This window comes from Nipponia nippon, unplaced genomic scaffold (genome assembly GCF_047370975.1).
Source record: "Nipponia nippon isolate SJK-2023a ecotype South Korea unplaced genomic scaffold, ASM4737097v1 scaffold_17, whole genome shotgun sequence".
Classification (NCBI taxonomy): Eukaryota; Metazoa; Chordata; class Aves; order Pelecaniformes; family Threskiornithidae; genus Nipponia; species Nipponia nippon.
Genome location: NW_028262333.1, coordinates 10355993 through 10642407, shown reverse-complemented (window position 1 = coordinate 10642407; position 286415 = coordinate 10355993). Strand labels below are relative to the sequence as shown.

The following is a 286415-nucleotide window of genomic DNA, read 5'->3' as shown; positions in this document are numbered from 1 at the left end:
CCTGGCTCGGGGCACCGAGCGTTTTCAGAGCTGCCCCTTGCGCTTGAAAGGAATCCACCTAAATATTTACATGTATTTTGCTCCTATAGTAACAAGAATATTGCAATGGTATGTCTCACGTAAATGCGCCGACACAGTCTAGCGTTACGCCGTTGATTTAAATAGCACGCCCAGGCAGACGCAGGGCTCCTGGTTCGCAGGGAAGGACGGGCGGCTTGCGGGAAACATCGCACCAGCATCTGACGCTTGGGAAAAAAGCACGGGGAAGGAGGGAAAAAAAAAAAAAGGAGGGGGGTTGCAAAGCCGCGGGCTGCCCGGCTGGAGGGCAGCCCCTCTCCCGCGGCTGCCGGGCCGGGCCGCGGCCGGGGTGGGGCCGAGCAGCGGGGCCCGGCGGCCGCGGCTGCGGGGAGCGGCGCGGGGCGGCCGGAGGGAGCCGCGGTCCCCCCGCTCCGCTCCGCCGGCGGAGCTGGAAAGCCAGCGAAATGGGAGGGGTTAGAAAAATTAAAATTGATCCCATTTGTTCCTGTGACTGCTCTTTTCAGGAAAGCCGGGCTTTTGCCTAAGGAGATAAGCAAATTCCTGTATTCCCTCCCAAGCCTGCCCTGATTTAAGTTAGTTTGGAGTTTTACCCGGCATCATTAATTGCACTTTTCGTTCTGGATTTGAAGAAGAGAACTGTTACCCTCAATATTTCAAGGTTTACTCAGGTAAATCTTGTATCTCTGCTAAGGGGAATTTTGCCTGGATACGGTGGTAAAATCTGAGCTTTTGTTAAATTGTGGCACGAAGCAGAGTGAGAAGTGGGGAGAAGTATTTGAGGAAAATGCCTCATTTCTCTGTGAAGAGTGTGAGGATTAAGCTGGATGTTGGTTATAAAGTTGGGCAAACTCCACAAAAACATTCCTCCTTCATCTCTGTTTCAAGTTTACAAGAAGTTAATTTGTGAACTTACCTTTCCTGTACCTCAGTGCCCTTACTGTCTGACACAGTCATGGAAACAAGGAATTGTATGCAAACACTATGGAAAAAAAAGGCAAAGAAAATAGTTTCTGAAATCATATTTGCACAAAGAAACCAAACCAGCTTGAATTTCCAACAGTAAATGCTGAGAATAAGTCTGTCAGGGGGAGACTGGCATAAAAAAAAAAGTCATAATAAGTTGATTCAAGAAAATCATATTTTATGCTCACCAAGGACAAAGCTTATGAAATAACTGATATTGAATCACTCACTGAGCTCTGATCCCACAGTCCTGATACGAGCTCTGTCCTGCAGTAACAGTACAGAATATAGTCCGTCATTCTCAGAAGTACTAAAACCCCTTACTTTTATATAGGTGGTTATAGATCTTGTTTCTACATAAAACGTCATGCTTTTATAAAAGTAAATTCCAAAGCAAATGTAACTCTTCAGAGCCATCATTACCCAGGGTTTTATTGCCAGGCTTGTTAACTCTCCCGATAAACATCAGGTCCAGCCACTCGGCTCAGTCTCGGCTCTTCTTCAGAGGCTGGTAAGATTTATTTTCCAAATAATACTAAGAACATGCTGCTCACTAAGTTGCTCTCTCAATGAAACTCTAGAAAAATGTCCTCTGGTTTGGTGGTCTTATCTGGCATTTTACAGGTGTAAGGGAGAGTACCGAGAGCCCCACGGTTGCTTAACAAGGGAGTTTTTTGGCTTTGCCAGAAGATAATTGCTCCAGTAGCAAGCTGCTGTTAATCCCGGGCTGTGTGCTCGGTGCTGACCTGCAGCCCTGCTGTTTACATCAGTGGGATTTTTAGGGCCAAATTCTGCAGTTAATTGCAGCAGTATAAATCTGGATTCCTAAATCTCCCTCCCCAGGCATGGAGCTCCTTTGGATTTGATGGCGAAATTCGGGGCTGATCCTGCGGCCGCTGAAATCGGTGGGCCTTGTCTCGCAGCAAAACACAGGAAAGACCTGGGCTGGGCCCTTTCCCAAATTTCCTACGGCAATAAATGCGAGTAATTAGGGGCTCCGCTTGCTCGGAGGAGCAAGGGCTGCCTTATCTCTGCCCGCCGCAAGCCTTGGGACCATCGAGCCTGGGTGGTATGGGGAGGTGTCACTGTTAGAGAGGCTGTAGAGGGGATTAATACCGCTGAGAGCTACATTATGTCCTGTCAGAAATCTTTGCAAAAAGAGCAGGAACTGGAACTGCAAGCTTTCAGCTTTAAGCTCTGAACTTGGGGCTACACAGCAAGATTAAAGCATTTGTCTTTTAATGTTTTCCCATCAAGAAGTGAGAAATCTCCATGCATTTAAAGGCATTCCCTGTTTCTCAATAACCAATTGAGTCAAGAGACCGATTTGATGTCAGTGCTCGCTGCGTTCCCCGGCTACGCTCCCTAAAGTGCTACAAGAGACTGGCAGCTGCCGAGAGAGAGGCTAAAAACCCTCAGCAAAAAGGTGTACGGACCGGCGTTACAGCCCAGGGGTTCACAGCCTGAGGTCCACACTCCCTCCCCAGCCTTGAGACCAAGTCTTGCTGCAGATATTGCACGCTAGGACTTCTGAACTATATAAAGGCACTACAGAAAAGTCTAAACATCAAGGTTTCTGCCTGAGGAAAGCACGGATTAAATCACTCGGTCGCTGTGAAGTGCAACAAGAAACCGGTAGACAGCAAAGTGATGAAATAATTCATTAGAAAGAGAGGGGTTTTATTAGCCCTGTGGAATTTCCTAGTTTGTTGGTAAATCTGTTTTAGTGGCCTCAGCTTTGCTGTTGCCCACTGCGAACAGCATGGACATGGGAATGCTTTGGTTGCACATGATTTATTCAACAAAAATGCAAATTCTGTACTGAATCCTGTATTCACAATCATGAATTTGACCTGCACATGGAAAGCAGCACAGAGAATACGGGTTAGCTGTTTTCCTCAGCAAGTTTTCCATCTCAGTCAAACACATTTACCCTTACCTGTGCATGATGAAGTAAGACAACACGGAGGGAGAGTTTCAGCCCTTACACCTTGAAGCACAGCGTCCGTCTCCCCAGGATCGCATTTGGATGAACACCAACACAGAGCAGAACCATGTCACTGATGTGCTTTGGATCAGCTCTACGTTTATCTAACATTCAGAAAATGCGGCGTTCAGAAAAAAATAGCCATGATTTTAGAGGGCTTGGATCAGGTCCTTTTTTTCTACAGGCAGTTGCTATCCTGTATAATATATAATTATTCAGTACTAAATCTGCCATTATAGAATTATAGAAAGGGCAATTACCAGCCACGCTGAAAGTACCTGGTAACGCTGGCAGGCTGATACTTAATTTTTGTCAGGAAACAGATGAAAGCAGCTTTGGTCAGAGCGAAGCATACAGGTTAAAGCCAGAATATTGTAATGTAATTTTAAATTCAAGAAACTATTGTGGGAACAAAGGACAAAAGTGAAGGCAATGATTTCCCCTTTTTAATGCTTGTGAAAACAGCCTCATGCTCTTTTATTTCCAATGTATGAGTTCAGAATATATGCATGCTTTTATTTTGTACTTAAAATTTAAGGCACCTCCAGGAGGCTGGTTTATAAGACGGAAGAGGGAAATAATGAATCCAAAAATATAAAACAAAATTTTCTTTTACAAAAACAGGAGAAAGGTTTTTTTTCTAAAGGCAAGTTAAATTTGTTAGTGGACATTGCATTTTAAACACGTGGGTTGAGAAGTTAAAACTGATGGAGACTGCAGGTAATAAAACCGTGTATCCAAGATCAAAATACTGGTATATTATTTGAGCCAGTCCTTCCTAACTCACTCCGACAAGCAGACAGGATGACTTCAATGCAATTACTTGCATAGGTAAAATACAGAGATAGGGTTGATTATTAAGGCACACATAATTTTCCACAAGTACCTGATATTATCTGAGAAATTGTAACATATTTAGTGGATTTTAACTTCAAGCTCGTGCGCACACACCTATGCATATCTGACTGCGCATTACGTTTAATCGTTGTGTGAAAACGGCTCAGAAATGCTAGAAAACTGATTGCCTTAAATTATTTCGTCACATCTGTACCAGAAAGTGCTTGCTCTTGCTCCCATTGGGGTTTGTGCCCCATTGACTTCAATGGCAACATGAAAAGCCAAAAATACACAAATATTTGTCTTAGGCTACAGACTACAAAAGTCACCAGGAAAGGTTGCCTGTGCTAGGCTGTCATTATTGTATGCAGGAGGTGCTGTTTGTTCTGTAGGAAAAGATACGGCTGTAATTAAAGCCAACAAGCATATGTTCTAACTTTAACCAATATTTTTCATGACCAAAAATATGTAAAAATATAAATAAACGAAAATTTAGTTGAAAGGTTTAATTAAACAAGTGATTAAAGATGCCCACGCTGCCAAGCCCTTTTGTGTTACTACTATTTATTTCTCTCCAGGAGAAACCTTTATTTTCCAAAGGTTTATCTTATGGAAAATCACTGCCTTAAGTTAATTTTCCTTTCATCAGATGTAACTTAAACCACTGAATATACTGTTGTAAAATGATGTCCTGTGTCATTTCAGAAATAAATAGCCGCTTCCTTGTTTTGGGTTTTGTTTTTTTTTTTTGAAGTACCATTTTCAATAGAGGAGGGAGATTTATTTAAAGAGAAATTTTCCTCCTCAGAGAAAACTGTTTGAAAAGCCACACACACACATTGAGTCTTTGTCTATCGCAGCATCTTGGAGTTGCTAAAGGAGTTTAATAATCTGAAAGGAAGAGGGTGTAAAACCTAAAGAAGCTTTAAATGTGCACCCTCACCACGTTTTTGCATGGCTGGCTTGCTCCCAAATGAGAAAGTTGGGGCAGTTTTTCGCTCTCTTTTATTTTTTTTGTTTTAAATTCTAGAAGTAGTGACTTTTTCAGTGTGATTTTTGCAACAAGGGGCACCTCGTGACTCTGAGAAACTCTGCAGCAGTTTGAGCTCCTGCTTCTTTGCAGGATCAGGATTTTTAATGAGCTCTCAGCGGCCTGATCCCGTTAACACTCTCTCAAGTAAGTACCTGACTTTGGTGATATTGCTTACATGACCAAAATCACTAGTCAAATTAAAAATTAACTCCAGCCTTTTGGAATGATCTTGAGTATGAAGCTAAACTTTGCACAAGTTGCCTTAAAAAAAGCAAGAATAAGAGAGAATTAGGGATCGCTGGAAGAGTGCGGCCCTTGTAAAAGTGAATAGGGGCAAAACCAGCACATCTGAGCACAAATTGTATCAAGAACTTATAAAAATTTAACAGGGAGTGGTGTCCTTTCTGGAAGTATTTAAGCTGTTCCATAGCAGTGTAATAGTTTATATCCCTGCGAAGCAAATTTAAATCAACTGCAGAATTTTATAGAAAACTGACTTCAACTCTCTTAAAATCTATAGGGATGCTTCCCTGGGCATTTGAAAGGACCTTCCATAGGGAAGATTTTCATTGGAGACAGGGTTTATTTTTTGGATCTGACAAACCCTTGGTTACCCGTGAATTCCTTTCTTGAGTAATCCTATTATGTTGCTTTGTGAAGGGTCAGTCCTGCATGTATAGCCATGAATCGTGCCCAGGGTCAGCAACTTGCACGCATAATGCTCCTTATACATACTTGCGATTTATAAGATTGGACCTTTTATTGAAGCTTACTTTCCAAACAGCCCCAGAAGGGTCGTACATAAAACTGAAGAAACCCATTTAAGGAACCAACTTGCTTCCTTTGGAAACAAATGAGAGCTGGAGCATGTGGAGTCGGGAAACTATATCTGGCCATCAAAACTGAACGCACAAAAGACATGTCAGTGTGGCATTTCCTACCTCGTGAAGCCACTTTCCCCTCGATGCAGCTCTACAAATACAATAGTGCATTGATTGAATCTTAAACTCACCAGACTTCAATAAATTCTGAAAGCGTATGAAATTAAAATTGAAGCAAGGGACACGCAGAGTGTTAGTCCTTCTCAAAATAATAATTTAATAACTCTCCAAAAAGTATAGTGGTTTAGGAAAGGCAACCCAGATGGGAACATATAAAATAAAGCTATAAAGTTTCCTTCAAATGTATTTTAATCATTGTTAAATATTTACCTTTAATAAGCACTAGTTTTTATTGCAAGAGAGATGTAATTACACTTATCATTCATGGAAAAATGGAGTTTTAATAGCCTGTACATTGATTTGCTAAGATGAAATAGTGTCCTAAAAATATGTCACTCGCCCTCCCCTGGGAATACGTTCCATATGTGAATGCAAAACAGATGAGGATTTTTTTATCAGTGCACAAACTGTATCAACTTTATTTCTCATTGCCTCTGTTATATCTAACATCAGTCTTTACCTCTGATGTTTTGCTAATTAGAAGCACCTTATCAGGCTTTTACAGCCCTTACTAATAAGGTTATTTATTTAGTAAACACTAACAGGAGGAGTAACAACACCTTGATATTGACTCTGGGGAAGCTGTTGGTTGTGATTATGGCCTCACACAATTTTAGTAATAATTCGTGGCCACGTTTGATGCGTCAGAGACAAACAACGCTGCTCAAAGCAACTGCACATCTCCACAGAGCTGCACCTCTGCTTTGCCAAGCCATCAGAGGAGGAAAGGAAAAGTCAATTAGGTGCAATGAATCTGCAAAGATTATGCCTCATTTTTATATTATCGTTATTTATCTGCCTATATTTTTTTTCTTCTTTCTTTTCTCTTTTTTTCCCCTGGTTTGCCTGCTCTCAGCACATGCGGTCCCGGCTATCGGGAAGTTTTACGTCAGCTCCCCTTAGCCGACACAAGCAGCTCCCGGAGCCGCCTGTCCCCCTTGGTTGGGCAGCACAGCCGCAGCTGCAGCTCCGCAGCAGGGACTAGACTGGCTTTCCCAGAACAATCCGTCACCCGTAATTCTTCATCGGTTTTTCTTTCTTGAAAGTTATGGAAGTAAAAAAGACCTAATAGAAGGTCTAATAGAAGAAATAGCTGGATTTTAGAAATTCATGGTAGTGACACTGTGGGCATCAGTGCAGGGAACTGCTTGACGTGGCACCTTCTGAAATAGTGGTTGTTGCAGCACCTGGAAGCCTTCTGTCTTGAAAAGTTGTTCAGTGTTTGTACTCTGTAGGCAGCCACGAAAGTCTCTATTAACATTATTTATTAGAACTGACAAATCAATTTTTTATTTATTTTTTTCCCATAAATCACGGCTTTTCAGGTGAACTGCAGAAATGAGGAGGAATAAGCTAAACCATTTGGTGGATATTTTGTTTTGTTATTACACTTGTGAGCTCCACATTTTCCCAGCAAAAAGATACTGCTATAGAAATACACTGGCAAGAAAGGCAGAGGGAGCGTATAAATGTGGAGAAAAAATAAAAGGTTTTAAAAATTAACCATATAAAATGGTCACTTGGACTTCCCACAGCAGTACAAAGCCCACTTGGGTCAGTAAATAGATGATGCATGGAGTGGACTTAGGTTAGCTGTGAGTTTATTCCCACCCTCTTGCACAGGTGTCCATGATTTTAGTAGTCCTAAGCCAAGTTTTGCAGGTGGGAACAACCTTCTTGAGAATTAAACTAACTAATACAAACTTACCCAAAAAGGATCTATATTTCTGGTGCAAATGTGTGTCTTCCATCCCTACGTGGACCCAGGCTCTTGTGCAAGCTAAAATCTTCATCCTTTGCTCTAACCCTGCAACAATCCAGTTTAGGCGCAGAAATTCAGTGCACTTGAACATATTAATTACACTGCAATCACAAATACCCACAGCTTCCTGCTAACAGGGGTGTTTGCCTTAAGCTCGTACCTGAAAAGAAACTATTTGCCATTGCACGATTTCATGCACACGGGGGATCCTCCGGGATCCTGGCCGTATCCAGCATTTCTGGATAGCTACGGAATATCTGTGCCCTTTACTACAGCTTGCCCGTAGCCTGTGCCATAAGGTAATGATACACCTGAGCGTAACGCTAGGTAGGTGAATACTGGAGTTCAGCATGCAATGTTACTTCTGCTTATTGTAAGGTATCATCATTTGGAAATATTAAACAAAATGGACTTGTGCTCACTCTTAAACGAAGGTTAATTGTCCCTATAGCCATCGTTCACATGTGCTAGCTATTACAGCCTTGTTTTGTCCATATTGCAATAGTGGCTGTTGCAGTGAATTGAGGAACTGCTGCCAGGAAATGTCCTCCTCTAAATGACATAATTAGGGTATTGGGGAGCCCAGTGGAAGCAGATTAGGGGCATCACCGCTCCTCTTGATGCAAGCAACAATTCAAAGCACATAAGCAAACACTTAGACTATGTGGATGATTTGATATTGATTAAACTCTGATATCTGAGACTGGGTGGAAGGCAGGTATAGCATGCTGGAAGGAAAACAAAGCACTGACTTCACATTTTGCATTACATAAAAAAATCAAATGTTTTCATTGACCTCACTGACCAGAAATCACAGAATCAAACCATTATTTAAATTAAAGCTATTGGCTCAACTAATTAAAATTACTGAACTGTCTGATAAAATTAAATAATGGAAAACTACACTTTCTGTTTTATTAAGGTGTCCTTGGTTTCTCTTGAAATTGTCCAGCAGGTTTGGGTGTAGCCATAGATAAGGTGAATCATGGATCTGCCTGGCATGACGTGCCCACCCTTCCAGCTGCACTTCCAGGAGGGAGAGACTTTTCTCTCCTTTCCCTGTCCGGTCCTCAGCCCTGCGAGTGGTTTCGTGGATGGAAGAGCGTGGCAGGTCACCAAGGAGAGGGTTTAGCAAAAGCAACACACCCTCCTCTTCCCCATGAGCATGGATGCACACTGATTTTGCCAAACTATTTTTTCATACCTTTATTATAAAGGAAGAAAAATGCATCATGTAGTGATGGGTAGACTTCTAGGTGGTGTAATTCACTGCTCTGTTGAAACCAAGAGATCTGCAGATGTCAGGCACTTCATTAACTCTGCTCTCATATTTAGACTCATTGACTCCAGCAGGAACTGCTCGTATGACCGTGAGGTTACTTGTTTAAGGGTTTACAGGACCAGAACCTACCACACGAGTGGAGCTTTTAAACTGACCATCTTGGCTGCTACGAATGATTCATTAAGTGCTGTTCCTCCTCCTCCTCAGGACTACACAGTTTATTATTCAGGCACCTTACTTAATTCCTTGTGCATTTTCTCCTTTGGTCTTTTTACTAAACGCCTGTGAGGAACTTGTGACAATATGGGAAATTAATACGGAATGATTCTCCATCCTTTCTATCTGCTTCCAGTGTGTAGAAGCTCTGGCTTGTGCTTAGCACCATTGGATGCTGTGCTGGTACAGAAGCCTTTTAAAATATGACTTGTTCTTGTTTTTAATGAGCACACAGTGAAAAATCAATCTAAATAAAAGTGGATCACAGACATGGTAAGAAAGTCTTTGGCAGAATGTAAGACACGGGATATTTTTTTGCAATAGGTTCATAGTAAATCATAATAAGTAAATATTTTTATATCAGAGCTCAGTGCCTGTTCTCCCTGCCCTCAAAGCAGCACTGCTGGAGAGTGGCTGTTGCAGGATGCAGAGCAGTGGGTGGCAGGGTCTGACCAGGCACGATCCTGCTGGCAGGACTTGCCAGGACACCATGCAGTCCAGGTTGTCACCACTGTGCAACAACTCCATTTTCATCACAGCCATCAGGGTGGGAGGTGAGATGAGACAAAGGGCTGAGAAGCGCAGCAGCCTTGCTGCTCATTTGCCCTGCTCTTCTGGTTATATTTTGGGCAGCTGAGTTCAGAGAGCAGCTGGGGTCCTCAGGAAATCCTGTGCAGCACTGACACCACAGCGCTCAGCTCTGGTGAGCTTAGAAGATGCAGCCTGCAGCTGTAGCACTACACAGATATCGCATTCATCTCTGCACATCCCCATTTCTCTCCTTTGCTCCCAAGTCCTGTGCTCTTCTGGACCATCCCCAGCCCCATCCCATGCCTTTCACCAGCCTTCCTAGAAGCCACAGCCAGTCACCACCTTTGCCAGGAAAAACCCAGAGCACTCAGCACTGGCACTTAGCCACTGAAGTTGGGGTGCCCTTTGCCGCCCCAGGCTGCTGTTTGGCCCATCCCCAGCACTGACCATCCCACAGCACAGCAGGACACAAGTTGCTGGTGCCACTAGTCCAGGAGGAGGTTAAACACCCCCTCCACTGGGTAGGGTGGGCCTGGAAGCAGCCAAGGCTGTGCTGGCATGCCATGGAGCTTGGTGTCCAAAGGCTCTGGTTTTGCTCTTGAAGCCACTCATGGCCCCAGTTGCAGCACTTGTTTTGTGCACACTTTACCAATTACATTTCTTCCCAGTGGCTGCAGAGGAAGAGCAGTGTGTGAATCCCAGGAGAGCAGCAGAACTGACAGCTCTCCCAGCTTTCAAATTCCTTCTTCTCTTTTCCATGCTCCCTCCCAAGGCTGAGAGCAGAGTGCTGCATTTCCACATTCTGCCCCAAAGCAGTGTTTGATACAAAGGCAGAAACGGAGCAGCCTTTTGGGAGAGCAGACAAGCTCTTTTCCTTCCTGCAAGCTCCACCACCAGCTCCAGCTGCTCTGGCCTGCAAGGCATGAAGAGAAATACCTTAGCCTGGGAGATGTGTTAAAATCTTGGCCAAAGTTCCCCAGTCACCAGCATCATTTTTTCTTACCTACAAACTGCTGCTCTGCTTTAAACTGACTGTCCTGGATAAGCAATAACCACCTCCCATTCATCCAGGCAGTGGGGAAGAGCATCTTCGACAACTGTGCAGCGCAGGTGCAGCAGCATCTTTGACCCAGGCAAGCAGAGCTACAGCAAGTGGACAAGGAGGTTAATTCCCCCATGAATCGTTGCTTTTCTTTGTATCTTTATCACATTCCTGGATGCAAGCCACATTCCTGCAGCTTCTTCACCCTTGATTTTACAAGGGGAGGGAAATGGAAAAGCAGCTGTAATATCTTTGGCAGATACTGGTTTACAGTAGCTCAGTAATTATAGTATCTCAGTTGCGAGATGGCTGAACCCCTTCACTTTTGCTCTGGCAACAGCCAAATGAAGTTCTCGCAGGGTTCAGCTGATGTTTCCTCCTGCACAATATCCCTCGGGCAGATGCGGGACCGCAGGAGCGCACACCGGGCAGCCACCACGGGGCTTCACAGAAATCCTTTGGCCAGCGCAGGGGAGCAAATGGCAGGTTACACACCACGAGAGAGCCAGTGCCTATATCACTCCAGTTCGTATCGTATGCTACCAAGTGCTGACAAGGTCCAAGTTGAAAAATCACAGCTGCCTTCAGCAAAGGACATTTCAGCGACCTGCTGTACTCCAACTCTGCTCACCGGCTTTTTCAGATTCCTGTTGGGCTGCAGCAATGAGCTGCGTGCCATGATCTGTATGTGCTAAAATCACTTCAAGTGATTTCAGTGAAGCAGGATATAATCAGCAGTGCTAAAAGCAGAGCAATAAGGCACAAATAATACCCAGTGCATCCTTCAAAATACCCTAATTCCTTCCCTTTCTCCACAGCTCCCACGGTACAACCCTTCCTTCCAGTACACTTCTGGCTCTCTCCATCTAGTCTATCTCCAGACTCAAAGCACTGGTACGTTTGGCTGCTTTCCATCTATACCATATGTCATCTATCTTAATTGAATACAGCAGCGTATCAATGGCTTATCTGACAGAGCTATTTAACACTGAAAGCCCTGGAACAGATTTGCTATACGCGCTCTGTGAATATCTCCATTCCCAGCTCCTTGCTCAGGCTTGGGAAGTTGGGAGGATGGTGCATCAGGGATGAAGATGTGCAGGGAAAATAAAATAACAGAGAATTCTTTTGAGGGGAAAAAACTATATAAGCAACCTTAAGGGATTAATCATCAAGCACGATAATATTTACCACTACAATCAATGCAACCCCAGTCATAGAAAAAGCTGACATTCAAACCTATGAGAGTTTCTGAGAAGAGCTTCTACAAGACACAAACTACTTTGTTTCAGTTTGGTAATAGTTAGACTCAGACGAAAGCCTTAACAGATGCTATTTTGTGCTTCACTCCAGATGATTCCCAATTCACTTTGCATTTCTGTGTGATTTCTTCGCCCCTATACGAAGTTCGATCATTTTGAAGGATGCTCTGCAAGCAGAGTCCTGCAGGTGATGGCACTGGGAGCTTAACCAGCGCCTGTTTGCTCAGGTAGCAAAAGCTGGTGTTGGTTTGAGCACTTCAGTACACAGATCCAAGTAGGACTTAACATAAGATAAATGGTCAGAGTTAATTCAGCCTCCTTGTAATGGTGATCGTTGCATTTGATCACTGAACTGTTGAGTCAAGCTTTCGCTAAAGCAGGGAGTTGAGGTGCCAATGCTGGCAGACCTGCTTACAGAAAGGGCAGCGCTGCGTCTGCTCTACTCCGCATCTGCAATTTTTACTGAGGCTTTTTTTTTTATTTTTAATTTCTCTGATATTTATTGTTCTTATGAGACGTGTTCAAAGCAGTGAATCAAAATATCCTTTTCTGGGGAAGTAAATCTCCCAGAGCTTAATTCATCATTTTGAAGTAATACAAAGCTTAAATTTGTCTTTGCTGGAGCTGCATACTAAGTATTCAAGCATAAATAAAGAAAATATAAATAAAGCGGGCCTGAATCTATTTCAGTGTGTTATTAAAATTCCATTGTTTGTTCTGCGGGAAGAGACCTCCCAAAATGACAGTGGTAATCTGGGCAAAAAGCAGATTGTTGCCAAAGGGTTCAGCTCTTAAAGGGGGGAAGCATTTTAAAAACTGCCAAGGAAAATATTTTCATTCATGAGTTCACCCAGCCTAAACATGCATCTAATCCTCCCAAACTGACAGTTCAAAAAGGCAACCACAGTTGAGACAGGCAAAGTGTTCAGTTCAAAGGCAAAAAAAAAGGACCTAGGGATTATTAGCATTATCACTTTATCACGAAATGACCATCAGCTCTGGAAGCGCATAGCTCCACCTCCCCTTCCCAAACCCAGCGACTTAGTCCCCATCGCGTTGCTAAAAGGGCAGCAAAGCCTTTCTCGGCGATTCACCGCAGAAAGGAGAAGAGCCTTTGGAGGGGTTAGGACTTGCTCCCATTTGAAAATTGAAAGATTGACACAAATGGAAGCAACTTGCCCTGACTTTGCAGAACAGGAGTAAAACAGGAATCTCCAATGGTGCCCTTGGTCAAGGACCCCCTTTTTCCTGAAATACTCATTGCACAGACTGAAAAAGAAAAAAATTCTGCACTTACTAGATATATAAATCTTAGCATATTTAGCAAAAGAAACCATCGCTCACTCTGTTTTACAGATATTAGATTAGAGAATAATAAGTGTCTTGCCCACGGCTGCAAGAGACAGCAGTAGCAGAGCCGGGAAGCAAATAACCAGACCTCTAAAAAAAAAGCTGCAGCAAGTTTAAATGGAGTCCCTGGGAAACATGAGCCTTCCCAAGAAATTGAGAAGGCATGTCTCTTTTGTTTGGTTGGTTTTGTTTTGGAGGGTTGATTTTGGTTTTGTCTTTCTTCCCCCAACACTCAGCCTTGCCACCGGCCCTCCCACCAGCCAGCCCATTTCTCTTTCGTTTTGCTGATATCAAACCTGTGATCCCAGTCAGCCAAAAGTGACAAAACTGTAGAGGTCTCACAGATGCGGAGTTCCCACAAATTCTGCAAGAATAGGCATAAGAGACTTTACACCATGAGGGAAGACTGAGGTGCGAGTCCAGTTATAAGACACCAAAATATCTGCATGAAAAATTAATGAATATCCCAACTGGTGGGAAAAAAAAAGAACATTTAGAGTTAGGTACAGAACAATCCAACCAAGAGAGGCAAAAACTGCCTTCAAAAGTCTCATCATCCCCTGAACTATTTGGTGTTGAAGTCCACAACAGCTCGCCCTTGCAGCAGAGACACGAGGGATGGGAGACCCAAGGGAAGGGAGCAGCAATTTTTGATCGAGGGCTACCCTTGTCCTTCCTCCATCCCCTACCAACAGCCGCTTCTCATGGCACAGGGGACGAAGGCAGCCGGGGACAGGCAGCAGGGCTGAACTGCTCCAGCTGGGTCTCCTGGTTGAGGCCCCACCATGGCTCTCAGGGGCTTTGGCCTCGGACCTCGCACGCTCGGCAGCCAGCAGAGGGGGCGGAAGAGCCGGACCAATAACGGTTATCAGCAAAATCTCTCCATTTCTGACTTGTAAAATAGATCATAGCAGCGGAAATATCTGTCCAGCTGAGAGAGGAGAAACTCGTTCAAAATCGCTCTCATGAACGTGCTTTTCAGGTCCCACACCGGGACATGCGCAGCGGAGAAACGCTGCTGTAGAGCAAACAGCCTGCGCAAGAGCATCTGCAGCAGTGTGTGCATGACCAGCTGTAGGCTGGTTTTTTGGCATTTATCCTCAGATGAAGCTTGCCTAGAAAATCCTTCCCAAGTTTAAACCACAACAATGCATGCTTTAAATATTGGCAAATATTTTAAATGGCTGGCAAACCCATAAAGCCGTCAGCCAAGCAGCGGCTGCAGCTCTGTTCTGCCATCGGCCGCTGGACTGCAATCATCCCCCTTAGGGCTCAACTCTGTCATCTGTTTGTAGAAATAAAACAGTGAAAAGCTAGTGAGCATTTTCAGCGGACTCGCTGACCCTTTGCAGAGCAGCCAAGCTGCGGACTCTCCATCGCTCCCTGCCTTCCCCATCACAGCCCATAGCTCAGCCGCAGGTTTTCCCTTGGCCCTGGCGTGGGATCTCTGTGGGGACACTGGTTGCACCGGGAGCCACCTGCAGCATGAGTCACAAGGGCAAACGAGGTGACCATTGGGCAGCACACTGTTCTGTACCCTAACTTGGCCAAGCATTGCACATCAGCCCTTTGGAAAGACAGCAGTATCGCACCTGAAACCCAAGTCCTGGGAAAAAGCTCTTTCCTCCAGGAGAGGCTGATGATACTTCAAGTTTGTCTGAATGCCAGTGTCTCTCCTCTGTGTCCTGCGAACACATGCACTGAGAGCCAAGAGCTCTGCTCACGCATGGCTGAGCACAACGCCCATAGGAGTCAGGAGGAAGATTCCCATTGACAGTGACAACCAAACAGGTCCCAACGTAAAAGCACATTCATGAACATGATGCCATCTTGCCCCAGTAAGTTGTCATCTTCAGTGCTGAATCTCAACCCATTTCTCCATTTCATGTCTTGAAAAAAAAAGTCCAGACCAAGCAGCATATATCTAGAAACAAGAACACTGTTCCCAGCTGCATTTGCCTTCATCCTTCTTTAAGTGCTGTATTACCAGGTGAGTTTAACATAGGCAGCTACCTTCCTCCCCTGTGAGCCTTGGTGTTCTTTTGTCTGTTTTATTTGCATATATTGGTAATGATTTATTCTAGACAAAATTAAATGTTGATGGAAAGATATCTCCAAAAAGATGCAATTGCAGCACCATGCGTGAGAGCCCCCGTTGACATGAGCAGCTGGTTGCAAGGTAACTGAGCAACCTGGTACACAGCTGCTCACCCCTTCCACTGGAAAGGACCTCTGGAGCTTTAAAAGAGCCAGGTGAATAATTGCATGATGTGTTGAATGTGTATTTTGTTTGAAAACATACCTGAAATATCCTGCCAAACATGCCAAATGCTATCAGGCAGCTCCAGCCTGTAATGAGTGCGTGCAGGTAAGACCTCTGCCGAGGCTTCCTTTGGGAAGCACCGGCTCCCAGGAAGAGGACTACCAACCACTGTCTCACCAAAATCACTCCCTGAGGTATCTAGTACTGGCCAGTGTTTATGGGATCCTTAATTGTCATCGTAGGCTCTCAGCACACACACACACATTCAGTTTGTGGCTGGAGCAAGCTGAAGAGCGTCACCCGTTTCACCCAGGAAAACAATCCTCCTACAGCAAAATGACATTCACAGTGCTACTGCTAAGCAGGCATGCACAAAATACACACATTACTCCCCAGCTCAAGACCTTAAGCCTCTTATTACGCAACTGCTGGGGTTTTTTCCCCTATTTGAAAGTTAATTCAGATGATAACAGGATTAGCCACTGCAGAGCTCCTTAACCGTAGGCTTGCAACCTCACGATGGGCGACGGCTGGGCTGTTGCTTGGCAGGATTCCTGTTCTCACCAGTCACATTTGATACAGATGAATATTATTTTGACTGCCTTTATGCTTTAACCGTATATTATGATAGTATCGGATTATCTGTTGCCTAAGACACGTTGTAACAAGGGAATATTTAGACTAGCAACCCACATAACAACACCGAGTGGTAAACTGTAAGGCACGCTTATAGCGAAGAGCTAACACAGGATAAACAGATGGGAATACGGCATCCTCTGCTAGAGCTTGGGGCTTGATTCGAGTCACTTCAGTATAGATCTTCTAAATTGAGCTCAGTATTAACTTTTCTGTATTAATTTTATCTTCCTTCATGTAACCTCATGGTTCTTAGCATTTTGCAAATCAAATATTACTAGCCAATATTTTCAAATAATATGGACAACCAGATTTCCTACGTTTTTGGAGAAAATGATACAGCAATTGAGAAATTTTGCTTCCTTCATGCTCTTTGACTGAATGTTTCTAAAGCGTTGGAACAGAAGATCAGAGCTGTCTATTCACAGCCTTGAAGAGGCTCATTGATGAAGATTAAGTGAGCAGCATACCTATAAATTGGAACCCCACAGGCCTGGCTTGGATTCCCAAGATTTCCTATTAATTTCCTATTAATTTGGGTCAATTGCTTGATTTCTCTGAGCCTCAGTTTCCCATTGTAACTTTTTTCAGTTTAGACTACTAACTGTAGAGCAGAAACAACCTCTCCTGATATATTTTAGCAATGCACACACAGTAGGGCTTCACTTGGGCCCCTCACTTTTGCTGTAATACAACTCATAATAATTGCAATATGATGCAATTAAATAATCTGTAAATATATGTTCTGTCAAACCTGATTTTATTGCCTATTAAATTTCACAAGACGTTAGAGCAGCCCCATGCTGTGCGCTTATCTCTCCTTCCCACACATCACGGCTCTTGTCAGCAAGCATGATAACACAGACGTCCTTTGTACGGGGTGTCAGGCGCATTCGGGGCTCAGCCATAGTGCAACAGACCTTTGGGGGATCACAGCTCTGAGCACGAGTGCAAAGTCCTTCTCGGATCCTTGGCAAACCTGGCCCTCACACCTACACACAGGAATCCAATTCATTGCAAAGAAACTGCTGTAAGTTTTCCCGTCCCTTTCCACATCTGCATGTCTCCACTTTCCTGACCCTTCAAGATGTTTTGGCAAGAAAAGAGATGACCAGAAAGAGCTCAGACACAAGAAATATTGAGATGGGCACTGCTATGACCACAGGCTCTCTCCAGTGCCACCATCACCCTAAAAAAAGGGTTGTGCCTCCCAAAGTAAAAAAGAGCATTTGGCATCTGATTGTTCTTAGTGTGTCTCTGTAACTCTCATGGAGTATCCAGTCATCTGAAGGACTCGTTACTTGCCCAGCCTCTCCAGTAGTCATTAGTATTTAGTGTTGAGATGGGAATTGAGTACTGGCAATAGAGCAGAAGATGATTATGAGAGCTGCTGCTGAAAGCACACCCCCGTTCATGACTCCGACTGGCCGTCAATTCTGCCTCACCACAAAACCGTGCTGAAATCTAGGAAACTCTCAAAGCAACAGGTTTCATGGAGTTCGGAACATTTTTCTCCGTGTGACTGGTGAGGTCATTTATCATCTGCACGTGAAAACCTGCTGCAGGGACTCACGGGTTGTTCAGACCCACCTTTAGAGAGATGCCCTGGAGCTGCCTGCTGCAAGCAGTCCCTCCTCAAAATCTGCTTGACGGCTGGGGAAGTCCAGCAGCGTTTTACCTGTTTCTTCAGCCAGTGTGTGGCTCAGCCATCCTGTTGTATTCGTTACTGCTGTGATTAAAGACAATTACAACTGAAGATGATGTTTCCATAAATCATCAGGTCACACTGGGGCTGCCGCAGTGGGCATCAGCAGCAAAGCAAAGCACTGGTATCCTTGGGTGCATAGGCAGTGGTGCTCAGCTGGGAATGAATCAGGATCAGGCATCCCACCCTGCCACCCCCACACGGCACATTGATGATGGGAACACTTGGGATCACTAATGCTATCTGATGTCTCCCAGGATTTAGGGATGAAAATGGGATGGCAATTTTTTGACGTGTTTGCAAAAACCTCCTAGCTCAAAAGCACCTACTTGGGTTCTTATCACAACATGCATGATGGTGCCAGGATCTGAAGGCCATTTTCCAAGAAGTGGAGAAGGCAATACATTGTAATTTTTATAGTGGTGATTTATTTCAATACATGGACAGAAACTGCTCCCATAACTCAAAAGAAATTGCAAAGAGGGAAAAACGAGGCATGTTTTTTTATGCACACAAAATGGAAAGAAATAAAAAATGCTCTGTTTTCTGAGGCATGTTCCAAAAGAGTGGGTTGATTATTTTCAAGTTTTTATGGGGTTTGGGTTTTGGATTCTGTTCACAAAAAGTATACAAATGCTTCTAGGAATTACATTTTTTCCCCCATCAAAAAAAAAAAAATTCTAAATTAAAAATTTAGATGAGTTGCAGATGCAAGAAAGTAACTGTATGGGAGATGACAGCAGATCAAAGCCAGAATGGCTCCTTTCCCTGCTCCAGCCTGGACATCTCCTCTTGCTCCACACCAACTAGAGGCCTCAGACTGAAGTGGACATATCCTCTCACAAAACTGTCATCATCCTCACTTGTACTAGCCAGAAAACATGGATATCACTGCTAAGGCTTGTCAGGACACCAAGGCTGGACTGCAGGGCTGGACCTAATCCACACAGGTTCCCCCAAAACTCTTTTGAGGGTGCTTGCAGAAGATGATCGTTCTTTCCCCTGCATGGAGCTACAAATAAGTCTGGTTAGCTGTTCTCTGCTTTTTAAAGGATCATATACAGTAATGAATACAATGCTTAGCAACCCACAAGACCTCCTGCTAAGCAGGAGTCTATAGGCTGGGCTATTAAAATAAATGAGAAATCACCATTGGTCTCAGCATGATCAGGATTTGCCCAGATGTGAATGACATGAAGAAAAATGGAGATAAAAATACGGTCATGTATATTAAAGTGAGGTTGCTTAAACACTGATTTTCCTGGTGATGCCTATTCAGTCCTCTACCTTCTAACATACTGTTTTTCTTTTCTCACAAGATGAGTACAGATCGAGGCAATTTACATCAAACTCCTTCCCCAAACCTGACACTGGTAATTATTCCAAATTACAAGATTTGACAGGAGCCTGAAGAAGTGGCACTTAACTCCACTATAGCATTATGTCTTTTTTTCTTTCTTAATCCCCTTCCTAAAAGCAGAAAAATGATATGGCACTCTAGGTTGAAATGGGTGACTGAACATATAACGCTAAAAATAAAAACATAGCTGTCAATATCTTTTTACTCTGCTTGCAAACAGGACTGCAATTATGCATACTTCCACTTCTCTAATGGTCCCTTCAGTCCTCTGCACTCAGGTCCCTGGCTTCTCTGCTCAACCCCTGCCCATGGACCATATGGAGGATGGAGATGCTGAGACCTGCAGGCAGCCCAAGCTGCCTGGGAGATTTGAAGATGGAGCTGAGTCATTCGTCCTTATTCCTATAGCACCAGGTCTCCAGCTCAGGAACACTTCATGCCACTTGTTCTTTATTACAGTCATTGAATGCAACTGGAAGGTGGTGCAATGGCAAGTGAACCTAATTCCTTACCATAATGCTGCAGGCATGTGCCATTCTGGCCAGCTCAGCCACTTGCTCCCTAAATATCCCTTAACATTTTATATATATATTCCTTAAGAATTCCTCCAGCCCATCTGCTGTTTAGCTAAGCTGGTACCTTACAGAGCTTCATAAAAGATATCGTACCTGGGCAGTGTCCAGATATCGGCTCTCAGTCTCTGGTCCAAATGAGAACAGAAAAATGTTCAAAACACCCCTGCGCAGCCCTGGGGAGGAGAGGTCAGGAGAGGCTCCAGGTGGGGCACTGCCAGCTGGACCTGCAGGCACAGCTTCTGGCATCCCCCCCTTTCCTTACGGGACTTTCTACAGACAGTGATCCGGGCAGCTTTGGGGACAGGCAGCTCTCCCCAAGTGGATGCCCTTCAGCTTCAACCCAGCTCCCAGAATGCAAACTTGGGAGCTGATGGGACCCCCCCAGCTGGCAGCAAGGCCTCATCCACCCCACGGTGGGGTGTCCTGGGAAGGGCTGGGATTGCTCAGCCATTTCCAGGGCCTTCAAGGCAATGGCTCATTCCAGCACACCCCCACCCCGGCTTTTCTGCTGGAGCACCACAATACTGGGGTACTATTACAGCAGCAAATTGGCCCATTAAGCCTTAGGAATAATGACTGCTGTTGGTAATTACCCCTAATCCACTAATGAGCTATTGTTTGCTGGGAGCATTAAGTGTAAGCTTAATGACGTGAAAAAAAGCAAAATAGACTTGCCCCAAAACTGCTAAACCAACTTAATTGAACAGATGCTTGCTTAGCACCTGCATTGTCATGCTGATTCATAGAGAATTGTTTTAATTGCAAGATGATCCTCAGTGGATCGTGTTTCCTTCACCTTAGGGTAGGTTCAGAAGTCAGAAAGTAGGAATTGATTAATTTGGTGGCATTAGTATTAAGGTTTAGCGCATGCGGTGTGGCTTTTCATCTAAGCTGACCAACACACAGATGATATGGACCAATAGCAGTGAAAAAACTCTGTAGCAATAATAGGAGAGCATTAAAATCCCCTAATAGGAACGGCAAAATTGAAACCAAGTGTTGTACAATTTAATTTCTGTCCTGTATGAATTATATACTTATTAAGTAAAAGAAATGTTAAATGAAATGTATAAATTATTATAACAGCACTTGTGTAAAACAAAGTTTCGCTTTGTAAACTTCTGAATGCCAAGATTGATGGTTTTCATGACTTTCCCAAGATCTTGCAAATTTGGCCGGGGTTGCTATTTTTGCAAAATTTAGTCAGTGAATTTATTACTTACACAGCAAAATCAGTGCAGTTCATTACCAACATAAGAACTGCAAACATGTTATGAATTAGGTGAAAACAGCTTTTCCTAGAAAGATGAGGCATTTACGCTCTTTAAACATGACCTTTTCTTGTGGAAAACCACAACAAATTCAAGGTCAAACTTCAATATTCCTTGTTCTGCCCCAAACTGCTAAAAATTACTCTATCAACACAGGAAAGAGGATACTTTGCTCCCCCTCCTCTAGTTTATATACATAAAGACTGAACACAATTTTACTTCAAATACTGTGCTATTGAAGATATTGTTCTTGAATAAAACTTCCTTATTTTTATCTGTAGTAATTCCTTAACTTCTGGCTTTGAAAAGCCAACAGCAGTGAAAGATGGTGAAATGTAAAGAGGAAGAAAAAACTGGATAAGAAAACAGGATTTATACCTCTAAGGAGCGCCAAAGAAAATCCAGGCAGACAGTGCCAAGGTGTCCCTCGAAGTCATCTTTGCACCCTCTCTGTCACCAGCTCCTTTGGACCCGAGCCCTGCATAGGTTGCATCAGCCTTTGCATCACCATTCCCATGCTGGCACATCTCCCGTGGTGGAGCTTGCGTACACTAGCGCCTTGTGTACATATGAGAGAGGTTCTACTTTTTTATTATTATTCTTACTGGTTGAAATACATTGTTTTGTTCTTAGCATTAAAAAATAAGCAAATCTTATGTGCAAGATAACTCAAAGGACTGCTGTGGTTGAGCTTATAATACATCTTGGGGACACTGCGCACCCATTTCCCCAACCCCAAGACAGCTTCTTAATAAGCATCGCTCATGAAACAGGTTTTATGTACATGCATTCCTTTTCACCATGGGTGTGGAAACACAGAATGACTGTTACAATCTTTTTGAGCATCCTAGAGAGAATACTTAAATTACATGCCGAAACAATATTAATTCATATTCTTCAGAGCCAGCATGGCAGGCATGTGGTTTGAGTACTTGTCCCAGAAATGTCCCAGTTTTTTTTCACCTCTCCACTCAGCTTTGGCTGTTAAACACCTGCAATTTCCAGCTTTCTCTCTGCCAGTGTTTCTCCTTTTCCTCATGCCTGGAGGAGTGGGAACGTTTCCTCTGGGAAAGTCAGCAGGGGAAAACTGCTGAGAGCGGAGGGAGCAGCAGTGCTCCTGCTCATCCTGCTGCCTCCGCTAGAAACAGCATCCCATCGATTTCAGTGCAAACTCTCCTGGGATGATGTCTTCAGGAGTATTTTTCTTTGAATAAAAGGCCAGGTCCTCAGTGAGTGCTCGAGGCATCACACCAGCAAAGTCAGCTGATAACCAGGACAGAGATCACAGTACCGAGTCTGGGAGCTGAAGGGTAATAACTCTTCTGGGATCTTCAGGCAGAATAGGCAACACCTGTGGAAATCACCATGCTGTTTCTGCCATAGCTGTACCCCACACCTCTGCCAGGTTCCCAGAGGTCTAAAAACAGACTCAGACCTTGAAAATGTGCTTTCTGGTCTGAAATGTTCAGCCCTTGGTCCCAGCCAAAGAGTCTCCCCAATGCCGGTACTCAACATCCTCCTCTGCGGTTGTGCTTGGTGTGAAAACCAAGTCTGCCCCATAAATCCATAGCTCATTCGTCTGCATTTATTCAAAGAAATTCTACAAAATACCCATTGTCACCAGTGTTAAAATCTGAGGAGTTAAAATCTGAATTCAAATCCCTTGCTATTCTGTCATATTTATGATTCCTCAGTGAACGGCCAATCAGAATGACATAATAACATTATAATTTTTTTTTCCATTATTTCCTATCCAGGTCCATTTCACCAAATCAGACCAGGAGGAAGAGTTTTGGGGGGTGCTGTTGTCATCTTTCAAGCACAAGTTAACAAAAAAAAAGGAAGTTGCTCCTGGCAGAAGTGCAGATAGAAATAAGATGTTCTCAGCTGAGTACCCAGCTCATGACTTTCAATATACGTTGGCATTTTCTTATAGAGGACGTCAAAGCTCACTACTTATAGTCATATGAAACAGGAAAAATCCTACTGTTTGCCTTTTGGGAATCACTTGCTGCCAACTCTCTCCGACACCACCACACAGCCAGGGACTGATCTGTCAGCTTTGTATTGTATCTCCTTTTCCAGATTCATTCAGGGAGCCTGGAGTCGATTCCTACACCAAGAATAATCACCGTTAAACCAAACGGTCCCTTAGGAGCATGTGAAATACGGGGCTTTGGAGTAGCAGGGGGTGAAAGAGAAACAATATTTCTGAAGTTGTGCTCCTGTCATCTCTCTTATCCCCAGAACCAGGCACAGAAAGGGCTTTGCATGAAGGAGAGAGGGAGAGCTGCCCTCCACAAACATCACTTCTGTGAGCCTTTCAGACCTCAGCTCTCACCTCTCCCCCACCCCGCAGCGGGCATCCCAGCACGGCTCCCGTGCGTAAACCTGACGTCAGACTTCAGAGTGCTCAGAATTTAACTGAAAAACCAATTTACACATCTCTCTTCCTTAAATTCCTTCCAAATCCCCAGTTAAGTGCTAAATATTGCGGGGTTGAACATTTCGCCCAAATGTTATTTATATGTCAAACATTTTGATGCAAAATGTATCCTATGATTGTAGAACCTCCTCTTCTCATTAAAACATTCCATGCTGCAATAAATCTGTCTCATAGGGGCTAATTTATGTCTAAGCAAATGATTTCCCATTTTTTTATAATATAAATGTTTAGATTGCAACATTCTCCCCTCTCTGGAGGTTCTGTATCTACATTCTTGGGAACAGCAATCTCACTAACACATTTCCATGTATACTACTTTCACTGTATCTTGCTCGCCAGGCCAGCAGCCTCTCCAGTCTTTGGTGAACACTTTCTGGATCATATGTATATCCCACGCCAGGCAGACATCACTACCACAGAAACAAAGGTTACATTTACAGCGTTTGCAAAGCGAAGGAGCACTTTTTGCTCAGCTGCCTAGAAAGGGAGAAGGAAAGTGAAAAGGAAGGGGTGGCCCAGGCTTTTAGAGGAAGAAGCAACATTGTCTGCATCGATCTCATGCAGTCTCTTGATGTTGAAGGCTATGACCTCTGGTTATAGCAGAGCACAGTAGAATGATTTTAGATGTATTATATATAATATGGCAACATGGCTTGGACCCCAAGGCAGAGCTAACATTGCGGAGGGCTAACATTTGTGGGCTGATGTGACACCTCTTAATAAGACTGTTCATGTACCTAAAGGCAGCTTTTCTCCTGCATATTCACTGCCACACTCACCCTTGCTTCTGTTCCCTGTCTCCCAAGCGGTAAGTCTCTTCTGGACCCCATTATATGCAGTTACTGCTACATTGGCCCTTCGTTCCCTACAACAACGAGACAGCAGTTGGGGTCTTCCATTAATCTGGCCAGCCATTCCAGCGCACAACTCTTTTGGTACTAACAAAGAGGTTATTTTCTCAGACAACAGATCACAACCTCATTTTCCCTTTCTGAGGAGATTTCCCAACTAATAATACTTAACTATGAACAGAAAATTGTGTGGGATTATCAAGGATTTTTAATTCATTAATTTGGATACATTTTATGTGCAGAATCACCATGTGTTCAAGCCAAGACTGAGCTAGAACCACACAAATATTACACACCGCCTTGTTAATGCCAGCAAAGCCCTTTTTATTGCATAATTCTGCAGCCTGTCTGTAGTTTTTATTTCATTAATTTTCATCCTGATAATTGGAAGCAGCTTCTCTCCTTGCTTTTTTAAGGTTTAATGAGCTACATAACTTCATGCCTCCCACTGAGGGGCTGTAGGTCACTTTGCACTCTGGAGAACTGCAACACCTTTCCCTACTTCTCTTTTACTATCCAGCAAGAGAAGACAATGCTTATTGTCTTCCAGCAGAGGTGCGTGTGCATTCATGTATGCATCAGACACATATGTATGATGATCTCTGCAGAGAAACTATATGCACCACACAAATTTTTGAGATGGGAAATATTCCTCTTAGTGGTGGCAGCCATGAGATGGCGAGACACGATCCTGCAACAACACTGGAAGACCTGGATTCCTCTGCTTCAAATACCCCTCAGCTATGTGCTGGCAGTGGCATCTCAGGTCCCTCAAAAAGGGTGACAAAGTGATGCTAATACCTGGCTTGTTCATTGGATAGTGATTTTTGCAAAGCAGTAATTTTAGCATCAACTAGAGAAATATTAGAGAAAGAAGTCAATGGAGACAGAAGTGAAAGTAATGTCTGACTTCATTAATATGCTTTTCCACTGGGATTGCTTTGAAGGAGAGATTGAAGAGTTAAATACGAACATGAGTAATAAAAGATAAGAAGAGGTAAGAGGAAAGTAACTTCTCCTGCAGCACGTGACTTGGGGTTTCCAGGGAACATGAGGTGCTGTCTGTCCCTGTGCACCTCACCTGGACAAGCCTCCTCAAACTCCCTTTCAAACTCAGTTTGATGAATCCTTCCTGTTCTCCAGGTGCTACAGTCTTCAGGCAGCCTGGTGATATTGGGAACTTTCAAGTCAAGTCCAGAATCATAAAGGAAAGAGAATTAAGAGCTTGCGGTCGTGCCCCTTTGGCTGGATGCTAACTCAATAATGACTTACTCTGAACACATTGGATGAGTTATTACAGTCACTCTTGGAAGAATCTAATGGAAGAAGAAAATTGTGTTACATTTTTAAATCCTTAGAAACAGATACAGTTCCCTACACTATTTCAATTTCCAGTGCCAAGAAGTAAGAAACTGCATTTTTCAACCATCTTTGATGCAACTTCTATTTGCCACGATTCACCCACCTTCTCTAACTATTGCAAGGCCTCTATCATCAATAAAAGAAAAATAAGTTGAAGACTGGCTGGTCTGGAAAATTCTGGGAATAGAAACATCATTTGGTAGGTGACAGTTTGGGGAAACTTTCAGATTTATTTCATTCATGGAATCACCATTTTTGTACTGTCTTGATGAATCAGTCTGTACTACAAGAGGACTGAGGTCATGGGGAATCACATTCTTTTTACATTTGTAGGTGTGTATCGATATTGGAAAGTAAATTATTCTGGCCTAAGATACAGACTTACCTAGGTATATGGAAAACCACAATATTGCATCTCTTGCAGCTTCTACAGATAAGGACCAACCAACCAGGATTTTACATGGGCAACCTTGCAGGGTAGGTGGCTCAAAATACCTCAGATGGTTTGCCAGTTAAGGTAGGACACTTCTTTTCCTCAGTCCTTTGAGATTCAAAAGAGAAAGATGGCTTCATCCAATGGGAAATTCAGCAGGAAGCGGACTGAAATGTCCTTCAGAGCCATAAAATCAGGGGAACAGATGCTCATAAGCATGTTGTGTTCCTTGAGATATCCACGACAGCCGACAAGTTACCTCATCTCGTGTTCCTTTACTTTTCCTGATTTCTACCTTACAATTTAGGAGCAGCTCTGAGGTCCTCGAGCAGCATCACAGAGAGGAGTCCAGTTCAAAAATGCTTATGTTAAATTTTGAGTGTTTTTAGGAGAGAAAACATTATACACTTTTTTTTTCACATTGCTGACTGTTGCTCTTTGAGTTTGTTTTGTTTAGTTTTTAAGGGATTTTTAATCACACATTTTCAACCAGGTTAAATATCCCAGGCTTCCAAGGCTCCAGAGAAATGCTGCCCTAACACAAAAACAGACTCTGTCCCCCTGTACCAGTTTGACTGACACAAACCAGAGCTATGAAAATGCTACGTGCATGTGTAAGGTCCAGCAATTGCACCATCTGAAATGCAATTATCTTGAAAACCTTTTACCAAGATGTTTTTTTCTAACAATCCCAAAACTCACGAGATAAATGGAGATACTAACAAAATAAATTGCACAAGCCCTCATATTCAGGTATGTAAAAAGGCATCCTAAGTTTTCCTGGTTTGCTCAGCTCATCTTTAATGTGTTTACAATGCAAATTAAAAAGCAATCATAGCTTTGCTAGCTTTTAAGGGTGAATTACTCTGTACAACGGGAAGACTATTCACACCAGGAGTCTCACTCGCAAAAAGCACGTTTAGGAAGCAAAGTGGTAAGTGACCTAGAAAAGCACACAACAAACAAGAGTCTTGTCCATACAGGAGCTTTGCATTGTACTATGGCCCATACCTGTATATCGATCACATTGAATAGGAAGCTATTTACTTATTTCGGTACATAATTCCACTTAAGATGAGTCAACAGCCAGCGTAAATAGGAGCTTTATTGCCATTTGTCACCTGAAAGAACTGCCTCAAAAGCTGTCAGTTGAATTTGGAAGGCAAATGGTGCCCTGCACATGAAAATGAAAGCCCCTGTGTTTTCTGCCTACTCGGCTCATATATAGTTGTCATCTTTTTACATCAAGCTTAAAATCGATCTGCCCTCAGGGCGCTTTCTGCTCCGCATTGTGGGGGGTCCCGTTGCACAAGCCTGTTGGTGCAGCAAGCACCGCAGCCTGACGTGCCGTGCTGGCTGGTGCGGAGACGCTCGCCTCCAACGTAGTTGGCTTGGGAATGCTTTCAAAGTATGTCTTCCCCCTCCTCCTCCCCCTCCTCCTCCGCACACCCCCCTCCCATGGGCTGTTTCTGGAGAAGGGATGGGGATGATCCTGGCTGTGGTTGGTGCTGCAAACACCTTAGCAACAAGTTAATGGGCTGCTCCCTGCAAAAGGGCTCATCCAGGTAGCAAAGCATCCCAGGCTCTACGCTGGAGTCCTGAGCACATCCCAAAAAGCCATGGAGGCTGTACGGAGAGGTCCTGTCAAAAATATACCAAAAGAGCCCATTAGGTGATGTGCTGCATCCTTGGTGGGTCACACAGATGTTGAGTTTGGAGGTTCTCAGCTGGTGATGAGAAGCTGCCACCCTGTTGCCGCCACCTGGTCCCAGGGAGCCGCATGAAGCAGCAAGATGTGTATAAGGAAGTGCTGCCACAGGTTTATCCCCCTTCATTTGCTTTAAAATTCTAGTTCTTCGGTGAAAATGATCATCAGAAGAGGACACCCAGTTAAGCTTCTGTGATTTTCGTGGGAAGATAAATGCAATAGAGCAACAAAATTACTTAAATAATTCCCTGGAATTGGAGGAGCTGCATATTTGCAACTGCATCACGGAAGCAACAGTAGCTACATTTGAGGAATCTCCACACCCTTGTTTAATTTAGTTTTTATATTTCTTAAAAAAAAAAAAATCCCAACCCACAAGCTCGTTGCTTTTGGATTAATAACAAATACTTGTCAGCAAACAGTACATTAACTGGTTCTTGGCAGTTCATCAAAACACATCACGGAATCGAGCTGCTCATGTTTACAAGAAAGGGAAGGGCAGGACATGCTGTATAACGGGTAGCAACTCATTCTCTAGCCTGTACAAATGGGCTAAAAGGCTCAGAGAAACTATTGCATGAATAACAAAGAGGAAATATTTTTTCGGTTAGTCAAAACGGTTTATGGACTGTGATTAATGAAACATCCACCCACTTATTTGCATTAACAATAGCAGCATCCATCAAGCAGTGTGCAGGTTTCTAATTCAGGCTACTGGAGCAGGCGTTGCAAGCACACGGCACCGCTCAAAAGCCATCTCCTCCCCCCGGAACGAAGGAGTGTTGCAAGGGAGGGACCCGGCCCATGTTTGCAAATGAGAAAATAGGCTAAAACCACTGTCACAGACAAATGCACAGGCTGTTACTAGAGACAGTTGGTCCATAGGACTTCCTACCAGTTTTATCATTTGCCTGCAGGTATGACTGCAGCTGTGCCAGAGGCAGGTCTGTGCAAGCAGGATCTGCCCTGCGGCCATCGTCCCACCCGTCCCCAATCTGGGTGCCGAAACTGCATCACCGGTGCAGGGGCACCTCGGAAGTAAGGAACCGCAGCATCCACAACACCCAGGAGCTCCCAGGGCTAGGCAGAGACCAGGTGTGTTTTGTTGGATGACACTATTCAGTTCCAGTGCTTAAATTCTCATACATCTGCTTAGGACATAGACCTGTGTGACTCGTCTGTGTTGGTTATACAGCTTTTAAAGTTAACGGCTGCTTAGTGGTTTGGGTATATGAGAGCAAGCCAGGACCCCAGCCCTGACACTGGCTCCCTCTCTGGCCTTGGGCAAGCTCTGCAATCCCTCCTTGTCCATTTTCCATCTTAATAGCATTTGTTTACCCATCTCATAAGTACAGAGAGAGTTCGTTTATATTGTAGAGCCCTTTGAAGTTGTATATCTCTGTGAAAATGTCAAGTGTCACTATTATTTTATACTTGGTTGGTATTTCAGATTGAATGAGAGCCTTAGTACATGTAAATTGAATGCATATTAGGAGATTTCAATTTAAAACATCAGCCAGTTATTGTAGCCTGAAACATCTTGCTCAACTTAAGATAACTATATACTTAAAGCAGAAAAGACTGCCAAAAGCCAAAGATGAAAGAGGTTAGAATAACATCATACAATGCAAAGGTGAGGAGGCAAACGCAGTTAACCCTGAAGATCAGGCATGTAGTGGGATGGGAAAGCTTCCTCGCAGTGAGTCAAATGTTTTATTAGCTTTATCCAGTAATAACATCCCAGCGCATGGGGCTGTGCCATTCATCTGTGCACACAAGAACCACGGAGCAGGGCAGGAGGAGAGGTGCTGGGGGTGTTGCCCTGAGGCAGGGAGGGCAATTCCGCAGGAAACCTGCATTCCTGGAAAGGCAGGTTGGGCTGGGGCATGCCTGTGCCGTTGCTGTCCCCGCTTCGTTGGACCCCAAACGTTTGTTAAACATCTTTTCTTTGGTAAGTGCTCGGGGATTTTTGCTTTTAAAATGTTTGGTCATTACCGTGCATGCGTGGTGGTGATGGGAAATGGAAATACTGCAGGAAAACTGGATATGGCCATAATTCTACTGCCAAAGCAAGGAGAAGCCGCGGAGTGGCTTGCAGCATTTAAACTTACTTTTGAAATCTAAATAGGTTGTGGACAATGCTCCTCCCAACAGGTCTCTCAACATTATTGTTATTTGTCCTTTCCTGAGGCAGTATCCCAAAGAGCCTTGCTGTTTTTTTAATTTATGTTATAATTAAGAGTGAGGTCTATGTGTTGTCCAGGAAGCTACAGTGCCATTTGGAGGGCAGAAGAGCTGCATCTGCTGTTGCATCTAATCTAGGGCAAACCTTCTCTCAGTAGGTTTGATGGCTACAATAAAGATAACCAAAAAGATAAGAAGAAAAAAAAACTATGGCAATGACGCTAGAGAAAATGCTCTTTTTTTAAAAAGTGAACAAAGAAGGGCTCAGAGGGGAGGGTAGAGAACACATTTGTTGAGAATGGTCAAGAGTTGACAACTGAATGTGAGCACCTTGCTGAGAAGTTTGGGCACTGGGGACAAGTGTTTGCCAGATGTCTCTGGGCACATCATACCTGCAGTTTCCTAGTTATTTCTTTTTTTCTATTATCCATTTTCCTAATTGGTCAGCTGCCATGCATCCAGTGACTTGAAAATTAATAAATCTTCATATAAACAATTTGTAGCATACCACATGGAATGGAGTTCAGGGAACCATGCAATCTCCATCTCTCTATTCAAATAGCTGATGGCCAGATACTCCTTGGCAGGATCTTCTCATCACAAAAGCAAGTTTGCCTTTGCCCTGTTTCATTCGACAGCAGCTCTAGAAACTCCCCCCTCTCCTCCGGAGAGAGACACAGATATTGAAATGGCAACAGCGAAGGATTCAGCAGTGACGTGGAATTTGGAGTGATGTTCGCATACTGTGTTATAATTTTATCCGATAATTTGGTTCCCTTTAAGCACCAAAGGGAAAAATTCCTCCTGAAAAAAATTCCTCCCCAGCTCATTATCCAGTCAAGAAGTAACCCACAGTGCCCTTGCGGAGGCAAGGCTTACAGTGAGCAGCACCTGAAGGAAAACCTCTGAGGAAATGGGAGGCAGAGAGAGGAGCAGGACCAGCTTAGAGGGGTGCAAGATCTGGACGGTGATGAAACCCAGCGGGCTCAGCAGCCACCACCTCTGCCCATGCAGGACCAGCACCACCTCTCCTTTTGCTGTTGTCACCTGGAAGACTCAATAAATTATCTGGTGCTATTATTTCCCCATAAAGTGCATGAAAACCAATGGCCAGCCTGACCCTAGGTAACAGTCCCTAATTCCCTCCCTCCCTGTTGTTGCATTGAAGCATGCAGTTTATTTCTGCTGCTCCCCAAAACTGCCTGTCCTGTACCCCTCCTGCACATGGAGGCTTCGAAACACAGGACCTGGGTGGCGTGAAGGGCTGACCAGCCTTTTGGGTACAGAACAGCTTCTCTGCAAGGCAGCGCGGTTGTGTTTTGAAGCAACAGAGCCATTGCAGAAGCAAGTCAACGCACGAGCATCTTTGCGGAAAGCACTCCCCCGCCTTTGGCTCGCCTTCGCAGCCACATGTTCTCCCGCCTCTCACTCTGCGTGGGAGACTACACCCATTGCCACACATACAGTCTGCTTGGCAGCTGCGGGATGTCAAATCCCATCCTCTGGAATGGATTTTCAAGCAGTAGCTTTTATTCCATTGCCTCCCCGCTCCGACTTGTGTCTTAAAGAGTTTTCTCCTTTGGCCTCCTTTCTGTTTGCAAGCATGGCTGAGCCACCACGCTGCAGGCAGGCTTTGGATGCACAGCAACTGTTTTGATCTAAAATTCAAACACAGGATACTTTGCTGGGAGGCATTCTTGCTGGGAAGAGCAAAGGGAAATAACTGAACCTTCTTTATTTTGAACCATATGATCTGGCATGAAAATTTAGTCCCTGTTGTTCGATGCACCTCTCCAAACTGGGTTGGCAGCAAAGCAATTGCGTTTCTTGAAGGAATCGGGGCTTGACCTTTGGCTCCAGCCCAAAGTGATGCCAAGTTTGGTTGGCACTTTTCAAGAGAAAAATAGGAGCAGAGGAAAATTCTGAAACCTAAGTCCCCTTATCTCTGGGAAATTATGTTGGCGGGTGGTTTGGATGGGCTGTTGTGCAGGAAGAATGACAGTCTTCGCTTTTTCCAGCCTTGGCAGGGAACTACATCCTGGATTTGAAAAACCTTCCTAGCAAAGTTTTTTTTTTTAAATGAACATGTTCATGCAAAAACAATTGCAATTTGATGAAACAGAATTTTCCAACCAACCCCCCTCAAACCCTGTTTTATTGGATAGTTTCCACCTGTGCTTTGTATTTGGGATTAAGCAGCGTTTCTCCTCTCTGCCTCTGTCTTTGTAATCCAGGGAGTCTGTCAACAACTGAAGACAAATTTGCAGAGCAATTCCCAGCTGACCCGCAAGCAGTTTTCCTTTCAAATTCCACCACCTCCTTGCAACGTTCCTCTGCCTAGCAAAGAAAGCCAGGACATTCTGGACCAGCAGTTCGGCAGGTAGGCAGCTGCAAAGGAACAATTCCCAGTTTTCTTTAATGGAAAATTTGGTCTTGACTCTCCTGAAATGAGATAGAAGGGAGCACACTTACAGCCACTTAGGAACATTGGCATTTAGGGGAAAGAGGATAAATGGGTGTCATCAGCAAAGCAATAATCACTATAAACAGATGTGCGGGGTTTTTTCAAACAGTTGCAAAAATTAATAGTTATAAATCATGTCTTTTATTAGGTTTTTATTCTATTGGGGCATTTAGCACTTGACTCTGCTAACAAGATGGTGACAAATGTTTCCAAATTATCTACCAAGCAAGACTTTTCTAAAATATACAGAAAAGGGGGGGAGGAGGCAAAAAGAGAAAGTTTTTATTCTCATTCTGATCATCCGAAAAAAACAATTTTCTTGTTGGACCAGAATTAGGAATTTTAATCCTTCGAAGCCAGTAATGTTCAACAGGAAGCTAGATGCAAATTAAAATGTCTGATTAAAGTGGAAAACATATCGCCTTCTATTTGCAGAAGGGCCATAACAGGTCTATAATGAGGTACATTTTTGCTGAGAACAGAAAGAGGGAGAAATAAAAGCTTTACAGAGTTTTTAAACAATAATTAATAATCTGTTGCAAAGCCATGCAAGGAGATATTCTTTAGCCAGACCACTTACAATAATACTCACTAAAACTCTCCTACCGATGCAATTTGGTGTAGCCTCTCTGAAGTGCTAATAAAAGTTCTGACCCCGGCACTTTTTCTGATGATAAATTATTACTTTTATTGTCTTGAAATCAATTTCTGCATATACTTTTCACCCAGACATTCCAGCTTTTTCTTTAAGTTATGTGACAGTTTGCATTGCCTCTGAAGACAGGAAAGAGACGGGATGCCCACGCTCCATGCATATATAATATAAACAGAACAGTCACTTTTGCTTGTTTTCATAAAAATATGAATTGACCCTTTTGCTGCTTATTCAGTGTTATATATTTAAGGAAGTATTCTCAATTACAGAATTTGGCTGTCAGCCCTTTTCTGTATAAAAGACAAATATGTTTTTATCACTGTTGAAGTGTTAAGTTGTTAAGTTCCTTAATATTTCCTCTGAAAAGTAGTCTTGCTCGATGAGATTTCATCTGAAACGTCACGGTATTTGCAACTCATACGGTAAGTACTTTCCAAAAGCGGTCCTGCAGTGGGACTACCAAAGCTAAAAGGGGTCTGGCTCAATGGCGTGGGCAGAGGAGCAGTATTCACTGCTTCTCCTGAGCTGTAGGTCTGGATCTGACCTCAGTTCCTTTAACAATAAATCACTTCACTCTGCCTCCTTTTTGTAGTCTGTAAAACCCAGATTATATTTGCTTGCACCACCCTCGCAACACAAGTGATGGAAAGAAGAAATAAAGTGAAGAAGGGATATAAACACCTTAAATATTTTGAGAGAAACTGTGGTTAACGAAGAGGAGGACACCATAAAATTTTGGTGGAGGAGCCAGACCAAAGCCATATATAACCTTATGATTTGGGGTGCAATTTTCATTTAAATCAGGACACAATCCACAGCAGCGTGTGTTTGCACAGGGGCTCCAGCAGCCTGGGAAATGTGGCTGTTGATCTAATGAATCACCCACCGGGAGGGTTTTCAGCTCACAGACACACAAATGCAGATTCTGCTGTCTTTCTCCTGAAAAATCTCATCATCAGATGGTGCAGAAAAAAATTCCCAGTTCATGAGTAGAGGGAATTACCATATAGAAATGCATGATGGCAGTCACCTGGCCGTGCACATGACTTGGCCAAGGCTCACCAGGGAAGGACCAGGAACACCCATTTGAGTGAGCAGATCCAAAATATCCCGCTCTCCATGACCTCATGAAATTAGGTACATTCCAGGATTAATTTTGCCCAGCACCTGGAAATTCAAGTAAACCAAAAGCTTTGAGATCCATAGAGCTAATTATAAGTTCTCCCAAAAGTGCCTTAGTGTGAAATCCCATCTGAAAGCTGGGAATTGTCCTCTCAAATCCAAGTGTCCCAGGCTATGATGCAATGGGGGGAAGGTATGAGGCTCCTGATAGTGGTTACAAAATGGCAAATAATTTCCAAGCTGATAATTGCTTTTGCTTTTTGCATTCCCTGTGACCATCGTCTCCACCAACTTTTCCTCCACTTCCCTGGAGTTGTGCCCCTCACAGGCCCTTCGTTTTGCCTCTTATACAGTTTTATTCAGCCCTGTAATAAAATGGCATCTTTTATTTCACATAGCTGGGATATTTTGTGGGAGGGGAAGATTTGGGACAAGCAGTTCGTTATCATTTTAGCAGAACATGGCAATAACAACAAAGCAGGACAGCTGATACAAATCATCCATTTTATAAGTTCTAATACAGATAATGCAAGGAAAAGAAACACGTAACAGAAACCAGATATCTCAGTGGGGCTGCTACACGCCATCCGCGGCTGGGCGATTTCAGCTCCTTCAAACATTTCACATATTCCTCGTTAGGTTTTTAGGGAGAGTCTGGGCAGAAGCAGGGCTTCATATGCGGCGTTTGAAGGGCAGTTGGTTTCAAACTGTTGAGTTTTTGCTAGCAGGCCAGTTCGGGGGAAAGAAATAGGCATCTTCTGGTTAAGAGCTGGGGAGAATTGGGGTTTTGTGGGGAATTCAGTCCCAGGGCAGCAGAACAGGCAATTGAGGCAGTGAAAATCAGCCGCTGCTCCTGAGCTGTGTTGTGCAATGGCCTCATGCGATTGCCATGTTGCCACGAGCCGACAAGCCGACCTCAAACTGGAATGCAAACCCGCGACTAAACTTGGTTGGGGTTTCAACAGCCGTGCTAACTACCTCTGAATATCCACCTGTGTTATGGGCTATCAGCAACTGCTGCTTTCATTTGGGATGAGAATAAATAGGGGAGACTTACAGCTGCCTCTTCATTAGCATGTGCCCCTGGATTGTCCCAGGAAAGGGTGAAGCCACTTTGCCCAGCTTTGCTGCGGGGTTGGAGGCATCGGGGAGCTCCCCGGGAGCCGATGGGTCCCCTGTACAGGCAGGTGGGGCATCTGCAGCCGGCTGAGGGCCACAAGCGTGTCGTGTCACCACAAAGCTCCAGGCACACAAAGAGTTCCCACACACAGAGGAAAAATGTCCTTACACACCCTCAGTTAAACGGAGCTGTTTAAAACACCACTGTGAAACATTTGTTTTCTTTTAAACTTGTTTTTCTTCCTTCCAAAGGTCACCTTAAGTGGGTCCCAGGATCATTTCTCCAGGTTGTTTTTGAGCCAGTATTGACTGATTGCCAAATCTCAGCCCTGCTGATTGCCGTTTTATAACGCACTGATAAAGCTGGCTTAAGTCGCTTGCGCTCCCCCACCCCAAAAATGTCCCCTGTCATTCCTGACCCCCTCCCATCCCAGCTCACTGCCCGTGTCCTCTCCATCCCCATCTCCCTGGGCAGTGATGTCCCTGGCCGGGCACACCAGGCTGAGAAGGTCCAAGGATGAAGGTGGCTCTTGTCCCCAGCGCGGGTGCTGTCACCTCCGCAGCCATGCAGCAGACACCAGCACCAGCCTGGAGGTGGCTGGGCCCCCGCTGCTTCCCCGCAGGGCAGCTTCTGCCTCGGAGCTAAGTCCTCTGGCAGCTGTCGGCAAAAACATTTTACTAAACACAAATTTTGGGGTGGGGAAATAAATTAATGAGGGTGAGAAAAGCCTACAGTCTTTGTTTCTGCATTTTTTAGGTGAAATGTGTTCATGTTTCATTTTTTTATTATTTTTGATGAGCAGGATTTTTTTAAAAACTGTTGCAGACAGTTTTAAAAAGTCTGAGATGAACTAAAATATTTTGTTTGATCTCAGTCAGGGCAAGTTATTCAGAGTCAGTGAAAATTGAATCTTTGACAGGGAAGAAGGTTGTTTCCCTAGAAAATTAAAAGCTTTCTGTTTCTGGACAGTCTAAGTTATATGGGGTTTGCCACTGAAGAAAATAAAAGCAATTCGTTTCTTTTCTAAGTAAAACATACGATTGTCTTCATTCTGAAGTCAAAATATTTTTAATTTGTGCTTGTTTTTCCTTCTTTTTAGAAAAACAAAGCCAGGGCTTTGGGTGGCTGAATTGAATGTCCCGGGGAAGAAGTGTTTCTGCCCCGAAAGATTACGCAGGATATTATGAAGACGTCGTCTTTCAAGTGAGATATAAAATCATGGTGCAAGCTAATTGTAGGCAGAGGGATTTTGTGGTAGTCTTTTTGCAGCAATCGGGGTATCAGTTAGAGGGTCGTAGCCAAATTTCAGCTTCATTCTGCACGCAGAGATTTCAGGCTATGTACACAGAGAAATTCTTCATTTTCTATAGTGCTGCTTCACACTGCCCCGTGTTATCGCTGGCGTTAGCTACCAACAGCTGCTGGCCGTGATTTTTGTCCATGTTATATATTTTTGAGTAGTCATTTTGTTGAGTTTATGAAAAGATTTGAGGCAAAATTCTAGCCCAAGTCAAATCACTGCTAAAATTTCCATGGACTTCACTCAAGGCAGGATTTCTCCAGGAGGATTAAAGCAGAGGGATGTAAAACTGTCAATAGTGGGAGAAAACTCTGAAGGATTGATTTCCTCACTGGCTATCAACCTCTTGCGCTGTTCTGAAATGTGCTCCGAGAACACTGCAGTTGTCTCACTATTTATTCATGATTTGAAGCTATTTCGCAGCTCAGTTTGGGCACTTCTTGCAGGGATTTGAGAGCAAAAGCCATTTTGGTTCATTTCATTAAGTACCTCAATTCAGGGATTTACTTCTAATCCTTGAACGAAAATATCTCTTGGAACCGAGTTTCTCATGCAATTTTTGTGTTCATAAATTAAAAAAAAAAAAACAACTATGCTTTCCAGGCACATCCACTATTATTTACTTAAATTTTTCTCTTTCCACGGACTTTTCACCAGTGTTTCCATCCCTCGCAGCCTGCCTGTGACTGGCCACAGGAGGGATACAAACTGCACGTTTGTTAAAAAATCAGAAAGCAGTTGCTCAAACTTAAATAAAAGTATGAATTTGTCCGCACCTCAGGGAAGGGAAAAGTTATTTGCTTGTTCAGGTGATTGTAGGAATTGAGTTTTATTGAACAGCTTTTACTTACAATTAAAAATCAGTATTATATGTAAGTATCAGCAATGGGTAAGAAATAGATATAGGATTAATCTGAGGTGGGTTTAGGCTTACCCCAGGGTATATGATATTGCAGAACTGCATTTCTCAACACATGAAATTTAAATGTGATGCTCGGCCGGATTCCCCACTGAAAATGAACTTTCCCAGGTGCTCCTTCGTCTTCTATGAAATAAAAAGGGGAAAATGTCCCCTTTGTCCACCAGGTGGCATGAAGGGAATCCCCGCTGGAAACCGGCTGAAATATTAATGCCTCTGGTAATACCTTCACCGCAGGAGATGGTGAGGGCTGGAGGGTCCCACCAGCGCCCACGCCGCTCCCCAGGTGGAAACTGCCTGTCCTGGGAGAGGTGGCATTGGCCATATGGGTTTGGGACATTCATGCCTGTCCCCTCCGGGCGTGCGGTTGAACATTGTGCACATGGGATTGCTGAAAGGGTTTGCTTTGGACCAGCCGGTGATGGAGGCTTTGGAGGTCTCCACCGCTCTTCGGGGCACCACCAGGGAGTTGGGGGCAAGGAGGGGATGCTCATGCCAGGGCACCCATGGAAGAGGGGGTGCAGAGATGGGGGCAGTGGCGGGGAGCAGAGATGGGGAGCGGTGATGGCTGATTCACTGCTTGGCCACACAGAGATGGAGCGATGTGCGAAATAAGGAGGGAGTTGATACAGACAGTATTGGTGCCAAAAGGAGAGGGAATTGTGAAATCTTCCTGGGGCCACATGGCACTCTGCTGTGGTTCAGCTTGGCTGGAGGGGGCAGCTAATAGAGGGGAGAAGGTTTCTGGGAAGAGCAGGAGGCTGCTGCCAGTAGCAAAATACGGATGAACCATCAAAGGCAGAGAGGGAGGGGAGGAGTGGGTGGACTTCCCTGGTAAGCCGGGTGAGGACAGGGGTGAAAGCATGCATGTCCTGAGCTTGGCCACAGGGGCTGCACGGCAGGCAACCAGCTGCAGCCAGCTGCTGGGCTGCCCAGCCCGGGCTTGGCTCAGCTCAGCTCAGCTCAGCTCAGCTCAGCTAGGCTAGGCTAGGCTAGGCTCCGCAGCCCCTCGCCTTGGGCTGAGCGTGGAAGGTTTTAGCAGGGAGACCAGAAGGTTTCTGTGTCTTTGGTCATCTCAGGTAGAGGTGGCTGAGTATAAAACCACAGTGCAGAGGCAGCAGGAGTGCAGCAGTGAGATGCAAAAGAGGAAAAAGCACAGCAGTTTTAGATTGGTCTCAGCCTTCTGCTGTGCCATGGACATGAAGTGTGGCACTAGGGACATCCATGAGAAGCACAGCCAGGCTGAATCTGGTGGCCTTAAACCCCTAAAGGCATAGATTTCTGTACAGACCAAGGGGAATTAAATATTTGTATAAAAAGGGAACATTTTCTACTCTCTACCAGAAAGGTAACCAGTCCCTTCAGAGCCCAGAAAAGAGCCTGGGGGTAGGAACCCCTCAGTGCTGGGTGCTGACAGCAGCCTGAACGGACCCCTCTGCCTCCCTGCTGCATCTTTTCTACCTGCCTGCTCCTCCCTTCAGCCTCAGAGCAGTTTCTGGGTGCTGGGACCGGGACTGCCCACAGTCACCCCTTCCCACCCCACCCGCCAGAGCCCGGCGCTGCACCAGGTGGCCAGGTCTTCATCTGCAACTGATGCTCCAGCAAGTGCCCAGGCAGGTGTCTGTGGGCAAGAGGAGCTCAAGGACGGCATTTCAGGAGCCTGCAGGGTCCCCTCAAGAAATCCCAGGATAGGGAGGAGGTGCCCGGGGCAAGGGGAGAGCTTAGGGAAGGGCAGGAGTGGAGAGGCAGCGCAAGGGCAACGTGCAGCCCTGGGACGGGCAGCAGGAGCATGGGAGCGAAAGTGCATTTCAGGATAAAAATAAGCCTGATGTGCACAGAAGAAACTGGCCTGTCACATCGTTCGGGGAAACATCCGTCCTGCATTTACAGTCCCCCTTAGGTGCCACTGAGCTTTGGGTCAGTGCCCCTCCGTGCTGCACATGGGATGCAGAAAAGAAACGTTGGGGAGGCAGATGGAGTAAAGCAGTAGGAACCCAGTGATTTCAAAGCCATTTCTGCCACTGTATTAAATTACATTTATATCTTGGTTCTTTATTAAATATAAGCAGTTTTCTTCTTGTATACATTTGTACATCTTCAGTGCAATATGCTTTGTATCAGGAACTGATATATCAGTATGGTCTCTGAAAGGTTAGCTCTCGGATAATATAAATAGCATCCTGATATTAAATCTGCTTTCAAAAATAGTTATATTACAACAAATTTGAAAGACTTGAAGGTTTTTAATCACCTCTACTTAGTTATTCAGGGATAGGCCAAAAAAACAATCATTTCACTGAAAGAACTGAAACAGGCACAACAGAAAATTCTTAAGCACAATAATTGCTTTCTCTACAAATATTTACGCTAAGGCTAAGAAAATACTTTGGAATTTTACAAATATCTTTCTCCCTTAATTTTTCCAGCACTTTAAATATTGATCCAAACAAAACTTATTGAGGCTGTTGCTTTTCTTTTTTTTTTTTCCCTTTTCTTTTTTCTCCATTTCAAGGAATCCTAAATGACAGGGCTGGGGGGAGATTGCTGCCGGGGATTAGGCGAGTACAGCTCATAGTGCTTTGCTGGACCCCAGCCACCGGCAGCAGCTCCCTCTATTGCTTTTGCCAGTATTGCAATTTTATAAAAGCCGGAGCGGGCTGTGGAAGGGCAGTGGAAGCTGCTTCTCTGTGTTTTTTGTTTGTTTGCTCCCATTAAAAAGTACTGAAAAATAACATCCAAGGGAATACAGGTGTGCTGGAGCGATGCAAAGGGCTGTGGAGGGGAGGCTGCGCTAGGGCGAGGGCAGGAGCGACAGAGAGAGGCAGATGCTCGCGAGAGGTGCCGGGACTGCAAGAGGAACGGGGCAAAAGCCTGCACAAGCCACAAAATTAGGAGTGGGAAAGCGGCGGGCTCTGACAAGGATGGTTTTGTGGCTGAAGCAAAAGGCTAGGGCAGACTTCTTAAATAACCTCCTCCAAGTTGCCTTAGGCCCTGCAAAGATTTAATATATTATTGAACTTAACTCACTTAATAGCCATGTTGGACTCAATGGAGCTATTCATGTGAGTAAAGCGTCAGTCTTAGCAGATCTGCTTCCTAATCTCCAAAGCAGGGAGAGCGCTACCTCTGGAGAGGGCTGCCGGCAGTAATTAATGCAGGGGAAAGGCTGAGCCCCGGCATCGCTAACTCACCTCTATCAGCGCCTATTAACCAAGTGCAGTGCCACTGATATCACAGTGATCCTGACCCGAATTAGCCGTGAGCTGTAACCCAGAATGTTATTATTTTAGCCATTAAATTATCTATGTTTGCTGTTTGAAATAAGAAAATGTACCTTAAATATACAGTATACTTAAGCAACAGAAATGTAAAAAGCCATAGTTGCGCACTAATAAATTCTGTCACTGTCATTGTTCAACTGTCTAAATTTAAAAGAAGCAAAAGCAGATGGAAAAGGTTGTAAAGAAGGCAAGAAGCTCATTCAGAAGTAAATTCAAAGAGCCACTTATTCTTTTTTGAAGAAAGTATAACCCCTAATAAAATATAAGTGAGGCAGATAAAAATGATCTGCAAACAGAGATCCCAGGTTCCCATTTATGGTAATTGGTTATATTTAAAGTCAGTTAATAAAAAGCTTTGGTTTTAATTAAATTAAGTACGAGTCCATCTCTATTTCCCAAGAAGATGAAATCCTTGAAAAATACCAAACATAGCTGCACACAAATTGCCTTTTCCCAAAGAGAGCTTCAGCATCGCAAAATATGTCCTGGATGAGAGCAGTCGTATCCAGACTGGGCACAGCTAATTGGTACTCTGGAGAGTTTTTACTCTTGGCATTTGAGAAATAATGAGAATCAAAACCATTAGTAGGCAGGGAAAAAGGGTGATAGAAATGCTAGCCTGCTCTTTTTTGTCATCTTCATATTATGTTATTTCTGGGAAAGAATTCCCAGTAATTTCCTTCCGAAGTCCAGTAACTCTCTTTTAAATCACACACACTTGACAAATACAGCTCTTCATTGAACAAAGTTTGTAAAAATTACTCAGGCAGATAACTAGTGTATGGAGATGATAAAAGAAGGAATTGGAGCTACTCTGTTCTTGATAGATCCCATCCTATTTACTAGAATAGGCTCACGGAGACATTATCCTAAATGGCGGGACAAGAAATGTGATTTTTTTTTTTTTTTTTTTTTTTTTTGGTGGCAAGCATTTTACACTTTTTTGCATCTTCATAAAAAGAAAAAATCAAACGCATGTGTGAATTTCTTCAGCCTTGGAGATGGGTGGCTGCTTAGTGTCACGCTGGAAAGCAATCTGGAAGTCAGAATTGTACTACTGTGGTTATCATCAAAACTAATCAAAAGTCAGTATCCGAAAGTGTGAAACCCTTTCAGCAGGCAAATCAAAAAATGTACCATTTCTCAGAACCGAAGCAGACCAAACAAGAAATTACTAACACATGTCTGGAAGCGGCTCCAGCTCCACGCATCTCGGCGAGAAAACCGCGATGTTCCTGAAACATGGGACACCGTCGTTCCTGCCCTGCATACATAGTCATCCCTCAGACTTAAACAGTGTTTCCTCCGAGACCACTAAGTGGGTCACGCTAATCCTAACAGAAACAAAACAACATCAAGCAAAGGTCTTGGAGAGAAACATCGGGGAGAGCGCTGCGGCAAGGAAAGCAGGCTGGCTTCGCAGCATCCCTGCTGACCAAAGCAGAGGGCTCCAGCCGCCATCCCCTTTTTTCTCTATTTAGAGATTGCTTCAAATTTTCAGAAGGATTTTGGGGTTTGACATTCTTCTGGGAATATGTCTCTTAGCGAACATAGAAAAAAAAATTTTCTCCTGGACCTAGAAAAATGTAAGGCTGAAAGTAGGTAGAAAAATATTGTCTGGTTGTGATTTTTCTGAGGGAGGAATATGCTGCATTATGTTACTTGGATAGTTTTCATTGATACGAAGCTTTACATCCTATTCTGCAAACAGGCAACAGAGCCATGTGTACACAAACCAAGAGATGAAAAATTTCCAGGGCACATCCTCAAATTCCTTTAGAAATTCATTAATTCTCAGCGATGCTGCTAACCTTGTATTTCCCACCATCACCACAAAAGAGAACAAACTTATGTATGTTTTCTGCCTAGATAAAAAATAACCTCAGCAAGACAACCAAGAGAAATATTTCAAATTACCGCAGCTTCACTGCACACCATGCGGTCATGAATGTAAACCAGCAAGATTCAACTCTTTACCAGTCTCATGCAGAAGAACTTAATGAGTTTTTCAAAGCGAGTGACCCAGACCTGCGGTGCAGGATGTGCTGAGGGAGGGGAATCCTCGCTACCAAACCCATCTTGCCCTCTGTAAGTGGGTTGCGCTTTTATTTCTGTATCTAGAGGCAAACTCAGCAGTAGATTCTGGACGTTTTGCACTACAGTGGTGAAATCCGTTGATGACTATCAAACGCAGGGTAATGCCCTGAGCAAGAGATGGCCGGAGGAGAGGGCAGGAGTCCCAGGAGGAATGGCTGATGCCGCCCTTCCAGCGTGCCTGGGCACATTGCTCTGAGCCATATGCCTAACCTCATGGGAATCAATGTTTTACTTTATGGGTGGGGAGAGATGAATGGACACGAGCAATTACAGCAATGAGCAGCGCGATCACCTCCATGAAAAAGTGTCATTGGCTTCAGCAGCAGCCTAGGGCTGAGTGAGTTAACTTAGTTTTATTTCAGGCAGGAGAGTCCATCCTACTCAACGCCAAGTGATTACCATTTGCAAACCATACAAGAGATGCAGAGAGCAAATGAATAGATCTGCAGAAAGTGATGGAGCCAGGGGAAACTGCGTAATTGGCAGTTTGGTACCACGTAGCTCCCTGCCAGCAGGCAGAGCCTGATGTCCCCGAGGAAACCAGACTCTGGTGCAATGAAATGTTACAAAGGAAAACACCAACACAAACCATCAGTCACCTGCCTACACTCCTTCCTCAGGCCAAGCAAACAGCAGCTGTGGGCACTGCACTCCAGGCAGGCGCTGAAGTTTAAAGTAATTTCCCTGGTCACCTTCCTGGGATGAAGAGCGGCCAGCCTGGCACCCGCTTTGAAATCCGAATCGGAGAACTGGCAACGCTGAGCTGCGAGGGAGTGGACGTGGTCTGGGGTGCCAGGCACCACCCACGGACCCCAGCGCGGTGGGGCGGGCACAGTGTCACATGAAACAGCCACATCTGCTTGCATTTCATCACCGAAATGGTAAAGTTTGACTTTAGCTTGACCTTGCAATTCACAAGCTCCAGGGAAAAAAAAAAAAAGTTAAAAAAAAAAGTAACAGAAAGCAGCTAAAAAGCAAGCAGGAACTAAAACAGGCTGTAACCTCATGGTACAGGATGAATTAAAACCAAATGAGCTACTCTTCAATATAAGCAGCGTCTGGCGTGATTTTGCTGAGGATGCTGCAATATTTGAACTATTTCTCTCCATAATACAAAATCCCTGACTCAATCTGTTTATACCTGAACATTTCAGGACTCGTACCTGGAAGCCCTTTGAGAAAAAGTGTTAAAAATCCCCTCTGTTGGCAAGATGTGGCTTTTCAAAAGCGCAATTGAGACATACTTGTTTTTCAAACTTCCCCCAGGAAACAGTTGTCTAATGCTAATTAACAGTTATTCCCCAGAACCTGTGACTCAGATCCTCGCTGGAACATACTGGGTTTGTTCCAGGGGATCTGGCCCACTGGCTAGCTCACATGACTTGGGCAAGCAGCTCCTAGGACAATATTTGATCAACATTTAATTGCTGCTGCCGCTGGTGGTCCCCGGGAAACTGTGCTGCAGCCCCCCCATCCTTTGCTGGGGTTGCTCCGACTTGTCCTGCTGCCCCCCATTTTCGGAACATGCTGCAACCAAATGCTCTGCAGGCACGTGGCTGCACCAAGGGATTTGGATTTACCAAATACACCATGACCATTAACGCATTCGCCTCCACGCCACCCTGATGGGTATTCAAATCTGTTTTCCAGCGCATCGCTATTTAGACAGGAGATCATTAAGTGTCATCGTGTGTGTCAGTGGCAGGGTAAAAGAGGAAAAGCTTTTGGCTCCGCTCTAGTCCCAGCGATATATGCATTCCTCACTATGTCCGAGCAACAGTTTGGCCCCAGAAAATGCATTGCAGATTCAAAACGTGTACAAAAATGAGGCAATGTTTTCACTTCTGTCAGAAAATGCTCGTCAGCTGGTGAGCATGTACTGGGTTTGTGTATTTACAAAACCAGAATGGAAAAGTGGTGTCGGACGGTCCCTCTCCCCTGCTCTCTGCAGTATCCCAAGGGAACAGGCAGCTATTTTTCTCCATCTCCACTTTGTTAAACTTTGGTGGTAACATTTCATTCCTGGCTCAGATAGTGTCTGCTACAGAAAGTCTGTTAATGACCTCAAACTATCCAGTCCTTTTCTAAAGGCAGAGTCAGTGCTACAAATATGCTTTTAGGATCTTCTCCTCCTCCTCTCTGGATATACACTGCAATCACACAGTGCTGTCTCTGACTGCTTTCCTTCATACACCATGTGCCAGCAAAATGTCCGCTAAGGCCACTGGCAGCCTGGCCCATGGCAGAGACACCAGCCGACCAGACCTCCCTCCTTCCACGGGGCCAATGTTTAATATATGGGTGAGCTCCTGGCCCTGAAAAGGGGCACGAGAAAACTCGCCAGGATTTCAGCAGGACCAGGATGCCACCTACTGCTCTTTATCTTCATTTGGGTGCTCCCACATTAAAAGACAGGATTAGGAATCACTTTTTTGCACCTTTGAGAAGGGGAGCCCGAGGCTGGGTATAAGGACAAGTTGCTGGGTTGTTAAGCAGGAACGGGGCAGAAGTTCAGACCAAGGGGAAATACCAGACCGTTGCTGTGCATTTTTCACAGAGTGACGCCAATGCTCCTTTTCTTCTCTACCCAAATATTTGTACGACCCTTTAAAGACATTTTCTTAGGGTAATCTGACTTTTATTGGAGATGCAGAAGCCTCTGGTCACCTCTTATCACAGGTCACTGGTTAGAGGCACACAGTAGGCACGATGCTCCGGCACAGCAACCAGATCAGCCCAAGCTGTGACCTTGGTCCAGACATGGTTAATTCTTTCCCCTCTTGCCCTGACTTGCACCGCCTGAAATTTTGCTCTGTCCTGCTGAGTCACTTTTATTCAGCTGATGATCTATGTCATCCTTTATGCAAACAAGCATAAATTGACTAATTAATCCCTAGGGTATCCCCACTGATTTCAGTGGAGCAGCAGCCAAAGTGAAACAGGACTAACATCTTTAATCTACTCTTTGTTCTTGCAGCACAGCCTTTGCCTTGTCCACGAGTCAAAGTAGACCTCTAATTATACGGATTTGGCTCTTAATCTTTTCTGGTCTCGGGAGATTCCAGTTGCTGAAAATTATGGATTTCACTTGGAAACTGATGAGGGTCTGTACAACATCACCAAAACGCCTTGCTGGAAAGCCAGTGACGTTTTGGACCTGTGCACCAAAACCAGTGCTGGGGACTGAGTGGCTCAGGATTAACCGCCGTGCCGCTGGGAAACCTGAATTCCTGCAGCTTGGCTCTCATTTATAGCCCTCAGCCACAGCAAAGCTTGGTTGTGCAAAGCGCCACATTTGGACCTTTCTGCATCATTTCAAAATTGACTTATTGCCCAAACCACTCTTCCAGGGCAAGACAGCGAGTGCTTTCTGCAACATAGAAGCAGACAGGTGAAAATGGGTAGTGTCACCATGTATTTAAGTGGCTTCATGTGAAAATACATGCCTTTTAAATCACAGTCAGAGCCTTCTCTTCTCCATCACAAGCTTTGCTGCTTTTTCCTTCCCCTATCCCATAACTTTCTTCACAGCTATGTGCGGCTGAAGGGTTTGTGGCAGTTATTGTCAGAGACTAAACAATAGATCAGAGCGATGGCCGGGAATCTGAAGGTTTCCTTTTTTTCAGAGTGAAAAAGAGGGGTTGCAGCTGACAGCTGTCCATAAAAATTGTAACGTACAAATCGTATAATATAAACTAAAGAGAGACCAAAAGTACCACCGAAAAAAAAGAAAAATGAGCTTGTTAGAACAGTCTGCATTAGAGCTCTTTCCCTTGACAGTTTTCTGTACCCTAATACGCTCAACAAATTGGCAACCTGTCCTTATATATTTGCATCAGGATTCCCTTAAGGGAAATGTCTATATTATTCTGTTTTGGATAAAGGAAGCAGTTTGATATGACAGGTAGGTCAAGTGTTTCTTTAATAAAGCATATGGGTAGGAAGAAAGAAATAGGCTATTGTCAATGACTTGACAAATAGGTAGATATGCCCCCCTTGAGTATAGCCAGGGAAAGCTACTAGATAAATCACCCTTGTTATTTTGATTTAACCACTTCGTTGCTGAATACATTTTTTCCCAGAGAGCAGAGTCCTCAATAAAGCTCATACCAAAGATTTCTTTATAGATGCTGTGGTGTGGCGTTAACTCAGTTTGGATTTTAGTTATGCAGAACAGGTCTGGACCAAAGTTGCAAAATAATTTCTGTATATCGTGTGAACGTATGTAAATGCTTAAATGCGGTACAGGTGGATGTTCACATTGTCACTTCAGCAGAGGTTGTCATCTCAGTTCAGGTAACATCTGCCCCGGCAACCCCCATGATGCTGCCCATCCCCTTCCACTCAAAGAGACCATGAACACAAACAAGGAGCCTCCTTGTCCCAGTGTGGACAAGGGGCTGAAGTCACCCCTGTCCCCAGACTTTGCACCCTTTCCACCCACACAAACAGGCTGCAAAATCCAATACTGCTGATTTGACAGCTGCCATCCAAATCCAACCAGCAAGGGTTATTTGGGACACTTCTCAGTGAAAACCTGCCCTGAAATAAGAAATTACCCCAATTCTCCTTAAAGATGCTGGGATTTAGCTAAGAAAGGCACTTCTGAAGGCTGGGGGGAAATTTTTCCCAAGGTGAACCTGGAGATCTTTCAGCAGCGAAGCTATCGCTAGTGATGTTATGCATGGAAATAGGCAAAAAGCCTCCAAACCTGTTCGGCTGGTGAAGCCACTGGTTACTGGCAGTGCAGGGGTTTGGGTGCAGAAAGGATGCTACAATAGCCAGGTCCAGCATGGTCACAGTGCTCTTGGGGACATCCACCCCACAGGGATGGGGACACCCATCCCCAGGAGGGGACAGATCCGCTCTTGGGACACCCCGTGGTGCCTGCAGCCCCAGAGCCGTTACAGCTGGTCACAGGCAAACATCTGAGCTGTGCTCAAAGCCTGGATTAGGTAAATACGTAATTAGGGACCTTTTACAGCAGAGCGCACTCTCCCAATTAATTCTAAAGGCCCCCTTGGAGCTGTTAGGGTCTGTTGTGTAAACACATGGGAATGAATATTTTTTAAGTTCTTCTTTACTCCAAGGACGAAGGTTTCTAACGCTATAGCTTCATACAGAACCCCTGCCCCTGGCTGCAGCTTGGCAGGTAGATTCACATACCAGAAGAAAATTTTTTTGCTGAAATTTGGATAAAAATTCAGATCAAGTTATTTAAACTACTAAAAGAAAATTTCAAGAAGATCATATCTGTGGAGATACCTGATTTGCTCATCCCTAAGAAAATACCTCAGCTTTTTAAAATATTGCATTTCTTGGCCACTCGGGCAGTGTTTCTGGACCCACAGCTGCCCCCTCGGTGCTCAGCCCCTGCCAGGCTGGGGGGTCATTCCCCTGCCCTTCGTCAGGGCATCACTGAGGAAGGGAAGAGTTCCCTTTCCTTCTCAGCTTTTTCCTACAACCACAGCCTCAACAAACAGGACAGGACATTTCCTCACAATTCAAAAGCAAACTGGGGAATCACAACAGCATGTTGACCCGTCCGCGCTGATCCGTCCATCCAATGCAGCCATCCAGGGTCCCCACCCACCCTGGGTCCCTCTCACTAGCGATTCAAGAAGGATGCACATCGAAATCTGAACAAGCAATACCATAATCAGTCTTCCCACTCTCAGTTATTCCCAACGTGGTGATTTAAGATGTATGCTCTGATCATGTCAGATTTCTAAACTGAGCTTACACAAAACCCTTTTGTGCTAATTCTGAGTTATCCTCCAACATTATTATCTTTTTTTCCAGTACTATCTTTTTCCCAGCAGCATCAGCATGTATATTATTAATTAGATGTTGATAATATACAATAGTTATATATTAATAATATAATATATTAATAATCTAGTATGTTATTATATAAAACCATATATTATAGCATATATAAGTGATATATTAAATAATTATATATTGGCTGTATTATTTATATTATTATATTAATAATGATAAAAGATAAAAACTTAACTTGAATTTCTATGATTAGCTAAATACATATTTAGGGACTAAAAAAGTATCGCCTTCTTTGTTATTACTTTATTTTTGCCTTTCTAATACATTCAATGTGATTTTCCAGCTGCAGACTTTTCTGCATGGAAAAAGCTGCTATTGCCCTAAATCAGTGTAAACTGCTGCTTTCCTTATCTGCCCAAAAGCACATTTTCTCCTATTTATAACTAGGCATTCCTATACTGCTGACCCAAACAAGGAGAGGGCCGGAGCTTTATATTATCTTTTTTATTTTTCATATATGTAGAAAGGCAAATTTATGCCTCTGCTTTGGGGAAGTCACTCCTTTTCACCATAGATGGTAGCACACAGAGGTTGGCAGACCATGTTGTGTTTTCCATATTAAGCCATATACAAGGGTAGCAAACAGGGAGCTGTTGACTATGCCCATTACAAAAATCAGAGGTGGATGAAAAGCTGTGGCAGGGCTAGACGCTTACGTCTTGCCTTTCCTCTTTCCACAGCAGCCCAGAAGGAAGACCTGACTGTTGTTGAAGCCAACATAAACATAGTGACATTGTGCAGAAAAGAAGCAACACTGCACATGTTTTTATCAATTATTACATTAGCTGTTGTTAGATTTAAAGAAAAACTCATGTAAAGGACAGCCACACAAAGGTGCATCATGCTTTTCAAGGAGGCTTTGCATTTTGGAGGCCATGGTCTCATTATACAGCAAGGCTTCTAAATGCCTTCTTGGAGGCTTTGTGTCATTATTAATGTCGTTAACATTGTCCCTTCTTCTATCATGACCGCCCGTTATGACTAGGAGCCGTGGAAAATACATGGGCTTTTGCACACTCTCCTGAGAGAGGAGAAACCAATGGTGAAGCACATGGGTCTCCTCTGAGCATGACACGGACACCTGGTGGGAGGACAACCCCAGACACAACCACCCAAGACGTCAGCCTGCCCCAAGAGCTGAGAGGCTACCAAGGTCTCCCATCCCTCATGTACCTCCTTCTTTTCCACGCACGGAGCTGCAATGCGCCAGCTCACCCCACCGGCTCACGGTGCCCAGCCCAGGCTGGGGCTGGGGCTGGGGCCCAGGGCTCTCCTGCAGGATGCTGCGCCTGCAGCTGGATCCGGGGCTTCCCTCTCCACCTCTACGCCACTTCATCCAGTGCTGCTTTCCCATTTTGCTTTTAAACAATGCACGTGCTATTCTTCAGAGAAACAAAAGGCGGCGAAAGGAGCGGAGCCTTGTTTTAGTAATCTTTCTGCAGAGCAAGAACTGAGAATTTGGCCTTCTCGGTAATGGTCCCTGGAGGCTGAAGACTATGGGCTGGAGTATGGGAAAAGTCTGGGTCTTTTAATTGATGGAAATGTTAAAATAAAAGGAAAATTTCCTACATTCTTTGCCAAGGAAACAAACGGTGTTTCAGTTAAATGTTTCTTTTTAAACTTGCAGGTGTTTCTGGGGATACTTAACATATTGCATTTGTGTTGCTGTTTTGTTTTGCTTCCCAAAACCACGGAGTTTTATTTCACATCACCTGGAGTGGTCTGGGTTCTGGTCACTTAGTTTTCCTCATTCACAAGCACAAAGTTAGTGTGTTTGAGTTGCCCAGTCTATAGGTAAAAAAAATGAGAAAGGAATTTATTTTGGAATAACATATTTTCTTTATTTTTTCCTTTAATGAAAACACTCCCGCTTCATTTGTATTTTGTAAAATTCTTTCTTTTGACCACTTTTCTTTTCCTTTCCCAATGTAAGTTTCAGCCTAAACCAAGTTGACATATTCCTTTTAATGTGTTTTTAAAATATGCTTAATGGTGCTGAAAGCTAAGGAAGCTCAAATATAATTCCAAAAGCCCGAGCCCACCAGAAGCCTAATGCAAACATTATTATAAAAATTCTGCAATGGTTAGAGGTTTCAGGGAAACCTGGGTGTTCGTTAGCAAAATCAGAAATGTTATCTGCGTGAGGAAAATGTGTTCTGTCATTTGGCATCTTGATGGCCCTTCAATTTTTCTTTTTTCTGCACCCAGAAAATCTGTTTCCAATGTTTCTGCCACAAAGAATATGGAACAGCAGGAGCAGGAGCAGAAGTTGATGCAGGAGGGGGATTTAACGATTGTTATTCAGCTCACATCTCTGGCAGGCACACTCCCTCTCCCCAGATTTCTCCCGAGAAATCGGCTGAATAAAGAGTGGCTCCAACACGAAGGGTGGGATAGAGGAAGAATATTTCCCTGATCCACATGGGGCAGGCATGCGAATTGTCCAGCAAATCTTAATCAATAGTCCTTACATTTCCCCAGCAGTTAACCTTTGCCAAATGGAGGAGGACAGTAAGTATTTTTGGAGGCTGGGGAAGGGTGGAGAGTACGGGGGCTCCCGGGGCAGCCAGAGCCGAGCGCTTGTGCCCTTCATGCCAGACCCCCTCGCCTCCCTGCACTGCTGAGGACTGGCACTTTTAGGGAGTTTTTCACTTGGCCATATCGTCCCCCACCCAAAGGACATGTCCCCTGACATGTGCTGCAAACACCCTCCTGCCCTGACCCAGGAGGACCAGTGCTTCCCTGGGCTGAGCATCCAGGAGAGCACTGAGAAGCCTGTTCTGAAACAACAGCAGATTGCTTCAGTCCTTGGTGAAAGAACATCTGTGAAGAGCTGTGTCCGCGGTGGTTTTCAGGAGAAGAGCTCCCTTACTCACCCTGGCACCAGCCCCTGCTACGCAGAGACAAAAATCCAGCTGGGACTCTTTGGTGGTGTCTGGTATTCTGCTCCAGGCGAGCACACATCTCAAGTGTTGCCTTGAAATGTTTGCCGTTTGCTGGGAAGCTACTGTTGTAACTTCCAAAAGAGGCAAAAGTAGAGGTTTCTCTGGACATTTTTCTCTTCCCACCTCAGCAGGGCAGGAGAGTGCTTCATTTCATCTCCAACCAAAAACCTTCTGGTCACGAATGGACCTTGGGTTTTCACGTAGTGCCATTCCTTTAAGGGAAGGAGAGCCAAAACCAAAATAACCTTCCTGGAGATATGCCGTCAGCACAGAAATAACACAGAACTTCTCTCCCCTCCAGCCACAAAGGAAGGATTTCATTCAGCGTCAGCGGTCTCCCTCCTGCATGCCTTGTGGCAAGAAGCACGTGGAAAACCTGACGGTAGTGCCTCTGCCTTTCTTCCATCAGGGGAAGCACCGCATTTACATTTCACTGCAGACACAGTACACAGTAATGTCTCATTTTTGGCTGTGTCGCCTCGGTGCTCCTCAAGATGAACCTGAGCAGAAGGCTGTCTGTCTGTCGGCTGTCCTGCCCCAATGGGTTTTCCCAAGGAGGAATGCGTTAAACCACTTGTGCTGTCCCTCTGTGTATGACAGCTGTAAAACGCCCTCACGGTGCCATCAATCATTGCTATGGATCCCCTATTTCCAAAAGAAATATGGCTTGAGTTGCAATGGGAGCAGCTCCTTTCACAGCAGACCTGATTACAGGATAAGGACCTCCTTTTTCAGGAGTATTATTTGGAGCAGCCTGCGGGTGCAAAGCAGAAACAGCCAATCCTGCACCCCATCCAAACCCTCCCTCGGCCTCCCTGGCTGCTTCCCGCACCAGCTCTGCGTTGCTGCTTTCCCATCGAGCTGCATCCAGTCTGGCACAAAAATCCCAAATTCTGTTGTTTGGAATTTCACATCCAGCTGTTTCAGGCCAGTTTTCTTATTTCGCTTGTTTTTTAAAAAATCAGAACTAACAATTACATAAACCCATTTTTTTTCTTTTTTTTTTTTGCCTGCACTTCAGATAGGAAATGATCTTTGATAGAAAAGATATTCTTTGTCTTGAAAACCGTGCTTAGCTGTGTGAATTCATTCACAAGAGTATTCGCTGCTACTGAATTAGCAGCAAAATAAGAAAGGAAAGAAAACCTGAACTCAGTGAACCATGATCAAGTAATCCGAGGCAATCAGCATGTTTCTCTCTAGGCAGTTCAGAACACCAAATGCTAAGACACAAGAATCCCACTAAATATACCTCGTCTCTTTATCTCTGTAAATGTCTAATGGTATTTTCAATTCTCACCATTTTATCATGAGCTGTCCGTATTTACTGGTGATTTAGAGCTCGGATCAATTTTTAACCTAACAATTTAAGCTTTCATTTTTTTAGTTAATGCATTTCCAGCCTTCCTGAAAGGCACACGAGTGCAAAATGTTCAACCTTCAGAGATCGAATAAAAGAACCTGATATGAAACATTTCTCAGCTCTAATTTTAAGCCAAGCTCATGATTTCTGAAAGCTTGGATTAAGCAATACAGCTACATGAAAACAAATAGACTTGAAATGGCATAGAGTGGAGTAAGCAGTGTATTTGACACACAAGGCCTTGATTTTATTTCTATTCATTCTTTTTGTTCCATTGCTGTTTGTCTAACAGTCTCTTTTAAAAGCACTCTTCCAGGTTTCACAGCTTAGCACCTGGCTAGCATCATCCAACCGCTCTTCATCTTTCCACGTCTGACTCTGACTTCACGTTGGGTGGATACGGGAGGACTAAGCGGATGGCAGGTCCCGTGCTGAAGCTCATCTACAGCCACTGCCCTCAGGCGTGGAGGGGATGATCCAACAGCTCACTGGGACGGAGGTGCCCCTTGGGGGTCCCCTGTGAAAGCCTTTCCCAGTGCTGCAGGAGTCCGCACGCTGCAGCCCAAATAATTAACGCATATATTTGCTTTACTCCTTTATTATAACACATTAAGAAAGGGAGTGGGGGAATTCGGCCAGCAGCCAATGCAACCATTGCCTGTGGGCGCTGTTGGGGCAAGCCCCGGCCATGCCATGAAGGAGCCTGTTGCAGACAGCAGCATGCAGCCCTGTTCGGTCACACCGCACGGATGGGGCTGATGCTGCCAACTGTCGTACACAAACCCCATGGGAACCCTCTACTCAGCCGTGCTCCGGGCTGGGCAAAGACCCCAGGGAGAGCTTGGATGATGCCCGGCCACCTCCAGAGCCTCGGCAGCAGCACCAGTGAGCACAGGCAATGCTCCCACTAGCTCTTGACGTGCCAGTGTCCTTGGCTGCAGGAAGGGTGGATGATCAGAAGTAGTCCTCGTTCAGGGAAAGAGGCAAAACACCATAAATCATATTTAGTCTGCTGAAACCTCCAAGTGATAAAACAGTTGAAAAGACTACTTTATTTATAAAACACATATGGAGACCTTAATCAAGCCAGGAATGAGGTCATTTCTGCCAATTAAGTCTCACTCATTCTGCAGTTGAAAGCAATCAAAACAAAGGCAGAACTATCAATGGCATGTCTATGTGCTGCGGCCCCAGAAAATACCCGTTGTGCTGGGGCTACAGTAAATCACCTCTCACTGCGTGCTGGGAAGGCTGGTGCCCTCCGCTCCCCTGGACCTGGGGAGGAAAGGAGGCCTTAGCTTTTTTACCTAATTAATGGGTAGTATTTTGAACATATGCTATCTAAGTCTTACTTTAAAGCAAAAGGTGGTATTGTAACTAAATGGCAAAGGGATAGTGTAAACTCCAAGGTTCCCTTTGGAACCAGTTTATGTCTGTCCCCACTCCAGTCCCCCTGGCACTTGCTGGAGCTATCGGAGGGGTTTTTTTGCCCAGTGCTGTTTATCCAGGTCAAGGAAGTTGCACTCATTGCCTCTTGTTGAAATATCCCCATTATATGTTATTTGTCCTAGTGGTGACCAAATGGTGAGAACTGCTCTAACACAAAATAGTAAGAGAAGTACTGTGGCTATAAGCATAATGTACTTTATTTAATATTAGACACAGAATACCTGCCAGTCGACATTTAAAAAGGGCATGAATTAATTGGCTTAATGTAATGAGTGATAAACTGACAGTAACAGTACTTTGAACTCCTACGCAAATTCGCACATAAGTCTGAGACTTTGGCCACATATTAATGATCCTCCCAACACCTTTATAATTATTAATATGATGGTTTTAATTAGGAGGAAAGTGAGGCACAGAGAGATTTCTTCCATGTGGATGTAGCAAGCCCATTTATACTGAGCAGCTTGTATGCTGTTCTAATTCAAATCATTCCTCTGCCATTGCAGAAGCGAACGGTGGAGCCAAGAAATCTGCAAAAGGACTTAGATGCCCAAGCACGAAATTATGATCTTCTGAACCTCCCTGACCTTGCAGCAAGCATCTATAAACATCTGTGTTTTCTACGTTAAAGTCCTCCAGATGTCTAAAATTCCCAGAAGTTCCCTGCTCCTCTCTGTGCAGTGCAGCTCAGGGCTTATCTCACACGTAAACTGTGTCGGCATATGCAGAGGAGGCTTCTCCACCCATCACCCCTGCATCGCCCAGCCTGGCAGGCACCCTCACGTGGGAGAGGAGCACCCTGAGCTCCAACCCCAAACCCAGCTGAAGTTTAGGAGCTGTACACAGAGACCCCCTCCGCCAAATGCCTGAGGACCCCATCCTTCTTGTGCACCATGTGGGTGCACCATCACCAGGCGTGATATCTGATCACCAGAGGCTGGTGGCACCAGGGAAGGCTGGACACAGGGGCAGCTCTTGCAGGACCCAGGGTGGGTGCAGGGGAGCACCCACACAGCACACAGCCTGGGCGCTCTCCTCTAGCAGCACAAGCAACCAGTGCAGGTACAAGGAGCCCTCATTGGTGCTGTACCCTGTGAAATACTGCGGTGGCAGGGACGCAAGTGGCTCCACCCCAGCCCTGGTCTGTCCTTCACCTCTGGAGGCTGTGGACATGTCCCAGGAGGTTGATGTTTTTAACTCTTGGGGAAACACTGAGGCCAGGTGATGAAAGCTGTTCCTGCAAAGTGGAACTGTAACTCAAGGACGATGCACGATTCCCACTCCTGGCATGCAAGTGAACAGCTGCCAAGGAGAGCGCGTCCTTCCTTCTTCACTCGCCCAGGCTTTCCTCCTGCCTGGCCTCAGCATGCCCTTATCAGGCTCAGGATGCCACCTCATGCCAGGTGTTTCCTTGCTGCAGTCCAGCGTTGCACCATGGCTCATGCAAGCACTGGTAGTTACTTCACCGCTCCACAGCTCCAGCAGGGCTGGGTTTCACAGTGCTTTACACCAGTAAAAGTACAGACACAAAACCAGGGCATACAAAGTAGTAAAGTCAGTAACAGAGACCTTGTTATATCTGTCTCAGATGTGCTCCTTCAATTATACATCACGGACACGGGGAATCAGGATGGATACAGCAAACCAAAGGGAGAGTCTGACACAAAAGGATGAGCACCCAGAATGAGCCTGCGTCCTGCTGGGAGACTGCACCAAGGAAACATCTAAAGCACTGGTACCACACTTTGAACGTCGCACACTCCCTCCCTTCCCATGAACCTTGGAATCCCCCATGGCATTTGGTTTTGTGATGTGATTTAGTGTCCAGATGCCAGACACACACTTTGCAGGAAGGGGGAATCCCCACAGCCCAGCACTGCGAGCTGGCTCTCACAGAGTGTTTCAACCTCTCCTGGGACATTGAAAGCAGCAGAAACCTTCTCTCTTGTTGACTTTGCTCTGGTGTTTGCTTGCACCTTAGCACCCTACCATTTTGGGATAGATGATGCCATTTGCCTGATAGCTGTTAATCTGCAGGATGCACCGTTGTATTCACCCATTCCCGGTCCTCTGCACTGTGCCAAGCTGCTGCCATGCATCTATGAAGTGACACCGATATTTGGCATTTTTCTTAAATCCTCAGCTGCTGGAGACACATGGAAAGGCAAGCAGCTCGACTTTCCTTTCTGCAAAAGCATATTTCTACCCAAGCCTGCTTCAGAAAAAGCTACCCTACTTCTAAATTGAAGGCTCAGGAATGAAAAGCCAAGGTATAAACACCTTCCTCCCACTACTGGAAGAGGAGCTCCAGACCTTTGAGCCAAATTCACAATTTTCTGAGGCCTCATTCAAATGTTTTTTATTATTTCTAGAATTGGTAATCATTTTAATGGTCCATTTGAATAGACAGAGAGGGTGATTCATTACAGTCTTGCAAATGGTGGATGCTTGCATCCTCAAAAAGTGACAAGTGACTTGATTTATCCTAGTGCACAACTAGTAAGCACTACACCAAAATAACATCAAACCAGTTCAGCGGGTGACTCAGGGGTTGTTTCCATTAAGCAGATCATATCTCCCTGTAAGTAGATTTGTAGCAGAATTGTACACCTGCTTTTCAGAAATACCAGCAACTCCAGAGGGTGGAGGACCTGGGTATCATTAGAGTAAAAGAGGATTTAAAAAAAAATAAAAAATTATGGTAACTCACTGAAAGCAAGCTGTTCTCCTGAATTGTATCATATTGGTCAAAATATGTCAGAAAGGCTGTGTAGGTCCAAAGTGGAAGCCAGTTCCCAGTCAGAGCCATTCCCAGTCCACGCAGGGACATGTCTCTGCCCAACTGCATACAACGAAAGGAAATACAGAACAATTAACTGAAACACTAGTTCCATTTTAATTAAATGCTTTATATCAACATCTATTTCATTTACAGTAGGTAATTTCCTATTTCCAGGTACATTTTAAGGCTTACGTAAGCCTCATTTGTGAGGTGTTTTTATTGATGTACTTAATGGTGGATTTACATTGCTTTCCATTGTGATCCCAGGTCCAGATCGAAGAGGTAGGTACCCTTATGTGGATGTGTTTACACAGAGCAGCAGCGAAATCAATGATGCTGTGCCTGTGCTTAACCCAAGGGCTGTGTTGCACTAGGGCACTGGTACAGGAAAGGTTTTAGTCTCTGTTCTGAATTTCTTCTTTTCCTGAATTAAGTTGAAGTTGTGAATTTGGGGTTGCACTACGGCTTGCTGTAAGGAGTTTGAGCTCAACCAAAGCCGGTGTCACTCAGTGTCACTGGGATCACAGAGAACTGCTCACAATAACACCAGCACAAAGTCAAGGGGGAAAAAAATTAAAAGTGGAAGGGGATGGTGCTCAACAGCAACCCTTGAACTCTGTGTTTACGGGAGATCTCAGAACACCCTTTCCTTTTGCCTACCTGGCAAAACCTCCTGCTGCCTGCTCATACCGTCCGAGAATGGATTGATAGAAATTCTGCTGCTAAGCAAAGAAGAGAAAAGTTGGAAAGTCACTCCCATTTATCTTAAATGTTTGAACCAGGTGCACCTACCAAAAAAAACCCAAAAGGTTGCTATTCATTACTGTATTACTGCAATTGTTTGTTCTGTAATTAGTGATGATAGGCAAGCAAGCTGGAAGTAAAGCAAATAAGAAGTTAGTAAATGGAGCAGCATTCCAAGTGGGTAGAAAAGCAACAAAGAGACCTGACAATGACACTGTAAGGGTATGCTAATCTCTGATCAGTTATTGTTTCATTAGCACCTGACTTTCAGATCGAGGGCTTTCTGCCTGAGCGCAGCGAGGGGATGGAGCTCCAAAATCAGCTCCGGGCTCAGGTGCGCAGCAAACCACGCCAGGGCAGTTGCAGGGCATCAATCAGCAGGTTCTCAGTTGATGGATTAAAACAACAGAGAAGTCTTACCCCAAGTCACATGGCCAATGGAAAGCAGAGCAGTTTCCACCGACTGTCATGCCCAGGGATAGTGCTGGCATTGCTGAAGCTCTTGAAACAGATTTGCTGTTTAAAGAGGGGGAAGGGTTTCCCAGGGGCAGTATTCGCTGAGAGACGGAAGGTTTTTCAAGCAAACAGATCAGTTTAAAAGCCTATTTCCATCGCAGATTGAGTAATGTTTGAAAGCCTAAAACTTCAGATATGCGGGGGGCTCTCTGACATTTTACGGGGCAAAAGAGTAACAAAAGGGGAAAATACAGCTTGGCTGCATTTAGGAAAAGATTATCTAGCGGGGGGACCACGGTTGGAGCCTGTACTCCTGCCTGCAGCTGGCTAGTGGCTCGTTCTGATCTTACCTGAGGTTGAAAGCTAACCATGCCCACCTCTCACCCTGCTCATGGCAGTCCAGCTGTCACCTCCCCAGCAGATCAGCAGCCATGAACGGACCAGCAGCTTGAATGGAGATGAGGGTTGGAAGAATATTCTTCCTTAAAAAAAAACAAACCAAAATATGCTTCAGGGTTTTGAAAGCACCGTGTTGCGCATGCTGCCATGCCACCGTGTAATCATACCACCGCACCATGTCAATGCCTTCCTTTGTGTTATTGCACTCACACTTCACACTATTCTCAATCATATTGCGCATTCTTTGGGGAGGAGATGTAGGGAAGTTGTCAAAATTATTTCAGCACTGAAAGATGCAAAGAGGTGCTTGGGTAATTTGAAGACAGTCTAGAGGAGGGACTTTTACAAACAATGGTTTCCTATCAATTTTAGCTCCATCCTAAGTGTACATATCCCATTACCTAGAATGCACTTCAACAGGTGGCAGGTTTCTAATAGAGTTTTCTAAAATCTCCATATCTTATCTTCATCTTGAAGTACTTAAACAACTTCACACCTAGTCAACTCAGGCCCTGAGGCTTCTCAAGGGCGAGGGCTGCACCCTGATACCTCATCACTGCTCGGAGCTGAACAATGGAGAGGTTCAACCCACAGAGAAACCTGCGTTGGGCAACCGTCCCAACCCACGAAGGTCACGGCAGCCACACGCCTCCACCGCCCACAGAAGAAAGCACAGTGCTGTGATCAGCACGAGACACAGGAAAATTCACTGGGAATGGGAGTTTTCACAGGATTTGGCTTTCTTTCTCCTTTATTCTTGCTCCCAGCAGGGCACAGTCCCCAGTGGGCTCCAGTGCCCAGTCTGACGGTGACAGCTGTTCTGGGGTTCAACCACTTGCTTTGTTAGGGCTTGAAGAGGAGTTTCTTCTCAGTAATTACTCACAGCAAAAACAATCTCTGCAGAGTCAGCTTTGTCAGTGATAGTCCTGAAGGGTTGTCAGCCCCTCCTAGGTCACCTGGTGCACAAAGCATCATAACACATGATATAATATGCCATTAAAAAAAAAAAAACATCCAAGGCCCTGGCTCTATTGCAGGGACCTTGTAATTAAATAATTTCAAATGAGTGGCCTAGGAATATCACACAAAGACCTGAAAAAAGCCCAACAAAGTGATAAGATCACTTATTAGTGCCAAACTTTTGATTTAATTATATATTCCTGGAGCCCTGTTCTCAAGGGAACTGCTTACACAACCACATGGTGAAACAAAAGAAGGGATTAAAACCTGTGGGAGAGAAGCTGGAGAATTTACTCCCGATTCACAAAGAAAAGTCTCCGCACGTCTGACCGAGGAGGACTCTCAGATTAAAGAGCTGAGGAGGCTAAAAGAAAAAGATTTTCTTCTTTTTCTAATGATAGGGAGGTAATAAAATACTCATTATCGACCTGAAATGGGGAGTCTGACACAACACCTCTCTCATTAAGAGAGTTAAGATTCACACCAGGGACAGGGTGCACCTGAACAGCAGTGTCCTTTTGAATCATCATGTCTCAACTGTGCTTGTATTTTTAGGTGAGGCCTTTCAGAGTTTATCTTTCTCCACAGTTTGCTTTATCCCAAATGTCAGGTTCAAGGTGGCTGGACATGGAAGGCTGGGCTAGAACCAGCTCAGCTCATGGGAGGGTGATGCAAGGGAGAAAAATGCCTTACTCTGTATTTTGGGACCAGACCTTTGGGCTGTTGGCAGTGTCCAAGGAGAAGAGTCCTCACCTCTGCTGTCACCTCAGTGGAGCGGAGGAGGCATCCGGCATCTGCCTGTGACAAAGCCTGTAATTGAGCAGTTAACTGTGATTAACATCTCATTGGTGCCCACACACTGAGGCTGTTTCAAAACCTTTTTATTTCCTCCTTATGACATTTCTCCAATTCTTTCTTTTCCTCCCTCTGTTAGCATAGCCTTAGGTCCTGTTCCAGCCATATCTTTTGCCATCTGCCTCATCGTAAACCCAGGTTATTTGGCTTGTCTTATACACACTTCTTCTTGACTGATCTGCTTAACTAGTGCCAGCTCCCACTGATGACACTGCCATTGCCCCTACAGTAGTGCCTTCTTGGGTGAATGCTGGTTTCTCACCCTGGTCTTCACAGGACTTGTTCCCCTTGAACCCCACAGAGAAGTCTTAAAATGGACCCTTAAAAACCGCCACCTCCAAATTCATGTATCTACACAGATTCAGCAAAACCTTGCGTGCCCTCTTCCAACAAGCTGCACCAGGCCCCCACCCTGTCGTGTTACTGCAACCTACAGCCAAAGTGGAGACAGGCCCAGAAAGGTCTTTCTCTTCCTTTTCCCTCTGCTTTGCTCAGTTCCAGCATGACAGCAGCACAAAATGTGGTCCCCTCGTTGGCCAGCTACCTTCTAAAAACTGCCAGTTCTAAGCACTTTAGGAAAACTGTGGAAGCACTCTGTTGGGATGCCAGCCACAAGCTGAGATACCTCCAGCAAACTGGCCAGCCTCCACATAGGGCATATGACATTAGTGCCCCAAGTGCTCAGCAGGTCGCCCCTGGCACCATCAGAAGTGAATGAACAGTGGCGGGGATGCAACAGCCAGCCTGGCAACGGCGAGGAGCTCGGCAGCATTATGGTTGTCAGATCCCACTTGGTTTTGCCTTTCCTTAGCAGCCTGCAACACTGAAGCTCCCAGTTTGCAGAGGGGTTGGCTCAGCGTCTGCTGCCCTTAGGATCTGGTCCACAGCATGACTGCAGGCACCCCGTGGCTCTCCATGCCTGCAGCAGCCAAATGGGAGCCAGCAGGCAGGTTTCAGACCAGGGAAGCTGCAATCCTGTGATACAGTAAAATGTTGTATGCTTAAAAGCTGAGGACTTATCTACCTCCAGGCTCCTGAGTCACCAAGCAGCAAGACACACAACAGGTTTTCTCCCAAACTTCGGTAGGTCCTAAAGGTAAAGAAGCTCATTACAAGGAGGTTTAGCCAGTAATCAATCATTCTTAAGGACCAAGGACTTAATAGCTCTTAAAGATCAGATCACAGCTCCAGAGCCTGAATACGCTGTCTGGAGGAGACACTTGCCAGCAAGGCGAGCTGAGCATCTCGCAGCACTGTCTGGTTGCTCCTCCCCTCCCAGGGCAAAGGCAGCCAGCACTGTAGAGATGATTCTCTGCCTGTCCAAGATAATCCTATTCAAAGCAATCATCTGTTAAACAACTGGAGAGAGGCCAGCCCACACACTGCAGATCTGAACCTGAATGTTCCCACAACCTGAGGAAGGAGCTCGGGATCAGGAAATGTTTTGAAAAAAGAAATATCACATGAGAAGTGAGAAAAACGCTGAACTGCTCTCCAAAGGCAGTCGCCAAGCTACCATTTATTCAAGAGATGCATTGACGCTTTACAAAAATGCCATTTGCATGCAGGGCAGACCCTCCTCCCCGCAGAGCAGCCAAGCACGGTCCATAGAGCCGAGCACGATGTGGTACCCGAGCACTGTGCTCCCATCCCTCCTCTGCCAGGGTGGAGGCAACGTGTGCCAGCCCGACTGGGTACCATGAAGCCAGGGAAAGCTGCCGTGCTCCATCGCCAGCCCCAGAGGGAGCTCAGCACAGCCTTGTACCCCACCCTGAGCCCTCCACCCATCTGTGCTCACTACAGCCAGGATTTGGGCCAAAGGCTCTGAGCAAGGACCCCAGTGCAGGCTGACCCTGGGAATATCCCCCTAACACACCCATCTACAAGTAACCTTTTGGGCGGTTGTTTGGATATTTAAAGGAAAAATTCTGTGTTATGACAAACAGACAGTTTTCCCCATTTATTAAATGCTTATAATTTGTTTTAATGGTTTCTCTAAACAAGTGGACTTTTTTCTCAGCTCTTTGAGCTTTTAAATGACACAACTGTTATGTTAAAAGGGAAAAGGGTGATGATTTACATTTGGAGTGGGGCGGGGGCGGCCAGCAGGCAGAGGGACAGCTGCAACCCATCGGACGTGGCTCTCCTCCACACAGCTATTTTGTTTGCACCGTTTCAGCGGCTTGGGTCTGTCGGTGCCCTCAACACTGGCTGCGGGCTCGGCTGCCGGCACAGGGGTGGTGGGTGCTTCTCTGTGTGCGGCAGAGTGGGCTGAGACGGTTCCTGGCCTCCACAGTGCTGCAGCCAGACTGAGTTGTGCTTCCTTCTGCATGAAACCTGTGGAGGATGGAAAGTCTCCCCTAAAACCTGAGTGAGCTTCTGCAGACCATAACCAAGCCTGCATCCTTGGCTAATGCCAACATCTACCTGCAACTGGGGTGATTCAGTGTGAAAATCAGACACTCGCTATTTTTTTCAACTTACAGTTAATATCAAAATGTAGTTGGCACACTTGACTCCCTGCATAGGTACCACGGCCAATGGAGGTCTTATGGAAATCAATGAATTATACAAAATAGCATTAACTGTACTTAAGATGGACGTTGCAGATACTGCTAGATCAGCCACAAGAGGCAAACCAGATGAACAAGCTCCACTTGCTTTTCCTTTATGTATAAAATTAATCTGTTCACAAGAGGACTACCAGCCATTGGTGCCAGCTGGAGGGCGTTTTTCACTCACCTATCTCCCTCCTCTTAACCTCTTCTCCTTGTGTCCCTGGAAATTGCTCTTCTCTCTACAGCAAAAGCCACAAGAGGAGATGAAACAAGTTTGGGTGTGCAAACCCCACAAATGATTTTTTTTAAGGAAACATCTTTGGATAGCAAACACCTGACTCAGGATTCTCAAAAGCGGGTTGGGTTATCTGATCACCCACAGGTATTTGGGTGGCATCGGCTGTAATTATTTCCTTCATATGTACATAATCTGCAGCAAGCATGCAGCTATGCAGCCAGGGGATGGATTCCAAAGAATATATGTGAAAGAAACAACATGTCATTTACAGAGCAGCAAATAGGAGCTTCTGCATCTCCCAAGTGTTATAAAAACCCATGCCAGCTTGAAGCTCCAGATGATAAAGCAAAGGATGCACAGACCCACTTGAGACCCGATCGCCCTGCTCCTTGTTTTTCTTTTTCTCCTTCTGCCTCTGGTTGCTGTTTCTCAAAACTTTAAAATGTTTGTACAAACTTCCATCTTGGAAGCCCGGCAGAATAAACAAGAATATACATGAGCCGCAAGAAAAGCCAGCAGACGGGAAAGAGGTTTCTTTTTTTTTCAGCTTATGGGCGTAACCATTGTGGCTATTGAAAATATGCACAAAAATAGCTATAAACCACACACAGCAGTCATTAAAAATTTCCACCTATCCGTACCAGCAACTCAGGTACCCATTCAGTATAATCCCAAGAAAAGGTAACACCGAATCCTTATAAAATATTCAGGAAGGCAATAAGCCTGGATTCAGAGGGGTGAGCATTTTTCACAGCCAAAGGCCATCTTCAAAATCTATCAGGGATTGGAACAAATTGATGAATTATCCCAAAAATCCCATCTGAACTCATCTGCCTTGGAGTACAACGGACAAGGTGTTCGCTCAGAGCAGAGCACCCAGATCCTAAAAGGTAGATCCTGTATGAAAATGAAGACCTGCAGCTGACTGGGGGTTGCCGTAGCCTCGAGAAAGTGAAGACTGGCTGAACAACAAGAATTCAGTTTTGCAAAAAAAAAAAATCTCAACCTGCACTAATGGGTCCTGTTCCAAATTGAGGCAAAACTAAAATTTCCCTGAACTGTGAGGAAAGAATGATGTGCTGCGGGAAACTCTGCCTCATCCAGAGTATCTCCAGCCCAAAGCTACGATACCAGGTGTTATTTGTGTTTCCTACTCAAGCCACACAAAGCAAGTCTATGAACCAGGAGATTTGGCAGGGAAGTGCCACCCCTGTCAGGCTGTTTAGCTTTCTGAGCTTCGTATGCTTTGGAAGAGATGTTACTGTGGTCCCAAGAGATCTTTCCCAGTGCAAGCTGCATAAAAAATAATATATTTCTTAAAAAAAAAAAAAACAAACAAACAAAAACTTCCTGGTTCAACTCATTGCTGTGTTCCAAATTTTAAAACATCCTTATAAAAACCCATTCCCAACCAGCTGTAGAGGTTTTACAGGCCATATACAGAAATGCAGCCTCTTCAAGCTGCTTCCAGAGATGCACCTCCAGCCACAGTGGAGATCTGCTGAGCCTCTGCAGTCCTTTTCTGCTCACCAACATGCTTGAATGTATCTGCAGGAGCAGTTTCTCCTGCCTCACTTGTCCTTGGTGGTCTTTGGAACGAGCTGCACAGATGGCTGCATTGCAATGATATGCCCTGGAGTAACCACAGGCATGCAGTATGGTGGCAAGATCTCCATGCTGAAGAACAGATTGCAACCTCATTCTTTGGGGCAGTGAACAGATCTTCCTCTGCAAAAGAAATAAGACATTTTCGCCAAGAGAGTTCCCAATCCACAATCCAAATAGGTCTTGTTGTAGCCACAGAAGCTAACAGTTACAGAAGCATCCTATTTGTAGGCGTGGTGCTTAGGAACATGGTTTAGAGGTGGACTTGGCAGCATTAGGTTTACGGTTGGACTCAATGATCTTAAAGGTCTTTTCCAACCTAAGTGATTCTATGGTTCTATGATTTCCAGCATGTAACTCTGGAGTACTAACTGTGCAGAAGACTATATGGCTATGAGTTCTACCTACTTTTGACACAGGAGAACACCACCGGACCTCTGCTCTTATACCTTCCTTAGCCTGCCTACCCACATGACATGGAGAGAGCATTCATGTGACTGAGACGCACAATCAAAACCGATAATTACCTCCCTGGCCAGCATCTATTTGGACAATGCAACACCGTTAGCCCAATCCAAAATATCGTAGGTAATCTTGGCCCTACTGATCAACTGATCAGTGGAAATGTTACACTTGGTTTCAACAGGGCCAAGTTTTTACCGATCTTACACATTCCAGTTGCTTCATACTGTCCTGGTTCTGGCTGGGATACAGATAATTTTCTTCCTAGTAGCTGGTATAGTGCTGTGGTTTGGATTTAGGATAAAACTAATGTTGATAACACACTGATGTTCTAGTTGTTGCTGAGCAGTGCTTACACTAAGTCAAGGACTTTTCAGCTTCTCATACTGCCCTGCCAGCGAGGAGGCTGGAGGTGCACAGGAAGCTGGGAGGGGACACAAACAGGACAGCTGACCCAAACTGGCCAAAGGGATATTCCATACCATATGATGTCATGCTGAACACAAAACGGGGGGGAGTTGGCCAGGGGGGCGCAACCACTACTCGGGAACTGGCTGGGCGTCAGTCAGTGGGTGGTGAGCAATTGCATTGCGCATGACTTGTTTTGTATATTCTTTTATCATTATTATTATTTTCCCTTCCTTTTCTGTCTTATTAAATTCTCTTTATCTCAACCCAGAAGTTTTACCTTTTTTCCAATTCTCTCCCCCATCCCACTCTGGGGGGAGTGAGCGAACGGCTGTGTGGTGTTTAGCTGTCTGCTGGGTTAAACCACAACATATACCCAACCTTCCACCCACTCGCAGAATCCAGATGGTCACTGCTAAAGGGAATTCACCTCTTCCCCTAGCAGACAGCGTATTTACAGCAGGCAGTCTGCAATACAGACAGAGGCATCGCTGCTCCAAATGCACCATTCTTCAGCTAGGTTAAACCCCATTTATAGTAGTCCTTTTTGGAGAAAATCTATGTTAGACCAACTTTCAGTAGCTTATAAACAAACCAAAGCAAAGATGCTCAGCGGTCCTCAGAAGAGAAAGAGTCCTTTATAATACTACAGGCGCCTATCAGCACTTAAATTGGAATCAAAGCTAATCCCTGGATTTCTAGCCTCCCATGGCTATTAGGATAGACATTAAAGTTTAATAGAGCAGGCTGTATGTGTTACAGCTGGAGTGACAGGCCAAGGATTAGCATTTCAAATTATGAGTTGTGATTGCATCCAGTTTTGAATTTCCTGTAAATTATGAGATAGCAAAAGAGATAACAGCATTGCAATGGGAAAGCCAAAATCTATGTGTGGACAAGAAAATGGTATTTTAGCCAGCAGCCAAAGTAGGGACATATAGATTACCAGTGTCTTGGAAGTTAAATCAAATGTACTTTGCAGTAAAATGGTTTGTAGAGGCATATTCACAGAATACCCATTTTTGCAGAAACAAGAGATACTATTTCAAGAGAACCAGCTTGGGATATGGGATACCATTAGTCCTAGCTCTGCTGCTGTCTCACATGGGCTTAGGGGCATGTCATTTTAGGATGCAGATTCCCAAGGGGCTGCCAGGAATTCTGTGTCCTGGTCACACGGGCTTCCATGGCGCTGTGAGTGTAACTCCCCAAGATTGCCTGAAAACCCGAAACTTCAATGAGGCACCTATTATGAAAAGGAGAAAAATATTTCCACGTTGCCTATGTGCAATGTATGGCTTATGATACGCCTGATACCTGGACTCATTATTTCTGAATGGAGAATATTTCCCTCCTAAAGCAAATAACAGTGTTCAATAATAAACTAGTAATTGCACAAACAAATAAAGATTAATCAACACTGCAAACCTCCGAGTCAAGGATTGTTTCTTCCTCTGTGTTTGGACAATGCCCAGCACAATGGGATTCCAGATCTAATTGTGGCCTTGGGGCGCAATAGCAAGTGCAGTAAAACCAGCCATGTTTTCTTGCAGCGATCATCCCATTCCGAGCCCCACGTTTCCTTCCAACATTTTAGAAAAAAAAAAAAAATGCAAGGATCTAGATTTATTTCCTGCTAAGAAAATGTTGCATGACTTTTGGCTGGCTCATGCCTCCCCTTTGAGTAGCCTCACAGAGAAACTCTCTATTGTGGTCACAGACATACACAAAAATCCAGCAGTGGAAGATTCAGGTTGAAAGCCCAAATTAATCTGTAGTGCAATTGCACTGTCTTCCTGCGCTTTCAGCTCATACCTGCTAGATGGGATGCAAATGCTTCAGCCTTTTTCCCTGGCTTCACTCAGTTCTTGAACTGGATTTCAAAAATGGCATTGGGTTGGTTGTGCCATTAATGGTCTTTGCAATGATGGTACCTCTCTGGTGCTTGTTAGCTAATGCTCTCCTAATCCTGGCAACAGGTCGCCTCAATAAGCAGGCAGGGAAAAAGGCAGAGGCTTCTTCTAGCAGAAACCAGTTGCATCCCCATTCCCTCACCCTAAGCACAGGCTTAGCTTTTCAAAGTGCTAAAAATTGGGACTAAAACCCTGCATGAGCAAAAGTCATTCATGCAAAATTATGAAGGCAGCTTTTAGAGTCAGTCTGAAAAAAATATTCACAGCATTCACAGATGCCAGAGCCTAAAAACCAGGAATCATAAATTTGCTTTCAAGCAAGTGGAGGTCCACTGGCTGCTGCAACTAACACCTCCAGCTTCTTTTAGGTCAAGCACATCTACGATCATTCCACACTTTCGAAAACCACTCCGTTTGCAAAACCGAGTCAGTATTTATTAGGATAACCCGGGTGAGACAGCCAAATTTAGCATTTTTGGATCAATTTGTCTGCTCTGTGATCAAAGATGTTTAGATGTCATTATGACTTTGGAACTTTATTATCTTTGGGACAAGAAGATAAATGCCGCAGATGCCAAGTTGCTGCACGATTTAATGGTTAAATTCAATTTTTTTTCATCTCAACCCATTCCACAAGATTTTTGGATTAACTCCAAGATGAGTTCATTCCAAAGTGTTTCCTCGTTTTAGTTCTGTCCTTCTGCAGAGGACTGCACATCCCAAAACCATAACAGAGGATTTGGCAAATATCACTCTCCTTGTTTAACATACTTCCAGAAACTATAGGCTAGTTCTGACTACACACAGTGTGTTTATGCAAACATATTTTATAGAGGAACTTGAAAACATTAATGTATTTTCCCTTTGTCAGTGCCATATTTTCCAGTGCCCTTCTGGATACATTTCATGTTTTTTAAACCAGAAAAAAAAAAAAAAAAAAAAAAGAAATAATATAAATTATCTGGTTTTCTCTCTTTTCCCCAGAAAAAAAAAAAAAAAAAAAGTTGTATTTGGCCTAATATGCTCTCATCAAAGTCAGTGACTGCGAGAGTTACCCATTACCTGACAAATTACTTGGCTGGAAAGCAGTCCTGAGCCCCAGCCTGTCCCCTTACACTGCAACAGACTGGAGGGGCTTGTCTCATCCCATCAGCAATCAGCAGGTTCGAGATGATACCACACAGTATTTTGCAAAAGAAAAAAAAAAAAATCACACTATATAAAGTTATTTTTGCTTTGGAACTTTTATTGGCCTGTAAAATATTTTTACATTTATTACACTTTTAATGAGAACTCCTAGAATCAAGGCTGGTGTAAATAATGAAAACAACACTAGTAAATGTCCCCATAAACCTCGCACCAACCCTTTGATGCTAATTTGCAGGCCTGGCGTTCCTTCCCTCCTCCCCACCGCCTTCTGCAGCGGGGGCAATGGCCCAACTCAAAATGCAAGGTATCTGACAGGAAACGCATCCCGCAGGTTTGCTGCTCCCCGCCCCGGTGCTGCCGTGGCTCTGGGAGACAAGACCAGCCCAGGCTCAACGGGGACCAACGCTGCCACCTCAGCCCTCCGGCCACATCGGCTGCAGCATCGCTCCATTGCAGGTGGCTCCAGAGACATGGACCGCTGGTCCCTGCAGTGGTGGATGCAGGGCTCTTGGCATTCTGGCAAGTCGCGTGTCACTTGCTGAGTGATTTAATTAAGATCCTTAGGCAAGCCAGAAAATCTTGGAAGCACCTTTACAATTCCCAGAGGCTTGGCAGCAGCTGATTGCCTTTACAAATCCCAGTATTTCTGGCTCAGGTGAACTTCACCCCACTGGGTGAAGTCTCCCAGTGCCCAAGCACAGCACAGGTAGGGCATGCAGTGGGATTGGTCCCTGATTCTCACCCTCCCTCGGACACCCCAGTTTCTTTATGTAGGCGGGACCTGGAGACAGCACCATACACCAGTGCAAGGGTCCATTTGGGTAGCAGTTTTAGTGCACATGCAAAATGCAAGAAGATTCTGTACCACCTTCCATCTTAGACTGCAGGCATTCCTCCTAATACCTGTAAATTAGCTGAGTACCACCATGCTCCAAGATCACAATGACACAGGACAGAACGGGAGCACAGTCAGTTTACAGATTCGACACAGAAAAACACCTTGAATTACCAGGATACAGGACTGGACCCTGAACTGATTTCAAGTCCTGTGCTCCAACTCCCAGACCATATTACTTCCTTTATTCTCTCCTGGAAGCCTGACCACAACGTTGCTGTATTTTGGTTTTATTCCAATAGCAAAAAGTACAACAAGTGTCTCAAACCCTGCTGATGAAACACAGATCAGCATTACATGGCAGCACATGATACACAGCGTGTTGCTGCGCTCAGGGCAGGAGCGTGGGCTGCATCGCTGCAGAGAGCTTTTTATGATTTGTTTCCTGTCTTCTGCATTTTCTGGCTGGGTTTGACACTGTGCTGTGGACCCTCCCTTCGGCACCTCCAACTCAGTACACGTGGGTTAATTTTGCCACATGGACTAAATTTTGCCACATGGACTAATGGCTTCAAAAAACTCTGGGCGCTATGTCCCTTTTCCCTCCATGGGACATCCTTCCTGAAGCCATGAAGAAATCCAGAGCTACCACAGCTTATTTCTTCAGCCCTGACTCCCAGGCTGCCTCTGTGCACAGATGGTTGGAAATGGCTGGCTACAGGCAACAGTGACTCAAATTCCAGTTGCTACAAGAACTATCATTTCTGTGCGCTATCAGTTACGAATAGCACATTGGATTTTCCTTTGCTATTTAATCCTCTCGATTCCAGGGCCAGATCCCATAAAAATTCCTTCCAGTATCTACATCACAGAAACTCACCCAAACCTTAACAAATCATATTTTGCAGGGCTTACCAGCCCTGCCTGCTGTGGAAGGCTGCACTCACTCCAGGTTGGGTCAGTATATTTTGCCTTCCCGACTTTCCTATAACATTTCAATTGAATTTTTCTCTCCTCGGTTCCCATCCCAAAACACTGTGTGCCAGTACAATGCTCTTTTAATGAAAATTGATGTGTCTCACCCAGAGTCAGCTGGATTTCACTCGGAAATGAAGATGAAGAGCTCTGGATCAGACTAATTTCATATTTCAGTTTTTCTTTGGGGAGCCTCCTAGGCAGGAACGATCCCTTCAACAATCAGGTCTCTTAGCTGGAATTAATGATTATTCATTCATTAACTTTGCAAAATGTTGTGTAATAAAGGAAATAGTGTAAAAAGCTATGATAATGCATCATGATATATCATATTATGTGATGTTGATGACACAGATCTGAAAAAAAACAAACACGAAGAGGAGTTTCAAGCATGCAGCTGTTGAATATGGTATTTTACACCCTCCGTGAGGTGAAGGAAAAGGAGGAAGACCATCAATGTCCATGAGGATGACCCAGGACATAAGATGAGCAATGTGCGGCACTGTTATATTCCCCACGTGCAAACTGACGATGCCAGTGTGCTCCCAGGAACTCTGCCATCACAAAACGTTTCACTGAGGCTCTTCATCGTATAGACACCAGACTGATACTGTCACCCTCACAACAGGGGACAGAAACCTCCTTCTACCAAGTTAAAAATCCCTGCTTTGTTTTTCTTTGTAGTGCAAAAATACCCCTCCATATAGTTTTCCTAAACTTCGATCATCAGGAAAGCGGCGTTCCCACAAACCAAGACATTAGGCATTGCAAAATGCAAATGGGTTTCACGTTGCCTGGCCCGAACCCAGCCGGAGCGGGCCAGTGGCGAGGAGAGAGCCTTTCCTCTGCCAGATGTGTCCAATAAGGGGCAACGTAAAACTCAGCCTTGGTGGGATCTGGCTTTACCCTTAAGCAGTGGCAACGTTAACCATCGCGCTCAACTTCTACGATGGGAATGCCGCTGCTCTTGCCACATAAATCAAACCCGGCTGAGAGATCAAAAACTTCAGCAGAACCAGATGGCTGCATATGGGGCAGATAATGCAAGTGTTAACTGTGCATGCAGTCCTTCTGCCTCTCTTCCAGGAGCAGAGATGGGGGAAAGACCATTTCTTCCTGTAGCCTCCCCCAGCTTGTGCTGTCTGTAGCAGCACGAAGGCTGCCACAGAGAAAAAAATGCACGCAGCAATTAACTAGGTAAGGGCTTGCGATGCAGGCATGGAGGGATGCACATTTCCCACTCAGGACCTGTGAATACCTGCACAAACAGCCCAGAAATGTCCTTTCCTTGCATGTTTCCAGCAGGAAACATACTCAAGAAAAGCATTGGCACTGGATCCCACAGCATCCCTCTTCCCATGGTACTTTTAAGAAGTCTCTGACTAGTTCTCCAAGTTATATGAGACTGGGCAAAAACTGGTATCTTCAAGGACATTCAGATTCCTAATTCCCAGGGTTGGTGCCTATCTCCTAGAGTCTGGGCGTCTGTCACACTCATGTCTAAGACAAGAGCTGTGACATTGTGGGATGTGGAAAACTAATTAATATAAAAGCAATAAAGAACAGCAAGAGACAGTCAAGTAACCCAAGCATGCAAACCAGCAGGTAACTTTTAGATGGCAGATTGATTGTATGACGTTTCCTCTACCTGCAAGGGCCTTGGCATGCCAGTAGTACCCCATGGTACCAAGAAAGGTGTAATCAGGTCGAGAGACCTGTCTGTGCTCTGTGCCCAGCTTTTCTGGTGCTGTGCCACCCCTGTCCTGCACAGCATGGGTGGGGTGGGTGCTCACCAGGGGTCATGCACCCTGTAAAAAGCACATTTGAGAGTATGACACAAAGACATTCAGACCTGTTCCTCTCTTCCTCCCTTCCCTGGATGTGTCTTTCTTTTGCTTCTGATCCATAGAAGGGAACAAGTGAGGGCTTGCTGCTGACATGGTGATGGATCGCTTTGGGCAGAAGCTGCTGCGAGGGATGAGTGACAACCTCCCAGGACAGAGAGCTAATGGCAAAGTGCCCAATTTTCCAAGCTCCACTGCTAAAGAGGTGGAGCCACAGCGCATGGCATGGACCACTTGCAGGCAGTTTGATTTCAGCGCTCTCAGGCCACTGGAAAAGTATTTTCTGGGAAATGCATGATCTATGGAGAGCTTCTCCACCTACGCCTCTGCTCAGAGCAGCCATCATCAGGGACATGAGTGCATCGCACAGTGTGACCTTGTGAGAGCAAGGCAATGAGTGGGCTGCCATAAGCAGTGGTTGCTCTCTCACAAAGCTCACACTCCTTTGTGATTGCTTTAAAGCACTGTTGGTGCCTGATTCACCATGTACCAAACACTGTGCAGCCTTTTTTTTTAATAAATATGAGCATCATCTTTAAGGAACGGGTGAGTATTCACAGAGAGCGTGGGGATGGCATTGATTTACTAACAGTTGAAATTCCAATTCAGATTGATTTCCATTAAACATGCCAAGGGGGTTTTTTTTACTGTTTTTTTCCTGAAAAAAGATCTCCTCCATGCCATGCGAGCTCTAAGAAATTCACCACTGAAACCAAGAACAAAGAATAACTATGCTTCAAAGTTATTTACTTCACGTTTCATTGCAGAGCTATTTAACTTGTTATACACAGGAAATTGCTTCAAACGTTATTTCTTTTGTACTACTTTCTTCAGAAGACTGTTGAAGTCACATTAGCAAAGGAAAAAGCACATCAAAATGAGGGATCTTTTCTAACTCTGAGGTGATACTAAAAAGAAAACAGAATAAATTGACCCATATTCTTTCCCTCACCCCGTGTGTGGGCAAAGAAACCATATGGGAGCCCCCGGCACCCAGGCTGCCCAGCCTGCATGCTGTCCTTCCTGGAAGAGCATCTCACTTATTTGCCCCCTTTCTATCCTCCAACCACAGCAAAACAAAAACAGGATTTTAACCCACAGCACTCTGCAGTCCTGGAGAGCTGGTGCCTGCTCAGAAAAGGAAAAAAAAAAAAAAAGAAGAAAAAAGAAAAAAAAAAAGAATTTTCTTAAGCACAGCCTGAAACTGCCACTTCCAGATATCTTTGGTCTTGGTGAGTCATTCCCACACTGCAATGCCAAGCGTGACAAGCTGTAAAGTTTGGGACAGGGCCTGGGGACATGAAAACCAACAGCAGTTTCACCAAATACAGTTGGGTACCAAGACTGAGGCATAAATTTTTGCCAGCGAAACGTCGCCTCACCTGCAAAATACCACTCCTGGCCTCACCCCCAACCCAGGAGACCAGGGAATGGCACGTGGTGTGGGCCAGCACCGCTCCCAGCAGAGCTGCACAGGGGGGAGGCTGCTTCTTGGGGCCACCCCAGTCTGTTTCTGGTTGCTGATGGCTTTTTCTGTCTGAGAAAGAGCAATTTCGTTCTTGTTCTTGATTTTGGAGCAAGGAGCACCTGCAATTCCCACCCGCCATCAAAGGCAAGCCTGGAACATGGAAGAGCCATGGTTTAACAGCTCTGGAAAATGCTTGTTTAGAGGGAGAAGAAGGTTTCTGGAATGGAAATCCTTCCCTATTTCTCACCTCACTATTCAACAAAGATTTCTGATTCATGCTTAATTCAACTCTGCTGGCACTCCCCAAAGCCATATTATCTTCAGGTCACACTCCTTAGTGCGCTGTTGCAGTCTGAAAACCCAAAGCCCTGCCCCAGCAGCTTTTCTTCTCAGGTGCTTTGCAAACATTTGCCATATATCATTCATAATGCTTATAACAAATGTGTGCGCTCGTTTCTTAAACCGCTGCCAAAGTCATCTGCAGGGGAACTCCAGGCAGGCAGGTACGGTAGCTTCCTGCTTGCGTAGAGTTTCTTCAGTGACTTTTCTCTACGAAGTCTCATCCGTTGCATCTTGCCTTGAATTTTCAGGAACGCTTTTCGCTCTAAGTCATGTTGCATGTCCATATGGTACAAATATACCCAGTGGAAAACAATAACACATTTTAATTACCGTTACCATCACTTCAGAAGAACACAGCCAACTTTATGGTAAGATCCCATTACAACATTAAACACAGATAGCTCCTGTACGGCAGGAAAGGAAGAGAAAATGGATAGAAACCAAGTCATTTAATTGAAAATGCATTATCTGATTGAAAAAATATGTTTCTGCAGCAGCTCTTTGCACACAGGTTAAGTTAATGAAAAGAAGGTTCCCAGCGTACATGTGTGACTCTTTAGGCGACAGTAATCAAGCCGGGGTGCATTTCCTGGGGATTGGGAGCCAGCTGAGAGGAGCTGATGTGCCTCGGGTCATTAAGCGCAGCCAGCCAGTGATCGACTGCACCAGTGTCATTACTGCTAATATCCCTGGGCAGAAAAAACCCTTGTCAGGCTCAAAGGGGGAGAGTCCCAGGGATTTTGCCCCTTACATACTGTTTATGGAGCTCTTGGGATGTCAGGAACCTGCATGCAAACCTGGGTGACAGAGCAAACCATCTCAGTGACACCGCATGTGTCACATGGTGACAACACAATTTGCAGAGCTGGGTGTTTCACCAAAATAAGCGGTTTGCCAAACTGAGGAATCCCTGGACATCATTCTTTTCCCTGTGGCCACTGGAAAAGTGTGTTTGCTTTCACTGTCCCACAGCCAGAATGACGTGGTTTGTTCATCCCTCAGTCAGAATGACGCGGTTTGTTCATCCCTCAGCTTGTTCCCCTAAAGAAGTGCTGTAAGAGCCTTCAGAAATGGCTTAGGAGAGGCAACAACTGCTAATTTAACTATGCTTTTTTAGTAAATACCAGAGTAAATAGACATAAATGTGCGGTGTTTAAATAGGAACACCCCTAAGGCATAAGTAAATCATCTTTATCCTCTTTTAACTAAATGGTTTCTGAAGGGTAGGGAGGGTTTTGCACATAAATATGCATCTTAACAAATATTCAGCAGAACCCTTTGAATTTACGTCCTGCTTATGCAAAGAGAAAAAGGAGTCTTCCAATACCTAAGGCTTTCAGAGACGAGAGAAAGGGGGAGCAGCTAGGCTGCGTGGTAGGAAAACTGCACTTCATGCAGAAAATAAATGTGTTTGCTGGTCCCAGAGTGGCTCCCGCTGAGACGGGACCTGGCAGGGATGAACCATAGTGGGAAGCCTCCCCACTACGGCGTGCACCTCTGCAAGGCTGCCACTGCCACCGCCACCGGTGAACTGTGCCCAATCGGCAGATGGTATCAGCACATGTACTCCTTGTCTATCAGTGTGAAATCTAACATGATTCACAGCCCAAACATCACTCCTCGGGCTATAATTAAGCAGAAGTCTTGTTACTCCTTTGCAATCTGATTTTAGGAAGGGGAATGATGAGTTTGGGGTTGGACTCTCAAAGTGGTTTTGATGGGAGCGTATTCACACCACATAATCACATCCAAAAACTGCAGGAGCAGTTTCTTAAACATGCGAGGACATTTACACCAAGCCTTATTCTTCTTTTAGCGTGTTCGTATTTATCTTTAACAAAGTAAAATGATGATTTACAAACAAAATTATAATGACTAGTACTTAAGCAACCCATTTAATCCTGCAGTCTCCCCAAGCATTTTCCTCACTCCTACCACTCTCAGCCCAGACTCCCAAGGCATGAAGGTTTGCAGGCACCTATTGCTGTGCAGAGGGGTGCTGGCACCGCCCTGTGACCCAGCCCCAATTTTGGACATCTCTAATGGAAAGATCTCTAGACATCTGCAGAATGTTTTCAACAGCTCTTCAAAGTGGGTCTCTGTTGGTAGCCCCAGCACTTGCCTGGGGAAGCTTGTTGAGGAGATGGTGAGGTTTTGGGGGAAGTTCATGGGGATTTTAGGAAGAGGACTTAGGTCCTCTAACACCGAGCCTTATTTCAGTCCTTAGGAGAAGTGGTTGCCACGGCTCTGTGGTTTCTGAGAAGGTGCCCCATGGCTCACTTCTGCCAAAGGAAGGCTGCTTCTTAAGGCACTCTCTGCAGATGGTGGACAGAGACCTCTCCAGAGAGCCAACACACTGTTGCAGGATGCTCCATCAGTCTGCAGCTCGGTCCCTCAGGGACTGAGTGTGATTAGCTGGAAGCTCACCCTTGCATGCAGCCCGAGTCTAAGGACACTGGTTTCTCTCTACTTAAATTAACAAGCAGCACTAATGACTAGGGCTCAGGGTGGGGGGTTGTTAAACAGATGCTGAGCCCCCAATGAACTGTGGTGCAGTGTGAGGCTCTCAACTGCCCATGGTGCCAAGAATAAATGAGTGAAGAATACATCTCAGCAGAAAGAGTGAAGCAATCTGAGGTGCCATCAAGTCTAAAACTCTTCACAAATGTGAAGGGCAGCCAGAGATTTTAAAATGTGAGTGCAAGCAAAAAGAAAGGGAGGTGGAAGGGAGCTTTGGCTCAGACAGTCCCTGGCTCCGGAGCACTGGGTGTTTACCTGGGCCCCTGGATGCAGGCTCTAGCTTTCCACCTCAAAATCTGAGTGCAGCCCGGTGGCCCCTCGAAACTCCTGGTGTGAATTATCTGTCCTACAGGAAAGCCTGCTGATAAATCAGTCACTGAAACCCATTTTCTTTCTGGAGTTCAGTAATTGTTAGAGTTTCTCACTGTGCCCATGAGGGCTGGGTTTCTCATTAGCATCTCAGTGAGCCAAAAGATGTGTAAACAGGTGTAGCTACAAAATTTCCTACTGGGTACACATCTGAGGAGGCTCCAAAGCATAAATTACTCTTTCCAAAGTCAGTTTTAAATCATGCTCACTAACAGCCATCTCCTGCCCTTGATCATTGCTCCTAGGATGGCAATAGGAGTTTCACATATGGTTTGAGTGAAGCGTGAGGCCTTCAATTGCTCCACATCCACCTGTTTCAGATTGTGTCATAGGTATGTGCTTAAGCATTTCATTAACATTTCTCTTTTTTAATGTTAACCCAAGCCATGCTAACTCTATGCGTGCGACTAGAAGTTTGCAGCAGACGTGCAATGTGCATCCAAACCCGCTGCATTTCAGAGGCAGCAGGGTGTGAAGCCTGTAGGTCAGCAAGGCAGCTCCAAAATATTTCTGCTGAGAGCTGCATGTTTTGCCCCATTCAGATGAAACAGGAACTCCATGGATGCGTGACCTGGGCACCTTTGAAGATCCAGCGCTAAATGTACAGCTTTTGGGTATCATAGCATTCCCCCGTGAAACACACACTCTGCTCACGGACCTCAGCTGCATTCAATCTTAATTTCTCCAAGGGCATATCCATGTTACTGTTTCTTCCTGTCACAGCAGAGCTGCACCCCATCTCCTTTATTTTGTGAGGTGGGAGGGTACTTGCTATTTTGCAATTGCTTTAGGAAAACCAATACAGTATCTGTGACTGAAAGAGCCACCCATCACTATGCCTTTGTTTTACAAGCAGCAATGTTATCCCGCAGCACAGCTCCGAAGCCCAACTGGGAGCTGAACAGGTTTTAGCATGTTTTTTCATCTCATTCTTTCTGTCTCCTTTCAGTTGGAAGCTCAACTGTCAAGATTAAACCATCCACCTGTGTGGCATACTCCGGCGTGGCTGAACTTGATAGATCTGCACAGTTGGATTCTGCAGCAAAGATCATAGATCTAAGATGTACACATTGAGAATAGTCTACTAATCTTTCCTCCCTCCACTCCCCCCCACCAAAAAGACCGGAACATGTGTTTTTCCTTACGGTGCTTTCTTTTTAAGATATCTCCTCTCAGCAATGTCTGGATGGGAATTCTCAGTGGAAGTCTTTGCAAAACTATATTTCTGTCGTTACCTCATGGCTTACGCACAGCGTATCACAGCAGTTGAGGACAGAAATGTGTAAAAAATTATTTGCAAGAAAAAAAAAAGGAGAAAAGTCAGCTATGCAAGACACGGGATGTTCCAGGCCTAAAACGTCAGCACATCTTGGAAAGACTGAACTCCTGTGCAGAAAAAGGAAGGGAAACGTATGAATGGTGCAGGGTAAAGTGGGTACAAGCACCAGGTTGTTCTGCAGGGACGTTTGGAGGTGAATGCATCTGCACAGTGCTTATGTATTTTAGAGCAAGACAAACATCTGCACACCAGTGCCCTCCTTCCACGGGAAAACATGACAGAAATGACACAAACTACCCAAGGACCTTAAACCCTTCCTGAGAGAAAACTTGACATTCAGCCTTCTCAGGTCTGGCCTTGGAGTAAAGTGCATTTCTCAGCCATTTCCTACACGAGGTGTTTTTTCCATGCTGTTTTCCAGTGTTGCTACCATACCACCTGCCATTTTATTTTAGTTGCAAAATCTGGTGCATTCAAGTCCACCTTCAAACTTATGTTACAATGCTCCATGGCATCCAGTTATGTATCCAATCTTCTTTCCATTCCTCAAACCAGGCTGTTGCCCCTTTATCTTTTATTCTTACCTCATCTGTTGAACAAATGTCACAGCCACAGTTATTAGAAATATTTGAACCTGACAGCTGCAAATACTCTAAGGCAACTATATGTGCACAGAACTATAATTAGGTGGAGCATTTAATTTTGTTTTTAAAAGACTGAGATCCAGTATTGGAATCCCTGCAGACACAGACAATCAATACAGACAGTGTGACTTAACAAGCTTTACGGTCATTTATTTTCCATGTATGTAAGGATAACTAATACGCCCTGCCTACAATGACATATATTGTGTTGCATGAGAAGGGATTTTGCCTCACTAAAGCTCAGACCATGGTACATGCACTCATGCCAACTTTAGCAGTGATACCACACTGACTGCAGCAGTCAAAAAATACCCCTTAGTGAGCAGGGACTACAGGCTTGGGCTGAAAAAAAATTAGTGCGTAACAAGTACTTAGTGATTGCTGCAGGGTACATTAAAAACATCAGCTGGAATCTCTAATGTTGCTTGAAGTAGGTGTCTCCCATCACTCCTATCTTATGGAGGCAGGGTCAAGACACAGAAGATACCCAATTTGCCCAAGGCCAGCATCAGAGATGAGGTTAGAATCTATGAGCCCCAGCCTCGCTTTTCATTGTTCAGAGCAGTTAGGTTTTCCTTGGTATTTGCAGTAAATAAAAATTTCTTATTTGTTGCACCTCCTGCAGTTTGATTTCTCTGATTGGATGCAACCTTCTCCAGAGCTTCAGACCACCAACCCACCACCCTCTCCATACAAAATAAATCTGGGGAATATTTTGTCTTCCCTTCTCCCACTCTGCTCAGGGCAGAACCTCTCCCAATAACCCATCCTCAAACCATCCCTATCAAACATACCAGGAGTCCCCAGTTTCCTCTCCCAATTCAGCAGGTTCTTCTTCTCTTTGTTGTTTTCTGAAGAATCCTTTTGGAGCTAGGACATCATGAGTAAATATCTGGTCATCTCTGCTTCTACGTTCCTGACTGATGTAGCTGTGTGTGTTGCATAATGTTACTTTGTGTTTTTAATTGTGAGATTAATTAGTTTATTTGAAGAGAATACATTTGGAGTAATAAAAGAAAGAAGACGAAGAAGCAGCAGCCTATAAAATCATTATACCCTAGTAGTTTTATTGATATGGATTAGGAGAAATAGCTGGAAGACAGAGAAAGAATCATATTTAGCTCAGGTAATAAAATTATATGAGCTGCCATTTTCATAATGTTAAACAAGACCTGAGGGAAGCTTAACTTAAAAGATTACACAGGTGGATTCTTTTCCTTTGGAGAACATGAAAGATTATTGTAAATGTCTTTTTATGCAGCCTGCCTCTTCAAACACAGTCACAAGAAATTAGCCAAACACTGATTTTTCACAAAGTGGCCTGACTCTCACAGGAGCGCGGGGACGGAGCCCTTATTGCTGCCTCCGCTCGAAACAGGGCACAGGGATGCTATTTTTGCTCATTGTAAGTTTGAGCCTGGTTGTGCTGTACCTGCTCCTTTCCGCATGCTGCTGTCCTGCTTCCCGCAGCTCCGGCACCACAGAGCCTGGCTTAGGGAGCACCGCTGGCATTCCCAGCTACAGGTATCGCGTGCTGACAGACAGAGTCAGGGGATAAATATGCAACATTTTATAGGGACATTAAGATACACCATGTGCTTACTGATCTGGGAACAGGCATCTGGGTTTTGCAAGCACCCAGGTAATACCTGCAGGCAGGGGTCTATCTTCTCCCGAAAACAGGAGCAGCTACAAGCGAGGCACAAACGAGGAGAAGGAGAAAGCAGTCCTCTATGTCCTCCCAACACATGCTGCTGTTGCTGGCGACCAGTGGTTTTAATTCATTTAACAAATCTGGGACAAAACCTTGGGTAAAACGTATCTAAGCTTGGTTGAAATTAGTGGTTTGCCCCCCAGAGACTTTGCTGATGAGTAACCCACTTGTTTCGGGCCATATTCTCTTAAAGTGCCCCAGTTAAGCTCTTGGTTTAGGTATTCTTGTCCTTGATATAGCAGAAGTTCAACCGTATGTCAAGCTTAGAAAGCTAGCAAGTCTCACCTAATCTGAGAGATGAAGCTTCCAATTAAAAAAACAAGGCGGACAAAATAGTAACTTTTCTATTCCCCCAACAGTCAGTGCCCTGGGCTTGGGAATTTGTTTTGGTTTTTACCTTGATGTCCACTAGCTGAAAGCACGAAGATCCAAAGCCTATGATGAGAGCAATAACCATTCTGAGACGTTTATAAATGACCCTCTTAACTGTTTATGAGACATTATCTGAGGTAAAGCAGAGTAGGAGAAATAAACTTGAAGTAGGAAGAGCTGGCTCGCCTCCCAGATGGAGCATGATAAAGCACCAGTGTCAGTGTTTCTTCTCAGTTTTATGGCAGCCTTTAACTGCTTGGTGTTTAGGATTTTTTATCAGAAAACGGAAAGGAGAAGGAATGGATCCAAAGCAAAGAGGTTTTCACAAACAATATTCTCCAAATGACTTTATGTGAGCAGATACTGTGTTATCTGGTTATCAAGATAACACCATTTATTTTTTTACTTGCCACAACAGCCTGCTACTCAGATTCCCAGTCCTGGTATGTACGAGGAATTCCTGAGCACAGCAATAAATTTTCAAAGGGATCTGGGTGACCCCATTGCTTCTTTCCTATTAGAGAATATCCTGAACAAAGTTAATCTCTGGTCAGATTTATCTCATTAAATAGATTTCTATTGTCTGTCTTAAAGTGTGTTAGTTTTTGGTTCCCATATTTAGCAAAGCTCTCTGAATTTTGTTCGTCTCCCACAAAACATTAATGAATGGCCCTTTGTGGAACCACGGGAATGGGATACATTTGTTACACAGAAAGCTCTCCTGGAAGTTGGAATTACATAAAAACTACCTCGTTTCTTACTTTTCCTTAACTCAAAGCATAAATCATCTTAAATCACAATTTTTCACTGCCCCTTCAAATCATTTTCAACACTACTTTGAGAAAAAAGGATAAACCTCAGTTGTTCCAGTTTGTTCAAATTCTAAAATGCAAGATACAAATCAAAGAGTGCCCATGTTGGACCTGGAGGAAAGGTAAACAGAAATGGAGGGCTCTCAACAGAGATTTCTGCTTTTAACCACCTGCTTTAGGCAGCTCCTCAACAAGGCTGTGCCTAAAATGTGCAACAAGGCTCCAAAAAAAAAAGTGTTATCAATGAACTGTAGGCATTCAGTTCTGAAGGTATGATCTAGTTTGATATTAAAACAGAAGACAGAAAGCCATTGCATTTATAAGGCTGGTGGTTGGACCTTGACTGGTTTCTACTGCTTGGTGATTCTGGCTTACTCCTTGGTTACAAATTAGCAAAGCCACCAGATCTACCCAACACCATTCTCCGCAGAAGAGAAAATCAGTCAGGTCTAGGAGAAAGAAAAAATAAGTGAATACTCCTTACTGAGCAATAGCTCTTCATCCAGAACAACCTATAAGGAAAATTTGCTCGTTGCATTGGACATATTTCTATTGGATGAAAAGCTTCACTTTTCTCTATTCCAATTTTCAAAATATTATGAAAACTTTATTGAAATTGTTGTCAAATTCACAGAGTGAACAGAGTTTTGATAAACTAAATTCTCTAGATCCATTTAAATAACATTTTTCTCATGCTTTTGCAAGAACTTGGAAATGCGTCAAACAATTTATGAAAGAAATCTGGCAAACAGGAAAAAATGGGTTTTTTTTAAAATACTTTGGAAAGAGAAGAATTCAGATCGTCCTTTGCACAAACAGAAGGTTTGACTTTTCCAGCCCACCTGCACTTGTGGCACCTCCTCTGTCACGTGCCATGAAATGCCAGCAGGACCAAGGGATGGGCACTGGGAGGAGTGGAGCCGGGGGAGGCACTGGAAATCCTCCCTGTCTTCTTGGACTGAATCTGAAACCAGTTCATGAGGACAGAGCCAAAGAACTGAGGAAGCTCCATGTCTCGGCACCCACGGAGCCAATTTTTGGTTGGATCCAGCATCACAGGCTTCTGCCAAGTCCAGTGTAAGTTTATCACCAGTTCTCTTGAAACAGGTTTTCCTCTTATCCCTAATTGATTGATTCAATTTAGCTCCCTCAGACCGAGCTACTGTCCACAGGCAAAAGGGAAAACCATTTTTCTCTGAGAATTTACCTGAGGATAAAGCACTTCTTGGGCTGTTACAACAAATGATGAGTTACAAGAATAAAAGACTCAGACATTCCCATGGCATTAATGCTCTCAGTCACTCCGCTGCATGAGGCAGTCCCATGGCTGATGCTCGTCTTACTTTCCCACGGGCAAACTACATCCCTCAGAGCAGCATCGCTCCTGATTTTTCACCAGAACAGCTGAGCTCAAGCTGCGACCCAACGGCAATATGTCTGCTGTATCTCTGCCCAAAGTGAACTGTGTGCTTTGTACCACGTGCTCCTGGCAAGCATCGGGTCAACTGCACCAGCCACTGTGGTGGCCAAGCACACACAGCCTATCCAGCGATGCCGGAGGGACTGGGCTGCCCCAGGGCTACACAGCCCTGTGGGAGCACCAGGAGTCCGTGTCAGTGACAGGCAGGCAGGGCTACTGCTCCAGCCAGGCACCAGATGCTGGAAATCCTGGATAAATATGTAAAATCCCCTGATTCCACTGGTATAAAATTTCCAGGCAGAAAAAGAGGACGTGTCCAGGGAAACCATGCAACAGCCTGAACTTCAAGCTTTCGGTTCCAGGGATTTCAGAAAGCCCTGAATCAAAATTTCCACTAACACTGTTTAAAAATACACCCTCCCCAGCCAGCAGGAACCCAAATGTAGAGCTAAGCATTACTCAAGTCCACAGCAAGCAAAAAAAGTCATAGCCAGGCCCCGAAGGACCAGAATGGTTTTGGGTATCAAGGAAAGTGATCCCACCTCTGCAGTGATGGGATTTCCCTGCAGAGCCATGATCCTGCAGGACTTCACGTCTCTGCCCTCTCCGAGGACCTCAGGTCTCTCCCCCATGTACAACCTCGCCGGCACACCACACATTTTAACTCACTCCAATTTTTCTCACATTGAACCAGAGCTGCTCTAAGACATGTTACAGCACTACCCTGGTTTACGCTTGCAGCATGTTTGACCCCATTTTTCTTTTTTATTTTCACCTTCTAGTTGGGTTTTTCTTCAGGTGAGAATAAGGTTCATGGAAATGTTTATGTATGCTACCTCTTCAAACAAACAGAAATTACTAGAAATACTCATTTCTATCACACTTTTTAGCTGCCTAAGCAAGGGAATACGTTGTTCTTCCAAGATCAGCCATCCAGTCAGAGGTTAAGAACCAAATTTCTCTAAGAATTTAAATTGCAATTCTGCTGCCCTCATTATTTACTGGTAGAATAAAACATAGCAGGCAATAAATCCTTATACTTAGCACAATCCCCTGCCAAGTAAACCCCCAGGATCTACACCGCTTTTGAGTACAGCCCAAAGGCTGCAAACATCATTTTAAGCATCTTAGCATGTCTCCACTGAAAAATTACGTACTTTGTTTGAGATCTGTGAGTTTATTCCAAGCAAGCTGATGGCTCCATAAAATATGTCACGCTGCCCAAAGCCTGTCACTCAGGTACCAAAAGCACGATGGCCCTGTTAACGCAGCAGCGAGCCCAGGATAACTCATTTGGAGCAACAACACGTTGTCCAGCTCTGCCGCCTTTGACTTGCTGTTAGCTTGTGTAGGTCTTGCTTGAGGATATCTGCATCACAACCCTTCGCACAGACTAGACCTCTTTCCCAATACAGCAAAGTTAACCTCAGTAAAAAGGAAAAAGATTTGAAAATCTCTTTTACAACATCATGCAACCGTACAGTTTTTGATCAAAGTCATCCAGCACAAGCATAGGCAAGGATTTTTGGACATGGAATTGTTATTCCCCATTTACCACTTAGAGCAAAATTAAAGGAGAACCCTTGATGCAGTGTGCTGCTCACAGATTAATGTAGAGTAACTTGTAAAATTAAAATGGGGACTTAAAAATAAAATAGCTTAACAAGGAAATACCTGAGCTGTCTAAAATAGATTTATTTATAATTTTTGGCAAAGATCACATTTTAATTGGGGCTATTATTCACATGAGCCCAGAACTATATAATATTATCCAATAATACAGAGAATCTAACACCAAAACATGTCACAGCACACAATATATTTGCATTGGCCAGACATGGAATCCCATAAATTGTTGTCTGATAACAGTCTGCAGTTCAATGGACAAGACTTTAAACAATTTGCAGGGGATTATGGATTTCGACATACAACATCCAGTCACGGTTATTCCTAATCAGATGGTCTAGTGGGAAAGGGAATTAAGTCTGCAAAGCAGAGCCTGGCCTGAGGCTCTGTTGAACTTGAGAACAGCACCTTCAAAACCTGGACCATCCTCCATAACGAGAGACTGACAGCCTCAGCTATTCAAACCTCCTAAGAAAGACAGAGCTGATCTTGATGTCTAGGAAGAGAAAGCACAACTCATCCTACAGCTTCAAAGATGCAAAATCTAGGATGTGCAATTTACTGCATACATGATGCTACTCAGGGAAAAAGGAGATTGAGATTTCATAGCAGTTGCTCATGTTTCCTATAAAAAGTTCAAAGCTCGTACAGGGAGACTCTCAGGAGGAAGCAAGGGGCAACTGCAACCTATTTCCTCGGGGAACAGGGACCTGAACAGGAAAAAGGCTTCAACAGAGCCACTGGAGGACCAAAGAGCAGCAACAGGGACAGAAATGCTCCTCAGCGCATGAGCCCAAATACCCAGAACTCCTGAAAGATTTAGTGAGTCACCATCACTGTGTTTCCTACCAGGACTGCAGTACATATGGGGCACACTGGAAGATTTTCTGGTTGGTAAAAAATGGGAGGACTGAGTAATCCAGCACTGGCCCCTAATGCTGCAGGGTGAGAACTGGTCCCACCCAACGTGCACTGGGCTCTGCCACATCCCTGCAAGAGGGATGCTCAACCTCCCTGGCACACCTTTTTTCCAGGTCACGTCCAAGACCCCTGGGGAAAAATTTCAGGGAACTCCCCATTTTTTCTCATGCTTCATTTGGTTTAACCCAGGCTGGGTCTTGTGAACCTGGTGGCTCACCAGGGCACCAAGGGGGTGGTCATGGGGAAGTGGGGAGCAGCCTCACCTTGGAGAAGCACAGACCCACTTCCTTGGCAGCCATGCCTTCTTGAGTAATGAAATCATGGTTTCAGGCAGGAAGACCAGCTCTGGGGCTCAAGTTTTGAGTGCAGTTGTACTGAACCTCTGCTAACAATCATAATTAAGGATTGCAGGCCATTGCCAGGGACATGTGCAAAGAACCTAGTAAAATCCAAGTGTGTCAAGGTTTGGAATCATGCAGTCATGGAGCATTTCAGGAAAGAATGCATCTAATGGAATGAAATGGTAGAAAAGGAGAAAAAGCAGGTGTTGCTTTTACGCAGATCTCTGCACACACTGAGAGCAATAAGCAAAATACTGATGACAAGATGGGCTTGTATGTGGAGATGTACTTGGAAACGAGGACTTTAACCACCTTAGATTATCTTTGCCTTGGTCCATTGCCTTGGAGCAGTACAAAGGAGCAGCAAAGCACATAGCCTTGAAGATCTTGAATGTCAGCCTGGACACCAAGGTTATGCTCAGTTCTTTCCAAAATCTCTACAGGCTCATTATCCTTTCCCCTTCTTTCTATGGAGAGTGCTGGAAGCCACTTAAAAGAGCGTGTGCTGAATGTGTGCAACCAGACCAAAGCTTTCCAAGTGAACTGAGCGCTGGCAACACAATCCAGGTTGAGAGCAATGGGAATTGCTCTGCTCCATTTAGTAAGAGTAGAAGAGCTCCACATCAGTAGTACAAACAGCCCTGCATCACACTGCCAGGAATCTCTGCAGGCTAAGGAAGGAAAAGACAGAGAGGCTCCAAAGAAGCCATGCACACACTTGCACCCCACACTACAGCAGTATCTGGTTCAAGCCATTTTAATCTGTCCTCCGTGAATTAGAAAAGATGGTACTTATGGGTTGATCTTCTTTCTCTCCTTGGGGTCTTGTTCACTCTTTGTCTTGAAAGCAAAGGGAACCTTTGTCTTCAGAGGGACCCCACAAGCTCTGCACAGCACAGAACAGTGCAAGGATTTCCACAGAAGTGAGCAGGTAAAACACACCAGAGAGATTGCAAGTCGAGGGCGTTCAACCACACTCTGCATTTCCAAATGCTCAACAAGTCATATTAGCCAAGTTTTATAATTTTCATAAATCTTCTGATTTAAGCAAAGACAAAGTTTGGCTTTCTGTTCCTCAGAGCGGATCCAAAATAGAGAGAGTTACACTAAATAGCTTCAAATTCCTATGGAAGGGGAGCTCCTGGTTTTGCACCGCATGATGGCAAGAGCAAAGCAAGTGCTAAACAAAAGCCAGTGACCTGCTTTTTTCTAGCAATGGTAAAGTCATCTCACTTACCTTCTGCTATTCAGATTGCACTGCACATGTATTTGAATCCTCTGATACTGTTCACTGGGACAGCACAGATTGGGGTCACGGCGGGGTTTGGGATAAAGCAATAAGAAATTAAAGTATATCCTGAGAAATAAAAAACTGTGTCCTTCTATCATCTGAAAATGAAATTAATCCAGTATGAGAGACGCCTGGGAATACTCTTGCAACACCAGCAACAGCTACCGCAGAGCATTTTGAAATGGGATACAGTGACATCCATTTTACTGATGGGCTCCTGAGGCAAAAAAGGCAAGAAGTGACAGTCCACACTCACCCTGGAGAGCAACCGAATCCAGGGGCTTTGCAGGTGTAAAACCACTGCAGAAGACTGACATATTCTCCTCACCTTACCAGAGCCCCATGGAAGTTTTCTGGAGCAGAGCTGACACCTGTGTAATTTCTATGGCTTCAGTGATGGGAATGAGACTATGTCAGTATAAAATTAGTATTAGTGATATAAGATTAATATTAAGCCTTGTAGGTAAAGAACTTGAAAATCTTGTCTCTCTTCCACCTGCTGGCATGAAAAACAAAATGGTCAAAAAGTATGAAATTCAGCTTTTTAGCTACTTTCGGCTAAAAGTGTGAATTTTGAATAAGGAAAACTATATCTATTAAATGTTTAATATAGGTCTTCCAAATAGTCATGGAGCTGGTGGCACTTTAGGATTTTTTGAATACCACTGGAGATTTTTCACTAGAATTTTAACTTTTCCTGGCAAATGACTTAAACGTTCATTAAATACCTCCATTGCACTGAAATGGCACTAGGAGGAGGAATGCACATTTCTCAGCCATCTGCTCGCCTGGACTAGGGGCAGGGCTGACCTCAGCCCTGCCTGGACCAGCGTTGGCCCCTGAGGGAGAGCGCCCGGGAGCTTTCGCATCCCTGATGCTTCCAGCCATCACCCATGTCCTTACGTGACGTTCCCCATTTTGGGCATGCATTCAGCCTGAGACACAGAGCTCGTTTCCAAATTGGCTCCAATACCTTATTTCCTTATTGGTGCCATATGGTATGCTATTCTTCTTTTTGTTTTTTTTAATGTTATTAATTGTCCTCAGTGACAGTTCTAAAGGGTTGGTTGGTTTTTTCCCCTCTGATAAGACAAACACGACTGAATCGAACAAGCCTTGACAAATGCTGGAGATGATACACACTGCACCGAAGTAATGCGGGAGCTCTTTAATACAACACCACAATATGTATGGGCAAGTTGTTGCACTGGAGCAGTATGAGCTTGTCAGATCACAGCGAAACGGTATGTATCAAAAGAATAGGTACAAGGAAGAACAGCAGAAAGTATTCTGCTGTACAAACATGCAGCTGAGCAAAACTTTTGGAAAACAGGACACATGCAACATCAAACCATTTCTGGACAAAGCTTCCTGATGTCAATAAAATTGCCCACGATAAATTGAAATCTTTTCTTGCAAAGAGAAAAATGTAAATTAAGTCCCAAATTTAGTCAGATCCAGATGCATAAAACAGAAAGAATCAATAGCTGTCAATAGCTGTTGATTTATTTGACTGTAAACTATAAACCTGAAACAAGCAACTGAAAAGGTCACGGCATGATATTGGTTAAAATACACGGGGTTACAGCAAATTTAGACAGAAGTGTGCAAAGTTACACTTCCCAAACCAGTGAATCACTCACAATTAAATTGTGTGCATTTCTAATAATATTAATTTGCTAAAATCAGGAAAAACAAAGCATGACAGCAGCCCTTCACACCAGGCGTGTGTTTGAGTGCATGTGTACGTAACATAGGCAACCAACTTCACAAAGCATACGGCAGCATGACTCACATATTGTCAATATAACTCCCCAACTTCATAACTATAAGGAGGTGCCCATTTCATGCTATTCAAAGCATACTTTGAATGGTAAAACACTTTCTGGCCTGACAGCCAACCTGCCTGCAACACTGGCTGGTCTGTGTGGAGCTGTGTCCATCAGGCCAAGCATTTCTGCCATGGCTGGCTGCATTACGGGAAGGAGCGATGCTCCGTGTCCAGCTGCAAGCCTCCTCTTCCACCACCCACACCACCACAGGACCAAGCCCGTGAAGCTGTGCCTGCCTCGTGCCCCTGGCACTGCCCTCTCCCTGAGCGACGGTGACAGCCCACGATGTGGCACGCAGCCCTTGGCAGGCATTTCAGTGTGAACGGGCTTGCAGGGAGCTCCTGCCCTTGCTTGAGGGGTTAGCGATGGAAAGCGGTAAAATTGGGCTTTCCAAGGCCACGCCTTCTCTGGGGTTCACAACGAAGCTCCCACCTCTGTCACCACCACCAAAATGAGAGCTGGCTGCTATGCTGGAAGGAAGGTCGGCCACTCCTTTTCACAGTGCCTTGGCAACGAAACTGCATATTTGTAGCCACCCGCCTCAAGAAGACGTGCTGGCAGGAGGGATGGATTCGCCTGGAGGGATGCTCCTCTCCAGCATGCTGACCACAGACGTTAGCCATCCCTTAGCGGTGTACAGGTGGTGGTTTGTAGTGAGTCCTCCCACGTTGGTTTGGTTGGACCAGAGGACTCCAACGGAGCCTGATCCTGCTGGGCTTCTTCCTCCAAGAGCAAGATCAGTGCCCTGCAGTCATCACCAGTGCAATGCTGAGTGCAAGCTGGCCACTGCTGCTCTGAGCCAGGGCTCAATCTCCGCTCCCAGCCCAGCTCCCCATGGCTTCATGCAAGACACGACAGTCTCACCTCCAGAGACACTTTCTGGAGGGCAGAGAGCATCATCTGTAGGCGACACAAGATGTAACTTTGCCCTTGGGCCTCTACCTGCCGCAGCACATCCCTCCTGTCACTGACAAGGTGCATCTGGATCCTCCTCACCTCCTGAAGAAGGAAGGCAAAAATCCCACTGCCAAGACTTACAGTCCAGCGTTGGCACAGCAATCCTGGAGGGAAAGGCCTTGCATGGAGCCAGCTGCCCCACTCCCACGGCGCAGGACTCCCAGTCACCTGCTTGTTCTTGCTCTTGTTATTGCTGCAGGCGCTGCGGGTCAGGGGAAGATGATAGCTGCAACCCAACACAGAAACAATTAACTGTGGTGCACCGAGGGCAAAATACCATGATGACTGCAATGAGCATCAAGAGCCTGCAGCCTGAGGCAGCCCAGCGTGTCAGGAGAAGGGAGCAGCATCCCTGCGAGAGCTGCCACTCAGCACTCTAATTTGTAGTGGCCAGGCAGCCCTCTCCCAGCCTGCCCTCCTGCTGGGTGTAAATTTACACGGGAGGAATTAGCAGCCAGCCTGCCCTGGGCTGGGAGGAGGCGTTTTGGGTTTCACGGCTGCTGCTGGGTGAGCCCAGTGCTGGGGAAGCGGGACCCCGCACCTCGCAGCATCTTCCCACAGCCTCCAAGCCCGTGAGCAATCTGCAGGAGGGCTCCCGAGAGCGCTGCTGGGCAGGTGCTTCTCTAAATGCAGACGTCCTGGGACTCTTCTCCAGCCACTGGCTTTGACACTAATAATCCCGCAAATAGCCTATGAGGTTTAATTTCTCCTCAGGGTGAGAAAAAGACTCAAGAAAATTAAAGCCATGGCAAGATGGGATCTCTGCAGCAGCTTCGCAAGTCCTGCTGCCCAGGGAAGAGGGAGAAAGGTGGCTCCTGGCTCCCTTTTCCCTGGGACGAAGAAGGGGAGCTGAGAAAGGGTCTGGAAGAAGAAAGGCAAAGCAGGCTGAAAACACAATTTAGCCCAGGCTTGGCTCCGTCTTAAGTAGCTGCAGGAGATGGGAAAGGAGGACCATGAGGTGTGGGAGGGTGACAGCCTGGCCAGGGCATGGGGACCGGTGCGTGTCCCGAAGGACACCCTGCAGGGACAGCCCTGCCCACCCAGCTCTGCAGGGAGCTGGGCAGGGAAGGCTGCATCCTGGTCAGAGCCCCTCACGGCAGAACAGCGGCAGGGAAGGGGCTGGAAAAGAGTTTGGAGAAAAGCAGAGGACCGCGGTAAGGCAGACAGGGTGGAGAGTGTGGGCTGAGTTCTAAGGAGAGGTTAAAAGAGCCAAAGACGTATAGCTCAGCTAGGAGACGACTAACGGGACATGATAACAGCCTACAAGTATTTGGAGGCTGTAAACATCAAGGAGGGAGAGGAAATATTTACAGTTATACATGGGGTATAACTAAGAGTAATGGGATGAGATTAAGAAAGGAAGGGTTTAAGCTGAATATCAGGAAATATTTCCCAACTATGAAACGTGTTAGGCTGCAGAATAATCCTTCCAGAGGAGCCATGGGAGCACAGCAGTTTAGATGGTTACAACTACCCATGACTAAACCCTGGGCTATGTACTGCCAGGCATAATGGATAATGTAATTTCTGTCTCTGGCCTCCAAGGTTATTTCCTTTCCATCTCTACAGGAGGAATATCTTATCAAGTAATATATTCTCCTATCATGATGCTCCTTTTGTCAGAGACAAAAGAAACTCCCAGTTCCCAGCCCTGCCAGGAGTGTCACTGCAGGCAGTGCGGATTAGGGATGTACCCTGCTCTGCAGTCACACCTCTTGCCTTTAGGGCACAGTCACTTCTCCCAAATTCCAACCAAAACAAATACAACCTGAACTTCAAAAAAAAAAAAAAAAAAAAAGAGTGGAGCTGGATAATTTTGCACTGTTTTTAAATTTGCAGTTAGATAGTTAGATGGAGAAATGTAAACGAAATTGATTCAAATGAAGTGCTGGGGAAAAAAAAGGAATGGGAGCATTGCAAGCTCACAGCTAATATCCTTGTTCTTTTGCTGCCTCTTTTGTCATGAGAAGGACCTGGACCTGGACTGGCCCCAGTTCAGCATCAAAGTATTCCTTCAGTCAAATCCAGGAAGCTTTTGTACCCCACAAGCCACTGACCGCCTCCAGAAAACAGGATTCCCAGTCATTTTCACAGGAGAGTTTCCATCAAGCCTTGATAAGGAAGAGTCAGAGTCACCGGACGAAGAGGAAGGCATCTGGGAAGAGCCATCCATCGGGATCTGACTCACTGCATTTGCATTCGTAATTGGGGATTGGAAATGCTCAGCAGCATCATTAGGTGGTAGGAGAACTGGAACAACATCACCTTTCGTAGCTCTTGCGAAAAGCATCAGGTGCAAGCCCTCGGTGGCAGCAGTGGCAGTGGAGTGGCAGGCCTGGGACACACGGGCACAGGGGACCAGGGGACAGAGCAACCACACACACATTTCCTGAGGGCAGCAGTGCTAAATCACCACAGTTGTACCATATTTCTCTTGTTTATTTAGAGTAGGCAGTGGGAGAGCAGCACAGGTCTGAGCTCCAGTCTTAAATGGAGATCCCCAAGTGATGAGGACTGGTGAAGAGGCTGTCAGGGAGAAGTGGCATTTCTGAGTCTTTCGGAGGCCCAGGGTGGGGACATGGTGGGATGAGGAGGACTAGGGAGCTATAATAAATAAATACTCTTTAACACTGGATCCCCGGGATAATAATCTATCATATCCTAAAGGTTTGCCCTGAGCAACTACCCAGTTTACGTACAGTGGGTTACTTCCTTTGTACAAAACCTTTCATGCATCCTTATTTCACATATACTGTTTCGCCTCACATTATACCTTGTTATCTTGGCTTGTAATGCAGTTTAGAGTTATTATATGTATGTCACATAAGGGTTGAAGTTTAAAAAAACCAAACTGCAGCTGGGCTCAGACGCACCGTAGCAATGGGAGGAGTGGTTATGAATGCTGAAGTAAACCTGGGGAATGCTTTTCCCACCTGCAGTCTTTAATACCAGCAATTTCTGTATGTGTGAGCCATGACTGAGGACCCCAGCACACCAGGGAGGAGCTATGCGGAGACATGCCAGGGTGCAAGAGCAGAAACCACAGGAGGTTTCTCATGGCAGAGTGCCGGTATGGCCACAACGTGGGAAAGACCAAGCAGCCGCAGGTCTGCAGGCACTATCCATGAAGACGATGAGGATCTTTTGAAGAAGCATTTCTAACATTTTATGGTGTATTAAAACTAAGGAAGGTGCAATGATGTGAAACCAAAGGGTTTGCTGCTCGGAACAGGCAGGATTGGAGCGCGCGGTGCCCAGCCGGTCCCCGCATCCCAGCGCACACACATCCCGGCTGCACCGCCGCGTTCCAGCACGGCAGCTTCTCCCACTATCAATCAGATGTGAGTCACTGCCAGAGGCAGGATACCAGACCTGATGAACCAGAGGTCTTATCCGGTATGGAGGATCCCAACTTCCAGTGTTTACTTAAGCATGAAGCAGAATAAACTCTGGTCCTCAAAACTAAACATCTAAATGCACTCACTAATCCGGAGACGTACAGTAAGCAATTATACAAACACACCTTAAATGTTTTTTGGCAATTTTTGCAGTTCACCCAGAAAGACATGTCATCTTTCAAAACACAAATATCCAACTTCCCCAAGTAAATGGGGAAGTGTTCTGCTCTTCTCCTTTGCAGGTACCAAAAGGTGAAGCAAGAAAAGTCCCAGCCAGGTAAATCTTCACACAAAACATCAACCACAATGAACAACACAGAGACGAAAACACCTCTGTGTACAGGATGTGTAGGTGGATTATTTCTGCAGGCCGGGGGAGACAGAGGAGGATTAAAATACCTGCCACCCTCATGCACAGTGCTCGATTTCATGACCAAGAGCCTAATCCTACAGTTTTCCCTCATAGCCATGTGTGATCCCTTTTTAAAAGGACTCTGCTCCAGCCACACCATTGAAATACTGTTCAAATACATTCTGAAAGATTTTTTTCTTTTATATTTTTTTTCCCTGAAAACATGGGCAGTTGCTGAATTTAATGTTTTGTAGAGTAAAACCACAAGGTTTCACTCAGTCCTCATCTATAATTGTGGTAGACACTTGTCCTGATTTCAGCTGGGATAGAGTTAATTTTCCTCCTAGTAGCTGGTATAGTGCTGTGGTTTGGATTTAGTACGAGAATAATGTTGATAACACACTGATGCTTTAGTTGTTGCGAAGTAGGGCTTACACTAAGTCAAGGACTTTTCAGCTTCTTGTGCTCTACCAACTGAGAAGGCTGGGGATGCACAAGGAGGGGGCACAGCCGGTAGAGCTGACCCAGACTGGCCAAAGGGCTATGTCATACCGTAGGGCATCATGCTCAGTATAGAAACTAGGGGAAAGCAGGCCGAGGGGCCGCTGCTTGGGAACTGGCTGGGCATCGGCGGTGGGTGGTGAGAAATTGCATTGTGCACCACTTATTTTGTATATTCTTTTATCATTATTATTATTATTATTGTTGTTGATGATGATGCTGCTGTTGTTATTATTATCTTCCCTTCCTTTGCTGTCCTATTAAACTGTCTTTATGTCAACCCACGAATCTTACTTCTCCCCACCCAATTCTCTCCCCCATCCCATGGTGGGGCGGGCGGTGAGCTAATGGCTGTGTGGTGTTCAGCTGCCTGCCAGGTTAAACCACAACAACACTACAAAATCCCTGGAGAGTCCCAGAACACACAGAGCCAGACCAGATCCTCCAAGTTCCCTCCACACACAAATCCTCCTGAAGAACAAGTATTCATATACAGTAAATAATAATTGTAATACTTAGCACTTCCCACCCCTAGATCTCTCAGTATTTCATCGAGCTGGATGAATGCCTTTATTCTCTTGCTCATAGGCAAATGAGGACTTCTCTTCTGCAAACACTTCCCACGCAGGTGTTTAATTCTAACCTTATACCTAGTTTTGGTGATTACATTGCGGTCAGCCCAGTCGTTGGGAGAGCTCCAGGTTAGTCGTCTTCTGTAGATGTTCCCTTTGGGAGAGCAAAAATGCTAAAGGTGTTTTTAATATACACACATGGACAATTCATGTGCTTTCCAAACACCAAATATTTGCACCCAAACTCATTCATTTTCTTGTTGTTTCATTGCTATGAGCATCTTCAGTTTAGTGTAGTGGTGTTTCAGCAGAAAAGAGCTCAGCCCTTTCATGCCGTTGGAAAAAATGTATTTACATCGTGCTCTGTATTTGCAGTGGCCAGAAATGCCTTCCCTCTCCTGACCCAGGTGGGTTTCCAGGCTGGGATGGTACCTCCCAGGGGCCTGGCCCTGCTCCGGGAACCATCCAGCTTTGCCCTGTGCAAACAGGGAATAAAAACTTGCCTGTGCCCTGTGGTGTGGACAAGCCTGTCTCTATAAAGGGTCTATCATCATTTTGTCTGCACTGACAAAACAGGCACAAAAAATGTCTCTGCCTTTTGGTGAAAGGCATTGCTGATTTTGAAAGCAGGCAGAGGGATGATGGTGAAAATCCTTATTCTGTACTGCTTTGTCTTCAAAGGTACGTGCCTCTGAACCTTTGCTGCTGATCATGGTAAATCAGAGACGGACACACAAAAAGACATCTGCTGTGGGCCAGAAATGTGGCAATCCAGCTTTGAAACAGTGGCCTAAAAGATAGAGAAGTCTCAGAAGAGCAGAAATGTGGTGGTCTGGGCATCTTTGGCAGATTGATATCCTCTGGCCCATGGGGAGAGCCAGGGCGGGATGGCAGGAGGAGCACCATGGGTGCACAGGGAGCTCTTTGAGGAAGCTCGTGTGGTGAAAAGCTTTTGGGAATAACAAGATCCAGCAGGTCTTTACACGTGCAACTACCAAATCCATCTTGAGCATCCTCAGCCCGATGCCTAGCTCTGCTTTAAGACACAGAAAGGCGTATAAAACGATGTTTTGTCATGTCGGCTCTGCCAGGTGCTCTCATGCTCCCTCTGGAAGCTGTCGCTCCTTTCTGCCTCACTGCATTTGGCAGACCTCGGGAATAGGTTTGGCAATTAAAGAGGTCATCTAAATACAGCTTTGTATGGTAGGTCCATGAGTAATGAGATGCATATTGAGAAATCAGCGCAGAGTTGGTTGCATCCTCTCATGTCCCTGAAACTGCACAGAAAGTGCAAATTCCCTTGGAAATGCCACCCTTAGTGCAACGCCAGCCTGTGTTTAACCCCAGCTTCATCAACCGGCGGTGGGACGTGCTGGTGCCGAGCACGGCCGGGGCAGAAAGTGGGAGCAGGAGGGGAGACCCCCGGCCTCCACTCCCCGGGTGACAGCTCAAGGCTAACACATGGCAGCCTCTCCCTGAACGAGCACACTCTCTTCAGTTTAATCCATCCCTGCAATTAGGAGGTAATAACTCTGGTGGGAAAAATGTAACAAAATATTAAGCCATCAGTTTTCATTTGTATGAGGCCCTGTGTTTGCTGCCAGAAAGCGCTGTCCGGTATACAGCTCCTGCCAAATAATACGTATTTACCTCATTTCCACTCACAGGCCAGCATGGTCACCTACAAAGATTAACGCCTGGGACCTGCGCACAGAATGGAGATGAGTTTCAGATGGATCATCAGGCACTTAAATAGTTTTAGAACAACTTTGGAAGTCATTAATCATAATAGATAGAGCAATAATAATACAAGACGGAGAAGGTTCCACAGGGCTGGAGGGGAGGCAGTCCTGGCTCTAAGAAAGTCCTGCTCCACAGCACTGTTTAACATCAGGAATGAAGGGTGGACAGGCCAAAGTCCCCTCTCCTGCCTCTCACTGTGGCCCAAAGCCAATCCCTGGGGAAGAGGGAGGAATAAAGTATATACCCAGCGACAGGTCCCCAGAATACTGCATATCTCTGCCCTCGGCCATCTCTTCATGAATGAGCACAAATTTACCCTTAAATATATGCTTGGTCCCTGTTAAGGCCAAAGCTAAACGCTTCTTGACTGAAGGTAGCCTTGAGTATCTATATCTATATTATATCTATATGTTTTTTTTTCCGCGAAGACCTAAGAAGCTGGTTTAAGTAGATGCCCAGGTCTAATAGATGGCACATTAAGATCCAGTACGACATTCAGACAGTGCATGAGCTAAGACACGGGTGTGCTGTCAAAGCAGAGATGAATAATACTAAGCACAGCAGAGTATTTGGAGTCAGATGTAACGACTACCTTGTGAGAACATTGGAGGAGTGTTAGCTAGTTTGAAAGTATATGTGCTATTTATCACTTTCCCCTAAAATCTATAATGCATGGAATAAACTGCCGTAAAGATACTTGGATCGATGTCTAGACCTAAGTAACTTTTTGCTAATGCCCAAATCCCCAAGATCCTATTCTTTGGCAGTAAGTCCTGAGACAGATCTCTAGAAAGTCGTTAAATGTGTTGCGATTTAACTGGCAAGTAAACAGCTGACCACAAGCTGCAGAATCAAAAATCCTGCTAGTACAAAGATGAGAAATACATCAATATTGCATTGATCAAGATCTACTCCCATTAATGTCTACACCGTATAAGGAAACGTCTCCAAATGTCATTCTTGAAGAACAACAAGCAGTTTTATTGGAGTAAATGTGGCCTTTCCAGTTGTCACAAACAGGGCTATAATTATTTTTAAAAGCCTAAGAGAACTAAACTAAGTATTACCACCCTCTACAAAACTTTGTTTGTTTGTTTTTGTTTGTTGTGGGTGATCCTTGGTTTGCAGCTTGTTAGCAGCATGTCACCAGGGAATAAACACAACCACACACACACACACAAAATCCCTCTTTCCCAATATCTCCTTTCAAAGCATCTTGCATGCTCTGCACGCCGCTAATTGTCGATGGACGCAATTGCTGCAGCTTTTTTTGTTGTTGCATAAATGTCACCGTTAGCATTTGGGGATGCATAAATATCATGTTTGTTTATTACTTAAAGATGACAGTGATGATAAATTCAGTGATTTAAAAGGAGTGAAGGGATTTCTTTGCCACAACAAGTATTTTCTGTGTTTCCATCCTCATTTTGTCCACAAAAAAATAAAGTCTAGCATTATCGATCCAGGGCAGCTACAGCAGCCTTTCACAAGCATGATCAAAATGCCAATAAACTCCGCTCTTTTATAGCTTCTTCCATTTGCCTAACACCTTTTCCTGCCTTAACCTGCCCACGCCCTGGAGGGAGCTCGGGGTAGCTGGCTGCAGGCACATAAACCTCACACCACTTGCTGGAGTCACACCAGGAGGCTGGGCAGGGCTGGAAAGAGGACTTCTCCCGCTCCTCATTCTTCATTTTCCTCACACCAGTGTGCGTTTTGCTTTTTGCAATTGTCTGCATAAACTTACAGATATGTTGTCTAAGCGACGGAGCTGCTCTGCCGTTTCCTTCGCTGTAGCTCACCTTCAGTGATGTCGGGCTGTGGATGAGGTTAGGAGGAACAGGGACAGCTCTGAGTCCCATCCCGTTGCTCTCTCCATAAATCTGAGGGAGGGACCCCCACTTCACTCCTATTCCCCACTTCTTTCAGTGGGGAATAGGAGTGAAGCAGGGAGGGGACTGAAATGCTGGAAATATTACCCTGAATGGATGATCTTGCAGGTCTGACTCACACAAACCTCCCAGCGGAGTGAATGGGAGGGCTGCTGGACTCAAACAGAAAGGGAAAATTTCAGTATTGACTCCCTTCCCCCCATATGGTTAGGTCTGTTTTGGGAAGGACAATATTTTCCAAACAATTTGTCAGGTTTTCTTTTTTTTCTGAGCTCTCCTTTCCATTTGGCTCCAAAACAAATGTGCGTGCACAGAAAGCAGCTTATTCCTTTACAATTTGCCTCTTCTGGGAAGTTTAGAAACGTTACAATCCACTCACGTTCCAAACATCCCAGTTTCTCCCAAAGAAGCAGTGTGGCCCCTTACACACTATTCCAAGGGTGCACTAAGAGGGAAGGCTGCAAATAAAGGAATGGGCGAGCTTGGAGAGTCATTTCTTCGCTATATTGGGAAATAGAGACTTTCTTTTAATCAATGTTTGTGATGATTAAAGGAAGCAATTGCAAAGGGTCCTTCTATTTGTGTAGGAACAATTTGTGCCACCATCATGCGGAATATGAGTTTGGCTGTGGAAACAAGACTTTTGGAAGCGGGGCTGGGTTGGAGATGATTTGGTGCTGGTTTGGTTGGCAGCAGGAGGGTCAGCTGGCAACGAGGTGCCCTTCCCTCCCAACCCTCAGCGACACCATGCACCCCTAGGTGTCTTTTGAGCACAAGCTCCTGTGTGTTGTCGGCACCTGAATCCATCTGGTGTCTTCTCTGGGGGAGAAGCTTTATGATGGCCATCTTTTAAACTGGAAGCTGAAGCACAGATGCTGAGACTCATTAATTCATCTTTGGATCAAGTGCAAAGGAAATAACAAGACTTAGGCACCTACAGAAAGATTTACACTCCCAGCTTCTGTTTCCACCTTACTTTAGGCACCACATCTAGCAGTTCACTCCAATGTCTTGCCTCAAAAGGCACATTTATTTTTCTAGTAGCTGGAGCTTGTTGTTCGTGCCCGGCCAGAGGCGTCTCAGCCTAGATGAGTGAAGAGCTCGGACAGGCTTCCAGCCCAATATTCCTGTTCAGCAAGGACGGTCTCCTAGGCTGGGAGGGATGGAGTCTGTGTATGATCTGCCCTTGCAGCCCAAAGGCCCATGGGCCAGCCCCAGCCCTTTGCTGTGCGGTCTTTGCCCAGCTGTTTGCCTCTCCAGAGCTCTTCCAAACCCCTGCTAAAAGGGAGATTGCTCAGAGCTTGTCCGTCCAGAAAGAGACTCCTGCATGGGGGGCTATTGCTGCATCTGTATCTGATATTTATGGGGGAAGGATCCTGGCAGCCCTGAGCTGCGCTGAACGTGGGCAGGATGTTCTCAACATTTGCCATAGTCACCTGCTGACAGTCGCGACTCAAATGACTTGAAAACCTTGCAGCAATTCAGCATCCTGGGGGAGTTTCCTCAGCACCCACCTCAAGACCTGGGCCAAGCCTTTCCCGGTGCCAGCCCTCGGCCGAGCCCAGCGCCAAGCGAGCTGTGCCCCGCTGCTGGGGCCATCGGGGCCATCTGCAAGACTGGTGGGACACGGGGGCGTCTCCCCTGCTCCTTGGGCAGCCTGGGACTCTCCCCTCCATCCTCAGCACGTAAACATCTGCTGGAGGAAGACTTTTCTCCTAATAGCACATCATTAAACATTGATTTAAAGACAATCATCTTCCCTCTCTTTAATTTCACAGCACCTTTAAAACAGCTGTTAGGCTGCAGCGGGGACGATCAGCCCAACAGGAAACGCATTGTTAGCTCCTAGCATTAAAACAGTAGAATGCATTAATTTATGAGCTCCTACTCCCTCTCCAAACGTTTTATTACGTTAATATCACCTTGATGTGCGGGTAGGCCCCAGTGCCAAAGCCGCTTTCACACAGTATGTGCCATCCTAAATTACAGGCTGGGCGCCTCCTGGAACTGCCTTTGGAAAACTGGAGTAAACCAGCAAACACTAAAGTTAATATTATCTTACAGACTAACAACCAGCTAATGCTCGACATGTGAATCCCATTTACTTCTTCTTTCTATAACAAATGGCAAGTGTGGGACTGGACTGTTCCTGATTTTATGCTATTTATCTTTCTGATCCATTCCATATTTGTTGTCCTTGGTTTTCAGCTACAGCTATACCCTCTGTGTGCGTGCACGTCTCTGTGACCCACCCCACCAAGGAAAGCACAGGCCATGTCCCCGCCGCAGTGTGCGCTCGCTCGCCGCACGACTTGGGCGTTTTTCTCTGGGGAGGAGGCAGACCTTCCAGGGGCAGCTATGAGAAGTGAAGCATCTGAAACTCCAGGAGCATCCCTGGAAAATTAAACTGGGCAAAGGGCCTGGGGATGGGTGTTTGGCCGGCTGGGCAGCACAGTAATCACCCACCTAAGCATCCCGCCGGAGCCCTGCGCCCTCTGGCCCCGGCTGCGGCCCGGGGCAGCCGCGGGCGCTGTTTGCTGCCTGCCCCCGGGTGCTCGGCGCTGCGCACCCACCTCCACGCTGAAATCCTGAACCGGGAGCATATTTCAGGGCTTCTCCTCGAGGGGAGGGAAAAAAAAAAAATAGGAAAAGAAGTGGCTCTTCCTTGTGCCAGCCCCCTCGGACGAGAGCACCGGCCGGGAGGAAATGCAGAGGGCAGGGGCCGTGTAACCGGGAGCACGAAGCCGCCCCGGGGGCCAGGCCGGGGCCCGGGGCCGCGCACCGAGGGCCGGCGGCGGCAGCGGGGAGGGCTCGGCCGGGCGGGAGCCGCCGGCCGGGGCGGGGGGCCGGGCCCGGGGATGCCTTGGGCGGCGGGACGGAGGCGAGGGGCGCGGGGCGGCCGCCGGCCCCGGTCTCCCGGTGCGGCCGGCCCTGCCCCCGGCCCTCCCCCGTGTGCGGCACCCTGGGACGGGGCTGACGTCAGGAGGAGACGGGGAAATCTCCCAAGAAAACCCTGGAGCGGCGGCCGGGGCGCGCACAGCGCCCGCCGGGCCCGGCACCCCGCCGCCGCCGAGCGCACCGCCCGGTAAGTGCCCGGGGACGGCCCCACGCGTGTCCCCCTGCGCCCGACCCGCCCCACGCGTGTCGCCGCCTGTCCCTCACGGACGGCCCCGTGCGCCCCGTCCCGCCCTCCACGCGTGCGCCCCGCGCTCCGTCCCGCCCCACGGGCGCCCGCCGTGTCTCCCCACGCGTGTCCCGCGGGGGCCCGTCCCACTCCCGTCCCCTCTCTCGCCTCCTCCAGGCCCACCCGGCAGCCGCGGGGACGCGGGCGGCGGCCGGAGGCGCGGAGCGTTTCGGGGCTGGAAAACAAAGCCGGGACGGGACGCGGCGCCGGCGGGGGGAGCGCCCCTCACCGCGGCCTCGCCTCGCCGCCCGCCCCGCAGCTCGGCGGCGGCTCCGCTCCGCGCTCCGCTCCCCGCGCAGCCCTTGACATCTTTATACCGTGTATAAATTCTTTCGGGGCCTCTGCGCTTCGTCAGCTCTGACAAATGCGCTGGGAAGTGCAATTCCAGAGGGGTTACCTCATTTTATAATTTTTATATATATATATATATTTAATTTTTTTTTTTTCTCCTCCCGCGCCGCACCCGTTTTCAGCCTCCAGCGCTTCTGCTCGGGGCGCTCCGCGGCGCGGAGCCAACCGCGGCTCGCAGCCGGGGCCCCGCTGCCCTCGGCGGGCTCTGGCCGCCGGCAGCCGCGCTGCGTGCGGCCGCGCTGCGCGGAGGCTGGGGCGGCCCCGGCGGGGCGGGGGAGCCCCGGGCGAGCGAGGGGCACGGGTGGGGCGGGCCGGGGCTGCGCGGTGCCCCCGCGGGGCTGCGCGGGCGCGGAGGAGAGGCGGCCGCGCCCGGGGCGAGACGGCGACGGCGGGCGGCCGTCGGTGAACTCCCGCTTCAGAAAAATAATGTTCCACAGTCCCTCTGCTTTTCCCTTTTTTTTTTTTTGCCCCTTTTTTCTGATTTAAAAAATAGGCAGCACCTTTAGGGACTACAGGCAGTGTCTCACAGCACCGCTCCGGGACAACGCTTCTGCAGCGGGAGTGAAATTCTCGGAGTGGGGGGAAAAAAGCTTTTCCCCCCCCCCCCCCGCGTGTTAAACCCCGCTTAAATGGACGTGAGGGCTCTCCACCGATGGTATCTTTCGGAGAGTTTTTTTTTAGGGCTCACGTTAAAAAAATTGTCACTAGGCGAATTTTCTATTATTTCGTCCCTTTTCCCCAAATTTTGCCAACCGCCCTGCAGGCGAACACAAAGTCCGAGGCACGGATTGAACACAAAACAATGCTGTTGTGCCTGAATCGAGACGCCGTTTGCTTTTCTAATGACAATTTTAAAATATATAATTTCCACTTAACAAACCAAGGTCCGTGTTCTCCGGGTTGTTCCCTGCGCCAGCTCCAGCCGCTGATCTAAAAACTGACTTCCAAATAATTCCTGAAAGCTACTTCGCTGACAGAACCTCCCCCAAATCCTTCAGTTGCCTGAAATACGGACAAAGTCCCTGGAAATCCCGCGCTGGAGCGGTGGCAACATGTCCCTGGGCAAGTTTTAGCCGAGCTGAAGGCGCCCGTGACCGAGGCAGAGATTTCGTCCCGAAACCCACCGCCGAACAAGGACCCGGCGGGCCCCGCAGCCTGTCCTTTACAGTCGGTTTTATTGTTCACGCAGGTTTTATTATGAAATCGTGTATTTCCAAGAGTATATCTCCTTCTTATCGGGTTTAGAGAAGGGAGCGCCTTTCTCCGAGAAAACGACGGCAGATTGAACGATGCATTATTTCCCTCCCGTGATGAGGAGCTCAGATATATGTTGCTTTTAAATAACAAAAGGGGAGGAGAAAACATTCTCTAGTAAAGCCGAATTCCTTCGTTAGACCGCCTCCTAAACGTGCTAATAAAACTAATTCGTTTTATTTGCCCTGAACTTTTATATCTAACCCGGCGTGCTGATTAGCGCAGCCCTCTGGAAGGCAGGACGGTCCTATCTCTCCCCGAGATGTGCCCGTTAAGATACGGCCGTTCCCACAATGAAACTGGGAAGAAAAGTGTCCCGTGCCTTTATCTCGGCGGTGTTTGCTCCCGGGGCAGCGGAGCCGAGCGGGGGCTGCGGCAGAGCCGCGCCGGGAGCGGTGGGGAGACAGGGAAAAAAAAAGGGGGGGGGGGGGGGGAAGAAAAGAAGAGGAAAATCTATAAGAAAAAAATAAAAGAAAAAAAAAGAAAAATAATATAGACGAGAAGAAGCTGAATGCACACAAAGGTTAATTGTTTCTCTGATTTTGCATTTGAGAGCAGGAAATGTGCGGCTCTGCAGAGCTTCGCTGCTGTTCTGCGAACATTAAAGGGCCCAGCGCGTTGTTAGAATATTCCAGCCTTTCAGGAAATGTCCTGTTTAAGGGAAATGTGTTTCCCCCGTCCAAATGCTGGAGCAATTAAGAGGTTGCTCGCCCGAAACAAAGTGAGGGAAACCCACATGGAAACATAATATCGGTGGTTCCGAACGCAGCCTCTTTTTTCTGCTGAAGAAGGGTCTTCAGCAAATGCCAACGGAGTGCCCGGGCCTTTGATTATCCTGCTTCAGAGGCATCTTTTTTAGTCCACGAAAGAGACGCATTTCGGGATCTAAAGATGCACAGAGTAACATGAGCAGGCTGCCGAGCAAACTCCGGTGCCCCTTCCTCCGTCAATTAATAAGAAAAGCATGTTCCCTCCGCTCAGAGGGGGAACTGTGGGACTACATTGTACTTCTCCCCTCTCTTCCCCTCACCTAGGGAAACAACCCCCGGGTGCCTGAGCTGTCCATGCCCCGGCGTTGCCGTTGCAGGGCGCTGCCGTCAGGCTGCGAGCGGCCCGGGAGGAAGCCCCGCCGCTGCGCCTTAGCGTGTGCTCCGAGCGGAGGTCGGTGCCTGCGGTCTGAAGGGTGCGGAGGGGGCTGGCGAGCAGCTCCGGGCCGGGGTGGGACTGTGCCGCCGGGCGTTTGGGGGGAAAAAAGAGTTGTCCCAGGTCGTCGGCGGACACCCAGGAGGCGGTTTTATTTTCGGGGTGACGGGAGGGGGAGGAGGGCCGAGGGGACACCCCCCCCCCCCCCGTCTGCTTCCAGCTGCAGAAACCCGAATAGGAAAACGGTTTCTCCAGCCGTCAGTCGCTGCATTTCAAGAAAGCCTTGGGGTATCATTTGTATCTGTCAGAAAACATTAAGCCTTCAACTTTTTCATCCCGAGTTTTTGCAAGCGCTGCCGCTGGCCGCCGGGGCCCGGGGCAGCCCCGGGGCGGGCTGGGGATGGCGGCGGGGGGGGCCGGGACGGTCCGCAGCGCCGGGTGCCCCAGGTGCCCCGGGGGGTGTCACGGACCAAACGCCCCCAGAAAATCCCGTTTCTCCCGCTGAATTTCAATGGCGGGGAGAGCCGAGGCGGTGGGGCAGGGTCCGCCGGGCCGAGGGAAGCGGGATGGGGCCGGGAGCTCCGGGGGGGCTGGGAGGCTGCGGGAGGCCGGGGGGGGGCCGCTGGAAACCCGCCCGCCGAGCATCCGCGGCCCAGCGCTGCGCGGAGGGGCCCTTGCGCGCCCGCGGAAGGCGGAGGCTTGGCCGGCACGCAGAGGGACGAAGGCTGCGCATCCAAAAGGGGCTGATTTCGTTTTGCTCAGCTTCTTAGGAAAATTGCTCTCCTGGCTGCGCAGAGGAGGACAGGCCGGCTGGGAGCCAGCGTAATTTTCCACCTTCCTCTCCTGAGCGATTTAACATGCTCCCCGGGCTGGGTTTCTTCCCCCTGCCCGCTGCGCTCGGCCCGGGGAGGGGGGGACCCGGCTCCGGCGGGAGGTCGGGGGGTGCCGGGGCTCGTTTCGCGGTCGCCGTTACTTGGGGTTTGCTCCCTTTCCCTTAGGGCCGGATCCGGGCCGGGGCTGCGGTCGCGGCGGGGAGTGCTGAGCGTTGCCTTGCGCGGGGGCGTACGCGCCGGTCTCCACCTTGTGCCTAAGGCGACGTTTGGGGCGATGCTTTTTTGGGACAGGACACTCCCGGGACACTGTCCCGGCGGACACCACCCCCCCGGTACACGGCGACAACCAACACCGGCCCCCCGGTGCGCTCCGTGCTCCGCGGGGCTCCGCGCTGTCCTGCGCACACGCCCGCGCACATCCCCGGCCTCTGCTTGTTCCCAACCCGCGTGGACATCCCGTCGGGCAGAGCCACGCACCAGCAAAAGCCGGGAGCGGGGGCTGGAGGCCGAAAACCACTCATCCACCCGTGCGGGGGACATTTTCATAGAGGGAAGCTTTAAAAATGCCGCTGCGCGCTGTCGCGCTGCCAGCGCTGGGCACAGGGGAACTGCGCCCTTCCAGCCGCTCCCACCGCCCCGGCGGTGCCCCTCTGCCGCCCGCTGGGCACTTTGAGGAGGGGGGTTGTTATTAAAAGTTGTTTTCCTGCAGCAGCTCCCGGCTGCTGGGCTGCGCGAAGGGGGCACCAGGTGGAGGTTGGCTGACTTGGCTTGGGCGTGGTTTGGGCTTGGTTTAGCTAGGATCGCCTTGTTTGGGTTTGGCTCGGCTTGTTTTGGTTGCATTGGTTGCGGTTTCGTTTGGCTTGGTTTGGTTTGTTTTGTCTTGGTTGAGTTGGGTTGAGTTGGCTGGGCTTGGGTTTGGTTGGGTCTGGTTTGGTTTGGTTGGGCTTGGTTGGGTTGGGGAGCCTCTCCCTCCTCTCTCGCCTCACTGCAGCTCTGTTTTTCAGAGGGCTTCCCTCTCCTCTCGGGCAGAGGTGCGCTTGGGAGGAGATGCTTTCATTTTTGTAACAATTCCCAATAATTTATAGACTGAATCTGAGTCTATACATCGCTAATAAATCTGAAGAGGAAAAGCTGGCAGAGACTGAACTTCGACGCCTGATATACGGCCCAGGTGGTTTTGCGTTGGCTACAACTGCCGCAGCCCGTCGGGGATGGGAGCCCCTCTCCGAAAGCAGAGATCCCCCCCCCGGCACCCCCTCGGGGTCCCCTCGGAGTCGGGGGGGTCCTGCTCTCGTTCCGACGCGTCTCGTCCTCTTCTGCACGGGGTCGTCACCGGCGTGGCCAGCGCTGATTTATTTATAAGCGCCATCCCTCGTTCCTGCGTTATTTATAGCAGGAGGAAGCGGAGCGGTTTATTTGCCGGCTTCCAGCGTTTTACAGGTCCCCGCTGCAGCCCCCAGCCGCGGGGAGCCTCGGGGCGCGGCGGCTGCGCGGGCGCGGAGCGGCGGTGCTCTCCGGCCAGCCCCACGCGGAGGTTTCCCACGCAGAGCCCTCCCGCGACCCGCGCACACCGGCCCGGTCCCGGCCGGGGCTCCGTGGGGCGCCCCTGGGCCCCAGGCCCGACCCCTCCCTCCGCCTCTCCCCGGCCCTTCCCACGCCCACGCAGGTCGCGGCTCCCCAGGGCCGTCCCGGCGGGGCCCCCGCGGCCGGGCTGCTCTCGTCCGCTGCGGCCTCCCCTCCCTCCCGGCAGCTCCCTCCGGCCCCCGGAGAGCCCGGGGAGCGGCGGGGGAAGGGGAGAGCCCCAGCCCGGGGCCGCCGTCCTGCCCAGCCCGTGGGGCCGCCGTCCCGCCTTCACGTCGCGGGAAGAGCAGCCGGCTCCGAGCGGGGCATCGAGGCTTGCCTTGGGTCCTGGCCTGACTGAAAGGCGAGGCGTGACGTCAGGGAAGTGAGGCATGACGTCACGCGGACGGACCCGTGACGTAGTGCCTGCTGCAGGGGGTTGCCGGCGGAGAGGCGTCCCCAGCATCCCGAAACGGAGCGGGCCCGGCGGGGAGGAGAGAGGAGAAAGCGCAAATCTGGGGGCGACCGCCCTGCGGGTGCGCCCTGTTGTCGCGACACGTGTTGTCGCGACCAGCAACGGGAAGAACCGGGAGGATTTGGCTCTGTGCGATACGAGTGCGCCCGCTCCCCAAAGCGCGGAGCGACAGGATGCCCTTAAACCCACGTAAGCCGTATACGAGGCATCCACAGGACAAGCACATATATATAGATGCGCCCGCCTGAGGCTGCCGACCCGTGGGCAGGTGTGCGGTAAATGCCCGACCCGCGCCACGGCCCGGGCGCCGACACGCGTGGGGGAGGCCAGGAGGGAGCCGGGTGCTGCTCCGTCCCCCGAGGGCCGGGAGCGGCGGGGCCAGCCCGTTACTCTCTGTTTAACGCCGGTACCGGGGGTGTCTGCCCCGGGGACCCCCCAGAAGGGCCCGGGGGCCCTCGCCCTGGGAGGCAGCCGGACCCGCCGTTACCACGGCCGCCGCCTCGGCGAAATCACGGCGGTGCCCGGGGCTGAGCCTTTCCCCGCACCGGGCCGGGAGGAACTGAGCCTAGAACGAATTTTTTTTTAAATATATTTTATAGAGCAGAACAAAAACTGTAAATTAGGCGCATTAAAAAAAAAAAAAAGAAAAGAAAAGAAGAACAAAAAGAAAGAAAAATCCCGCCTCCGGTTTTGAGGCTGCTGTGAGCAGTCGGGTTAAAATAGCCGGAGCGGAGCAGCCGGGCTGTTGGCAGCCTCCCTCCATCCCGGCCCGCCGAGAGCGGGGCAGCCCCCGGAGACCTGTCCCCGGCTGCCGCCGCTCCCGGCCCACCGAAAGAAAGAAAAAAGCAGGGACTGTGAAGGGTCTCGGGCACGGTGCACGTTTGCAGTCCGGTCACCTTCCTCTTCCTCGGGAGGAAGGCGGCCCCCATCTCTCGCTTCTCTCCCGGGAGGAGGTCCCCATCCTGCCCGGGCCGGGGGCTCCTGCATCAGCCGAGCCCCTCGAAGCCCAGAGGCCCTGGCCCTGGTAAATATTTGCATTTTAAACCACGGCCATCTTTAGCAGCCCCGAGATAGCCTGGTTCACCTCGAGTGCCCGAAATTCCCCGTCGTTTGCAGACTCCTGAGCGAAGTTCAGCCGGGAGCGGCGGACAGACAGACGGACATCAGTATGCCACTCAAAAAAAGGAAAAAAAAAAAAAAAAAAAGAGAGAGCTGGGGAGACCTGACCCAGACAGCGCCCACCTGTACATCCCCTAAACTGCAAAAGGCGCTGGAGATCAGAGGTGCAGGGGTTGGGGCCGGGAGCTCCGGGCTCTCCCCGCCGGGGGTCCCCGGGCCCGTGGGTGGGGAGGGGGGCCCGGGCGCTGCCGGGGGGCGCGGGGCGGGCCCGGCTGCATCGCCCGGCGGGGTAGGAAAAAGCCTGCGCGCCTGGAACGTTGCTTCCCTCCACTTTTCCATAAACCAGTTCAAAAGTTCTCTCCCACATCTTTACTTGATTTGAAAGCAAAATAGAGTGTCAAGACGGATCAGTTAAAGTGAGCCGAGAAAATAAAGAGGAAAGAAGGTCCTTTCCCCAGGCAGAGTTACAGCCAGGGTCCTTCCCCCCGTTCCCCTCGCCCCTTCCCCGTTGCGGCGAGCACCCCGCCGCCCGCCCCGCCGGCACCCCCGCTTCCCGCCTGCCCCCCGAGGCCGAGGGCTTCCCGTGGGTTTCTCCACCTCCCCAGACCCCGAGGTGTTACCCGGGAGGGCTCAGGCCGTGTCCCGGCCTGCGTGGGCAGCCTCGGGGACCGGCCCCGCTGCAGCGGGCTGGCAGAGCCGCAGGCACCCCTCCGGAGGGTCACCGCCGGTTCGGCTGCGGGAGGAAAATTATTTGTTATTAATCATGTGCTGAAAGATGGTGGGATGGGAGCGTTCGCGCTGCCGCTGCTCCCCAGGCTGCGGTCCCCCGGCCGCCGGGCTGCGTCCGAGCCGCTTTATTACAAACCCCGCAGCCAGAAAACAAAAAATGTTAAAAAAGGATAAAACCAGTTCGGACACAACCCCCAGCAGGCCGCCGTCCCCAAACAGAAATCCCCTCCGGCTCGGTCTTCCCTGCGGGACTGAAACTCGCGGTGGGGTCGCTTCGCGCCGGGCCGGGCCGCGCAGCCCCGCGCAGGGACGCTGAGGGGTGCGCAGGTTGCGCGTCCTCTGCAGGGCGTGGTGGCGGAGGCTCCGAGGGCCGGGAGGCCCAGCCGGGCTGGGTACGGGGGTACTCGTGGCGATGCCGTGCTGCGCGGGGGCGCAACCTGCGCGCTGCCGGCTGGCAGGACGCTGGGGAGGAGGGCGGGCTGGCGGGGCGCCGGGGGCGGGCAGGGGGGGCCGAGCCGCCCCCCGCGGGGCTGGGAGCGATTTTTCCACCTTTCCATTCGTTACCTCCCCCGGTTCGGGGGAGGCTGCGGGGGAGGGGGAAGGAGGAGGGGAGGGGGGCACCCTCGGAGGAGACCCAGCCGCGCGGCGGGGGCCGGGCAGGGGCCGGCCGGGGGCCCGCGGGCCTGGCCGCGGCCGCGCAAGGCGCGCACATCGGCGGGGAGCGCGGAGGCAGGTCTGCCCGCGCGGCCGGGCTGGGCGAGCGCTAGATGGAGTGATGCATTAGCGAGACGGGGAGGTTTTAACCTTCAGGGGGAGGAGCCCCGTTTAACTACAGGCATTTGTTCTAGGGCAGGTCACTTTAATCTCTTTAGCTTTAAACTGTCCAACTCGCAACTCGCGTTTCTCTATAAGGGATCTTTACCACTTCCCTGCCTATGCGGCCGGACTGCCGTGCCTCTCCCCCAGCAGAGACAACCGGCTTCGAGGCACTGCCCAGATCGCTTCTTCCGACACCCTTAAAATAATACTGTTAATAATAAGTGGATTTGCTTTTGTTTTTGTTTTTTTTTTTTCCTTTAAAAAAAAAAAAAAGCTCCTTGTTCCTTTCTGTGTGGAATAAACACCTGCAAACTCCCCCAGGCAGCCCGGCGCCCCTGCCATGGATTCCTTTAAAGGTGGAATGAATTTGGAGAGACTGCCCGAGAGCTTGAGACCCCAACCCTCCCATGACATGGCTTCCAGCTTCCATTTGCAAAGATCCTCGGAACCCAGAGACCCGATCGAGAACTCAGCCAGTGAATCCTCCGACACGGAGGTGCCAGGTAACCCCCCCCCCCCCGCGGCCCCGCTCCCCCCGCGCCGCCTCCCCCTCCCCACTGCGCCTTCGCTTCGCGGGGCGGTCGGTGGTGCTTGGCCCGCACCCCCCGCACAACCGGAGGCGATGGCGGGGGGCACGGGGAGGGGAGGGGGAGACAAGATCTGCCCGTGACCCCGGCGGCTTCATCCCGAGCCAGCTCCGGCAACCGGAGCGGGGGGCAAGGGGCCCGCCCGGCGCTGACAGCCCCGCCGGCAGGACACGCACGGCTCCCTGCCCCGTCCCGGGAGCTGCTCTTTTTTATAAAAAACACAGTTATTAATTGATGGGGTCGAAGGGAAAGAGGGGGCTCTTCGGGGAGTGCGGTTTTGCCGGATGTTTCTGAAATAATGTCAGCTTTTGCCCGGGTTTATTTTCCAGCTAGGGTGGTGCAGGCATGGAAAAAAGAGCTCTCTGTCAAAAGAAGGGGGGGGGGAGAAAAAAAAAAATAAGAAAAGACGGAAAAGTCCCGCAGAGCAGGAGCGGCGGCGTGGGGCCGAGCGCAGGCAGCGCGGGCCGGCGCGGAGGGGATGTGCGCGGCCGCGGAGGGCGGCCCCGCGGAGCAAAGGGTCCCCGCGCCCTGACCACCATGTGCAAGGGCTGCAGGGAAAGCTGTGGTTTCCCAGTTTGTATTTAATTAAAGTAGCAACATTTCTGGAATGACAAGGGAAGCTAGGAGAAGGAAACAAAAGCTGTAGGCAGGAGCCTGCTACCCGTTCTCCACCGAGACCCTTTCAGGGGGAGTTTATGTCTTATTTAATTGTAATTTTTTAATAGCTGTTGTTGCTCTTCGGAGTTTTAGCAAGTCCTGTAGCCTAGAGAGTGGCTGCGGCATGAATCGGTCCCGAAGTGGCACCCGGTGATAAACAGGGTTTGGGCTGTTCCTCCCAGCCTGATTCGCAAACAAAGTTAGGGACCGGCGTCTGGAAGGGACTCCGAGATTAGAGGGGATTATTTGAGATTAGAGAGGGTGATTTGCTCCATTTTGCCCTACCCCTGTGTGCGTGACCCCTCGGTGCTGGAGGAGGGCTGAGGACCTGCTTGCTTTTCTTCTCCGAGAGGCTGCAAAATACCTTTCACATTTTTTTTTTTTAATGGGAAAAAAGGTGCAAAAGCCGATTAAAGCTAATGTGCCTTGCGATTTGAAATTGTCTCACAGCCCGGCGCGGAGGCCGGATTTTTAACGAAATTCTGGCGGGGTTAAAGCCGGAGCGGGGCGAGGGGCGGCCGGGACAGATCCCACCGCGGCCGGAGCCGCTTTCCCACCGCTCCCCGCCTCCCTCTCGGCCCGGTTTCTCCGGGCTCTTCCCAGCCGAAAGAGAGAGGGGGTTGCGGTGGTTTCCCTTTCCCCGCCGCCGCCGGGCCCTGCGGTTTGGCGGGGCCGGCGGCCGCAGAGGCCGGGCCGGGGGGGCGATGGGAGCCGCGCCGCAGCGGCCTTGTTCGCCCCGCAAGCCCCGAACAGCAGGGAGAGGCCAGCCGGGGGGAACCGGCCCCTTTTGGGGGTCCCACTGAGCCGCCGGAGCTCGCTCGCCCCCCCCCTTTTTCTCTGGAGGGTGCCCAGGCAGGGAGCGATTCGGGGGTGACTTTGCAAGGACGAGTCCTCCCGGGCTTTGGATGCAGCCCGCGATTATTTTTAGACTCCCGTTTACCTCGCAGAGGTCGGGGCTGTAGAAATGCCTCCGAGCCCGCCACCGCCGGGATAAAACCCTCTAAAAGGGGAGGAAAATAAAACCCTCTAAAAGGGAAAACTCCCGGCGGAGTTTCCTTCAGGCAGGAGCAGGACGGAGGCCGGGGGATGGCCGCGGCCCCCGGCCCTGCAGCCTCCCGCGCCCGCCGCCCGGCCGCACCTTTCCCCGCTCCCGCGGGCCCGGGCCGGGAGCACGTTTCGTTCAGGCCTTTGAGTCCCTTCCGAGCGCTTCAGCCGGGGCAAATCCGGCCGAAACCGGGGCTGGGAGAGCCAGAGAGGCCGTAACGAAAAGGGAGCGGGGGTTTGTCCCCCCGTTGTGGCGGGGCCGGGGCTGGATTCCTGCTTCCAGTCCGCGCAAATTCCGACCGCGAAAACGCTCATGGTTTGGGTTTTTTTTTTTTTTTTTCTTTGCTCCTTTCGATATGATCTTTGCAGAGGGCTTCGCTCAGCCTCGGGTTAAAATAAACACTGAAATACTAAAAACGGCAAAATTAAAAAAAAAAAAAGAAGAAATAAGTAGGGGAGTGCAGAGACAGAGAGAGAGGGTGCCTTTTGCAATTAATTGCTGCTGGGTTTTACACCCCTGCCCTTCCAAAGTTTCCTGTCGCGGCCGAGCACAACAAAGACAATGGAGCAAAGATCGCGCCTTGGGGTGAAGGGAGGGAAGAGGCGCCGGGAACGGCAGAGCGGCCGATGCTGCGGGGACCCCGATCCTCCCGATCGCTTTCACCCCTCGGGCCCGCTCCCAGCCGGGCCGCCCCCGGGGTCCCGCTGCCTCCCGGGGTGCCCTGGGCCCGGGCAGGGCTCCGGGCTCCGTCCCCAGCCCTCCCGGGAAAGGCCGGGTTTGGCTGCGGGGCGCTCGGCGGGTGCAGGGCCCGGCAGGACCCGCGTGGGTGTCCCCACGCGTCCCTCCGGCGGGGCGGGCAGGGCTGGATGCGGGGACGGCGTGGCTGCCTTTGTGTGCCCGTAGTTCTGTTTGGAAAAAAACAAAAACAAAAACAAAAAACAAACCCAACAAAAAAAAAAATCCCCAAACCAATCCCAACACCCCACCGCAGAAAAGGAGCGCAGCGGCGAGCAGAAAAACGAGGACGGGGCCGCCGACGACCCGGCGAAGAAGAAGAAGCAGCGGCGGCAGCGGACCCACTTCACCAGCCAGCAGCTGCAGGAGCTGGAGGCCACTTTCCAGCGGAACCGCTACCCCGACATGAGCATGCGGGAGGAGATCGCCGTGTGGACCAACCTCACCGAGCCCCGAGTCCGGGTAAGAGGGGCGCCCAGCCCCGCCGGGTGCCGGGCCCTGCTCCGGACCCCGCTGGGGGCGGGGGGGGGGGGGAGAAACTGCCCCTTTCGGGGGCCGCTGCGGCCGTTTGCTGCTGTGGGCTTGATTTTAATGACTAAAATTGGGATCCAGGCCGGAGAGGAGAAATTCAGGAAAGATGCCGCCCGGAGCGGGCTGCGACCGCCGGCCCTGCGCTTGGGGCCGGGCCCGAAAAGTGGGGGGCGAGCAGGGCGGGGGGCAGCGGGGAGGCCGGGGCGTGGGAAGGGCCCTGTTGTGGGGGGCAGAGCCCCCCGGGTCGGCCTGAAGCCGGCGCGGAGCTGGAGCAACCCCGCGGCCGAGCAACCGGGCAGCTCCAGCGGCCCTTCCCCTCGCTCCGGTTATTCCCAATAATCCCAGCGATCGTGAGCCTCGCCCAACAAACCGCTGCTTGCTTGATGCCATCGCGGCGGCGGGGTTGCGGCTCCCCCCGGGCCCGCCGCGCTCCCCCCGGTGCCGGCCGGCGGGGCCGGCCCCTCCCGGCCGCGCATCTCCCGCGGCCGCGGGCGGGCGGAGCGGCGGCTTGCGGGGGCCGCCGATGGGCAACGTGAAGGACAAGGGCTGGCGAGCGATCGCACTCCAAAGTCAATAAGCGTCGTAGACACACACTTGTAGCGCGAAGGCGCCTGGTCTTTACACGCCTCGGAGCCGATGCCACCATATACATATATACATACACACACGTATATAGCCTCGGCAGCTCCCTAGAGAGACCGGTGAGTGAAATACCCGCAAGGAGCGAGCGGACCGCAGCGGCTCGGGCTGGGTTGATCCGCCGCGCCTGGGCTGTCGCGGTTTCCCCGCGGGACATTTCCGCGCTCGGTTTCGGCCGTGGCCGCACGCCCCAGCCGGGCCCGGGGCCGTGGGCTGAGCACGCTGCCGGGGGGAGAAACCCGGGAGAAACCGGGAACGGCGGAGGGCAGCCCCGCCGACCCGAAAAAACACTTTTTTTTTTTTTTTCTTTTTTTTTCCTTGGCAATTAAACGGCGAGGGACCAAATCGGATTACAGAGATTCTGCTTTAAACCTTTCAAGAGTAAACACCCATCTGCAACGGGGGAAATGCGTCTGAAAGCATTGTCTTAATTGAGTTTAAAACAAAACAAAGCCGGAGCGGAGACTAAACTGCATTAATATTGCTGGAATATTTCAGGAAGCAAATAAAACTAATATATGAGTTGCCATTAACATAATTTCGTTCTCCCTCTGTGTGGAGATGTTTTGGGTTGATGTTCTGAGATTGCAGATTGCAAATCTAACCTTAATTTGCTATGAGGGCCTTCCTTTAAAATGTCTAGGAGCCATAATTAAAACTATTACCCTCATTTTCAGGAAATTCCTGTCTGGAAGCACCTTCCGAGGAGTATATTACAGGTTTTGAACACGTTGGCTTTCGTTTCCTATTTACACGGGATTCTTTTTTATTATTGTTATTTTTTCAAATAGACTCCGCCATCCATCCCCCCCCCCCCCGAAATTTCCATCCTTCAGACCGGTGTTTAATCATAATTGCGCCATTCCTGCGCCGGGAGGGGAGGCCCGAAGGGTTCCCCCCCCCCGCCCCGGCTCCGCGGGCGTGCGGAGGGCGCGCAGCCTCCGCGGGGCCGGGCGCACGGAGCCGCGCAGCCCCGGCCGGGGCCCCGGGGCCCGCGGGAGCCCGGAGGCGACGGCTCGGTGGGAGAAAGCCGGGGCGGGGACGGGGGGATGCAGCAGGAGAGGCTCGCAGGCCGGGCGCAGCCGGCAGGCAGGACGATGCTGGTTTTTAACCTGGAAAAAGAATGGTGGGGCTGCCCGGCTCCCATCACCGGGGGCTCAAGCGGTTTCCGAGGGCTAAAAAAAAAAAAAAAAAAAAAAGAGAGAGCTTGGGTCAGGTTTTTGCATCAAACACCAGGAGCGGCGGCCCCCGCTTCTCTGTTCCCTGGTCAGGGCTGTAAATTCTCATTAGATATAAAGGCAGAGGCTGCATCCATCCAAGGGCGATGCGGGGACTGATTTTTTTTTTTTTTAAACCTAAACATACTAATCCAATCCCCTTTTTTATGATCTGTAACAGGGGACTTTTATTACACAGCATTAGCGTTCGGAAAGGCGGCGGAGCCGGGGCGAGCCGGCCCCGGGCAGAGCGGGCCGTGCCTTCGCCCCATGCCCTGCTGCGGGGAGAGGGGAGCGAGGGGACGCGGCCGGGGCCGTGGGGCGGACACCCGCGCAGGACTCCTTCGCGGAGGGGCGGCTGCGCGCATCCCGGCTCTCACATCCCGAGGGATGCGCGCAGGGGCCGATGTGGGCGCAGGCAGCCCGCGGAGCGGGACCCCCCGTCCCGCGGGGGCGGGGGGCTGCAGGGAGAGGCGGTGCGGGGCCGGGGGGGGGGGGTCCCCCACCTCCCCTCGCAGCCCGGGGCCGCCGGCCGGGGCGGGGGTGCTGCCTGCGCTCCGCAGCCGCGCTCCGTGCGGGGAAGGGGGCGGCGGTGGTCCCGCACTCACCGTGCCGTGTCGGTGTCCCGTGTCCCCCCCGTGTGTGTGTGTCCCCCCCCGCAGGTCTGGTTCAAGAACCGCCGAGCCAAGTGGAGAAAGCGGGAGCGGAACCAGCAGATGGACCTGTGCAAGAACGGCTACGTGCCGCAGTTCAGCGGGCTGATGCAGCCCTACGACGACATGTACGCCGGCTACCCCTACAACAACTGGGCCACCAAAAGCCTCACCCCGGCGCCTCTTTCCACCAAAAGCTTCACCTTCTTCAACTCCATGAGCCCCCTCTCCTCGCAGTCCATGTTCTCGGCGCCCAGCAGCATCTCCTCCATGAACATGCCCTCCAGTATGGGCCACTCGGCCGTGCCGGGCATGGGCAACTCCGGCCTCAACAACATCAACAACATCAGCGGCTCCTCGCTGAACTCGGCCATGTCCTCGCCGGCCTGTCCCTATGGGCCACCGGGCTCGCCCTACAGCGTCTACCGGGACACTTGCAACTCCAGCTTAGCCAGCCTCAGACTGAAATCAAAGCAGCACTCCAGTTTCGGCTATAGCAGTTTGCAAAGCCCCGGCTCTAGTCTAAACGCCTGTCAGTACAACAGTTGACGGACTTGACACAAACCATCTCCGACAAACACCGCCGACAAAGCAAAGCAGAAGCAAAGCGACGTTTAATGGAAAAGAAGAAAAAAAATAAATAAAACCCGATGATGATTAAAAGCAAAACCCGAGCAAGTGAGAGAGGAAAACAAAAACAAAAACAAAACACCACCAAAAAAACCCAAAAGCTCCGCGGACTTCGACAGTCTAGAAAAAAAATATTAATGCAAACCAACGATGCAACCAACAAAACAGAGCTTTTTTTTTTTAAAAAAAAAAGCATTAAAATAAACCATCAAAAACCGTAAACGGACCAGAAAACTTTTGCAAGAGACACCGAAATCTGGTACATGGATGAGTTGCAATTTTTCTCTGGATGATGCGGGTTGTATGTGTTTACTTGAACTTGCACAGGAGTTGGTACGGCGGCCGCTTCCCCGGGGGAGGGCGGCGAGGGCGGGAGCGGCCTCGGTGGCCGGAGCCGGTGGGCCGCTCTCGGCCGCTCGTGGCACGGGAGGAGTTTGGTTAATGTTTACCACTGAGACACAGAATCACACTCGAAAAAAAAAAATAGGGGGGAGAGAAAAAAAAAATATAATTCGCAGGGTAGATTCTGCGGGGAAAATGGTTAAAATATTAGGTATGAAACTATTAAAATTAATAATGACAAGGGTCAACCACTTATATAAGGTTATATTTATATCTACCGTTGCATTGTGCCGGATCATTGTCCTTGGCCGTTGAATAAACTGTTTTTAAAATGCATGATTCTTGATGTTTTTTCTTTAGTTGGAAGCTATAATCCAGGCATTCCTGATACTAAGCAGCTCAAGGTTCCTACCTCTTCATCCTTTCCAAAAGACTGCAGTATCCCCGGTTGTGAGAGAGCACAGAAACCCTCCAGCGGTGCGAAAACTGTTCAGCATTCTCCCCATCCAAAGCCTTATCCTGATAATGAAATTATCATTCATCTTTATTTAAATGCGGGGAGAGGGGGGGGTTCTCTTTAAAAAAAAAAAGCAAAAACCAAACCCCTTTTAGAGAGTCTAGGAAAAAAAAAAAAAAGACGAAAAATGGTTTGTTATGAAGTGAAGCCAGATACTGCATCTCTGCTAGAGAAACAGCGAGCCTCGGCGTCCGGAAAGGTTGCTTAGCAAAGCTGAAAGCGTTCCTTGATTTTCTAACTGCGAAGGGAAAACAAGGAACCAAAAAAACCCCGATCTTAAGGTGTTATTATCTTAAGGTGTTATTATGTAAATGTAGATACTTTAACAAGTGCTTGTTGGCAAAAAAAAAAAAAAAAAACATGGAAATGATAAACATGATCTTTATTAATACGCATACAAAACGCATATGAAGTTTAATTGCAGGCATATTTGTTGCTTATTTTTGTCGATACTTATTACCTGTAGATGACAAAGAAACATAATATAAAATGCACACGGTACTTCTTTCCCAGTGTATTTCACACCTGTGGTAAACGTTACGCTGGATGTTTCAATTATGCTGTTGTGGATAAGGATGCAGTATATATATTGTTTCATAAGTTATGTTTTGTGATTTTTTTTTTTCAAATTTTACAGCATGGGAATAAAAAAAAAACCAAAAAAAACAAAAAACGGAAACGAAATCTAGAAATGCCTTTAATGTTCTTTTCTGGCTGTGTTTAAGAGAGCGACTAAATAAGAAGAAAAGCAGCTTTCTCCCCCCCGCCCGGCGGTGGCCTTTTGGCGAGGGCCCCTCCGCTTCCCCCCGGGAATCGCGCCGTCGCCCCGCGTCCCCCGCCCCCAGCCCCTTCGGGGAGGGGGCCCTGGTCCCTGCCACCCCCGGGGCGCCCCGGCCGTGGACCCCCCCCCCCTCCCCGATTTTATGGCAGGCTTTTACCGCTGCCGTTCCGGCGGCGCGGCGGGGTTGGCGGCGGCAGCCCGCCTCGCCGCCCGCCGTTCCGCTCCCACGGAATAATACCGCCCCGAGCCGTGGGCTGGGGGCTGCCGCCCGAAAGAGTTAATCCTCGCACCCTGAAGACCCCCCCCCGCGGCGTGTCGCAGCCCTGGGACCGCTCCTGCCCGCCGAACCGTTTTGCCCGTTTTGCAAAGGTGCGTTTGCCTCTTGCTCCCCCAAATTCGCCGAGATCCTGAATTTTAAAGGTTGTTCGATTTATTTCTTTCTTTCCCAAGCTGTTGCAAGCCCAAAAGACTCTGATTTCATTCCTATTTCAGTGCTGTTATGATTACTATTAATATTTCGTGAAAAATGCCATAATTCATCCAACGAAACAGTAAATTACCTGCGGCCAGGCCGGGGCCGGCGGCTGCCGCTTTCCTCCGCGGCGGGGAAAGCCGCTGCCGGGGCTGCCTCCCCGCAGCCCAAACGCGCTCTTTGCGCGGCCGCGGATCTCCCCCTCCCCCGGGGCTTTGCAGCTCTCTGCGCGGAGCCGCTTGAGCCCCCGCGGGGTTTCCGCGGCCGCGCACGGCGGCCCCGGCCCCGCGGAGCCCCGGGAACCGTTCCCTGGCCGCGCCCGGGGAGCCCTGGCCCGGGGCTGGGGGGCTGCGCGCTGGCTTTGCACCTAAGCCGGGGGCTCAGCGGAGAGGAGCTGCGTCTCCTCGGCTGCTTTATCACTTCTTATAGCTACGGCAGCGTGCACCAGAGCAGGAAAGCGACTGGTTTTCCCCTCCAGTTTCCACCCGGGAGGGTATCTGCAAGCCCTCAGCTCTTATTTTAGCCTGGATTTTCGGTGTTCATTTTCTCCTGTTCCTGGAGGTAGCACTGTTAGTCCTGAATCAGAGTAGCGACAGCAAGGCTCACGTTTAGCCAAACCCTGCTGCAAGTTTCAGTTGTTGTCGGAGCCCTGAACTCCCCTGAAACTCAGCCTGCGGGAAAGAGCTGGGGACCAGGGACACAGCCTGCCTGGGCTTCTGTGCCGGTGGCCGTCACCGGTGTCCCCTGCCCCGTGAATGTACCAGGGAAAGCTGATCTGCTGCTGCTGCTGGGCGAAATTTGGGCATCTTGACACATTTATGGCTCAGGGAAAGGAAAATTCCAAGGAGACACTGAGCAGAAAGCAGCTCCTACACCTTCCCTGTGCGCTTTTACAGATGCCCTGCTTCCAGCAGCTTTTAGGTCTCCCGCACAATGGTTGGAGCCTGAATTATTTGGGGTGTTGGTGTGTTTGAAGCATGGCTTGGTGCCTTGCTCAGGTACATCTTCCTTCGGGATATGCTCTTGGAGGTGCCCAGGTGTGTGCCCACGCTGGGGGCAGCTGAGGGGGGCTGGCATTTGGTGGTCCCTTAGCTCCCAAAGTCCCCAAAGGGGGGTCCCACGTATAAAATGGCTCTCCCCACCATGCTTCGCACTTTGGTTTTTGAACCCCCCTTGCCAGCACCTGGCTGGCGGGTGTTTCCGCACACCGGAGGTGAGGGTTTTCCATCCCTCGCCCTGCGCATTCCTCCAACTGGTTTCCAGCGCGTGAAGCTCAAGCAGGGATTTCTGAAGCTGCATGGCTTCGCCCTAGCGTGGTTCCAGCCCGGTGGGACTCTGCCTTCCAGCGGGTGCTGCAGGGAGCCCCCAGACTCCTGCCCACTGATTACAGCCTTGCCTTTGTCAAGGCAAGCAGATACTCGGAGCCAGAGAAATAGCTGAATCAAGTTTTCCATTTGTTCTGGGTGTGCTGGCTTACCTATTAGCATTTCCAAGGCAAAGCTGCCTGGGGAGCACTTTGCATACCTCCCTGGGCTAGGGGTTTGCTTGGGAAGGCTGCATGGTCCTGAGAGGTCCCAGACGACCAACCCAGGAGCTGCTGTGCGGTGAAGGCTCCCATTGCACCAGCCCAGATGAAGTTCACAAAGACTTTATGCCTCAGACTGCCCTGTTCGTTCGAAAGTTAAATGTCTTCTAATAAAAAGCTGTGGTCAGTTTAACTCCAAATTGCATACTTTTCTTTATCTGTGGCCTGGAACTCAGCAAACTATGCAAAGTCCCATTTAAATTAATGGGATGCTTCAGTACTGATTTTAATGGGATTTTGTATAATAAAAATAACACTTAGACATGCCCTAACATTTTGCTGCAAACTTGCAACAAAAGTCGCTGGAGCTGGGATAATAAAAATACAGGCTTTATATGAAACCTATGAAGGGTTTGCTATTAACTTCAATGGCACAGTTTCAGGCCTTACTATTTTAGTTTACCTTTGTAGAAGTAAAAATCACTTTATCAATTAAACAAGAATCCGTGACAACTTTTCTGTTCCAGTCTGGCAACTTGCATGTGAAAATTTAGTTTGATATTATCAAAACAGCCAAGATATTCAGACTCGTAAACCAGCCTATATACAAGGACTGAGAACAAATAAAAATAAGAAACTACACATTGTTTTTGCTAAGAGTTTGCCCATCAAACAAAGTTAAGTTGTTACTTCTAAAAAAATACTTCATATCCCTCCTTTAATCTATCCAGGAGAACAGTTTTCTGCTCACCCTCATAGAAAACAGTAAAAACCTCCTTCAAAGTAAAATATGGTTTAATTAACAGAGCTGCAAAATAAAATCCACAGCTATGCAACAAGCCTTCTCTGCAGCTCACCATTGTGCGAACCGCTCGGGCAAGCTGCTCTTATTAACAAGCTACAGGCTACGCTCTGCTCCAAACTGATTAAGCAGTAGGGCTGCAGGCAGATTTTCTATCAAAAATGTTTCAATGGCAGCCAGCCTTTTCTTTTGTGGCATGATCTTTTTTTTTTTTTTTTAACGGGAAAAAATAATTTGTTTATCCCCAACTCCAATTTCTCTAATGAAGAAATTATATGCACAAATTTTTATTCACCAAAAATTTTCCCAACAAATAAAAATTCCCATAGGAAATAAAAAAAGGAAACCAAAAGAACATATGTATTTGATTTTTTCCCTTCTTCACCCAAGTAGTTGCTTCCAAAAACCCGGAAACAATGTTCAGTCTCTGCTAGAGATGAACAAATTTGCTCGCGAATCTTCCCAGGAGATCAGTGGAGCTGAGCGCAGGCTTGTGCCCACGGGCGAACCCACCGATGGAAATGAGCAGCCCAGAACCAGCTCCTCCCGACACCTCTGCTGATGCAGACCTGCAGCCCCGGCAGCCTGCGATGCCTCCCCAGAATAACATGTAAAACAGCACTCGATTCGGGATGCTAATTCATCTCGCATAGCAGCTTCAGAGCTTCCCAAAAAATCTATGTGTTAATATGCAAGAAACAAAAATCTGACTTAGTATGAGCAGGGACAAAGCAGCTGCTGTCCCCCAGGAGCGCAAAGCAATTTATTTTACAGGCTTCAAAGTGATACATGCCTGGGTATAGGAGATTAGCAGTGGGATTTTCAAAAGCCCTATGTGAGCGAGGACCAGATTTAAAAAAATGATTCAGTGAATCAGTCCTGGTGTGAGATTTTCCTAGAAGTGAGTTAGGCACCTAGGATTTAGACACTAAGAGTGAGACCTTTAGAGGGATTTAGATGTCTGAAGATACAGCTAAGTACATAGTGGGCTCTTTAAAAGCACCTAGTGCCTGTGTCTGTCAGAGGTATCTGCTCTGGCTTCTTCTGAGGTTCCTCCGACTGCCTGGGTGAAACTGTGGGAACCCAAATTCCTTCCAGAGGCTGACTGGCGTCTCAGGCACTTGGGCACCTTCAAAAATTCCCATTCTCCCTCCACTCCCTTCTTTTCTTTTTCTCAAAAAGTCTAGAAGCAGAGTTCACTCATTTAAGAGCTAATTCAGGAAAGTACTTAAGCACACAAGGAAACTACCCTGCAAAATGCTTCTAGGCATGAGGTGAAGCCCTGGTCCCACGGAGGCCAGCTGGAGGTGTGCCGCTGGCCGCAGGAGAGTGGGGCTGTGCCCCGCGGATAACCGCAGCACTGCTCGCACCCTGCTGCTCGCACTCTACCAAAGTCAGCAAACTAAAGTTGCTTAAAGTTGAGCATAAAGTTAAGCGCAGTGAAGGAAGCATTTTGGAGAGTCGTGCTTTCAAAAGTCTGTGTTTGAAGTCAGGTCCTAAACTTAATCTTCTGCTCTCACAAAGCAAGACCCCACTCTTTAAACATTTACAGAGGCAGGTTTTGAACTTCTGAAAGCATACCTGGAAAGGCAGGTAAGAAGGCTGGGGGCCAGCCCTCTCCCCTCCCCAGGAACCGGCTAGCGCAGGCAGCAGCCCCCCCTCCTTATTCTGCAGAAGCCAGCAGCGGTCGGGAGCATCCCCCCCCAGGCGGGTTCAGCAGCAGAGACATGGGCTGGGATGCTCCGCACAGATCTCTGCCCGCATCGCCAGCTTGTTCCCTGCAGTGAGGAGAATAAAACATCGTGAGTCAGTGCCGACATTTGGAGATGGAGGAAAGCTCGTTATTGCTTATGGCAGGGAAGCATGCTTACACCTCTCGCCCTGCACTCACAGAGCCTGCTGACACAGGTCTTGGCCCCTCTGCCGACCCACCTCTGTGGTCCCATGGACTGGTGCGGTGGCACTGAACTGGGTTCAGCACAGGATCTGTGCAACCCCTCTGCCTGGCATGGTAGCAAAAAGGGCTGGATCCTGTCCTCTGAAAGCTCATCCTCTTACCTGAAGTGGCTTTGCATGTTTTACCTCTGAGCCCATCAGCCTACAGCCCCTTCCCCCCCAGACTGGCCCGTCTGCCCCACACACCTGCCCCAGCCATGCTGCCCTGTGTGACAAACGTGGGACCGCTCCCCTCGCTGGCCCCCATCTCATTTCCAGGGCTTCAGGGAGAGCAGGAAGCAGCGTTCGCTGGCGGTCCATGGGCTAAAGCTCACGGGGCAGGGGCTGGCACCTCCACTGGTTACATTTGCAGGGGTCATAATTTGAAAAAGGCAGAAACTGCCAATCTACAGCCCTGTCTGCTCTCCTGACCTGAACCCACCCCATTACCTGTCCTCTCCGTACATTTCAACAAGCTCTGACAACATACATACCTATTCATTCCACGGCTCCCCCACTCTGTGTGTATTCACCTGCCTTACCTTTCCTCCTCCCCTGTTCCTTACCTGTCTGTCCCATACAAATACCCACCTACCTCAAGCCTACCTGGATGTGTGATTTAACCACTGGTGCATGTATCACTTTGTTCTACATATCTTCCTCTATCTGACCTCTGATCTGAGATCATAACTATGAATTTCTTATTTACTTGCACACTCCAAGCTCTCCGGTATAACTGTTCTACACAGACATATTTAATTTATTCATCTCTACCTTATACCATCTCATTTAGCCATCCCTCCTACCTCCCCATAGCCAAAGAATACCATATAACTTTATCATACATAAAACTGACAACTCCTTCTCTGACATCTTTACCTGATCTTCTTTCTTTTGTTTTAACACAGTTTAGTATCAGCGAAATACAAATGTATCATATATTTCTACCTGTTTCTCTAAGGTGCAAGGTTAAGTCTAAGTTAGAGATAGGGTTAAGGCTTACTGCTTTGAGTTAGGGTCAAGGTTTGGTTAGGGCTAGGGTTGGGTTGAGATTGGTTTAGAATTAGGGATAGGGTTGGTTCAGCATTTAGGATTATGGTTGGGTTATGGCTGGGTTAGGGTGAGGCATGGGTTAGGTTTAGGATAGGATTATGGTTAGTATCAGGGTCAGTGGTAGGTCTTAGCTTGTGTTAGGGTTAGGTATTAGGTGCAGAGTTTTAGGTGAGGTTAGGGTTATGGGTTAGTGCTATGTTCAGATACTGTTGGGTTAGAGTTAGGTTTGGCTTAGTGCTGTGTTAGGATAAGCTTTAAGCTTAGGGTTGGGTTTGTGTCAGGGTTTAGAATTAGGGTTAGTTTTAGGATTGGTTTGGGAGTCATGTCTCAGCCTTGCTCATGTAATTTCTCTATGCTTAGTTCTTGTGCAAACAGATCTGTTCTCTTTCTGTCTGCCTTATGATTGCAGATCACAGAATTTTCTCTTCTCCTATATCCCTGTAGGTGTTTGTAGTTGAGTTTCATAACACTTAGCAATCCATTTTCCCCATGTATTCTCATTTACCTGACCGCTTTGCCTATTTTGCATACATTCATGTCTCACACATCTAGTCTATCTCACATCTACTAATTGCTCTCGTCCTTTCTTATAGCACTAATGTATTCACCACTTTTGCTTTTGCCTGTCATGCCTAAGACATCAATGCAACTAATGCCACGATTAGCGATCTTTTTTTCACAGTCTGTTTTATACATACTCATTAAGCTAATGCCTGTGACTACTTCCCTATCTGATCAATCTGATGCAAATTTTAATTAATGTCTCTGGATTTCCATAGCACATGGTAAACGATATATTTTCATCTCCCTCCCTGTTCCATATTCATCTCTCTGCTCACTCGTACCCACTCTGACGAGCTTCCTGGTACCCACTCATCTGTATGTGCACCTACATCCTTCTTCATCAATCCTCCTGTCCAGGATTTACTTCCCCATTTAACATCCCTCTAATTGGTACTTGATCATCAGGATAATTTCTCAACACTCTCAGCTCATGAATACTCCTCTGTCTCTTTATCTACCCAATAAATACCTAGTCCAACCTGTTGGCTCACTAATTGTTCCAAGCTTGTTTTTTCAGCATAATCTCTTTATTCTGTATGAATTTTATATGTAATCTATTTACTCCATGCCTATTTTATCTGACTCTTCCTTAAGTGCTTTTTTTGCTTTTTCCCATATGTACTCTTCTGTCATGTCTGTGCACTTTCTCTTTTTTTGTATGCATCTACCCAATACTTCCTTCCCTCATCTATGCGTTGTACGTCACCTTTTCACACTTCTCCGTATTTGCAGGGACTCTCAATGACCAGATACCCTCTCTATGGGTGTTACTCATCTATTACTCTATTAACTACTCATCTATTAACTCTGTTATTGTTCTTTTATCTGTTCCTCCCTCTATTCACATTCCCCATAATCAATGCCCTGTTCATCCTATCAGCCCATATTTTCTGGCTGTATTAGTCATATATTTATTCCATCCTTCCAGCTATCTTTCCATCCCCTTACCCGGACAACACATGTTCTGTCTGCTGTAAACCTGCCCATCTCAATCTAATCTCTTTCTCTTTTGGCCTTTAATTTATTAATCTGCTCTCTACAGGTTTATCTACTCAATCTTTCTAGCTAATGCAGGTTCAGTTAATAATCTCTTTAGTCGGTATATATACCCATCTCTTCATCGACCCATCCATCCAATTTCTACTCAGCTGACCTAACCCCAGAACATTCACACTATTTGTTGTGGATCATCTCTTCCTCCTTATGTCTATTTTCCTGTTTTAGATCTGTTAGTGCCACTGCTGCTCATGTCACTTTTATTTAATTTGTGTAGCCCAGAATATCTCTACGTATCTCTACCTAAACTTGTTAATTGATATGGATACCACTTCATGTCTCCATTTATTCTATATGTCCTGCTAAGTTTTCTATTGTATCTGTACTTACCTACTTGTTACCTATTATAGCTAAATACTTACAATACCTACTTCCGATAGTCCACATTTCCATATTTTAATCTAGGCACATTCCATTTACTCTGCTTAACTTCCCAGCCACCGAGTGGTTACTTTACCTACCCGGTCCAGCTTTCTCTCTTCCTCATTTGTCTGTTCCACACCCACTCAACAAACTGATATGTGATACACAAACACCTATTTGCTCATTTTAATATGGCTATCAGGCTGGGGTATGCTGCAATCCATCCCCTGCATATTTATCTGTCTAGCTAATGTCAGGCTTTTTCTAATCTATCTCTCTTTCTTTCTTTCTTTCTTTCTTTCTTTCTTTCTTTCTTTCTTTCTTTCTTTCTTTCTTTCTTTCTTTCTTTCTTTCTGTTTTCCCCTCTATAGTTCTCCCATACCTAGCTCTACATTTTTAAATATTTCTATTTTATGGCAAATCCAGCCAGCGCCTCTTCTGTCTACATATTTATCCCATGGGTTCACTATGCAGCCCATCAGTCACCTCATCCCTAGCTCCACTACCCAGGTATCAAGCCAGCTCCTACATAAACTTTCCACCCACCCAGATGGGCTTCGCTCTAACACAACACATCCCACAGCTATTCTACTTATTCTGATGTGCATCAAGACCACAAATACCATACCAAACTCCTGGCTAGGGCATCTAGTCCGTGTCGAATACACATGCTTTCCCTCCATCATCAGTTCTGTATTAATATCAAATTATTCATCCTCTGCACAGACCCTATATATGTCTATGTAATGATGCTGATTATTCGAATCCATTTATCCCCCAGATACCTGTGTACCTCTACCCATTTATTTCTATATGTCTATCTAAACTGTCCTTCAGTTTACACCGTAAAATCCAGCAACCAACACATGGGGCCATTTGATCCGGGTGCCCAATGTGCTGTCCCTCGTTACACAGGAGGTAATTCAGTTCAAAGTAACTGCGGTAGTAACGCTTTCATCACTCTCAGTAACCCAGCCTTGTATCGGACTGATGGGTACAGGGATACAGAGAGCAAGAATGGATATTGTCTGAGTAAATGTCATGTAACCCCACGTGTCTCAAAGCAGAAATAATAGCCAGTTGCAAACAAGTAGAAGCTTGCTCTCGACATGGCAGTAGGGTCAAGACCATTATGCCAACAAGATGAAGAAAAGTGGACATTGGGAACAGACAAAATAATCATCTCTGCTTCTGTGAAATGTGTGATTTTCATGGTATGGGACCGATTTCCAACTCCAAATACCCACATGGGTGTGGCAGCTGCACTGACGTTATGTAGGTCTTTTGTCATGATATAGATCAGGGTAAGAGAAGTGATATCAAAGGTTCCCACTTGAGCTTTCCACTCTCTCCTTATAAGTTTGATTTCCTTTTTTTTTTTGGCACTCCATATCTTTCCCTGACCAGGCAAATCTACACCTGCCTGCAGCTGTTCCTAGGGGAGTTTCTACACTGTAAAATAGATACCCTCCCTCTTCTCACTCTTAGCCATCTTTTTTTTTTTCTGCTCAGATTCTGCACTCTGACCTGGGTTCAAACAAGAGCCTCACAGGGCCAACCTGCATGGCTGAAGGGGGGAAAACCTTTGAAGCCCTGAGTTTGGAAGTGTTCAGACCCAGGAATTTGGATTATCAGGATACCGAGCCATGGGATTCGGTTTTGAATGCTTTGCTGTTATTTTATCTATTCTCAATTACTCTCCAAAACCAAACCAGTATCACTTGATGCCAAAAAAAATTTGGGATCAGTGAAGCACCAGGTGGCAAAGACTGACGAGGCAAGCCTGGAAGTACATGGAGTCATGCTCCCAGGTGCCGCAGAGGGAGCCGAGCACCAGGATGCCCCAGGAGCCTTTGCTGAGCCCTTGCAAGTCCCACACGTGGCAGGAGCTGGGGGAGAGGAGGGCAGGAGTCGGGAAACTCTTGGGAAAGTGTCATAAATACCTCTCGATATTCCCTGAGATAGCAGAGCCTGTACATGCACTGCTGGCCACAATCACCAGCCTCTGTGAGAAATTGTTTGTCTTGGTCTTTGCATTAGGTAAATGCCCAACCCAAATCCACTGATAAAAGCAGACACCGAAAAAAAGAGAAAAAAAAGAAAGAAAAAACAACCCAGAGACAAGGTCTCCTTGGGCCCCCAATCAACAACAAAAAAGGCAGCAGCCAGACAGCCATTTAGTGAGCATCTCAATGCTATCTCCCGTCTGCTGGAGGGGCTTTAAAGGCATCAGCTTTGTGTGTTTGGTTCAAGCCAAGCGAATTGTAGTCTAAAGCTTTTCCTTGAATTCAAGGCTGTGTTTACTGCAGCCAGGGCGAGGGGAAGGAGGCAACCCCAAAGCCCTCCCTCCTCCTCTTCCCCCACCCTGCAAGCCCCAGGCTTGAAACTTGATTTAAAAAAAAACTACAAGATTGAATTTCAGTTTGCAGGATTAGGGAGACGACTTTTAGGGGCTGCTTGTTGGAAAAAAAGCAAAGCAAAGCAGCTGGGAGGGATTAGGCTGAGCTGGCGTCTGCACTTTCAACTGATTCAATTTTGCTCCACAAGACATTGTATCTGAGCCTTTCTGGAGACTATTCAAAGCAAATCATTTTCATTTTACCATTTGGTAAGTGATCAGAGTCTATTTTTAGTGTCTTGGAAGCGTCGGGTTTTTTCTCTCTCTCTTTTTCTTTTCTTTTTTTTTTTTTTCTTTCTCCATTTTCTTCCACAATTGAATATCTGCATTTGGGGTATCAAGAACAGGCATGTTTGGAGGGAATGTTTACCACAGCCAGCAGCTTCAATTTATTTTATGCTTCACTTCAAGAAGAAAAGGCACCAGCGAGAGGCTGGAGCTGGCAGGGCTGTCAAGCCACTCTCAGAAAGCCTCCCAGAGCCCAGGCTCTGCATCAGTTTGGTTTTTTCAGGTGATTCCTTACAATTTTGGCAAATCCAGCCAGTTGCACGCGGGTCCCTGCAGCCTGCGGGGCTGTTAGCAGAGGTTAGGGTCCCCGTGCCCAGTGGGCATCGGGCAGGGAGGGCAGGGGGGGACTGGGATGCAGCCGAGGGTCCAAGCTGATGTTTTTCCAGCTGATCCTCCCTCCCCCCCCTCAAGGTTAATTTGGTGACTCAGTGATGTTTTGCAAAATCTTTGGTGCCTTTGCTGCATTTTTCATTAAAAAAAAAAGAAATCAGAAAACCTTTTTGAAAATAAGAAAAGGAAGGAAAAATGTCCATACACACTTGCGGGGGGGGAAATGCCTTTCCTTCCAGTTTAAATGTATTTTGCCAGATTTTGCTTTTTCTTAATTTCACTTTACTGAAAACAAAAGGGTTTGGAGGGTGTTATTTTTCTTTCTTTCTTTCTTTTCTTTGCATTCTTGGAGCTGTTTTGTCTGGTACATTGCTCCACAAATGGAAACCCCTCCACAAAAAGGGGCACAGGCTGGGTGAGGGTCCCACAGCATCATCCTCTGGTCCTTCCCAGCCAAAGCAGTTTCCTTAGACTTTGGGGAGGACAAGGGGCTGTGACCCCCCTCACCCACGTACTGCTTGAGCAGGGCTCCTGCAAGCGTTGGTTAAAAGCATTCCCCTTGCTGGCCTTGCAGATTCATTGTGTAGCTTTAGGGCAAGTTATTCATTCTCTTTGCGTCTTCCCTTCCACAAAATGCCTATAGCAGGGAACAGAAAATGATAAACTCTAGGGCGTTTTCCTTCCTAGACTGTATTGCAAAACACCAGTTTGCTCCAGGAGCACTAATGGCTTCCTCTGTTCCCTAACTGAGAGATGGCAGATAACCGATGCAATATCAAACACTGCATTTCCAAATCAAAAAGCCGACCTCTGGATGAGAGTCCTCGAGGACCAATGTTCTTTCTTCTTCTATTATATTCTTCAGGAGATGTTTTTCCTATTAGTGATGCCTATAAAGCACTTGCTTTGTCTAACAGGGTGCAGATTGCATCCCAAATTGAGTGGGTGAGTCTATTCAGTTAGTTTGTCTGTATGGGGGTAAGGCATCGTCAGTGCCTGATGGGCATCGCCGTGGCGGTGCGAGGTGTTTCAGAGGGGTGCTGGCTTCAGCCCCCTTGGCACCACCAGCCCTTTCAGAAGCACAGGACCACTCACGGTGAGCACTTACACTGGCAAGATGCGGCTCGAAAGGACGGAGTAAGGCAACAAGGAGGAATGTAACAAAACACTGCCTCTGTGCTGGGGGGAGGACAGTGTGGGAAGTCCTAACAGCACCAGATCCAAAACTGAAGCCACGAGTGAAGCAGGGGCACTGGCAGGGAGACCACCCCCTGCCATGAGAAGGACCTTTAGGAAGGTTTGGTGAGATGTCTAGGATCAGCTATTCCTTAAAAACAAGGAAAAAGCCTCCCCTGCCTTGTCCTCGCTGTCCTGGGCTGTGTCTGTAGTCTGGCCAGGTGCTTTAGCCAAAGCAATCCCCCACCCCACAGATCCAGGCAGCAAGAGCTGCTAGCTATTGTAATAGCAACAATTATTTATTCACAAGCTGGAGCAAAAAGGAATCTGCAAGCAGGGGGAGAGAAGGGGGAGCAAAACACAACCTGATCTTGTAAAAGAGAGCCTTAAAAAATACCATACCTGAAGGGTCCTTGCACAAGCTTTTTATTTATCAGTCTGCAGTCAGAAGAGAACGCAATAAGTGCGTGGCACACAGGCAACTGGGGGTAGGAGGGTGTTTTCTAATAAAAAAGAATGGGTTTGAACAAAGAAAAAGGTTCTGCTATACTGATGGTGGCAGATGGCATCAGCTCCACCATGTTCCCCTTCAATTGCGGGAAAATATAGTAAAGCAATTTAATGAAAACGCTTAAATAAGCAAACAGTGCAGTTAATTGAAGCCATATGCATTAGGAAGGAAATCTAAAGTATACTGATTCATTAAGTTTTATATAACTGTAAACCCCCAGAACCTAAGACAGAGTAAGAAGCCATGATGAAGTGCCAACTAGAAGGAGACCTTCTACCCAGCTTCACTTCGATCTGTTTTGTTATGACAAGAACAAGTGGTTTTAACAAGTACACCATAAATCAGGAGTGTGCACTCCAGCCTGGAGTCTTCCAGGTAGCAAACTGTGCTGCAAACTCACATTCCTTTTCTTCTGGTAGCGTTTTTTGTTTTCCAAGACAGAAATAACCGGAACTTGGATGCTGCCATCTGCAAAGAAAATAAGCAGTGAAGAGCTGGTCCTTGACATCTTTATTAATTTTTTTATTCAAGAAAACTTAGCATAGTACCTACATGATGGTCCCTGAGTCACGTCTAACTGAAGGCCACAGGTTAATCACACTTGGCTTTGACTGGTAAAACAAAACCCTCTCTTTTGCAGTGACCATGCCCCTCCAGCCATGACCTTTTGGGTAAAGAGGTTGTGTAGACAGAAAGCTGGGGCTGGGAAAGGCAGCAGGTTTGCAGTCCAACGGGCTCCTCTCTTCCAGAGAGCATCTGCCATACCCCCAGTTTAAAAACTGTCCAGAAGGAAAATCCTGGGGAGAAAGCTGCTCTGGCCCCACTGAAGCAAGTGCGAAAGTTCCCTTTGATTGCAAGAAGGGCAGAACTTCACCTACAAACCAGGAAGACTTTGGAAATGCTTGATTCAGGATTTGCCTCGTGTGATTTGGGTCTGGAGGTACCAACTTGTGTTCCCTCTTTCCCTGAGCTCTCCCTGGCTCATGAAACAAGATCTGTTCAGTTTTCAGAGAAATCTGGTTTACTGCAAGTAAAAGCCAACAAATTATGATGATTAGATCCCAAGCTGTGGAAAAGACTGACAGCTGGGCTTTGGGGTTCCCAGTGATGCTGATTCCAAGTGCCATTACAGTGACCAGAATGGGAAGACCTTCATCCTCAGTAACTGAGGTCTGAAATGAAGGTAACCTACAGCCAAGAAGAAGTGTCTCAAGCTAGTTGGAAGGGCATTTCAGAGCATTCAGACTGGTTTGGGAGGTCATCATTAACCTGTGAAGACACCAAGGCCTTTCCCATTCACGTTCATCTGTCGATATGCACAATTCAGCGGATGGGGGATGTAACAGGAGAAAAAGCTACAGAAGGAAAAAATTGCAAAATTAAGTTTTCATGCATAAAGATTGACCAGGGAGGCTAAATCATTGCACAGTGCAATTCTTTGTGCTCAGGACTAAAAAAAACAACCACCTGAAAATAAGCACAGAGAAAGCAGGCATCTTTCATGAACATGCAAAATATTATGGAAAAATATATTGATTTAAAACCCAATTAAAATAAAGGCACAAAAGACTTGTCAGTGGGGTCTTCACAGAGACTCACAAGTGTGACCATTTCTTGGTATCTCCACAGGTGACCCCATGGGCACTGTGGCGTGGGGGTCCCAAGGGATGGGGAGTGACAGGGGCACAAAAGTGCACGGGATGGCCTGACCCTGCCACCCGGAGCGCTTCGGCCCTGCTGCAGAATAGATGCAGCCGCTGTCTGAAAGCAAAAGAAATGCTGGTAGGCAAATACAGCAACCCCTGTTTGAATTTCCTGGATGTCAGGCACAGTTAATGTTAGGGAGACAGAGGGAGAGCTGAAGTATTGGCCCCAATTCAACAAAGCACTTAAGCACAAGCTTAACTGTAAGTACATACTTAAGTCCCTCCTTATAGAGCAGAACATATGTTAACGCCTCGCTGAAGCCCGTGTTAAGTGCTTGCTTAAAGTTAAGTGTCTGCTTAAGAGCTTTGTTGAATCAGGGCTGTTGTTTACTTCTAACAATTAATGTCTCCTGGAATATCCACATTTCTGGTTGCAAACCTGAAGCATCTGTTTTCTCTTAACGTTATTAATAGAGTCATTCTTTAAAAAATACACAATGATACGATCCTTGAAAATTTGCAATTGCTGCGTTCAGGAGAGCAAGTGACCAACAAGCAATGACCTGAGCATTTCCATAAAGATCACCATAAAGATCCCCCATGCGTTCCAGTACTTCCATTTTATTCTAGGGAGTTTAAGGGGAAGCAACAGGGTTACAAAACAACGTGGAGTCACCCAAAATACAAATAATCTGAATTTAGCTTGATTAGAAAAAAATGTGTTACCACTGTTAAGAAATCTTGAACCATCAGAGACTGCTGGAATACAAACTTGTAAATGACAATTAAATTATTAATGTAAATGTGTGTCATATTAGTATATATACATGTAAATAACATGAATACAAAATTGTTCCTATAAATAGAATAGCTGTGTCAGGAAATCCTGAACTATGAAAGATTATTGGAATATGGCTTAACTCCACCATCAGGTGGCAGGAAGGACATCTTAGGGAAATGAAGATAATTCACAGTTTGGGTTCTTTTCGAAGATACACACTCCCAAGAGGATCAGCCCCACAGAAATTACACTCCTTGTTAAAATTCACTGCGGCGTGTCTGGGAAAGCGCTATTGGGATGCTCTCAGGGGCTGCCAGGGCAGGTAAGGCACAGAGCAACATTTTGTGCCTCTACTAATCTTTTTTTTAAAATGTATTTATTTTTGCCTGGTTGTTGGGCATCTCTCCTGCGCCTTGCTCCCCTTTGGAAACAAGGCTGCTTGCTCCATCGCTCCGGGCGGGTGCTGGCATCCCCATGGAGGTCCCAGGGTGGATATGGGGACCCACCGAGGCCCTGTGGTGTCCCAGGAGCGGCAGGCAGCCATCCTGGCCGTAGTTTCACTGCCCAGGGCTCAGGGCTGCCACCAGCCCTCCTGGTCCTGCCGGGCGGTTTCCCAGCGATGCTGGCGACTTAGACCACAATAGGAGGAAATCACTAAAGCTGATTTGCTCCAAGTAAGTCCTCAGCAGGGTTTGACTGGTAAATATTTAACAAGGAGAACTCCCTATCCTCTCCTGGTACATATTAAACTAATACATTTATTTTAACAAGGGAAACGGTTTCCCCAAGCTCCCACTCAATTTGAGCCCTTGACTTCTACAAAAGCCTCAGTAAGGTAGGCTTCCTGGGGCTTGGTAATTCACTGGGACTAAACGAGAGATGGCTCCGAGCCATGAACTTGGAGTCTGGAGGCGACAGGACCTCCCCAAGTTTGGGGAGAGCTTGGTACTGGGGTTTCCATTCGCACCTGCCTCCAGACTGGTCCAATGCCCACCTCAGGACATCCCTGCTGCCAGCAGGTTCTGACCACTTCAGCCATCCCATGGAGCCAGGTTTCCATGCATCATGGTTTCCATGTGCTGGAAGCAGTTCACATGCCAAGTCCTCCCCATAGAGGCTTTGCGAAGTGCCGGCTCCATCAGCACCCATCCCATGCTCCCTTGGGCCCCCAGCCCTTCCTGCTGCCTCTCTCCCCCTGCTCAGATGGAGCTGGGTGTCACAGGCAAGAACATGATGCTGGGAGAGCAAGCAGCTCCCATCCCTTTTCCCCAGGCTGGTGATGCTGAGGTTTTATCCCCCCTTGACTCTGCTCTTTGCTCCATTGCATAGACCAGAGGGGGACTGGCAAACACCCGAGAGCAGAAGTGCTTTCGCTGCAGAAGATCCTCCGAGATGCCCAAAGCCAGTTGTCCTCAGGAAACTCTGCTGAGCTATCTCCTGATACTCTCTGACCTAAATACAACACACTCACGTATGTAGCCCCATACATGGAGGCTCAAGACCTTCCCACATAAGCTGGGGCTTTGTCCCACCACTGGGACTGGCTGTGTCCCCCTCCACTCTGAGCAGGATGGTGGCTGCCAGGCAAACGCTGCCTCTGCAAGACATGCCCTGAATGGCTCACGGGACACGTCACCGGCTCACCCACTTCACCCACGGGCACCCACAAACTGCACAGCTGCTTTCCCTGCCACGGCATTGCCATCGCTGGAGGCCCCAGAGACGATCCCATCCCCTGCAGGCAGCAGGGGCTCCTGGTGCTGCCTGCCGTCCCAGCTGGCAGAGGCTGGCGCTGCCTGTGCGGGCTGCAGGCAGGATCTGAGGCTGCTGGAGTCTCTCTCGCTCCCTCACCAATGTTTTTCAGACTTGCCCTCAAGGAAATAAAAAGCTCTGAAAGCAACTCCCAGCTTTGCATCTTTGCTCTGAGCCATCCCATGACTCCAGCACTTCCACTCTGACTCACCAGCGAGAGGGCAGGTTCAAACAACTGTGGCCGCCTCTGCCAAGGCAATTATGACTCCTGACATCACGGCCCAAAAGTCTCTGGGAAACTTTCCCTGCTCAGCTTACCCTGGTTGCAGTGCGCGTGAGCAGCCGGGGGTGATGTGTGGCGTTCCCAGGAGAGATGCAGGCGCTTCTAGGTGGAAATGGCAGATGCAAGACCTTGCTGTGTTGGGAAGAACTCCCTGGTACCACAAAACATCTTCTGCTCCACAGCCTGCAGAGCAGAGACTGCCTTGGCATCTCCCTCAGTGTCTCACGGTTAGGTAGTGCTGGGAGAGCCTTTCAGATGATGCCATGAGTATGGAAACATCCAACAAAAACCCACTTTGCCTGAGCATCTGACACTTTTTCTCCTGCTGCCATGATCTGACATCATGTTTGCCCTTCATCACCACCAAAAACTGACCTGGGAAGTGTCTCTCCAAGTATCCCTTCTCCGAGTCTGCCTTCAGTTCTTCACAATATTTAATACACTTCCCTCTTGGAAAGGGTTGAGGAGAAACAAGGAACATTTGTAAACGTTTTCTTCACCCTCACAAGCAAGCAGAAAGCCCATCCCCGTCCCCATCCCCACCTGTCCCAGCCTGCGGCAGGCGGCGAGGTCTCTCCCACCACCAGCAATATCAGCAGGAAAATCCTTTCTGCTCTGTTTTTCCGGGATTGTGACTCCAGCAAGTCTTACAGAAGCTTGCCAGTACAGTAAGTAAGAAACAGATTTCCAAATGTTTTGTTTTACCATTCTCTTCTTCGTAGCATCTAAGCCCAGAGGCCAAGGACCTGACTCCCGAAGGTCTCTGTCTGGATGGTTGATCTGCACCCGCAGGCAGTAACCCTGCAGTGAGCCTGCCAGGAGAATCTCTCAGAGGAGAGCATGCCATGTGGACCGGCAGCAAATCAGGACAACCAAACTGCATGGGCAACTGTTCAGAAGTGCCCAATTTTGATGTAAAATGGAAAACTGGGTAGAAAACAAGGCCCCTGGAGTACACCTCATGCCAAGGATGAAACATCCATTGCAATCCCTTGGACATTTCTACAGCCAGCTTCTGTGCTGGTTTGAGATTTTGTGTTGCTTCCTATCACGCTTGTCCCCAGTTGCATTTTTCCCACGTGCCCTCTCCCACCTGTGAGCATTAATGTCACATCTGTAAACTCTGGGACCAATCCTCTTCCCGCACCAGCATCAGTCCAGAATAACTTGATCAATTGGAATTAACCCTGGTGCACAGGCACGCAAGAGAAGCATGAACTGAAGTATTCAAGTAATTATCCCTACTACGACAGAAAGCCCATTTTCAGGCCTTTTCTTAATCTCTTTCTAACTGGACTGTCCACTCCTTGAACTTGGGGAAGTTCCCACTGAGTTGAAACCCTCCTCTACAATATTCTTTGCTGCTGGGACAGGTGGTGGGGATGGTTCTGAGTCTCATGACCTTTAGGTATCAGCGCATGATGCTACCTGTAAGCCTCATATCCAATACGGCATCCATCCGAACATTATCTCTTGTGCAGGGCGAGGTTGGACTCCACACAGAAGCACATTTTTGGAACAAATTCTGAGCCTTTTTCAAGGAAAATCCCTCTGGGATGGGGCCATCTCGCAGAATAAAGGCTGTTCTCCCTGCCTGATTCACGCAGGTGATGACTAAGCGCACGAAGCATTCCACAGCCCATGTGTTACTCACAGATCTTTCATCCAACGCCTTCTCCCAACACAGGCAAAAACTGTACTGCAACCCAATAACTGCAGAGGGAAGCCCCTTCCCTATCTGTGTCGCACTGTCATGCAACTACGTTGTTCAGGGTCTGCAGCCGTGGAGAGGTATGTCACAACACCTCGAGGGATTCCTCTAGAGAATGTCTTCCGTCTGTATGCAAAAGCCTCCAAACCTCTTTATCCTTATAAATTAATTTTTCTCTTTTAAATACATTTCACACATTGCAGATTTGTTTTTAGAATACATCAGAGTCAGTTAATAAGGTCAGATTAGTCCTACACTTGTTTCAGCTAGAGCCAGTGATCCAGCCTCTAACACCAACGTGCCTTTAAGTGCCCCCATAATCTGTTGTGCAAGGCTGACTTGCAAAGCAGGCAGATAAATTGCATGCTTATGCATTTTGTAATATTGGCACTCGGATGAGTACCACGGTGCAGGGTAATCCCCAGGGATCACAGAGTATTTTGAGTGGAGAGCTTCAAAGCGGAGTCTAGATGCTGCAGGAACTGATGCTGGCATGGGTTTAGTTCCCAACTATCATTTTCTCTACGATTTTCTTTGCTACTACAGCCATTGCTTCAAACTCAGCTGGCAAAGCAGAGTGAAAGCGGATCAGAGGCAGTCCGTGCCATGGCTACGGGGGACGATCCCTCCTCCCTGTGCACGTGTGAACTGGACACACTGGGAGGGAGGACCAGGAGCTCCTCACCCTCCAAACCAGGCTCCCAGGCACTCCCCGGCCTGTGTTACCCCTCATGCAGGTGCCTGCCAACCTGCTAGGGCCACATAGGAACATCACAGCTCTGCACATAGAAGTGCTGCAGCACAGCCGGCACAGACTGGAAAGCAAAAATGGCACAGGCAGCTTTGGAGAGCAGGTCAATGGGTGTCCAAAAACCAGCCATGGACATGTGCATGCAGTATATGATCATACACCCATATACATAGACAACAAGGTTATGGTGGGAAGGGGTTTATACTAAATTGACAAAGTCCTATTGGGTTATAAGATAAAATCAACCTCACCCTGCTTAGTAACTTAGGAAGTAATTAAGAGTAGTTTTATAGGTGCAAGATCCCGCTGTGCAATAGACCAGTAAAACCATGTCTGAGTCTTCTGATGGAAGAAGCTGGGCTCGTAGGCTGGGCTCACACCGCAGGTGTGCCTGTGCCTGCTCATCCCCACCTCCTTCGCCGGTCAGAAGGAGATCGGGGCACTTTACACGGGACCCAATTCCCCTCTCACACCCACCCAGTGCACATTCGGGCATGACTCCACCTGCTTCGGAGGAGCACAGTCTGATTCATACAATGATGTCCAAAACAAAAATAAAAGGCCATGCTCCCAAAAAGCTGGACAAAATCTATGAAAATTAAGCTAGATGGAGGCTTTGCAGGTCAGCTTTGAGACAGTAGCGAAGGAGCAGTGCTCCAAGCGTGGGTACGCCCCACTTCCCTATGGTCTGGCCACCCAACACCTCCAAGCTGGACATCCAGAAATGAAGGGAACCAGCAAGAACCAGGTGTTTCCCCAGATCCAAGCTTTGGGGTTTAATAGTTCAACATCAGCAGAATGGGCAGGAGGCTGTTTCCAAGATGCCGAAATGAACCACAGTGGTGGGACCCACCAAGCCATTAGGTCCTCCCTCCCTGGCTCCCCCGGCGCAGCCCGCGGGGCCAGCGCTTGGCTAAACCAGCCCCAGGGGCTCAAGAGCCAGCACATGTTCCCAGACCAAGGCAACATTTTTACCACGCCAGCTTAAACCATTAATAATCATCTCTACAAACCCTCACAAGCTTCCAGTGCTATGTAAACTGAAGTGAATTAAAATAATTTTTTTCCATCACTGTTTAAAATGTGTGATGCTTTTTCTAAACGGCCCCACGAGCAAAAGAGAGAAGGGGGAGTCTGAAACAGCTCCCTGGACTCTGGCCAGGCCCCAGCGAGTACTTTATATTTCACTTCAAGATGGTCAGAGCAGAGGTTTAACACAAACAGCGTTAGGTTAGTTAAGTCCTGCTTTGACCAGCAATGAGCGTTGGAGAGAGAAACAGATTTCATTTGAACCGGGCTTAATGTAACTGGGTTTACAGAGTCACAGCTGATTTCAACAGACATCAGAAGTATATATTTAGGGAGGCAGCGTGGTCTGACGGCAAGGGTGGCGATCCATATAGGTGCCCCAGCGCTGGCGCTGACCCCCGTGCACCCCTCAGCAATCCCCACCGCTCCTTTATCTGCAAAATGGAGAGAGCTGATCTACTTCACAGAGCAAACCTGGAATCAATTAATGTCTAGCCTGCATTTAGGAGAGGCAAAACACTATATAAACATTATGTATCATTTAGCTTCTGAGGAAAAGCCATCGCCTGACAAAAGGGGCCTCTCCTTTTTATTTTATGAAGTCCAGTTTACACTGGTGCAGCCCTCCTGACTTCTTTGGCCTGGTCCTAATTTACACCAGCCCAAAGTGCAGGAGAAACCAACTTACAAAGTACATTAATTTCCCTCATTAATACGTGGGGGTGTCTTTGCTGAGGATCCCCATTTTGTATTTTGTTGCTCTCTGAGTCTCCCCAGGACAGAGCCAAGAAGCAGCATCATGCTGTGTATCGGGCACCAAAAAGGCTGCTGGCACCTCCCAAAACTGAAGCCAGTGGCCAAAGGGCTGCTTCGCACTGCCCAGCCTGGCCAAAGCAGCTGAGCAACATCCTGACATATTCAGAGCATTTCTCGTAGTGTTTCAGCAGGTCTTGGGCCAAGTCAGCCCGTGGGAAGGTACACAGAGGTACAGGGAAAATTAAGTAGCAAGAAAAAGCTTTATTGGGACGTAAGGTGAAGCTTAAGGTGGGAAATGCACAGAACTGTCCAAGGACAGGTCCCCCATGGAAAGTCAAAGCAAAGGCTTTCATGGGGAAAAAAACCCCGAACAAATCCCCCGTGACAGCAGAGCCCTGCCCCGCAGCGAGGCAGCAGAGGTGGGAAGCTGCCCCCAGACAACTTCTCCAGCACCCCCCGCCGCTGCCGGTCTCCCAGCAAGCCTCCCTCCTCCCGGCATGTTATTTTACATATTTTACAGGTTGTTCTGCCCACGTGCCTTAAGTCCCCAGGTGCCAGTACTGCAGCCTGTCCTCTCCTGGTCCCAGCAGTGAGGCTTTTTGCACCCAAAATGCTGCCCACAGGCCTCTGAAGCTCCTGGGCTCATACCTCCAGAACAAATTCTGTACCAAAATGAGTGGCAAAGAGGTTTCTTCCAAAGCTGCAATGTTTCTGGTGATCAAGCAAGGCCACAATATTTTAAGGAATCTGAAAAACTTGAGAGTGCTTTGCCGTTTCCAGCTGGAAACTGGAAATCCGTCATCAGGGTGAGAGGATTTTACCACTCTCCACCTTTTTGGTTGCTGCTTGTGATTGCTGGCCTCTGCATTCATCCTGAATCACTCACCAACATCACTGTTGCACTTTCCTGCCACTAGAATTTTATTTTCAGTTAAAAAACATCCCCAGACCATTTATGACCAGTGTCCTTTCACCCTCCTTGCGGTCCTGCGGTCTCTGGCTCTTGCACACCATTTTTTCAGCCTGTCTGAGCCCTTCCTATAAACACAGGGAGGCTTAGGATTGTTTTTCACACTACACAAAAGTTTTATCTTACCATTAAAATAATGAAAACCAGGATTACCAACAGCCCAAGCCAGGGTGCTGCTGGTGAGAGCCAGCCCTGCGTTTTCAGGGACCCTCTGCACCCACTGCTGCGGGGAAGGGGATGCCAGCGGTCCTGGCTGACGGGCAAGGTGACCCTCGTCACTCACCCAAACCCAAATACTGCAGGAATTGCCCCAGTTCAGTGGCACCCACTGCGGTGTGACTCAAAGACAGCCAGTGATGCTGATACCTCAGTCATGTCCATTGTAGAGGGATTCGTTAATTCAAATAAGTAAAGGTCCTTTAACCTTGGCATTATTAGCTTTGAAGCCCACAGAAACCATTTCTAGGATCAGTATTTGCTTCCTCCAGTTTGGCTCTGTCCTTGAAGTGAGCACAGGAGCAAACCTGCACTTTGGATAAAATCCCAAGTGATGCTTTCTGTGTCACCTGGGGTGACACATGGACATGCATGGGCCCAGAGCTGGTTTACACCTAGAAAAACAACAAAAGGAGGAGAAAAAGTTTAAATAATGAATTAGCAAGAAAATCCGCCTGGAAATTGTGCATGCAAAGATATGCAGGCAGTATTTTTGGAGGGATGAACAGCATGGGCATGGCTGGGGGAAGGTCGGATACCCCATGCCCCTCCGCTTGGCTGTCTCACTGCACCGTATCACGTGTAGCTGTCAGAGAAAAGCAGGTTTTCATCTCATCTCTCCACCAAAAGGGTCACATCATGTATTATAGCACCACATGTGTTTCCATCATGTTGGGGAAATTTTAGGAAGTATCCCTCATAAAACACAAAATTATTACAAACGAGAACATGAAAAACAAATTGAGCAGGAGCTCAATTGGTTTCTCCCTAGCCCTTTTACGAGGAGCTCCTGTTAGCAGCTCTCAGCCCCCTCACACTGGCCGGCTCGGGCGAAGGCTTTGGGGCACAAACCCACTGCAAACGGCAGCCCCAGGGCCAGTATCAAAAATGCATTTTAAAGAACCACAGAGATGAGCTCTGTGGGTTTTGTGAGAGGTAGGCAGGGCCACGGCAGTGGTGGAGAGAGCTCCTCAAAATCAATCCACTCCTCTCTGTAGGGATGTGTCAATAGTTTTGTCTTAGATACCGTTCGTGTCTGGCTCTTGGTTATTTTGCTGCTGGAAGCCACAGCATAGTAGTGAAGAGGATATCTTCTAGATGTTCCTCTGGTAATACTGAACTCCCGTTGATGATACAGAATCACAAGGAATGGTCATATAAAACCAATCAAGACTGAGAAAAACTCAGCACTTGATGTTACACCAGCACTGCCACCAAAGGCAAAACCTGCAGCAGCCTCACATCCGAGTCGTCAGAAGCTCGAGTCCGCCTGCTTGCCGCGGGAGCCAAGGAGCAGATGCGAGCCCCCAGCATCCCCGACACAAGGCACCCACCCCTCTCCCCACATCAGCAACGTAATCCAGCCTGGAGAGAGCCAAACCCCATCTGGGGGACTGTGTGGGGATAAAGCGGAGCTGTGCCATGCAGCCCGCTCTGCTAACCCCCCCTTGCCTGCGTGACCGGGAGGGGGTCAGGGTGGCTCGTTCCTTGCCATCTCAGGCAGATCGACCGCTGCCGTCATGGCCGCTGTGCCCAGGCTTTGGGGCTGTAACTCTGTACCGGTACACCCCGTGCCGTGCGGAGGAACGGCTGCCACTCCACAGGTCTCCTCTTTCCTTCTCCGATTACCCAGAGCCGTGTGGGTGTGTTTGTATTAAAACTGCCAGATGAACCCAAGCGGGTTATTGCAAGATGCTAATCAGCATCAGAGCACAGAAATGAGCTGCTTCGTTGGGAGATATCACGATCTGTTTCCTTAGCGTGGGTTGGTTTGCTCTGACTCAGAGCAGCCCCTTCGTTATGCCGAGGCTGCTTGATCTTAGAAAGAGGGAGCTGGCAGGGAGAGCACCAGAGGCCTGGGCTCTAGTCCCAGCCTTGCCACAAGGTTTCCAGGAAAAGGACCCGGCCTGTGATCCTTTCCCAGCCCACGGTTTCTCTGGCTCTCAACGGCGATGTGCCTCCCTCCATCAGCGGCTGCCTGCAGCGCGGGGCCAGCACCGGTGGCTGCATTTCCACCCGGTCAGTGAGCAGAAAGGAAACCAGATATTTTCTGAATTATTTTTAATTGTAAATATTTCTGGCCTATTTTAATGAAGGTTTGAAGAGGAGGTTGTAGGCAGAACTCTGGCAGCCACCAAGGATCATGTTTCCCCTAAAGAGCTTTTATCTTTTCATCTTCTCATGATGTGGTAAAGATTTTTCTTTCATGACTTCCACAATCTCTCTCAATATGCCAGCATGTTTGTAATAGTGAAGTTGCAACCTGCAGCGAGAGAAGAGCATGGTGAAAAGATCCCCAGATACCATGCCAAATGGGAAGCACCATGTCTAAGGCATACAGAGAACTGCATCCTCTGCGAGCACCCCTCCATTCACCCGGCAGGGCGAGGAGCAATGGAAAGATCCCAAGCGCATCGCATGGCGTTGAGCCTCCTGGCTCTGCAGGTTTTCTTTAACATCTTTGTAAATATTTTTCTCCCAAAAGATCAGAGGAGAATGGCAGAAGTGCAACTCCGGATCAGCTCCATGCCGTGTGCCACATGCACAGCAAAACATTTTCAGAAGCACTAGCCCTGATCAGTGCATTGAAAGTACGGTGGAAAAATAACACAGAGGCTCCTGACAGTAACCACAGTCACCTGGGGAACAGGGCAAAAGGGAATTTCTGACATCCAGGGAATTTTTTCTGGACTCCAGGCCAGATCGCGGTTTTTTTAAACAATAGGTACCAAGCTGTGATCATAGGCTTGTATCACATTAAGGTTAACCTAAGACATGTAAAACTCAGCAGTCTCCATTTGGGGGATTTGTGGGAGGTTTTTCTGGTTACATGGTTTAGACTCACTGCCTGGGGTTAGCTGTTCCCCAAACAAGATCCAGAGAAGCCCATTGCTGAGGCAAAGCGCAGGTCAGCCTGGACTACTGCTGTGAGAAGGCATCAAGTCCTCCTCACCTCCCAAACTTGGGTGCAAACACGTCCTCCAACCCCACTGCCCCCATAAATCTGGGATGTGCTCTCACCTCTCTCCCAGGCCGAGAGGTGAAATATGGGAGCCAGACCAGGAGGATGGAGCCTTGCTCGGGGCTGTGCACCCAGGAGACACTCGGGGCTCTGCGAACCCCAGGACATGCTGGGGCTGGGGTGCAATGAAGAACGGTGAAGAATGGTGAATTTTCCAGCAGGAAATTGAGCCTATTTGTGGTGGACACCGATCCCACACTGACACTGCATGGTGCTGAGAAATGGCGTCAGCCCTCCTGATGGGGACGGAACCAGTCCTATTTCTAGCACGTGCCATATGTTGGTACCTTCCTAGACTCTCAGCACTGCTTGTGCTGAGACCAGTAGCATTTTCCCTAGAGGGAACAGACTCAAAATGTCCATTCATTCCAAGAAAATAATTCACTACATCAAAAGGGAATCTGTTTTTGTAACTCGGAATCTCTCTTGTAGTCACCTGCTCCACCATTACTGACCCATTCACTGTGTCATCCTGGAGGTCCAGGAATGGCAAATACAGATCAATAAATGGGATGGTGAAACAAAAACCCTCCATAATGATGATATCAGAGTGGCGCAAAGTCTTTTTGATGTCATCCAGCAGCTCACTGAAATCTTCACCTTGAGTGATTTTGTGTTGTGAAAAAGGGCAAGCCCAGGAAGAAAATGCTGTTAGTGGGAAGGAGGTGACACTTGGGACTGTCATCCTGCAGACCCCTACATGGGCTTCACACCGGCTGCAGGCTGGAAACGGGGCTGTCGGTGACCCCCATCCCCAGTGTGCTTTCGGAGCAGCCAGACGTGCCAGGCGGTGCAGGAGCTCATGGGTGCTGACGGGATGGGGGTGCCTGTCCCAGGGGAGGCAGCCCGGGCTGTCCCAGTGCCCTCCTGGGCAGGCAGGTCCTGCAGCTCTGCAGGGACCCCCACCCCTGCCCTTGTGGAGGGACCCAAAGCACTGACCCAAATTGGTCACTCAGTCTAGTACTCGAACCAGTGATTTTTCTGGCCCAAAGGCAAGAACACTCTCAACCAAGCCATCCTGAACAGATTATTTTTAAATTACATTTGCTAAAAGCAAGAATGAGCGAAGAGCTGGTGGAAACAGAGAGTCACGTTGCTCTAATCATTTACATTTCAGTGACAGCTTTACTGCATTAATTTCAAGTCAGCTTTACAGAAGTTCTTTATCAAGCAGTGCACAGCTCTCCTACAGACGCTGCAGCATGTGTTTCAAGCCCGTAGTAGCATTTTGGATACGTTGCACCAATGGGCTGCGAGAGTACGGGAAGGAGCACGACCTCCCTCGAGCGCTCGCAGAAAGCAAGTCCAAGCCATTTCTGGACAGGGCTCTTGGCTTGACATGACCTAAAAGGATTTCTTTTTAAACTTCTCTTTGAAGTTAAACAAACTCAGACAAAACACATCAAACCCGATTAAGAGTTTTCCTCCACCTTTATAATACTTTAACTGCCATCATAATACTTTTAGCTGCACGTGTGATGAGCCTACCAAAAAGGCATATAGTATCTACAGCCTGGATTATTATAAAAACGGGCAAGGAAAGAAAAGGAAATTTTTCCTCCACTGAAAGCAGTTCATCCACACCTTGCCCTGTTAAACAACATCTGACATTTGCAGACAGTGCTATCCGCCCACGGCTGACCACAGCCCACCTGCTCGAGCGTGACTTGGTTGCTCACGTTCTTCCCCTGCTTTTTCAGGATCTTCTGTTTCTTGGCCCAGACAGCAGCCGCTTTCGCCACTTTGCAGTCCTGTTCATGCTTCTGAGCCAAGTCCTGCCAGTGCCAAACCACAGGGATGCGAGCGAGTCCCCAAGCACCGCTCACAGCTGGTGGGTGAAGAGATTGGTCAAGAAGACCTAGGCTTCAAAAAACCCCTGGTCCAGCCTCAGCCCCGTGCAGCAGCGAGAGGTGTTAAGTGGGACCACCTCGGGGCTGGCAGCTGAGAGCTGCTGGGGAGCAGATGCCTCTTGCATAGGATTTGCCATATTCCCCCAGCACACCCTGCTGGCCCTGGCCCTGGCTCCACGCAGGGATGTGCTGCAGAAGGGCCAGAGGCAGCTACAAGACCACGAGAGCAGCCCTGGGTTAAACAGAGGCAGAAATGGGTCATGGCTGAGGGGACCTGGGTGCAAAGTGTGCACCCACGGGACCTGGGGGCTGGCTGTGCTGGAGGAACGGGAGCTTTTGGCAGCTATGGAAAAATAGTCAAAGCAGGAGTGTAGAGTTAACCCAAAAAGGGGACCATGGGGAAAGATACCCTTATTCTGCTCAGGGACTGGGGGCTTCTGTATCCAGAATGTTTCTAGCTGCACCAGAAGCCAACAAGCTTGCAAGCAGCCAAGCACCAGCTTTCTAACCAGAGCCTGTTAGCTGGTAGCACACACGCTCACACACGCGTGCAATGCTCAGAGCTCGCATGACCTGGGTTTTGGTAATCACAAGTGCAATCGACACATTGAAGAAGATGAAGTTGCCCAGCAAGATGAACACGACTATGAACATGTGGCTGCTCGTAAACCCATAATGATCCATCTTGCGCTGTAAGTCTGTCCAACCATCAACCTGCAAATGTATTTACGCAGACCAGAGAGTTAGTTCCAAACCACAGTATAACTCACAAGCCATATGAAATCTTCCTCTTCTTTTTCTTTCTTTTTTAAAACTGAGCACAGTTTCTCTGTCCCTCAGAGGTCCAAGTTTAAATCAGCTAGTACAGATCTCTTTGCTTCAGAGACTTTCCCCTCTGAGTTTGCAATACTCCATAGGGAAGTTTGTCTATCAAAGCAAATTTTCCCAGGGGTCTGGAATATGAGTTCACTGCCGAGCAGTTCATGCTCTCCCTAATGAAGTCGCCGGTTAATCGTAGGGCTTCTTCAGCAGCACTCCAAAATCTGCAGTTTGTCATTTGGCTGAGACAGACTGGAAAATGCTGCCATACTCACGGTTACTAAACTGAAGAGCGTGAAGAGGGCAGCCTTCACACTGCCCCAGTTTCAATGTCTCCAGTTTTGGGATCTCCATACCATCCATGTCCCAAGATGGCAAACACAAACATCAGCAGGAACAGCAGGATGAGGGCGTACGTCATTGTCTGGCCAAGAGTCTCTGTGAAAACCTGCAAAAAGAAAAACAAATGCATGCTCCATAGGTGAGGGAGATGCTGGGTGGGAATGAAGGCTGGGAAGCGGGGCTGGGGACGTGGGAGGTGACAGCCTCCCTGGACCACCTCTGAACCAGCTCCCTTGTGTGCATCTGCTGGGAATTAAGGAGAGGGAAGGGGCAACCACCACGATGCATGGGAGCATCACAAAATCCAGAGGCTGTGGCCATGCATCAGCCTCTTGGACTGGGAAGCAGCCCTTGGAGGGCTCAGTGGTGAGTAAAAGTGCTACACAGTGGCAAGACCAAGGGCTGCTTGGTCCCAGAAGCATCACATCTAGCACACAGGAGCTTCTCACTGCCTTTTGAAATATGGACAGGTTACTAACGGAGTAACAGATTCCTGTTGATAAAGGATACAGATGCTCCCAAGCTTCTGCATTAATAAATTAGCTGAATAAAAACGAGCAGTGCTATTAACCCTCGTGCCTTGGGGTCTGAGCACAAACTGGAGGTAGAATGGTATCTCTGCTGCCCTCACTGTCCAGCTGCTCCTCCCCTGCCATTCAGGATGGGCCAGGATAGGAGACAGGAGTCCGCAGTCATCTCTCATCCTTCCGTGGCTGCTCAGCTTGGGAAAGCCCCGTGAAAATCCTGGGGTCACTGGGAAGAGACATGATACTGCTTCTGAGACCATCTCACTTCTTATGAAGACCCGCATATGACACCAACATATACAAAAGACACTCCTGGGAGTTGATGCGAGTGCCGGTTTGGTGAACTGAGCTTATCGTTGGTAATGACTTTTAGGCAAATGCAAACTTCCTCATTAAATCCAAATCACAACTACATGCAGCCTCTTGCATCCCTGTTACATCACCCTGGAGAGCAGCGGCAGCACGAGCTGGCTGCTCTCCCGGTAACACTGTGCCTGCTGGTGCCAGGGGGGTCTTACACAGTGCCCCCATTCAAGGACTGTCCATCCATCATCTCTGACTGTCAACAGCATCTCAGGTTAAAGCTCTGAATCGCATCCAGCTGAGCTGCTGGGATGGTGCTGCCTGGAGGGGATGTTTGTGCAGAGCAAGGGGCTCTTCTCAGTCTCCTCCAGCTGCCAACATCCCGAGCTTGTTCAGATGTGTTAAGGACTCCTGCAGCAGTTCCCTACTTCTGCAAGTCTGGCCTGCTCCAGATAATCGTCCCACCACACTGCACATGGGGCAGCAGGGAAGGGCAGCATCCAATGCAGAGACAACATGTTCAGCTGCGTTGGCTGCAGAACCATCTCAGAAAGTCCAAACTAGACCAGCCCTAAACCCACCGAGTTTGGTACAAATTCCTGGAGGAACCGGTGGAGGGTTTTCCTGCCTCCTTGCACACGTAGGTCTCTCCGGCAGGCGCAGCCCGAGACTGGCAGGGGAACAAAAGCCATTCAATCCCCAAAATCAGGTGACATTTTTGCCAAGTTATGTCATGGCGTTGGGCAGGTTTGGGCTGTGGCACGTGGTCATAAAGAAAACCAGCCACCCAGAGCTGGGGGTGACAGGAGGGCCGTAAAACGCTCCCAGCAACTGCAGGCTGGCGGGTGCCTCCCGTGCAGGACCAGCCCCTCGCGTTCAATCGCCAAGGCTTCTCCGGCTGCTTCAGGAACTGCTGTGGAGTCCTACGGGCTTTTATTAAGAAGGAGCTTTGTGGTTCACAGTCTGCACAGGTAGTAAACTACATCGGAATTAATCCCAAATATATTTTTAAAAAAGCAGAAAAGTCGATTTTTTTTCTTTTTTTTTTTTTTTTACAGAACAACCTGGCATTTTTAAAGTTTATTTTGAAACTGAAATAAGGATGAATGGGGCCTACACTAAAACAGGGATTGCAGCAAACAGAACGTCTCTGTATGGAATACAACAAGGAAATTATTTCCTCAAGGTGGAAATTTATTGCTCCAAGGTGGAAGGCAGAGTGTTTTAAAAAGGTTTTTAATTAATAAAGGGAAACGTGCCAAGAATGTGTTGCATGTTTGAGCTGTCTGCATTACATACTGCTAACCTGTTCAGGGCTAATTTAGGCTTCAATTAATAAATTACAATACACACAGAGGCATATACAGCCTCCTGCACCTTCAGCAAAATGCATTTAGACAGCCCTATCACATTTTGAAACAAGTTTTAGGCAAAGAGGTGTTGTCTCTTGGGATGCCAAGCGGCTCAGGGCACTTGTCCCTTCGGGTCAGGATGCAAAGGCGAGTACCTAATGGCCCCGGAGCTGGAAAGCAGCGACGCGGCAGGGCTTTGCAGGATATTTATAGCATCCCTGGAACAGGAAGGGACTGTGAGAGCCTAAAGAATTTTCCTCTTTGGTATTTTTTCCCCCAGTAATGCCATTCTAGGCATTCTCACACAAAGCCAGGATGCAATTTCCCAGTGGCCCCAGTCCCTTAGGTGTTAAGTCCCACCGACTTCCATCAAAACCTAGTGTTGCATGGCCCAGATTTTCAAAGGCATTCAGGCTCTTAAACGTGCAGATTTGTGCCGAGTGGGATTTTTTTCAAAGCACCTCAACATTTTAAGTGTCTCAGGGGGGAACGGTGCCAAATCTTATCCTACAGGTTTTCTTCCTCGTGGTCCCCAGACGAGGCATCTCCTGGCAGTGAGTTCCACAAGTGCATCGCATGAGGCTCAAACCAACAAACATACACCTACCCCGATTTAAATCTCTCCCCATTTTGCCATGCATCAGTTTGCTCTCTTACATTCAGCCAGACCAAACTGGAGCATCTGATCCCCTATGCCTGAACCATTCATTATTTCATGCGCTTGTACGTGTCCTCCCTTCTCCCAGCGACACAGAATAATTAACATATAAAAGTCTGGTGATAAGTGAAGTTTACGATCCAAACTAGAGGAATGAAGGCTCAGAAGTGAACATTATAAGAGCCCTGTGCCCATAAACATCCCACTTCTGGTGGCCTACCCAGCCAATTAATTACACGCAGAAATGCTGGCTGAGCATTCATTGCCCACATAAGCTCCTTGCTGAAAAACAAACCTCCAGAGTCGTCAGGAGAAAACTAAGTCGGAGATGGTGTGCTGGAGAGAAAAATACACACAGACCAAGACTAGGACGTGACCTATGTTTTATAGGGGTTTTTTTTTGCGTCTACTCTGCTGTAGTAAAAAAGAAAATCTCTCCTCTCCATGGGGGAAGGAGAAACAGGAAAAAAACAATGGCCAAGCCATGGGCTTTTTAAAAAATCAGGAATGATTATTTTTCGCCTTTGCTCATGAGCTACTGCAAGCATCAGCCCCTCTCGGGCCAGGCGACCCCCGACACCTGTGTACAGCAAAGCCTGCCCCCGCTCCTGGGCTTGGGATCCCCCTCTCTGCTGTGAGTTAATTAGTGAGCAGCGCTTTACCCTCATCCCGCTGCTGTACTTGATGAGCTTGAGCATGCAGAGGGTCTGGAGACCTTTGGTCGTCCCCTCCAGGTGGGTGTGCGTGGCGATGTCTGCGGGCGAGACATGCGGGAGGAAGACAATGAGGAGGATGGCGGCATCCAAGATGCTGTAGCCGCTCTTCCAGTAGGCAATGGGATCCGTGTACAGCTTCAGCAAAAGCTCGGTGGTGTGAACAGCGATGAAGAAAGCATCTGTGACTTGGAGAGAGGAGGAGGTGAGCCCGGGCAGCTGCCTGTGGCTGCCAGATGCCGTGTGCCAAGCCAGCACTTTCATATTAAATGTCCTCAACAACGTCCCTCTGCCCACAGGGACCATTTCAAATGCGAGCTGAGCTCACCCCACCGCAGTCATCATCACAGGTCACTGCCCAGCACAGGAGGGTCCTGGCTGCATCCCGATGCACCACGCACCCCATCAGCCCCTCGGAGCCGGGCACACACCGCTCGCTTCCCCGCGTGGAGCCCGGTCCTGCAGCCAGAGCTCTCGGAAACCTCCGACGCTCGTGACTGGGTTTCTTGACATTAGCCAGGCCTGGCTATATATTACTGGGATATATAATTAAGGCTCAGAGGTTTGCGTACAGTAGCTGGCTTGTGTAAGACAAGGAAATCAAGGAGTGTGACCAAGAGGGATTTTTCAATGTGAAAATTGAGTATTAAAAGGGTGCTTAAAACTAGCTGTGCTAAAACCACGAAGGGGGAAAGGGCTGCCATGGAAAGGACTGAACAATTGCATTTTAAGAACGATAATTATCGAATAAGTGAAGCGATCTGAAGCTGAAATCCAGCCAGGCCCTGGGCTGGGGCAGGCAATGGCACAGGGGAGGACGGTGGGCTGGCAGCCACCGCGAGCGGCTGCGGGGGGCCAGGCCCCCATCCCCTCCATCGCTCCGCTCCTGGCCACGGCAGGGAGGGTGCCCCCATGCCTCACCTCGATAAAGGTAGCCCAGCACACCCGGCAGCGGCAGTTGGTCTCCACGGCCAGGGAGATGGCGTTGGTGGAGATGATGCAGATCACAAGCGTCATGAATTCGCAGCTGCCCAGCAGCCTGCGCAGGGAGGTCTGAAACTTGGTATCCTTTCTCCTGTCAGAAACGACGGCAGAGCTGGAGGGAGCTCTTGCAGTTTGCTGTCTTTTGTTGTTGGTTTTCCTGTGACCCACCCCAGCAGCTGGACCCGGCTGGAGATCCTGCTCCTGTCCGAGTCCTCCCTTCACCCCAGCTGAACCGGACCCCAGCCAGCAGGTCCCGCAGCATACACATCACCAGGGGGGCTTTGCTCCTTGTGTACCGGAGCTGGCAGAAGGGAGCACGCCTTGCAACGGCTGCCAACAGACGCTGGAAGGATCTAGTAAGAAAACTGGAGGTGACTCGTCCATTCTGGGAAGGGTCTGGATGCTCCGTATGCTGTGTCCCTGATCACTCCATGAAATAGCCGGGTGCTCCTTAGCTTCCCCAATCGCTCCATGAAATAGCCGGGTGTTCCTAAGCTTCCCGAATCGCTCCATGAAATAGCCGGGTGCTCCTAAGCTTCCCCAAGTGATCCTTGCCATGGGCGGGAGGGTGGAACTTGCTGTTTGATGTCACCACCTTATGAGGTGACTTCCAGATAAAGAAATCACATGGGCAAGTACCCAGACCAAGTCCTGGATAAACAAAATTTCCACATTAGCAGCATAACAAGCAGATGCTGATTATTCTTAATTTATTGGGTTTGCATTGCTGAGCAGTTTAGGCATACACCCACTCCTACCTGCAGTAGGAGATGAGCCGGGATGATGTGCGCCGGGCCCCGATCCTCCCAGCATCCCAGGGGAACGGCCCATCTCTGTGCCGAGGCGGGAGGAGCGGGTGGTGAAACGCTGCCAGCCCCGCAGAGGAGCATTGCGCCATCGTGTCACCCTGGCACTGGTGTCTAACAGCAAAAAAAAGATGAGCGCCCCTACAATGAGGTGTGCATTTGCGCTTTGGGGGGGTAATCCTCCTTTGTGCACCCACCACCCATCTGGAAATGGTGCAGGAGCCCAAGCACAGACCTCTGCTCTTTCTGGGGACCTTTCCTGGGGCTCCAGCATCCCTGCAGCCTGCACGGGCTGGCCTGGCTCTGACCAGAGGACCGCTGGCAGCCGTGCCTGGACTCTTTCCAAAGTTTGTTTGCAAGCGAGTTGTCAGTTCCTCACCAAAGGGTCCAACTCTGCAACAGATCTTCAGTGTGAGCAGCGCTTACATAAACACGGCCTTCGATGTCAGCGGGATAACTCACATCCATGATTGTTTTTTGCCTTGGTTCTTTAGAAGAAAGAGTATTAGCAATGGCCAATTTATTTCAATTAGTCAGCATCTCTGTGCTTGCTAGTGTGGACGCTCTGCAAGCACTTGTTCCAGGACACACACGTGTTTGGCTAATCCCGAGGTGCAGCTTTGGGTAAACCACAAATACTTGTTTCTTGGAGCAAACAATTGTGAAAAACTGAAGCCAGCTCATGCAGAAGAACTCACTAGCTTCAGTTAATTGGCAATCCCTTCATTAATCTGAGGCTGAAGAGGCCAGAAAGAGATGCACATACCTATCAGAAGCTGCTGAAAACTCGAGGCTCTCAAAATTGTGTTTTGCATGATTGAAAAACACTGGCAGATGAGGAAAAGGCAGAGTGGGGCTGAGGACCTGGCAGGCTGCGAGGCTGAGCATGAAGGCAGTGCTGGAGCAGGGATCTGGGCAAACCCACAAACAGTGCTCAGCACCAAAAACTGGGCATGCTGCAAACATCCCTGACCCCGGGCCAAGCCATCCGGGGGATTTAAACCAACTCCAGTCCAGCAGGATCCGCTTTGTGGTTTCACTCTGCTAAACCCCCAGGACTCCAGGTGGGGCCGATCCAGAGCCAGCAGCCACCAGCACAGGGGCCCGGACATGTCCCAGGGGATGCTGTGATCCCTCCAGCCCCATCCTGGAGCTGGGGACGTGTCACGCACAACGGCGAAGCATCTGAAAAAGAACCATGTCAGTCTGTCCTGCCAGCCTTGAGAAGCAGCTGGGTGAGGACACGTCCTCATTAGCCTTTTAGGGTCTGCTCTTCCTCAGCCACTCCACACCACACCTCGGCCGCCAGTCTGGGCAGCCAGGAGGAGGAGGAAGGGCAGGAGGAATCCTGGCGCGGTCGGATGGAGCCATAACTCATAAACCAAGACAGAGATATTTGTTTTCTAACACTTTCCTGCAGAGCTGCCTGTGGAACCCCATCCCCAGAGCCCTGGAGCATATCCGATGCCGACACCATCCCTTTCAGTATGATTTTTGCACTTTACTGGACCTGAGCTCCCATTTTGGAGGAAGGATTATTTGCTGGCTCTGTTTCAGAGACGGTCCTGTGAAGGTGTGATCTCCAGCCTCGCAGGACCCGAGCAGCGATCCCAACCACGCAGCATGCTGCAGGCATCTTTCCTACTCTGCTCGCTCAGCTTTGAGTTTTTGCTTTTTAATTTCCTGTGGCCACGGAGCACCATCGGAGGGGCTCCCAGGGACGGTGTTCCCACATGCCGTGGGCTGGGTCGGTTGATTGGACACACCAAGTTAAATCAGTCTTGACCCAGGGAAGTTACCTGTGAGGAGAAAGCTGTTCCACAATGGGATTATCCAAATACTTCAAGCCACAATCAGCCTTAAAGCAAAAAAAACCCAACACTGCAGGAGAATATTTAACCTGATAGCTGCTATCCACGAGCCGAACCTTGCAGCAAACAGGGAAATGTGATTAGTTTGCCGGGGTGGCACCATCCTGCAGCGGGGTGCGACCTTGCAGGCGCACGGGGAGCAGGCACCACACTGACCCTGAGGAGACGCTGGCACCGCCGAGGAAGCCGTATTTTGGGCAGCTGCGTGATCCATAACATCACGGAGCAGCACAGCTCCAGTGATGCCACCACCTGGAGGAGACCCAAACCCTGCGCTCTGGCTACTTTTGCTCAGGGCAGAGCTGACGATGCTCTTCACAAGAGAAGGTGCCTTAGGCTGAGTTTCCTGGCCCCAATCCAGCGCCTGTCATTAAATTCTTGTTGTATAAATTTCTCATGAAGTTCCAGCTCGGTCAGGGAGACTGTGCATCCCCTCCCCATGCCCCGCAGAACCCTGCACTCACCGCACCAGCAGCACACGTGCAGGAGGAGCTGGGGAGACGCAGGAGCACGAAGCGGGTGCGAGCGGGCTGCTGTGGATTTAGGGAGCTGTATGAAGGGGAGTCAGGGCTCCTCAGCATCACTGGGCTCCCCTGCCCGGCTCTGCGGAGAGCAGCGAGGTGGGGATGCTGCTGAGATGGGGCGGGAGGTGCAGTTCAATGGGGGTTCATCGCAGATTCGGAATGGATTTCAGAAATGCTGGGAATCCTGTCCAAATAAAAAAAAAGGTGCTTTTATATTGAAAGATGTCCCTGGTGCCTGTAAGGCAAAGCAAAGCCCAGGAGAGTGCCACTGCTTCCTGAGGCGAGCAGCACGGGTACCGACCCACGCAGGGAGCCACCAGCGGCAGCCGAACAAAACCAAGCCGGGCCAGAGGCAAAGGCATCGCCTGGGAGCCCCGAGGGAACCCACGGCAGGAGCGGCGTGATGGCAGACCTCTTCATGGCACCAGCGGAGCCAGGATTTCACTTGTGAGACCATCTCTGAAGTCAGCACTCGCTGGAAAAGAAAGGGGAAGCCGTTTATTCATTATTTTTATTTTATTATTATTAGCATTGCACAACAACGCTCATGAAAGGCACTTGCAGGTCTGTGGGGTGCCCCAGAAGTTAACAAGAAATGTGGCTAAATAAGTGCTGACCTAGAAACTACGAGCGTTTCAAACCCATCCTCCTCTTTTCAGAGTATTTCTACCTCTTCAGTGGTCAGGGATCCTCAAAGCACCACGGCTGCACAGCTCTATGCCATAGCTGGACAGTGCAGCTCTTCCAGCTAAATTAGTTGGTGGGGATTTTTTTCCTTGGAGTATGTAAATAAATATCAATATTCTAAACCAAAGACCTCCCAGTAACTAAATATTATTTGTCTTAAATCTATCTTAAAACTAAACAGCTTTGTCACATATGTACAATAATAAAGAAACAAATTACAAAGGAGGAATTTGATTTTATTGGTTTTATTCAAAGCACATGCATTGTATATCAATTTCTAACAACAGAGTTTTCACAGTTCATTAGAGATGTTGTCATAACTTTGGGTGAGGCTCATTTCACTTCCCCACCAGTAACAGGAGACATCACAGCCTGGCTGGTTGTTTTAGTTTTATTCATTCCTCACAACAGTGACCATTTTCAAACCATATCGGGGAAATCCGCCGCTTCGCTGGGGAAAGGCACTTGTAAGCAAAGAACATTTGAGCACGTAGTCCGAATTTGGGTCTTTTTAGGTATTAAGTTGATATCCCAAGTAGGGTTACCGACAATAAACCCCAACATCTTACATCTTGCTGCCTGGGACCAATTAGCACATGACAGTGCACTTGCTAAGGATTAACAAAAAATACCTTTCTTATTTTATCGCCATGAATACTTGCATGGCAGCTAGTGGCATTTTGCATCCCAAATATCTGAGAGACCACACACCTCGCGTTTACACCCGATATAGATTTTGGCGCTCAGTATGTATCTCACTTCTCGGTAGCTGGTAGCTGTGCCGCCGGTGTCATTCTAGCAATGCACTCAGGCATTTCGGAGGTGTCAATCTCCCGGGAGCTCCGCACCCAGAGCTGCTTGCAGGGCATGACGGTGCACGTTGCGGACACTCGGCAGCGGGACTGCAGAGCGAGAGGCCCTTCTGCAAGCCTTAAGCAGGTTGAAATCTCCCTGCCGGCAGTGGAAATCTGTCTCAGTGAGGATCATAGGATAAAAACAAAGACTTTGAAACCACGGAAGAAATTATTTTAAAGCTCGTCAGTGGGATCTGCAGCTCTTGGAACAACATTCGCAATGAGTAATTGTAGATACAAAAAAAAAAAAAAGAAAAGGGTGAGCATAGCTTCAGCCGAGCCCAGCTTAGCAAGAATCCTGCTAATGCCGCTTCCTTCACCGCCGGCAGCTCTGGCCAGTGCTCCGGGCACCCAGCCAAGCTACCCGCCCTGATCCGGCAGGTACGGGAGCGTTACAGCACAAATAATGGCTCTATCCTGCAAGGTGCTGAGCGCTGACCCGGCCCAGCCAAGCACTTAAGCACATGCTTCATTAAATGATGTGAGTGCCGGTAGCTCACTGGAATTTTTTGTATTTGCTGGACCAGAGCTAAAGTTTTCAGCAACTGCAGGATCCAACCCTGCATCTCAGATGGGGAACAGTTCTCAAGCACGCAGCAAGACTTCTTGCTGGGTAGAGCTGCTAGGCTGTGGGTGCCAAAAGGGCAGATGGGTTTGAAGAACCATCGGACAAGCACAGAATAAGCACCAAAATGCACAGCTGTAACTGCTGGTTGAGCTGCAACTTCAAGGAAAGATCATCAGCTGCTTGCGCTGCTCTCACCAGCATCCCTTGCACTTGCCACCAGTCACTGGCAGAGATGGAGGTACCAAGCCGGAGGGGACTGGCCTGGCCTGGCTGCTCGTACACTGTCTGAAGAGTGGAGAGGCACAAATCTACAGCAGGGAAGCAGCCGGGCACAGGGCAGGCTCGCCTGGCAGCTGCCACCAGCCTCGGCTCCCATGGGCTTAGGGAACACTGACACGTGCAGGTGGGCTCCTGCTTTCACTACAGCTTGTTTTGGTTTCTAGAAAAGGCTTGTTCAAAACTTACTTGTTGCTGGTTTATCTGCTACATCCTCAGGCAGAGCCAGCAATGGCAAAGGACAAGCACAGGCATCCAGAGGGTCTCAGACTAAAAGGGAAAGCAAGCTAAGCCACTCTTTCTACAAAATATCTTGTCTCAGGGGTTTTGTGAAATCAGGGTTACAGGGAATGAGGGATACCACTTCAATACAAAATGTTAATGGACACTGCATTAAAACGTTTTACATCTTTGTTACACCAAGGAAGCAGCTTTGTCAATAAACTGAGCCAGCTTCACATCTCTCTTGGTCAGTCCACCGCAGTCATGGGAAATCAGAGTTATCTGAACCTGTCAAAAAGGAAAAGAAAGGGGTCACAAAGCCATTTTCATCTCTGCCACGTAGGCTGAGCAGCAGTTCACTGGGAACGCTGCGTGTCTCTGTAGTTAACTGGTTTTACACGATGCTCCCTGCAAGCAGCGAGCTGGACGCTCACTGCTCATGTAAACCAGAAGAGGTTGTAGGTGAGGAGGCTTAACAGAGCCTGAAGTCTAACCAAAGCGAGCCCCTTCACAGAATAAAACAGGCGTTTCATTCTTGGGTTTCATCCAAGAAGAGGTGTCCGATTAAATAAGTAATTCTTTACATCTAAATTCCACGGATCGGTTTCACGAAGAACCTGGGCCAGTGACCAAGCTGCCAACAGCAGAGTCAGGGGCTCACGCGTTTTGTTAAAAACCAGCACCCTGAAGGTGAAGAAATTGTTGAGCTTGTTGCAGATTAATTTCAAAAAGAAAAACAAACGGACTGGTGCATTTTGCTCTGACGCAGCTGCCTGCGTGGGTTTGTTTAGACTAAGCCAGATGACAAGTTGGGCGTTACTTTGTCTCGCTTTTGACTGAGATTTTTGGGAAGAGAGAAGAGGAAAAAAAAGATAAATTCTGAATATTCTGGAAGGCCAAGAAAATCATGAAGGGCAGGTGATCAGGACTTTGTCTGGTGATCATTTAATGTCCCCTTAAACAGGGTGACCTAAAGGGCTGATGAAGAGGAGCCTGTGCTGGGATGCCTCTGCTGGGGGAGGAGAGGTGGGGATGTCCTGCTCTGGGGATGGTGGTTCCCAGCCGCAGGCTGCTTGCCCACATGTCCTTTTAGTGTATTTTTAGCGGGATTGCCATATATTCGCCAAATGTTAAAACAAACAACTCGATACAATGCAATGAGAAGTATTAGAAAATAAAAATAAAGGGAGAGCAATAATTTCCCCCTTCACACAGCACCTTTTATTCCAGGGTTGCAGTATACCTTGTAACTCTTGTAAATATGAGACCACCACCAGTTAAGTAATATTATAAACAAATTTTATAAGCTGCTATGTTGAGACATAGGAGCCTACAATTTTTTAAAAAATCAAAACTAAATTGAGACTGCCAGGCTCCCATTTAGGTACTTACACACTGACGGTCTGCTACTACACCGCTTGTTGCACAGAAAGGAATGAGAGTTGGTGAGTAGTTTCGAAACAGTCGTTTATTCAGGTTGGCTAAATAAGAGTTTAAAGGCTTATATTTTATTTTTAGATCTCAGCCAGAGAGGTGAAGTGACAGGTCCAAACCATGGGGCTGGTAGCAATCGCAAAGAGCTTGAATCCTGATTCCTCACCACTGCAAATGTCTCAGCATCTCTTCAAAATCTCAAATCTCTTTAAAAAGACACAACCTCTTTCCATTTCCTTATCTTGTGCATAAGCTACAAAAAGAGGCAGAGAGAGTGGGCCAGTGTGGTTTGGTCTCTTTAACTTGCCATGCCTGTAACTAGGGCTGGTGAACACGTTACCTTGCTGTAGACATTAAACCATTCCGGGTGGTGATTCATCTTCTCTGCTTGTAGAGCAACACGCGTCATAAATCCAAAAGCCTAAGGAGAGAAACAGCAAAGAGGAAAATACTCCTCCACCTGCCAGGACTGGCAGCGGATCTCCGAGATTCACTGCAAAATCTGCAAAACTCCTAGAGATGCTCCAGATTGCCGCACCTCGGGTTTGTGCGTGTTAAAGGAGGATTTCACCTTCTCATGCCACCGATGCATTTCCTGAGACTGCTGAAATCATCCCCTTCAGCCCCAGCAAATCACCCTGCTCGGTGTCACTTACTCCAGGATTCAAAGCCATTGCATGAGAGCAATGATTTTACCTTTGGCATCCAACAGTGATTTTAAACATCCATCCCAAACCTTCATTCCTTACTGCATCTTAGAAACGTGCCCTTTCTAAATTAAGCATCATGCCACAGTACTCCTGTACTAGACAGATACCAATTCCAGAAACACATCCTTTCACGTAACTATTTTGCTATTTATTTTACTGGGGGGAGAAAGGAGGCAGGTGGGTTTGTCCCTCTGCTTTATGAAAAGATATTTTCCCTTAAAATGAGTTAAAATAGGTTTTCCAATCCTCTGCCCCTATATTCTCCCCAGCACGCTCCCCCAGGACGCAGGTTTTATCACAGGCTCAAGAAGAAAATAATAGCAGGCCCTTGCCAAAATACTTAGGAGCAAATCACTACATTATAAAAAAAATTAGAATGTCCATGTAAATCAAGAACGCAATTACACAGTGAGGCCCGCAGGGCCTCAAAGCGTGAGCAGGACGCCTGTAAGTCAGTGGGCTTTGTTCATACCGAGCTCCATCCATCGCGGTTCAGGACCTGAATTAACATGCAAAGCAAAAGTAACGTCCACGTTATAGTCTGGTTCATATTATAATACAACAAGCTCAACAAAACCCTACCTGATTTAGGCAGTTTTTTAGTGCGAATTTATGGAAGAGAATGTATATAGCCCGCATTCCACCAAGCGATGGCCGTTTCAAACAAACATGTGGTCAATGAATAACATATAATGGTTGATAATAGTTTCAGTCTTTTTTCCTCTCACAAATTACAAAAACCTTTAAGTAAAAAAAGAATCGGTGCCTGGATGAAGTATGACTTTGTTAGTCGCTTTGCCAGTCAAATGAATGCAAACGTTATAATCAGAGAAAATCATTCCAATGAGGTTTGTCATTTGGAAATCACCAAACTGTCAGCAATTAAAAAGCTTTTTTCTTTGACCCAAGAGCATTCCAAAATTTGGGAAAATCTAACTTCCCTTGAAGCTCTCACTTGGTTTAGTTTTACTTCGAGTGAACAATTACTTTTAAAAATTTGCAAATGTTTCAGCAGCATGCTTTGAAGCAGAAAGCTGCAAGTTGTGCGTTAAATGTTAGCAATGACTTGGAACACTTCTGCATTAATAGTTCTGAAAGATATTTGATTTAAATGTTTTTAGAGTGACCACGGGCTTAATAGGAATGCTATTTCCAACACAGCAATCTACACACAGAAATGTCCCCAAAAGTTTAAAACAACAATTGCATCTGCAACTAGATTCCCTTTGTGCAAACAAGCAGCAAGGGAAAAAAATACATTAAATTTATGAAAACCCTACCGGGTTCATGTATGCTCTACCCGTGGCTGTCTGTCCATCCCAGGAACTCACCCCCCTATGTATATATGGAGGTTACACTACACAAGCACAATTCATTGATTGTGTGACAATAATCATCGCTGCAACAGAAGGCAGACAGAGCAAACTATGCAAGCAAACAAATCTACTAAATTAATCTGCTCTGCAGACCTTCCTTCACACTTTGTGATGACAAATCCTCTGGATCGGTGGACCACCAAATCCTCTCCGACCAGCGGACCACCACACCAACCCACCGCCTCTTTCCCCCCCGACAGTAAAAAGTCTCCAGCTGGATATAACAGTCATTGGTCTTAACGCTCTTCATCTTCCCGAAGAGTGCCCGAGTCATGAAAAGGAATTAATTCTGGCACAGAGGACCCTCCCCAGGACCGGTCCTGCTGCTCGTTGCTCCAGCTGACCACCACTGTCCCAGCCAGGGCGATCTGGGGTTACAGCGAAGGACGAAGCACGCACACCCGCCAGACATGCCCGCCTTTCTGCATGCCCCGCTCAGCTCAGAGACCTTCGCCCTCACTGCACGTTACGCAAAGCAACTCACTTCTTGCATTTTAGTTTATTTTAATTATACGCCAAAAGTATCTCCCCCTAAGAAAATGAGCTACAGTTCTACTGAGCAATTTCACCAGCGCAATCTCCATTAAGGTCTTAAATACTTCCTTTGCTAATTAAATGAATTGGAATGCTATTGTTTATGAATCACCTTTATATTTGTAGAGCCATAACCCTTCTTTGGGAAAATACAATTGGCTCTGGAAGGAAAAGATATTTAGGTTTGATTAGATATGAAAACACTATTACATAAAATCAGTTTGGACATTTCTTCACGTCTTGAAACTTGATCGGTAATTTGGTCTAATTGGTGATCAAGGAAACTATCTTGTGATCAATTAAAGTAATTACCACATTCCGGCAACACAACCAACCTTAATTTGAGCAGGAGTCTGCACTTCTTCAACTTTAATTAAAAATAATGAAAATTATTAAGCAGCCTGCAGTGCAGGATCATTGTCAGGACTGCATTGGTGGGCAGAGTTTATCAGACCATCACACATTTCTTGATGAAAGTGGGGCAAGTACTTTACTCATGACAGTAAGACCCAACACAATCTTGACTTTTGCTATATTAATAACAGAGTTCTGCAGCCCCTTGGCCTCTAACGAGAACTTTTTCAGATTCTTCCTTGAAAAATAAAAAGACAGGACAAAGAAAGGACTTGAGCATTTTCTAGAAGCCATTACAAAGTATTAAAAGAGACTTTGATGTACTAAATATTATAAAGTATTCTGATATTTCAGTAACAGGCATATTAGGCAGACATTTTCAACCTAATCCTTTTAGGACATTTGGGCTAAAATAACATCCAGGCATACAGGTTATTCTAAATAAATTCCTCACATCACCGAAGTCATGGCAGACTGCAAAATCCCTGTAATGAACCACGAACAGCACTAGAGCAAGTAATGAGTGAAGCAATTCTGCACAGACAAGGCGATGCCGTGGGTGTGCCAGTACGTCTCTTCCCTTCATGTCTTTTAAGATCATGAAAGAAGGAACTAAAAACTAATGGTGTTTCAGTTGTAACATCACTTCTAAAATGGTTTTTAAATACTACCAGCCACAGCACGTCTCCATGAGATAAAAATCAGGGCTACTCTTAGAAGAACAAGTTAACCTAATAAAGTAAAAAAAAAAAAACCACCAACCTCCAACTTTAAAAAATTCAGCTTGCCCATAATGTTTCGGGACTGGACAAACTGCTTTTGAAAGTGACAAAATACGCTATCACAAAATAAGACTTAATGCGACTTTTGTTGCCTGAGAATGGGAAAACCAGGGCCAGACACTTTGCTGTCAGAAGTGGGAGGAAAGATGAAATTCCATCCGCCCCTCTGCACCGCACAACTCTGCACGGCTCCGGGAGAAACACGGCATCCTGGAGCTAATCTGCTATTATTCTTCCTTTCACACTTCTTAAGGAAGGAATCAATTCATCGTAATACTTTTTAAACATGCTGCTTTTGTACAATGCTTGCCAACATTATCTTGATGGGTTACACATCAAAGCAACACAGGTCGATATGTCGTGCTAATACATCACCCACCCGTGAGTCCCCAGTGATGGATTACCCCAGTGCATCTCCAGAACAAAGCAGCTGACAGTACTTGACTCAAAAGTGGAGATATTCAAGAAAAACAGCTGAAAGGCTCAACAATATAACCATACACACTGTTTATTTGTTTTAAAATGTGTACGCTATGAAGTGCGTACCCCGGCTTCTTAAAGCCTTCGGACACTCAGCCAAGGAATCCATATGCTAATCACAAGTACATTAAGGTTTCTGCCTCCCATCTGTCATTATAACGCTGGAGGTAGCATTAACCTTGACCTTCTGCAGTGCGAGGGCTACCTGTCTTCCCTTCTCCACCCACCCGGGCTGTGTCTGTATCATTTATCAGTGGGAAATGAATAAATAAAACAAGTTACAGTGACATTGTCATACAAGGCAAGAGATTTGCTTTCACACATTTACTTCCCACTCACTCAAGTAAAAAATACCCTTGCGCACAGTATATAGCACATGTTCTCCTCAGCAGTTTGACACTTATAACAATAAACTCAAAGGTTCACTTCCAAACTGCAGAAGCTTTCACATATCCAGCTGACGTTACTACCTAACAGTGAGCTACAGGCCAGCAGATAAAAGGAAAAAGCTCTTTAGTGTCGAGCTATTTTAAGTTATGTTTAACTAATCACAAGGGTTTGACTTAATGTCATGACACTTTCTGTTGTGCTGTCAAGAAAAATCCAGGGTTTGTTTTACTTTAATTATATTTACTCCATTAAGAAAGACTTTTACCTTAAAAATGTGCAAAAACCATCTCACAAGGCCACACTCTCTATCTGAAAGTGACAACATGGTTAGAACACAAAAAAGAGGAATCCAACTAGTATTTAGGAAGGCGATGGCAGCACAGGAGGACAGGTATTCATTCTCAAAACCACGTGCCCATTTTGGGATTCTTCCCTGTTGGCATCATCCTCCTGCCTGAACCACCCCCAGGGACACCAGATCCATGTGGCACTAGATATTTTCCTCTTCTCTTTTCTTTTTTCTTTTTTTTTTTGGCCCTGTCTGGATTCATCCATGACAAACCAGGGGAACACCTTCCCATTGCTCTTCCCCTTTTTAATACCATCCCAAGAACAGTGGGATGGCCCTTAAGAACAGAACCAAATCACGTCCCAAAATAGAGCTAAATTCAGATTATTCACATCCCCATCTCTCCAGTGAGAGTGCAAGCAAGGCTCAGGCGTTGTGCCTGCATTTCCCTACTGCCTCCATCCCACCCCCAAGATGGCACTATGCCATCCTGAAGATGAACAACACCTAACAAATCACCAGTAGATAATTTTTTTTCCTCCTCTTTAATAGTTTGAACAGCAAAATATGGTGAATGCAGCCAACCTTCCCATTCCCCAAGCATCGCTCGGGACTGGGGAAAGCAGTACTGCTAACTCTGAAAGACACTCATAAAGGGAAAGGATGGAAGAAGAATACTACAGACATACTGGCATGTACTGAGATGCCATTTCTGTCTTCAAAACGAAATGTGAAACTAAAAAAAAAACCCAGAACTACAATTTCCAACTTAATTGTCTATGCTTTTCTGTGTTTACCATATCCTGTTAACATCCAGAGCTGACTGCTCGCATCCCTCGTACTTATCTGCGCACATCATTTATACAAAAGTGAAATGCTGCTTTGCGCTCTAAAAAAAGTTACCTATTTATATTCATATTATAGCTGTAAACACTGCTCTCCATGTTAGATCTGCAGCGGCGTATGTGAAAACCTTTACACCACGTTCTACAAAGAACGCTGTTTCTGTCTCCCAACACTTGTTTACAATTATGTCGGTGAAGAAACTAGCTCGCCAGCTCTATATCAAACATTTTTGACAGCAAAAGCACAAACACTGATCTATTCTAAGTAGTTTGTCACTCTGTGTAATCTTGGAAAAGGCATTCTTGCCTTTGATTCTAAAAATGTTTATACTTCATACATTATGCAAATAGTTTTTATATATTAAGAAATAATGCAAGCAAAGCTCAAGTTAAATTAAATTCTTGAACAATAACCTTGCCAAAGCACTGATTTTCCTATAAAAAAAATTATTCCAATTTGTTGATCTTACATTGGATGAAACATACTGTAACAATCTTCATAATTTATGTCCTGTTGGGACACTATGATTTAAAGTAACATAATACAGACCAGCATCACTGCTAATCTAAACCACCTGACCAGATAAACAACGGTTTCCCGTTCTCTCTTCATTGAGCGTATTTCTGTTTATTGTCATATGATTTACCAATTTGAAGAACATGAAGAATAAATGGAGGCAAAGAGAAGCGGAGCTCGGAGGCATGGCCTTTCCTCAGTGGGGACGTTTCTCACACAGGTACCAGTACAATGTCAAGAGCCGCAGGAGGTGACAGAAGGCAATTTCAGGAATGCTGTCCCAGGAAAAGCCCAAGCCACTCAGAAGTTTACACTCGCTTGGCACGATCTAGACCAGGTGCAGCACTCGACGCAACATGGGCCCGATGATGCTCGAGGTGCAGCTCTCCAAAAGAGGTCTGAGTCAAAGGCTTCGTCTCCCAAGCTCAGCAGTGACCTAAGCTATGACATCACTTTGTCATAAAGCAGGTGCAAGCATAATTTGCCCCATCTGAGATTCCACTGGTCTGAAAAACAAATACAAATTTTCTGCTAAGGCCAAGGGACATGGGGATCAATGCAAGAAAGGGGACTAAGAGGAAGGTAGAGAGCACTGACCTGCTCTTCAAGCCTTCTCCTTGCTTTGCTTTCCTCTTTCCCTCGCACTCGCTAAGCGTGTGAAATACCCTTGTGTGCAATCTGCACGACAAACTTCAACTTTATCTTTTCTAAGCCTGTTTATATCAACATTTTCATAACTGCTGAATTTAGACCTATTTTCCTCTTATTGGTGATAATACGATACAAAATGTTACATCTATTACACCTTCTTCCTCGTCACATCTTAACTTTTCCAGCAGCCTCGGATCATTCTTCCTATTCTCATTTTTATTACTGTAAGTGATTGCACCTGGATTTCATGAACAGAAAGCAGATAATATGCTCAGTGATTCAATGAACAGACTTCACGCCAAAATTAATCACCTATTCCACCAAAAAGATTTATAAACTTGATGGAGTGGAAGTGAGAGAACATAGAGATGCCTTAAAGCAGCATAAAAACTTCTTTCTGTGAAGTAATAAAAGTTTTAAGCCTAGACTCCACTGGGTCAATACAACCTTATTACAAAATACATTCATTTGCTTATAGGTAGATAAAAATAATTCTAGTTGCCCATAAAGACTATTGCAAAATAAGCAGACATCCTAAATCCCACCCAAACCTGGGACAAGGTCCCATGATATTTGTGATATATCACTTAATATAGAAATATTCAAAATAAATGCCTTTTTTTTCCCAGTTCCAGTTCCTTAGTACTCTAGGTAAACATAGACTCATAAATATTATTTTATTTATTCAAAAATGTAGATCTCTAAATTAGATTTTAGAGAAAAAGAAGGAAAATAACTGCAGGTTTCAGGACTGAACTAGAACATGGAAGAAATCCTCCAGCTATGTAGTCAGCTAAATGTGACTCTCCACCTCCCAAGCCATTTTTGTGTGCTTTGTGCTCAAAAATGGAATATAAAGGTTGCACTTATGACGTTTACACCAAATAAAATGGCTATTTCAAGAAGCATGTCTTATTTAAATGAACTTTTTGCACCTTACCTAAAAACATTAAATAATACAGCAAAGCCCCCATTAACCGAGCACCTGCTAAAGCAATCAGTCACTTAAAATAATAAACTCTCTTGGCTGTGCAACTGAAAGAACAATGATAATTTTACTTGTTAAAGCAAATGTTTGGCCCAGCAAATCAAACCCCTGGCTGTATTGTAATAAAGCCATCACACAAACCACTATAAAAATAAACCAGTAACAAGGTGCAGTTAGTCCCCAGTTCCAGCCTTTTGAATTCAGGCACCTGAACCCTCTGCTAAGGCACTCTGCCCACCGAAGTGCTTCATGCCGCACAAGGATGCTGCCGCTCGGGCAATAAACCACCCTTGATCACACGGGGCCAGCCCACGACATGGAGCCATTGTAAAACAGACCAAGTAAGAATTAATTTATATGAATTCAAAAAGGTGCTCAAATCCTCTGACTTTTATAGAGCTCAGCTATGGTGAAGAAGGACGGAGAAGTTCATTATCCCATCGCACCACCTTTTGGATGGAACAGACCTGGCTACAGCAGAACAAAATACTACTCTTTTCCCCCCACGTTTCTTTTTACTCGTATGCGAAGGAATGATTTCATTCTGTAGACATGAAAATGAAGTTCACGTGCCATACATGCTGTTGATAACATAGGGAGCGCTCAGACAAAATTTTCCTTGGTCTTTTGGCCAAGATTACACATAGTACCAGTTTAATATGCAAAATCTTCTCTGCTGAGTATCCAAGGGCAATCATATCCTGCCTCTGATAATCCTCTAAATCTCTGCCATTTATGATCCTAAGAAAACATCAAAGAGTGATAAGAAAGGCTTTATGATGGATTAAGAGAAGCAGCGGCTGGTCTCATGACCATTTCATCTTCCACTATCCTCCTACCCACTACACTGTCAGCTTTTTTGTTTTGTTTTTTTAAAGACAAGGTCAACAATTCAAACATGCGACTGAGACATCACGATGGAGGTGTGAGGAATTTGGAAAGATCTTCCGATCACCCTCTTGGCCAAGCCAGAATCTAAAAAGACCTAATGCTATGAAATAAAGCAAAATAAAGCAAACCGAGGAACATCTACTGCAGATCAGGGAATTATTTCACTCAACTGAGCTGCTGAAAGCATCCTGCTGTATCGTTAGAATGGGTCTTCATGTTTGGACACCTCTTATAGTAGAAGAGAGTAGATGATACATGGGGGTAGTGAAATCAGCAGGAGACTTGCCTGGGCCAGCACTGGCAGGCTTTTAATTTATAGTGCACTATAAAATTAAAATATTATTTTGAAGACTGACTTTTCAAGTCTAGAAGTGACAGATCCTTTGAAGAAAGAGTAGAAGAGAGCAAGCATCTTTCCAGACGACATGTTTCTCTTCAGGGCATCCTTCAACCTTGGAGCAGTTGGGTACCTTGCCTGGTTTGCCATGCCCACTGTTCCCTAATGTGATCTGTAGGTGATCTAGACCTGTGCTTCATCTCCTGTCTCTGGTATGTGGAAGAATGGCTGGAGCAGGTCATGGAGAAATGGACAAAGGCAGCTATGTTAAGTTACATCATTAAGAACCAGGCTCACTTAACTGCCAAGAATTCAGACAGACAACCTATACTTAGCATTTTCAACTGTCTTCAGACCCCTCTGTGTGCTCCAAGCACATGCCTGGAAGTGGCAGAGTACATCCCATGTGCAGTATTTTGAGAGGTTCCATGGGTTTTTTTGTCGTTTGGAGTTCCCCTGTGCAGCCCACACCTGGGAACACAGAGAGAGGCTCACAAGGAGAGACAAATACTAATTCTGAGTCCTCCAGTGAACGTCAAATTTCTTTTAGAAATGAGCACACCATAAAGGGAAACCCGTTGTACACCTCTGTTTTTTTTATTAGATTGGGCATTACAAGACACATGCATAAACACAACGTCCTGGGCTTGTACAGCTAACAGTATTTTTCCTTGCTACAAGCACCCACCCACTGTATCACGGAATAAAGATTCGCCCAACCAGGGTCACCTTGGTCATACACAGACCTATATTTAACTGCCTACTGTTCTTCTCATCACAGCATGAGGAAAATCACACTAGATCATGAAATCAGGACTTTCCCCTCTGATCCTAGGAATAAAAAACGTTTTCCTACAAAGCACCCTTAGCACTGAATAAACCCACTCGTGCGGTGCCGACTCAGCACGAGGCTCCCCACTCATCAGCACGTTCCCCACCAAACCCCTCCAAGACATCACGGCCGGCTTCATGTTTGCCCAAAGCAACTTTTCATCTCAGCCCAACAAAATTCAAGGAAGAAAAGGGCAAGGGGAAGAGGAAGAAGGGAAGCTTTCCCCTTAAAAACCTACGTGAAGCGGGTTTGCAGCTTTATAAAAGAGGAATGAAAAAAATTACGCTTGCCTCACCCTGATAAACTGCGGGCCTGCCAGTGGCTTTTCAGAGCAGATGTAACATTTTAGCCAAACGTGATTGTTTGTGAAAGAAATAATTCTGATCAAAACCCGAAATTGCAGCCAGCAGAAGCGCTGCACTTCGTCACGTTAATCCGCCCTGACGGGGAGCGGCGAGCGGAGATTCCTACTGCGAGAGGAGCAGATGCGAAAGGTCAGCGCTGGCCCGCGACTTCAAAACCCTTAACGTGTAAAACAGTGTGCATTAAAGCCTGAAACGGCTCACCGCAGGATTAACGGATGTCCGCTAAGTGGGTTTGATGTGCTTTTGGTGAGTAATGGTTAATTTTTAAAATAGGGGCGTTGTAGTTTTATTTTAGTTTATTCTGCCAGCCAGAGTCCATTTTTAATTACAATTGCAGAGGATAATATTCCAAAGCGTGTCTCTCCTTCATGGGAGTACAAGAAAGTGGGAGCTGCTGGCGTAAAAGGCAATTAATGGTTTGAAAATGTAGTCAGCAGTTATTCCAAAAGCAAAGGGATGCAAAAGGTTATACAACCAAGACAGGGAGATGTGCTGTTTGCATTTAATCAGCATCTTTCCAGCACCCCCATAAAAATAAATTTTAATGCATAAAGAGCTGCAAGACACCAGGTTTCCTTAACTGGAAAGGTAAAAAATTATTCTGAGTGACCATCTTCTTTAGAAAAGGCAACATCAGTCTTATTTGCACTTTCCCAAATGAAGGTGTCCAACTGAATTCAAAACCATTGAATTTTCCATTCATTTTCCAAAGGTGGCTTAACGAGGAAAGAGCCCGAACTATAGCTAAAATCAAGCTGACCTGCTCACATTTGCTCTCTTTCGGTACAAATGCACAGCAGCCCTGCCCGCATGGCTGATACAACATTTGTTCTGTTTAATTCAAACCGAGTGAACAATCAATTTGTACAGCTGAAAAAAAAGGAGAAACATTTCTCCTACTGTAAATCTACATGACAGCTTGTGAAATCCAAAAGCATTTTGACAAATAATTTCTTTTGCACTTTCAGATCAATGCATGCAACAAGCATAAGGCAAATGCTGTAATAATTTTTGCCTGAGTGATAATAAATCCATGTTTTAAGGAAAGCACTTGTATTAGAGCCAACTGGAGAGCAGCCCAAAGGTCAGCTGGGCAGATTTAAGCAGGGGCCTGCTTAAATGGAGATACAACAGGTCTACTTGGTGGGGCAAACTCAGCAATTAGAAACACAAGTGCCCCCAATAATTATAAACAATAAAATAATGGTTTATTCTAAGGAGAAATATGACTTAGCTCATCAAGAAAATGAGCATCCCTAATTACAGCTAAGTCACAAGAAAAATTAAACTGATGCAACTTTTATGACACCTGGGATGGGACATCTTGCATTTCCCCTCCGCTAGAGATGAAGGACACGTCCACTCTGAGTCTTCATTTTAAACATGATTAATTGTATTTAAATATGATTAATGTTGTGACATTTTAAATAATCCTGGCAGCCTGATACTGGTGGTACCACCACGATGATACTGGTACTGTAACTTGCCACAAGCAGATGGGACGTGAGGGCAGTGGGATCTGTACACACAGACCCTGGCCAAAGAGGACAGAAGATACCCCGCCGGACAAAGAGGAGCAATCACTGTTCATCAACCTGCCTGGCTTTTATCAGGCATGAATTTCTCATATGCATTGCAACCGTGAAGTTGTAATGAAGGGACTGAAGGGCAACACGATGGTTCCCAGACATAAAAGGAAAGGCTAAATTGTGAAGGACTTTAGAAGACCTAAGAGCCTGCTGATGTGCTACAGCAACTCCATTTAAAACAGAAAAATGTTGCCAAGGGCAAAACATTGGTCTGAAAATATTCTGGAGCACTGGCTGACTTTACATATGGTTTTGTACCCTGCCAGCCACACTGGCCATGAGAAGAAAATAAATCCTGTGTTTCCCAACTCCCAGCACCAAGGATTTAATTTCTGCCTAGACACAACCCAATTACATATTTCCACCACTACGGACTTCCTAGCTTTGCAGAATTTCCCACCACTGGCTGCCAGGTAATTGGAAGCATCACTGGCAACAGGACACACTGACCAGGGCACCAGTGTCATCTCCTCCTCCTCCTCGGCCAGGGACGAGACTCGTAAGCTTTCAAACAAGAGATCTCCCCAGGACTTCTCCTTTCGTTTCACCCAGACCGCAAGCTCCCTGCCTTCTGCGGGCAGTGCCAGGCAGCGGGGCGGGTGGGTGGACCATGTCCAGGTCCCGCAGCTGCACCCTGACCCTCTGACCCCCCGACTCAAAGGCCAGAGTGTTATTTGCTCAGTCAATCACAAGAATAAACTCAAGGAAAGTGTGACCATCCAGGAATCATATATTTTTACTGTGCTGCACTCCAAGACACCTGAGCCAGTTCATTCACTCCATTTCAGGCTGCAGGTTAACCTCTGCCAGTCCCGAAAACTTCACTATCAGTTTCTAATAAAGGAAAATGTCAACAGGCAGATACGCCAGAAATTCATTATTTTTAGATACAAAGGTTTTCTCGGCTCTGTAAATCCACTCATAAATAATTCTGATTTACTGTAAATCGGTTATTGTATTCATAAACGCAGGGAAGTTAGTGAACAACGTAACTACCAAAAGAAATACTTTCATAACTTTGCAGGTGCACAAATCATAGCATATGGGAGAGGACTCAAAGGATAATGGAAAACGAAGCAGTTTAGGAAAGACTATATGAAAACCAGCACCTACCTAGGCGGATAAAAAAATAATTTCTTTTCATTCGACAGGCAATCTAATGCAAAACTCTGGCAGAGGGAGCAAGCAGACCAATACTACATTAAAAATAGCAATTCCCCCCACAAACGAATGAACACAGGTTTGTCCTTTGATTAGCACAAGTGGCAGTCAGGGGCTGAGGGTGCTCAGGCTTTGAGGTTAAACACAACTGACATAAGCTGCACCTGAATCCAATCAGTCCCCAGGCTCTGAGAAGATTCACACGCGAGGACTAAATTTGTCACAAATGGGTTGGTTTCCGATCCTCCTGTAGCCAACTTGCTTTATTCTGACCCCCATTTAACAAATCAACTTAATGGGCACTGGGAGTGCTATAAAACTTAACAATGGAGTGATTTTAACTTTTAAAATATAGTTATGAAGCAAAATGTTGGAGAGCTCCTTCAATACTGGAAATCAAATTAAATCTAGACATTTTTTAACAGTCTTGACAGATATAATCCTAGTTACCATGTAAATTTATGGTAAGCTGCTGTGATATTAGCCACAGGTGCTACTTTTAATATATGGCCCGCATCTGGCTGGGAATAAAATTTCTCAGAGGACTGAAAATGACCTCACTATCAGACAATGGAGAAGAAAAAAATCCACAAGACCGCTGTGGCATATAAAAAGCTGGAGATGTGGTCCACAACCGAATATTTAACATAAAATTCATTTTACCTCTGCAGATTGTAGGTTAAAGGATATTATGTTTTCAATACCTAAAAGGCGTGGACGTATTTCAGCCAAACAGCCAAAAGACTAAGTACATAAAGCAGCAATGAAATACACTGCCTACGTATATAAAAACAAATTTTCCAATCTTTGATCAATGCAGAAGACCAAGCAATGTGCTGCGAGCAGAAAAAGGAAGTATTGACACAAATTACATTATAGGGACTGGCACCAAGTACTACCAACAATTTGTATCAAAAAAAATAAAGAGTATTCACTGCATATCCTACCAAATTCGTTTGGATGTGTAATTGTGATATTACAACAAGGATGATCAATTTAAAAGGGCAAATCTGAGCACGTCTCCCTACAGCTAAAGGAAAATAATTGGCATTTCAATGCGGGGGGGGGGGGGGGGGGCATCGGATTTTTTTTTTCCCTGGATTTCAAGCAAGAGAGCTAGAAAATTTGGAAAGGAAATGCGAAGTGAGAATAATAATTTATTTAACCGTTCTAGATTTTTTGCACATAAGTTCTCAAAAACCCAGAGTCCACAATTGCAAAGAAACACATGTGCTTCTACTCTCGCTACATACCGTCCTCCAAAGCGTTTCCTTGTTGTCCCCTCTGCTCAGGCTCATCTTTTGCCTGTGTCCTGTAGCCCCAAAACACAAAACGTATTTAAGATAGCTTTTAAAACTCTTAGACCATTTGATTTCCTGTCATTTTATAAAATGACATTAGAGGTCTTATGGAGGCTTCCTACATGACTTTTTTTAAAAAAAAACAACCTTAATTAAAAACTTACCCTATAAAAGAAAGCAGCTGTAAATGCTGAACCTGACCATCAGCAAACATGCCCACCTTTGTAATTTCCTAACTGCATTTTCTGCCGTTGCGTGATTACCTAAGGAAATGCAATCACACAGGCAGTTGCCCCTTAAACCCTCTGGTCAAATCCAACCAACTTTGACAAGAGACATGGAAGTTTCAAAGTTAAGATGTTCCTGCAAATTTGGCGAAAATGAGCAGCTGGGTAAAGGACCCAAACCGAGCGCTCAGCACCCATCACCCGGAGCCCTTCGCAGCCGCCCACCGCCTGCCCAGCCGGGACTGGGCTCGAGATGAACCTGGGGGAAATTCAGATTTTTAAGCCAAGTCTGTCCCCTTTGCAGGATCACCCCTCCCAAGGTGTACTGATCCAAAATGCCGAGAAAATCCCAGGAAATTCCCGAGACACAGGCCAGGACATCGAGGTCCTCAGCAACCCTTCCCTCCCTCGATGACCAACTTTTAGCAACAGTCCTAACGTTTCTGCAGCTTCTTTTCTGAGTTTGCAGAACGATAACTAGGAGAAGTTACCAGCATGGTCTGGAGGTGTAAATTAACTTTCTATCCTGATTCCGAATTTTGCTTGGGCAGACTGGAAGCAGAGGGCTTGTTCCACAGCTGGAAGAGAAACATTTTGTTTCAGTAGCACACAGACATGAACGGACAAGAGTGTGCCTTCCTGATGCTACAGTCGCCTGAACGGCTTGCTAGCTGCTCTTCTCTTCCCTGCAGACAGGGAAAGAGGCCCTGAATAAGCGCCCTGATGCGGCCGTGAGGTTTGCGGAGGCTCACCAGCACCCAGACGCGTGGCAGGGCTCGAGAGTTGCCGTGGAGCAGTCCGAGCCCACCTACTCTCCGAGACCTCGCTCACGGTCAGAGGCTTCTGCCAAGCATGCACTCCCCAGGGAAAGCGACTCAACCAGGGGGGCTCTGAGTGACTGCACCCAAGCGAGGGTCCTGGAGGTAAAAGACTCTGATTTTAACTCATCACTGCCTACCTGCAGTTCAACAGCAGCGATAACGCGTGGCAACTGCAAGGTGTAGTAGGTAAGGAGGAACAGATGCATCGGTGCAATCAGCACAGCTCTTCTAGACAAGGTGCTCTCCTCTACAGTTGAGTTGCGTTTGCATTTTCTTCCCCCACTGTTGGTGTATTTTTATATTTTATACAAGATTCAGAACATCCACCCGCCAGGAGCCTGTCTCACGCTAAAGGCAACGGGAACACGGAGCAGCACCAACTACCCAGCACCCAGCTGCCCAGTCCAGGACGCCGGGACCAGTGCGTGGTGGGCACCCACAGCAACATAACTAACAAAGGGCTTCCAGCTGGGACCCCAGGCTGGTTTCCAGCTTGTTTCAGAGAATTGTACCTCCAAAGCCCATTTTCATGAAAATGTATCATCAGACTAACAAACAGCACCAGCGCTTTCAAGTTCTGGGTTACAAGCTAATTCCATAAGCCAGAAGTGTCATTAGCTTGTCAGCCTTACAAAGGCAGCCCATTGCTGATCGCTTTTAACCGAGCTAATCTCAGCCTGAAAGCTTCGGGAATCTAAATAACTCTTGTTTCACAGAAGTTTCATTTCATTCTCATGCTGAAAATAATATACATAAACCAAGCTCATGTCTACACATTTGCACAACTTTATAATAAAAGTTGTGTTTATGTTCTTAACATCTGTTGACATACACAGACTTTGTAAACCTGGCATAGATTTTAAAGCCACAGAATTTTCCATGCATCATGAACATTATCTGCGAGAAGCAATAAAAAAGCGCAATGAATACATCAATCATACCAATATCATCTGCAAAACATAAATCTGAAATACCTTTCATGTCAGCTCAACTACTCTTTTTTTTTATTTTTTACACACCTGATTTTACGCCATCTGTAAAAGGGCAGCAGGAAGATCACTGATGAAATGATATTTCTCAGTGCTCTGACTTTTACTAAATACTCGCACTTTAAATAATGTAAACAGAATATTTATTACGTGAAATGAAAGAAGTTGTACCTACAAGTTCAATTTTTTTCATTGCAGGACTAAATTCTCCCAAAGTACAATGCAGGCACAGCTCCGCTTTTGCCATTTGTTCCCCAGGTTGTAATAAACACAATATTTACTAATAGTTATCATAAACATAAGCATCAATAAGCATAGGGCCATAATTTTAATTTACTTTCAGCTTCAACTTATTGAAAGGCAAATACTTGCTGTCTAATACCAGCTCTGAACATGCCCTCGGGATCTGCACGTTGAGCCCTTTCCTGGACTACGATAACAGGAACGGCTTCTGCCCTCTGCAACTGCAGCTAGTTCCTACAAATCAGCAGGTGAAATTCTGCCTTCCCATACTCGCATATATCCTTGATCCAACCAGAGCTGCACAGAGGACCCACCTGCCCAGCTTGTTCTCCCAGCTGGGCACAGAATGCTCAGTTTAGAAGCCAATTCCCAGCCTCTGCTCTCATTTCTGCCTTACCCAACATCCATGAAGGGCAATCAAGAATGAAGAAGACTGTACCAATATCTCCCAAACAATTCAAGTGGTAATTTTTTTTTGAGTCCTCTTTCTAAGATGACATGTACTAGAAGTATAAATGTATACGTCATCATTTACTAATGAGCATATTTAAATATACTCAACTTCCTACACTAGTATGTGCTTCATCAATCTTCAAATTAGGAAGACACATGGATTTCTACCTATGTTGCAAGATAAATCTACACAGTCAAAAATCCACAACTTTGTGAATTTTTGCTGAAGCAATGGATTTTCTAGATATCTGCTGGTACAGCACACCGATTTGTCGCTTGACCTGTCTGTTGGCATACTGCCTAAGTCCATCTGATCAAATTGACTTATTTATTTACAGTGTGCAAACCCACTTTTTAATTAACTTCGGGTAAAAAAAAGTAATTTCTCGTTTGCTGAACTAACACAGACTTTGACCATGCCCCAGCAGAGAGGTCGTTTCATGAATATTTGAAGCACAAAGCGTGAAAATCTCAACTCTTCCAAGGGTTACTTCTACATCACCATTGTCAAATGTGCTGGTCTCCCCTGGTTGCTCCAGCTCCAAGCTGCCCGCACATCTCACCAAGGTTTCATGTCATCTCCCTCTCATGGGCTTCCCTCCTTTGTTGCCCTCTGAATTCGCTGATGCGGTTCTATTTATTCTGTGCTAACGTTCAGGTTTGAAGTGCAATGAAAAAATGTACTCGGGGCTCTGGACGTGCTCCCTGAACCAGCACCGCCCTGCTCGTGAGCTGGATTTTTCTGCAGTTGTTTTCTCTTTTGCCTTCGCCCACCTCAGAGGTGCCGGGAGCACCTCGCCCACTTTCTCTCGACTGCCTGGGCTTTCCTTACCATGACAACTACTGTCTGAAACAGCAAGAAAAGAGCCAGTGTTACAAATTGTTGTTTATCTAGCTCACTGTGATTTCCTAAAAAATCTTGGTCTGGGTTTAGGCATAGCCATGCAAATAAACAGCTCACAGCACAGATCCTTGTCCCTACACACACCAGTAAACCCATGGCCTCCCGAAGCCTGGAGCTCGCTGCATCCCTCCCATAGGGAGGAAAAGAACAAGCTCGGCAAGAGCCATCGCCCAAACAAAACCCTGGGTTTCCTCTCCCACCCGAGAAAGCGCTCACCTCTCCGTCAGAAATAAAACAGAAGGGAAATGCATGCTCTTGGAACATGACTTTTTTCTAAGCAATGTCAGGATTCCTCAGAAAGGCCATTTTTTAGGGGAATGTAGCTGACCCACAGATCTCAAGATAAATTCAGTATTTCTAAAGCAAGTTTGTAACTGATGTCCAAGACGTGTTCTTGCAAGCTTGAGACATGGCTTAGAATCCTGACTCCAAATAAAAACCCAGCGAGGTCTAACCAGCAGTCTGTCGTGCCAAAGACACTGCGAGATCAGCTACTACGATTCACTCAAGAATATACTAGAACTCTGTCTTCCTGCTTAGAAGGTGAAACATATCATATTTTCCCCACCTTATTTGCCAAAAGTTTCTGTTCTTATATTTACCCATTTTTCTCAAGTTTTTCCCTGACAAAAATGAACCCTGCTGTCCATCAGTTACATATTTCCAGCACTCATTTACGAGTGTTAGCAATGAAAAAAAAAATCAGGGTCAAATATTATTTCTCTAATCTCATAGTATCGACCCTGACCTTGACCCTAATATTATAATCAAGAAATTGTAATGTTAGAACAAATCTACTTAACAACTACAAAATGGAACTAAGTTATTCCACCTAATGAGATCAGAATCAGAGAGCAATCCGTCGAGGCAAACTCAAGAGGGTTTGGCCCCACAAGGATACTCCCAAATTTCTGAATATAAATATGTTCCCATCAGGATCGTATGGAAATGAAAGCAATTACATTTCCTTTATATTAAAAGTGGTACATAACAATAATTACCTGATTAAAATTCTTGAAATTGAACTCTTTGTAGATGGCATCTCTTTCGCCTAACTCAGACCAGCCTGAAGCTTTGAGATCAATTAAAACTTGGTTCCTCTCCTCTGCTGTCAACCAGTGAGACTGCGAAGACTATTGAGGAAAAAAAAATACAAACACGACATGAGTGAGGCTGAGGTTCTGGTTATGTATTGTAGAAAGGTAAAGAGGTGGAAAATTCACTGTAGAGATTCTTATTGTTTATAATTGCACAGCCCAGCATAACTTAAAACAGCCAGGAAACACCATTTCTGTTTGGTCAATTAAGTTCAGCTAAATGCTTTTGTACAAAACTAGCGGAGAGTGACAGGCTCTTTCACGGGAATGAACGTGGTCACCAGCATACCTGTACCCATCCCTTGTTCATCTGAATTACCCAGATGCTGTAACAATTGAATTAATTTTCAAACGTTCCATTCTGCCATATAAATAAAAGATTATTTACATTATATGCTAAATATACAATTACAAAGGTGAAAGGGATAGCAGGTTAGTGTTTGTCATTTAAAAGAGAAGCAAAATAGGAGACTGCATTCTAGTAACTTGTGTGTCGGTATTCCTAAGAAAGCAGGAATAGATTTAAAGATAGCAAACAACAAAGAGCTTTTTAATTAACAATGAAAAGAAAAAACCTGACAATACAGACACAATTATGAGACTTTACAAGTTAGTGGTATAAGCACTAGATTCTGCAAAGCATGTATGTTTAGATGTGTCTTATTTCAAGCAAAAGGAGTGCTTCTGAAGGCACTGGGAGCACAGACGTGACAGATTACACCTCTGCTTAAATATCTGAATCAGTGCCTGAACCGTGCGTGAGGTCAGAGCCAGACCCGGAGACAGAGGAAAGTTCTACGGGGCGTCTGGAAGAGGTTTGATAATTTTCCTAAAAGCAGAAACTAAGGACATGAGTGATTACTTAAGTGATATATTCTAACAGATGGGTCTCAAATTCGTATTATAAATGCAATGCTTTAATGGGAAGAACTTTTCCGCCCAGAAAAGCAAAATTCAGATTGCTTTAATCTTTACATTAGCAGCTAGCACAGCTTTGTGAGAACTTCCAGCAAGGGGCTGAGCCATTTTGCTCCAGAGCTTCACTAAGACATGGGAGTCTGCGAGTACCCACCGCCAGCTCAGCAGCTCAGGGTATTTTTTGCCTTTGATTTGGGTCTGGCAGCTCTGCTAGAGACCGGCAGGAGTCCCTGTGCCACCAGATGGGGCTGTGAGCCCGAGCAGAGCAGGAATTAACGCAATTAGTGCGATCAGAGCAAGGCTTTCAGATGCAGGACGGCCAAGGAGCAACATTGTCACCAATAATAAGGGACAAAAAACCCCAAACAGTGTAAATCCAACAGTGTCACTGCCACTGCTTGTGTTCAGTTGGATACATCCAGTCCAAGAGATTGGTGTTACAGGTCCCAAAATGAACTAATTGTAGCTCTTTACGCTTCAAATACAACTTTGGACTTGCAAAAACACAAATATCGGATTTGTGGTTGCTATAACCGCAGTTGCAGGCACGAATTTCTTACATTCTTCTTTTTCCAAGCATATACAAAAATTGCCAGAGCTAACGGCTGTCTTGAAATTCATTAATCAGGCAAGAGATGAAATTAGTAGGCTAATTTACAAAAAATCATGGGGTTTTTTGAGATAGCAAAGTCCAGGACTGTGACCAGGAGGCAGCACAAAGTTCACTCCTCTGGCTGGCAGCAGCGATGTTCTCTGTTAGTTTTAGGGACATCCCGAGGCCTCACCCAGACACACAGGTATTGAGGCAATGCTGTGATTTGAAATTAGATCATACGGTTTTTAATGGAAATACGGAGACCGAGTTTGGAGCGCACCGATCGCAGCATTTTGCTCAGGAATAGGTCGCCAAGGCCACGTCCCAGGTCAGCCCCTCCAACGCATCGCAGCTACGTTCAGGAACGTAGCAGACAGCAGCAGGAGCTCGCTCGTAAAAGGGAAAGGAGAAGGTGGGAGATGCCATGTGCGTTTTCCCAGCCGGGCGCCCGCAGCGCCAGGCCGCGGCGCAGACCCCCAGGCCGGCGGAAGGGCGCAGCCAGGCCGGCGCAGCGCGGGCACCGACGGGCAACTCTTGACTTAGCGCCGGTCCCGCCAGCCGCGGACGACCTGCTGTCACACGGCGGGTTCAACCTGCGCCATCCCTCACGTGCCTTCGGAAGAAGCTCGGGGGAAGAGAGTCGTTAATTACATGAAAAAATTAGTACGAGACATTTCGTGCTTGAAGGGCGAGGGTCCTGCGCACGCCGTTAGTTATGAGCTCCCTGTAAAGAAAGCGATCGGTCATGGGGTGGGACGGCCGTGGGAAGCGAGGCGGAGGGAGGGAGGGAGGGCCGGCTGCCCCCCGAGCACGCGTGTCCGTGGGCGGCCCCCCGCCCGAGGAGCCGGCCCCGCAGGCCGCCCGCCCCGGGCAGGTCGCGGCGCGGCCCCGGCCGCCCGCTGCCCGCCCTCCCTGCTGCCCGCCCCTCACGCCCCTCACCATGGCGGCGCCGCTCCCGCCCCGCGCTCCCCGGGTCGCCGCGCCCGCCGCCCGCCGCGCTCCCAGCAGCGCCAGCCGCAGGCCGGCCCCGCCGCCTGGCATGGCTCCGCGCCGGCCCCGGCCCCGCCTCCGCCTCCGGGGCAGCGGGAGGAGCCGCCGCCCGGCTCCCGCGGCGGGGTGGGCGGCTGCGAGGCGGAACGCGGGGCGCCCGGAGCGGGGAGGAACGGCGGGAGGGAGCTGCCCCCCGCAGCGGGGGGGGCGGCGGTGGAGGAGCCGCCGGCCAGGGACGGCACCGAGCGCGGGGAGAGCCGCGCCGCCGCCCCGGGCTGCAGCCCTGGCCCGCAGCCCTGGCCCGCCGCAGTCCGGGGGCGGCTGCTGTGGAAGTTGGAGCAAGCAGGCTTCATTTTCACCGAAATGGCCTCCTCTGCCCTGAAAAGCGACCATGTTATTAAAGACAGCACTATTTCTTTAGAGGTATGGAGATAACGACTGGGAAGAATCCGGCCCTGGGCCTCTCAAACTAACGGGATGGTACCATAGAACCACAGAATCGTTAAGGTTGGAGAGGACCTCCGAGATCACCGAGTCCAACCTGTTAGCCTAACTGCCTGGTCCGCCTCTAAACCGTGGCCCTAAGCACCACAGCCACACGTTTTTTAAATACTTCCAGGGACTGGGATTGCACCACTTCCCTGGGGAGCCTGTTCCAGTGCCTGACCACTCTCCGAGGGAAGAAATTTTTCCTAATATCCAACCTAAACCTCCCCTGGCGCAGCTTGAGGCCGTTTCCTCTCGTCCTATCACTCGTTACCTGGGAGAAGAGACCGACCCCCACCTCGCTACAGCCTCCTGTCAGGCAGTTGTAGAGAGCAATAAGGTCTCCCCTCAGCCTCCTCCAAACTAAACACCCCCAGCTCCCTCAGCCGCCCCTAAGACTTGTGCTCCAGACCCCTTCACCAGCCTCGTTGCCCTTCTTTGGACACGCTCGAAATCTTGAATCTTTATTAATAAAACACTACCTCGCTTTATCTTCAGTAATACCAAAGTTTTATCAGTGCAGTTTCCTTTTAATACACAGAAATACAGGACCTCAGCTTTTCAAAGGGGAAAGATATGGCCACCAGAAAAAATACCTGAAGAATTATGTTGCAGGGATACGAGCTCTTTGTCAAACAATAAATCTTATGACTGTCTTTGTTTCCTCTTAGCTTAATTTGCACTTTAAAGCTTCCTGTCAGGGTACTATGGTAAACCTCCACCACGTATAAATGCTACGCAATCAAATAATCAAAAAACCATACAACGTACCAGTCCATACCTTATTCAAAGTCTTCCACACTAATTATATCTAAAACCCATATCAAGTCCTTACATCGCCTCAGCTGCGGGCTGTGCAACCAGTAAACATTTTAGTAGAAATGTAAACAAATCTCAAGAGTGGTCTTGCTGATTTCGGCAGGTGATCTGTACTTCAGAAGTTGCATGCTTTGATCCTGTAAGAAAGTGACTTAGAAGGTTACGCTAAAAACCTGATTTATTTAAAAAAAGAGTAAGGACAATGAATGCAATTTAATTCTATAGGAATGTGGTAAATAAGTAAGTTGTGTATACACACGCACACGCAGAGGTGAGCTTTGGAAGTTACTCTAAATCTTAGGAAGAACTGCCATGAAGTCAAAACTCATAGAGCACAGTGAACAAGAAAACCAGCACCTAACCCCAGCACCAAACGTGGGAAATAGTCACCCTGTAAAGAGCTGTACAACACGCTTTAGAATTGGTATTGCTGACATACAAAGGAATAACTCATTTGAAGTACCCTATTTTTTAAAACATCTTTTTCTTCATAGTTCATTTTACTGACAGTCAAACTAATTTAGCAACACCACCGTTCACCAGCGTTTTCCTTTACAATGTCGTATTTCAGGAATACATGAGCCAAAACCTGAGTACGATCTGTGTGGGCTAACACATCCTAATTCTGTAGTGTTTACCACATCATCCACATAGAAGCTTTACTTCATACGTCTGTAGGATCTGTGAAAGAAGATCCTTAGATTCTACCAGAGCAGAAGCAACTCCGCTCCTGTGCTGAGCAGGGCCATGCGTACAGGCCAATATGCTGTAAAAATCTTGTTCAAACTACAAAGCTGAGGGAACTCTTCAGAGGAGCAAAGTAGACCTGTATCGCCTATTTACATTAAAGTCCATGAAAAATAAGCCGACCAGAGCAGCTTAATAAATACGTTCTTAGTTCATGTTTTTTCATATTTGTTTACTTACCACATTAGTCACCATGAATTTGCTTTTTACAGATTCAGTAGTTGATAAATAAAGCAGATTTTTAGTCAATATTATAAATTAGACCCAACAAATTCAACAGTTCATTCTTATGTACTTCTAGTCCATACAAATTCCCGCTTTACCAATAAGCAGGAAATTCTGTCCTTATTTCAGCATGTCAGATTATTCCTGATGTTCGTGCTCCTGTCCCGGGATCAGCCACCGAATGCTCTCCGTTCGAACGGTAGCGTACATGACAAAGCTAGCCAGGAAGAGCAAAGAAAACAGAAGCAGCCAGTCTATGCCTTTTGTGAGAACGCTGGGCAGGGGGCCTTCCCAGTCTTCCTCGGTCACAGCCACGTCGCTTTTAGCTTCTATACCTGAAAAAGCAAGCACTTGATCAACACCAGTAACAATCATTAAATACAGAGAAGTTGGCTGTATTTGGAGCTTTGTTCCTCTTCCCAGACTAAGGTGTACATACCGTTAGACTTAAAATTTTGGTGAGACAGTCCTTGTATTTTAACATATGTCTAGCACCTAGTTTACTTATGTAAAAACTCAAGGCTATTGATGTGTATGTATATTTTCATAACAGGAGAGGGCTCGTTCTGTCCTTCCCCAGGACAGCCTTGTGCAAGTTTGTGGGGTTTTTGTTTTTGGAGGTTTTGAGTGTTTCTGCTGTATTAGCAAATATAACAATTCCTGGCCTCCAACGAAGGCCCTCGTAGGCCTATACATGTTTTTTGTTTTGTTTTGCTTTACAGAAGTACAGAGGGACCAGAGAGCTGGCTGGTGCTGAGCTTCCAACGTGGACAGCCAGATCACAGAAACAGGAATCCTTTTGTCTCCTCCAGCACAAGAACCGAAAACGTCTTATCCCCCAGCTGCTGTCAGCCTTACATGGCTCTGGCAATGGTCCCAAGGTTCATCTGCCTTTATTGCCAAATTAAATATTTGGGCAGAAAGACGTGCTCCACCCTTCTAGCACCCTCTCTAGCTAAAACCCACTGTTTCCCCCTGCTCTGTGACAGCAGCCAAGTAAGTTGAGTCTCTGCTTTCAGCACACCCTGAAATGAAGCTCACGACAGCAACTGATGATAGAAACCTCTGCCGGGTCCTCCCAGGGTCTTCATGAAATTCATTTTGAAGAACAAACAACAAGGAGAGGAAAGCCTAGTTTGGAGCTAAAAGCCAGCCTGTTCTTCCTACTGACACATCAGGGCTGCTTTACATACCTGTTTGATTAAAAATGAAGTCTTTCAGTGTTTCCAGCGTTCTGTCTGTATGATTAAATCTAGCCATAGGTTTAGCGCCTTGGAAAAGGAGGATATTGGGTACAGCCACAGTTCCAAATCTAGTTGACAAACTGGTGGACAGAAAGTAAATACAAAGCATGAAGAAAAAGAAATCCACTGGAGGAAGGAACAAAGATAGTCATGATACAGGAAGCGTCAGTTTCACTAAATTAAAATGTCACTTTATAAGGGGGAAAAAAAAAATCACTCCTGTTTTTAAAACACACAACTTCCTAACAGAAAAAAGCTGATGGTAGAGCACTGGAAATGTAAGTTACCTGCTGTGCTGAGATGCATCCAGCGCCAGGAAGCGAAGAGTTGGAAACGCTCGAGGTAAAGAATTAAAATGAGGTGCCAGACTGGCCGAAAAGCGGCACCACGGCGTATAGAACAAGACTAACGTACAGTCACTGCTGTTTGGGTTTAAGAACTCCATCAGGTCCTTCGAGAAAGCAGAAGAAAAACAAACACAGACAATTACATATTTAACAGAGTTAAATTCTACATAGGAATGCATCATTCAGCAATCGATTAGATGCTTGACAATATTTATCACGTAGCTGCACATTTGTTTAACCTTTTTAAAACAGATGGAGAAGTGTATTTAACCTTTTTTAAAGTTATTTTAAAAGTTTATTACTTAAAAAAATATATATACATGGCCATTACAAGAAACAAGCTAGAAATAGGCACTGGTATTGGCAGTAAGTGCCACTAACAATTTTAGAGAGAGACACTAATCCATGCAGCACAAAAGCTGACAGTTCACTGCAGGCACACAGATGAGAGACACAGGCATTAGGACTGAGCTGTATCTCCATTTTTTTCTCCTCAGAATGACATGAAAAGTCTCCCTGCTCAGAGGTTTCCTCTTTTCAATAGAGCAGAGGATGTTACACAAGGAAATCCCCTAAGTCAAACATTGAAAGAAAAGGCAGGTGCTGACGGGGCATCTTTTGCCAATTCTCACACGTTCAGAGCATCACCAAGCAGTGAACCGGGCGAGCCGCTTACCTGGGACACGTTCAGGATCTGCAGCGTGAAGCGGTCGATGCCGGTGATGTTTCTTTCCTCGCAGTTCACTTTGGGAGCTTTGGCGCCGTCGGTGCTGTTCGACTCCTCAGCGGGCGCGGGCAGCACCGTCTCCAGCACGGCCTGCTCCCGGCCCCGGCCTCCCGCCTGGCCGGGGGGAGCCGCCGGGCCGCTCCCCGCGCCACACACATCGCCTCCGGCCGCCGCATCGCAAGCCTCCTTGGCGACGGCAGACGCCTGGCCGTCCCTCGCCTCGCCCGGCAGCACCGAGAGCACCACGGCCTGCTGCGCGGGGGGCCCGCTGCCCAGCATCGCGTCCGCCATCTCCGCCGTCCGGTACCGCACCGGCTCGCCGCCGCCCTGCGCGGAGCCGCCCCCAGGGGAGCGGGGCTGCCCGCCGGCGCTCTGCTCCGTCACCGCCCCTGCGCCGGGAGGGAGAGGTCAGCTCCGTGCTGCGGCCGAGCCCCGGCCTCCCCGCGCACCGCCCGCCCCGGGCAGGCCCCGCACAGGCCGCCCGGCCCCGCCGTCGCCGAGCATCGCCGGCCTCACCTGCAGGGAGGGCCCCCCCGAGCCAGGCCAGCGCCAGCAACAGCAGCAGCAGCCGCCGCCACATCCCCGGCCCCGGCCCCGGCCCCGGCCCCGGCCCCGGCCCCGGCCCCGGCCCCGGCCCCGGCCCCGGCCCCGGCCGCCTCCGCAGCGCTGCGTCTCCCCGGACAACGGCCGCTTCCGCCGGAGACTGCCTCACTTCCGGTTCCTGTGCGCCACTGCCGTGCGTGCGTGCGTGCGTAGGTACGTACATGCGTAGCGCCGCGAGGGCTGTGTGCCGCCATCTTGTCTTGTCTCGGGGCGGGCGGCGGCCGCGCTGCCGGTGGAGGGGGCGGCGGTGCCGCCCGGGACCGGCGCTGGGCGTTTGCTGTCGGGGGGCCGAGCTGCGCCCAGCGTGCGCTCGTCCTCCTCCGGCACTCGCCCTGTTTGTAGTTCTGTGGCGGGAGGGGCAGCGCAGGCCACGGCGGCGGCGAGCTCCGAAATGAGAGCGCTGTGTCCGTGGTGCTCAGATCGGGGGGCAGAACCGCGCAGCTCAGAGAGCAGGACAAGGGAGCAGCCAGAATTTAGCTCAGGTCCCAGCCCCTGCCGCTGTTGAATACAAATGGAGGTGTTTTTAACCAAGTTCTGTCACGTCAGCCCGGCTGAACCCCCCGTGCGGCAGCGGCGCGGTTTGTGTGCGCCATCTTGGCAGCCCAGGGCCAAGTCTGCCGGCAGCCGTAGGGCACGGTGTAGCGGGGGGCATGGTGTAACGGGACACGGCGTAACGGGACACGGTGTAACGGGGGACACGGCGTAACGGGACACGGTGTAACGGGGGACACGGCGTAATGGGATGTGCTGCGCGGGCCAAGTTTTGGTCCAACGCTGCGGGCAGTTGGCAGGCGTTTCGCTGTTGATGTAAATTAGTTCAGGTCGAGAATTCTTGCAAGGAGGGAAATGTCATCCTGCGGCCTTGACAGGCTGTTAGGAGTGAAGGGTGGCCGAGGGGGCACGCACACGCACCCTGTAACGTGCTGCATGCGTGTGTTGTGTTGCAACCCGGCATCGCAGCCCCAGGGCCAGGGCCTGCTGTGGCCTAGGCTGCCCGACGGCCACATCTGTCTGCCGAGGGATTTGCCTGCTGCCACCCGCTACGGAGAAGCGCAGATTCAGTTTGGGATGTCTTTGCACATGAAAACCAAACTTTAACCTCCAGCCAGGCTGGGGTAAGGGTCCAAGCCTGTGAACTAAAGGCGTATCTTTTAAAGCTGAAAAGGAAAGAGGAGCTCTTGTCCATCACCATACCACCAAAGCTCCTGAGCTGAAAGGCGAGATAAATACTCTGGTATTTCTTGTTAGGAAATAAGGTAGTACTCCTCCTGTCACAGAATTAGTTCTTGCTTTCAGTTCAATAGCGAAGCCTCAGTACTCTTTGGGGCATTTTGAAAATGCACACAGTACTTCAAGTGCCGATACCCCCTTTTTTACTGTGGTTCTTCAAACTGCCAGCACTGCACTATGAAATTTTGCCAAAACTGTGCATCTGTCGAGTGAGTGAGAATTATGAGCTACAAGAGCATGAACCATACACACGCACTGGAAAAAAGCAAGGAAAACACTGTACATGCATATAAATGAAGATGGGCATCAGCTTTATTACAAAAACGGCATTTTTGCCTTTGTTTTTACTAGGGGACACTTCTCCAACTCTGTCCTTCCTTATAGTGCATCTTGTCTTGCTTGGAAATTTTTTCTTTCAAAGTCCAATTTGCATAAGCATTAATATCGAGGACATAAAAGTCTATGAAGATATAAAACACGAGGTTTGCACATAGAGAAAATATTTCATTAGACCAGCTGATACAGACCAAGCACCCAAGCTTGAAAGCAAAAGCACGTAAGGAATCCAAGCTGGTGCGGACTAGTCAGGAAAAAGCTGCCCCATTCCCAATTATCCTTATCCTTGAGTTTGGACAAAGCAGCATTTTCAACTTGAAAACGATTTTCCTGTTCCTGGCCAAGGACTGCACGGGGTTCCCAGCTCTCAGCTCCGTGCCATCAGTCTAGCGTCTCGCTTCCCGCAGCCCTGGATCTCAAACAGGTGATGATATTCCAAACCTTTCTGGCAGCATACCTCCATCTGAGACACTTCTGCAGATTTAATCCTAACATAATATTCTTCCTACCATAACACAAATCAACAGGTTTGTGCAAAACTGCATTCTTTTTTATGGTGACTGTAAGTAATCTATTAATGGAACACAAACGAACTCCCAAGAGTTACTCTGTAGCTCAGGCTCTATCATACCTAACTCACGATGCATGTACTATCCCAGTGCTTAGGTGTCACAGAGAAGGCACATTTCTTACGATGCCTGCCAGTTTTGTTGCAAAACTGGCTTACATTTTTCTGATTTTTAATGCCAAATGTCTGTTTTCAGGACAAAGTCTAGTAAAAAACCACATTGTTTTGCATCTATTAAAAAATTTTGGACACATTAGAAAAGCTCTCTTTGTTAGGGAAGGAGCAGAAGTTTAGTGAAAAGGGTCTGCAAAACACGAGTCTTTTGTTGCACCCATGAATAAACACCAAAACTCAGTGGTCATTCGTGTGTCGTAGATGTCAGCAGCTGGACTTCTCTCCCCCCCAGATTTCAGTCACACCGGGCAAGCTCCTTCACGGCAAGAGAAGGAGCGAAAGAGGACACGGACTGGGACAAAGAGGCAATACCAGGACCTTCACCAAGACCAAGGTTTCCGCTCACGTATAATTCTGACACATCCTCACAGCTACGACATTCTGTGTATTCAATAGCGCAAAGATGAGGTAGAAGAAAACGTGACAAGCATTCAAGTCAGGAGCACAGGCTGAGGTCACACAGGCAACTTTAACCGACACCTATATTTGGGATGTGTGACTTCGTAATCTTTGTTTTCTCAACATGGCTGCCGCTGAATATTTTTACTTAAAAATATGACCACTAGAAGCAACAAATACACATTTTAGTATTATATGTATCTCAAAGGCCTATGCTAAGTAATCAGACTTGCACTAATTGTTACTGTGATATTTTTTCACTAATTAGAACAAGCCTTTGTGGTATGAAAAAACCAACATGAAAGCAAGAAGATTATCTGCCTCACATCATTTAAACAACATTTAAGAATTCCACAACATTTTTCAGCTTCAAAGCAGTTAAAAGTTGTTAACTAATGATTCCTCGCAGCAACCCTGCAAGATAGGCAGATATTGTTGCCGCGTTTTTACCGATGGGGAAAGGAGACCTTGCCATCCCTAGGCCATGCGGGGAGCCTGGGTGAGAGCCAGCTCCAGAACCCGGTAGCTTTTGGGCTGCCAATTCTGTATGGTCAGGCCACACCCCTCTCTTAAATGTTAAACAATAAACACAGAGCCACAGGCAGAACTCGGATAAAAATAGCATGCGGTGCAAGGCAGCAAGTCAGTCCTTTACTTTTAGGAGTTACAGCTTTAAGTGATTAACTGTCAAGAACAATCATCATTTGTCTTGGTCCAAAACCACACTCTGTTGAGCTGGCATATTTAATGGGTACGATATCACTAATTATAGCACTATTCGTGCTACTTTAAGAGATCACACCGAGGAGGTACAAAAGCATAAAAATGCCAGTCCAGCCCCCAAGCAAGCCTTGGTGTCCCATCATACACATAAATGAAGTTATTAAAAGATACAACCATCTTAAAGACTCCTTGGAGACATCCAGCTTGCATAGCTGATACCCCAGCCCAGCATTCTGTCAGCGTGAATAAATCATAAACTGGTCCTGTCGTCAGAAACTGCACCTGGCCTCGCACACCAACTGTGTATTGAGGGAACAGATTGCACTGCAACTTTTATCGTTCAGTTCATTACATGGCAGAGAACACAACAGCTATGGCAGCAGTCAAGCAACTTCCAACACAGCTGAAAAGCCTGTATTCTTGTACGATACAATCTATGACTGACTTAATATCTAATAGTTAAGGTTTCATTACAACAAAGAAAATAATCCATTTTGCTCAAGGAATTACATCCAGGAACTGATTTTTAGACCCGGTCACAGCAGACTGTAGTTGAACTCTGTTCTGAACATATCCAGTCACCCTGAAAGCCAAATATTTAGAATGGCCAACAAAAAAATAAAACAAAAAAAAGACATCAGATGTCTTTTTCAGGTAAAAGCAACTTGAAAGTCTGCAAAATAACTGCAACTGATGTTTAAAATGTTTCAACCCTAGATGTGTTCAGGGCCTTTGAAAATACATGGAAGAGAAAACAGAGGGTGCTGGAGAGCAAGGGGAGGATGCAGACCTAGCAGTCCAGGTTGCAGCTTCTGGTAGGCAGGACTGCCCATCTTCCCCCAAAGTTACTGAAAAACTTTGGGGGGGCGGTGGGTGGGAAGAGGGGCTGGGTGGTACGCAGAGCACCCCAACAAAGATAAATTGGAATATTGCTAGAATACAGGGATAAATACATCTTATTCATCACAGAATAATGAATAATGACCACCATTCCACGAGAAGCTTAGTTTATGAGTACTCTCAAATTGATTTCCATGTGCAACAGAGGAAAAACAAGTTAGCAGCTTACTATTTATACGTACATAGCTACAACTCCTTTCCTCCCCTCTTCTCATATTCGAGTGAAAGGATAAGAATAGTTAAGTTACTGTAGCAGCATTTTCAATTCATTAAAAAATACACAACATTTCTCTATTTTCTGATACCTTGCAATTCATACAGGCTTTTTGCCTTAATTCAGATATATAGGGCTTGCCTGTAACAAGCAATACACATCTCACGTTGAAATTCAGAAAGCAAAGTACACTGAAACAGAGGGCTTATTTATTCAACTTAAAAATCACACAATACAGTGGCCTCCCAACTCTCACAAATCCTGCGTGCATTTTGACGTCCACACAGGCACGAACACACGCAATCTACTGCGGCCAGATTCAATTACACTTCAGGGAAGCAAGGGACGAACACAACAAGCTGCTGGATTTTAAGTGAAATCTGTACAAGGTGTACCAAAACATTTCAGTGCCGGTTGGAGTCATTAACACTGTGTCACTGAGACACCAGGAGAACAAACAGCATTTCTACTCACAAGAGAGAAGGGCTAAGGCTATTTGGTCTGGTAACGCTGTCAATAGGCATCTTCAGCCAGAATTTAAAAGATATTAAAAAAAGCCCAGAGAAAAAATGGTTAGGTTTTAAAGTATTAACTTTATTAATAAATATACATCCATATGATGATGTAAATACAGATCATGAACACTACTCCATTCCCATACACATAATTGCACACGAGTAGCTCAAGTTCATGGACATAAAAACATACACAGTATCTAATCAGGCTTTTTACAGCAGAGGATGGGGTGCTGATACTAGTTATTTAACAGATTACTGTTTCCCCCAAAGTAAACCTGTGGAAAAGCAAATGATGAAAGATTAAAGTATCAGAAAGTGGTTCAAATTTCAGAACACAGATTTATCTATTTGGGAAAAAAAAAAAAATCACAAGGAGAAAGGTCTAGTCTCTACTAAAGTCATAAATATATTTAAGCAGTGTTAAAATATATGCATTAAAATAGAGAAGAATAAACTTCTTTTGTGGTCAGAAATGAAGTCTGCAGTTCAAGTTATTTATGATTGTTATCAACTGTTTTAACTGTCAACTCTAAGGATAGCGTGAAACATTATTATACATATAACAAAGAATAGCAGAGTCACAGCTAATGAAACCATTGGACAAATGACTTCACATTGCTCTGCCTTTTAAAGCTCTTCAAAAATGGGGGAGGGAGTTAAATTCTCATCTGAATTACTCTGTGTGTTGTAGTTGCAAGTAATTCTTTTCACAGACACATCACTTTCACTGACAAGGCTTGGTTTTGTCCTGACTGAACTCTTAAGATCTTTCAGAGAAAATGAAAACATATTCATTCAGAACCGAGATCTTCAATGGCTCTCAATATGTAGTTATTTTGATTAGTTAAACTAAATCCGAGATATAAAGAACATTGCTTTAATGACAAAGCTAACTGCTGATTTTAAAAATACTATCTTTGATATCAAAGTTAGCCACTTCTGATGGTATCTGATTTCTTTCTGCCAAAATATGGTGCTAGCATCTTGAATATGTCCAGTGCAAGACTTTATAGTAGCAAAATTATTTGGTTTTAAAGTTTAAGTAAATTTAATCAGAAACTGAATAGTAGTTACTATATGTATATTAAACAGTCAACTTGTATATCATCATTAAGGAATAATAGCAAGCTAATACATTTCATTTATGTATAAATAAGACATTAGAAACTTGATAATTAAAAGAAATTATTAGAAAACAAACTTGACATGTAGATCTTCTGAACAGTGTTAACACGCAACAGTGATCCTAGCTTATGAATAGCTCAGTTATGATATATAATATAAAATAAGCAATTTACCTTACAAGTAATGTTTTCATACTATGGGGGGAAAAGGCCAGTTTTCCCATCGGTGCTAATGAAGTTTAGGCATTAACATGCTGTTTCAGTGTTCACCATGGAAAGAAAAGTGTTGAAAAAAGCATGATGTATTCTGCAGGTTATACACAGGAAAAGCAGGAGTATTTGAAAATTCCATTTCTAGTTCACTTTGAATCTCTGACTTCTTTTTTCGTCCCCTCGCTGCACGGCACCAGTAAACTATAGTCAGATATAAAATAAACCAGTATTAGGAAACGCCCAGCAGCGCACTTCTGGTTTCCTTGCTAAATCTAGAGCACCAAGCAGCCCATTAGACTCTCTGAACACTTTTCTACTTTATGCTCATCATTTCACAATTGACAACGTTAATTGTTTTTACTGGGATTATACTCCATCTGATATAATTAATAAACACCGTAATGAACAGAAATTGCTTAGATGATTTCATTATTTCATCAGCATAGTTGAATACAAAATTCATTATACTAGCAGAACAGCAATACATCTGCATCATCTCCTGACACACAGCACAGCACCATCGAGTAGATGCACCAGTGAGAAACGGAACAGGAGCAAACAGGATAAACAGGAGGAGGTAAGAAGCGGAGTTTCTCCAAGGTACAGTGGTGACATGCAACACATTCCTTGCCAGCGAGGTGCGACACTCCTGCAGTTATTACATTCAGCTGAAGAGGACTGCTTTCCCAGCTGAGTTCAGGAAAGAACTTAGAGCAGTCTTGAAAAATCATTTGATTAAAAACAGCCAATACAACACAGATCCTGAGGGTGAATTAACTCACGTTAGCGTTCTGCATGTGTCAGAAGTTACATCGTTCTGAGAAAGATTGCTAGATTTCAGACTTGTGAGTTTGTTGAGGAACAGAATGTATAACTGGGTATCATAGCTTCAGCACGAAGAAACCATTTTTTAGTAGCAGTTTAGCTGCCATTAGTTCATCTATCATCTAAGGAGCCATCCAGTATAGTTGAGGTTCATTGTCTCAGTTGACAGTGCATACACAGTTCCCCCAAAATAATTCAACACACCTATTGTAAAGTACAGCATAAAGTCCAGCTCAATATGTGTTAGGCATCACTGGAACACCTGAAGGCTTGCTGCTTTTTTCCTGATAAAAAAGGTATGAAACATGACATCTGTTTCTTAAGTTGTCATCACTGAAATCAAGAGTTCTCATCTAAATGACAGCAGGCCAAAATAGCATTTATGTTAACAAAAATTATCAGCATCATTACTCATTCAGCACAAGCTCAATTAACCCAAATTTTTCTGCTCTCCCAAATCTGCAAACTCTATATATTTTCCCCCCGATATTTGAAGCTACAAATTTACCATAATGTCATATTATATGTGGAACAACTTAAACGTAAACTTTCTTCCAGATGGGGGGGGGGGAGGGGGCAGGGAAAGCTTTAATTCCAGTAAAATAAATTTAGAACAAACAATATGCAACATTGAGGACTGATTTTTCTGAAGTCTAGATTAAAGTATTTTACACACACACTCACATACTCTCTCACACTTAAAAAAAAATTAAACACACCCAGTTGAAAAATTGAACATTTCTTTTGGAAAGAGGGAATGTTTTAGTTTGAGTCAAGAAAGGTATTTAGAGTTAACCAACATTTTTTTTCAGCTTGCATGCATAGATGAATTACTTTATATCTGGGGTCTAGCAGTGCAGTGAACCGCATCCTGTTTGCATCGGCTATACAGTTTGCTTTTATAAATCATGAAAATGGTGTCCTTTGGTAGATAATATAAGCTTCCATAACTTAAATATAGTATAAGTGTCGAACAACGAAATAACTATTTCCAGGAATATCTGGCAAAACTAAGTCTGAAAACTTGGCAACAGTGTCTATTTAAAAAGTTTAATTTGTAAACATTATAGATTAATACTTTGAAAGCTATTAAACTGTTGCCACCTAAGCACAGATTTTAAAGGCAAAAAACCAGTGTAAATAGCTATTTACAGATTTAAGAACATACTGTTTAATATTAACCAAGTGCGTAACTAGAATGAACAGTACTTAATTTCTTATAAAATATTTCAAATTTCAAAGAATTATTTGTGGTTTGGTATATGTACTATTGGTATATGCATTTCAAAATTACACAGCAGAATCCTGTAACAGCATAACTAAAGGAACAGCTATCACCTAAAGGCAAATTAGCTTCCATTAATAAGGCGCTGTGAAGCTGTAATGCGCTGTACAAATGCTCAGTTTTCTTTAATATTTTCAAAAATATTTTTGGAGCATTAGTTGAAATTGTCTTACTGCTACAGCTCCAGAAACAAAAGCCACCTGAAATCAGCACTTTAGAAAAAGGTTGAGTTCTTTTGTTTGTTCTTTAAGTATCTATTTGAGGTCTGTAGAAGCTCCTGCAGAAATGGGAAATGTAGCTTGCTGCTTTCTTTATCAATTTTTCTTATCAAGTAAGAACTCATCTGGCTAAGTTCCTTATTGTGGGATAGGCCACATCATGAACGAACAGCCAGCTAATTCTGTCCTCCTTATTTCGATTATTTAATGCATAACCACACAACTAGATTTACCAGAAACTGAACATAAAACTAGGGACATGGACATTAATTAAGTATCGACACCAAGGCATATGCATCACTTCAGACTTTCTTATAAATTATGATTTAAAACCAACAAAACCCCCTTTCAACCAGTGCCTTCTCAACATTGCTTTAAAAGTTACTGAATTGCACCCGTAGGCTATGGCATTATTTGAATAAAAATAAAATCTAGAAATTCAGACTTAGGCAAACACTACAACAAAATGTAAGAAACACGCCAAAATGCAGAGTAAAGTGGATTAGTAAGGAGTTACTAATTCCCTCCTTTCATTCATTAGGCTGTTTCATTTTGCTACTGGTTTCATCAGCAGCATGTACTCCTCTGTTATGCACCATAGGATAGGGAAAAGCTGCACTGCCACAAGTATAATTTAGATTTGCAAGCCGTGATAGAGCTTTAATGCTACCTGGAGGTCTGCCTGGGCTGACTTTGTATCCTGCTGCTTTAGTGGTACCCAAAGGTCTGCCTGGACTTGTCTTAAATCCAGCTGCTTTGGTGGTCCCCAGGGGTCGACCTGTGCTGGTTCGGTACCCTGCTGATTTTGTGGTCCCTGATGGCCTTCCACGTTTACCAGATCGGTTGAGGTTTTTCTTTTTCTTTAGTTCGTCTTTTGTCTCTATATTCCTGCCACTTGTGGTCTGCAAGTGCGATTCGTTCAACGCATCTTGTCTCTGGCATGCGATTGGTTTGTGGCTGACTGCGTGGCTGTATTTGCTTTGCTGCGTGGCATACAAGTCAAACTGGTCAGCAGATCTCACATTGTCTTCGTTAAGGCAAGAACTCTTGCCGGTCCCACAGAAAGCTGTATTGCTGCTGGCAACAGGGTGCATCATTTTCTACCAAAAATAAGAGAGACAAATATGTATCAATATAATACTGCAGCGTTCCACAAGTGAGAATCTTTCAAAAGCCTCCTCTATCTCTTAAAATTAGTCCAAACTACTTGGTCTATTTTTAGTAAACACTATTGATGTCAGGACATTACTTTTTTAAACGAAAAGTTTTATTAATCTTTCACTTGAGGTTTTGCACGGTAATCTTTACACATAGTTAAAACTGACAATTTAAACTATGTATTATTCAGATAGGTATAATTAGGGAAGAAGTACATTAATGAACTGAACGAGAGCATTTCAGCAACCCAGATATACAATATCCGCTCACCTACTGCGATTTCAAAACCTTTCTAACTGAATCTCATCTAAATTCTAGCTGTTCTAGTTGCAAAATTAACCTATCACCTGTGAGCCAAGGAAAAATATGGTATCACTCTCTTGATTTAGTAGATATAGGCTCCTAAAGATTTTTTTTGTTCAACTGCAGCAAATTAATAAAACACTAATCAGTTTTGTCATTTGTTGTCACAATTAATGCGGAAGAAAGAAACGGGTAAGGCATTCAGCAAAGACAATGGTGCCATAGTTGGGAAAGCAGAAGTACAAAATGAATCAATTACAAAGTAAAAGATGCTAGGTTGCAGAAATGCCGCTGCTGTCCTACTTAGAAGAGCAGGTACAAATTGCTGGTAATGCCAATTCCGAGAGAACAACTTTGGGAAAAACAACACAACTCCTGTTACAGACGTGCACATTGTTACACATCTCCAAATATTCTGGAAAACAAACATGGCCCATCGAGGTCAACGACTGTTTTATATAGCCTGCTCTTTTCGTCAGACAAAACCAACTTGAGCTGTGCTCTGTTTACAGCGGTTTACTTCTTTAAAGAAGAATCAAAGCCCTATCTTCAGGATGGCAGAAGTGTGACTCTCACCTGCACATTACTGCAGGCTAATCCTGGTTCCAATGGACAAACTGACGTCCAGCTGCTAGAAACCACGTACGGTCACCGTCATAATGACAAGCAACAGTTTCTAAATAAATTGGTTATGCTTATACCCATCATAGCAAATCCCTGCAGCATATGTACTGGGGCAGAATCACAACAACTAACAATACTACTGGTATTCTAAAACTTTTTTAGTATTAATGCTTCTAAATACCAACTGCACAGATACTGCCTCAGATTTCTTAATGGTGGCCATACCGTAAGAAGCCAGCAAGCCACTCAAGGAGCAAGAGGACGATATCTTCACCCATTCAACTGTATTGGTTCTACAACTTAAATAAGCTGCAAATACTCAGTTTAAGATAATAATATTTAGCCATGCTGAAGACAAGATTAAGCCAATCAACATCTGGCACATCAGAGTATTTCTGCGCCCTACAGTCATGCTTAGGACACCAAATATTTCCCCCTGCGGTAAATTTCTCTAGTAGATAAGGTCTGGAAGATTTATTGTATTTTCCCTGCAGTAGCTCTGGAATATCACCTACAGCAACCCATTTAAATTCTACCATTGATTACTGAATTTATTTGGCAGTTATGAATGTCTCCTCCCAGCCAGAGAGAAAGCATACAGCAGAGACAGTTTATTTACCCAGGAATAAATCCCTGTGCCCTTTTCTTCTGCTTACAATGGATACACTCCCTGCTGTAACACCCAATTTACCTTGGCTTGTCAAATGCACATTACAGTGTATGCATTACTCTTGTGCAAATACATGAATATGGTTTTATGTCAAATAGTGAAATTATGATAGTAATATAGTTTAAATATTAGATGGTTCTAGCAGAGATTATCTGAGTACTGCAATTCTGGTGTGTTGAATGGGGTACAGTGGAACAAATGTGAAACCACTGTTATTGCAGGTGTTGACTAGCAAATAAAACAACTAAGAATAATTAGCAAGCCGGCACTTAGCGAAGAACAAAGGAAGTAAGCTACAGGTCAAGAGACCAGATAGACTTTTCTGTGCAGCAATAAAAAGGAAGCTTAAGGTTTTCTACAATTAGCAGTCAAAAAAATGTTACCTTCCTTTAACCCCACTAGAACAGGGCCCACAATATTAAAAAAATACCTGAGATTTTTCGTTATACGTAATTGCAAACATAAGGGTTCTGATAATGTACTTTTGCTGCCGAGAGAGTAAGCCCAGCGGCTCTGAAAGGCTATTCATCTGTTTGTTGATACACTAGAGGACACTTGGAGTGGTTAGCAGCATTCTTGTCTCGGTACTCACTTTAAACGCAGGAATACTGGCAGGAATACTGGCTTCAGCCCCAAAAAGCTGCTTCAAGCCACACTGCCGCAAAGAAGGATCAGTTCAGCTGCCCAGTGTCCGAGGAACACACCAGACCAGGGAGAAGGCACTGAATAAAGTGAGGGTCCCTGGTACTTCTCAGGAGACTGACCACAGCTCAGACTCATTCCTGTCTATGTTACATTCTTATTCTCTGCTCTTCCTCCTCATTACAGTCAGGGGGGTTTTTCCTACAGACACCATCCATCCTTCCTGGGGAGAACCATCGCAGGTACTCCTAGACAGTGCTGTAACTGGCAAACATTGGAGCATCATAACCATATGCATGTGTTTTGTGTCTACTGTAATATCCCTGAGACCTCTTGACAAACACTAACTTTACATATAAAACCCGGCTGACGCTAGTTTACCTTCCATCTGGCAACAGCCAGTATCACTGTAATTGATGAAAGAAGAGAGACATACAAATCAGTAACTGTTTAAAATTTCTCACAAGAGGAGGAAGCTTAAAAAAAAAACCACAATCTTGGTGGAAGACTGCCAATGGGATTTTTTTTTTAATGATTTTTTTTCCCTCTCTGCACCGTTTTTCATCAAACCATGAAAATTTCAAGTAGTAGCCAAAGTTCATATTCTGTGTTTTTTGATTTAAGACATTTTTTTCGAAAAGTTTTAAAAAGGAAATCTGTAATTGAGCTTAATTATCCTAACATGGACATCTCCAGCATAATTTTACTTCATTCACATTACAGTGGGGAATAAAAGAATGTAGTGAGTCCATCTGTAGAGTGGAAGCAGGTTTCTTGGCAGGGAGATACACAGTATAAATGAGAATTGGTATAAAATGCAAAGCTATGCCAATTTAAAAATCATACTCTAGCTAAATTGTATAGCTAAACACACACAACTTTGTGTGCAAGCATTCTTAAATAAAACCAGCCAGAAAAGCTTCCAGCGAAATAGAACTTATTTGTTTTAAAGCTGTCAATAGATACGTAAAAGATACTTGCAACAGTTTACTTAAATCAGTTTTTACACTGATTCAACTGACTGGTTGAATGTCTCTGTGTAAACAAATAGTTAAGATGAGGCATTGCAGTAACGAAATTTAGTCGTATTTCAAAAAGATTTTTACTGGAAAGTGGCCGTAGAGGATTTTCTGTATGGATCCTTTTCTATCTGGTAATTTATTTCTATACAAATGCTGGGGAAGGGAGGAGACAACTGGATAAGCTAGCTTTGGGAAAAGAGAGGCAGCATTAGAGCTTCCCATGCAATGAAGCACAGAAGCTCCACTGCTGCTAAAAATAAAGAAAGAAAGAGGACCATCCATCTGGGACTGCAAAGCTTTGCTGCGGGGGGATTTCTGGACACAGTAATGACCCCTCCTTTTAAAGCACGGCTGCACTGCCCCTCTCCTGAGTACCTGCGAAGTTAACCTGCTCTAGTACTAGCGAGGTGTGTTTGAAGTTTTGTTTTGCTCAGATGACAGCCAGGCTACTGGTCGGTGAATACACGATGTATGAGGCTGTCATTAAGATTTTTTTTGTTTCATAGTCCAGCTTGATATCATTTGCTTTCTTCTGCTGGGAGACGAAACAGAAACCATATTATAGGCAATACAGACACAGCACGAAACTTAAGAAATTTCACCTAATTCCAGTGATATTACAGGTTTTGGACAGACAGACAGAGTGCATCCTTGTATCCCTAGATACAGGTTAACATATCGCACAGTTCTAGCTTACAACTGCTAAGGCTTCTGTTACTGGTATGGCCCATCTCCGTCTAGGCTGAAACTAAGCAGAAAATCCCCATTCACGTCTTGTTCACTACACAAAATTTTAAGATCAAAGCTACTCGAATCACATTACACAAAAACACCCTCTTGGATTGTGACATGATGGCGTCTTTAGCTTTCAAACATCATGCCCTTTGCCTTCTTCATGGGCAGAATTTAGCTGCCAGCGTAGGTAAGATGAAAACTTTTCATAAGCAGAGAAAGTATGCAAGCGCACTGCAACAGGCACTTGCTCATTAAATATTCTATACTGCCTCCTGGACCTGTGACCCATCGTCTGCATTAAGCAGAATAATCAATTCCAACATAAGAAGCAGGCAACTTCTCTGGTCTCACCCACCCCAGTCTGCTTTCTGTAACGACAGCCTGGCTAGCGCCAGAACAGACCTGACTCAGCAAGCGCTTTTGACTTCTGGTAAAACACACTTGAATCAGAGCATAACTGAACAAAACTGGAAGTACATCGATATTACAGCTTTTTAAATTACGAATACCAGGAAAGGTAAACTCCTATCACCAACAAGGACAATTTTTCTTTTGATGAGGGTTCGTATATAAAACCCACTCATTTTTCTGAAGTTTTCCACTGCTGAGCTTGCAATAGTTTCAGCAGTATTGACTGGGCTGTAGGAGGCTGTAGCAGTGCATTTTCATCATCATCCAACACACACAAAGTATATGACATACTACTTAAAAATACAAGCAGCTACAAGTATTATTTCTGCACTAGTACTCTGAATGTCACTTCTACCAATTAAAACTGCTGGAGTGGAGCACAGGACCAGCTCTGTTCAAGGTCTCCGCATAAAGAACGCTCTATGCCGTGTACGACAGCGCAGCGCTGCAGGCCCTGGGGAATACCAAAGGGCTCATTTTCTTTGCAGGGAGGGAGTTTAAGCAGCAGCAGCAGCAGCAGCAGCGATATTTTCCCTTTCAAGATTGCAACAGAGATACGGTATTGGTTCTGCTCTTTCCTCTTAGGATAGCGGGTGTGAGAAATACTTTTATCACCTAGTTAAAAGAATGAATTACATAAACTTAAATGTTTTTCAAGTGTCCCTTTTATTGTCAGCTCCTTTTCTACACTTTAACTCTTGCTGAAGTAGGGCCTTACCCCATTTTTAAAAACCTCTAACTGCTTGTTTTCACAATGGTGCACCTTACCTTGACTATTCCCATAAATGTAAGTATTTTAAAAATACTAAGTATGAAATCCTATCAGTGGCACAACATAAACTGTAACACCTGAACCTACATTTGAAATCTAATCTACTTCTGAAATTAGATAACCAGTTTCTCCACACTGTGCTTACGAAGCACTTTCCACAGTTGATTGCATAATACAATTTTTCTCATTATTTGACACTAGGTAAAATACATTAAAACCAGCCAAAATAAAAGAAACAATTTCTTTACAGCAGTGACTTGCTAGAGCTACTATATGACAACATGAGACTGCAAACTGAAGAGACAGTGTGATTTTGAAAACAGTTTCTTTCTCAATTATTCTCAGTGCAAAAAGACTAAGAAATCAAGAGTTCCCCAAGCAATACAAGAACTTACAAGTATGGTCCTTCCCCGGTGACCCAGGGTCATTTTCTTACATGACGGAAGTTAAGGGAAGAGTTATTTGGGGCAGATACACCCACCCCCTTCAAATTCTTCTTCCGCAGGCGTGCCATGCGGAGGGGGAGCCTTCCCTCCAAGGCGGCTGCAACTCCTGCTCCTTACCAGAGAGCTGCAACCTGGGTGCGTCTCTGTGCCTCCAGGAGTTCCAAGTCTTTTGACTCAGGCACCCTTGGATAAACAGTGCTCTCCAAAGCCTAAGCACCAGCTTTGTATTAAAGACAGAGATCGGCGCTGCTCTCACGAGGATTAGATATTATCAGGCATTAGCTAGGCTAAGTGTCAAGTAAACTGTGAACTTGTAGGGATCATTCATGATTTGATTGCAAAACCAGGCAAACAAGTAATTGTCATGCTCTCTAACCTTAAAAAACAAGTAAGTCATATATAAAGGCAGAGTTTCCCTAGATGCCAACATCAGCAAGAATGTCAGCTGACTTCTTCCCACCCCAAAATTAAGATCATATAACCATGTGATCATGAGAAACAGGACACTTGAAAGGGTTACAACAGCTTCACAAAAATTAAGGAAGATCATTTCAATGATCTAATTAACTGTACACATCCAGTTACACTGACACAAATGTTTGGTCAGTTTGGTTTCATAATCAATAGAAACCACTCTGAATCCACATTTTTTTTTGAACGGGACAATCTTGCCCTTTCCTCTTCTCCCACATTCCCGCTCCTTGTGCCAACACTAACTATTGTGCAAGAGCAGGACAAATCAACACCAGGGATCCGATCCAGGTAAAAACTAATCTGACAAGAAAGAAAAAGCAACAGTTGGCTGGCATTGAGGCAAGAGAGGAAGAGAAACACACATTGCCATTAGAAGCACAGAGACGGACTGAGGTCCCAGGTCAGCCTCAGCCACGTTACCCACTGGCTGCCACTGACCCACTCTCCCCTGATCCCAGTTACTTAAAAACCTGACCAGACCTCGAAAAGATGACTTTTTGACAACTTAATGGACTTAGAAGACCTGAATGAAGATTATGACAAGTCCCAAACACAGCACAGGGAATGGAGGTTGGGGAAAAAAAACCCCACAGCTGGGGATGGGGCAGCGCAGAATCAAGGCTGCCATCAGGCCAGATAGACTGGCTTAGAGGAGTAAAGTTATGAAACTGCACCCTGATTATTCTGTGGTTCTGTAATTACCAAACTTCAAGGCAATCCAAATATGCATATGAATGACGGAGCAGGTAGAGGTAGATCTTTATAAAGAAAGGATTCTTAGTGTTTGTGAAATTGTCCATTCACCTCAAGGAGCTACTCCCAGGTAAACAGGAGTGGACCTCGCCACAGCCTAGAACAGCTTTGAGGAACTGGAGGTGCTTATTCATCGCCGTGGGTGTTCTCGCCCACCCGCTCCTCTCCCCAGGGAAGAGACCTCGCTGTACTCTAGAACAATAGCTCGGAGAGGTAAGAGGTGCTCATTCATCTCAGTGGGTGTTCCCACCTACCCTCTCCTCTTTCCCTAGCCTCCTCCCTCAAAAGGATTTTGAAGCTTAAGAGATGGATCAAACATCTCCTTCCTGCTGTGCACTTCCACGGTGCTTCTCTGGGACAGGACTAGAGCGAAAGGCTCCGGACACCCATCCACACACCCGAACGCAGCCACTGCAGCGTACTTATGCTAGACTGCAGAAAGTTAAAGTCCAGTTGTTGAATCTGTTCAACAATGGTCAATGGACAAACACACGGGACTTTTTCTGTTTCAGGTTGCATCTAAAACCTGAAGTATACGTGTACAGACAAAAAAAGTTGTTGTAAAAAAAACCTGTGGCATCTGAAGACTGAAACAGAAATAAACCATAATTTAAGAAATATATTAACCAAGTGTTCCTCCTACTCTTTCATTTTACAAAAATAAAAATCACATGGATCAAAATAACTATTACCTTTTTTTTAGAGAGATATGCAGAGACATGCATGCAAACTAAAGGTGCAACTGTTCACTAAGCAATTACCCCAGAAGGGCTATGCACAAATAAGGATGTACTAAACTATCTGTAACTATCCACAAGAATATACACCATCCACATGCGTTATGCTAGAAGGCAAAGAGGCACAGAAGGGACATATCAGAGGCTATCCAGATACCCTGACATCCAGGTGAATGAAGGCATGCACTGCTTAGGTACATCAAGGAAATACACCCGTGGATTGTATGCATGCGTTAAGACTCCACACGCTGACGGACATACGTTCTAAGTAAAAGCACAGCATATACACTATATCCCCACGCACAAGAGCCGTGGGTGCTGAAGGGAACCGATGATTCCTGAGCACGGCGGAGGCCAGGCTGGGGAGCAGCAGGAGGCCCAGCTCCACCTGAAGAGCCAAGGGCCAGCTGAGGGGACAAAGGGGCGGCGCAGCTCCCTCCTGCCCCGGCCCGCCGCCCCGGCTGCCACCACAGCCGGCGGGCACGGCGCTGGGGGTCACGGCAGTGGGGGTGGAGGGCTCGCCTCGCCTGTCACCTGTCTTGCGTGGGTGGTAAGAAACAGGGCCTGACCCAAACCCCTCCTCGGCCCAGGGCGCGGCCTCCTCCCCCCCGGCCCGGGGAATGGCCCGGCTCCCTCCCGCCCGGGCGGGGGCACAGTGGGACCGGGCGGCGATGGCGCAGCCCGGACGGGCCGGGATCCCGCACCCCCGGAACGGCGCGCAGGCGGGGCCCCCCGTGAGGAGACCGGGGGATCCCCCTCAGCGGCGGGGCTGGACGCGGCCGGCGGGGGAGGGGAGGGGAGCGGAGCGGAGCTCTCCGCTCCCCTCCCCCGCCGGCCGCGTCTCCATCTTGCCCGCCCGCCGCCTCCCACCCCGCGGAGAAGGGGCCGGGGGACGCAGGCCCGGCCCGCACCTACCTGAGGGGATCGGGGCGGCCTGCGGGGCGGCGGGCGGGCGGGCGGGCGGGAGCGAGCGGCCGCCTCCCCCACACCCCGCCGGGCAGCTGCAGGGAGCGGCGCTGCGGCGGGCGCGGGCGGGAGGGAGGGCGGGGCGCGCTCCCGAGCGGGGCCGCGCCGCGGGGGCGCGCGGCGAGCGTGCGCGGGGCGGGGCCGACGGGGACCGGGGGGGGGGGGGGGCGCTCCTCCCGCCGCTGAGGCGCTCAGTGTCGGGGACCCGCCGCCATTTTGTCCTGCGGGCGGGAAGGCGGCGGGCGCGCGGCTGAGGTGCGAGGCGGGCAGGGAACCGTGCGGGTGAGGGCGGCCGGCCTGCCGGCGCCCTGCTTCCCCGCGTAGGGTGAGGCAGGGCCGCCAGGCAGGCGCGGAGGCTGGCCAGGACGGCGTGCAGCCGCCTTGAGCACGGCCGATCGCCATCGCCCTGGGCCGCTGTGACCGGGCAGGGGAGCAGAGGAGGGTTTGCTGAGCAGCAGGGCCAGCACTGGGGCCATCATTCCTATTTTTCTGCACCTCATGAGTAGCATTATTCACATTCGTCTTCGCATCTGACTCTGAAGGATAAATCACTGATTTATTGTGCAGTAAAATAAATCCTAGAACATGTGCTCTATATTTGAAATATTCTAAAGGGTTAAGCACGTTCATGAAAACTCAGGATTCCTGGTGTTTCCATTGCTTTGGTTTGGATGGAGGAGCATGATAACTTTCTGTCCCAAAAGTACACACTGCAATCCATTACAAAAGAATCCAGCTTTAGGACTGTATTAAAATAATGCATTAGGTTAGTTCTCTTTCACTGCTGACTTCGCAATGAAGACGGCAGCCATTTCCAATGTAACTCGTACGGGGTTGAGTCCATGTGCCATTAGCCACTCGTGTCTTACAGCAGCAGCTCCAATGAAGTACTGTTGATTTATTAAAGATTTTGCCCTATTTCATCTGCCTGCATTCTAAAGTGTTTAGTAAGAGTGCAGGTATTGCAATGGCACTTTACTATAAAAAAGGCTTTGAGTGGGAACAGCAACTTCAACTATTTCCAAAGAGATCCCATAGAAACAGGAATTTTAAGTGCCCAGTGCTTTTCACCATCAGACCTTTTGTTGTCAAGGTCAGCTTTAGTGAAACAACGTGACAGCCCGCTTTGTGGAAGGCTATGTCCAACAGATTTTTTTATCCACAGTCGTTAATAACTGTAACAGCATCAGTGTCTCTGTATACTCACCCAAACCTTCCTGCTCTCTGTTAGCACCCGGAGGCCACTGACAGCACCACATACACCTTCAAATCACACCGTCTAAGTGAACATCTAAGTCCTTAAACGACTGACATCTGAAATAGTCTAAAAGGTGTTATGCGTTATTCAGATGAGGTCTTAAAAAATAAAGGCAAGAAAGACCAGGCAAAAAAGAACCTGCAGCTTTTACAAATGGCTAATTCTGTTTTTCTAAATATTTTCCTCTCCTGCTGTTGTTTGGGGAGCTGACTGCTGTACTCCAACCCTGTGATATTCCAGTTCTACAATACTTGGAGCTCTCCAGGCCGAAAATTGCTGTGAAACATCCTGCCAAGACGATGGTTCATTTTTTTGCCAGTGCTTCCTAATGCACGCAGGAATCCTCACTTGCAATGTAAGAAAGCAGCAGGGAAAAGCAGCATTTATTTAGCTTAATTTAGCAAATGATTCAGTTTATTTATGTTTCTGCTGTTTCTGACTCTTGTCAGAAATGCTGCCGCCAATCAAAAGCGGTAGAGTTCGATACCTCTTTGGTATCCCGTTATTTTCCTTTTGGTATCTTAGCCTGGAAGGTGGTGGAAGTCAGGCCGGGCTCAGGCTCCTGATTTATCTGGAAGAAATCGTGATGTCCACAGAATGCAGAAGTGGTCAGATAACAGAGAAGAGTGAACTTGTCATGTGAAGCAGTGAAATGTTCCATCCCAAGAAGCTGTGAAACCTGAATCGGGCTGTGGTGGAGGCTATCGCCGGCAGACTGTCGGAGCGAGATCTGAAGGTCTGACCTTGGAGCTGGACGTGCCCTCATCAGGGCGCTGGGTCTGTGCGACTGCTCTGCATTGTGCCCCAGGCAAACCCGCACATCGGCCAGCTCCGGTGCCCACAGCACTCACATATTAATCTGGTAGCGAGAGGGTCTGGTTTCCTCATCTGCACGCTGCGCTAATAAAAACAGGAACCAAACAAAAGATGAATTGGTCCGTGACTGTCTTGTTTTGCGAAAGCTCCCCGGGGCCTGAAGCACAGCCGTTACTCAGATTGTGAATCTGCTTCCCCCTTCTCTTTCTTTAAAGGACTGCTCTCACTAGCAGTAGCAAATGATTACAATTAATTATCTGTGAGGTAAAAGACGCAACAAAATGCTGCCCCTCCCTACATCTGGACTGCAAAGTCCCATTCTTCTCCCTCACTGGAGATCTCACCGGTGGATCCACATCTTCAAGGAGGGGAAGGGCCTCAAAGCACAAGTTCCTCCTCCTGCCAGCACAGGAGCTTCTCGCCGGTCCTCGGCTATACAGCATGCTGAGCAAGCTGGGAGAACTCGGTACTGAACTGCCACCACCTCCTGCCTGCTTCACTATGAATTATCGGAGCTGATAATTTCTACAAATTCACTTGCTTGCTAACATGCACAGGCAGAGGAAATGTAGGTTTTAGTTAAGGATTTTCATTAAGTGTAACGTTTTCCTTGCTCAGCAGTTAGCTTCAAAACAGTTGCCCAGTGGTATTTATTGTTCTGAGAAACATGTTTGTGATGATAAACTTCATACTTAGAATGGCCAAAGTATAAAATAACTTGGGAATCATATGCTCACTCCGCAGTACGTTATTAATAATGTCCTAGCTCACTAGAACAACTTAGTTCTGAGATACTAATTAATTTACCTCTGCTTATGCTGGTCAGCTTGACAATTTTATATCTCTCAGTCTGACTACAGAAAAATATTTAAATCTGTTTCAGATGAGAAGTCTCAGAGAAGCAATGTTTGGGTGGCAATCACTCAGACTAATGGTCATTTATTTGAAAACAATTGTTTCCACTGTAGCTAAAATTATGAAAACAAATCTTCCTGCCTAGCATCGTATAAACATTTTACAAAATGTACATTTTGGGACAAATTCGAGTCCAGCTGTGTGCCTTTTATCTTTACATTTTTAGGTGGTTCTCCGCCTCCACTCCCCCCATACAGCCAGTTAGCTGGAAGCCAGAATTTCTTCTGCAAACGCCCGAGCTCTAAGAACACAAACTTGTTTAAGCTGAGACCATATTTGGAAGAGATCTGGGTCAAGAAAAATAATCAAAGGAAAGTGCATTCCTCGAGCGTCATGTGAGGCGGCCAGAACGCGCACACAGGGCCCAGCGCTCACGCCCGGATACAGCAAAGGGGCTGCACGACCTTCGCGAGTAACTCGCTGCGAGTGGGCTTGTGGCAAGGGCTGCTTTTACACCAACCTTCACACTGAGAAGAAACTCACTGGCCTATTTAAGGGCACTCGGGCAAATTTAGAAAAGCCTTTCTTAATAGAGGTGTTCAGCAACGTGCCATCGATAGTATGTGTCCACGGCAGTTTGAAAACTAATTCTGGCAAGCTACACAGGCTCCATTCCCGCAGATACACATACCTGTCTCTCTAACCCTGTCACTAGTTTTGCTGAAGTAAAGCTGTCTTCTTACAAATGTAAACATGCCTGAAGGACTGAAATACCAAAGCGTGTGCTCTCCCAGAGACTCTGGCATTCTTTTACTTATTATTTTAGGAAGATCCCAAATCCAGCCTTTGGTGTTTGTTTTATATTCGGCTATTAAACTGGCAGAATTTTAGCAAAGCTTTGCTTAAAAATCTTTATTTTTTTGTCTTCCACTTGGAAGACTTGAGTGAGAAAAGCTCCTACAGATGGCACTTTGAGCCTCAGAATCTTTTATTCAATTAGCAGCCGAATGCACATTAAATAGACTGCACTGTGTTAACCGTACAAGTAAAATCTCAAGCAGCCAGGACAGGGAACAGCTACAGAACATGCCGGGCTGCGATGTACAAATTACATTGTGGTTACAACTTTTCCAGCATAAAGACTAACATGTAAAGTAGGCCTTACGCTGCCTATTTAACAAAACAAGGGGTGGCAACGATGTCCAATATAGTTAGGGTAGTATAAAATTGTGAACCGTGATTGCACACATTTTTCATCTCGCTGTGAATCTTTTTTTCCCATACAGAACACTGGATTTAGTCTTCATCTCCTGTTTTCCTGGCTAGGGCACAGAGCAAAACCTCTGCCCATTTGCCCACTTGTGCATACAGAGAGTAGCCTGACATGTTGCATCAGCTCTGGCACACCAACGGCCACTGCAGCGATAGATGGGATGTCCTTACTAACCCTTCGTGATGTGGTGAAGAATATTGCTGTTTGATTCCTTGGTGTATGCTGGCACTGAGAACGAGGGAGCCAGCAGGGCTGCGATCAGGGGTCTTGCTCTCTCCTTCCCCCAACCCGTGACGCAGACCTGCTGGGGCCAGGACCTCAGGCTGCGGTGGAGGTTGCCACGGAAAACAGTGGCACAGGGCTCCCCTTCTCTGCCTCCAGCCGCCCCCAGCGTTCACCAGACTCACAGACCTTCACCTACACAGTTCTCTCCTACTTCACCGCCACCTAAGAGTGCCAGTGTCCTGTTCCTTGAGAACAGCAACACCCCCAGAAGATCACCCCTCACCACCACCACTGCATGACAACACTGCATTACTGCAGAACACAAGCAAAAACTCATTCATGATCCAGTATCAAACACTTGCATCACTTATCCACCCGAAATACCACCGTTTACTCGAGCGCTGAAAGCGTAAGGCAACCTAGAGAGCTGGCAGCTTACCACCTTGGGCAGGTAACAGAATAAGCGCTGCTTATGAGTATTAAAAAACTCCAAGAGATACAGCATCCCTGTGCTCTTCCAACAGCTGGTGACAGGAATCTGTGCAGGGCAGGCTCCCTGGAAAGCAGCCAAACTGTGATGTTTATAAAGAACTTGTCTATATCCATGGACACACTTGGAAAGAACTAAATATAACATTTTTCATTACTTAATTGTGTCTTCTCCCAACTTTTATTCTCATCTCGTTTCCACTTCTTTTTCGTTGTTTATTTTGTTAATTTGAGAGTTTCTTCTCCTCTGGCTTATATGCATTTTGCTCCTGTTTTCAAGTATCCAAACACCTTCACCGCAACTTTCTGAACTGAGTCTGAGCTGCATCTCATTGCATTTCTAGCAGAAAAACGCAAGCACTAGTTACTGTAGACACTGCCCTACTCCAAAAAGTACAAGGTTAACTGTCATAGGGAAAAAACGCAGAAGCAATGGAAGTGCGGAAAACAGATGAGCTATTCAGAAAGACAGTTTCTGAAAAATATACATTGAAATTATTTTTATTTTTGCTGGAATTTAAAAAAACATAGGAATATTGACATTGCATTTAAAAACCCCAGGAAGTTAAAGATTATACATTGTTGCATCTCTGAAATCCAACAGTGCAAAGCTGGAAATCACAAAAATGTCTCCATCATGCCTTTCTTGGGAGATACCAATATATATAGGAACATTTTGAAACAAGATTTTTAAAGAAGTGTCAGACTGTCCAAACTGGAAAGTGCTCTTCATTAAATACATCAAAATCTGTCACTCTTCTGGGGGGACACTGTCAAAAGTTAGACAATTCAACAAACAAGTTGTATGAAACGTATCAAAACCCAGTTCTTAACAGAATGAAACCCGATGTATTTAAAGGGAACCATAGGGCTTTAGTTTGAGATTTCTGTTTTAAATTTTGAGAAGTGTTATTGTGTGTGCTTCTTCTCTTCCTTCTGTTCACTGTATTGATATTGGCAAATATTGGGTGTTCTTATCCTAACTGGATACTGTTAAGTTGGTGCAATCATTACTTTCCTTTCCTGCATTGCAGTAAGGTACACTGACATTAGAGTAACAGACAGTTGTATGCAAACAGAAATAGTCATTTAAATTACCTGAAGTTGGGAAATAGAAGTTGTGAATTTATACAGCCATGATGCAGGTTGTATGATTTGTCTTCACCAGGGTTAAAGCAGTATATACACAGCTGTTTTAAAATGACACATTTCTTCGCAATGTGTCAGGTAAGAAAAGCTTTCTACAAAAGTCCTTTTGAAAGTCATCATCTTGAAAGTCTTGCAGCTGCTGGAATGAGACGATTCAAATTGCTACCGCTTAGGCTCCAGATAAGTAGACGGGAAAGTTAAATGCTTAAGAGTAGTAAGTGTCCATCGTGAATACTAATGGTTACGGGGATGAGACCTCAAAAAGAAAGGTCTTGCCTGTCCCAGTAGCTTATTGACTGCAATGATAGTCAGTATTTGTGGAATTCACTCATAGATATCATTATTCATTTTTACTTAAAGCCATGTCCTAACAGTAACAAAGACGACAACCCCGGGGGAAAAATCACATTAAATGTATATATAAGAACACTATAAAAAAGTGACAAAGTCGTATTTCATTACAAAAGATGTTTCTCTTTTTTTCTGAGAATTTAAACTAAACAGGCTTTCGTTCTTATGTCAGAGAATGAGGAAAAAAAATCAAATCCTAAAATTCTGATGTTTAGAAAAAAACAAGAAAACTATTTTCATACTACAAAACATTTCACTTTACAAAAACTCCAAAGAGTTATTCTATTACCTGGATGATAAAGACAAAATGGGACATGAAAAGGATAAGAAGATCTTAAAACTAGACCTCAAGTATTTCTGGATAAAATTCTCTACTCTGATCACTGCAAGACTCTCTGACCTAAGGGGGGCATTTGTACAGGGAACGAAATGCGTGTGGAACCAGCCAGAGAGATGCAATGGATCAGGAGAAAATCCTGCCTTTATTTTGGTGTTTTATCACTTTTCCAGTAGAAACTGATATGGTGTGAACCATCCCCACAATATGAAGCAGGTACATTCTAACAATTTCCAACACAAATCCCAACATTGTTTAATTTACTTAACAGTATAGTCTGTCAGGAAAATTAAAATCTGTTTTATTTTATATTCTTTATGATGAAAAGTATATAAACTGCACTTTTAAATTAAATCATGCTCTGCCAAAACTGGTCTGCTTTAAGACTGATAACTGTGGTGGAGAGAATTAAGATGTTTCGGCAAGTATCAATTTTCTGTTAAAAAATGTCCGCAAGACAAAATAAAAAAATTCTTAATTTACAATAAGCAGTGTAAACAGCAAAAACAACAGAAGCCACAAAGTTTCACGCACCAGCCACTGGCAGACAGATAACTCCAAATACTCATAGAACTTTGTATCTTCCTTTGTTGGTTGGTTGGTATGAATTTTGCTGCAAATAAAGGAGAGAATAATCACAGTTAAGAGTGAAAATGGATACATGAATTGCAATAAAACCCCACTAACAATTAATCCACATTACATGTGAATAAGCAGTTCCTTAGCAATCTCCTTCCTTTGGAAAACATTTTTATGGGGAGGTCACCAATTTTGAAAAAGAAACAAAACTACCAATAATGGCTCTGGAATTGACCGCTGATTTGAAAGGCTACTTGAGAGAAAAAGCCAAAGACACTGTCAAGTCTAATGTAGTATCACTGAAGGTTATTCTAGAGAAAGACGAGGTTTCTTCAACCAGAGAACTCAAAATATGATTTCTCAAGAAAATTTGAGAACAGAGTAATGTTGAACACAGCTGATTATTAGCTGGGTATGCTGTAAAGCTACAGCAAAACAAATCTCTCAACACCTATAAAGTATTAAAAGGAGGGGAATAATTCTCCTCCCCCCTGCCTGATGGTGCTGAAATTAGAAACTTTATTTGGACCTAACTCTTTAAGGGGTCTTCAGTCAAAAAGCTCTGTTAATGTCTTATCTCCATCTGCTGGCTGGATAACAGCCGTATGTCTGGCTGATTGAACACAGTAATATATTTTCTAGGCTGTTCAATGAAACAAGCGTTTTTGAGATCTACAGTCCCTGACACTAATAAAAATGTATGCCAGAGTGTCAACATGAATCTCATAAAGCATAAATGAAGGCACTTTCCCTCTGCATTCTGGATATTTCACTCACCAATCTGATGAGCTCCTCTTTTATAAGTCGTGTGATTTCTGCCTTTGCTTTCTGTACAGCCAGTTCATTGGCACCTGAAGACAAAAAACATTACCATCTTAAACACCTTCTGTATGTGAAGCCTACAGAATAAACATTGCTGGCTATTTTCAGAAACACTGTAAAACTTGCTGAATATCTTCAACTATTTGCTGAAGAACACTCCAGTATTGTATAGACTGCCACAGCTAGACTGTGTTCTGTTTTAAGGAAGATACTTAAAACAGACAGTCATAAATTACACTATTCAGAAATACCTAGGATTAGAGGTTTCTTTGAGAAAAACTCAAGTCAACCATCATGAGATTTGCAATGTTTTTATTGTAGTAGTTGATGTAATTTCTTATACCTTTAACAGCCAAACCCCACACAATTCCATTTTCTTCCTTATTTCACGCTGGCACAGACATCTTTGTGCTTATTCTCATTTTTTTTTTTTTCTCTTTTCTTTCCCTCTCCTCCAAACTGATTCCATACATGTCTGCTGTTGTTCTGTGGCAGGTCAGTCCTCTCAGGAGAAGCATCTCTGTGATCCCCATGGATCATTTGACAACGTGTATCAAGATGAACAAGTGTTTCTTCAGTAATTATATTAATTTGCAAAGTAACTACAGTGGGTCTGTAACTGAGCATCCAGACACTATGACTATAGAGATTCCATGTCTAATTAAAAAACTAGAGTCGTATCTTTCATTGAAACACTTGTAAAAAGAATACATACTTTCTATAGCCAAATAAATCTTTCGTTCTCCTTCCTTGGGTTCTTTGCCTGGAGGGAAATAAGTTCCTCTGATTGTAATAGCAGCTTCAGAATATTCACTGATTCTCTGTAGCGCTTCTTTGGAGGTAACTTTCCATCTGGCAGTCTGCAAGGTAAAGGATACGAGAGGATCAACAAGGAGAAAGGCATCACACAAAATGGCAATCCAAAGGTTAGCTGACATATTAGACAAACAACAAGAACGCTGCACTGTGAAAATCGGTCACGGCATTCTACTTTAAAAATGTAGATTGAAATTTTAGCCAGTTATTTTTATGCAAGTTTATTTAAAAAAAATCTGCCTCTTGTGTCTGCAAGATAAAGTTATGGAGGAGGGAGAAAAGAGAATGTATACATAGTACCATTAAGAGTTCTTGCTTCAGAGACCTTCCATTTTGCTACACTGAAAGTTTAAAACTTGTAATTTTTTCCTGTGATTTTCTGAAGCAGCATTCAAGTATTTTATTTAGCACTTCTTTTACAAGAATAGACTTCAAGGGCAAACATACACTGTTAATGGCTGCAAGTACTTCCCTTTAACAAAATAAATGCTATTTATTTCTACACAGTTCATTGGTTAAAGACAAAAATAAGTAAACCTTAAAATCTCCATAAATAAAGGCTAAGGAATAAACACCAACAGTTGTTTTTCAGAACCCTGTAAAAATTGTCCCAAATCTCTACAACATCCTCAAAAATACTTCATTATGATAAATGCATCCCATTAATTTAGACAATGAAATTACTAGGAAGCATCTAGTAGACTGTTGTAAGTTACTTGTAGATTGAGACAAGTTTTTTTGTCGTGGTGAGCTCTGGCATTCAAAATTAGAGAACTTAGGACAAGACTGGAGAAGCTCACACTGCCTTGACGTGAAGGCAAAGCTATTTCTGAGAGAAAGAACGATCCCCTCCAGTCCCTGTTTGGTTTCTCAGTTCTGGTAGGTTGAGCAAACATACTGTATATCCTACCTTAAACCACTGATTTTCCAGAAGCCAACTTTGGAATACAGCCTCTAAAGGCAAGTTGTATGCCCCTGCATCAAAACTTTGCCTGTTAGGTATCCTCTCTACAAGAGGTACCTTACCAGCATTAATCTGGCTCTCGGAAATGACTGCACCCATAACCAGGAAGGCTACCCTATGCGTATCTTACAGCTCGTGATGGTACTGAACGGTTGTGTACTACTTCTATAAAAAACAGCTTACACAGTCTGCTGTCATTCTTACTTTAGGCGATTGTTTTATCTTACTTTATCTCTGTCATCTCAGATCTGCACCGTGTTCAGTATGACACATGCATACAGTACAAGATGAGTCCCTCTCCCTTATAAAGATTTCCCAGGGACATAATGAGCAGTGATGATTCTCACTGATGAACTGCCACGTATACATCAGTGTTGCAGAGAAGATATTACAAAATACTGAAGAACAAAAATATCAGAAGAGAGCCATTTTTTCTAGTGCAGCTCTACAAAAAAAAAAAAAATCTAAAGACTTACAATTCATTTATTTGCAGACACGCATATGCAGACAACAGAACGGTTACCTGTCTAGCCATTATGAGCAGGCCATGTTTTGTACCTAGCAAGCGTATGCTTAAAGGGTCAGAAGGATCCTTAGCAAAATTATAAAATTTAGAACATGTTCTATGAATGAGAAACCGCTTAGGATAAGAATCAAGAGGATTTCAGAAAGGGAAGGGTAACAAACTAATAACACAACAACTTGATAAAATAAGGCAAACCTGGGCAGAACCTCAAAGATAAATACAGGGAATTTGTGCTTGATACTGTGGAATATAAATCCTCAAAATAACAGACAAGGTCGACTACGGCAGCAATATTCTGAATGGCAAAAATACTCAGGTAATAAAAAAAGCAAAGAGCAGTATCAGTCATAGTAGTATGGCCTGTGAAATAAAAAGTCAGACAGCGTCAAAGATCCGGATACGAGAAAAGTCAGTGGCAGAGGGTGAAAAGATTTTTGTATGATAAGGAACGCATGTTTTTCTGATATTCTCTGGAATATGTCCAAAGCATTGCATATCTATAAGCTGAGAAGTAATCACAGATAATGTGGTAATTTCAATTAGGTATAATAAGAAATAGAGACAAAATATTTTATTGGTATAATCACAGCCTAAGCTATGAAGATAGCCTTTGTTAAATAATGGTCATTTACACTTGATTATAGCAAAATGGTTACTTGCCTGTGGGAAGTCATTGATCTCTAATTCTTCTTCATATCTCTTGAAGGATTCGTTTTGTCCTCCATCCTGTTTCTCCTCCTCCTGCTTCTCTATGGGTACATAATTGAGCTTAGCATTGATTTTTTCAGCCAGTTGCTCTGCAATGGTCTTGGCAGATACAGTAGGAGCTTGAATTGTGCCTCCTCTCAGTATAGCATTTGTAGCCTGCTGCATCACATCCTGTAAAAAAAAAAAAAAAGGTTCATGCTGAGAACATGGTAGCCAAAAGAAGTCCTAAATAAACAAGGGTTTCATTAAAGCTTTCTGTGTAACGTAATTGTCCAAATAGCAAATACATTCTCCAAACTTCTCTCCTCTTTCCTTCCTCTCGATAAGTCCCCTCCCACCTGCACAGAAAAGACCTCACTGGTCTTTTGTATCTTCAGCTCAAAGTACCTTTGGACATTTCAGACCACATTAACCTCAGTCTAAATGGATTGTACATCACATGGTTCAGCAGAGAAAGACGTCCTGCAACTCTGCTAAAGCTGACAAAACCTAATTGTGTCATTTTATCAGTAATGAACTTACTCTTTGCCAGGGCGGACAAAGCATTTCCAGTTCTGTATTAAGTCTTATTATCATATTAGCTCAATTACAAATCCTACAACTTATCACTGAGTTTGCCCAGCACAAATGAGCTAAATAATGCAGTACTTGATTAGTGTGCAGAAACACTAAATAGAATGGCAGCCACAGAATAAAGAATTGAACAAGCTTTGTTTAAAAAAAAAAAAAAAAAAAAATTGCTCTGTAAAGAACCTGACCTTAAAGTGGAAGGGGACCAATACTTGTGCCTCTGCTCCAAGATTCTTCTGGGCATTGATTCTCAAAGCCAATCTTTTAGCAATTTCCAATTTTTCTGCATTCCCAGCTGATGGTGTAGGAGCATTTGATGTTCCTGGTGCTGCCATGTCTTTTACTCTTTTCTTTGAATTGAACATGCTTTCAATTTGTTCATCAATCTAAAGAAAATAACAATTATTAGATCACTGCATTCACCATTAGAAAATCTTAACATCCTAAAGAACGAAAACACTAAGGTGCGTTTAGTTTACATGCTTTTAAAGAATTAAATCTTGTATAAATGGTAGAAGCCCAGGACTACAACTCAACAAAAGGAACAGATGATCTAATAACCAGGAAAAAGTTTCAACACAGTGTTTACTTTCAAGGTCATGAAAAGGAGTCTAACAAATACTAAGAAAGGACTCTCATTTAGAAATAGAAACAGCATTTAGAAATAGAAAAGGCTACTATGAATTTCTTTAAAACACTGCAAGTAAAAAAAATGTTTGTAATTGAGGGCGATCGTTCTGTTTCATTTACACAAGATTAATATTGCAAAGAAAATAATTTCTGTGACATTTACGTAACTACATATATTAAGTATAAAATACCAGTAAGTCAGAAAGAGGCTTTCAAGATCTTCATAGATCTTGACTGTTATAGCTACCTATCTTTTATATCGAAGAATACATACAGATCTACTCGTGGAATTTAACTAATTAAGTCGGTAGCGTAGGACATGGGAGTAACAAAAATCCATGCATTCTGCAACGTGTTATATAACCTACTGGGGAAAAAACAAATATACTGGAAATCCTTAAGCAACTTAAATCTTATTTTCAGATGCTTACATCAACAGCTGTATCTTCGTCATCTGAATCTTGCAAGCCAAGAGCTGCTTTTTGTAGCTTCTTTCTTTCATTAGCCAAAGCCTGTTCTGTTTCATCAAATTTAAAACCTTTGCCAGAGAATCCACTGCTTTTTTTAATCAACTTTCCCTCCTGAAAACAAAAACATACACTTTAATACTTAGAAGTTTACAATCCCAATTCCGATAGTCATAAATTAACTATAAAATTATACAAATAATTTTGAAGTTCTTTATTTTAAAAAGCAAATCCTAGCACATTTAGAAAGTTCTTCAAATTTTAAAAACCGTATTTTACAATGAAGCGTAATAAAAAAGCTATGTTAATTCAGCAGATAGAAACATTACACTATTGGGATTTTCTGTAAATACACATTTTAAACACTTTTCAAATGCAGTAAAAAAACCCCTCCAGATTTTATAACTCCAAAGTCACTCTTCTCAGCATGAGCAAGATCCTCTGATGGCGAGAGCTCTAGAAATAATAATACAAATTCTGTGAAAGAACTTCATCATCTTTTATGTGAATTTTGATAAAAGCCAAAGTGCCCCTTACAGTGCCTTATACAGTAGGCGTTTCTCTATCACATACCAGATGACAATATTTAAATTCTCAAGAACGGTCCTGTAAATGACATTCAAGATCCCAATCTTGAAAACATTTACACACTTACCTAAGCATACATACGTGTTCTCAATGAAGTCAGTGAGATGACTCAAGTATGTATACTATACAACTGGACCCACGTGCATACTCATAAAACCCAGACCAAAGCCCACTACAGAAGAAAGAATGACTTACAGCCTTCTGCTGGTCTTTGAAGTCAGCCCAGAGCTTCTCCAAATCAGCAGGAATTGGATTCCCTGACAATTCCAAAGCCTTAATGATATCACCAGCATACCGTGCCTGATCCTCAGTAATGAATGTATATGCATACCCCTGGTCAAAATTAATTTAAAAGGTAATAAAGTAAAATCGCTAAAGACACTTTATCTCTAAATTTATTGAAGCACCCTTGTACAGATGTTGTTGTTCTGGTCAATAAAAGTAACCATGACATTCATGAATAAACTTTTTTTAGCGGGAATGTAGAATGAATAATGTGATTTCCCAGGAAGCTGATAGAGAGATAACAAACCACAGATAGTAGAAACTGAAGTCTTTCCTTTCAATCTTGACATGGTTAAAAGCTTGGAAAATAAAATCTTATAAAGTTAGTAGGGCACATTTCCAACAGTGATAAACACCCATCAAATGTTCAGCCACAAATGGGATTTAAAAGGACATTCATACATCAGAAGAACAGGTAAGTTCCAACTTTCATAGTCCTAAAATTCAGAATATATTTTACACATAATCACTCAAAAACCTTAGATGCACTCTAAAGGAAAACTCTCTTCCCATTAATAACATAAACTACTCCCTCTGTAGGTATCCCTTGGGAACACCTTGATTAAGCAATAAATAAGGAAAAATTTTCAGTAATAACCAAAAGAGGCAACTGATTATACATACTTTATTGCCGGCTCGTCCAGTTCGGCCTGCTCGGTGCACATAATCTTCATAATGGTTGGGACAGCTGTAATTGACCACCAGCATCAACTGTTTTACATCCAAGCCCCTTGCTGCTACAGATGTGGCCACCAGAAGTTTGCAAATTCCATTCTTGAAATCATTAATTATGCTGTCCCTGTCATACTGATCAATACCTGAAAGAAACCAGACAAAACAGCTAATTATAAAGCTCTGCTCTGAGCCAAAAGAATTTGTACACAGGTCAAAACACCCTTCAACTTCAAACAACCGAAAGCCTACGCAAATAAAATGTCGATACTTCCACACTTTTAAAGGCAACATACATTAGCCAGAATAATAAATCTCTTAAGAGAGAATAACAGAATAACAAAACTTTCAGTTTTTCCACTACAAAAAGATGTTTTCCCCCACCAAGGTCCTCAAAAGTTTCTTTAATATGATTTTCTATTTGTCTTCTTATATTCAATTGAGACCTCATCTGGAGGCTTTGTCTGTTCTCTAAAGGCAACAGAAATCTCAGAAGAACGAGAATATTTTTCCCTCTTCCATTATTGCACTGTGAACAGTGGTTTTGTACTTATTGGTTATCGTATTTTTAAGAGCATTATACATAGAAAGTTTTAAAATCCTCTGGGATGGACAATATTCTAAAGAGATTTCCTCCTCTTGCTACTAAACTGCTTCCGTTATATTACTACTTGATGGCAGAAAAGTGAAACAACAGCTGCTATTATTGTGGAATCTCAAATAAAAATATCATATACTACTCCCCCAATGGCATACGCTACTCTACACTAGCAAGTAGTTAGTAATATTCCCTGAGAGGTGTTAACTCTCAGTAACATTCCTGTTGTACAGAGACAAGATTTGGCATCTGATGACATCTCACAGGGAACAACAGAGTAATTACGGAAAACTATCATGTCTATTTCAAATTAAGAGACAAATATCTTTCCCAATTATAAAGCAAAGCCTGCTTAGGAAGAAATAATAATTGAAACTAAGTAACTTCTCTTTGTAACTACTGAATACCAATACTCTAGTTTGGAGTTATTAATATAAATCCTTAAGATTGCAGTTTACCTCCATGAAGAGACAAGCAAGGATAAGAGGCTCTCATTAAATCTTTCAACAACCCATCAGCGTGTTCTTGTTTATCTACAAATATGATAACCGATCCTTTCTCCTGATAGTGCCCCAGTAGCTCCAGTAACTTCAAAAACTTGTTCTCCTCTTCTATGACAATCTGGAAAAAGACAGACAAAAGCAAAGGAGAAAGAGTATAAATTGTATCTTAAGTCATTAAACACATTCAGGGTGCATAAAAATAAAAATCAGGAACAGGAGATGACTTTTTCAGGCTGTTTCCACAGCTAGTTGCAAAGCTGCTGTTCAGCTTAGTGGTATAAAACCAAGTTTTTTAAAAAAGTTATCACATTGCACTTGCAGATTAGGGTGTTAGTTTATTCTGAGTTCACATTTAATAATGTCACTAAACTTCTAAAAATAAAAGCTCTGTGGGTATATTGGTTTATACTTAATATTGCTGGAAATAATGTTTTGCAAGCAAATGAGAAGATAAGCGAGGCAGATGTACGATACTCACAACATGTTGCTCCACATCAGAACAGACAACACTTCTGCCTCCGACCTGCACTTCTATAGGTTTACTTAAGATTCTCCGAGCTAACGCCTCCATAGCTCTGGGAAAAGTAGCAGAGAACATGACAGTCTGACGATCAGGCCTGACGTTGTCTACAATGCGCATAACCTGGTTTAAGAGAACATTCCTTGTTATTGCCCAAGTGCTGTAATTGAACTTCATACACATACAGAGCTGCCGTCTTTAAAGTCAGCTGGTATCTGCCCTACACACAGACTACCAAACGTTTCTTTACAGATTTGCTTATGGGACCTAGGTGCCGGCATTGGAAGAGGCAAAACTTGCTGGACTCGAAAGGATGTTGAGTGGCAATATGCAACCCCGCAACAGCCCAGCAGAAATCTTAACACATGCAGCAGCAACCCTACAGCTCAAGAGACGAAATAAAGGAATTTTCCTAATTTTGGAAGACAATACAGACTGATGACAACTGAAAGAGTCCTGGATGTCCAAAGCTGCCAGCAAGTAATTTGTCACCAAACTTTCCAACATTTTGTTCCCGTCTCCTGCAGGACATTGCCAGGAGACATCAAAGACTATAAGCAGGCTACAACTACTAATGAAAACCTGCATTAAGGGATTACATAGGGCTACAACATGGCCACAAGTATTCAAAACAAGTGTGTAAAAAAAATAGTATATTAAAGAAAAATCTAAGCTACATAAGAATTTATTGAAAACAAAGCATGTGAGGATAATAGAAAAATTAAAGAGTCAGTTTAAACTGTTGTCTGTATGTAGCACATCTTTTTGAACACTCAATGGCAGTGTAATAATAATGCAGCACTGCAAAATCTTTTAAGTGGAAAATAACATCTTGTGGCAATATCACTCATGTCATTAATTACCTGAGGCTCAAAACCCATGTCAAACATTCTGTCTGCTTCATCAAGTACAACATATGTGACTCTACGGAGATTTGTCACCCGACCTGTGAAAGGAGAGGAAAAAACACATGGGAAACAAAATCAAATGGAAATCTAGTTTCCCTCAGGAATATTTTTTTTAAAATGTTATATAGTCTCACTATCTTCTAACAAAGACATTAATTATTTTTTTAAAAAATTCACTAAATGTGAATTTTATTGTTCTCATTTTAATCACATATACATTCTGGGAAATGTGTAAGTATGCACAAGGCCCTTTATTTTGTCAAACTCTTCTCTTGCATACCATCATAGGGCCAGAAGAACCTGTAAAATTCAGAAAACTGCCCTCGCCAAAACACATCATAAAACTAAGACTGAGATGAAGCAAGGAGCCACATCAGCCATTATCTGACAGCGCCACCTAGAAAAAAACATATTAGAGATTACAGCGCATGTGTGGAAGGCAAAGTCCAGTGCTAACTGTTGCAGCCTCAGAGAAATTCCTTTTATACACACAATCTGCAATGCTTCCTTGGAGCTAGAAATAACTATTTGAGGATAATCATACTAATTCTAGTTGACAGCTAATAATACGCATAAAACAGAGTAAGCAGTCTTTTCAAAATGACTATATAATTAAAACCTACCCAGTAACACGACTAAATTTAAAATTAAGAACCACCCCAAACTCTGGGACAGCTGGAAACAAAATACGTAAGTTGTGTATCTGTGAACACTTTGAAATTATGATGGACAGGATAATTAGCACCCTTCCCAAACAAATAGCTAAGAAACTCCCTTTCATGAGAAGGATTTAACTCAAGGATTTAAGAACCATATTCTCAAACGATATAAACATGTGAACACATTCAGTTCCAAACAACTGTGGAGCGACACTGTCAAACGCTCTCAGAATGGAACAGATTTTTCACACTTTCTATAACTATCACTCAGACTTGTGCCTATCAAACTACAGCAGAATTTGGTCCTTTCAGCTTCAGCAAATTCTAGCTGAATCCTCAAATTATTTTTTAGAGATTTAGCGCTGCATTTTTTTAAGATACAGAATGCATACTTAAGGAGCAAAATAAATATTTCTTAAAATCTACTTATCTATTCAACATCTTAACACTTTCATCCCCAAATAATAACTTTGTAAAATTACTTGGGAACAGCATTAATGTACCTACCTTTGACGATTTAAGTCTTGGAAGCCCAGTTCTATATGTCTTGAAGGTACTTTTTCCACAGAAGTTAAATAATGTCAACAGTTTAGTAGAGGTTTTGATGTGGAATAATTTAATAATAAAACTTTATCTAATAAGCATGCAATGGTTACACTAGGACAAAACCTCTTAAAGCTGCAGTGGCTCAGTTTAATCAATCTGAATATTTGATGTAAGGTCATTTTTTTTTTTACTTTTGAACAGTTATTTAGGGAGGGCTTCTTTGTCTGTTTGTTTTATAAAAACCAACAGATAAAGGCAGAGTCAGATGCTCTTAAGTAAAAGTGGCTAACTGCTGAGCTACACTAACAATAATAAAGGATCAATGGGCAGACAAAATAAGCAACTGTTACATAACCTTTATCTAAAAGACTTGAAGTTAAAAAATTTGGACCAGCACATTTTAAGTTTAACAATGATAAACATTCTTAGAAACTCTTCAAGAATGTAGTATTTCCTGTCCTCCCAAAAATGTCAAAGCAATATATGATTAAACCTATTATTAGTGCTATATATTCTCAATAGCTAGATAGTGCAGCCTGAAGAGATATAAGAAAATTCCATAAGACCATTTATCAAAATACATGATCTTTTGAATTTGTTAGAATTACACAACAAATATAAAAAATTCTCCATAGGAGAAGGTTTTCTACTCACCATTGTTAGCTGCTAACATGTCAATCATACGTCCAGGTGTGCAAACAATAATTTCAGCACCTCTTTTGAGTTCAGCTATCTGATTTTAAAACATAGTAAACAAACTATTAGAGTGGTTTTTTGCTTTGCTTTTTTTTTTTTTTTTAAAAAACATATCACCTTGCACACACTGTAATACAGCTGTTCTACTAATGTGAATTGTTTATGTAAAGATTTTACTTAGCAATTTGTTTAAGTCTTTGGAAAAGTTTGCTTTCCGAAAGAGTAACCTCTGACAACCTCAGTTACTACCACTTGAAGTAGTTACAATGGGGATATGACTTCTATACAGTTAAGGGCCTATTAAAATATCACGTCATAGCAGGGAAAACTGATACTAAATAAACCATGTTCCATCACAGATGGTCACTCCTGTTGTTTCCATAAATAGGGGGGGAGGGAACACAGACAACCCCTTGAAATTAATCTCTAAATTACTCTAATATGCAATATTTGATAATGGAATAAACCAAAGTTAACATTTTCTGGCTTTTGTTGTCTTAAGGATAACTCTCATAAAAATACAGCTCCTCAATAACTTTCAAACTATCACAGCCCACTAATAGTTTAATTGCTGCCATGCTCAGTACATACATAAAAAGATACAGTCTGAAACTTTTAAGGACCATACTTGAGAATTTTCAAGATCAGTATGTTTAAGGCTAAGTTATGTGCAAAAGCTTAAGCTTTTGCATTACTACCATTCATACAGAGAAAATCCATAATGAAGGCTGCAAATCTACTGGATTTATGGGAAAGAGAAAGGAACTAAATTCACTGCAAAAGTAACATTAACTAATAAAGTTCAAGAATTGTTTGACAAGTAAGGTATGTCTTTTGCGCACCTGTTCACTGATTCCTGTTCCTCCGTACACACAGACAACTCGAAGCCCAAGTGTCTTTGAGAATTTCTTGCACTCCTTGGTAATCTGCAAAGCCAACTCGCGAGTAGGTGTCATAATGACAGCTGAAAAGCAAAGCATTTTCATCGTACATTGTAATGTAAGCGATGATGTTATTTATATAATAAAAATGAATCTTTTGTAATTATGTTCAAAGTAATTCACTTATATGTATTTTTAAAAATGTAACGCAAGAAAAAGAGAGTTCAGACAGTATGAGGATGGGGTAGAACTCTGGTCAAAGTTTCAAAATCAACAGAGTAGGGTCTCCCTTCCAGATATATCAACATGCGAGTGCTCTTGAAACAACATTAGATAGCACAGTGATCACAAACAACATCAAACAGCATGGTGATCATTAACTAAAGTAAAAAAAAGCCACTCAGTAACAGACATTAGTAAGTAAGCATTCCTCCCTATAACCAAGAGAAGAACTGAAGACCCTTCTAAAGCATATGCTTGAGTTTTTCTTTATTTAAATAGCAATTTTGAAAATAAAAGCTTTGTACCTATGGGACCTTCTCCTTCTTCTAATGCTCTCTGATCCATAATGTGTCTGAACATGGGCAACAGAAATGCAATAGTTTTTCCGCTTCCTGTTTTAGCAATGCCAATCAAATCACGTCCATTCATAATTGCTGGGATAGCCTGGGTTTGAATGGGAGTGGGCTTTTCATAGCCATGTCTTAAAGAAAGGAAAAAAAGATATTTTAAGAACAAAACAGGATTTGACAGATGTGAATCACAGTCATGCCAAAAAAAAAAAAATTGCATAGTCATATTTACATATACATATCAGTGCCATTCAAAAAAATACAGCTTAAAAATGAGCAGCAAAAGCATGATACACATGGCAGAGGGAACAGTTCATAACAATAATGCAATAGTGAGTGATAAACACTCTGATGACTATATATGTAACATCTACAAACATGGACCTGGTGCATTATGCAACAAAGAAAAAGGTTTTTCTCATAAACATACGATAGAACACAGTGAGCAAAATCAAGCATGATATAGTTTATAAAGTGCTTGCTTACTTTTTGAGGGCAGTGAGAATCTTCATGGAAATACCACACTGTACCCAGGTTTTTATTGGTTTGGGGCAGCCTTTTCCCTTGACTGTAATTCCCTCCAACTCCAGCCTGTACACATTCACCTCTGAAATAGAGTTTGCATTACAACAGAGTCAAACTTGACATTCCTCTACTACCTTGATCAACATAGTCTTGATCTGTCCCTGAACATGAAACACTAATTTTATCACCACCAGAAAAACAGCTTTTAGCCTGTAATGCAAGGACTCAGGTAAATTTTTCAATCAAAGCCTCATATATAATTATATGAAGTTTTCAATAATAGCAATCTCACTGATTCAGTGTTTTTCTATACCAAGTTGCTCCAAACACTCTTTATATTCCAAAAGAATTTGCTGTTTCTTCACACATCAGAATCTGTCATTCTTTTTATTAATAGTACCCAAGGTGTTCTGGTTGTGTTTGTCCTTACCTTCTTGAGTCATTTTAGCTAGTTCTGGTACTTCAACATAGAAGTTTTTCCTAAAAGGTTCATATTCTATCTTTCCATGATCCACTGGTTCTAGCAGCTTTCTCTGCTTGGTCTGATAGCCAGTCAGGGCAGTCTGAAGATCAACTTCCTCCTCTTCTGAAGAATACTGTAGAGATGATAATTTGTGTGTAAATTAGTATGAATAGTATTCCAAGGCGCTCTGGTTTTTCATTTATAGAGCAACTTTACTCAGAAGCAACAGTTACTCCTTACCCTATTAGGCCAGATACTGAAAACCAGTGCTCAGTTTAAGAGTCCCAATTATTCTTTCATCTATTTCTTTCATGCTTCTCCCAAACCTTAACTTTCACTGTGTTCCATATCACTTTCATGACTTTATGAATACAAACTACCAGCCTTGTCATTCAGAAATAATCATTGCCATACAACAGAAATAGTAAGAGGAAAATAGTAAGAAAAAAAATTGTCCCGCTGCAGTCACAGTTCTGACAGACGCACCCACCTCAGCTGTAAACTAGTCCGAGTACTACTAACACTGGAACTGCAGCAACAGAGAGCTTAGCACGACCTAGCTGAGCTACAGTGCTAGCGGGGTATCTAGTCTACAACTTGGGCAAGGCTGTCTCTCTAAGACCTCCTGGACAGCAACATACCCATACCCTTAACAACTACTCAGCCCTACAACGCCACACACAACCACATTAAGTACTCAGTATTCCTATTCTCCTGAAAACACTTTATGATGGCAGTTTGGACACAGAAGGCTAATTCAGACAAGTTCAGGTCCAAGCATTGAGCCAGATGGCTCTATGAGAATCCCAGAGCACTGTTCAGTTAAAATTCAATATCCATGCTGATCTGCCACTGCTCAACATGCAACAAATTGCACACTGTAAAGACTACAGGCAGATCTACCAGTTCATCGAACCCACATCCAGAGAGGGCAGCTGGCATTTATCTACTTCTACCACCTCCTCCTACTAAAACACATTTGTTATTTACAGCCAGTGTGACAGAAAATGCTTATAAATTTGGTTTCGGGTGCTGTCTGCTAGAACACATGACTTGGCATAGCATTTTGTAGCCCTAGGGAGAATCAAACTCCTTTCTACTGTTTCCTAAACTGTAAAATGAGAACATCCGTCTCTCACTTGTCCTAAAAGAGATGTCTCATTATGATTTATGAAGCGTTTTGAGATCCATAACTTACAGGTGTTTTGGAAATTAATATATTTATACTTACAAAGAAATTCAGCAGATATGTAACAACACAAACCCCATTTTTTTCAGATTAGATACATGCAACTGAACATGCAGACTGAGCAGCTGCATACCTAAACACTCTGTACTAGCTCGCGGGTCATTCACGCACAGCATCACCAGGACCGCCTGCCGCATTTCAGTAACATGAACGCGTGAACTGAACACACACTACATGTGACATACACCAGCCCAGTCGTATTAAGAACAATTACAAAGCCAGACAACCTGATGCACTCATTCAGTTCTCATCTGTACAACACTGCCTCTGAACAATAAAGCTGTGATGGCAATTTCTGAAAAAAATCGTACAAATAACAAGACACTGCGTAAGATCAAAAATCTCATGACCATGGTTCTGCAACTTAAATAACTAACTGTTTATCTCCTGGAAGATGGAAAAAACCCAGGACTATCCTCATTCTCATGCCTCTTGTAAGAGGCACATTGCCTTTTCATAGTAGAAATACAAGACACTTCCATTACCTCCATTGCATCTTGGTCATTCTCCATGAGCTCCCCTTTCTTCTTTTCTGACTCTGCAGCTGCCTTTTTGGTTGTCACCACGGTTACTACCTTGGTAACAGTTGGTCCGGATTTCTACAAAAACAGTTAAGAAAAATTATTGCGCTATCACATAAAACAAAAACCATACTGTATAAAATATAGAGAATATCTGTATTTCTGAATGCATTATGGTGGATTTTTTTTTTACTTCCTTCAGTGAAATTTGATCAGAATAATGCTTGATAAAACAGCCGGATAAAAACAGCAGGAAATTAAAGTTAAGGCAAACAGGCATTAAGTGCCTCTAACTTACTTCTTGCTTTTTTGCATTCCCCCCCCCCTTTTTTTTTTCAAAGCCATTTTGATATTAAAACACAAAGCTATTTTTAAAAGACAAAGATAAGAAATCTTAATAAGTGGTCTTACCTTTTCACTCCCACCTCCCCCTTTCACACTTCTCATATTGAACTTCTTGACTTCTTCTTTTACTTCTTCCATATAAGCATCCAAAGGATCTAACTCTTCATCTTCAACCTCATTGCCTTCTTTTTCTCCTTCTGCAGTTTCCTCTTCATCATCTAATACAAGCAAGAAAGATGGGAATAAAACAAGACAGGGAAAGAGAAAAGTGCTCAGGTGTGTTACAGTATTAGTCTACTCAAATAATGACAGTCCAGTTTTATTACTATCTCATTTTTTCTGATGCAAATCTCTCCAGTTTGTTAATCTCAATTGTATCTTAAACCATTTGAAGCCATGACCAGATTTAGGCTTTGTTATTTTATAGTTCACATTCTGAGAAGTAATTAAATGCTTTAAAGATAATGTAATAAAAATATTATTAGGAACAAAAGTATTTTAACTGTTAGATATAAAAAGTTAAATACCATCATCATCTTCTAAACTCCATTTTTTGCCCTGTTTCATCTCTTCGATTTCTTTTTTCAGTTCTCCTATGTTTTCCATAGCCTTCTTGCGTTGTTCTTCCCTCCATTTCTCCACTCTTTCTTTTCGTTTTCTCATTTCTTCTTCTAGTTTGTTCTGATCAAAATTCTACGATGGAAAACAACGAAATAGTGAAAATTAATGGCCACTGGGTTTAGCCTATGCTTCTTCAAACAAATATAACTGTTGTGTGAGCATGCTATAGAAGACTGGACATCCACAAACTTATCACAACAGAACTAAATGAATAACTATTTTATTTTTCATTATAGTAGCTGGTACATAATTTTTAAGATAATAGTGAATTAAACTTTCCTTTATTTACTAGAAAAAAATATTGTAACTCACACCAGTGAGTTGGAGTCACTAGTCCTTCTAGTACAAAAGCCTGTGTCTGGGGAGCCCTCACTGAGAGTGAAGCCGGCTATTAACAAGGAAGGGTTAGTAACAATCTGCTGGTTTAGAAGAGTTAGCTAAAACTGCTAGCTTGGAGTTCTTCATCTAGGCACATCTTTTCATGTCATGGAATAAGGCAAGTTGAGCTTCCCTCTCCCTTTGTTCTTTGATTCCTGCCTGGGTCCAGAGGCCAAAAAAAAATTTTCTGCTCCCCTATGGACACCTAATATGTGAAAAATGAGAGATCCTTCACACTTGTCTGTGGTTTGCGGTCTAAGCAGTTCAAAATCTTGAACTGAGAAGAATGTTTCTTCTGCCAAGAACTGGAAGCATACCCCGTGACAGGACTCCGTGTTACTGAAGAGAATACTCTCTCATTCAGTGGGGATTTTGTCTAGTTCTAAGAACAGGTTTTCTTTTGTTAATGCAGTAATCTATGGCTAACTTAATTCCTGGTTTAAATTCTGTCTTTTAAATTTATAAGTGTTAAAGGGTTCTACCTCAGTGGCCACGGTATTTGTGGTAGCATCTTTATCCTTCTCTTCTTCTTTGTCTTCTTTGTCTTTTTTCTTTTCTTTGGAAACTTCTACACCTTCTGTTTTTTCTTTAGATCTTGATCTGAAAGGTAAGATCAAAGATTTCTTAGAACATTACAGCTTTTCTCAGGGCAGGATTACACGTGCTGGATAGAAACAGAACTATGAACACCCTGTGCAGGTTTATGTTTTCAAATACCTTACAAAGCACACTGACTCCCAGAGAATCTTTCTGTTTAGTGGAAATATTCCCTTTAACTACCAGAAATGTATAATCTGTTGCAATCCACTGATTCACATGCTTTGGTTCTGTTCTTCTCATTTCCTTACAGGGGGAAGTTGCAGACTTCACTTCCAGAACACTTACAATTGATACTCTGGTGGTTCTGTAGTTTATTTTACACCCCCTTGAAAAGAGCAGTTAGAAAAGAGATACTAAAAATTTCCTGTTTGTTCAATTTCTACAGAAAGGTAAAGTGATCCAGCATCTTGCCATGGAAGTCTGAACATCCCCCTGAGCATACGGTACTGGCTGAAAGACATAAAAACACCTCTCCCTGGGAAAAGCTACTTATGTAACTCAAATGTAGCGTGCAGACTTGCATTTAATAGAAAACTCATTTATCACAGATTTTATTACCCTTACTTGTTTCCAATTAAAAAAAAAGAAACAAAAAATCACCCAAACCAAACATGTGCTAACTCATGATAATAAATGTAAAATTCACTTTAGCCAATTAAATCTCATTAAGCCTTTTTCATTGGGCTATTCTAATACAAACCATGTGCTTATTCCAGAAGACTGTGATTCCAGCTTCTCACAATCTCTAGATTGTCATCAACCTGCTTATTCTTTATACAGACTGCTGTTACAACTTAGGGACTCCCCACTCATTTTACAGTATAGCATGATTATATGCTGTTTGTAATTATATCTGAAAATTCCATTATAATATACTTAAAAAACCATGACCTGTAGTAAGTTTTTACACATTTCTAAAGTCAACATCTAAAAGAGTTCAAGGTTCACCTCTTTACGAAGTCTATTTACTGGACAGTTTATTCGACTGTAAACCCCTAAGACCAGTACTCGTCAAATCCATATTGACTGCAGCACGAAGCACACCCACAGAGTTCAACAAACAGCAGATAAACAGGCTTTACCAAAGCAGACTTCTTGAGCTTCTATATATTCTATTATATATTTTATTTTATATTTTATACATACATTTTTTTCTATATATTTTATTTTTCTCCACAAATATAATTAAAAAAGCAGATTCCAAACGTCATTGGCTTACATTCTTTAGAACACTTTTTGTGTAAAGAATGGATAAATATTGAGCTCAGGTACAATCAGTGGCACTTACAACAGTTTAGAAATTCCTGTTATAGATGTTACCATGATGCCGTTTATAGATCCCCTGCTACTACCCTACCTGTATTTTTTTAAAGCCCTGTATGTTTCTAAAGAAATAAAGTGCTTCATCTGGGAAACAAAATGATACAGCGCATCACTGAGAACGCTGCACTGAAGCAAATCTGGTAACTAGAACTTACTATTCTCCGGTAATTTACAAGTTTAAAGAAAGTTATACTTCAATGTAATGCTTGTGCTAGAGAGCACCTGTACTTTATTAATTTGGGCATATGTAGTGGGACACAAAACATTACTTATTGATACTGGAACCGGAGATAACAAAGAAGCACTACAGAACTTTCAGAATGCAGTTCAGTCTTAACTTTAAAGTTAACTGCGTTTTTTAGCTGCCACAACTTGGATCCTCTTCTTCTACAGAAACGTTCTCACAACAAACTGCGTTAGACACATTAAGCAATAGGAAAAGATCATAACAGTATACTCACATAATATTCTCCTTGTTCTACAAACCAAAGCTTTGCATAGTTTTGCCTGATGATTCCCTTCATGCTACCAATAGTTTTACAATGTTTTGTCACTATGACATTGATTGTAACCCAAGAACACAAATACCTGTTTTCTGTTTTCCTGTTCTTGCTTGGACTGGAGGATCGAGACCGTCTACCTCTACTTCTGCTTCTAGAGCGCCTTCGCTCTCGGCTCCGGGATCTTCTTCTCTCTCGGCTCCGTTCCCTTTCTCTACTTCTTGAACGTCTGCCACAGAACAAAATTGTATTTATTTAGCACGTGATCATAGTATAATTTTAGCCTGCTACTGAGGAACAGGTTGTAAAAAAAATCCAACAATCAAGACCACTAAGAGCTTACAAACTCCAGCACCAGCAGCTAGAAACCATTTAATAAGCAAAAACATTAAGCATAGTAAAATCTACCACGAACAACAGCAAAGTAACTAATTATAGAGGAAGAACATCAATATTCAGATGACAGGCATTTTTATCTACTTTGATTGGAACTGATAAGTCATACCTTTGACGCTTTCTGTCACGCGATCGAGACCTTCTCTTGTCCCTACTGCGTGACCTCTCGCGTCTACGTTCTCTGTCTCTACTTCTAGACCGTCTGTCTTCTCCACGTTTTCCTCTTTTGTCAGATGGAGAGCGACTTCTAGAACGGCTACCAGACCGTCCACGTGACGCAGAGCGCTTCCGATAATGCCTGCATCATAAATTCACAAAAAAAGATGAACATGAGTGTGAGAACAATTTGCAGTTAAAAGGTATTTGTGATAATTAGGTGGACAGGCCAAGAAGAATTATTTATCTTAATTTCTTGAACTTTTTAAATTTCTAAACATTTGTAATCATCTTGCCACACTGACTAATATATGCATACTCCTAACGATGCTGAAGTTAGAGGGATTACTTGATCATGATTTTGTTTTGGTTTTAGAGTACTACTACAAGCACATCATGAGAACACTAGAACGTCAAGAACAATTTCCTTTTTAGAAATCCACTGATTTCCATTATACATAGGAAAAGACGAAGACTCTTTGAAGCTATCTCAAAATTTGTCGAACAAATAAAACTGTTCTTTGTTGCTTTTTATACAATATATAATTTTTATCCAGGTAAGCTAGGTAAATTATACCTCTGCTCAAAGCTGTCAGACTGCAATTAAAGAAACATAAAACCCTGAGCGTGTGCGACACAGCAATGGTCAATGCCTTTATGATAGTGACTTCAAAAGAAATTCCGTAACATCATCAAACATCAGAACAGAAGCTTTAAGAAGTTAGCAAGGCTTGAGGGGTGTGTGATGGGAGATGGAAGTCTCCTTTTCTCCCCTCATTAATGCTCTCTTATCCGAAGCGTGCTGTGGGAGAGAGTAGGGCCAGGAATTCTCTATGAAACTCTTCAGCTGAGTGTGCAAGTCACAGAGGGACCTCAACTGTGACCATCTCCTCTTCTTCCAATTCCCAGTTTTCAGTCACCAAGCCAAAATAATTCCCTTGTTCACGCTCCTGTAGCCCAGGACCCACAGACCCTTTCTCCTGACAAGCCTAGTAGCCAGGCTTGGGAAGCAGGAGGAAGCAGAGAAGGCAAGACCTCAAGCCCCCCACCTTCTTCTTTCCCTTCCGTCACTGCCCCATAGGGTTATATTACAACAGTATCAGCACTAAAAATAATATAGTTTATTTCAGCACCTTGGTATATTTAGGTACCACGTACATTTGGAATCAGTACAGTAGCAGCATGATATCCTTATACTGCCTATCAGCAGTATAACTGAATGCAAAGAACATCTGTCAGCATTAGATATCTCCAATTTCTTTCCCATCTCTGTCACAAAATGCCACAGGATCTGCTGCATGCTTCCCCCCTTTCTCATCTTTTAGTTTTAGAAAATGAAACATTTTTAAAAGATTTTCCTCTACAGTGTGCAATAAAGCTGAATATATGATTTCAGGCTTCAAAAGCCCTAGTCTGATGAACATTTTTTTACGTCAACTCCAGCACGTGCAGCCCACCCCACCCATCTCCACCCACCACTCACTCTCACCCTCTTACGATTTCTTCACTTTTAAAACTTTTTGTAGGTATTAAACCAGAAAATTAATACAAGTTTAAACTCACTTTTAACATTATTTTTAGCCCAAGCAGAAAAAACTCATCACGATCAGAAGAGAAGCTGTACTGTGATAAGCAAGGGAGTCCTGCTAGCGTGAGTTCCAGCAGTTTGGCACTCAGTTCCCAGGAGATTTTGCAGCCTGAGTCTCTAACGGTGTCCTGTTGGCAACAACTGCTGCCCTAGCTGGTTTGAAACTAATTTAGACAGATCTATGGGAGTACCCAGCTCTTCACTGAATCACTAATTTGAACACAAACCAGCTGTTAGGATTTCAACTCATCTGACTCTCTCAGTATAAATCTGTCATGGATCTAGGAAGCTGTTACAGTGCAGGGACAACTGCATGCGGGGACTATTGTGTCACAGTTTTAGTGTTAAAATCTGATGGCTAGATTGAACTAGGAAACAGAGACATATGCCACAACAGTACTTGCAAATTATGGAGTTGGTTTAAAGCCTGATAGGTGTGAGCAGCTCCAAACCATCTGGCAGCACAGGCTGGACCCGAAACACACAAAGTACACGATCACATTACTGCTGAGTTGGTTACAAGACCTAATCAGGTGTTTATGCAAGCTACGAGAGGACATGAAAGAGATGTGATCCCGCCTAAACTTGAAAAGAACCAGGAAAAACGTCTCATCCAGGTAAAAAAGCCTACCCGGCTGATTTTGCCACCGCTGTTGCTCCAGAGCAAGCCAGCGGAGGCCAGCCGGGCTCAGGGAGGCTCGGCGGTTCGTGCACCCCGCACCCAAGGCCACGCAGAGCACCGGGCGCTCGTGCCCGCGGCCACCCGCGCAGAGCCCGAACGCGCCGCCGGGCCCGGACGCGCGGCGCCGGCTCCTCAGGGCGGCGGAGGGGGCCGGCAGCTGCCGGGGGAGCGCGGCCGCTCCTCGCAGCGCCTCGACGGGGCCCTGAAGCCCGGCCCGGAGCCCCGAGCCACCCAGCCCTGCCCTCGGAGCCAGCCCCTCGCTCCCGCGCCGGGCCCGGTCCCGGTCCCGGGGCCTGCCGTGGCGGCCCGCCGCGGCCCTCAGCGCGCCCGCCGCCGCCCTTTGTTCCCCCCACGCCGCCGCCCGCACCGCGCCGCCACCGGAGGCAGCCGCGAGCTGCGACGCGGGCCAGACCGGCCGTGGCAGCGGTGCCCCCGCTGCCCTCACCTGGACTCCCGGCCCATGGCGGCGGCGGCGGCGGCGCGCGGTCCCTGCGCTAGACGGTGGCGGCCATTCCGCGCCCCAGCGCCCGGGACGACGAGAGGCGCGGCGGGAAGCTGCCGCCCCCCGCTTCCTGCCCGCCGCCCGCCTGCGGCGCCCCCTGGCGGCCGGAGGGCGCAGCGCCCCCAAACGGGCAGCGCCCTAAAACGGGCAGCAACGGGCAGCGCCCAAAACGGGCAGCAACGGGCAACTGCCCGCGCAAAGGCCTCAGCCCCGGCCTTGCTGCCCAGCCCTGGCGGGATTCCCGGTGCAAGGTGCCCGCCACGCACCACAGCCCTCTTCCCGAGCCAGGACAAACCGCCAAGGAAGGGGGTAACAAATATACTTTTTAATAGAAAACAATCAGTTTGGCAATAAACATTAAATAGAATTATGTACATGAACAGAGATAAGTTAAAAATGGACTAAAAGGGATTAATTTCTTGACCGAAGGGGAAGAGGCGTCCTTGAGCACAAGCCCTCCTGACGCCGTGCCCGCTCACCCAAGGGCAGGGAGGCTTCCTCCAGCCCACCTCGAGGTCATCGGACAAAAAACAGCATTTACGGGCTGAAAAGCTCCACATCGGGTCTTGCAGCAAGATTTCTTTGAGAAGAAAACCCGTTTCCTTGCATACAAGGACAGTGCAAGGGGTTGAGTGAACGTACAGCACGTGGGTCAGCTTTTTTCTTGGTATTTAGCTGATAAGGATTAAAATTTTTATGCTGAGGATTAAAAATTCATTGCTTTTTGCAGATGTCAGTACACAGTATTTTTGCCATTTATTTGTATCACGTTTCGGCATATAAATAGAGTCAGAACAAGTGTAACTTTTGAGCAAACTCATTATTTACATATCTCAACCTTAATGTAAATGACAGTTATTTCAATTTGCTGAAATTCCTGTCTAATATAAACACACATAAAGCTTCTGAATAAATATTTGTGCTAATCAACCTAAATCAGTCTTTTGCAGCCCAGCCCTGGACACCTGTAACAGAATACTCACTGTAAAATAACCAGTAAAAACACGAAAATTGTCAAATCAAAACATAAGCTTCTTTTTTTAATGCCACAAACAAACATATATCTAACTTAGGGTCAGAAATGCAGTGCTAAAATGATAGCAGGAAGCTTTAACAGAAAAGATTAAGCAGAAAGCAGCGCTATTTACTTTAAAGAGGCATAATCAAATACTTTTGCTCCCTAAAAAAATTTCTGCAGACAAATACAAGATAAATAGGTGTTTCTCTACGCTCAAAAAAGGCATTGGCCTAGATTACCTGAAAGTCCAGATTCTAAACACAAAACTACAAGTTGAAAATAATACCAAATTTAGCTTCAATAGAAATTTTCACAGATTATCAGCATTTAAGGTATTTGGAATGACACTTCCTCTCACTGTGCAAAATTCATACGAGACTGAAAACACGAGCATTCATTAGCTTGCTACTTTATCCAGTGACAGAATTCATCCGCATTTGTCTTCTTTTCACATATGTGACTGGACATGCACAGAAAAAAATACAGAATGCTATTCTCCCTTCATACATAGATCTTCATGTGGGAATCAACTCAAAGTGCTATTTTTTATTTCACTGTCACTTGTAGTATACAGGATTTAAACAGGAACGGCTACAGTGATTTCACTGGGCAATTTCAGAAACGTACAAAAAAATTTTACATAAATAGCTCTGCTGAATGAAAGACTGTCTACTGTTGGGTTGTAGTATTACGCAGCAGGAGCAGAACTCCTCCGCAGTTAAGATCCTGTTTACATGCAAATGTCTGGTAATAAACAGAGACAAACTACAGAAATTAATGTCATATTAAAAGTTGTCTTACACAATCCTGCAAGAAGCTAGAAAAAAAAAATAGCTCCCTTTTAAGTTTTACATATACTAGAGCAAACATTTGATACTGCAGGTTGGTTGTCACGATATACAACTTTCCCCTCATGAGATTAACTGTTAAAATAATAAAAAAAAAGGCATCAGAATGAAAGCGCATGAATGAGCTACACTAGGATTAGGTTGCTGGAAACTCACAAACAGGTGAGATTAGCAATTTTATGTCTTCCTACTTTTTGATTAATGACATTTGTAAGGAACAGGACTTTTTTGTTGTTGGTTCTGCTTAGCTGTTTTGCACTATACTCATCAAATTAATCACAATCACAACAAATAATGTATAGCAAGGCAAGGATTAGGACCACAAAGTGGCATGTTTCACCAACATTCTCCAGAAGCAGCTACTTGGTTCAACATTCTGAATTTGAACAACAGAACACAGGGATTTCTTTTATTTAGAGCTTTCTTAAAAAAATGGGAACACCACAAAACGAGCAGTTCTTGTTAGCTATAGTCATACTGGAGAGAGCGAGCGATATATGGTTCTGCTGAAAGGAATTCTCTTCTCTTTGTTCTCATGGAAAACAAAGGCAGCTTTGTAAATGTTTATGAAGGAGGCTGAGAAGGGCATCATCTAACTAAACAAGATAAATCATCCACTGACACTTGCATCCTATTCTTCACATTTGTAATAGGCAGACACAGTATTTAAATAAACTGAACCAATACAACTGGCAGTCTGGGACCCTGCTCTTCCTTTCCCAAAATGACTGGATTTAAGGCTCCTTTCAAGCATTCGAACAGGTAATAATTTTAATGAAGGTTTAAACCTCTCTGCACAGTTAGACGTTAAAGGAATACAGTCCAGAAAGCTTTAGCGTAACTACTGTGTTGAATTCTACAGCCATCATGGTACTTCAGAACCAAAAAACAGAATAAGTTCATGGCAAAAGATAAAAGTAAAGAAATAAACACAAAGGTCTGTGAAAACATCTCCCATTTTGCTGTAGGTGTCCATGGAGCGACTAATCACTTCTGCAGGGATTCCAGACAGTAAAAGAGCAGCAGTTAATACTGTCGTTTTCACCTTCTTCTCACACTAAAAGAAAAAAAACAGTGTTATGTTAGTTCTTCTGTTGTAATCCAATCCTGCTTTACATGTCACGAATGTTGTGCCAATTTCACACACAGTCAGGCACATTCCAAATTCATCGGTAAGAGTAGCCGGTTTGGATTGATTCTCTCCAGACACGCTCCAGGATTCACAACACTTATCCTAGCTACAGATTCATGCTGTGATGGATTCACTGGAGCTGAGTGAGAGGCTGGGTAACAGCAGATAAAATTCATCACCGATATTATGCCTGCTTCATGGTGGCACTCCAAGCAGGCTATAAAGTGAGGCTGTGCAGCAGCTTCTGCATGAGTGGGAAGAGTCCCAGATGAGGGCAACCTGGCTGTAAGACGCCAAGCCAGGTGTTTCCACTGGCAGAACAGGATTAATCTCATCACACTACTCGGCGAAAGATACTGTTACTTTTCTAACACGGAAAAATTATTTAGAATTAAAAACCAACTGTTCCTTTCTATTTTAGTATGACTCCATTTGACAGTTTCATCCTCTGAACTCAGAAATGCCCCAAAACCCTTTTGAAAGCTGTTCAGCTGTCCTTAAGACGACAAATCCTGAGGATGCAAAGTCTGACAGGCAGGAAAAGGTGATAGTGGCTGAAGATTTTGGTAATTTGATGATACTTGCTGGATATCTTAACTTAATCCAATCTAAATTAAGCTTTCAAGAATCTTCCTAGGTTTCATGAGAGAAAAATGAAGGATAACAAGCTGACTGAGCTCAGCTGGATGTAAGTGCAGGAAAAGCAAGTTGTGGAAATGAACCACCTCTTTAAATTCTGAAACTGAAGAGCTGATTTTAAAAACAGCAGAAACAAGATCAAAAAGATCTAGCAGATGAGCTAGCGCAAATCTAAGGCTAATTCCACTGTTTTGTGTTTTGACATGTCAGCTTAGAATGACTACTATGAAGTTTAGTTTTCAATGATATACTTAACTACCAAAGAACCACAGATTTATTCTGATTTTCTACAGCTAATCTATTATTCCTTTTTAAATGCAAATGTTCCCTTTCAACTATGGATTAAAGCATCATTCAGTCTCACTTTGCACTGTAGACCTGACAAAATCATCGACCAAACAAATACTTCATCACAATTAACTGGTGTAAATATAATAAAGCAAGTGACATAGCAAATCTTGCTAATAAGCAGCAAGTTTCACACGCAAATACATGTCTCATTTCAAGTTGCCATTCAAACTGATACTAGCAATGGAATGCATAGCCCTTAAATACCCAAGCACTGTGTCATTTCATAACAAACACCCTCCCAAATTTTGTCCAGGTATCACATGTAAAATGGCTGTTGACAGAGTGAACAGTAACCACAGAAAAGCACGGTATAGAAGAAAAGGCAAAGTTTCCTAAATACATGAAAGAACTACCTGGCTTTCCTGGTCAGATGCTTTTGATCAGACTACAGCTAAACAAGTTGTTAGTCCACATTTTCACAGCAACTCTAAAAAAGATTTGGACTAAATCCGGGAAGATTAAAAAACTAATATAAACTAACAGCATTTGGTAACTCTCAATTCTACAGTTTAAAACAAGGGAAAGATACTGCACATGCACTGGTCCTAAAACAATACAATCTAAGCACAAGTTTAAATTTAAAACGTTTCAAATTAATCTAATTCTGAAAAAAATATTTTACCTTTGGAAAGTACTTGGACAGTCCCATGTAAGCAAGTTGTAGAGTAAGAAATGGTGCAAATATTGACTGAAGGAACAGAAAAGAATATATGAAAATTAACTTTGTCAGAAGTAATAGCTAAGAAAACACAGAAATTTAATGCTTCCCATGTCATAAAAGAAAATTAGGTAGGTAAAAAAATAATTTGTAGACAATAGCAACAGTATTCTTAAATACTACAAACCTAAGTAGACAAGTTAAATATCAAAAATAAGCTTCTGCCTTATTGTCTTTGAGCCTAAAAACCTGAAATTGCAGAAGCATACAGCAGTGTGTAAAAACAAGCCCAGTGATCCAGGAGGTGGCAGGCTGTACCAGCCACACACCCCCGTACCACGTACTATCAGACACCTGGAATACTGAGGAACTACTTTCCTCAGAAGACTGATAAATGAGTAGGATCTGCTTATCTTGGGACAACTACTGTTGTTCTTACTCTATTATTCTTTTGTAGACTCCAAACTAGAAGACCAGTTGACTCATGCTGAGAAAGATGGGACTAAACTTGCAGGAAACTTAAGCTGCAACAACTATTCCAGTGCTTCTGCTCCTCAAACACTGTTTTATACAGTTGTTGGAAATTTAAAGAGTGCCTGAAGTTCCCAACTCATTCACTAGTTATAGACTTCAGCCCTAGATAAAGAGTATTTCACAGTAAGTTTGCAGTAAACTAGCAAAACAGAATGGGATTATTTATTTCCCTGAACTCACCAAGTACTTGCACACAAAAGCCCTGACTGCGATGGCAAGCAGAGCACATCCCACCAATCTAAATATGCGGAAAGAGTCAAACTCCTCCACTGCATTCCCATTCTCTTGGCTTGGCTTCTCATTCATCAGCTGGTTCCTCAGCTTCAGAGCTTCATCAAATCTGGATAAGTACTGGTCTAATCCATGTCTAGGTGGCCGTGGTGCAGCTTCAGATGGCAGTTCCCCTCTATTACGGAGACGGAGCTCACTTGTACCCTCATTGACAAGATCTGGAGTTTTACCGAACAAGTCCTTATCCCCTTTGAGGTCTACCATGCTGCCTGCGTGGTCAGCCGTGCCTGCCATATTACAGACAGAATCACCAAGCACAATTCGCTTGGAAACTGAAGGAATGGGAAGGGAGTTTGATTTTTCCTGTTCGTGCTGGAGTTTTGATTCTGCGTGACTTTCATCATCTAAAGAAGAAAAACAAAAATACAGAGTTATGCACACCGGGTACGTGGAACAACACTTTAGCCATACTGGATTGGGGTCCTGGGTTGATGTCTCCACTTCCAAAGTGAAAACACAGATTTATGATTAATAAATGTGCTAATTATTAATCACAAAGCCATTTGACATACCTGAATACCAGCAATCCCATTTTAAAAAGAAATGGGCTTAGCTGATACACAACCTGCTCGTGTATCAAAGCAAAGGTTTACACTCAGACTTAGGTTACAGCACAGATGATGATCACGAAAAGGGAAGAGCACAGCATGGACCAGACTGAAAATGCTCATCAGCTTCACCAAAATTATATTTTTACGCAACTGGACTTGGCACACTCCTGTCTCCCCTTTGCCAGCCTACCAAGACCTCTACCTGTACCACATGCTTTGCATTGCAGGGCACTCTGCAAATGGTGCAGGCACGAGACAGAAAGCTGTGCAATGCAGGTTGGAAGCTGAAGCTGTCAGTCAGCAATGGAAAAATAAAAACATGGGATTTCCTTAAGCAACAACACTGCATGCACACAAGGAAAGACGTTCCAAATACATGGAACAACATAAAAAAAAAAAAAAAAAGACAAAGATGTACGGAAAGTGAATCACACAGAAGGAACATTAAAGACTGACAATGAACAGGCAACAGGAGAAGTGCACTTCGGCTTGTTCTGTATTGTCAGAGGCAAAGCAGTGTTAACCTGCTCTGTATTAAACCTGAAGACCTCATCTTACAGCAAAAGAGGTGATAACAGGGAACAAAAACCAAACCAAGAGGCATGCAGAACAGGTCTGATCCTACCAGAGACGAAGAACCAATGCTTAAAGAGCATTTTTCAGTATTAAAGCAGACTGGTTCATGGCTTATGGGCATCCTTGTAAACTGAAATCTGAGAACTCTTTCCTGACAAGACAGTCAGCCTCCTCGAAGTACGTACACAAAGATAAATGACCTACCTATGAATCTGCAAGAAAATTCTGCATACCAACCACAAACATCCAATGACTGGTTACTATCCAAATGCGAGAAAACTTTGATATAAAGACAGAGCTATGAAAGCAAGCCGTTACTGAATGAAAACGTGGGGGAGGCTCATCATTTCTTCAACTAAGAAGAACTCCTTGAAGCGAAATGACAGCTTGTCTGGTCGCTATGTAAGAACAGTAACGGGCCCAAGACCCGATCTGGGGACATTTCTGATGACACAGGTATTTTATGGACGGGCCTCTCGAGGACCAGAGAAGGTCGTGCTTCTCTTAAAGCATGACTGAAGCGAAAGATCGCACTGCGGGGCCAAACAGCAGCCGCCGGGAGCCAGCGCTGCCGTCCCACGGGGAGACCGCGGGGAGCGGTTACGGCAGGAGGAGGCCGCAGCCGGACGCTGCCGCCAGCCCCGCAGCGGGAGCCCTCAGGCCGCCGCCGCAGCCCCGCCGCCGCCCGCCACAGGGCTCACCCTTGCCCGCCGCGGGCCGGTGGAAGCCCATGATGCGGTTGATCCGCTCCTCCGAGTTCATCAGCAGCTTCCTCCGCCGCAGCTCGGCTCGGCGCTGGGAGGCCGACAGGCCGGCGGGGACCCCCGGGGGCGCGGGCGCCGCCGCCGCCCCGCCGCCGTCCTCCATCCCCGGCAGAAAAGGCCGCGGCGCTCCCTCAGCGCCGCACAATGGGGCCGCCCCGCCTCAGCGCGCAGGCGCCAGCGCCGCCCGCCTCCAGCCGCTGAAGCGAGCGCCGCCATCTCGCGTAAGGGTAGGGGAACGGGGGCCGCGCGGGGAGAGCCCCTCGCGCGCCGTGCTCTCTGCCGGTACGGCGCCCGCACTGAAAATGGCCGCTGCGGCCTCGGAAGTGACATCACGGCGCGGAAGGCGGGAAGGCACGGCGCGGGCGATGGCCGCGGGGCGGTGCTGAGGTGGCGGCGGGGGAGGCGCCGCGCTGACGGGAACCTGACCGACGGCTTCAGCCAGGGTAAGGGTTTTTGCATGCCAATAGGAAAAGCAAACCATTGAGCGCTAGCGCTGGCCGGCTCCTTCCTTAGTCTGCTTAAAAGTCTGGTTTCGGTAAACCCGGCAAATCCACCTTGCCTTCCGTGAGGAAAATCTGCTTAACAATGCAAAATAAAAACTTGTGCAGGATGGTAACCTTTTCCTTATCATACAGAGAGATGAAAGTAGTGTTCCGTATAGAAACTTAAAGCATTAAAGTAAGTGAACATTCATGTTTCTGGCCAAAGTAGCATTTACTTAACGCTCTGTAGCTAGAAAAACAACAGTTGAAATTGTGACCATACAAAAGCAGCAGAACATCAGGGGTATTCACAAGGCTAAGTTCAGAGGGCTGTTTAATTTTGTTTAAACTATGAAGCGCCAGCCCCTCTCGTGCTCCTCACCCAGAACAGATCAGCGCGCTGAGGGGAGCGCAGTGCTGGGTTTTGAGATTTTCTCTTGGAAAAGCTTGGAGTGCTGCTGCACAGCTGAATTTAGGAAGTTAACTTGTCATGTCGGGGCACACCCCGACCAAGGGAAGAGAATATGCTGTTTGTTGGACTGCCAGCAAACAGATGTTTTTCCGCGTATATGGAAGGGATACACAACATAGGGAAATGCCTTGTGGGGACTGTCAGGCAGCACAGGTCAGCTTCCCAAATTGTATTCCCAGTGTAGTGTCACTGCACTGCTGTTAATAGAGTAAGCAGCTGAACGGATTGCCTATGCATACTGAAGAGAAAACCAAGGGAACAAGGACCACTCAAGGATTCCAGAATTACCATAATAGAGCACATCTTCAGTTATTTCTAGCAAGATACGGTTGGCATAATATTCATATTTATGTACGATAAAAAGTCCATCACACCTCTACTTGTGTGACAGAAAGTGATAAAACTGGGCCACAGTATTCTTCCCTTAGCTGACAGCATAGCGAAGTACCTGAAAGCCAAACCAAATGAAGACAGTGACGTGGATACTTGCCATCAATACTTCAAACGAATTACCTTCAACATCCTTGACACTGAATGACTTGTGCTCCGTAACTCACAGGCTGCGCCACAGGCACTTCAGTTAGAAGCAGGACACGGCTTCAAGATCATATACTTGGACTTCCGAAGACCAGTGCTAGGATGGCTGCCTGTTGAATGCCAAGCCACAGCGGTAAAATTCAGCAGCAGCAGGACACAGACTGTTACATGTACTGGGGAAAAACTTTGTGCTGACAAGTCCGATTAATATTTCTATGATACTAAGTGATTTAGAGAATAACAGAATTCTGTATTCAAAAAACTTAATACAGAGGTCAAAGTACCAAGCTCATGCATTAACTTATATATGATGAACCAGAAGCAGCAGTGATGACAGCTCGTAAAAAAAATTGGCAAGCATAAGATGGAATGTCTTCTACAAAAACGTGTGGAAAAAAATAGGATGTTAAATGAAGATACAGGATTATCTACAATAAAATTGATTACCATCTTGGGAATACTTCTGAAGGCTAAATTCCAACCATCAATGTCAGCTGGCTCTCGAGACCAGCTTCCAGCCAGATGGCAGGGTACCACACGGTGGGGTACAGCACTGCTGCAGGCTGACTGGAAGAACAAACCCCAAGGTAGGACTGAATAACAATGCTGACTGACAGAGATGCTCTGGAGGGACAAAAAATGCCAGTGACAGAAGAAAAGCTTGAGTCACCTGGAACTAATTTTCTCAAATTCCCTCTCAGTTTGTATCACCTAAATATTACGTTTTAGCTAAAAGTAGATTTTATCACTTGTTGGTACATGGTATTTATCTCGATTGATCAAATACATTATTCTGTTTTTATTTATAAGAAAGGACTGATGGACTTACATGAGTTCTTTCAATTAATTTTATTGAGTAGCCAAATCTGATAAATTAGCACAGATAAAATAAGCATTTGCATGTGTTACAAATGACTTTTTACAGGAATAAAACAGTGAAAATTACAAACTGTAAAAAGGAGGACAAGTAAATCCTGTCTCAAATTCAGAAGGGGGAAGATTTATAACTTCATACTGAAGATCAAATGTTTGAGTTCAGAAAACAAAGATTTAATATTACAATATTATACACGACTTTACAAAATTAAATTTACTATAAGGATTACATCCATAATAGTAAGCAGAACCTTAAAAATCACATTTAATGGTCCCTTATTTAACAGCCATTCTGCATCTTTGATTAAATTCTGTTAAGAAATTAATTCTAAATAAAAGTGAATCATTCTAGTTATTGCAACACAGTCTACATGGACTCATATATATTAAATTAAAAACGATAATGAAAGCAAAGTAAAATGGATGGTAACAATGTTGGCTGAACACTAATGTGTCAAATACAGAAATAGTTTAAAAAAAAGTATTCAACTAGAAAAATAGAGTACTTTTGCAGTGGTAGAGTTGTCGTGCTGAGATCTAAGTACCAGAGCCACTCTTGCCTATTTTTGTAGTTCATCTTCAGTGTCCTCATTTTTCAATTGTAGGTAAAAATGACACATCATAGGTAGGTTGTGTGTTCATCTGTCCTGGATTGCCCTTACAGCAATACAAGGTGAACCAGCAGGCCTTTCCCACCGCGAGGGAATAAACTAACAAAGTTCAATACAGAATTTCTTCCAAAGTGAAGAGAACTTCAAGAGGGTTCATCTGATTCTTGTTTATAATGTTTTGCTCTGTAAAATTTAGGGACTCTAATTCAAAGTTGTTAATTGCCGCAAAGACTGACATCTTTAGCCATCGGGCTAGTGTACATAAAGCAATGAAGCCATCTCCAACATTTATGTTTTTAAAAAAAATAAGGGATATACTAGCAAAATACAGTCATAGTAAGAAACAGACTTTGGGTGGGCTGTTAGATTCAAGGATGATTTTCAACATCCGGGTGATAATATACCCAAAACACAAGTTTTAAGGTCATAACCTATGCAAGTGCATAGCTTCCATTTATGATTTAAATGAAGAGACCCCTTTCCCCTGGGAAAAAAGTCAGACTGTCAAAACTTAAAAAACCTCTTCACTATGACTAGAAACTGTGCAATTCTCTGAAAAGCTGTTCAAGTAAATATACTCCTGTTTGCTATGGAGACAGCAGACAGGGAAGCTTAAATTGGTTCTATAATAGTATTTTCATGCTATTTTAGACATTGTTCTGAACTTCAGCTTCTTGTGCTCAAGCGACAAGAACAATTTCCCCAAAGGAACTCCTCCCCTGAAGTAAGGCAACTCCTGACAATCACGTGCAGCAACAGCCTGAAATGGTAGCAAATGATTATCCTATGATGTCCTTTGACATTTGTATCACAAAATGTAAGTTAACTAGCCTAATCACAGTACATGTTTGACCACTTGTGTTTTACCTGTTCAAGTTACTTGCCCCAGGAAGTAGGTTTTGCAAGACCTTTAAGTTTACCACTATTAAACAAAAAAGCAAACCAGTATTTTTCCATATGAAACACTTCCACGGGCATAGGGATACAGTAACTTAAATACTCTTTACACTGGTAGCTATCAATGATAGCTTAATCTCCAAAACAGAACAATTATCAATACACTTTTATAAAATGATTTAAATATTTTTGTATATAAATTTTCACTTCAAGTCCAATGTCAACTTCCATCTGTAGCTCTGGCAGGGATCTGAGAGTATATTTAAAGCTTTTATTTGGTGCACACTGGCTTTGGACCTAGGCTCATTACACAGCTGCAGTTAAAAAAATTCTGAAAGCTTCAAGCGTGTCTCAAACCATAAACAAATCTTCAAACGCAATATAATATTTTTGTCTTTGGAAAAATAATTTCTTTTCCAATTTTATTGTCAGAATATTCAATGTTGTCTCGAAACATTAGGTTTGAAGCGCTGTCATACAAACTTGCTTCAGAAACACACTAGATTTTAGGGGCCTAGCACTCAGTTAATGTAAACAAGAGCCAAAAGTCTACTAAACATAAACCAAAAAATCTGAGATAACCTTCCTTGCCCTTCCCCTCCCACATCATTCACAAACTGAAATTAATACTATTCCTTTTATTGAAGAAAAACAAAGCTTGCCATCTACCTAAGTCTACTTTCGCTGCCGACTCGGCCACTGACTTTTTAAAATGTGTCTTATACAGGGCCCGCTCCTCTCCACTCTATTTTTTAATTAGAATACTGACTTATTAGAAGCTCTAACAAATTCAGCCATCTTGTCTGGGTTAAGCTTACCTTAGTCCTATTAGCCATAATCCAATCCAAGCACTGGATTCTAAGCTTCATAAAGTATTTGTTCGTTTCACAATGAACAGTTGTTTCATTGCTACTTTAAGCATTAAGTTGAACATTGAGATGCTCTGTCTGTAATCACTGGATGCACTTAGAAAGAATTTCCCTGCAAATCATGATCAGTATTGTGAGGTTTTATATCTAGCAGCAAAAAAAAAAAAACCAAAACAAACGCAAAGAGTTACAGAAATATACATTTTGAACAACAAAGAACTCTTTATTTTACAAAATGTATTTCACCTTTTCAGTATTGCCTTTGTAAATGTACTTCATGCTGCAACTGCTTACAGTAAAAACATGATTTGCAGCAAATTAAAGGTGCTCAACCAGTTCCAATAGTTTGATTTTTTTTTTTAAGGTACAATATTATGTAGTTGCACATTTGATTCTCAGATGTGGTCCTTTATTTGCTTTAGTTTGTTGAAATCACAGTGAGAGCTTCTCATCAACTGCCTCAGGCCACAGATTTAATGAAGACATTACAAGCACAATCGTTCTTTACTGCAAAATCTTTCCTTAAAGAAGTGAGCCACAGGCTAGTGTTTCATTTATTCACTTGCTGCTGTATATGAAGGAGGAATTCATAGTATGATAAGGCTGATTCTGTTCTGTCTTCAATCATATTTTGCAGAAAACTTGATTTCAATGGACTGTCATCCCTTAAAAATGAAAATATAAGCATTTGAGTGAAATAAATATTCGCCAAGATCTACAGTGCAATGCATTAATAAAGTTACAGGTCAAGTGGCAAGATATTTCAACAGCTTAAGGACATATGAAAAGAGGATCTCAAATAGCCCTTGTGATTAATCCCAAAAAATGCACTTATCAGCATTTACTTCATTTACCTGCCATTAACTACAGATTGTTCTGTGACATTTAGTCTTTTTTAGTCTGTGGAAATTATCATTGGAGACAACTCATAATGCGTCATATCTGTTGTCAAATCTGTTAGGTACAGCATGCACCATTGTTAAAACTTCCATTAAGAAAGTTCGGTATATGATATCAAGATATGTATTGTTAAGAGGCCCCGAAAGAAGCACAAAGACTGTTAAAAACCACTTACTTTATTATATATAGTATAGGAAAGAAAGGTCTCTGTTCTCTCAGCCAAGAAATGAAAGCTATTGTTCTGATGGATTCTGCAGTTTCAAGTTCTGGGAGATGCGCCTAAGAGGCAAAGGGTATCATTAATACAGACATGATATTTTTCAGAAAAAAAAAACCAACAGTAAAAGGAACACTTAAAATAGCCGAACTCTCTCTTAATCAGGTATAAAGGAAACCCAGACAGATACGTTTTGTGAGGTATAGTTTCAGTTTAGTCTCCTTTGAAAGGGCTTGAAACAGTCAAGTGTACTAGACTGGTATAAGCAATTGGCTATCAGAATGGTGATGACTGAGCTGTGATCGATAGCTGTTTTATTGCAGAAACCGAAGGATGTCCCACTAACCCACTGTCTCTACTATTCCCATGTATTCTCAGTCTGCTCCCACAGTTCTGAGAACTTAATCATTGCCAGTCTCTTCTTACTGTGCTTTCTTGGGAAGATCTATGAAGTTTTAGCCTGGAGAAACTCCCAGAGAGTAATTGAAATTATTTCTTTCCCTGAATCTGGATTTATGGTGAATAACTAGAGGGCCAGTATTTGAATAGTAGTATTTTAGTTCTTGTGAAAATAATATTCTGGCGGCACTGTACGACTGATGTACAGCAAAGCAAGCACGTACCATATTCTGTGGTATTGAGCCGTAATTTGGAACTCCAAGGACCTGGCTGATAAAGCTCTGCCCACAGTTCTTCCCAACCCACAGAAACAGCACCTGAAAGATACCAGCAATAACAGCATTAATTCAACGCAAAACAACACTTCAGCAGTCTCCTACACATTTTGAGTTCTCAGAAAGAACCTGTCAAGTAAATTGGGATACTTTTTAAAATCACCACCACCACACAACTTACAGAGCCAGCATCCATAAGGTAAGCACCATCCCTACTCAACTTCTCCACTGACAGCTGGAGAATGGGTGGCTGAGGTATAGTTCTATCATTTATGTTAAGAGCTCCCTAAAGGAAAAAGCAAAAAGAAAAACAGTGGTTCACATCTTGATGCATTGAAACAGGCACAAGAACAGAAGGTTAAATAAAAATAGGATGTATTACACTGAGTACTGAAGCTGAACCCTTTTCCTCAGTTTAGTTCAATTCATACTTCAAGTGCATAATTTACTAATAAATTTCTTAATATTTTCTTTAGAGAGGGTGTACTTCATCAACTTAATCTTAGTTAATTAGTTCTAGAACTAGAATATCAGATTTGCTATGTACAAAGGATGTGATTTCTAAAATTATTCAGGCTTTTACGTAAATATTCTCTCACTGTTCATGGAAGCTACAGAGGGACAAAAAGTTAAAACATATGTTACACTGTCTTTACGTACGTGTAATTTATAGCGCAAGATAATGACACAAGGCAAAAAGTGAAATAAGTTAGAAAAATCCTTCTGCGGCCATCCATAGCCAGAGCACAGCTGCTCTCCAGAAGTCATCAATCCAATCCCAAATAACAAATGCATAAATGCAACAAATGGGAAAATACGAAACAGTAAATTTTAGCTATGCAGCTTTAATGTGGAAAACTTTTGAGATTTTTAACACAAATTTATTTTCATATCATACAAATCTTTGGGACCAGACAAACAGATCATGTAGCAATGCAAATACTCACCTCATCTGTGAGGTTATCAACTCTGTACAGACTGGGATGTGTCATAAGCATGAGGTAAACGAGGGGCTGGTTTTTCACTTGACACATGGTAAAAATGCGTTCATCTAAACGTGCGTTTGTCCCAGTTTGAAATGCTTTCTGCAAACAATCAGGCATTTAATTTGACCGTGAAAGCAAAGGGAGATAAGCTGAATTTAGCACACCATCTATTGTTTATTTCTAACTTATTTAAAAGTCTTCGAGTCGAGCCATAAGTATTTCGGCAAAATATAGTACTTTACCACTGCTATTTTACTTCTCCATAGTTCTCTTCAGTGTTTCACATACAAATCATACAATTCTCCTTATTCCCATTTCTGGGTTCTAGAACTTACCATGACCTTGCACCATCAATCCTTTCTAGTGAGCACTACAGCTGAGATGAAAGCATCTCAAAATATTTCTCTTCTAACATGCTCAAAATGCTACTTGATGGAATTTAAAAGAATAAATATTGGAGCAGTTTACAATTGGCTTCAATGTACAGAATCTTAGGTAATTCCAGATTTACAATAAAGATATAGTCTTGGCTTGTTGGGACAAAAAAAAAAAACAAAACCAAAACAAAACCAAAAAACCCAGCTATAGCTGAAACAAGGGCTCACTCCTCCCACTTGACTGCGTCAAACAGTTACAGCGTCTTCTACATGAAAAAGCTCAAATTCATTATGAACATGCTAGTAGCAAGATGCTGGTTAATTCCTTATCAAGAGGTATGAATCAAAATTCTCTCTACAACAGAAAGGCAGCTTGTTACTTAAAATGACTTCTACTATAAGTTTAGGGAAATCCCATTAAAAAATACTTATATTGAGCAAATATTGTGAAATGTTTTAAACCTTTTGCAAGAACAGCCAGCCAACTACCTCTTTGCCAGACAGCCAGCTCTCTTAATACACACTGAACTGCTGTGTGGATCTACATTTCCAGAAATGCACAAAAATTAGATTATTGAAAAAACACTCTACCAGTACCCTTCCACATTCTCTAGACTAGTCAGTGTCTTTAGTATTTTCCTATTCCCTTGCATATACCAGTTATACTTTTGGTTTTATACACACTTCTAAACTCCCACTTCTCACCTAGGTCATTCTCCTTAGTGATATTCTTTAAACATCTTCTCTATCCCCTGTTGCTTCTCCTCTGCAGGTAAGAGCAGAAGGCCCGTTCATTATTACCCAGATACATATGCTCCATAAAATTCTCCAAATCCCTCCATTTTTCATAACATAAAATAACAGACTCCAAGATAAAAAACACACATTCACCTGTAAAATCATGTCTCATTTTACCAGGTCTGAGAGCAATTAAATAGGCTTTGTTCAACATTGACCTTTCAAGTCATCCAAATCTGGGGTGCAGAGCACTGGAGCTGTTGTCTTGAGAGCTTTATCTGTGCAAGAAGGACCGTTCTCAAATCTGCAAAGTATCTCAGTACTCTAATGGTAAATTGCAGGAAGACTGGTTTTATTAAACTATCTAAATCAAGAAACTTCTCAATTTTGAGTCCTACAAAAATACTAAAGAGTAGATAGATGCTACTTTGTACATCAAAGAAACATCCTTTTACTTCAGGTTGACATGCCAAACAGACAATCATCCTCTTGCACAGTTTCCTTTTAACTCTTACCTGTTTTAAGAGTGCCAGTACATAAAGCGGAAAGAGCCGTAGTGAGTAGGGGGCCATGAGACCAGGCTGTTGAATGCTTAGGACTGATGAACGGTAAGCAGATAAAGAATCTATCACTGCATTGACCAGGGCGTCCCGAGCATCGCTCAAGGTAGCAGAAACTGATCGGTCCACAGCTAAAAGGAGAGTACAAAGCTCAAATAAAAGGCTTTTCCTCGCTTGGTAGAAATAGTCTCACATACGTTAACTTTTCTCATTTTAACATATACTTCCATGCATCTTAATAAGCTTTTGTTACACTATAGAGGAAGTCAAGACAAGTGATTCAGAAAAAAAGCCAGGGGCCCATGATGACGCACCAGACTAAGACTAAGTCCAGGTGACTACATACAACTATACTGATACTTTACCTAAGCCAAGCATTAAAAAAAAAAAACAACCTCTTTGGTTTGCAACTTAGAAAGCACTCTTAGAAAGAGAGAATCTTTTCTTCTAATGTTACTTCCCAGAGGATTACTGCTCAGAGCTTTAGGGATATCGTCCATACATATCCAAACAAGCTCGTATCATGCTTACCCATATTGGCTAACAGCCCGGTGATGGCTTGTACATCTGCCCCTAGGTAGACGTCACTCAGTGATGTTACAACAGGTAAGCACATAGTGTGGACACGAATTCGTCTTTCACCTGTAAGAAAAGAAAACTGTAATCTCCAAACATAGCTTTTATTTTATGAAACAATACAAGAAATGCCACTGTTTACTCAATAGCAAAATAATTTAAGATTTAATCTAATGTATCATACAAGTGGTGAATCAGGCCATTTCCAGTAGCTTTTAAAAACTGTTAGTTCTCAGTTTCTGGGTTAAATCTACCTATTTTCAGACCAGAACTAAGTTTCCCAAGAAATTTCTTGGTCTGAAAGAAGCAATAACATCAACAACAAGCAGTAACACATCACAGCTGTGATCTTGATATTAGATAAAATAGTTCGTGTTACTTACTGCAACTGAATTGCAGCTGATAAACGGACACAAGAAGACTTGTCTGAATACTGTACTGTTCATGCAGCTAACGCTACCTGTATATCTTACCTTTGCTGGATGTGTACAGGAGAGCTGACTGAAAAGAAACAACTTGCATATCAGTAAGACTCTCTTCCACTGACATTTGCACAGCGTATCCCGCATCTGGGTTTACGTTGGGTAATGACAACAAGTCCGTAGATCGTACAAAGAAGTTCCCGTGGAAAGTATGAATGGAAAGACCTACAAGATAAGCATTGTATTGAATCAATTTTGGTTTTGTAGTCGTGGAGTACAGACACTATTTACACATCTGCCATCACTGTTAGATGTCTCTGTATCAGAATGCTAAGATCCTTCTCAATGAAATAAAGTATCTTCAGGAAAGGTAAATATCCAAATAGACAACTAATCCATAGAATCGACAAAGCCTAGCAGAAAGCAGGAATTTGGAAGTCAAATCAATGCAGAATAGTAGTAAGTCTCTAGACTATAAAAACAGTCCCTTGTTAAAATAGCAGTCCAACAACATTTCCAGTTTTAACCATTGTAAAAATGGAACTCATATGCCAGTAAAGATACTGCAGATACAGTCTGTAATAAATGGTTTGATTCCTGGTACTGAACTTTACTTTTCTCATCTTTGTCTTTTAACCATTTAAGCTTACATAACAGCCAAAATACCAACCAAAACACTCCCAAATAACAGCAAACGCCCACTTCCCCCCCGCCCCCCATTCCAAAAAACTGTGTTCAAACCTTTGGTGCATCTTATTCTCATGACAGCCTCAAACCCAATCTTTCTAGTTAAATATCGTTTCAGTTCTTTTTGCAATTTCTCCACCTGGACAGGGTTGTGTTTATGATGGTAAGACTGGTAGTAATAGACGCTACCTGCAGAATACCTTGATATACAACCTGGAACAAAACCAACATACATTGGCAGAGTGCAGACTGTTGCTGCTGTCGTCTTTAAATATACCAGTTGAATGCAACATTCCCTTTAATTATTAAACTGTTCACACACACAGATAGCTCTGTTACACAGTTATAGACCTGCATACAGAGACATAGACGTAACACAACTATATGTTCAAGTATGCATGTAGTTTCAGATGTGAAATAATTTTCCATTGGCCTGAAATTACAGGTACTTTGTCACTTGAAAGTGGGGTTAAATGGAGAAGAAAATAATGAAAATGCTATGGAAGCTTACTCTAAAGATGTTTACACTGATGGTTAAAAGGCATAAAAGAAGGAAGGTATTTCAGCCACTTATACCAGGATCACAAGAATCCTGACTCACCAAGGGAGAATATGAAAACAGCTAGTTTAAATCAGGAAAGACTGAAAAATTACATTCTATTCGCTGTCACTGCTCATCAAGGACGAATTTGCATCTTGACACACATTAAAATCAGGTTCATATTCTAAATGTTAATGTAGATTCTATGTATTTGCCAAAAGTACAAGAGTTACACGCCCCAAAACAGCTAATATGACTTACCTAGAGAAGCCAAATCAGAATATTGTCCACTAAGAAGAAATAAATCGACTGCAACCTGTTGCCCTGAGCAGTCCAAGGCTAACTTCTTGTAAAAATCAGTCGATGGTGTCAGGTGTATGTCCTGTTAATACAATGGAGTATTCAAATAGATTAGCACATTTATTGCCTGTTTTCAGGGACACTAATAATTGATTCTCCATCACTGATTACAGTGATATCTTAAAAAAAAATCAGATCATTAATCTGTGTTTATAGGGCTTGGGTTGTTTTTTTTTTTTTGTTCTTTCTACTGCTTTAACAAAGGACGGTTAGCTCAACAAGAGAACCACAAAATTAACACATAACAGGCAATTCCAGAACCACCTACATGTACAGAACAGGGTAGTCAGTTCTCTCAACCTTTTTGCTTTTCTAACCTTTGCAGTTGCTCTTTGGTTTGGCTCTTCTCGTGACTTCAGTGCTCCCATTCCCACAGATGGAAGCTGTGTCTGGAAGACAGAGATCCTACCTCCAGTGGGGGACATCAGTTTAAAGGCAGCCTGTAATGCAGGCCCCAGAGCACTCTGAGTTTCCAGGGACTTGGTAAACATCTGTGGCAAGGTCTTCAACAGATCCTGAATTAGCTACAATTGAGAACAACAAAAATATTAAGACACAGGAGTTTTCTTCTTTATAGAACTGATTGCTGAACATAAATAAACATGTATTAACACTTCTAATATTAAGGTAGTAAAGAAAAAGCTTTGGCAAAGGTCAAGTATTATCTTGTTTCAGGTTGGCAAATGTTTACAGTCACATTGATAAAATTTAAACACCTCTTTTTTTTTCCACCTCAAACTTGGCATTTAAACTGTAGGTGTTAAAGAGCATTAAGTAATCCAGAAATTATCAAGCATCTCTCAAACCGTATCAATGTCACCAGTTATTTAAGGTAGTTCTTACCTCTTTATTTTCATTTAAATTTACTAATAAGTTTTCTGGCATTGGTATAAATACATCTGAAAGGAAAAAAAAGTATTTAAGTCATTTTTTAAAAACACATCAAGCTTCCCCAATTGTATTTGCCAACCATTATTATACCTACTGAAAAAAGAATACAGTATCAGTGTGTAAACCCATTCAATCATAATTACATGGGTTTCTTTTTTCCTCATAAGCACATCTGTGGCTAGAATGCCACGTCAGAGTGGCAATCAGCAGGGTTGAAAGATAATCAAGACTACTAAGCAAAAACACACAGCGAAGATTTTCTAGTGTTCATGCTGCCCTGCTCTACGACATACAGTGAAAGGTGACTGGAAACTAAAGGCAGAAGAACAAGCACTAAGCATCAGTCACCACAGAATCTATAGCAATTTACCAAGCATCAGTATTTGGGATCATAAGAAATCTAGATAATTGTACAAATTAAACTCGAAGTTAGGAAGGCTGTCTTCATGTTTTAAGTCATGAACAGCCACAGCCCAGACATCAGGGGCTTCATAAATGAACATAGACTTATGCCACTTCTAAAGCCGTTACTAGAGAAACTAATGATCTGATCTAGAAACTCCCAGCAGATATATTCTTTTAAAAGGCTGTCAAAAACAGCAGTCATTAGTAGATACTAATCACAGAATGTATTTCTGCATACCTTCAATATCTGAAACTATAAGCATCTGAGGCTGAGAGAGACCTTCCTGAAGACTGTAGAAATGGATTGTGCTGTCAAATGTTATGAAGCCTATTTTTGTTCTAGTGTTCCCAGGAAGCCTAAAAATGAGACATATGGTGTTCAGCAAGATGAAATTTCATTTCTGCAGGCTTTTTTTTTTTTTTCTTTAAAACATCCACTGCACCTGTCCAAGGTTGTTACCAAGTAGTTAGCTTAACAGCTACGCTGCAACAGCTTGACTAAGTCATTTCGGAGAAGGAAAAAAAAAAAAAAAAATAATCAAAAAAGGAGCTCATAGTAGAGTCACCTAGCAGACATTCAAGAGATTTTTTTTAAGAGGGTAATAAGAAATGGAAGAAAAGGAAGAAACAAGCTGCAAAATATCAAACAGCATTTACAGAAGTTCAAACAGCATGTATTTTATGAAAAGTTTATTAGATGTATGCATTCCTTTCAGCAAATACTTATCTAAATTTCAACTTTTAAAAAAATACAGTTCAAAAGACATCATAAACATGATGTTTATTCCTTCTTGGGATTGGTGAAGCAGATAGGAAAGAGCCAGACCGAGAAACAAGCCTCAAAATTACTTTTATACCGGTGCAGCTGTGATGGGCAAAAGACTACAGCTTTACGCTACATTTTAATACAACATTGGCCATTGCTAGCCAACACTAGGAAATTTCTCTTCTAGACAGGAAGTACTGGCATGTTGATGTCTATCACAAGTTTCATAAGAGGAAAGAAAATAGGGGATTTAAGAAAAAGGTACTTACAAGTCAAGATTGTCTAACAAGGTCTGGCAGACTGTATTCAAGTATCCTGTCTCTATTGCATTATGAGAGACATCGAACACAAAGAGGTACACAGGTGGTTGAGGTGGACGTAGCTGAGCAAAGAAAAGATTACCTTTAATTTTCAAAATTACATTTATTAGGTTGGGTTTATTCATTCCACCGCAAGTTTAAACTCTTAAGACAGCACACAGATGACAGCTAAAACTTCTGAATGCATCTGTCTCCTATTGGGTAATTCTAGAATTATAGTTTTCTTCCAGAAGACCTACAAACACCTACATATTCTGAATACAGAACAACACTGACATCATAAATGTTTAGAAATGAAGAACTATCTGAAGTTCTTCCCAAGAGTTCTCAGACACCCTCCTTGAGGCAGGAACTGTTCTACTCAGCTGGAAAGCATCCTCTATAACAAGGCTTTTCTGACTTCCCTCTGGAAATAAAACAAAGGGAGAGAACAACTAAAAGTAAATAAAGCCTTACCATGTATTCAGATGGAGCCATAAACTCAATAGTAGCATTCTGGACTTCAGGTCTTTTATGAGGTTCTCCATAAACTCTTGTCACAGGATTATACATGAATTCTTCAGGAACTATGCAGATAAGTTTATATATTATTACTTCACACTAATATTAGCAGTGCTGCATTTTAAAACAATTACATCAACTCTTTTGTGCCTGTTGGACAATGCTTCTTGGAGAACTTACTAGGCAAGGCAGCTACTTTATCATCTGCTAGGGTATCTTGGGAGACCGTGTCAGACTCACTGTCACTTTTTACAAAGGCGTGTAGTGATAGGACAAGGGGTAACGGCTTTAAAATGAAAGATAGATTTAGATGAGACGCAAGGAAGAAATTCTTCACTATGAGGGTGGTGAGGCACTGGAACAGGTTGCCCAGAGAAGCTGTGGATGCCCCATCCCTGGAAGTGTTCAAGGATGGGGGTTGGAGCCAGATGATCTTTAAGGTCGCTTCCAACCCAAACCATTCTATGATTCCGTGATTAGTGACACCACTGTCTTTGCCCATGGGAAATATTCCTCATGTCTCACAGCCCCAGCATGACTGATGACAAACCCTAGTAGTGATATGGCCAACAATATTACAGTCTCAAAGGCCAAGGTGGGAAAGGTTAAACCTTAACAGTTTAAAGCAATAAGCACATTTAAAACCTACCATCATTCACTCTATAGCACAAATTGCATTTCCATCTCCTTTGGTCTAGAAAGCTGACAAAAGGGTTAATGTATGTCCGGCAGGAACGGCATCTCACAATAGTACTTGAAGTGACCACTGGCAATTGCTGGAAAAGAAAAGCTTCCTGTTTTAAAGCATCACCACACCACAGCTATTCATCTACGAAAACAGCATTATCTACACAGGGCTTCCTGGTTAGCTAGTCAAAGCATACTTGTTGAAGGAAGAAGTATTTCTGCATCCTCACAGCACCCCTACAATTCCTTAATAAGACGACTGGTCGGAACTGAGCTCTAACCTATTTGACTGCGTAGGTTCCCTTTTCAAGCCTCTAAAGTCTTGAATTTTACACTGATTGCTTAAGACCAAGTCCTACACCCAATACAGATCAAAAGTCAGAAGAAACCCCACATCTTTGAAAAATTACTTAAATTGTGAAAAATAACAATGTTTCAAAGAGGCACTGCCAAATTCACAGTCTCCTGCCTATCTGAGGACATCCAAACCCCTTTAACTTTGTTAATTCTTAATTAAGTTTGAAATTAGCACTAGGTTTGGTATAGGAAATCAATAACTACAACTGATACATGACAAGATAAAGCTATCTAAGCAATACTGGAATTTAGATGTGTTGCCTTCTGTCACAGTCCAAGTGCTATGCTGCCTCTAAGCTTCTGGGTTTTTGAGGTTTAGGAGGTTTTTTTGATTAAGAAGTGAGGCTTGAAAGTTTAAAAATGGTAGGGAATAAAAATTCAGAAAAATTACAGTGATCTGTATGGAACAGGGAAATGTCAGTTACCCAGGTAATTTTTCTGGGCCAAGATTAGCCAAAATACTTGACCTTCTTTTATAATTCATTGTCCAGCTCTGGACTTTATTAAAGGCATTGTTGATATTTCAGCATTTAAAGTTTTGAATATTTGTCATACCGATAAGTCTTTGAAAGGATGAAGCAGGAGCCCCAAAGGAAGTTTGGCTTTATTCAATAAGGCCTGAGTTTGAGGAATGTTAGTCAGGGTACAGCGGAACAACCTACATGGAGGACAAAGGGTTATTTTCAGAGGCTTTCAGATAATAAAATGATGATTTTTCAGTAGTACAGAGCATCCTTTATATTTTTCTAGAGCTGGTGATGGTGAATTTCCATTTCCAGATAAAGGATCTTCTCCAACTCTGTCAAATCATTCTGTTTTAGTCTGAGCTTGACCCACAGTACATACTTTGAGTTCTTACGTTGTTTTATACACAGGCTCTTTACACAGAACTGAGTGTCATTTTAGTCACTCAAGTCAAAGTTAAGCCTAACTGTTCGAAGTTGCACCAAATCTTTATACACTAAGTGTTATTTTGGAATACCATTTTGAGGTGGCCTTATATACAAATCTGAACCAGTGAAGTTTAAAAAGTTGTCTTAAAACTACACAAAAATATAAACAACCCCACAATCATTTCTAGAGACTTCAGAACTCAGTGGTTTCCAAAGTGCAAATGTGCACAGTACTTTTGCAAATCCAGCCCAGCTTGTTTGTATGAACAACTTCACAAAGATGCTGTTATTTCCTTTATCTATCATAAAAGTCTTGAAAAGCAGGAGCACCTGGTTATATGCAGTTTGGTTGGTCTCCTCAGAGAGATTACTTGAATAACCAACTGCCAGCCTCTTGTTTGACATTCCATTTACTCCGTTGTTTTAAATGGTTACTTTCAATACAGAGGTCACTCGTGTTTCTGCATTCACAATCTTTTTGGTGTACCTCACTCAAGTGAGTTAACTCCTATTTTATCTTCTCTCAGTCATACTCATTGCCAACTATATTGTAAAGTTTTTGTATGATACCTGTCTATAGCTGCCTTGCAAGCAAAGTATTTTTCCTCATACTTTCTACACAGATAATTTTCCTCACTTCAAAGTTTAAACCACTTACCACTCACAAAATTAAGGAAATATTTCGTGAAGGGTTATGTTTACAAGTAGGAATGTATACTTCTATTTATTTTGATGGATTATAGTAAAGGGATAATCTTACTCAGGATTACAGTTGAGCTTCTGGATGTCTTCATGCAAGTTTGGGACAGGAGCCTTCAAGAGGGTCGTAGGAAGAATATTTCTTTCTTGAAGAAGATTCACAGGTCTTAATCCTTCTTGCTGTAGACTCAGGCCACCCATAGATGCAGTTAAGTGATTAGGGCCCAGGGCAGGCTAGAGTCAAATAAAATTTCAGAAATCAACACCAATTATTTGGATGAAACTCACAGTTCATTTAAAAAGCAAACATATTTCCCTTTCAGTTATTTTGTTTTGTTTCTGTATTAACTGCCATTGTCTTACAATGATATATTTAGAAATACTGCTTGTTACATAAACTTGGATTTAGGCATGTAACATAACAGAGGTAAAAATTAGCATACATTTGCTACAAAGCTCTTGAAATACAGAGGCTCAGCTGGCAAAAGTCTTGGTCAGTTCGCTTTGAAAGTTCAGGGGAAAAAACCAAATACTTCAGCTAACAATAGCAACCTGAGGGAAGAAAAACATGCCAAAAGCAGCTGAAAGTTTTAAGAGAAATATTCTGAACAGATTCAAGGATAGAACACTTCAGGAAGAGCTGGCACACAGCTTTTCCAAACTGATACCAAGGCATCAGCAAAAGCATTAATTTCAGGCTACATCTCTCATCTTTAACAAATGGCGCACCAAACAGTGAACCACAGAAGCAGCACCCTATACATGCACAACACACACAAGTCATCACTTTTCTTTACCCACGTGCACCATGGGTAGTATTGAGACAAAAACCAGACAATCCTTACCTGGTGGAAATGTTTTGATCCATCTGGATATTGCAAAGCAGATGCTTGCATTCCTGGTGCTCCGGGTGGAGAAGTATTTTGGTAGCCAGGAGGTAAGGTAGGGTAAGAATACCCAACACTTCTATTCATCTTAAGATTTGGGGGTGCAGGAGAAGGATGTGGAGTTGCTAGACACAGAGTAGACAAATACTTAAAATTAATTGCTGAAGAACTGCAGCTTGCTCAATGCATCAATAGAACAGGAGGACTTTTTGTTGTTTAGTTTCTAAGTGTAAACAACTGATAACTGCTCTTAATTTTGCAAAGTGCTCTTAACTGCTTTACCATACTTACAGGCAAAGACACGCTAATTGTCAACGCTTCAAATTTCATACTTAGTTTCAAGACAGACATTGAACCAAGTATATATGTTTGCACATAAATGCCTAAACTTCTATCTTCCCCGGACTCTTACAAAAAGTTATGTAATAGTAAACATTTTTAATTCCAAAGCCTTACCCATGAGGCCACCACCTTCTATTGCATCATAGCTGTTTTGGACCACAGACCCATCACTGGCAGCAGATGTAGCATCGCCTATTAAGAAAGACAGTCCCAGTAAAAATTTTCACAAGTTACTAAGAAGTTGTAATGAGGTAACTGCAAAGAAATCCTATCTACTGGATGAATATGAAGAGTAGCATAGTTTGGATCTACTTTGTTTCTGTCCCAGGACGAAACTGAATTAAATATACATCTTAGCCTCTTTCTCACCCACGCTTCCTCTGCTGACATGACCTCAACAAAGGACATTCATAAAACCCCACAATCTTTTTTTCATGGAAAACAAAAGTCCCTACACTTTGGGTTGAAAGATCTTTTAAGATTACATTAGATGAGGTATTCATCATAACTTCCAAGCTAATATGCAAAGTGTCCAGGGACACTTCCTCGTCATCAGAGGAACTGTCTGTAGGCTAGCTGCAGTTTTCAAAGTACCTTGGAATTCAGGTACTGAGTTCCTTGAAGAACTTTTTTCCACTGATAATTCATGGAAACACCAAATTCCCTTCACTTACACACTTAGTCCACTACTGTTCACCAAACACCAACAGTTCTGATATGGTCACATACCAGTCAACATACAAATTCCAGCTGAGATAAGAAAGACCTTGAAATTGAGAGTGCTGCCAAAGGACTGCTTTTTGTAAGCTAACTATGTCTAAACATACAAAACCAATTATCTATTGCTAAGGAGAAGGAGGTACTGAATTTACTTTTTATCATCATTAAAATCTTCGAAGGTGACCCAACGAAAGGAACTTCTATTATACGCTGAATCTTGCTAGTACGCAGCAGTCAACCTACTTCACAGACTAAACATTTCTTCAGGACCCTGGAAATGTTTCTCTTCATTATGAAGAAAAGACTTTCTAAGCGAAAGCAGTTTCTAATGCATTTCATATGTTCAAAACTAAGCTAAATCTGAATATACTATTCTTGTACTCACACAGCTACAAGAAACTGTTAATCTGAACATGCAAGGAACCAATAGTTTTGACAGAACAAACTATGTATGTAAAAATAAAACGGCCAGCTACCACGTGGCCCCATCTAGCATGGGCACTAAATGCAATACAACTGCAGGTCTGTTTGATACAGAGCCCTGATGAGTTCTTAAACAATGGCATATTTGTGGAGGGCCCACAGGAGACAGAGAAAGTCAGATATCTGTCTTCAACAGCTGACGCTTAACAGCCTCTGCTAACAACCTTCAGATAATGAACAAATCCAAGATATGCGTTTCAGTGATTTTAAACAGAAGGGAAGAATAAGGTACAGCTATGTAAACAGGCAAGGAATTGCAGGGTTCACATTTTAGCTTTCCCTGCAGAATGAAACAATACAGGAAGTTATACACAGATTATGTCCTCCACAGCAAAGATGCAGAGAAATCAGAATTTCAATGTCATTTTAGAGCACTAAAAATAAAAAAAGAGATGGCAACTATGGGAGACATGAACATATTAAACAGCACTTAGAAATCTATTTTGAAGTGTTAATTATTTTTATTTTATTAACAACTGTCAACAAGAAATATTTTACTTCCTTCCAGGTCCTTACCTGCTCCTTTCAGATAAAATTATGCTGTATTAGTATCAATTTTACTACTTGAGTGTCTAATAGAACAAACTACTTGACTTTAAAGGTTGCATATTAGAGCAAGTTGTAATGTTAAAATTCAACAAAAAGAGCAAATTATTTCTTACCATCTCGATTTGCAGCTGAATTTAGCAGAGGCTGTGTATTAGGTGGTCCTGCTATCACTGTTGATGGCCTATTTAAAGGTGGACCACCAACGGGCGGAGGTCCTAAAGGTGGCCTTGGAGGAGGGTGAAGTGGAGTTAAAGGCTGAGTCACTGGTGGAGGTGCAGATCCTGGAAAGAGATTAATTTTTAGGACGAGTTTAACCCAGCTGAAAAAAATCACAAAAGTTTTGTTACAAAAACACACAGATTGAACTCTAAATACACCTCTTATTCAAATGATAAACAGCATGAGATACATAAATCCTAACATGCATGTAGAAGGTTTCACAACCTCAGATTGTTTCTGTCATGCTATTGTCAGTAAGAATTTCAAGAGGTACAGAAAGCATCCCATCTTCAATTACTATGTCTGGACTTTATAAAAAGTTATAGTACAGCCCCATAGTAGACAGAGAATAATGAACTAGTAAGAGCCTAACCAGATTCCTTCTGACAAGATGCTCATCTTCCATTTCAATAATCTGATGCCAAACAGCAATGTACAGATTCTCTGGCTACTGAAACTACTTGGGTAAAAGATTTCACTTGGGAAAGCATCAGCAATGTGCAGCTTGAATAAACTTGCTGCGCGAGTATGAGGTGTTTTGCTCTGAAATGTTTAACCCTCCATGTTAAAAGTCACAGGAAAGTTTTTAATTGCTTCTATTTTAAAATTCTAGGACTTTCTGAAGCCAAGACATTTAGAAACCCAATAGTTTTTCTTCCCTTCAAATAATGCCAAATCCTAAAAGCAGTTCCACCCCTTTGTTCCCTATTATTCCAGAGGCCAGTAGAACTGCCCTTTCACTCTAGGAAGACACCAATGTGTTTTAATACCAAAGTTAGCCTTTCAAAAGATAAGGGCAAATTGTCCAGTATCACCAGGTCTCAATACAGTACAGAAGCCTGTAAGCCATACACAAAAGTGTACTGACGAATTCCCCACCACACAAAATATGCAAGTTCATGAGCCTGCACAGTATGGTCACGTTTAAGGGAGGAGGGAAAGAAAAAAAGGAAGGGGGGCGGGGGGGAGATCACATCCAGTGAAGTTATCTGTTTGTTCACTTAGTGTTTGATACTGCAAAGCTAATTAATAATTGCTATATCCAGGCAACACTGCAATCACAGAACTTGGAAGAGATTGTGTCTAAGAGGCTGTCCAAAGTTGGCCATGCAGGCAGGGAGCTGGCAGACCTTTGTTCTAAGAATGAGCACAATCAGCAAAATGAGCTACATTCATTTTAAAAGCGATCATTGTTCTACAAAAAACTACCAGGGAAATTGCTCAGGAGGATTCACCGTTGAAAGGATATAAGAATTCTCCTATTCCAGACACTCGCTCTTACTTCATATGCCACTTCCCAAAATTTCTCATCATTTTGCTCACTAATTCCAAAGTACTAATTGTTTATTCCAATGAACTACCAGAAATAGTTTCATAAATTCTGTGAGCTTTAGACAGTTTGAATAGCCTAACAAAATTAGTCAGGCATATAACAAAAAACTAGCATCAAGAAAAATCTCTAATGAGTCTAAAAGCATTTCACAAGAAAAAACGTATTTGCTTTAACATTTAAAATTTTTCTCTGCGTGACTCCTATTAGCATGCTCAGAAAGATGGTTAGAAGAATCTCTCTAACAAACAGCAGTTCGGCAAAGAGAAACCTGAGTATTAACTTTGTTTCCATAATAATCACAAGTTATATAAGAGAGCTATTTAGTGTTAGAAAAGATTTTTGCCACCACATACACCAGCACGCAAGCAGCAGAAACAGAAGTGGTAATTCTTTGCGTCTCGTGCTTTCAGAGTACTTTCTAAAGACTGACAATTATTATTAGATAGTGAAAATTACAAGTTTGGAGGAAGGAAGCTTTCCATTCAACTGGCCTCTATTTCAATGGCACGGAATGCTTTTCAGTTTTCTTTCCAGGCTGCGCTCAAGTTATTTGCATCAACCTGACTGAGGCAGTTCTGAGAACTACCTGTATCAAGCGATTAACAGGAAGGCTAACAAGTTTTAAACTGCGAAAGACCACACTCACTAAACAGGACTACAGTTTCCAACCGTGAAGGCCCAAAGTCCCCGCTTGGCTGAAGCATGCCAATGCTCCAACAGCCGCCCCAAGGAACGGTGAAGGTCGCAGAGACAGCATTACCCACAAACACCTTCCCAAAACAATGAGACACCATTCAGGAGTTACCTGCTTCAGCCAGCTGAAATGCCTGACCTGCGCACAGAACTTCCACTTCTAATCCAAAGAATCCACCACAGCATTTGTGATGCGCGTTTTCTCTAAATACCTGCTTTGACAGCCTTGTTTCACAAGCAAAATGCCGCTGCAGAGTATATTCTATATTCCTTTTTTAAAAAGGATGCCGAGAAATGGGTATTGGCAAAATATCAAAAAGTTATGGTTACCTGGCTTCATATAGCTGTTCTGAAGCAGAGGACCTCCCGGAGAAGCAGCATATTGGTAAGTTCCTGGAGGATTTGTATTTCCTGATAACGACGACGGTGGCTGAGCTGACCCTGTCCCCGTCACGTGAGCCAAATGGCTTGTTTGAGACCCAGCTGGCTGACTTGCAGGAGTCTGGCCGTACTGCCAGTTTGAAAGCACTGGTGGGCTAGCTCCAGGGGGAAAGCTACCAGCAGATGATAGAGCTGCTGAGTTTTGCAATGCAGGCAGCAGCACTTGTGGAACAGGACCTGTCTGTTGTAAAGGTGCCACTGGTGGTCTATTGAGAGTCTGTCCAGGTCCTTGATAACTGTTTAATTGAGAAACATTCTGAGAGCCACTATAGTTATACTGTCCAGAAGACTGATGGGGAGGAACCTTCGCCAGTGTTTGATGCGAATATGATCCTGGAACTGAAGGGCTATATCCCTGGCCATCTGATGAATGCATCAGCTGATTTTGAACAGGACCTGGAAGAAAAAAAAACAATAAACCTTTTAGCAAGTCAGTGTTGTGTATCACTTCTGAAAACAAAAGATGTTCCTGGGAATCTCGTTCCTTAGGATTTTATTAGTCTCTAAGCATTTTTTTTTTTTTTTTAAAACAATCAGGTGTAAGTGACAGAAGTACTGCTGCAGGGGACATAAATTTGGTAGTATATTTCTATCAACACCTAGATCTTTGTTTTGTTTCTTCTTCTTTTTTTTTTTTTTCTTTTTTACAGTAGCCTTGCAACCACTAAGCATTCCAGTACCTGAGTGCAATCCATCCTCCTGGCCTGAAATTCACACACGATACTATTTCTATCTTCAGAACCACCCAAAAGCAAGCCGAGCAACGAGGAGCGCTCTCCTACACAGCTGGCAGCAGTACAAGTGAGCAGACCGAAAGCGGAAGCATCCATTACGTAATAACTCAGTTTCAGCTGACGACTGACACCAACTTAAACTTTGGCTGTTCGTGTCTTTCCCGTAAGCTAGTTTCAGCGTAGGTCACCACGCTAGTCCTCAAGCGACAGAGTTAATCTATGAAAGTTTCTGCCGTTAATTTTAGTAAGAGAACTATTCATACGCATACGCTCATGCGAGCGGCCAACTGGTCACGGACATGGAATGAAGGGTAATTTTATCATAAAATAATTCACCAATCAGGGAAATAAAACTGGATAGGTTAATGGTGCTTTTTATGTACTTGTTGGTTGGTAAAACTAAGTTTTACTCATCTGAAGAAAAAAAATGAAAAAAGATTAATAACTCTCCGAACAGTAAACAACGCTGGCAAGAGCATCATCAGATTTGTGCTTTACACTGGAACACAAAGATACAGAATACCGTGAGATTTCCAGTGCAGTAAGAGCTCCATCAAAAAAGTTACTACTACAGGTTGTTCATACCATTGCTGCAAAATGCACATTCTGAAGGGAGACTGTAAATTTTCAAGTAAAATTCTTCCGAGCAGAATACACTAGATAACACATGCCACAGCCAGCCATGACTCCTTAAAAATTACTAAACCGCTTTCCAACGTTGTATCATTTATTTCAGCCAGTCGCATTGTGGCTCCCCCCACTCCCCTAAACACACAGTTTGAATACTGGAGACATTCCACATACACAATTAAACATCTGAAAGCAGAAAAGATCCTCTTCATGAGGATCGCTCACAGTGTAAAGATTCTGTTCTTTGCAACCCTGTCCTATTTTCCAGATTTCCAGACTTAGTTAAGATTTGGACAGTTTTTTTGAACCTAGATAAACAAAAGCACTTAATTTTCCAGACCAGAAACCACTTAAATTTTCAAAAACATGCCGGAGAGATTAGTTTGGAGAGGGGATATATATTCACCATACAAGTACTGGAAACAGCTGCCACCAGAATGAAATCACAGCATTTCAGGTAACTTTAAAACAAAGACAGCTGGTTTCCTATTGAAGCATTCTAGTTAAATTTCAAAAGGTGGGGAAGTTCGCATTTCCAAGTTAAAATAACTTTGAACTCAGGCATTTCTGACAATAAATTAAGCTAAACACAGAATACATTGAAATACTGAGTTAGGACAAATACTGCACTGGTCATTCAGCTCCTCATTCCCTAGAAAGCCTTAGGCCGCGGTTCACAGACAGCTGTTACTTCACTGAATATCGTACGTATCCACACTAACTACATAGCCAAGGCAGTACTCCAGTGCCAGTGACCTCATCCTCACTGCCTCCGTTATTTGTGCAGAAAAAGTACATACCATATTATTCCCCACCCATTAATCTCAATATGCTATTTATCGTTCAGTTAGGAAATCGGGTTATACCCTACTGTTCTTACAATGCTGCTCATAAATCTTAGTAATTAATAATTCTCTAAAAGCAATGGTGTCTAAACAAAAAGCTTGCAAACACAAATTGCTACCAATTATGACTCACCTTGAAAAATTACCCTGCAGTGTATCGGATGGGTTTTCAACAACAGATTTACAATAATCCATTGTAAATTAAACTTGCTAACTCTAAGAACGATGAAGGATCCTTATGTGATACCAGGCTGCATCGCCACGTACACTGATATAACAACATCACTATAAGCCGTACGAAAAATACAGAACAAATACAAATTAATTTGTTAATTAATGATTCACATTTGAGCATGACACTGTAGTGCAAGCAGGAATCAGAGTACTTGGATTGCTCTCTTGTGCACTCTTTTCCCTGCTGGAGGGATAAGTTTGAGGATAAAGCAATGGAAGTGAGGCAAAACCCAAAACTGACCGACCTGATATTTTCTATTGCACTTTGCTTTAAAAATCAAATTCACCACAGCACGACATTCCAAATTTTAATTTTTCAAGCCAGAAGCACAATGAAAAGTCTCGATAGCCTACGCACAGTTCATGTTTTCAAGACAAGCCTGCGTAAAGCTGCCAGCAAAACTAAAGCAGCAGCACTGAGGGGCGCAAACCCTTTCCAAAGGGCTTCACAGTCCACAAAGACTCCTCAGAACTTGCTCTTTTGCTGCTGCCACGTACCCATCTTGGCCTGACGTCTTTACCAAGGCCTATCAGAGAGCATATAGGCTCTCCAGCTTTCCCCAGATGCTGCTGCTGGTTTCCTGCACTGTTCTGTGAAGCCAGGAATTAACAAGGAATTCAGCGCAGACTGAAGAGCTAGACCACCTGCACGGCAGCAAAACCACCGACACTCAGCGCAGAAATAAGTTAGTAATACAAGAAAGGCCGCCTACTCGACCTCTACAGGAACACAAGGTCATTTAACATTCCTGAGAGATCAGGAATAGCACCAGAACATGTATGAAGGCTGCCTGATGGTTTTATAAAATGAGAGGTCAAAATATTAGCACGGGAGGCTAGGATTCAAGTCCTATTTTCTGCCATACAGGATTTCAGCATCACCTACTCCAAGCCAGTTATTTAGTACATCACTTTCGCCAGCCACAACCTTTCCAACAGCCAGGGAGATGCAAGGATAAACACGCTGAAAAGCTGCATCCCAGCGGAACTGCCATGGGATCGGTCACCACCAGTGCCCACTACAGCTGACTCGGACCCACGGGTCTCCAAGCACACAGAGCGCTGACCGAACCAAAGAGCTGCTAAAGCACCTCATGACCTCAAAGTGCCATGCTAAGATACCACACGAGGAGAGCAAAACAGGTCTAAAAGAATTGTTTCTCCTTCTTGTTCGCACTTCAGATCTAGTACGTGGAAAGCAAATTAGTAACCTGCAGTTAAATAAATGCAGAATACTGGTCCTATTAAAAGGAAAACACAAATGAAGTAGAGGAAGGTTGTTGCTAAGCAACCCGATGCTCCGTGCTAAACAACTTCCCGGTCAGCACAGGGTGCTGCTGTGACACTCGCCTGCCTTCGCCGGGCACGCCAGCTCGGGGAGCCACCTCCAAACAGGAAGGCAAGCAACAAGTTGAGAGGAAGAGCTGACAGCTATATAACAATTTATCATTCTGTTGATAGCTTTCTTTCCTCATAGACCACTGCAAGTATCACAACAGTACTCTCAGCATGCTCTAGACTGTTTTAAAAAGCTTTAGTTTTACTGTTAAAGGTCAAGGATCGCAGCACCTTCTTGACAAGTATTTTAAACAATGCTAAGAACAGTCCACGCTTCAATAATCTAATTTATTCAAAAGGCCAGCAACCCAAACCTTATCTCTAGCATGCCATAACAGCTGTTTAATTTTATTACCTTGTATTTGCATAACTCTCAATTTCAGTTCTTTATTTTTCATACACCTGACAGCCGGGTAGCCTGAAATTCCTCCTCCTCCGACTGCCTCTCCAGAACTTCCATTATGTGCTTAATCCGACTACAGGGGAATCAGCAAACAGAAAGCGACGACAGTCTGTAAATCATCCCACTCGATTACTCCATTAGCTAACGTTCTCTTTGCACATTCCCTGCTTAGACCGTAAGCTCTCCAGAATAGAGGCTCTCTCTTCAGACTGTATTCAAACGCTTCCCACTTTCTTGACCCGATAAGCACCTATACAGTTGTTTGTAAAATGCCATTTTGCAGATGACTTTGAGGAAAAGTAATAAGTGCGCTGTGAAGGAGGAGGGGGAAGACAAGTCAAACCATTTAATTACTCATGCATAAAGCAGAAAAATCAAAAGATCTCATTATAACTGAATTGCTTATGATGCGGCACAACCACTGAAACACAGAAGTGTATAATTAAGGCACCAAGTACAGAGGGTGCTGTCTGTATATGCGAAATCAGGAAATACTTCCAACAGCACAGATTTCCACACTTGCAAAGAAAACAGATACAGAGACGAGGCTCGCCTTGTATTTCCTTCTCCCTAGCTTAAAAGGCTGGCCAGTAAGTTGTTCAGTTTCACCTTCAATATCTTGTTTTAAAAAAAAGATATATTTTGAGGGGAAGAAAGTCATCAAGACTTTCCCAGATCGTAGCACAAAGAACAAGATAATATCGGTTTTACACAAATGACAAGATAAAAAATTCCCGTGGCTGCAGCCTGCGCTCAGCCAGCGATAACCAGGGTGCCACATGTACAGCTCCGTTCCAAAGGGTCAGAGGCTCAGGCCGCTGCCTCGGCCGTGCCACCCTCGGGGACACGGGGTACAGTGACGGGCAGCGCCACTCGCGCCCCACGCCGTACCTAGCGCAGGCGGTGGAAAAGCACTTTTATCAATTTATAAGGCGAAGCCCACAAAAGAAACGTACCCAGGGATGCTTCTGTCAGGAAAAAAGGCTGAAGGTGGATTTCGCCTGCTGAACAGCTCTGCGTTCGCCTCCGTAAGGCTGTCGGAGGACGCGCCCCCGCCGGGTGCCGCTCCCGGGGTGACGGCAGGGCTCAGCCACCCCCACCCGCCTCTTTCTCCTTTTTTTCCCCAATTCAGTTGCGCTTCCCCTCGGGGTCTCCGGGATGCGGTGAGGGCACGGCCGGAGCCGGACGCAGGCCCGTCCCCGGGGTCGCCGCGGCCCCCGCCCGCTCCTACGGGCTGTAACTCAGGCAGCCGAGCAGCCGACGCACCGGCAGCGCCCGCGGCCACCGGCGGCGCCGCTCCCGGCACCCAGCACCCCTCCTCTCTGCACGCGGGCACCGGCCCCCTCCCCCGCGCCCCCGCCCCTCGAGGGAGAACGGGCGCGGGGCGGCCTGGGGAAGCGCCGCAGGGCCGGAGCCGCCACCCGCCCCCCCCCAGGCCCCTTCCCCGCGGCCGGGCCCCGCGGGCCTCTACCGCCACCGAGACGGCCCGGCACCGCGCTCACCGTTGCTGTAGGGCTGCTGGCCGGCGCCGTTCTGGCTGGGGTAGCCGGCGGGGGGCCTGGCGGGCTGGGCCATGGCGGCAGGCTCGGCTCGGCTCGGCTCGGCAGTGCCGCCCGTCTGGCGGCGCCCGGCCCAGCTCGGGGAAGGAGGGGCGGGATGGCCCCGCACCGGAACTACCGGGCGGCGCGCGCAAGCGCACTGCGTACACGTGGCACTTCCGGGAGCGGCGCGCTGCGGCAGTGGGCGGGGCCTGGCGCCTTAAGGGGGCAGGGGCAGGGGCAAGGCCGGGCTGCGGGTGGTCCCGCGGGGGAGAGGCGGCACCGGCGGGAGGGCCCCGCGGCCGTGGGCCGGGCGGAGCGCAGCGCAGCGCAGCGCCGAGCTAAACCGGACCGGACCGGACCGGACCTCAGCCGCGGTGCGTGCGACGCGGCCGGCCGGGCCCGGAAGGAGCCGCGCGGGGGCGGAGCGGGGCGCATCCGCGGGGTTGCGTGTCGGTGCCGGCGAGCGGAGCGCCCGCACCTCAGGATCGGCGGCGGCGGGTGAGCGCCGGAGCGGGGGGCGGTGAGGGGCGCGGTCCGCCCCGGCCTGCCGGGGGCCGCCGCCTCGCCCTCGGTGGCCGGCGGAGGGGCCGGGCGAGCCCCGCAGGGCGCCGGGCCGCCCTCGTATCCTGCCGGCAGCGGCCTCCGGCCCGCGGCGCCGCGGGTGGGCCTGCCCGGGGGTCCCTGCGCGCCCGGGGAGGCCGCGGCCTGCGTGCGGGGGTGGGCAGCGCGGTGGGGCGGGGGCGGGCGCTCCCTTCGAGGCCCTCTTCTCCTGGCTCGCCCCGGGGAGAGCCCTCGGGGCTCGTCGGGCCTCCGGGGCTGGGGGCGCCGCCGCCCGGAGCGTGGGCCTGCCGCGGCGCTCGGCGGAGCCTCGGTAGCCCTGGCCCTGCTTCGCCCGGGGGCTGCCATGCTGAGGAGCGCCGTGTAGGTATCACCCCGTAACCTGTGGGTGCTCCGCAGCCTTCTCCTGTGACTGTCTGTCGCACTGTACCCATCTGTCAACGTTTATTCCAAGTACTGTTATTTCTTCAGAAATTATGACTTTTAAGATTTTTCTAATAAGCAAGTGAATGGCTGCAGCGGGCCCTACGCTGAGGATGTGCTCTGTCAACTGGTTTTTGTGAGCGGGGCTGCAGCCGAACCGCTGCATCAGGTGCCCTCAGGAACTAGCGTGCGTGTCGTGGTGCCATCTTCACAGATAAACTGTTTCCTCTTTCAGATGTGCTTAAGATCTTTGCTAAACTCAAATAGGCTGTCTCGGAGCAAAAGATGCGCTATAACTAAATTTAAGCCGTCTGCCATACAATACCTAACCTTTCCTGGTTTTCAACCCAATTAGTAATGGACCAGTATGATGATTGCTCTTCCTGAAATCTCAAGAGATGGCTTACTATCAAAAAACTGATTAAAATACCCAAAGAAAATCTATGCTGTTACCTCGTTTTCAGACTCTGTCCCTTTCCTCAACTCTTAAAATACTGCATCAAAGTGCAGTTTCATATCATAGAATGAACTGTACTGTAAAAGGCAGATAACAGCTCATTCACCGAGTTTCATTGGGACTTTGATTTTTGTTGTCCATGGTAACATTTTACAATGTTAAAATGATCATATGTGAAACTATTACTTTAAATGATTGTGTTTAGATCCTACTTGAGAAAATGCAAGGACACCCTTAACAGGAGACTTTAAGCTCTTGCTTGCAAGTTGTGTTTTGAGACTTAACTGTGGCTGGGGTGTGCAGAGTTGGTGCGGTTAGGCTGGACGGAGGTTCCTTTCCCAGCTCTTGCTGACATCACCCACTCAGGCATAGCACAGTGTGTTTCCAGTTACTGCAAGAGCTGTTCAGCTTCGGTGTCACTGGTTTCTGTTTCCTAATTATTCCATAAAGGGATTTAAAACTGTCTTTAAAAGCCTGATATCTTTCCTCTCTTATCTAAAGTTTCACAGACTTCGGAAGTAAGCACTATTCTAACCGTTTCAGAAGTGAAATGGTGAATTTTTAGCTAGAAAAATCTTGAAAGTAGGGGAAAAAATTTTCTGTTTTTCAGAATATAAAAGAAATAAGCGTGTGTTTGCTTGCTAGTCCTTGCTGTCAGTGATGTTCCCTTCAGGAGGCTGGTTCAAGATGTTACCAAAGCCTCTGGGTGGGAATTCCGCATCCCCACAGTCAGAAGTGGTCTCCAGTAAGGAAACCCATCTCCTTGATCTATCGAGTGGCTTACAGGGCTCCATGGGAGTTACTGAATGATACTTTGCCAATGAAATAACGTTAGCCAGGGTTGTTGGGGACACTTTGAAGTGATAGCCATCTGTTGTTGATGTGATGCTAGAAAATTAACTTTCATATTTTTCTTAAGGAGTTATCTTAAGTAGTTGGTGATGTCTGTAAATGTAGTTGGTATCAAAAGATTGTCTTGTGTCCTGTACAAATTTTCATTAAAATGTCTTATTAACGCTTATTAATTAAAATGTCTGCTTGCAACTGATTATTTTCAAGGCAACCCTTGAAATAACTTTAAAATAGTATATTTTTTTTTTTATTCATCATGGCTTGTGAACAGCCATTGCCAGAGTTTTCATTGTTCTGCTTTTATGGTATTTTTAGCATGGGCCTGAGAGTTTAGGTCCGTGTATATTGAACAGCCTCAGCTCTCCCCTTAGTTTGGTGTAGCTCTGTGACTTGGATGTCTCGGCAGCGTAACAACTCTTCATACCAATGCAGAGCCACTGTGGCTTTTTCATGCTTTGATTTGGCACTGCTGTGAATTATGTAGTTACTTTTCCTGTGTGATAAGAGTAGATTTAATTTCTCTATTCAAATATTACTAGCGTACCTTTACAATTACCTGTCCATTTTTTCCCCATTTTAAAAGTATTTTTCTCCAAGCGCTGCCAGCTGATAAGGAGGCTGTTCTGGGTGTATTTGGATAGCTCTGTTTCGAACACCAATTTTCTTGTGGTGATGGAAATGTAACCTATATTAGTGCTACTTCAGCTGTGTTTGCAGAGTAATCCTCTTCTCACTGTAATCATTTGAATCTTGCCCCTTAAAGTCTTTTCTGTAATGCATAAAGATTTTATTTTTGTTTTATCCATAAGTTTAATAGATGGAAAAGGTTAATACAACTAAACGCTGTGAAGTTATTCTCACCTCAGTAATCTGAGCACTTCTGTTGCATCACGCTGTTTGCCCTGATTTGCAGGTTATTTGAGTCGATCGTTTTTCTAAGCCCCATAGAGGCTTTTCTCGATCGGTATTTTGCTCAAGCAATAAATAAATCTGCTGACGTGTATGTTCTGCCGTGTTTGCTTATTCTTGACCTTTGCTTTTTAGCCATGCAAGGGACAGTTTCAGTCATGACGTTGTGTAACTGGGTGTTTATGCATTGACAAGCGTATTTGATTTGTATTCTTAAAATTTGTGCCTGTTGCAGCTGGTCAGTTGTTCAGGGTAACGTAGGACGTGGGTAAGGGTTTTGGGGTTAGTCGTGGAAAAATCAAGGACTCTTAGCGCTTTGTCATCTTCAACCAGGGGGGCAAATATGGGCTGAAAAGATGTTGTTCCAGTGCAAGCAAACGTAATTAGAATATTCTGTCCTCCTCTTTCCGTATTATGTTTCTGAGATATACCTGTTGTTGTGTAGCGGAGGAACTCTGTTCGTTACCGTGAGTGTAACTGCTATGACAGATGCCTGGACTTTGATCTGGTTCTGACCTGTGTTTCGACTACCATGTCCTGTGCTCCAGGGTCAGAGCTGCCCTAAAGTCATCTTGTGACCCCCCCAAGGTACCGCTGCAGTGTCGAAATGAGTGCGACAAGACAGCCTGCAGTGGTGTGGATGCCTCTGCCAGCTGCACTTAGCAGTGCAGTCCAGTTTCTCTAGGGTAGTCAGACTCCAATGTCCCCTGATGGTAGCAGGGGTTATGCGCTCCAGTAGGAATTAGCTGGCTAAATGCTTCTAAGGGTGTTGCCCTTTAGTCTTTCAAGCAGTTTTCACGCTAGATACTAATTCACTGTGTCAAACTGGTGCTTTCAGTGTGATTATCCTCACTTTAGATAATGAGGAAATTAAGGTGAAAGCTAAGAAATTAATTGCTCATGGCTGCGCAGCGAACCTAGTGATGGCTTTATTCTTGCACCCCAAAGCATTGCTTTGGCAATAGCAGCGGTTCCTCCTCTGTGCTACCTGTCCTCCCGGGCACTCAAGGTGTGCCAGAGCTCCCTCGACACCTCCGCTGTGGCCGCCTGTTCGGAAGCAGCCCTGCCTTCGGTGGCAGAGGGTTTTTTTCCAGGGCAGGAACAACTGAATTCATCAGTCTGTGCAATCCACCCTGGCTACTTGCTTCTTTCCCTGGGAGGAGCATAGCAGCCTTATATATATATATATTTTTTTTTTTTTTAACCATACCACAAAGAAGGGATATTTGTGGAGTAGCAGAGCTTCATCCTGGTAGCAAGGGGTGTCCTGCCTGTGATGGTCGGCTGAAGTTGGCTGACGGTTGTATGGCACAACTGGAGTGTTGGTTATATATATAATACCTGGCTGCTCTCAGCTCAACCTTCTGTTCTTGAGTCAAAGCTGAAGGACTTTGGTGGGAAACATGGTGTTCTAGAGTCCTTTTTTAAACATAAGTTTTGCATTTAAGGTTTAAATTGTGGCAGCCTGTGCAGGACAGTACAGGAGGTCACGGTCTTTGAATGGCAATTCCGGTGCTCAGTAGTTGTTTCCCATTGCAAGCCAAACAGACAGGTTCTGTGCAGACAATAGGGATTCATTTGGTATCAAACTTCTCTGGATTCAACTTCACAAAACTTTTTAACCTCTTATCGCGTCTGCTTCAAGCCCCAGCAGCTCCCAAGAGCAGCTGGAGCACTGACTCTGCGCTGGCATCCCTCTCTTGCCCTCTCAAAAGTGCCGCTTTTTCCCAGTTGAAAAGTTTATGTGAAGATCCCATTTGAAATCTTCAGTGGAACATCACACACCTCCACCAACCTGTACTTAAGATAAAATTATTTTTATTTCTTGCAAAGACTTTTGTCCACATAGCGTTTTCCAAGAGGAGGAAAAGGTCTTTGCTGTTGAATCACAAGGTCTGGATTCTGTTTTCCATTTCTACACTAATTTTTTAATGTCTTATGGGGTCACTTAATTGGTCCATGATACAGTTTACCAAAACTAGATTCTTTTTTCTTTTTCACCCAGAACTTTGAATTACTTTTATTACCTATAAATATCTTACGATGTTTAATGTGCTGTTCTGACAGATCTTAAATGCGTTTTATTTTCTGTTTATTTCAGACTATAAGTTTCAGATATGTCCTTCATATTTGATTGGATTTACAGTGGTTTCAGTAGCGTATTACAGTTTTTAGGTAAGTTTTTATTGTTTGGAGTTTTTCCTTTCTGCTATTCTTGTATAAAATGACTGTTCACCTCTGTTATCTTCAAACATAGCCGCTGGTTAAATAATAATATTTGTTTTGGTGTATATTCAGTGACACTCAAACAAAAGTTTCACTTATCAATACTGAGTATTTCCAGAGTGTGCTCTCCACTCAATCTTACATTAATCCTTTAACCTCTTGAAAAAATTGTTTTCTTTCATGAACATAATAAGTTTGATATTTTTTTTTCTAATCATACTACATTTAAGCTGGTGTAATTCAGTTGACTTTTGTGGCGTTTATCCTGATCTTTTTCTGCTGTAAAGAGCTGAACTTAGTTATTTTAGTTCACTTCTTTTGCACACGAGGATATCACTTGAGAATCCAAATATGAGGGACTGTTCACAAAAAAATTAGTGCTGGATATTGAAGCCCTTGCTCATGTTCAGCAGTGCGTTATTCTGTGACTGGTGTCACTGAAATCAGTGTGAAACTGCACTGGTGTCTGCTGAAGAGCCTCAGGAAAGTGTTCCCTGGCCAAAAGAGTCTGCAGCCCATATCAATCCAAGGTGAGATACTAGCTTGTGCAAAACAGGAGGGGAAAAAAAAAAAAGGGAAAAAAAAAAAACCAACCAGGAGGAAAAGGAATGTTAGGATACCAAAAAAAGGAGCAGAAGTTGCAGATCACATAGGTAAAAGGCACAGTTTGCAAATTCGAAGTATTTTATTGGAGTGGATAAAAAGCATTTGTGATTAAGGAATCATGGCAAGCTGTGCCACCTGCCTTTTATCAGTTGAAAGTTTAAACTTTTTCACTGAATGTTAGACCCTTGGCCTACTATTGAAATAATAGCCAGTGAAATTTTAACTAAGTTGACTAATCTTTCTTATCTCCTCTTACTTAGCTGAGCAGTGATTACTGCATGCTAGCCCGCTTTCCCATTCCCGTGCATGCAAAGTCTAATTCTGGTGAAAGATACTGGAGCTTGAAGTAGGAAGGAGAATTACTTTCAGTATGTCTCTCTTATTCTAGAAGAAATACTTTCCCTTTTCATTCTCATTTACATTTACAGTTGAAGAAGGCTGAAGAATCACTTTATGAAGTACATCTTTGCACACGTATACTTTTAGAACACACAAATCTTTTTTTTAATGTATATATAAACTCTAGTCTTGGTGTAGCTAATAGCTGAAGTATTGCTGCTTGTTTGTCTTGCGTTTCTATGGAAAACACTTCGGAAGTGTGAAATGTTTCAGAGAAAGCAGCAGCACCTGATTTGGGAGCAAAGGCTCCTGGATGTCAAGGCTGAGAGTAGCAAAAATAATATTATTTTACTATGGTTTAGTGGGGTTTTGTTCAACTCATAAGGTAAGTGTTAACTGGAGTCTCTCCTGTGATATAAGTTAATATATGAAAATGTTTGTCCACTCCTTCTTTCTCTGTAGACATTAATACTTTCTCCTCCACTGTGTAGTTTGATAGCTAATATACATTTGGGCGTGTGAGAAGGTGAGTTTGGGAAATGAGTTGTTGTATTTGAAAGAACTGTGAAGGCACTCTAAAGTACCTGTCATAATAAAGTTCATTAATGAAATAAGCTGAGGAATGTGAAAAAATATTCATTCCAGCAGGTTACAAAACATGTCATGCTGGAACGCGATCCCAGAGATTAGCTTAAAGGCAGGGGGAGAAGTGAGCAAACACCAGCAGTGTAAAGGTCGGCCAGGCAGAGGCATGTGTGCCTCTGTAATGCTGCGGCATCAGCGGGGCTGAGTAGCCACCTGTGCAACAGCATTGCTTAAAATGCCACCAAATAAAACATACGAGGATAACACATTAGGTAAGAAGAAAAAATGAGGCCTCTAGAAACTGGTGTTACTGGCTCACTCTGCTGCCCGCTAGCCTCCTCATGTAGAGACACCTATGCAACTGTCAGCGTGCCCTTTGGATGGCCACCAGCCGCTTGCCTGTGGTGCCGAGGCACGGCGCAGGACGCTGGTGCATAGTTTGCAGATCGGGAAGGTTGGTTGTGCGTACGGGGGAAGGTGCAGTTCAGTGTAGGGACTGCAGCGATGGGGCGGTTGAGCTTTAACAGTAAAGTCTGATTGTGTACTTCACAAAATGTTTCTGCATCATCGCAGTGGTGGTAAAATAAACTGTTCTTCAGCATATTGCAAAGTACCACAGTACTATAACATTATGTAGTAAAAGATCGTGGTGACTTAAACACTCCCACATTACAATATTTGGCTGTATTTTGCAGTTCTTTTGCAGAAAGAGGACAGAATTCTGTTAGGAATGTAGCCCAGTTTTGCTTTTAAAGACATGTAATTTCAGCACATATATATATATATATATATATATATATATATATATATATATATAATTTTTTTTTTTTTTCCCCCACCCTGTGTTGTAAGTGTTCTGCCCTCAGCACTTGTGATGGCTGTGGGGTCAGTAGTGGCTTCTAAGGATATGTGCAGCGCGTAGTATCCAGCCACAGCTCTTTGAAGAGGGAGTAAGGGAAGATTTTCTCCTTAAAGAAGTCAAAGCTAAGAGACTCTTACTTCAGTAGTTTTTCAGTACAGAATGTGATTTTTTTTTTTTTTTTAATGAAATTTGTCTTAAAAATGTTTTACTTTGAATGTCAATCAGTTTGAAGCAGTGAAAAATAATCCTGGCATAGGATGTAGTGTTGGCAAGTTTAAGAGAATCACTCCTTGATAACCTTGAACTTAAGAAAATGGAGTGTTCACGTTTTACACATCCTTCCCCCCCTTCACAGTAACTGTTGCATTTACTGGGGTTACAAGTAGAGGAAAAAAAGGGGAAAAGGCATTTTTATAACGATGACAATCGGTGAAAATAAAATTTCTTATTCCTGTTATGAAGGCATTATCACATGACAGCAGTGTGACAGAATTGCCCTGACGATGCCATTCAGGATATATCCATACAATTTAGCTGGGGGTATGGGTGAATGTTACTTTTTGTCAAAATAATCTATGAACCAACATAAAAGAATTCATACATATACTAATTACGACTATTGACATTGTAATTAATTTCTCTGTAATATATCCATTGAGGTCTGAACTTTCTTTTTGCCTCAAACAAGTTTTTTCTCATAATTGGAGGTAGTTGAACAGAACTCCCTCTGTTCAGGATGGGTCTCTATTTTAGAGCCTGCTGTCAGCACTGTACCTCTCCATCGCCTGTGAGCAAAACTGTCCTTTTGCTGGGGCAGAGTAAGCTACACTGGCAAAATTTAGTCCTGTTTTGTTGTGGTTTTCCTAAGATAACGTAAATGCATTTACATGAGTGACACGTTTACATCAGTTGTGTGCCTGTCCCCCACTAAGCTTCCCGTAAGCTGCATGTGGTAGACATAGTGCAGCAGGCAAATGAGCAAGTGTGAATGTCGTTTGTACGAGTAGAACACAAAGGGCATTGATAAAGTGCTGCGGAGCTTGGCCGGTCTGTATTTTGTACCATGACTGTAACACTTTGCTCCTGGGAGCAAAATCATCTCTAGTGCTAGAAATTAACTCCTACCAATTTAACTGATTAATCAGTAGGTCCTTCTTTGTTCTAGGACTGTACAAGAAATCAGGCAAACTAGTGTTTCTTGGACTGGACAATGCTGGAAAAACTACGCTGCTGCACATGCTCAAAGATGACAGACTGGGACAACATGTCCCCACGTTACACCCCAGTAAGTTAATATTGCTGGTTCCATAGCTAGAAAGTGTTCAAAGTGTTGCAGGAAAAGCAAGATCTGATTATACATCATAAGACCAACAGTATAACTGGGGAGAAACAATGGAATTTCTGGGATTGCAATCTGTAGATAGTTCAAGTAATATTCAGAGAAATGTGTATAGGATTGTTGAATGTGGCGTATTTAAGTTTGAGGTGAGTAACAAGCAGAATGATGGAGCTGAGAGTCTAGGTTACAGAAGCTGTGGGAAATTGGGGCTTGCGGTGTTAGGGCGCAGCTTCTCTGTGCAGCTGGAAAATTAGCATTTCTGTACGCTGTTCTGATTTTTTTGGTTCAGAGGTTGCTGTGTAATTGTTATCCTGGTAGCCTCACAGGAGAAAAAGTTTAACACAGGTTAAAAATGTGGATTGGTGAAGTCCAGTAAGGAGGTGAGAAATTGGGAAAGGATATGAAGAGGAGAAACCTTGAACAGTATTGTATATGAAATGCTATCTTTGTGGCAAACCAGATGCCAGAGCCAACTGTTGTTTGTGTAATGTGTAGAGATAAATAATGTACGAATATTCTCTGCTATTCTTAGCATTGTAGATATTTCACATGTGTTCTAACAACAAAATGTTATTAACCTTTAAACAAATGTGTCATTGATTTTGAGAGAAAATGTATCACCCTGATTTGTTTCTTGAATAGCAAAATACTGAAAGGACCCAAGACAAAGTAAAACCTATATGCTAGAAGGTTAGACTGTTCTGACACACTGCATAATCTTCACAGAGAACATAATTCTGTGTATTTCTAGCTTCAGAAGAGCTGACAATTGCTGGCATGACTTTCACTACCTTCGATCTGGGTGGACATGCTCAGGGTAAGAGAATACGTAGACTCACTTCACTGAATTGAGTTAGAGTTGTCTACAGTCCATTTGTTTTGGATCAGAAATACAACTATGCTGCAGAGATTGACTTCCCACGCTATCTTTGACAGTATAAAAAACATTCACTGCTCTGTTGCCCGTCTCCACCATTTGTCACAAATCCCAAATACAATTTGGCAAGAGTTGCAGTAGAGCACACATTTTTGACGGATATCTGTATTTTGAAGAGGATTCTGTACTTTGAATCACTTACATTTAACTTTAAGCTTCAAACTTACTTTTGTTGACATAATTCTTGGAGAGGCACAAAAAGTTTCGGTACATCAGTGTGCATGTGGGATAGATTGGTGATGACAGTAAAGGGAATGATACTTTGGTCCGTTATTTCAAGTTTTGTAAAACATGAAATTGCATCCTGAAGACTGGCAACATAAGCTAAGCCTTCAAAAAAAATCCTGTTGCTTCTTAATTACTGATGTGCATCACTGAATTTTCGGATAATTTCCTTTTGTTTTTAATTCACATCTTCCCTGTAGCTCGCAGAGTGTGGAAAAACTATCTGCCTGCGATTAATGGCATTGTGTTCTTGGTGGACTGTGCAGATCATGAAAGATTGCTCGAATCAAAAGAAGAACTTGATGTAAGTTTAAATAAGTTTTTTGAAAGTTTTAACTTCTAAGAAATAAGCTCGAATTCCCAGTATTCAACAGAGCTCTGCTGCCACCTCGACATGAGTAGTAGCGATTTGACCTTCTATATTCTAAACTAATCTCTCCTCCTTTCTCCTTTCCTTTGTAGTCACTAATGACAGATGAAACTATTGCTAATGTGCCTATCCTAATTCTTGGTAACAAGATTGACAGACCTGAAGCCATTAGTGAAGAGAGGTTACGAGAGATGTTTGGTCTGTATGGCCAGACAACAGGAAAGGTAATGCTCTTTTTTTGTTGTTGTTGTTGTGGCCTAGGTTGGTTTTTTTTGTTAATGAGTTTGTTTGCATTATTTGTGTGTTGATTCCAGTTCACTCCAGCTACACAAAATAAATGGTTTTTAATTTATGAAGTACTTAGTACATAATAACTATGTATAGAATGAATGAATTGTGGAGTCTCTTTTTTGTGTGTGTGTTAGATGCATCTCTGCTACAACTTCTTTACGTCCTATTTAATGCCACAATTTTTCAGAGAAAACTTAATTGTATTTAGGATAATTTTTAGTACTTCAACTTTCCTATGCAGTACTTCAAAAGGATGGGCAAGTTTTCAGTTCTAGTGAGAACTGTAAGAGAAAACTGGATAAAGTCTTTCAGTAAGTGACTTTTCTCATTTAAAGTGCAGGCTTAGTACAATTCGTTACTTTAACAGGTTTACCTAAAGCTCAGAAATAGATTTACACCATTGTAGAAGTCTGAGTTCGCAGGTCATGAGGAAAAGAAAGTTCCTACTGGCATCGGTAGCAACAAGGCAGATTTATATTATGGATCTTCGTGATACTTCAACTCTTCCTAATTTAAAGTAAATACAGTGTACTACTTGTAGGAGACATTTGGAAACAGGGCACTAGAAACAAGCTGCTCTGTTGTCCTTTGCTCTTTGTCCTTGGAAAGACACCTCTGTGCAGCTGATAAAGCCATTCCAGTGCGGCTTCTGTCCCAGCTCCCAGTAGATGACCAGCAGCGTGGCTCTGCTGAGGAGGGCACCTGGTCTTGTAATTCCTCTTTTCCTCTAAGAGTATTTACTCTTAGGTGCTTCCCTTAAAGTTCAGTGCCAGTCAGAGTTTACGTTGAGCGGGAACAAATCTTTACCTTCTTGTTTTCCATGTGAAAGAGAATTGCACAGGTTAGTTTTAGAATAGATGTAATGGGCTATAAACAGTTACTAGTGACTTTTTTTTTTTGTATCCTGCCCTGGTTTTTACAACAGTGCACGTAGTCTATGAAGTATGAATACCGTTCTGAATCTCCAGTTGAGCAACAGCTTTATCGCACTGTGCTGATACTGGCAAGCCAGCAACTTGCACTCTTGCTATGGTCAGTCCTACAACTGGTAGCAAATGTACCTTTTAATCTGGTTAGAAAGCTATTAGAAACAGCAGGGAATTGTGACTGAAAACTGAGTATAAGCTCTCAGATTCTCTGTGCACGTGCTTGCTGTTGCGCTCTGGTTGCATGTGCTTCACCCTCTCCAAATGTGGATGCACATGAAAACATGCTCAGTGTATTTCTCAAGTGACCCTAATCTTAGTAACATGTACAAGTTTTAGATTAATTTATTTTCTGAAGTTCCAGTATCCAACCCAAGTTAAATAATGGCATTCCATAGAAACCAATGTCGATGTAAAGTAGCTGTCTTTTTATAACGATACTGTAACTTGGAACGCTTCTCTCTCTGCAGGGCAGTATACCATTGAAAGAATTGAACGCAAGGCCACTAGAAGTGTTTATGTGCAGCGTGCTAAAGAGACAAGGCTATGGAGAAGGCTTCCGTTGGATGGCACAGTACATTGATTAATGCCAAAATCGCATCAGTACATTCTGTCCCATGTCTGAGTATTAAGTCTGCTCCTTATTTGATCACTCGGTGTACATAACTTGAATTCATTTGACTGTTTAGTTATAAAAATAGACATTTTTAGCCAATTATATCACGTATGCTAAATTGTAAGTGTGAGGATTGAAAAATAATTTCAAGCAAGTTTGTAAGTTTAAGTACCACAACCTGTGAGCTTTCTAATCCCATGCAACATTCTTTTGCAGCTTTTAATTTAACAAGTCTCCGGCATCATTTTTGGTCAGAGCAACTTTCCAGTACAGTATGTTTGAATGCACTTTTTAACAGCTAAAAACTACGAACATGTGAAAAATATTTAATGCTTATGTTAAATTTTTTTATGTACTTTTTTGAAACTGGTTTTATAACTTTAGAGTATATAACCATCTTTCAAGGAATAATAAATAATTAGCTGATGGATAATTGCATGATGCCTTACGGTTTTCAATAATATACTTTCTTATGCAACGTCATGCAATAAATTTAAATCCAGTTTTTGGCAACTTTAATGGAAAATGTTTCATTTTAATGTGTCTTAACTAGTGAGGCTGCCTGATGATCTGAATATGTGGGATATTTTCCTGAAACACAGAAGGCCACAAAGTAGTTTCATTGTATGTTAGAGTAAGGTGGGTTTTTTCAGACTACCAAATTGCATTTATTTTAGGATTTTATGTTAGTAAAAGAGAAATCTAATCCAATGCCCTTATAACCACCACCTTTAAAAAGTACAAATAATGTAAATCGGCTGTGCCAATGTGAATCTTGAACTAACGTCAAAAGTGGTCTTACTCTACTGGTCTCTTGAATTAAACCCCTGAAGCAACACAAGAAATACAGTATTTTTCTGAAGAAATGAAAAATACCATTGCACTAAATATTCTGTTCCTATTTTAATTAGATTTGGAGTCTGCGAGAAGATTTGCCAATGAAATTGCCAGGGAAAAAAAAAAATGTTGCCATTGCTGCTTGTGAAAATTTATCAGCCCACACCCAACTGGCCAATTTTATTTTTGGTGTTTTGAACTGGGACAAGGTGGATTGTTTTCTGTGATTTTGGCCTGAAACCTAGCCAGTGTGGCAGCTGCTGGCTGCCCAGGTGGCTTATTTCTGGGGTAAAATTTGGTTATCTGACAGTCAGAAGTCTGGAAACGAGGACTGTTTTCCCCATCTTTGAGTGCATTAGCTCCCTGAGGAGAAAGCAGGTTAGTTTTGAAGAAGAGGTGTTGAAGCACGTGTGTCTGTCAATGTCTTGTTGATGCTGGCTGACACTGCCATGGAGCTCTGGTTGGTGTTTCCGTGTGCTGGGCATGTTTTACTCTAATCTGTCGAACGCAGGTAGGGTTTCAGCCCTGGAGTCACCATTTCATCGTGATGGGTTTGAGTTTCGCTGTGTAGTTTGTTTCCCCCTCGTAAGAGTACAAACTGCTATAAGTGTTTTTACTGAATCCCTTTTACTCATTGTTGTAGGTCTTCTCCAAAATACTTTAGGCCTTATGTTTCCGATATCCATGGCAGCAAATGTATTTCTGACTGGTTTGATTTCATAAATAACTTTCTCTCTTGACCTGCTGGGCTTGAATCTCAGATTTAAAGCCTATGGGCTCATAGCAAATAAATGAGACTTATCCCTTGGCCAGATCTGAACTTGTATGACTGAATATTGATGATCAGTTCCCTACAGTCCTAGATTGTGCATCTGAACAAGACGAATAATTCAGAACCTAACTAATATAAATTGTAACTGAAGTTCATTGCTGCACAGTCATATGCAAAGTGTTAAGCCTAGTTTGTGCATGGTGAAGTTCAGAGTGATGGTATCTGATAGGTTTTCCAAATGACCAACATAAGAGAATTCTGCATTTAAACTAGTGCTCAGCTGTAGAGTAGTGTCTCTGTTGCATAAATCAAAACTGGAAGTAAGAAATGGCCTCTCACCAGCATGTGGACAATATGGGAGTCTTTACTACCTACAGCCGTTACGTAGGGGACATGCCTTTTTTGTTTTTCTCTAGATTTTTCTGATGATGGTTATAATGCAGAGAACAACAGCTAAATTGGTAGACAGTGTAAATATTAAAAATACTACTTGCAGTCACACTGTGGTGTTGATGTGGGAGACTTGGGACTCTGTTGCCTGCGCTTGTGGAAATGAAGCTGGAGGTGGAGGTGTTCCACTGCAGACCACCTCCACAGGCTGAGCCATTATGTGGGCACTGAGAGGTCCTTTTCACCTGCTCTTCCAACCAACTGTGAATAACGCTAGCAGTAAGGAAAGGGATGGTAGTATTAAGAACTAAAAAAGAAGAGAGGTGATACTGCTTTAAAAGTGTGTGTTAAGAGTAATTCTTAGTATTATGGAAATATTCAGATTTCATGTTTCCTACTGTAGGATGCTAGTTTAAATGTGGTTGTAATAAGGGCATGAAGAAATCTGGACCTTGTGTTTATCCACCTGGGTATTGTAATGGTTCCTCTTGTGGGAATAGCTGATCAACACTCAGTTAAATACACAAATAATCTTGCTCTGTTTCCTTTCATTCAGTAGAGGAAGTATCTTTCTTCTGTAGTTTATGTTCTGTTGTGCACATGAACGTGAATGGGTGTTGTGTGTCTTTGTGTGAAGACTTCATTCATAGACAAATATACTGATGAGAGTTTTTTCTGGTGGTTTTCATCCCCACCCCCTCCACATCTACCCACTCATTTATTTCTGAGGGTTGCTTATTCCTATGGTTGTGACCAGTCTTACTTACCTTAAAAAAAAGCAACATTCACATTTGGGTCCGACTTCTATGATTTTTTTTTTTCCCCCACTCTTGACTATGCAGGTTTCAATTAAACATCACTTTAAAGAATGTGAAAAAGAAAACTCATTAATAAAGACGTTATTTATGAAGTGTCTCATTTTGTTTTTACATCACAACAGTTCTTTAAGAGAAATGAATGCACATTTCTAAGATACTAATAACTACTTCTGACAGTGGTCTATATTTCACTGCAGTGACCCCATACGCTAGCATCTACGGGTTGAATAAGATTTCTTTTGCTTGAATTTAATTTAAACTTGGGGTTTAGTATGTATTGTGTAACTGAGAGACTGTATTTCAGTCTTGGTTTAATAACTCTTTCAGCAATGACTATTGGCATTGGAGATGGGAAGGATATTTGAGCTTTCTCATTTATCCTCTTGCCAGATCAAAATTATTGCATTAATATTTCTGTATTCAGCTTTCAGGTACTGTCTATGATGTGTCAAAGA

At 44.9% G+C, this 286415-nt stretch overlaps 9 protein-coding genes and 1 long non-coding RNA gene across 23 annotated transcripts; 3 read left to right on the top strand and 7 right to left on the bottom strand.

Moving 5' to 3' along the window:
* The first annotated feature begins 111014 nt into the window (after positions 1-111014).
* PITX1 (paired like homeodomain 1) lies at positions 111015-117287 on the top strand. Its single transcript, XM_087753990.1, has 3 exons — positions 111015-111177; positions 113955-114160; positions 116748-117287. The coding sequence occupies exons 1-3, from the start codon at positions 111015-111017 to the stop codon at positions 117285-117287; spliced, it is 909 nt and encodes a 302-aa protein (XP_087610116.1).
* A 28544-nt stretch (positions 117288-145831) lies between these two features.
* Positions 145832-151226, bottom strand: CATSPER3 (cation channel sperm associated 3). The gene is made up of 3 exons (XM_087754201.1): positions 150912-151226; positions 146822-147515; positions 145832-146226 (listed from the first exon to the last, which is right to left on the bottom strand). Exons 1-2 carry the CDS (start codon positions 151224-151226, stop codon positions 147378-147380), a joined length of 453 nt encoding a protein of 150 aa, XP_087610327.1. The 3' UTR covers positions 145832-146226; positions 146822-147377.
* Positions 151227-156063: 4837 nt separating this feature from the next.
* On the bottom strand, positions 156064-181025 carry PCBD2 (pterin-4 alpha-carbinolamine dehydratase 2). 2 transcript variants are annotated; one of them, XM_087754082.1, is made up of 5 exons: positions 180767-181025; positions 180108-180551; positions 178219-178350; positions 159529-159609; positions 156064-158042 (listed from the first exon to the last, which is right to left on the bottom strand). In XM_087754082.1, the coding sequence occupies exons 2-5, from the start codon at positions 180117-180119 to the stop codon at positions 157947-157949; spliced, it is 321 nt and encodes a 106-aa protein (XP_087610208.1). In that variant the 5' UTR covers positions 180120-180551; positions 180767-181025; the 3' UTR covers positions 156064-157946. The 2 variants fall into 2 exon arrangements, with proteins under 2 accessions (XP_087610208.1, XP_087610207.1); XM_087754081.1 differs by lacking the exon at positions 180108-180551 and having other exon boundaries at positions 180767-181021.
* Positions 181026-182282: 1257 nt separating this feature from the next.
* On the bottom strand, positions 182283-186122 carry TXNDC15 (thioredoxin domain containing 15). The gene is made up of 6 exons (XM_087754080.1): positions 186067-186122; positions 185929-186024; positions 185362-185801; positions 184626-184789; positions 184288-184418; positions 182283-183429 (listed from the first exon to the last, which is right to left on the bottom strand). The coding sequence occupies exons 2-6, from the start codon at positions 185990-185992 to the stop codon at positions 183233-183235; spliced, it is 996 nt and encodes a 331-aa protein (XP_087610206.1). The 5' UTR covers positions 185993-186024; positions 186067-186122; the 3' UTR covers positions 182283-183232.
* On the top strand, positions 186102-191450 carry LOC148056169 (uncharacterized). Its single transcript, XR_015703937.1, has 2 exons — positions 186102-186168; positions 188556-191450. It is a non-coding gene; the product is annotated as an uncharacterized LOC148056169 (long non-coding RNA).
* Positions 191133-200744, bottom strand: CUNH5orf24 (chromosome unknown C5orf24 homolog). Of its 3 annotated transcripts, XM_087754084.1 has the most exons (3): positions 195413-195842; positions 193444-193523; positions 191133-192615 (listed from the first exon to the last, which is right to left on the bottom strand). In XM_087754084.1, the coding sequence occupies exons 1-2, from the start codon at positions 195837-195839 to the stop codon at positions 193483-193485; spliced, it is 468 nt and encodes a 155-aa protein (XP_087610210.1). In that variant the 5' UTR covers positions 195840-195842; the 3' UTR covers positions 191133-192615; positions 193444-193482. The 3 variants fall into 3 exon arrangements, with proteins under 3 accessions (XP_087610210.1, XP_087610209.1, XP_009462596.1); XM_087754083.1 differs by adding an exon at positions 198090-200744 and having other exon boundaries at positions 191133-195842; XM_009464321.2 differs by having other exon boundaries at positions 191133-193523.
* Positions 200745-209856: 9112 nt separating this feature from the next.
* DDX46 (DEAD-box helicase 46) lies at positions 209857-234642 on the bottom strand. Of its 4 annotated transcripts, none has more exons than XM_087754077.1 (24): positions 234511-234642; positions 231749-231937; positions 231332-231472; positions 229303-229420; positions 228349-228514; positions 227888-228039; positions 227441-227554; positions 225674-225839; positions 225205-225325; positions 224674-224849; positions 224108-224229; positions 223224-223302; positions 221320-221402; positions 220415-220579; positions 219892-220054; positions 218788-218981; positions 218074-218211; positions 217255-217404; positions 216382-216579; positions 215576-215794; positions 213325-213469; positions 212565-212638; positions 211743-211821; positions 209857-210659 (listed from the first exon to the last, which is right to left on the bottom strand). In XM_087754077.1, exons 1-23 carry the CDS (start codon positions 234525-234527, stop codon positions 211774-211776), a joined length of 3138 nt encoding a protein of 1045 aa, XP_087610203.1. In that variant the 5' UTR covers positions 234528-234642; the 3' UTR covers positions 209857-210659; positions 211743-211773. The 4 variants fall into 4 exon arrangements, with proteins under 4 accessions (XP_087610203.1, XP_087610204.1, XP_087610202.1 ...); XM_087754078.1 differs by having other exon boundaries at positions 209857-210656; XM_087754076.1 differs by having other exon boundaries at positions 209857-211821.
* A 656-nt stretch (positions 234643-235298) lies between these two features.
* CAMLG (calcium modulating ligand) lies at positions 235299-242210 on the bottom strand. Of its 2 annotated transcripts, XM_087754224.1 has the most exons (4): positions 241867-242204; positions 239928-240382; positions 239178-239243; positions 235299-237490 (listed from the first exon to the last, which is right to left on the bottom strand). In XM_087754224.1, exons 1-4 carry the CDS (start codon positions 242030-242032, stop codon positions 237299-237301), a joined length of 879 nt encoding a protein of 292 aa, XP_087610350.1. In that variant the 5' UTR covers positions 242033-242204; the 3' UTR covers positions 235299-237298. The 2 variants fall into 2 exon arrangements, with proteins under 2 accessions (XP_087610350.1, XP_087610351.1); XM_087754225.1 differs by lacking the exon at positions 239178-239243 and having other exon boundaries at positions 241867-242210.
* Positions 242211-246797: 4587 nt separating this feature from the next.
* On the bottom strand, positions 246798-270768 carry SEC24A (SEC24 homolog A, COPII component). Of its 6 annotated transcripts, XM_087754216.1 has the most exons (24): positions 269034-269121; positions 267240-267391; positions 264787-265293; positions 262325-262492; positions 260574-260651; positions 260076-260242; positions 259292-259464; positions 258194-258296; positions 257244-257370; positions 256550-256659; positions 256043-256155; positions 255246-255364; positions 254555-254610; positions 254029-254235; positions 253613-253733; positions 252865-253023; positions 252175-252348; positions 251657-251767; positions 251081-251256; positions 249412-249549; positions 248646-248750; positions 248414-248506; positions 247749-247852; positions 246798-247338 (listed from the first exon to the last, which is right to left on the bottom strand). In XM_087754216.1, exons 3-24 carry the CDS (start codon positions 265271-265273, stop codon positions 247224-247226), a joined length of 3204 nt encoding a protein of 1067 aa, XP_087610342.1. In that variant the 5' UTR covers positions 265274-265293; positions 267240-267391; positions 269034-269121; the 3' UTR covers positions 246798-247223. The 6 variants fall into 6 exon arrangements, 4 of the variants coding, with proteins under 4 accessions (XP_087610342.1, XP_087610341.1, XP_087610343.1 ...); XM_087754215.1 differs by lacking the exons at positions 267240-267391; positions 269034-269121 and adding an exon at positions 270584-270767; XM_087754217.1 differs by lacking the exons at positions 267240-267391; positions 269034-269121 and adding an exon at positions 270038-270401.
* Positions 270769-270856: 88 nt separating this feature from the next.
* On the top strand, positions 270857-283662 carry SAR1B (secretion associated Ras related GTPase 1B). Of its 2 annotated transcripts, none has more exons than XM_087754227.1 (7): positions 270857-270996; positions 275923-275996; positions 279605-279724; positions 280530-280595; positions 281141-281244; positions 281403-281534; positions 282998-283662. In XM_087754227.1, the coding sequence occupies exons 2-7, from the start codon at positions 275939-275941 to the stop codon at positions 283112-283114; spliced, it is 597 nt and encodes a 198-aa protein (XP_087610353.1). In that variant the 5' UTR covers positions 270857-270996; positions 275923-275938; the 3' UTR covers positions 283115-283662. The 2 variants fall into 2 exon arrangements, with proteins under 2 accessions (XP_087610353.1, XP_087610352.1); XM_087754226.1 differs by having other exon boundaries at positions 270870-271120.
* The last annotated feature ends 2753 nt before the right edge of the window (positions 283663-286415 follow it).

Bases quoted from the DNA above. Each gene is read 5' to 3' on its own strand.
- PITX1 (XM_087753990.1), top strand. From the start codon at position 111,015: ATGGATTCCTTTAAAGGTGGAATGAATTTGGAGAGACTGCCCGAGAGC. The intron at 111,178-113,954 runs GTAACCCCCCCC...ACCCCACCGCAG, and splicing joins CTCCGACACGGAGGTGCCAG to AAAAGGAGCGCAGCGGCGAG. The intron at 114,161-116,747 runs GTAAGAGGGGCG...CCCCCCCCGCAG, and splicing joins TCACCGAGCCCCGAGTCCGG to GTCTGGTTCAAGAACCGCCG.
- CATSPER3 (XM_087754201.1), bottom strand. From the start codon at position 151,226: ATGAAAGTGCTGGCTTGGCACACGGCATCTGGCAGCCACAGGCAGCTG. The intron at 147,516-150,911 runs GTAAAGCGCTGC...TTCTTTTTGCAG, and splicing joins AGTACAGCAGCGGGATGAGG to GTTTTCACAGAGACTCTTGG.
- PCBD2 (XM_087754081.1), bottom strand. From the start codon at position 180,868: ATGCCAGGCGGCGGGGCCGGCCTGCGGCTGGCGCTGCTGGGAGCGCGG. The intron at 178,351-180,766 runs GTGAGGGGCGTG...TTTCCTCAATAG, and splicing joins GCGGGAGCGGCGCCGCCATG to TCTTCGCAGTCTCACTGGTT. The intron at 158,043-159,528 runs GTAACGTGTTCA...CCTTTTTGACAG, and splicing joins GGTTTAATGTCTACAGCAAG to GTTCAGATAACTCTGATTTC.
- TXNDC15 (XM_087754080.1), bottom strand. From the start codon at position 185,992: ATGTGGCGGCGGCTGCTGCTGCTGTTGCTGGCGCTGGCCTGGCTCGGG. The intron at 185,802-185,928 runs GTGAGGCCGGCG...CTCCCGGCGCAG, and splicing joins CGGGGGGGCCCTCCCTGCAG to GGGCGGTGACGGAGCAGAGC. The intron at 183,430-184,287 runs GTATGTAAAGCA...TTGCTTTTTCAG, and splicing joins CTTCATTTTTAATCAAACAG to GTATAGAAGCTAAAAGCGAC.
- CUNH5orf24 (XM_087754083.1), bottom strand. From the start codon at position 195,839: ATGATGCACCCTGTTGCCAGCAGCAATACAGCTTTCTGTGGGACCGGC.
- DDX46 (XM_087754076.1), bottom strand. The intron at 223,303-224,107 runs GTGCGCAAAAGA...TTTTAAAATCAG, and splicing joins GAACAGGAATCAGTGAACAG to ATAGCTGAACTCAAAAGAGG. The intron at 212,639-213,324 runs GTATGTATTCTT...TTTTGTCTTCAG, and splicing joins GATTTATTTGGCTATAGAAA to GTGCCAATGAACTGGCTGTA.
- CAMLG (XM_087754224.1), bottom strand. From the start codon at position 242,032: ATGGAGGACGGCGGCGGGGCGGCGGCGGCGCCCGCGCCCCCGGGGGTC. The intron at 240,383-241,866 runs GTGAGCCCTGTG...TTTCTTCTTTAG, and splicing joins CCGGCCCGCGGCGGGCAAGG to ATGATGAAAGTCACGCAGAA. The intron at 239,244-239,927 runs GTGAGTTCAGGG...CTGTTCCTTCAG, and splicing joins CTTTTGTGTGCAAGTACTTG to TCAATATTTGCACCATTTCT.
- SEC24A (XM_087754215.1), bottom strand. From the start codon at position 270,656: ATGGCCCAGCCCGCCAGGCCCCCCGCCGGCTACCCCAGCCAGAACGGC. The intron at 265,294-270,583 runs GTGAGCGCGGTG...TTTTTCTTCCAG, and splicing joins CCAGCAGCCCTACAGCAACG to GTCCTGTTCAAAATCAGCTG. The intron at 248,751-249,411 runs GTGAGTATTTGC...TTTTTCCTTTAG, and splicing joins TTGATAACCTCACAGATGAG to GGAGCTCTTAACATAAATGA.
- SAR1B (XM_087754227.1), top strand. From the start codon at position 275,939: ATGTCCTTCATATTTGATTGGATTTACAGTGGTTTCAGTAGCGTATTA. The intron at 280,596-281,140 runs GTAAGAGAATAC...TCTTCCCTGTAG, and splicing joins TCTGGGTGGACATGCTCAGG to CTCGCAGAGTGTGGAAAAAC. The intron at 281,245-281,402 runs GTAAGTTTAAAT...TTTCCTTTGTAG, and splicing joins AATCAAAAGAAGAACTTGAT to TCACTAATGACAGATGAAAC.